Below are 238,088 nucleotides of genomic sequence, written 5' to 3' on the forward strand. Positions count from 1 at the left end.
ACCCAAATATGTAGCAGTCAATCTGTCCAGGTTATTTGTTAATTTTTAACAGGGGAGAGTGCCAAACACACACACACACACACACACACACACACACACACACACACACACACACACACACACACACCTCCCAGATGACGCTGCCTTGAACATAACTGTGACATTTCTCATTCTACATAGAAAGGGATTAATGCTTTAAATAGGCCTAACCTCATTCTTGGAATTACAATTTTGATTCATAAACCGCTATTAGGTTAAATACATATTTTCTGTAGGCTTATTCTTTTAATGGATGTGGATAATGCTTGTTATGGTGCTTGATGTTCAAAACGAACCCTCCATCTAAACTTTACCTTGAATTGTGATGCAGCTGAGTGTGGTCAGATCACCCGCTCCTCTCCTAGATTACACCAAACATCTGTAGTTCAAACTGCAGGCATGTCCTCACTGAAATTCTTTGTTACTGAGGAGGCTCGGTCTAAGGGTGCTGAATAATCACCATAAAAAATATTGGGAATGTATTACAGGCAGCAGCATGTGTGTGTGTGTGTGTGTGTGTGTGTTTGGGGGGGGGGGGGCGGTCGTTGAGTGAAAGGTGAAATGGCAGTTGGTCTGCTACTTCAGCACCATGGACAGAGGTGTGAATTTATCAATAGGTAGCAGCGTTATTGATATCAAGTCATGATCTTTGATTCTCAGTGCTCAACCTCATTCGGTCCAATGAGTCAGACTGAGTGGACCAGCATATTGAGCCAATCAAGCCCTCTGTCTCTGCTCTCCTTCTGAAATGATGGATGGGGGGGGGGGGGGCATTTTAACAAGGAGGAGGGCAGCCCCTCACCCCCACCCTGGTACTTTAATATTGGGCTAACAGCAACCTGCGAGAGTTGGCATAGTCATGATATTGTGTATGATTATTAACTTGATTCCTGGTGAGCTAAATGCCTACAAAGTGAAATTAATCCGCATTTGATACAATAGCTTCTTTCAGAATCATTTCAGGTTTCCAACACATGAAGAGAAAACATTTGTATTGCTATTAAGCAGTTTTCCAAGATAGCACTGATAAGTATCTCATCAAAATGAACATGCAATAAACAAAATATACCTCCGTTTCTCCTCTTTATGCCTCATGTTATATACTGTTACTGAAAGGCTTCTACCATCAGGTGAAGAGGGAAAAGAACATGGATGCTGAAAGTTTTATTCACCACATCGAACGAGACATGGAAGGCACTCCCCTTCCATTACTGGTGACCACCGATTGGCTGGACGAGGGAAACGAGACCACTGGGAATTTGTTTCAGCAGCCTGACTGGCAGGTGGGTGAGATACAGACAGAGATCAGCAATGAAAGCTAGACAAACCAGAAGCAGCTATTTCTTGATGAGCGATATAAATATATGCACCAGAAACTGGAAGCATTCAGATCTGTTAAACAAAGGCTAGAATAAAATAAGGACAGATTAAACACAGAACTATTGAAAGATGCTGATACTCATGGCTTCATAGAGACGGTTCTCAGGATGTTTGAAACTGAAAAATGTGTCCTGGGATTCGTGTGTGACATTAGAGACACAAGTGAAGATATCAGAGTAATTAAATTCAAATAGAACAACATAAATGTTATGTGTTCCAAAGGTACACTACATGATATTGTTATCATTTTGACAAAATGTTATTAATTCATGTTTGATTGAAAGCACAGTTAGAGCTTTAGAATCTACGCCTTTTCAGATGTATGTTGAATTTTCATTTCCATGCATTTCTACTGCGCAGATAAAAATATCTCTCCTCTTCTCTCCTCTCCTCAGGTGGCTCTGTGGGCCATCGCGTACTCCCTCATAATCCTGGTATCCATCACTGGAAATGTCACCGTCATCTGGATTATTCTCGCTCACAGGCGCATGAGAACTGTAACCAACTACTTCATCGTCAACCTGGCCTTCTCTGACGTCTCTATGGCAACTTTCAACACTCTTTTTAACTTTGTCTACGCGCTTCACAATGACTGGTACTTCGGCCTGGGCTACTGCCGGTTTCAGAACTTCTTCCCCATCACTGCTATGTTTTCATCAATATACTCAATGGCTGCCATCGCAGTGGACAGGTAACACTCCCTTACATAACAACCACAAGCTTATGTGTAATTATTTGTTTCTCAAAGCTGATTACTAGGACCGTTTGGGTCAGTGTTCCCTAAGGGGCAATGAAAATGAGCTAGTCAGCACCAAGAACTCTTTGGTACAATAAATTAGACACAACCTGGAGTACTGAATTTACATATAAAAGCTGCATTAGGTGCACAGTCATAGGTCAGGCAAGATGGATGACCACCGCCTGAAACGGTTAGCTCAGCAGTATAGAAACCGTTTTATAGCAGCACAGAAAAAACTCAACAGTTTACACACACTAAGAACTCAACTTTATCTTTTTGTTTGTAATGTGGTTGCCATATGTGTTGACAAGCCTGATAACCGCTTCATAGTTTTGATGCACCTTCTATTGCTCAGGTTCAAGCACAGTCAATGGTATTTCAGCTCAGTCTGGCTTTTATCAATGCTGGCTGGACAGGGGTTTGCCCTTTGAGTAAGAACATCGGCCAATCCTGAAAATTTCCAATCTTTCATCAAATGCTATCATCAGCTGTTCACCTAGTGGAGAGGAAAATGCTGCTTGAAGGAGATATGAGTCAAAAGGCAACAGAGTTACAGATGTCATTAATGCTTACCAGAGCATGAATGGTCAGTCTGTTCAGAGTCTCAAAGTCTTCCAAGCATCAAATATATATAATGGATAACTCCAATCAAAGGTTCAGTCATGGTTGATGGAGGCAGGTGGACCCAGCGGCAGAAAACAAGCAGCAGAGAAGAAGCCGGAACTGAAGTAATGAGATTTATTGCAAACAAAACAAGGACAAGCAAGGAATTCAGGAGGGAGATTAAAGTGAAGACTGATGAGGCTCTGGTAAAGAGTGACATGGGAAACAGAACTAAAATGCAGCAGAACTAATGACACAACAAGGAACAGGTGGGAGAACATGAAGGCAGGGAAGGAGCTGATCGGTTAGTGATAACAGGGCTGACAGCACCGAAAATACTTCTTTTATGCAGGGCAGGAAGAAAGGAAAGATTTACTAAATCTAACACATGGGAACAAGACTACAAAATGTAACACAAAAAAAACTGAAGTCCAAAATCTAACTGAAAAAAATGTAACATCATAAACTTAAAATCAACAGTCTAGATTGGACGGCTAAATTGAATGTATTCACTTGCAGGAAAAGCCAGCAAAGCTGTATGTTGGGATCTTTTTATTGATATTCCAGCCTGTGGTCAGGCATGGAGTTGTATGAGACCTCATTACATCTGCAGTGCTCTCTTCAACATGAGCACGTACTGGATGCGGGCAGCATGAATCAATGCGCTTCGGTCCAGGACAATACCTTCATTGCAAAATTGGCCATTGATCAAATTTACAACTTTCTGACGGTCAGCAAATATAGAGCAGAATATTTATTGCAGCAGTGGATTGCAGCAATATCACTGGTGTGTCTACAGAACCAGCAATTTCATATAAAACGGCAATTTTACTGGTAAAGAAGACAGTCTGTCTGAGTGGTCGGTGAAACTCCCTAACGACCACCCCTGAAACTCCCTGACACCTCACAACGACTGTCGTTTGGGGAGGCCAGGTGAGTCTCGGGAGGGTCGTTTCCACCACAATAGCACTGACCACTCCCACATAGGTTTATAAGCTGGAGTTTCCACACTCTTCACTAGAACTGAAGAAGCCTCTCGGATGAGAGGTGAAACGTCTTCAAGATAAACTTACGTCCAGTTGACCAGATTTTACTTCGCTTCGATCGAAGACAGTCTCGTTCAAGTATTTCATCACTCTCTCATGTAAATTATGATCATCCTTATTATTATTGTTGTTGTTGTTGTTGTATTCTATTGAAATGTATGCAGTTGTATAACAGTTGGTGGTAAACTGCATTTAAAGAAATGTGTTGAGTTTCCAAAATTTCAAACAAGATTAAAAAGATTAGCAGCTCACACATCACAAGCATTTCAAACTGTGAGCTTGGATGAAAGCATTTCCTACAGGTGTTCCAGTGTCTCCTGATGACTTACAAGCTGTATGCTTGTGTAAAAGTAGTGCTGGAGTATCACTGCAGTTTTTGAAACATTATTTGGAGAACATTGGTATCAAGTAACTCTTGGGAGTGTTGACCTTTAGCGGAACTGCAAAGAAAGCTGGTCAGCGAGAACAAACAGGGGGAAACAGACCCAAAGCCATAACACAGTCTAAGGACAAGTTTGTGACGGTCATGGCTTGATCAACAACAGAGTCACCCATTATCAGTTTCAACGGTGACAAGATTTGAAGCTGCAGGTTTGCCAGGTTGAGCAGCGTCTAGACAGATGTTGATAAATGAGCTAGACAAGACAATAGGCTGGTTCTATTCAGACATAAAATTACATTGCAACAAAAACTTCCAGCATGGAGCTGTTCTAAATTTGATCTCAATGACATGTGCAAATCTGTCCAGGCCATCTGGGACCAATGCAGTGATGGATGAGCCATATGTTTGGATCAGACCAGGTTTAAAACCTGCTAATATTGCCAATGTTCCTCCTCATTAACTTACATTTTGTGGAATCATCAGTTTATGTGACACTTTCTTTTCTTTGGTTCCATCAGCTGCAACAGTAGCAATAAACTATTACGCGAAAATAATGAGCACCAAATGTTCAAGGCAATATCAAATACTAACACAAAAAGTGTTTTCTCCAACCAAGTTCTCACAAATAGATGTCCCGAGTACACAAAGATAGTTGTTTGAAGCCAACAACTGATAGCTAACAAGACCTACAAGAACTACAAAAAAGACTGTTTACAAACTCTCAAATGCAATAGTCCACAAACACTTTCATTTGAGCTAAAAATAAAAAAACTTATAACCCGTCTAGTATGGTGCGACTCTGAGGATGTATGGACGGTTCAACTGAGTGCACCAGAAGGAGTGAACAAGTGCTCTAAGCTCAAATCCAAGTATCTGAGGTTTACTGAGTTTAAATTGGATTAAAAAAAAATTGTATATTACTGAACAGTTCACTTAAAAGTTTGTACATGGATATTTTTGAATGTTTTTGATCGACAGCTATTAGCTGTCAGTCACCATTAACTTCAAACTAAAAATGGGCAGCTGGATCTTTCTGTGCAGTGAAAAATTGCACATGAGCTTGAGACAGCCATTTATGAGTGCTTGGAAGATGAAAAGCACTTTTTGAATGAAATGCCTCTTGAAACTGAAAACTAAGCTGCTCTCATAAAAATAGCACAAGGTGTATAATTCCAGAACAAGGATTACATATTTAATGTCATGTTTGGTCTTTGTGGCATTTTAGAAAAGATCCCAAAGTTTCATTAAAACAGGGTCAATAAATTGTTAGGAAACAAAGAAGAAAATGAGAAGAGAAGACGTGGCTCTTCATTGAAGTCCAACGCTTGAGTCAGAATATTTATTCAAATGACGTAGAAAACAGATAGACCACATATTTCTGAACAGATTATACATTACACTTATTTTTCATTTCTTTTATTTTTTTCTACAGAATGTGTTTGTCCGCTTGTGCGGCGCGGGGGGGGGGGGGGGGGGGTTGGAGCCTATCCCAGCTGACATTGAGTGAGAGGCCGGGTTCACCCTGGATGGGTCACCAGTCCATCACTGGGCCATCAGGAGCAATTAGGAGTTCAGTATCTTGCTCAAGGACACTTCCACATGGCCACCGGGGGAAGTGAGGACCAAACCAGGGACCCTTTTTTGCTGGACGGTCACTCTATCTCTGAGCCATGCCACCCCCCCCTCCCTTTCCACCACAAAAGCAGATTATCTTAAAAGTGTGATTTTGGAATTGCATATTTAACATCCACCACTTCATGCCAGATCTCACAAACACTTATCCAATTATTCTAAAAATCTTGGAAAAAGGACATAGTCCCACAAGAACAATCTCAGTTTAGGTGCTAAATAATTCACATGAATGATTCACAATCACTGCAATGATACCAAGGAAAACAAAATAAGAACCACATCGCAGCCATCTGTACTGTTACCATTTTACCTTTATAAGCAATATTCCACCTTGGGAGCAAAACGTTCCATAACATGGCTGCCATGAATGGTTGGACTTGATAACAGAAGGTCATTTCTCTCAGTGAAAGACATTTTACTAAAATGTCTATAAGGATTCTGCACATCAAGTATGCTAATACATACAGTCATTTTAATGACTAGTACATCATGTATCATAGAAATGGCAGGGTTGGCAGAATGTTCTCTGCAGTTCATATATTTCTGTGTAATCATCCAGCCCTCTCCTCTTCAAAGTTAATTCACTTGGTTTAGTAGGATTTCTCTGACTGTCTAAGTCAGTATATTGCAGACCCACATACTTGAGATGTGTTTTATGAAGATGGCTGGCTGATACTCTTTTCCGGTCGAGAGAAATCTTGAGCGTGTGCAGGCACACAGGCGCATGCGCACACACAAACACACACACACATACACACACACACACACACACACAGGTAGCTGGGATAAAACCCTATAATTGATATCACTACGGCAGATGGAGAGAGATTACTGAAGAAGACCCGATGAAATCAAACATCCAAGGTGCCAGTAAATTCATCAAGAAAGGGCAGAACACAGATGCAAAACGAATTAATAAGAACATGTATCTGTCACTTTGCCATGTGGAAATCACAGATCTATAATCATGGCGTCACAACCGTATCTTTTGTTCCATCAGTTCTTTTCATAGAGGTCCTTGAAGTCGCCCCCCCGAGGAATGATTGAAAATGTCAGATCTTCATATGGAATATTAAATAGCATAATGGGTTTTTCCACTGTCCATTCACCACTCCTTCTCCATGTTTAAGGGGCATTTTTTGCATAATCCTGGTAAGCTCCAACTAAGTAATTGCAATATAACATCAGGTATTATATCCTGAATGTTTCATGCACTACAGAGCTGGTCTTATTGTACTGCCTGGTTTCTTACATCAAGCTGATCTGTCTCCCTGACATCACTTAAGCACAATAAACGTTGTCAATGTATTCACTTTTCGCAAAACAATATGTGATGCTTGCATCTCATTTTCAAAAGAATATGTTGTTTTTTGATGAAAAATTATATTATTTTAGATCATAAACATTTGAATCATAAACACAAAGCATCCTGCTTTAGTTTAAATGACATGCAGTCAAAACAAACAAGGAAAATCGATATTGCCCTTCATGTTATCTGCATCTGATATGTAGTCTGTATATAGAGACATATCTTAATTTTCCTGGGTGCAAAGATTTCAAATCGTTTAATTTCATGGCTCGTGCTTTGAGAGATGAACGGACACGTTTTAGTCATGAGCAGAGAACTTGGTCATCAATCTTCTGTACAGTATTCAGACACCAAGTGACGGCCATTCAAGCGACTCTGGTGTCTGTATTTCTACTCCTCAGGACTGAGAGTTCAACATAAGGTTTCTAACCGAGTGACTGTAAAACCTCAGAGGGTTAACTATGAAGTAACCTGTCAATGCTCCTGCAGGTACATGGCAATCATCCACCCTTTGAAGCCCCGCCTCTCCTCCACCTCCACAAAGGTTGTCATTGCTGTGATTTGGATTGTGGCTATCCTACTGGCCTTCCCTCAGTGCTACTACAGCGTGACGAAATTTTACCATCCCAGAACTGTGTGCTTGGTCGCCTGGCCTGACGATTACGGAGGAACACATCAACTGAGGTGAAAGACCAAGATGATTTAAAAAGAAAGACAAATGATTGAAAGCAGAAACACTGTACAATAAGATAGATCTGTGGTCTAAATCAGATGGACATCAAGACATATTTTGTTCAAAAAAATGTGCAATTTGTGGCCTTAAGATGTCCATTTCTTCCTAAGATGTGGTTAATTTGCAGCCACAAAATCGAAAGATGAGAGCCCATACTTAGATTAAAATGTGGATGGGGAAAAATTATATTCTCTCTCTCTTTCTCTCTCTCTTTCTCTTTCTCTCTCTCTCTTTCTCTCTCTCTCTTTCTCTCTCTCTCTTTCTCTCTCTCTCTTTCTCTTTCTCTCTCTTTCTCTGTCTCTTTCTCTTTCTCTCTCTCTCTCTCTCTCTCTATCGCTCTCTTGCTCTCTCTCTCCAGTTATCAGTTTGCAGTGATTTTGCTGATCTACTTGCTCCCTCTACTGGTGATGCTGGTGACCTATAGTTTAGTCGGTCGCTCGCTGTGGGGTGGCCACATCCCTGGAGAGGCATCGTACCATTATCACAACCAGATCACAGCCAAGAGAAAGGTCATACGTTTCAGTTTTGCTGTGGTCACATACCAGATTTAAAATAAATCTTGGCCGTGTCTCAATTCCTGACACGTTCAAATGTCACGGGCAAGACATGACTTTTTTCTCTCCTTTGTCTTCCAATAGGTGGTCAAGATGATGGTTGTTGTGGTGGTGACCTTTGCTCTGTGCTGGTTTCCCTACCACATCTACTTTGTACTGGGATCCTTCAGAAGAGACATTTATAATCAACACTACATTCAACAGGTAAGCAGTCTGCCTCTGTCGATGCCAGTTTGCTTTATTCATTGACGTATGTATTGAGTGTGGATCACGTTTCCTTTCCTCTTCAGGTTTATCTGACCATATTCTGGCTAGCAATGAGTTCAACCATGTACAATCCTATCATTTACTGCTGTCTAAACCAAAGGTAAAACGCATTCATTCTTCACGGAATATCTAACGGGAAGCAATATGTTTCATAGCTTTTGTTTCTTTCTCTGCAGGTTTCGTGCTGGTTTCCGTCATGCATTTGCTTGGTGTCCTTTCATTAAAGTATCAGAGGAGGACAAAATGGAACTGCAGCACACACACACCTTCAGAGTCACCATGACACGCAGCCACCGCAACGACAGCACACACACGCACACCTCCATGAAAGAAAACAAAACCTTTGACATGAACACGGCTGGCCACAGTGAGAGAGACATTCGCATACTGTTTAAAAAAGACTCATTTAGCAAACTCAACACACATGTGGGGAAGAGGCAGGATGATACAAAATCTCAAGGGGTCAGACTGATGGAGAACACACACACGTGGATGCCTGAAACCGTTCCTGATGGGAAGTCGTCAGGTTGTGTTCACGAGCACATTACAGCTGATGGAATGAAACAAAGAGGCCATGAAAAGATTTAAAACCCGCCAGTGTGGAGCAAACAATACTGACATCCATCCCAGTAGACAAGCTTGAGGAAAGGAGGTGCATATTGAATCTGACTCGGGACTGTTTGTGTCAGGGAGAAATATCATCCTCTTTATAAGGTACACTTGTGCAAGCTGACGTGATCCAACACTCTGCTATGAAATCCCCCATAGCTGTGTGTTTATTATTAAGGTCATAGTTGCAGTGGTGTTGAACTGTTGAGATTTTGTCCATTTACATACACAAACACATTTCTAAATAACAGACTCAACCACTGCATCCTCGTCTAGACAGCTTTTGTGCATCCGAAATGAAGCTCCAAGTACTGATGAGCCCTTGCAAATCCTGCACACATCGCAGTGTTTGCCAATTTCCTTCGACTGAGAATGTGGTGAACCCTGATAATATTTGGATTTTCCATTAAGGAGAGTATGGTGATGTGAAAATATAGATGGAACTTCACTTGTGTGCTTAGCAAAAAGAGACTTTTATTGTTAGCATTCGCTGCTACCAGGAGGGACACCTTCCCCCTCCTCACTCTATTTGCAACGTCCTCTCATCCGTGATGCTTTCATCTTTCTCTTCTTTGGAGGATGATCAGTGGGTACTTTGGTGTAATTGTGTAGCGTTGTGTTATTACCGGTTTTCAAAAGCACACAATGGATGAGCAGTCCACTGGCATCAGCACTAAGCCTTAATGTTGCTGCGTGTCTTGTTTGGGTGTGTATGTTTTCTTACTTTGACCACACAGGTTCTTAATGTTATATTTCCAAAGTTAATTTCAACAATCATTATAAACATAATCATTCACTGGTTAAAATCATGACAGCCTTGCCTGCATTCAAATTAGCACCGAAGAGCATGGTACCTCATGCTGCTACAGTCGTCTGAAATTGGCTTTATAACATTCAGTAAAAGAACGATGAAGTCGACATCCAGAAGGTTAGGAAGATGAATTAATGTAATTATAGCTCGCTTCAGGGGGATTTTATTTGTATGTACTACTGTTTGATGTGAATTCACCCACACTCACGCAGCCTAAGCATCTCTTGTAAGATGGCTGTACTGACGATGTCACACAAAGTGTAGTCACCAGATGGTAGCAGATCTTCATGACCAGAGGGAGGGACTGTCACTGAAATTCTCAATAACATTGACTCAGAGGTGTCAGACAGTACCCAAGCCTGAAACTGATTTGACTGTGTTGAGCCGGTGCCATTTGTCCTGCAAGCATGCATTGTCTCTGTATTGTACCCTTCCTCCACATATGACGAATATAGTGTGAATCCATCCAGTGTGTTGCTCATATTTGTGATTTTTACTGGGTCATACAACTAATAATATAAGGGTTAGTGCAGTCCAGTTTTAAAGGAACACGCTGACTTTTCGGTAACTACGCATTTTTTGCCACCATCCCCAGAGCCTGGCAAGTGCATAGATATCCATTTTAAGCGGTAGGGACCTACAGAGACCAGCTGATCACTATTTGGCTTAGCAAAACCTTTTTTGAGTGTAAGAGTTACTGCTGCTAATCACGGCCTAGTTTATAAAAGAGGATGAGGGTGGCAATAATTTGTGGACAAGCCAAGTTCCTGAGCCTTATCCCTGATGATTTTTAACAGAGCTACGCCAGCACGTCCAACCATTATCATTCATTGTGCTCAGCTTGCTAGCTGTAAATTGGTATCAGCTCCTTTATGTACACACAGAGGAAAGAAGGGTGTCTATTTTGTTGTCTGGCTCTGAGGAAGCAATTTTTCTTAAACAAGCAAGTGTAATTTATGCAGTACACTAATGTAACATAATGTCGATGTGGAAATGTGTACTTTGGACTGTGATGTTTTATCATTGGGGTCACACTGTTAAAAATGATGTAATAGTATGACAACCTTCTGATTCATTGAAATGACTCTTTGACTTTGCAGGCAATGACTTTATAAAAAACAAGGGGCGGCATGGCTCAGAGGTAGAGTGGCTGTCTAGCAATCAAAGGGTTGCTGGTTTGATCCTCACTTCCCCCGGTAACCATGTTGAATTGCTCCTGATAGCCCTACGATGGACTGGTGACCCATCCAGGGTGAACCCCGCCTCTCGCCCAATGTCAGCTGGGATAGGCTCCAGCCCCCCCCCCCCCCCTTAATGGATAAGCTGTATAGAAAATGGATGGATGGATGGATGGACTTTGTAAAATATCTGCTTTTGTTGCCTACACAAAAACAAGCAGGCAGTTTGAGGCCTAGTAAACAGATAGAAAAAAAAAGTTTAATAAACGTGAGCATCCTGTAATTGTGTGAGCTAAAGCTGTTAGCATTTCCAGTCAAGATTGTGTAGACTTATTGTATAAATGGCTTAAGGGCCAAGAGGGCCCGACACAATTAACACAGGCGTTCAGTTTTCTTATTAAACACTAACATCTGTACATGAGCGGTTAAGACTAAGGGATCAGTTTGACACAGGTCTGACTTTATTAGACATTGATTGACAGTGCTGGACAGATACAGGCTCGGTTTTGTGAATAAATACAAAGAGATTACGCTGTGGGTGATAGAGCGTAGTTCTCACTAATGAAAGATGGAGAGTTCAACCTTTATTATGGCAGTTTGAACGGAGTGAAAATACACCTGGCGACATCACTGCAAGGATTTCTTATTGGCATTTGTGTCAGATTAGGCTGGCACTACCTTGTCCACAAGAAGCAAAATTTTAATTGCTGTTAACAAAGCCTTCAGTTATATACAATGAAGAATCTCCAACATTTATCTTTGCATGACAACTGCTACTCTGAAAAAAACAAAGTCTTGCCACGTCTATTTGTCCAATTTGTAGTCGTCATTATAGTCCTAATTTTATTTCAAAAAGTCTTCAGCAGTAGCAAGATATCTTGAAAACACATTAAAAACAAGCTCATCTTGCCAAAATGCCCCTTTTTAGGTGATTTTGTCATACATCAAATTCAACGCAATTTTTTGATTGGAATTAGACAAATGTACTTGGCAAACATTGTTTTTTGCAGTTTAATAGCTTTGTGAGCTGTACTGTTACGTTGTTCTAAAGAAATCAACATTTTTGTCATTTGACTCCATGAAGAAACAAGACCCATCTCAGTATGATCAATGAGCAGGGCTACTTGAACAAGAACAAAAAAAAACCCACAGCAGTTCACTTAGAAATCCTCAGCTTTTAAAGGCAGGGAGCATACAGGAAGTGCAAGTTAAACAGACCACACATCCTTCCCAGAGCCAGAGAAGAAGATGGGTCCCTTCAGTGGGTGCAGTGGGGAGCTGAGGCTCACAGAGACCAGCTGACCACTTGTTAGCTCTGTTCAATGGATGAATGCAGATAAGCATAACTCTGTCAAAGTTTATCAAATAAATAAGGCTCAGGATCTTGATGACCTGAAGTAATCATCCTCATCCTCGCTTATAAAGTCAGCCATGAGTAATAGTTGTTGGCAAAAGTTACATTTGGACTTATCAGGGGCTGCATGAAATCACTGCTTCTGGGACTAAAGAGTCAGGAAAGTAGTTCCAATCATGTGTCTGATTTAAGTTATGTATAATACTCGTTATATACTAGTTATAATAATACTAGCAAGATTATTTTGGAGAAAAGTGTATTTGATGACTTTTGATTGAGGTATGTTAACGCTTCCCACCGACTATAATTTTTGGTGCTAAGCTAACTAGCAAGCACCTGGTCTCTGTGGGTCTCAGCTTCCTAATGCACACACAGGAGAGAAAAGTATCCATCCTCTTTTCTGGCTCTCAGGAACATAGCAAATAACTTCCCAAAAAGTAGCCATGTTCCCTTTAATCAATATTTCTTTTGAAACCCACTCAAATCCATTTCAGCAACCTTAATATTCTTATGGAGGTTTTAATTTGGCCATTGATGTTCCACTGGCTTATACATTCCCATTTCTTGGTTGTTTGCTAAGTAACTGTTGTGTCAGGCATTACAACATCACTTTGTGTTGAGGACAACATTGTCAACAGCACCTCATAAGACAACAACTTCTCAACAGCTCTGCGATTAGTACAAAGAACATGATTTCTACTTAGTAAAATACAATTGCTCTTTGGACATCATTTACAGTACAATAGAGTAGAAGAAGATTGTTGTCAGCATTACACCACATCTGCACATTCAGAAAACACGTGACATGGAGTTCCCTGCAGATCAAGTCCTCTATGATGCATCTGCCCTGCAGTTCAAGACAATATTACAACAGTAACATTCTCAACATCTCCCCATATAAAAATAGAATAAATAACAACCATATATGTATAACATATTGTATTGTATCCGGGTAAGACATGAGAAGCTTTAAAGAAAAAATATTTCCATTCATTACACATTTATATATAACCTCATATCTTATCAAGTCTTGTTGTACAGAGAGTAAGCAGCACATGAGACACTCTGGTGACTAAGACAGTGTTTTTATACCTGCAGCAAGGATGTGTATGATTTTTTTTTGTGCAACTATGTTTGATGTCTCAGTTTTATTATAAACAAACTGCAGTTGTCCACCAGATGGCATTGATACGCACCCGATAAAAACACAACAGTAGGGTTGACCTTTGTCTATCAGGCACATTCTAAAGGGAGTTGAATGTGCAAGTTTTATTACTATGATAATTTAAAAATCACAAAACGGTAAGAGACTGGGTATAGTACAATGGTTAGTCAAATTTAATCCAGCTACAACATAGCGCCTGACTCTTGATACGTTACCCAGCGGTCTGTCTAGGAAACAGGCTAAAGCAGCTACAAGTGTGAGATGTGTCGACTGGACTGGTTTAGTTTAGATGTGAGGAGACAATAGGTGACAACAGAGGGGAGGACAGAACAGGAGGGGAGACGGAGAACCCAGAGAAGAGGGCAGACAACAAGACTGAAGATGTATCCTCTATTTATTGTTCAGCTCTTGCCTCAGCCGGCAGCCCACAGCAGTGATCAGTGCAGCTCCTTTCCCGCTGCCATCCTCTGAAAGCAGGAAGTTGACGTCACACTGAGGAGCCAGTTCATTGACTGTCTGGTGCATGATGCCGGAGAAGCTACGCAGACAAAACAATGGACAACATGTTAAGTGATGAACTGCATTTTGCCTGTTCAACTACAGCAGACAACAAACCTCCAAAAAAGTGGGAAAAAAACTCTTGTATTTTTAACTGCAAGATCCAGGCAGAGACTTATTCACCATCCTTCCTTTATTCTTACTCATAAACACCACAAAATGTTTAATCATTGCATTTCCAAAAAGCATTGTTTTAAAATACAATAAAATACTTCAAGAGTTTAATAAATTTGTTTTTAATGTAATATTGCTGGGAGAAAAGTGCTATGTTAAACACAATTAAATTGTCCCTCCACTGCCCATGCCACACCCCTCCAACAAGTTTGGTGAAAATCTGCATCATATTTTATCAGAGTTCCCCTGATAGACAGACAAAGGAAACTAATACTATATAACCTTCTTGGCACAGGTATAATAGAGCAAATCCAGATCATTTTAAGATAAAGGAGACGTCAAAGACGCTGTACCTCTGACCTGATTCAGTCAGAAGTGGAGGAAACAAATGGCAGCCATATTCACAAACTGTCTTGTTATAATAGTGCTTTTTAATTTTTTTTATACCACCCGTGAACCCCCCTCATGCCCGAAGGCAGCTGGACTCACTGTGGATGTAGTTTGTAGAGGGTCCCATCTACCCCCACAGTTATTTTCAAATGGTCCAGTCCGCGGTTCTCTCTGATTTTATCTACCACCGCCGCCATTCCTGCCCCACACAGCTGAGCTGCACGATGTGACACGGCTCCACATACCTGTGTAACAATGAAAGCTGTTATTATTATCGCAACACTTATCAGTTACAAACATTGGAAGTAAATATATGGCCCCATCCAGGTTGAACTCCGCCTCTCGCCCAACGTCAGCTGGGACAGGCTCCAGGCCCCCCCCACGACCCTTAACAGGATAAGAAGTAGAAAATGGATGGAAGGAATGGATAGAAGTACATTTAACCTCATATTTTTGTTAAATAACTCTCCTCTACAGTCGCACACACTCTATTGCCTTTGGCAAACCATGACTGAGAAAAAGATCAGCAGGGTTTCTTCACCATTTGCAGCTGTTTGTCCCAAACCAACACCATCTGAGGTACCACAAGAGTCTGCTGATTCCTTGAAATGTCTGGGATATGGGTGTGTATGATTAAAAAAAAATCTCATTCTCTGCTTTATAGAAGGATTACTTCAGGAATTCATCCACTAAAACTGTTTTTAAACACATGAAAAATGCTCTTATGGTTGGTTATACACCGATATACTGTACAACTCCATACTTTACCTCTTTAACTATGATACTGTCGTCACAGGTGCTGTCCAGCCCCAAGTGTTGTAAGATGGATCTGACTTGCAGCAAAGCCAATCTGTCACTGTAGAAAGACATAGACACAAGAATGAGTCACAACGAAATACAACATTTGAAGAATAACGTAAGAACATAAGTGGCTTTGTAGTTCAAACAAAAGTTCAGGGTGTCATTTTACCTCTCTATCTGAGAGAGGAACTTGGTCTCGAAGATACCTCGGGTCTTCAGTGTTTCAGAAATCTGACCTCTGAAGAGGAAACCTCTCTTGGTCATATCTATTAGGATGTTCCGCACAATTTCACCGAGGTACATGCCACTGCACATTTTCTCATATCTGTGATATACACAAAGACACATAAGAAACATATCAATACACACATATTATCCACACTGTAACAATCGTGTATGAATAAAAGTACAGGAAATAAAATCTCACTACGCAAGCAGAAGACAGCAACACAGAGGAGAGATAGAGAGAGAGAGAGAGAGAAAGAGGGGGAGAAAGAGGGAAAGAGAGAGAGATTTTAACCTTTGTTTGCCTGGATTGAGGGAGAAGTCATCTACAGCACGGTCATACTCTGTCCTAATGTCATCAAGGCATCCGTTATCTCCAAACGCCCCCCACTCCATGTTGACACACATGCGTCCATCATCTCCTTCGATCATCTCAATGTTCCTCATCTCCTCCATGTAACAAGCATTACTGCCAGTGCCTGTAAACAGCTACATGCTTAATATAAATATAAAACTGCATGGAAAGCTGTAGGTTCATTAGAAATATAGTGTAAACTGACCAGCAATGAGCCCAATCTCACAGGTGGGCTCTTCGTAAGCACAGGTCATCATGGTTCCCACTGTATCATTGACCACAGCCACAACATCCAGGTCGAATTCCTCAAAAAGAAACGCAGAATAAAAGTCATATTTCATATCTGATCTAACATTAAAGCAACATGCTCTTTTCCTCCAGAAATCCTACTTCTCTCCTCTTGATGGCCTCCCTCAACAGTCCCACCACATCTTCTCCCTCGCAGTCTGTCGCCTTGAACCCTTTGGTCCATGTCACCAGGATGCCCTGTGTACAAATACACTCAATTACAAGTTGTGTAAACCATACAAGTGCTATTCTGGGACTCATGAACCCTGCATAGAAGGAAGCAGCAGGGAAGAACGCAAAGAGCTGCACACTCACAGCGTCCAGGCTGGTCTGTCGGCACGGGAACGAGAAGGTGAAGCCCAGAGGAAGACGAGTATTCTTCATCCCCATGTAGTCCAGGAAGTCACTTATACAATGCACAATGTGATCAAACAACTGAAAGAGGAAGAAATATATCAAAGTGTGAAAAGCCATGGTGGGTTTTAAATGGCAAGTCCCTTTTTATTTCAAAAACTGGTATAAATGAATAAGGAAGTAAGGAAGAGAAAACAAATGTACTTCAGGATATTGCATATTTTACTCTTTGCATAACTCCATAGCAGATCATTTGTCTTGAGTTGGGATAGGAAACACTGTATTTTATAGTCCTTTGTTAGATTGAGCTTTAACTTACATAGTGCAGAGCTGCTGATTTATTATACTATCATTGATGTTGAGGTTCTTTGAAATGACTCATTCCCCAGTAAATACATAAAATATTCTACAGTGTGGTTCCAATAAAAAAAATATCATTTCAATTTGTATTTTCAGTTCATCTAAGAAGTCTGGAGTATGACAAAACACAACTTTTCAACTAGTTTTTCACCAAATACAACAAACTAGTAAAATGATAAGGTAGCACAATGTTCCAGAGATGTCAGAGTCCTGAAAAGAAGTCTGCTCTGGCAAAATATGTGAAAGTAGCAGTGAAACCTCACAATAAAACTGTGGCATATCTACTGTATTCTAACGTCATACTCCTGCGCAACACAGGAGAGACAGAAATAGGTGATGTGTTGGGAGTGAAAAGGTCAAAGGTCACAGACGAACATGATTAGCCTCAGTCAGCACATGAGTTAAATTCAAGATCAATTCAATGCTAATCCCGAGCAACATACCTGCCTGTCAATCTATTCGGTTTCCTGCTTGTTACTGTGCCACTTACAAGCTACTTAACTCTGAGCTCACAGCTTCCCACAATCAACCTCCATCCTAACTCCTCTCACATCACCACCACCACCAGAGTGACATACATCTGGACATATTTGACACTCTCTCTTACTATTTCTAACAAGCCTGATCCATCCTCTTAAAAAAACTCAGAAACCCACCTCCTCTAATGCACATCCACCCTATGAGGAAACTGATTTTCGCTGATAATGTCAAAATTTCCTTATTCTGGTCACTAGCAAGTGTTATATCAAGCCTCGCAGCTTACGTAGTTAGCATTTCAGTGTCACCTATTATGAAGGTGGACATCTCATTGTACTGGTAAAATTCTGAACCCTGTTGAAGGAGAGTGAGGTGTATGAAGCAATAACTGCTTGTCACTGTTACAACTTGGAACTTTTGCACAAATTCACAGTATAAAGAGTAATAGATGATGTATCTCACCTCTTCTCCTGTGCCCTGCATCACCTCTAAAGGAATGGCGTAGATCTTGTTGTGCATCTCCACTGTTCTTCTCTTCCCAGAACGAATCTTTACCAACAGGACTCTGAAGTTGGTTCCTCCTAAATCCAAAGCCAGGAAATCACCATTTTCTGAAGACACACAGATTAGACAAGTAAATAAACGGTGACTGTGTCAAACACACAAGTAGCAGGGATATGTTTGACGATTCATTTAACCAGGCTCCGTGTAATATCTCCAGATACATGCAGTGGCATTTCAGTGTCTTAAATTAAAAGGGATCATTTGGACTTTGTGAACTTGGTCACAGGGGGGCCTGACACCAGCTGCTACGCTCTCTTGTCCGCAGATGACTCAGAAGTCACCTGCTACATTTATGTGCATGTGAATATGTGAGGTTGTGTTGTGGTCAGAATGGAACATGACTCTTTTATTGTGGCCTTTTAAGTTGCCCTAAAGGTCATTATGTATATGTCAGTCATAAGATGAGGAGATGTATGATGCACCATACATGATTATGTTGTCTCCTGAATGTCTGGACATATTCCCAGAGCTCTAACTTGTGACCTCGTTGCTCCACTGTAATCTGATGCATAAAGTCAAGACACAAAATGTTAAGCAGATAATATGTAATGCTTTCTGTTCCCTTTACTTTCAACCTATAAACAAGTACCTTCAGTCAGACATCGGAGACTGTGTAGTGGTCGTTTTATTATTCATCATGCATGTATGTGTTTTTGAAAAGTGAGCTCAGGAATACATTGTGTCAGTGAGTGTCTTCACAAGAATAGAAGCAAAAAAGTGTATGTACTTCACCTGAGCCATCAGGAGTGCTTCGAACGAATGTAGGCAGCATTTTGACCGTAGCAGTGTCCTGAGTGCTCTTCGAAAGGCCATTTTGGATCTCTATCCTCATTCGTTTCTTCACCTGGAGAAAGCAAGAGTTGTATTTTAAAAGCCAGCTAGACTCACACGCACCCAGTTAACTGGTCGTAAGTGTGATTTGGGGCCCAAGAGGTCCTTTCCCTCCCCGCTCACCTCAAGCAGTTGTTCAGTCGTCAGACGGAACTCTGCCAGTGTTTCGGCAATTAGTCTGGATTGCTCGGCAAGACGATAAGCCACCGCTGTCACCATGGCTGCTCCCTTTCCACTGCCACTCTCTGACAGGAGGAATCGAACATCAGAGTCTGGGACCAACCGACGGACTGCCTTATGAAGACGACGGGCATACCTGAAATATATTTGCCAGGTGTTGACAGTGTTAACGATGTACTGTTGATTTAAAAACAAACGTCTGTTTCCATCTCCTCATTACTCACTGTGGGTGCATCTTATAGAGAGATCCATCAATGCCGACTGTGGTCCGGAGTCGTGCCACGCCTTTGTTCTCCTTCAACCTCTTAAGGATGGCAGCCAGTGTGGCAGCTATCAAGTTAGCTGACCGGAAAGACACAATGGTACAAACCTGATAGAAAAAGTGAGAACAATATCAGCTAATAAGCATCAAATTAACAACATCTTTTTAAACTCCTCAGATTCTCAGAGTAGCAGAAAATGGCCATTTGTTTGAGACTGAAAAGCATCTTGGAAGTATTTTGATCTTCCATATGCTATATATTTTACATAATGATGTTTAACTCAAAAAAAATCAAATACCTGAGTACAGTTTCATACTTTATTGCCTCCCTGACCTCTGTAGCAGGAGGGATTCACATAATTTAGGAGCTAATTTAGCAACAATACACACATGCTGCACGGCGATGCAGTCTTCAGTTGAGGGCTCCACACCAAGCCTGGTTAAAATCTCTCTGGCTTTGGTTAATCCCTCCTTACTCCTAAACAAGAGGGAGAGGGAGAGGGAGAGAGAGAGAGGGAGAGAGAGAGAGAGAGTGAGAGAGAGAGAGATGATGATGATGAGATTAATGACCAAATTAAGCAAATGCATGATCATAAAAGTCTATGTCATCCTTTAATGTGACTTACTTCTCAATAGCTGAGATATGCTTGGTCTCAAACTTTCCTTTAGTAAGAAGCTCGGGGGTTATTCTTCCCTCGAACAGAAGACCCTCTCTGGCCATCTTCACCAGAATGAGACGAACCAGCTCCCCCATGTACATGCCACTCACCATCTTCTCAAAGCTGCAGTGCAATAGAAAAAAAGGGGAAAAGACTAAACTTAAAAGATTAATTGTGATTTGTACTGATTATCTTTCGTTCTGTTGAGAACTATAAAAAACAAAAGGTAGAGTAATTTGGGTTTTGTGTGTCAGTTCAATAACAGTAACTTTAATCAGATCAGTGAGAGTTTGGCGCTTACAGCTGTTTGCCAGGGTTGAGAGAGCCTCGGTCAATCTCCCTGTCAAACTCGGTCCTGATGTCTTCTAGCCTGCCATCATCTCCAAAAGCCCCCCACTCAGTGTTCACACACATCCTGCCCTCGTCTCCCTCCACCAGGTCGATGTGACGCAGTTCCTCCATGTAGCAGGCGTTGGTACCAGTACCTGAACACACACACACAACATGTGACCTTCAAATGTCTTCTTTCCTTCCTTGACATCGTTTTTGGCCCACATTAGATTTTATTGAATTCATCAAATTTCAAGTTACCAGTTATCAATATGTATTAGAATGATCATTTAAGAATTTAGAGCAAATGTAGTTGTGATACCAATGATAATCCCGACTTCACAGCGCTGGTCATCAAAACCACAGGTCATCATAGTTCCCACGGTGTCATTCACTACTGCCATGATGTCCGCGTCATAGTCCTGAAATAATTAGAAAGAATTCAATTAAATTCTTCAGGGTGACTGAAGCTCACAGGGATGAAAAGGTTGGCGTCTTGTCAGAGTTAGTGCCTTGAAAGATTATAACTTACTCCTCGGTTCTTAATTGCTTTGTTGAGCAGTTTGACAACATCCATCCCCTCAACTCCACTGGCCTTGAAACGCTTTGTCCACGTTGTCAGATGCCCCTGCAGACAAATAGAGAGAGTGAAAAGCAACTTTAGCATCAAAACATGGCAAACTGGGTGACTTCGAGAAGCTCATGAATCCAACATCAGTTTTTCTGGGAACTTTTGTCTTACCTCATCTAGTTTGGTTTGGTGAACAGGGAAAGAGAAGGTAAACCCAACTGGGAGTTTCTTGTCTTTGATGTTTTGTTTTTCCATGAAGTCCCCGAGACACTCTGCCACATGGTCGAACAGCTGGAACAGAGGTGGAGAGAGGCAGAGAGAGGGAGGTTGTCTCAGATGAAGCTGTGTGTTGCGTGTGTGTGTGTGTGTGTGTGTGTGTGTGTGTGTGTGTGTGTGTGTGTGTGTGTGTGTGTGTGTGTGTGTGTGTGTGTGTATGACTGCATTTCAGTATAAACATACTCTGGTTCCACTGCCGTGTATGATGTCCTCTGGCGTGTCATAGATTTGACTCTCCATCTGAACAGTCTGTTTCTTCTCATGGCTCACTTTGACACGAAGGATCCGGAAGTTACTTCCTCCCAAATCCAAAGCAATGAAGTCACCTTTCTCTGTTCAGACAGAAAGATAAGAGAAGAAGGAAAGAAAGAGTGGAGGACAGTGGGAGACAATGGTAAACACAGGGTATTATTTACATTTGGGGTTTTTGTTTTTTCATTCAGCAAGCTTTCAGTGCCTTATTAAAATGTCAACCCTATTGTGGGTCTGACTTTCTTATTGTAACCTGGCTACCCCCTGAGTAATAAGTTGTACAGAAGATCCAATGCAACAGGTTCTCATTTTATATTACAAGAGGGCTGTACTTGTACTAGTAGTACTGTAATGCTCTACTGTAATGCCACTTCTAACCCCTGGGACTAACACACTTACCATGTTAGGGACTTGTTGTTCCTGACTGACTGATACTGGGCCTGCTAAATAAAATTTCAGGCCAACAGTTCAGCTTCTCTGGTCTGAACAGTTGATGAGGAGTTTCTTTTTTTTTTTCCACAGAGAAAAATCGGAGTAAACCAAAATGTGTCCCTATGAACTGCATGAGAACGTTTGCTGCACTTGTTGGTGAATGGCTGCAGTCTTACAAATGGCTTCTTTCTGCAGGAGCTTGCAGACAGAGATGGTCTTTTAAGTAATGTGGTGGCACCCGTGCTCACCTCCACCAAGGCTACTAACATCAGCCTGATATCTCCCCCTCATCCTCCCAGACTGCAAGCTTTTACCTCCAACGCTAATTCACGTCTCACTCATCCAGACACTCCTCTCACGACTGATGAGGTTCATCTTCTTTGTGCATGTTTATTTATAATAACAACTCAATTGGCACTTGGACTTGACTTATCTCCCCTTTTTGTCACTTACATCGAACTAGGCTGAGTCAGGCATGTCTGAGGGGGGGACAAAGACAGAAGATATGACGAAGCTCCTGTGGTCTCATGTTCTTTCATGCATATTTCTGGAACTTAATTGTATGCCTTCTGGTATATATACCTTCACAACTGGTTACAGGAGTCTTGAGGGCCATATGTGCAGAATTAGCTTGATAGGTGGGTTGGATCAAGGTTAGATTGTATTATCAACATAAATGGACCAAACCAGAATTTGTGCAGTACCAGGAGCCAACTGAGACCACCTCAAGAACAGGTCAGCTTCATTGCTGTATTCATCTATCCATGCATTTTCTATACTGCTCATCCATAAAGGGATGTGTGTGTGTGTGTGTGTGGGGGGGGGGGGGGGGGGCCTTTTGCAGTTTTCACACCAGCCCAAACAAAATGCACCAAGAGGAAAAACACCCTGGAGTGTATACGAGCGCATCAACAAGTGGTATCTGTATCTATTAGCCGAACAGTTTTAAAGGTTTCTCACGAGATAAACAGCAGCTGCGGTCCGTCTCTTATCTCAGCTCATTGGAAACAGGACTGAGTGTGCACTCATATTAAACATGATCTGGCTGGTGTTGCCCAACATATACGCTGCTTCTTATTACTCTGTTTACCTACACGCAATGTAATGATCCAGTACAAAAAGAAAAGCATTAGAAAAATGTGGAAAAAGAAAGAACTTCCACAGTCCGGGCTAGATTACTATTTTCTGTACAGTATTTTGTAAATATATTACATGTATTGTAAATATTATGTATAATTTCCCTTTTACTTTCATGTTCATTTGTTTACAAAATGTGCCACTTAAATTAACTTAATGTTGAATTTCAAGTTTGGTGACTCGTGTAAACCAACATGTGAAAGGATGGTTGTAATGGCAGACACCAGCCTAAACTACTACCAACAACATAGAGATCACAATGACTTTACAGTTACACAAGAACTTATCCAAAACATATTCATCCTGGCCATTTTGAATCACTTAATGCCTGGTAGTATCTGTTCTTCAGTGCTTTTACTGATACATACATTAAAAAATGATTCGAAAATTACTAACAATGAATTAGACAACTTTGGGAGGATAAGTTACAGTATATCCCAGTATACATAACACCAGTGTGGCATATTCCTTCCTGATCTCTCATGTGCAGTCATATAGCTTTAGGACTCCAATGTTAACGGAAGCTGTCTGCTCTAACAATAGCGGCAGGATTAGTCTTGGTCTGTGTGTGTTTGTGTGAAAGAGCACGTAGATTCAATATTTTTACGTGTGTGCATGTGAGAGGGAGAGAGGGAGAGTAAGAGAAAGAAGCTGTAATAGGATTCACTTCCGTTCAGCTGTCTAAGGTAACCTAAGTTGACTCCACTTTAAGGGGATGGACATTGTCCTCTCTGAGAGTAGCACGTACAAGAGATGAACACATTCTGACTCACATTCACGAGACTTACTCAGGCACGGTGACCGTAATAAATACCTATCAGACAGTAACTATGATGTCATGCCATGGACGATATTATTTTAAGAGTGTGCTCACCATACCATAGGGAAATTGTGGTTAAACGTATAACAGTTTTCTGTGTGGGTTTGTTTTTATATCTGTATCCTAAATGTCAATTAATATAAACTCTGTGGATCTTTGGCTGTTGTGAAAGAGGAACATTTTGCCTTGCAGCTAATAGAAACTCATTTTCCATGATCTCCCTGTGCTCTTTGGGTTTCCTCCCACTGGCTGGAGGCCAACAAATGACAAAATTCTTTTTGTGGTAATGATCTGTAGCTCGGTATGCAGTTTGGCCTCAGATTACATTGATTCTTCAAGATTCATTCATAGAGCAACCGTGTAGTGACTCTGACTTCATGCCGGCAGTTCACTGCACTGACCTGAGCCATCGGGGATTGACCGCACAAATGTTGGCAACATCTTCAGGGCAGCAGTTGGGTTTGTGTCCCGACCCAGTCCTTTGACCAGCTCGATGCGAAACCGCTGCATGATGTCCCGTAACGTCTCATCAGAGAAGCGCATCGAGTACAGGTACTTATCAATCTGGAAATGCACACAAGAAAATAAATTCATCAGTACTCAGAATCTGGAGTTTCAATGCATAACTAACTTTAATAATGTCTACACTCTAGAAGCTAAAGCTACTGGCAAAGCTGATCAATGCCCACCGAGATGCCCGGCAGTTCCCAAACTCTGTAACAGAGGGTCTTTGCATTGCACAAGGGCACGGAGGAACCACAGAGCATAGGCACAGGGGATGAACCCAGCACAGCAACCGAGAGAGCAACTCTGAGGGAGCCTGTATGACATAAATGGTAAATAGCTATTTACAACTGTATAGTTCCCTTCCAGTTTAACAGCACCAAAATGGTATGACACCATATCTTGTTCAAGAAACAATACTCTGATTACAAGATGGCCAATCTACCACCTGAGCCAGTCCCAGGAGTACCTAGATTTACTGGATTTACTCATGAAGTCACCTCAATTATAAATAAGATGAATGCAGTGGCTATAACTAAGTCCCCGTACTGTAATGCTTTTAGTTTTCAATGAAGATAATCCCCTTCTTGACCTGTCTGACCAATCAGAGCTAGGATCAGTTCAGAATGATCCCAGCCCTGCTTAACCCAGAAAAAGTTAGATATACTCAGTAACAAAATATCCATATCTTCCTTTCTCGCCGAATGCTGAGTAATTCTTTCGTAACGTGACACATCGTAGCTGTGAGCAGTGAGATGGACAGCAAGAGCAAAGTTACAGGAAGAATCACACTCATTCAGTAATTATTGAGGCAATATTACACATAAGGGTGTGTACCCTGTGGATTTATGATGAGTATCATAGTTGTGATATGGAGGAGGACACACCCGTCAAAGTCAAAAACTTGTGTGGTTACCGTAAGGCTCAGAATCACATCAAATCATAAATCCTAGTTCTGGGACACATACTGTATCTGTCTTGACTGGAAACTGAGCACCATCTAAGTGCCATGCATACACAACAGTCTGGGCTGTCTGACATCTCACCAAGAGGATATTAAAACATCCTGTTGTTGCATCACATTTTAGGATGAAGCAATTATCTGCTTTATGATTTGGGAGAGCCACAAACAAAGAGCACTATATCACCCACACCTTTTTTTCCTTCCTTAAATATCATTATGTACACATATGTGACCCTGTAAGATAATTAATGTTACTCATTGTAACACATGTCAGATGGGATTGTAGTAACTTCCTGTTTTATGTGTCACGTATGTTTCCTGGAAAGCTCTGGTCTTTCGTAACTGGGTCATTACAAAGTCATTGTGGGTGCTGGTGTATTTACAGCGTGGCATTTGAAGCTGGAGGCCACAGACATTGTCTTTTACTCTTCTGTGAACCCAAACAAATCCAATGCGTCTGAGGTAAAAAGCTACAATTAGGAGAAATTCACTGTACGCTACTAGACAGTGAGTCCATTATGGATTCTGGATGGAAAAGCACATTAGATACAATAATATTTAATATATATGTGTGTACTGCAGAGGAATTTATTATGACAACATGATGGCATAGCTAATTAAGCTCTGATTTGTAATGAGGCCTTTTTTCTTTACCTGTAGTTTTTGTCATATAGTAGATTTATGGACTCAAACTGGTAAAGACCAGGATGTCATGTTTAAACTGTATAAACAAGTTGTGAGTGTTCAAGGATGGAACAGTTTACATCTGTTTACCACTCAGTAGGTGCTACATTCCCTATAATCTGACTAAATGTGGAGTCTGCCATGAGGATGAAAGCTCATTAGCACATGATGTGACCACTATAGAAGCCACAGCTGACAACGTGGAGCTCCTTCACCTCGACTGTTACAGTAAAACACATCAGATGTCAACTGTGTGCTCTGCAATTAAGTCTAGTTTCAAGAGCGACATGTCGGTGCGTGATAACACCCTCCCCACTTGGCATGTTCTCTCTCTTTTTAGAAAACACACTCTCTCTCACACACACACACACACATCTTATCATCACTTTCTTAACTGTAACACAAATCCCAAACCTCTTGCTTGACTCATCCAAACACACCAACTCAAATTTATTCATTTATTTTGATAACAATTTCGAATTGAACCAAAGAGGAATGGTACTCTCACCATATTTGTAATGCACTGTATAAAAAAGTATATAAAATGAGAAAATGAGCTAATTATTTGTTAAACCATTGTGGTGTCGTTGCTCACTGCATGGATTGAGTTAAAAAAAAACAACCTGCAGAGAACAAATTCTCATCCTGCTGATTCGTCCTAGATGGCATCCTCACAGCAAAGCATGTCAGCAGTCCAACCAGCGTGGGATGTTGATGAGTTATGACACCACCGGTTCCAACATATCATCTGTAAGTGTGAAAACATCTAATCTGACAAAATTTGAAACTCTTGGTAAATAAAACGATCTGACTTTTTGCTAGACTTCATCCCCTGGTCTGAGCCAATATTCATCCATCTATCCGAGCATTATCTGTCCCGCTAATCCAGTGCCACAGGAAGTTGGAGTCAATCCCAGCTAACACTGAGCGAGAGGCGGGGGTACACCCTGGACAGGTCACCAGTCAATCACAGGGCTGACGGACAGACACAGACAAATATTGCCCCTCACACTCAGATATTCTTGAGTCTTCATTAAACCTAATCGACTTGCAAGTTTTAGTTCTGCTGGATGAAGCTGAGGTCCCTGCTGAGAACCCACACAGACACGGTGAGAGCATGCAACCTCCAGAAAGGCCCAAACCTCTCCCTCCACCAGAGCCCTCTAAGCCAAACTCAACCTGAAAAATGTTTAAAAAAAAACAACAACAACAACAACGAGAAAAGTGAAAAGTGGGTGAAGGGCTGAGAGAGGCAGGAAGGGGCTGTAGGTGTTCAGTGATGCTCTTACCACAAAGTTGAGAGCAGCACAGAGTAGTTGTGCTAGATGGCTGACGCCAAAGCCGAGGCAAAACAGAAGAGCGAGAGAGTACAGTTGCAGTCTGAGTTGTCATGACTGGCGTAATATTAGAGGGCTATGACTCCTACTGAAGAGCTGTGATCAGAGGAGCTGCCTCTCTTGACTCTGATGAACAGCCTGTCATGGATATTTGGGATCTCTCATATGAAATCAGACCAGTCTGTGCTGTGAAAGGTCTGCTGGTGCAGGTGAGTGCTCTGAAGCACTATTCAGTTTGTAGCTCATTGCTTTGTCTTGTCCTTCCAGCTTTCTCCAAACCCTCAGACAGATTCAGGTAATGGAATTACATTAATTAGACTTAACCACACTAATCTAGATGGATAATAACTTCATGTAACCCTGCAGACTCTTGGCCCATCAGACAGTTTTAGCTCTTGACTGCTTTGTCAGTGAATTAGCTGGCTTTTATGTTTACACTCTCCTAGCTTTGATTCATAGTCAGGTTGCTTGCTTACAGTGAGAATGTGCTGCTCACTGAGAGAGAAGGCATCTTTAGCTGATCTACTTCAATAGCATTAGTTTTTTCAAAGCTGGGAGGACAGGTCCTGGGAGGAGTAAAGCCAAAAAATCTTGCTCCTAAGTTTAAACTTTCTCCACAACAAACAGTATCCATCGATGCCACCCTAAAATCCTTTTCCTGCACGGAAAGAAGCGAGTATCATTAAAATGCGACCGAGCACTAGAAGCCTTGACAAAGCATTTTAACACAGCCATCACATGAAGCCGCTTTCGAAAGAACAGTTGGCCACCTGACCCAACCTGAACCTAACACAGAGAGAAGAGATAATAATCATCTTCTGGCTAGGTGTATCACATAACAAAACAGGGTAAAACAATACTCAGTGGGGGGGGGGGGGGGTAACTTGTTGTGGCGCAATTAAAAAAAAAAAAAAGGGAAAAAGGAGTAAAATTTGCACTGCTCTGAGATTTCAAGCTGATTTTCTGGTTGTACTTCGCTAAATTTATTTAGTAAATTGTGAACTTCCAGATGGAAAATATGTCTGGCTGGAGTGAACACTACATCTCAGACATCACTATGTAAAATTTAGGATAAGGTCGCTTTCACAAAATAACTGGCAGGTGATTGGATGAAACATCTGTCCGATTGTGTCTACCGCCGCTAACTTCAACCAATCAGATCATCAGAACTGACGTAGAAGCTGAAAACAGTCTGGAGAAAAGGGGAAAATCTTTTCCGTGATGCAAGCCTTCAGTGCCAGTCTTTGCTCCTCTTCAATACTCTCCAATTCTGATGTATCTGATGCTCCAGCAGCATCTACGCCAACCTCTGAGGCAGTCACACTTACTATCACTTTCACAGGACTTTCCAGTTTTACATCTTTGACAGAGATCCAGAGTTTTTCACAGAAAAGTAACTTCCCCTTGAGAGGTGACATGAGGCCTTTCGTGCGTGTGTGTGTGTGTGTGTGTGTTTATGTGTCTAAATGCCATGTTTTCCTCTCAACACACCTCTGACATACAATGTTCTCTGACTCTGCCTGGAGCTTAGTTTTAAGAAAAGACCCCCCCCCCCCCCTTTCTCTGTCTTTTCTTTTCCTCACATTTTCTTCCTCCCACCTCCACGCCCCTCTTCTCTCCTTGTCCCTCTCTGTTTGCATTCCTCCAATGCCCTGTTCTCCTTGTCACCATGAGGTTGTTCAGGGAAGTGCTGTAATCTGACTCCATTGTGCACATACATGCGCCCACACACAGGTTTGCCATGTGGAAAAATACTGTCCTCTACACTGCCCTCTTCAGCACGTTCAGTTCACCCATCTCATTAAAACACACTCACACACACGCGCGCTGCTTCGGATGCTTGCTAACAGCTGACAGTTTAGAGTACTGTCAAGGACACTGCAGAGGACTGAGTGGAGATGCACTCAGCTGAGTGAGGCTCATTGCGAACTGCAGTCAGTTTGAGTGAAAACACAACAGTAATGGAAATATCTGTATCCTCTCACTTACAGCTCACATTTTGAGTTGTGTGTTTAGTAAAATACAAACAAGACAAGTTGCTAAGGCCGAGCCTGCTGTTGGAAAAGCTAACCAAAGCTACACACCTGGCAGGAGCATTGCAGGAGTGTGTGTATGTGTGTGTGTGTTTGTGTGTAAGCCTTCTCCTGTCACCTCTTGTCACATGGCTCAAAGCCGGCCTATTTTAGGGAGGCAGGGAGGGGAGAGAGCAGGAGTAAAGAGGGAGGGATATATGTTGTGTTACATCAGATTCTGAGTGCTGTTAATGTCTTTTATCTCTGTCATTTGATTTTGGCACATCGGACTGCTTTGTTTATTGCCTTGCATGATGAACTACACAGGAGGCACACAGAGGGGACGAATGACAGTGAAAAACATGGAGGAAGGAAGCTTTTGACTTCTTCTGCTTGTACAGGAAAACCCCAGAGCTCGATATAGGAATGTCTTGTGGGTGATCATGTATGACATCATCAGAGAGCGACCTTAAAGGGCCCCTGCCTCATATGCAAATCAAAAAGCACATGGTTTCATTCAAAGTATCTTTTACAGCCTCAAATGTTCAATTCAAGGAAAGAAATACACAACAAATGTAGTTGGTGAGTTTTAACAGATGTTGATACTACATTAGTGCTCAAGAAAGAACTGTGTTGGTTGCCAGGCAACACTATTTTATGGGCACATGCTTCCAGGATGTACCATTGGGGGTGTGAGAGACTTGAGCAGTTTTAACACGCCCAGGGAGTCTGAAGCCAACAGAAACTGGTTAAGTCACATTTTTTACCCAGAATCTGAATAAAGGGGCTGCTTTACTCATGAAAGACACATTCATGGACTTCACCTCCACCACCTTCTCCGCTTTCACGTTGAACTTTAATATGGTCAGTCATCAGATCAGCAATTTATGACAGACGGTAGTTGGAGGGTTGTAAATTATGTCAGTGGCTTTCCATACTGCTAAAACAAATGAAAGAGTGAGTGACTTCTGAATAAACTCTTAGCTCAGTTTCTTCTTTTTGTGGTCTATGTTGAGATCTTGATAAATGTAAGTGCATGTGTCACAGAGAAACTACAATTTCATTCAGCATTCATTTTTTTTGTCCAAAGCCACGTGCAACACAAACTAGTGACCCTCTCAAAAGTCACTATTCTTAATGTCAAGGTCCCACTTGTCCTTTCATCCTAGACTTCCACTCTCCTCCTTTGTACTCGCCACACCTCTCAAAGCTAACACAAATTCACCAATCAGACGCGTTTATGTATCTTACTACACACATCTCAGTGCAGATTTTCAAGTTTCTCTGCTCCAGTTTGATTTACAACTCATAGTGAAATGCAAAACCCTCTCTCTCTCTTCCTGCATGTCTTGTTCACTTCCGCAGTTAATTAAAATAAGTTCCAGACGTGTTCTTTCCTGGCAAAGAGTCTTATGGCAAAACTATAATGGAGACTTGAAGAGGAATAAACTCAATGACCCTCACTGACCACTCTCCTCCTGACCTTTACCTTTCTTCACTTTTCACTCATAGACAACACAGATGTCAAAAGGAGGTAGAAGAAACAGAGATCACTTACCTTTTTAACCTGATCATCCTTTAGTTCAGTAAAGTAGTAGGCGAGTAACTGGGCCGCAATCATCCTGCTCTTCTGTCTCTCTCACACACACATGCAGACACACACTCTTCCTCTATTTGTGACACGCACGCACACACTCACACACCAGTCAGGAGGAAAATCCAGATAAAATTGTAAAACCGCAGTACTACTGTGGCTCTACTTAGTTTAAAATAAGAAATCGTCTGTTTAAAAATATCCTGAGTCCAATCCAGTGTGGTTTAAAATAGACAGAGCTGCTTCATGTGAGCTTCAGTGTGCAGCTCTTCCCTCATGTGAGTAAAGCCAGGAAGCATGAGACAGCAGCAAGTTTAGCAGCAGGAGGCAGTGAGAGATAGAGGCAGAGAGGGCTGGACCATGAGCCCCTCCCACCATCTGTGAGGTCATTGGCTAAAAGGAGTGAGTGGCTTGGAGGGGGCAGTGCTTCTCTCTGTAATTGGCTGCTCTGATGGTGACTTGAAGGCAGAGATGGAGGAGGAAGGGCAACCCAGTGAGGAGGAGACGCAGGGAGGGGGAGGGAAAGACAGGGAAGTAAGGTGAGGGGGGTAATTTGGGTTTTATTGTTGCAAGGAAGTTATAAAGTTAAATTCCATTTAATGAGTGCTGGTGAGAAAATGACTCACAGTCACATTAGTCAAAGGACTCCAAGTTGTCTGTTGGATGGGTTAGCAGTGAAGAAGAGGAAGAATGAAGCAAAGGTGACAGTGAGAAGAATCAGAATCAGAATGGAGAGAGGAAGATCGCTGGAGGGTCCTGCCTCAGCTTCTGCTTCAGCTCCTCCCTCCTTCTGATGTCAGCGGACCTTCATTTGAGGTAAAAACATGAAACCTGACCAACAAGGTTTTTGTCCAAACTGGAACCACAAGTTAAAGGAGGTTTGTTGAACTCTCCTCCCAGACCTGGACCCAGTGTTAGCTGCCCTTAAAAAGGAATCTAGCAACGTCATTAAAGGCCTAACCCCGCCAGGCCAACACCGCCACCCACAGAAATACATTAGCTTGACCTTTCATCCACTCTATCCATCAAACATGTATTGTGTCATTAAATCTTTCTGTCTCTACGGCCACATTTTTGCACCATCACTCTGCCAGATGTTCCAATTGTGAGAAAAAAATTATCATTCAGTGTCTCACATAAAAAGCATGTTTATCTCACATAATAAAGACAGCATGAACTTAATTTCTAAACTTATTTCCTAACTTGTGGAATTTGAAGGGACGACTGAGTGAGCAGCCTTGATTCGTGATCTCCTGGCCCCACCCTCACAGGCTGTGGCTAAGGTCCCAAAGTGGAGCCTTATGATGATGTTTTCTTTAGTCCCATCGGTTTTGTAATGTCGCAACATCACCAAAACAGCAAAAGGGCACTCTGAATGGAGGACTTACATGACCAAATGAAAAAGAACATTCCAGAGGTTCTGTAAAGGTTCTATAAAGTTTTAGAATGTTTGTCACCTTTGGAGAACCTTCCCCGGAAGTCACCTCCTATGAGGGCACCTGCTTGTCTTCACTTCAGGAAGAAGGACAGCCATTCAGTCCAACAGCAGTTAACTCACTGGACCACCATGTCTCTGGCTCCACCATCCCCTCAGACAGACATGACATCATCATCATCATCATCATCATCATCAACAACAACACAATTACAAGTCTGTTAGCTGCTCCCTAGGGAACAATTACAGTCACAGTGCTGCATTTAAATGTGGATCTGATTTGACTTCCTAAATTTGTATTTTTGTTGTTGTTTTACCTTCATTACTGACTAATGTTGCGCAATTTATAAATGTGCAATTTCCAGTATAGAATGAAATCAAAAATTCAAAGCACAGAAAAAAAAATCAGATTTTTTTTTTATGTTGATACTTCTGTCTTCACTTTGCAATGAAGCAGAAACGCTTCAAAATCCAAAAACATATTTGAGAGCAAAACTACTGATAATGCAATAAAACAGATTTTGTTGCTATCCAAATGAAACTGTGTTGAAAATGTGTTAAAATGAATCCTAATCTTTTCTTTTGAAATCCAAAAATTTGGCTCAATACTGAACTTTCACTAATAGGATAGACGATGATGATCCTACAGCAAGGACAACCACACGTTAGACGTCTCTTTAGGCCAGGCTGGAGTTATGCTGCCACTCTGATTCATAGGCCAAACTTTTTTGTCAAAAAGTTGCATTTGCATTTTTATATATTTCAATCAAAAATGTGTTATATTTGCATTAACAGTACAGAACAATATTTTTTCTTCTCAAGGAAACCTATTCTATGTGATTGAACGATAGAGGCGCCAAGTTAACTCTATAATTTTTTTTATTCACCATCAGGATCATCTGCCTCAATCGGGAGTTGTATTCTTTAATTTTGCATGTCTACACAGCATTTCAACTTAATCTCCTGTATGGTAACAGATACTATGAGAGCTTTATGTAGCTTTATGTGCTGTGTGACTTACACCAGATCCCCTACACACCACCGATTAACCTCTGCTACAAAGATGAGCTCAACATGCTGTAAAGGCTTAAAACCACAGAAACTTCAGATCCTAACCTAAATCAGCTGAAAGTGTGAGAAACAAAGAAAGAGAAAAAAAATCTTGCTGAAATTCTTATGAAATTATTCACTCGTTAATCTCTTTCATTGGAGCATACAAGCCATACCAGTCCACTCCAGCTACTGTAGCCTTAGCTACCTTGCTACAGGAAGAGACATTGAGAAAACCCTGTGGAAGGTAACAGGAAAAACAAAACCCAGCTGCGAACAAGTACGTCGGATCTCTGCAGTGACACATTATATAAAATATACGGTGAAGCTCAAGTTGACCTAAACGGTTGTGTTGTGCTTCCTCCACTTTCAGTTCCATTTGCTCCACAAAGTCCCTCATCATCTCTCACCTCCAGCAGGGATTACAGTAACACAACTCATCCAATATCACATAATCCTTAGTCTTCCTGAATTGATAGCGCTTCCAGATTATTATGGAGTATTTTTAAATAAGTGTTTTTGTTTTTTTTTTTCAATTACCCTCATTGATAAAGATTTCCCATGATCAAGTGGCACTGGCGTCCAATAGCTATAGTCACCACCCTGATGTCTTGAGGTGTTGTGGTGTCTCATTCCTCCGCTGTCCTCTCCATAAGGGTCTTCAGGTTCAGTCTTCAAGCTTCGTTTCATCATGAAGAAATTAATCAGGAGAAGAAGAGCGGAGGAGAGCGGGATGTTGTTCTTCTGTCCTCTATAGGTTCTGAAGAACCAGCTGGCTCTACTTTGCCCGTTTGACTGTGTGTGTGTGTGTGTGTGTGTGTGTGTGTGTGTGTGTGTGTGTGTGCGCGCGCGTGTGTGTGCATGTGCGTGCCCATGTTTGTGTGTCAAAGCTGTCCTTGTGGCTACACAGGGGAACAAAGACACACACCTACACACTTACAAAGACTTTGACACACAAAGACACAAGAAGAGATTTTGTAATAGGACTCACACACCTTGCCTCTTGAGGAATGCATGCATTCCTCAAGAGGCCTCCAAATGTGCACATTTGGAGGCAAGTGTGAAGATGTACAAATTGTTTAGGGTTATTGCAACTTGCCTAAATGAAGTATGAGTTTCCAGGAAGAAAGTAAAATGGGACGGAAAGATAAAAAAGAGGAAATGAAAGAACAGGAGAGACAGAACGTGACAAAAAGCATGTGTGTGCTCCTCGGTCACCACTAGGACAGTATGGGATTACTGTGCTCTGTGGGAATGTCCATGTGTGACGTAGCCCTCTGATGGTAGTAATCTAACATGTTAATCCCTGACAGATTAGTTTCTGTTTCACTCTACTTGTCACGCACCTTTTCTCAATGTTTCCTTCCATCCTTTCTTTAATCCTCTCTAATTTGTTTTTGTCCTTTACTCTGCCTGTCTCATTGCTTTGGTTTGTTTTGACTTTATTCTCTGAATCACTTTCTCCCAGCTTTGCTTCCACTTCAGCTCATGATCTAATCTGTCATGAATGGATTAGCATAAGAGGACTGCTCATTCACCACTCATTATTGCCAGATCAGTAGTTCAAGTTTGTAATGCGTCAGTTGTAATATTTGCCTTCACAGGAAATAAAAACATAACACCAACTTTTTTGGGAGATGCGCTTCTTTGCTGTCCTCCAAAAAGCCAGACAACAGGATAGATACCAGACAGAAATCAGCCCAGCGCTCGTTAGCTTCATGCAGTGAATGGACCATCCATCTTTTTGTCTGGCTCTGGGGAAGATGGAAGATAAAAACCATTCACGAAAATATTGGTGTGTTGTTGTTTTTTTTTAATTGGAAATAGTTCAGGTCCTTGGACTGAAATTCATTTTTTATCAATAATTCCACCTTCCAGCTCTCTTCACTTATCTGCTTTGTTACTCATTCACTGGATTTGTCCATGTGTTACTGCAGCATCCACACAAACAGATAAACAAAGTAGCAGCTGGGCGACAATCCAGCCAGACAGATAAATCAGTAAGACAGGAAGATCAGAATGGCACAGACGCACAGACAGACAGAGCAGAGAGACGGCGGGCAACCAAATGGAGAGAGAAAGAGAGTCGATCCAGTGTGACTGAACAGAGCTGCAGTTGTTGTAAATGTTGGGTGATTTGGTTTGCAGCATTCCAAGCCTCCTCCTGCCCTTCATCAATACCGAGATACTGGACCGACACAAACACTTGCATTTTTGTTCTCTCCTTCATCCACCACCATATGTGATAAATGGAGAGACAGCAGTGTACTGTACTTAATAGAAAGGAAGTGATTTAGCTACCATGAAGGAATCGCTTTATTACAGACAGACTTCAAACCAAGCAGTGATCATTTTACCCTTCAAATATGATAATACAAAATAACACAAATACAAAACAATGAAGGGGAGGTGGGATGTGAATGAGGAAGGACACATCTTCAAAGGTTCAAACAAATGTACTGTGTAGTTCAAATAATAAACAACTGAGGCTTGTTATTATGGCTTTTTTGGGGCATCAGTACTTCCATCTTTATAGTGGTTGTTGCCATGGTGAACACCATGACAGCCGATTAAATCGTTTTGGTTTAGTCCCACATCAAGTGTTAACCTTGCCAAGTTTTCTGGTTTTGATTTTTGTCACTTTGTGTTCTTATCCAATAATGAGGTGTTCAGCCATGGTAACAGAGTAATCAGTGCAGTGCTAACACAAGCATGGTATCATGCAGCTGTTGGTGTGAAACCTTTCCCATGGCTGGCTGCTGTGAGCGAAGTCAGCCATTCCAAACTGCAAGAAACATGAGATGGAGAGCAAGAAAAGCCTGCCAGTGGCAGTTCTTTGTCTCTCCTCCCCCTCAAGTGTCCTGACACTGAATCCCAGCTTCAGAAAGCTTTTCTGAAGGTCATCAGTTCCTTACAAAAAAATGACTGACTACTGTCCTACCTGAAGGACTGGGCTCTTTACATCCTGTGGACAACATCTGTTAGAGTCGTTGCCCTCCGGTGGTCCTACAAGACATTCAAACCATGACCACCAGACTCAAAGTGTCTGTCTCAGGGCAACAGCCCCACTTTGAATGACCCCATAGGTGGAATATAACTTTCTAGGGTAATACTTCCTGGATCTAGTGTAGTAATCAATATTTATTCTACTGCAATTTTTTTTTTAAATTCCAGAACCTGTTTGTCATCTGTGATTGTTTTGGAGAGGATGCTTTGTTTATTTGTTTGTATTCTGTACACTGTCTATAAACCCTCATTTAAATCAGTCTCCTCAGTGTTTCAGTCTTGTGAAGTCACACGTCCTGCTTCTGTCTGGCCACAGCAGTGACGAGGGCGGCACCTTTCCCACTGCCCTCCTCTGATAGGAGGAAGGTCACGTCACATTGAGGAGCTAAAAGTTTGGCAGACTCTTGGACGATTCGAGAGAAACTAGAAACAGCAGTTGAAAAGAATATTGTTTTCTTTTTCACAAAGTCAACATATTTATCAAACAGTGATATTGATAATAACTCACTGTGGATGTAGTTTGTAGAGGGTCCCATCTACCCCAACAGTTATTTTCAAATGGTCCAGTCCGCGGTTCTCTCTGATTTTATCCACCACCGCCGCCATTCCTGCCCCACACAGCTGAGCTGCACGACGTGACACGGCTCCACATACCTGTGTAACAAAGAAAAGCTTTATTTTCATTATTGCAACAGTTTACAGTCTGCTGCTGCTATAGTTTACCGAAAAATATCACTGCATAAACCGCCATCTTGCAAAAGTGGAGTTTCAACAGAGGTCCTTTGGGTATTGTCGTTAGTCACAATTTAAACTCTTAACCTCCTCTTGCCATTTGAGACACACTTTACGTAATAAAATAAACTATAGGATTGCAAAATTATGCTACAATGCAAGTTCTTATCAGTGTTCCAAAATTTTGCAAGGCTCATTATCATTCAAATGGTGCAAGCAGTTAGCTAATAGATATTTTAATGATGAAATAACAGGAAAACACAAACAAAGCCACAATGGTGATCACGCACTGTCAGACTCCCTTACTTATTTGCACCTCTTTACAACCGAACCAAAATGTAATTATTAGCTCTGGTCCCCGCCCCCGCAAATCCAAAATAATGACAGTGAAGAACGCCTGCTCATCTGTGACATGGGGAGCAGCCATGGCAAATTCTAATTTAACTCACTTATATAAAATAGAGCTTGCTATGGAGGCTGCGCCCGTGTGTGTGTGTGTGTGTGTGTGTGTGTGTGTGTGTGTGTGTGTGTGTGTGTGCGTGCGTATGAATGAATGACTTTCATCAGTGGGACCATGCATGCTTATTAACATGAAAATACATTAGATGTGCTTATTTATAATGAAGCTGATTCGAACTATGCGAGAGAAACACAGGGGGACTTGTAAATAATATTAATAAAGAGTCAAGATTTACCAGATGTCTTTGAGACATTGTTGATCTTACACCTCTGTTATTCCTGCTGTGAGCATTCGTGTTTGTTGCCTATTACTTTTCTATCTTCTACCTCTTTGACAATGATGCTGTCGTCACAGTTGCTGTCCAGGCCCAGCTGTTGAAGAATCGCTCTAACCTGCAGTAATGCCAGTCGGTCACTAGGAGGAGACAGCATAGTACCACAGTTCTACATAAGGGTTACTGAATACAAGTGTGGAAATAACGTACAAGGCCAAAATACACACACACGCACACAGACACAAACGCACACAGAGAATTTTATTTACCTCTCTATTTGTGACAGGCATGGTGTTTGGAGTTTTCCAGGTGTTTTTAAAGCTTCAGTCACATGTCCTTTGAACACAAGCCCTCCTCTGGTTAAATCTAACAGCACGTGACGGACAATTTCCCCTAAGTACATCCCACTGGTCAGCTTTTCAAACCTGCACACCAACAGACAGACACACAGAAACACACATTTTATTTGTTAGATTTGATAAGCCAGCTAGAAAGGTTATATTCCCGGAACATCCTGAGAACAGGGACATTATGTTTTGATGTCCTTCAGACATTACTGGACTTGTATGATTTGGAATGCACATTCAAGATGATCTGGGAATGTTTGGGGAATTTCTAAGGGAAGATGGGCATATGACATTCACTACAGGTCTACTAAATGCCCTGTAAATATGGAAAATATAGTGGAAATATAGTAGATAGTGTAAAGCCCTTGAGGGAGCATCCCATAGTAATGATCACCTAAACAGAACACAAAAATATTCCCCCATCATTTCTTCAAATAACATTAGCTTACTGTGGGATCATATAGTGTAAAGCTGAACCTTTTCCCAGTGAAACACACACACACACACACACACACACACACACACACACACACACAGAACCCTGCATGCATGCACACACACTGTTTCTAACCTTTGTTTTCCAGAATTAATTGACTGTTGGTCAACTTCGTCATCAAAAGGTGTGACGATGTCTTCCAGTGAGCCATCGTCCCCCAAACCCCCCCACTCTGTGTTTATACACATTCTTGGCATCTCAGCATCCCTGCTCTCTCTCTCCATCTCATCATCCTGGTGGAACCAGAAACCAATGATCAGGCGGTTAAATTTATGATGGACAGTTCACCACAGAGTAATATTCCCATGTTTACTTACCATTCTTCTTTCCTTTTGTCCAGTCTTCTTAATGTTCTTAGTCTCCTCCATGTAACAAACATTAGTCCCAGTACCTAAGAAATAAAGGCACATTGTTTATATTACATAAAACAGCACATTCACAATGAACAGGAGAAAAATGAGTACAACCTCTTTCTATTCAATAAAAGTCTCATCCACCTAAACACACACACATTAGGTACACACCAACTATCAGCCCGATTTCACATTGACGGTCTTCATAGGCGCAGCTCATCATGGTCCCAACTGTGTCATTTACAACTGCTACAATGTCCAAATCAAAATCCTATGGGTGCAAACACACACGATTGGTAACAAATAAATTATGAACAAGCACCACTGTATCGTTAAATAACTGTCTTGTATATACAAAGCTGTGAGGCAGATTATCATAACTTAATAGCATTTATCATTTTCTGCAGAAAGCAACATTTTTGTTGCCACTGTCCAAGCAAGGTACAGTAACCTTTCAGCTCATCTGTCAAAATCCATGGTCATCATGGCGACTTTGACTCACGTTCCGTCTCCTGATAGCTTCCCTCAGCATCTTGACAACGTCCTGTCCTTCACAGTTTGTGGCCTTGAAGCCTTTGGTCCAGTTCACCAATATTCCCTGCAGGATAATATTGAAAGTCTGATGTTTGTCTTTGAAGTAGTTATCTTTTGAAAGTATATTTATTCCAAAATTTTGCTGATTATCTTTCAGGGAATAGAATTTTGGTTCCAAAACAAGCTCATCAAAACGGAAGGTCCACTCAGTTCTCAGGCTCACCGTGTCAATGGCTGTCTGTTCACAGGGGAAAGAGAAGGTGAAGCCTGCAGGCAGAGGAGTGCTCTTCAGCCCCATGTAGTCCAAGAAGTCACTCACACACTCTGCTAAATGATCAAATAACTAGAGACAAAGGGACAGACAGAAAAAGAAGTGAAGAAGAAACAGAAGCAAAGAACATTTGAAATTGTTGATGAAAAAGTCACACGCTGTCGACGAGTGCGAGTGAGTTTTTTTAACTGGATGAGCCAGCTGGTCACACTCCACACTCCTTTCCAATAGTTTGTTTGTTTTGTAGCTTGAATCCAAGTGTTTGTGTATTACTACTGAGCATGAATATAGAAGAAGTAAATTATAACAGATGATGCACTGATGAGTTTGTAAAATGATGTTTTGGACACTTTTGCTCAACCAGTGCTCGCCTGTCTGTCCGACTTATTTGACATTTGTTGATACTACATCTGTGTATCCTACCTCTTCGCCTGTGCCCTGCATGATCTCCATGGGTACAGTGTATATCTTGTGATACAGTTGTACACTTTTTTTAAAGTTCACCAGCAAAACTCTGAAACTGGTTCCTCCCAGATCCAAGGCCAGGTATTTACCATGCTCTTGAAACACACAAACAGTACATTCGTTGATGATGGAAGTAAATGAAATATTTAAGAAGTACATTTATGGTTTGTAAAACACAGTGATGTAGGTCTATGAAGACATCAGGAAAGCTACATTACAGTTCATTATAAACATTTTTCAATTATTTCAATTCTATACAGAGCAGAAGTTCAAAAGGGACTTAGATTTGTACCTGAGCCATCAGGTGTACGGTAAACAAGGGAAGGCAGCATCTTTATGGTTGAAGGGCCTTTGGTCTTCAGCCCTGCTTCAAGCCCGGCCCTCATCTTCATCTTGACCAATTGGAGCTGCTCTAGACTCAGTCTGAAGGGAGCCAGTGTCTCATCTACCTGTGAAGTGAACAGCAATTTATTAGATTAAAACACACACACACACACATACGCACAGGCACACACGCACGCGCACACACACACACACACACACACTTTTCCTCTTTGGGATGCCAGCCGTTGGGCAACCGCTGCCACTAATGCAGCTCCTTTACTGCTGCCGCTCTCTGATGTGATGAATCGAACCAAGCACTCAGGAAGCAGCCGCCACACCACTTTGTGGAGACGTTTGGGATACCTGAGAATTGAGAATTGGTCAGAAAAGTGTTTCATTTTTTAATGCAACGAAACCACAGGTTTGGACAGAGTTGCTATTCTTTTTTTTTCCAAATAATATTGCTAAAGCACTGTAATTTCTATGACTAATTACACACTCTTGATTTGCATCCTAGAGACTGCTGGCATGTGAGTATGATGATTGATTATTTGTCAATAACGTACTGTGGATGTGTCTTGTATAGGGTTCCGTCAACACCAACAGTGATCTTTAATTTCCTCAAATTCCGGTTTTTCCTGACTCGGGTCAAGATGGCAGCTAGTCCTGCAGCTACCAGATTTGAGGACCTGAAGGATACGATGGTGCTGACGTGTCGAACGGCAATGCAGTCATCAGTGGAGGGGCTCAGACCAAGTTGCATGAGAAGGTCTCCGGTGTTCTTCAGGCCGTTTCTGTAGCTGAGGAAGATGGTAATTTAGATTGATAGATTTTCCTGAATTAGTCCCACAATGGGGAAATTCTGTTTTCAGATTTTGACACAGAAAGACAGGGAAACTTACTCCTCCATTGCAGCTATATGTGCAGTGGTAATCTTGCCCTTAGTCCTCAAGGCTTCAGACACATGTCCATCAAACAGCAGGCCCACTTTAGCCATCTTGAGTACAACCAGCCTTACCAACTCACCTAGATACATCCCACTCACCATCTTCTCAAAGCTACAACAGGGAAAGAAATATTGAGGACTGGAATGTTGACATGGTGTCACATTTACTGTACCATAACATGAGAAAAGTCAACGCTGCTTCTCCTACAGCTGTTTCCCTGGATTGTTGGAGGCTGCATCGACTTCTCTGTCAAACTCAGTGATGAAGTCATCCAGAGCTCCGTCATCTCCAAAGCCTCCCCACTCAGTGTTCACACACATCCTGCCTTCGTCTCCCTCCACCAGGTCGATCTGACGCAGCTCCTCCATGTAGCAGGCATTAGTTCCTGTACCTGAACACACAAACAATCCATGCAACTATATTTTTAAGTCTTTCAGTGACTTTAAAGGCGCTGTAGTTTATCTCTATGAGGTAAAATTACCAACAGAATATGAAAAAAAACATTTTTTCATCTCTATGTGTTGTGTTGCAGAAATAGCTTCTTATGTTAGCATGCTAATACGCTGGCATCAGTTCTGTTTTGTAATATCACTTTGTACCTCAAGAGGCCATAATAAGCAGCGGCTCTACCCTGAATGACTGAGCTACCCACCCTGTCTCTAAAGACCCTACATGCACTAAGCCTACATCCAGCTGTTACTCTCCATCAGTGAGCATCTGTCACTGAGGTGTGTCCTGCATCTCTGGTTCTCGTCAGCCCTCATTGGTTTGTACCGCTGCAGTCCAACATCTTCTACTTTCCATCTTCAAAGCCAAATGCAGACCACTGCTGCCTGCTGGCTCAGAGTTATTTTCTCCCATGTATTGATGCTGCCGCTGCTGCCTTTGCGACGTGTTTAAATGCTACTTTTTCAAGGTTCTTGTTCCTTTTCTTAAATCATATTCAGGCACTTTTTCGGCCTTTACATGGTAGATTTTTTTAAGCTTTTAAAGCTTCTCATAGCTGTGAGATGAAATACTCCAAATGACAAAAGTTTTTGATACTAAATGACAGAATTGGCCATCAAGTATAATAAGAACTCTATCAACATACCATGAACACTGAAATACAATTGATTTTTGGGAATCCAGATTTATCAGTCGAAGTCAAGGATAATTTCATTGAAAAGTGTGGACAAGACGATGACATGCTTCTGTCATAAGCTCCGGTTGCCTCACACAGCTACATACAATATTCTACATTATACGCCAATACTCACCAATGATGAGTCCTATTTCACAATTCCGGTCATCAAAACCGCAGGTCATCATCGTTGCCACAGTGTCATTTACCAGGGCCAGCACTTCTACATCCATACCCTGAAGAGTGAGTTGGAGGGGGAAACATATGTAACATCAGTGTGTTCAACAGCAAGTATTTCAGCTGTAGAGCAGCAGTCAGTTAACAGGCAGCATCTTATTTCTAAAGACACCCAAAGTGTTTCTGTGAAATACATTGAGGTAGAAGCAGTTTACGCACGAAGGAGTGAACGCTTGCATCTTACCCCTGTCCTGTCAACAGCCTCTTTTAGAGCCTGGACCACATCTTTCCTCAGGAGGCCTCGAGCCCGATAGTTCTTACTCCAGTTTATCAAAGCTCCCTACACAGAACAAGATAAATGTGAGTATGACAAGAAATGACAGAAAAGAAAACATATCAGGGGTGATCACCAAGAGACCAGGATGATCAGATGGATGATTGCGGAGCATTGTTACCTGGTCCAAGGTGGAGTGTTCACAGGGAAATGAGAAGGTGAGGGCCAGAGGATGTTTCTTCTCCAAACTTATGTTCTTCTTTTGCAGGAAGTCCTTTAGAGACTCCGACACATGGTCAAATAACTGCGGAGAGGGAGAGGGGGAGAGAGAGAGATATATTCACTGTATATTTTTCCATGCATCCAACTCCTTTCCTTTTGCCTTACCTCACTTGCTCGCCCAGTGCGTATGTTCTCAGGCATCGGATAGGTCTCCTCCGCCATATCCACTCCTCCCTTCCTAATCCCCATGCCGTCTCTCACTTTTACTTGAAGCACCTTGAAACTGGAGCCTCCGAGGTCCAGAGCCAGAAACTGACCTTTCTCTGCGCAAGAGACAAAAATACCCCTTTCATCATTTCTTCTTAAAAAAAACTGTAGAAGAGGCCTACTGATACAGCAGTGTGCAGATGTATCTGTTTATAGCTGTATATATGATTCAGTGTATTCTTTTAAAAAAATACATAACATAATTCTGAAAAGATGCTTTGGGTACAATTATTCAATTACAAGAGAAATAGCACAACACAATCTAAATCCCCTTGGAAACCATCAGTCTTAGTGACCTGATCCATCTGGAGTGGAGCGCACGTGTGTTGGCAGCATCTTCACCACTGCTGCAGCGTTGCTTTTAGCTGAAAGTCCTTTCTTCATTTCATTTTCAAAACGACCTGAGATGGCCCTGAGCTGGTCGTCATGGAGACGCATGGAGTACAGAAACCTGTCCACCTTTGGGAAAAAGAAAAAAAAAACCCGAAAGAGAGATAAAAGTGTTAAATGAGCCACAATGATTTACTCTACACTGACTGGAAAATAATGATGGACACACAAAATATAAAATAAATATTGTAGTCCTTTCCATCTGAGACAAAGTAATAAACACACAAAGACATGCATTTTCTTTTCTTCTGGCCATTTACACAAACTGAATATGTTTAAATTCAAAATTTTGTAATACATTTTGGAATTACCATAAAATATTTGGGACTGAATGCATCATATTGGGTTAGATGTTGTTCACTGTTATTGTATATAGTGTCGACGGCAATTTACCTTTTGCAATTTATGCACTTTCTAAGCTCCAAATGTACAACTTGTTTTGATTTTTTTCCTGGATATATTTTTGGGATGTTTGCATATTTGTGCCTCTCTGTAATATCAAAGATAGGTAGGATTCAGGTTTAGGATTGGTCACAGCTATGTTATGTTTGGGAATGGCTGCTGTAGAGTTTCAAGTAGAGACATGGGAGCAAGAATCAACCACATGTGAAATGTGAGAAAGGAAATCGCCTGAGCCGCTTTATAAGATTGAAGGAGGTAGAGTATCAAAGGGCAGGCAATCACTGTGGTAACACATTGAGGGGACAAGGTCCCTCTGGCCCTGCACCAGCTGGCTAATCTATATTTGTGTGTGAGTGTGAGTGGTGCTGCTTATGGGAGCATCAATACTTTGTCCCTGGGAGAGTGTGTGTTGATCTCATCAGTAAGAAGAGAGGAATAGACCCATAGCTGGGGAAGGATCATTGCGCAGGAGAAACAAACGGTGACAGAATTAATGACAGCACTTTATTGTGGTCCTGGCTGCAGCTTCATCTTCCAGAACTGCGACACTCTCTGTCCTCCAGGCCATGGAGTGTCCATTAATGTCGGGTACCTGGAGCTGCTTTACATTTTTCAGAGGCGTCTTTACTTCCCATTGCCCTGGACTAAGCTCATCTCCCCCGAACGCCAATTTGACATCAGAAAAACATTGAAATCTATGTCAGGCAGAAAGTAAAATCTTGGTTGAAAAAAAACTAACGTCAGGTTGACATCAAACTCCAAAGTAAAACTACAAAATGTGAAGACAACATTATGATCCTTGAAGGTTTGTGAACAGCAAAGTTTCACACAAATACACCAGCTGCCCTGGATATTCTACATTAAACTGATATTTGCATTAGACATCTAACAACTAAAATTCAACCAATTACCTACATACTAATCCTTAAATGTAAAAGCAAAGGTGAAGTGCAGAAAACATTACTGAAAAATCTTATTGTGCTGCAATAAATCCAGCCATAAACCTTTACACCATTATGCTCTGACAAACAGAACATGTGATAGCTTGCAAAAATCTTTTACTCGAGCAAATGATGTCAGCTTAAAACACACTTTTTCAAAGCAGTTTTAATGTCTTTAGCGTGCGCATCTGTAAGTGAAACCAAGGTTTAGTGAACGTGGAGGAGCTTTTACCTCCTTTGTGGGGTCCTCCTGGAGTTTGGAGAAGTAGAAGGAAATAAGATGAACAGCCAACATCTTGACACAACATTCATCACCACCATGAAAACTGCTTCGTTCCTGAGTTTCTCTGGGATTCAAACACACTTGAATGAAATCAAATTACTCATTCCCGCTCAGACTGAGTCTCATAGACCTGTTTGTCCTCACGTCCACTGAGTGGAGGCCGACCTCTACACCGACTCAATCATTAACAGGCCAAGCCCCTTTCTGCCATCACTTCATCTCTTTCTGTTTTGTGGTACGTCTGGCTTGTAGCTTCTCCACTGGACCACACTGCACTAGATTCTTCTGCAGAAACTTTTCAATTCAAATTTATTTACATCTAAAAACAACAAACCCTGCTGCAAAAAGCCCAAAACTGTACAGAGAATGAATAAATCTCAACAAAAATATATCAAACATCCTGACAGGGAATAAATAAATCTGATCAGCAAGGCCGGAATGCTTAAGTATAATAATTGTGAAAATTCTTTACTTTTTGTTTTTTTAATCTTTAAATTTGGGTCGGGCTGACTTGGCCAAAGTACGTGCTCTATGAGTTCATTTATAATCTTCTACAGCTTTGTTTCTCAAGTTGCTTTGAAATTTCAAATGCTGAAGTTCTAATTGACACGTGCTGATTGACAGTTGTATGTGGTTTGTAACACAAGACCTACTTAAAATCAACACAGTTTCACAGTGGCTTTTTATTGACCATTATCTTAAAAACTAGGACAAAAACATGGTATCTGTATATAGACAGGAGGGCTGTACAATCATTATGATCAAATCAACACATTAGCATACTGCTCGCAGAAAATGCAAACAAGAGTAGGTTGAAGGGAATACTTTAGCTATGCCAAAATAGGTGTACTGAGCAAATTCAGTTCTGAAATTCCCGCAAATATAAACTCCTGCAGGACCTTCACAACACACATACATTTCATTTTTTTAAAATGTTGCCTGGTCACATTTAGGAAACAGCATTCCGGACATTGCGGCTCCAATGACATACTGAACATAATGTTGCAGGTTAGAGGGAACTCAAGACGGTGCATAACAGCCTCAGGGACTTAAAATGGCCACATCCTAGAAGGGGTGAGTGATAGGGCCTGAATTTATTATAGCATGTCTTTTTATATCACAACGGTAAAATAAAAAAAAGAACTATACTTAAGTTTTTCATCCAATTTTTGAACAAGAACACATTGTTCTCCCTCATCATGGATGGCTGGGATACCTCCTCCTCCTCCTCCACTACATCTGCCTGAACCACCTGATCCTGTGAGGCAGCAGGATTTCACCAGAATCCTTGCCTGCTCAGAACATCTCTACCGATAGACACATTTCAACTGTTGTATGGTATCAGTCGTTATTGTGCTCAGTCCTCAATTCTGGTGAGGTCAGGATGGTTTGTTGTCGTCAGCCAATCAGATTCTTCAGAGGGGCTAGGAGAGCATCAACTTGTTCATGAGCAACATTTAAGTTTCCAGTTTTACTATGCGTTTGTGGTTTTCCTTAAGAGAAACAAAATGAACTTTTAGCACAGTGAACATAACCAAATCTCCAGGAGTCAATCCTGGTCCAGACCGCACAATCACACTTGGTTCCTGTGTAGAAAACTTCATGTTGGGGTTATCAGGATGCATGGCTCGCTTCAAGATTCCTCCAACCCTGATTTATTCATCCACCAGATGTGATCAAAAGCTCTTAGCAGTTTTTTTTTAATCTATACATATATATTTATGAACAGCATTGACCGGGCCCCATAATCTACACATAAGGTTTCCTTTCATTTTTTGTTCTTTTTCACTTGGCTATCATTACCGGGGTATCTCTGATTGAGTGTGTTCTGGTTGGCCAATTCCTGCTCCTGATCTCTTGACCACTCCTTCTGCAGTTGCTTGAGTAAATGAGGGGTCAACAGTCCTTCTCTCACCAGGCGATTGGCCAGAGAATTTTCCATGAGCTGTCCTGACTGTTTTTGATCTTGACCATAAGTCGAAGGATTCTTAGCACCAAATTTAGTTTGGCCAGGCCTATTTTTCTGTTTCTCTTGCAGGTCAGTGACAGCTGAGTCAGTGGCTCTGATGAGATGTGTGATATTTCGTACACCCTGTCTGATGATGTCGTCAAGTTCCCGCTGAATTTCCCGAACAAGGTCTGTGTGTGGAAACATGTCGATGAAGCGGTAGCTAAAGAGAGAAAAAAAAAACATAGATTTAGCATGGTAAAGGAAGTTAATATTACTACCTTAACCAAGTAGGGGGCAGAGTAGTCATAGTACCATCTGGTTTTAAAGGGGACTTACTTGTATTTTCACTTTAATGCACCACCCCCTTGTTGGAGGAAATGAACGTGCGGTTTTCACATTACATACAGCAACGTTATACAACATATGTGTTTTCTTGCACCACCTAGTGGACACATGATGTGATGTTTGCGCCACAGTGGACAAACTAGTCCGCTCCCTCGTGTATGATCCAAATATCAGGTTTCAACAGCCTCTCGTTCTATGGAGAGCCAACTGGTTGCTGCTTGAGGACCCAAACATGAAAGTGCCAGAGGCTGAACTTTCACCTTTGCAGAGGTGTGTGCTCTACTTAGCGCAGAACTAGAAGGCACTTGCCTTCTAGTTGCATATCAAATTACCTTAGCCAGAGGTACAGATCTAACACATCATGAACAGCTTCCAAGTGGACGAGGTCTTTTATGCTTTTGGGTGGAGCCAGAGGCCAGCAAATATGGCGACAGACCCAGTCAAAGCTCAGGGGTTCATCTCGACTAAACTGACGAGCAAACTGAAAGAGAAACGAGATTCAGATCAGTGGAGAGAACAACATGCAAAGCTTGGCCAGACAGAAGAAAATCTGTTCAGTCATGAATCAATATAATGATTTTCATTTTCAACAATAAAATTCTCTCCAACTACAGCGCAGTTGTTATATATTTTCATAGAAAAACTACAGTTATATTACACCAGTCATGCCACCTTGAATTATAACTTGATATCTACTTCTTATTACAAAACCCCATGAGCAGATGAGTTCCTTTACTTTCAATCAATCCGGTATATAGAATTTAAACATGAAACTCATTCATTCAAACTCAAGTTAAATCTTGATTTATTAGCATGATATAACCATAAACAATAAACTGAAAGGGCAAAAGTGCAGAGACAAAGAAAATGCCCTGCTAGTACTTTTATGGTGCCTTTTTTTCCACAGTCTGAAAACATTGAGGGTCCATGTGCAGAACCTTTGAAGTTTCACTTTCAATCTCTGCGTTTTAGGGGGGTCGTGTTTGCAGAAGCCACACTGAAACTCATCAGAGACTGGCATCTAGTGGTCAACTGCTACAAATCATTCGTTTATAATCACTGAAGAACATTAAGCTGATTTTGATGGGTATGAAGTGTCTGAATTCGAATGCGAGAGCCGATTATATATTTGAGCAAGAAAAGAATACGCTCCACATTGAAATAAACCTGAATTTTCCTTTAACCTTATAAGCACTTGCCGTGTGAACTTCCTACCTTTAGGAAGGTGGTGCATACAAATGGTTGTTTCTTGTTGATGGGAGCAGTACAGAAAACATAGCGTGACCTCAGGTTGAGGGGGATGTGCTGAATCATATCAGCCAAAAACTTGAAGTCGTCAATGTTGCAGACAAAATATAGACCGTCCACTTGAGACAGACTGACAAATATGTCCTGAGAGACAGAGAGAAGAGAGAATGGGTTAGAAGATTTTTCAGAACAGTGAGGCTGCAGGGGGTAAACAGCACCGTTTAAAGACGAAAGATGAACTTGACTGAGTTCTTGGACATTGTGGCATTTGATAATAGCATCTCTATTGCATGTATGTGGCTTTTCATGAGAAATATCAACTGATTTGAAAATATTCTGGGTGTGACTTTTACTTTGTCCCGCTTTTCCTGCTCCTTGCGGTTCAATCAGCATGAGATGGAGGGCTTATACTCACAATGAGGTTGGACAGCGTAGCATCAGGCAGTTGATAGGCAAACATCTCTATCTGCTCTGCAGTGGGATGAAGACCTGCAGTCTGAGACAAAGACGACCTTTAGTTGTGCGTGTTGTGCATTCTGAAGCTGAATTCATGGTCAAATTGAGCTTTGAAGTGAAAGTGTGTTTCTGTCCGTGTGTGTGAGTGATCACCTCTATGGGATCTACTGTGTGGCTAAGTATTTCCTTCAGGACAGAAAGATCCTCCTTGTGCATGGTGGTAACTTCTCCCTTTTGAAACTTGGATGAGAACCTGAAGGAAACAAAGATTGAAAGGATAACCAAAGAGAAATATAAAGTGATGGTTAATATTCTCACAGGGCCCAGAGATGTGCCAGCGACCTTCCAGCGCGACCGGCTATCTGCAGGGCTTGAGATGTGCTGATGGTTTCCATCTGTTTCTCCCCTTTGTCGTTCACATTGGGCTTTACAAGACTGTTGAAAATGATGCGTTTTATACTCCTGAAGAGAGAAAGACAGGTGAGCTGAGATCACATGATTTTTTTTTAAATTAAAAACAGGCCTGTTAAACTGCCACTGTAGCTGCATCTTTAAGAGTGATGTCTTGTTCAAGTTCCTAAATACACCTTGTAAAATAGCTAGACTTTGGTGACTCCTAACTGCCAGGAAACAGGAGAATAATTTGAATAATTGCTAGAAGTCTGACAACTACTCTGACACTCTTCTAAACTTTTCATACAGCAGTTTTCAAGCCTCTAGTTACAAGGCGGTAGGCAGCAGAAACTGGAATACAGCATTTAAGATGGTACTTACAAATTAAGGCCCATTCCAATAGCATCTGTCGCAACCAGGATCTTGCAGGGGTCATCAGGGTCATTGAATTTCTTGGCCTGGGACAGCTTTGTGCCTGTGAACCAAGAGTTCTACATTTGTAAAACAGCAGGCAGACAAAGCACAGGTTTGACAAAAAACAGCCGATAGAACAGTTTGTATACCTGAAATTCTTCTTCTTTTTCATTTGAGATGATATTTTTTGGACAAACGTGTGGAGAGGTTTAAGCAAATGATCACTGTAAGAATCTGATGCCTCTTGTTTATTTGAGGGACTCACATACACATCGACAGGTTGTAGACTTACACACACACACATTTTCCCAAATGTAGTCTTTATAAAGACTGAGTAGCAAGTTGACAAATTTGTTGAATACCCGACATTAAAAAAAACAAACAACAAAAAACAACAACAACAGACAAACATGCATCCTGACACACACTTACCTGGCGGTAAACTTCCATAAATCACAGCACATTCTAGTCCCCTGGCCTCAATCTGTCTGCTTAAAGAGTAGATGTCAACTTTATTGAAGCACACGACGCAATCTCCTGGTCTTAAGTTATCCAATGAATCCACAGCCTGATCCAAGACTGTAAGTGGAGTTAAACGCTCGTAAGTGTGGACCTAAAGAGGGAGAAATAACGGAACACAAAGACAAATATTTAATGGAGGAAACATCAGCCAGACTCCGCTCCTCCCGCTGTACCACGAGCTAAAGCCTCACCTCCACCTCCTCTCCAGTGGTGAACATCAGCTCTTTGATAAAGTCGATGGCTGCAGATTCTCCACAAACATGAATCTCCTTCGCACACAGACCTTCGCAAATACACGAAAAAGATTTACTTCCCAAAATGGACACAAATATCTAAGACAGAAATCACAAATTGACAAAATCACAGCATCAACTGCAACCCTGCCTAACTTTTGGTGGAGGTAACATTAAAAAAGGTAAACTCCTCACTATGTGAACGGGATATAACGTTTAGATTGTACAACTAAGACATCAATAATAATCCCATGTGAAAAAAACAGAACATACAATTAATGATACTGAATTAACAGGATTTTGTGGCAGCAGTGCTTGTCATCTAGAGGCATAAAACAGGAAAGGCAGAGATAAGGGAGAAGTCCAGAGGGCAGGTGAGGAAGAGCTAGTGGAATATTCTTCATCAGTCATTCTTGTGCTTAGCCTGCCTCCTTTATTTAAAAAAAAAAAAGTTTTATGAACAAGTGCATTTTTTCATTAGTTTGCACTATGGACAAATTCTTGTAGTTATTTATGAACCCCCCTTTGTAATTGAGGAATTTACTCTTAGAAATACTACTTTTACTTTAATTTAGCCACCACAGAGATTTGTGAAATAAAAAAAGAGGTAAGTGAAAAGACTGCAAAATAAAATCTGGAGTGAATGTTATATGTCAGGGTTCCCAAATTCCCAGATCATCTTGAACGTGCATTCCAAATCATACAAGTCCAGTAATGTCTGAAGGACATCAAAACATAATGTCCCTGTTCTCAGGATGTTCTGGGAATATAACCTTTCTAGCTGGCTTATCAAATCTAACAAATAAAATGTGTGTTTCTGTGTGTCTGTCTGTTGGTGTGCAGGTTTGAAAAGCTGACCAGTGGGATGTCCTTAGGGGAAATTGTCCGTCACGTGCTGTTAGATTTAACCAGAGGAGGGCTTGTGTTCAAAGGACATGTGACTGAAGCTTTAAAAACACCTGGAAAACTCCAAACACCATGCCTGTCTGAAATAGAGAGGTCAATAAAATTCTCTGTGTGCGTGCGTGCATGTGTCTGTGTGCGTGTGAGCATTTGACAAACCCAGCAATGCTCTGGTCCAGGCCCAGCCTCTGGAAGCATCTCTGATCATTTGGATTTCATCAATCACAGCTACTTCATCTAAAGGCGGCAGACACACACACACACAAAAAACAAACCCTGAGCGTTCAAAAAGCTAATCAACCAATACACAAAATTTCAATAGGTTCAAATCTATCAGGAGAAATAATTTGGTTTCAATCAGTGGACACATCACAAAAGACAAACATCTTGTTTTTAATGAGTCATACCACATTATGTAAAACAATTATATTAACCCTTAATCAGAGATGATACAATCTGATTCACTGTCCTGAAGAGGAATTATTTTGTGTGTGATATGTTTACTAACAAGGTGTGTTAACACTGCACATCTCAATGGTGCAGGCCACGTGGCCGGCTCCTCGACCCTCCGGATCCATGAATGTCCTCTCTTCACCAGTAACCAAGTCACATGGTACACCCTGGAATTATACAAACATAAAGGACCAATCACAGCTTTAAGACAGCACACAGAGTAGGGACAGAACCAGAATACAACACACACAGAACATACAGCTTCATTGGTCCTCTCGAAGATTTCATGGGCCAACAGTTTCAGGGGGCCACAGTAGACTCCAGACTTTGCATCCAAGAAGCGCTGGATAGCATGGTAGGTTTTACCACTGTTCGTGGGACCAGCATGGAAAATCACTTTCCTATTGATGGCACGAGCCTCGGGGTACCTGTGGAACATAAAAGACTAATATTATGACCACAGAATTGACATGAAGTAAATCCTAGAATCACTGTTAAAGGATGTAACGTATTCCTTGTAGCACAGAGTTGACAGCACATACATGAATCTAACTCTCCTCAATACACACCAGTTAGCAGGGACTCTGAGGTCTGAGATCTTCCGAAGGTCATCCATACAGTCAATCATTGGGAAGATTAGCTTCGCATGACGTATGAAGTATGGGTAGATATCATCTATATGACCTTGAGAGCAACAACAACCACAAAAAAATATTACGATTGATGATAAATATTGACATAAACATGTTCATTAAACACAGACAAACCTGCTCCACAGCAGATATCATTGAGGATGATGTGCAGATCAGCAGGGACGGATGTCACTTCCAGGACAAACCTCCTGAAGTTGATGAAGGCTTGGTGGAACAGACGAGCTGCGGACACACGTACACACACAAAGCTTGAAAACCTGCACTGGATGATTGGAGATCTCTCTCAAAAGCATGCTGATTGAAGTTCTGCCTGTCTAACATCAATAGTGCTCATGTACTGATAAATATCTTAAACATTAGGAAAGCATCACTTTCTCTTTCATTGTAGATCGGACTGTGGAAAGATATGTAATAAATAAATAAATAATTGACATTACGGTGTTGCACTTCAACTTTTCATGAACACACACACACTACATTATATATATATATATATATATATATACACAAAAAATCAAAGATAAGTGCAGGGGCACGGTGGTGCAGTGGTCAGCACTGACCCCTCGCAGCAAGCAGGTTCCAGGTTCAAGTCCTGGCTCGAGCACGGGATCTTTCTGTGTGAGTCTCCATGTTCTCCCTGTACCTGTGTGGGTTCTCTCTGGTACTCCAGCTTCCTCCCACAGTCCAAAGACATCAAGAGGGGACGAGGCTGATTGATACTCTAAATTGACTGTAGGTGTGACTGTGAGTGTGAATGGTTGTCTGTCTCTATGTGTTGGCCCTGTGATGGACTGGTGACCTGTCCAGGCCGAACCCCACCTCTCACGCAAAGGCTGCTGGGATAGGCTCCAGCGCCCCCGTAACCCTTACCAGGATAAGCAGTAGACAATGGACGGACGGACGGCTGGATGAAAGATAAGTGAGTTTTGCTGGGTTCTGCATGCTCCCTTAGATCTGGAGAATAGCACTTATATTTGGTAGGCCAAAGCATCTTTGATACACTGTGATAAATTATAATTTGATTAATTAATACTGTCTCAGGTGATTTCTATATTGCCTTTGGCCATAAGGAAATTTAGAAAGTATTACCGTGGACTCTTCAGCCATAACTATAAATACTTGATTAGTATTTGTCCTCATCCAAGTGTATCCTGATAATAAGAATTCCGAAAACGGAGAGTTTCGACAACTTATTTTAAAGAAGCCGAAGAGCAGAATGCATATTTTCATACTCACCATCCAGGCCATGTTCTGCTGCCATTTTCTGTATCTCTTTCCTCTTGTAAAAGCGGTTCAGAATTTTCAGCATTTCATCTGAATCAAGGGAGCAGAGCAAATAAACAGAAAGACCCGCGACTAATGAAATGAACAATACAATAAGATAAAGAGGGTTCAAAATATCGTAGATTTACGGGCTGAAGACAGCATGAGCTTCTCAACACCCCTATCAACGTGCAGTTTCTTCGAAGCTCGACTTCTACATGGTTTTGCTTACCTTTCTCCAGGGGCTTGGTCAGCTCGGCTCCCACGCTCTCTATCATGGGGTCCATCTTCAGGGAAACGGGAACAAACAAAGAGGTGTCCGGAGGTTTAGTGGATGAACTTTTCGATGAGGAATTTCTGTAGCCCACCACAGAACCACCTCGATGCTGGTGTAACAAACCAGACGCATTGTGACAGCAACCAGCGACGTTACGAACAGCCCGGGTATTAATGTGACGCTTCAGCACATACAGACACCTGTTTACTGACATCGTTTTATCCCCCTTCTAAGCGCTTTCTTCAGGGCTGCGCACAAACCGCTGTGAATGTCGCGCTACAGTATTTAACAAGTCGAAAGATTTTAGTTACGTAGCAGTTACTTCCACAGAGGACGGTCAACAAAAAGCTCTTCCTGCTGAAACACAACGTGGGCCAGGACCAGTCCTCGTGTAGCTGCCCATAAATATGCCTGAGTTAAATTAAGAGGAAAAGTAATTGTATACGAAGCGTAACAACCAAATGGTTATGAAACAAAACTATCTTATAAACTTACTGCAGCAATCTTTGTGGATGTATCACAATAATCCATGAATTATATACCCTACCGCGTTAAAGCAAATTATGTACAAGCAAAACTAGGGATACCTCTACATGGTCCAACATGAATTTTGTTAATGTGTGAATATTTAAATGAATGGTCCACCTTCAAGTATTTGTCATACAACAAAAAAATTTATATGAACATAAAAAGACCTGCCCACTGTTATTCCCAATTTTGGATGAATAGAAACTTATAACTGTTTTGAAGTTTAGTGGATGGTGCTTTAAAAAAATAGCAATAGTAAAAATAATAATAGCAACAAGACAAAACGTATATTTGCTATCCTGTAGTTGTCTACTGTACGAAATTACATTTTTTAAAACTTGGACCTAATTTCAGAAATGCTGGGAACGACTTTATGAGAAGGATTTTAGATATGCTGCTAGAGTAAACTCACTCACATAAAGAAATTTTAAAAAATTTATTCAAGATACACAGTCCAGCAAATGCCATTTTTACACCTTTCTAAATGATATTATCTAGAAGTCCTTTCAATCCCCACTTTTCCTGAAATATTTATCTGCAGACTGCAACTTTTTTTGGAAAGTTGCGAAGTGATTCAGGATCTTTGCTTGTAAATGGTGTGTATAGTAAATTATATACTTTATGTATTTAGGGAGGGCATCTATGGTACAGGCCATGAAACATAAGGATGAATAAAGGTCTTTTCCCAATTAGGTAAAGAGAGCCATCTATTCAAGTCTGTTCACACTCTAAAGAAATTGAATAGTATTGATTCATCCATCCATCGTCTTCGACAGAGTATCAATCAGCCTCGTCCCCTCTTGATGTCTCTTGATGTCTTTGGACGGTGGGAGGAAGCTGGAGTACCAGAGAGAACCCACGCAGGAACAAGGAGAACATGCAGAGTCACTCAGAAAGATCCTGTGCCCGAGCCAGGACTCAAACCCGGAACCTTCTTGCTGTGAGGCGACAGTGCTGACCACTGCATCACCGTGCTGCCTAGAATTGATTCAGATATAAGATAAGCTTTATTGTCATTATACACAGGTGTACAACAAAATTATGTTTGGCAGCATCTCACATACACATCACAGTCACATATACAGTATATTACAATTAATAATAAAGTGATAAGGTGCTAAAGTGCAGTCACAGGGAATTATAAACATCCATTGGGAAGAGGCTGTACTTCAGCCCATTGGTGTGGGCTCTGAGTCTGCCTGACGGGAGGCTGGAGAATAGAGAGTGTCCTGGGTGTGCAGGGTCATCCTGGATCTTTGCGCCCGTCAAAGAAGACAGCTGGAGTAGATCTCCTCAAGGCGTGAGTGAGGAGGCAAGGAGGTTCCGGGTTCGAGCTCCGGCTCGGGCACGGGATCTTTCTGTGTGGAGTCTGCATGTTCTCCCTGTGCCTGCTTGGATTCTCTCCAGGTACTCCAGCTTCCTCTCACAGTCCAAACGATGACGACGAGGCTGATTGATACTCTAAATCACTGGTTCTCAAATGGAGGTACGTGGAGGTACTCCAGGGGGTACATGAAGCTTTACAAAAATATATATATTTAAAAAAAAAAAACAGTAATCCTAATAATAATTAGGTCTTGAGAAATAATTATATTAGAAAAAGTCTGATAAAATACAAATGTATGTTCATACTGAATTTTATATTCAGTATTCAATTTTAATATCCTTAAAAAAACGGACTCTCCCAAAACCAAGTTAGTTTGACCCATTGATCCAGCATCACTCGTCAATAACCTGCTGTTGCCATGACAACGCACTGTAATGATGGAGATGTGGCTAAAGCACAGCAGCAATGCGGCTGAAAATACAGAGAAACAAGTTAAAAAAAAAAAAGGCGAGACCAGAGCTGACGAAGTACCAGAAGTACTGCAGGGAGCAATACGCCAATGCTAGCAAATCATTGCTATTAGTTGTTTAACTTTAATCAATCAGACACTGATGGCACAGCACTGTACCTCTTTATTTTCTACCAAAAATGTTTCGCGCGTGTCAGGGGGTACTTGCCAAAAAAATATTTTAAGGGGGGTTCATCTCTGAAAAAAGTTTGAGAACCACTGCTCTAAATTGACCGTAGGCGTGGCTGTGAGTGTGAATGTTTGTCTCTCTATGTTGGCCCTGTGATGGACTGGTGACCCGTCCAGGGTGAACCCCGCCTCTCGCCTGTAGCCACTGGGATAGGCTCCAGCCCCCCCACAACCCTTAACAGGAATAAGCAGAAGAAAATGGATGGATGGATGGATGGATGGAGTATACTCATTGGTATTGAGTTGCTTTTTAAGTTACTTACTCACACAATAATGAATAATTACTTTTTTTAAAAAGGAGTTCAAGATATTCATTATAAATGTGCTTTATTCATTTTTTGCGATATATATTTGGATTTAGTGTATATATATACACACACACACATCATCATACACACACACACGCTGATGGCATGATTCAACATTGTGTAAAGATTAACATGCAGTGGGGCAGATAGTTTTGGTTTTTAAGTGTGTCATTCATTGTCTTTGAAGGTACAAGCTGATCCTACTGGACAGGTATTTGAAAAACTGTACTTGCAAATAAATGAAACTATCCACAAATACAGAAAATAGATAAACTCGACATTCAAGAGTTGACTGGAGAAAGAGAGAAACAAGTTCAATTGAAAACGTCAGTTCATAAGTTTATGAAATGAAAAATAACATGGCGTCTTGACATGGACATGGAAGATAAAAAGCAACAACGTACTTAGGGAATCCAATTAAAACATATCAATGACACTGTAGTTTCCATTACAGATTGAAGAGATCTGAGGTTTTCCTTGAGTGATGTTTCATTTCCATGCCCTTTTTAAATAAAGTTAAGCATAAGAGGGAGAAGTGCATAACTGGTCACAGATTAGAGGTTACGGGCAAATTCACCCTGAGACCGGTGATAACATCACATTACTGTTTGCATGCCTTTAACACAGGACCTAAAACATCAGTCTGGGCATCACATTTTTTTGATTTACAGTATATTGATACTGCATCGTTCGCAGTGGGTACTGCAGTGCTTACAGTAGCAGACGAGCCATTTCATACAGCAGTATTGTGTATAACTAAACAAACAGGCTCAACATCCTATGAAAATCAAAGTGACAAGAAGGCAGTGGCAGCAGTTTTTCATCTGAACCATTGACAGCCTCACGTTGGGATGAATCTCCATTCACAGTAAACGCAGACAGTTTTTATTGTCTTTCACCAAATCTAAGAAGATGACGTCAAATGAAGTTGTAGACAAGGGCACAGCATATATTGAGCAATTGGGTTTAAAGAGATAATTCATCCAAAAAAGTTCATTTTTCCTTTCCGCTACACTCCAATAGGTTGCTTGAGCTCACAAAGATGGCTTTTCCCTCCTGCATCACTTCTTTGTGACTCCAAACAGCAGACAGGGCCTATTTTCACCTGTTTGTGAGTACTCGAGTCAGGCAAAATACAGCGTAGTGTAGTGTATCGCTTTAACAGCCTCTCGGATCTTTTAACTGTCTCATCAAATTTTTTTGATTTTTCTTGGATGAAATGAGGTTGGGCTGTGACTCGGAACCAAGTGAAATTACTTTGTCATTTAAACAAAAACAATGTCCATTTTTGATTAAATATATGATTCAAATTAAAATCACAAGATGAACAACTGGTTCTCATTTTAACATATATTTCCACAGAAAGAGCAGCTTAAGGACTGTTGCAACAATTATATATACTGGGCAATTCTGCATTTCCCTGCTAGATGGATGAATGAAAGCACCATGACATGATCATAAGTTAAGGTCAAGTACTGTGAAATGACACAGAGTGTGTGTGTATATCTGTGTGTAAGTAGATTATGTCCTTTGCTCAGGTCCATGCAAACTCTAGAAAGCACCATTTAGTAGGTGGCATGGAGAGGAGGATGCCAAAGTGAATCCGAAGTAAGCGCTGTCCAATTCACAAACAGATTCCAGTTGTAGAGGAAGGGTTAAATAGCGTGGAGGTCATCTTCTTTTTCATCTTTGCATCTGTTTTTGTTATTTCTTCAGCAAACTGAGATTGTATGGCTTCACTTGTGTGTGCATATATGTTGTCAGTCTGAGGCTCCTAGATCAATATAGTGGCTGCTTGGGTTGGTTTGATTTGCACTCCTGACATGTAGCAGACTGGAATTGTATGCTTGTGGGTCTGTATGCAGGCGCATTTCCGTTCTGGAGGGGTGACGGTGTGATGGCAGCTCACATTTGCGGCTGTGATGTACAAAGAGGGAGATGTCTAAAGGTATGTGTGTGTGTTCATGTATACAGATATGTATCAGTCCAGGGAGAGAGAGGGCAGCCCTCACACATCCGGCTGTTCAGCAGTGTAGAGTCGCGGTGTGTCTGCGTGCCTTTTCAGTTCATAGTGTCGCTCTCACATCTCTGGCTGCTCTGCACTTACAGGTGGAGTTCGGGATTCGGGAGACTCGTAGCGCTGGTGGAAGTTTCTTTTTCTAAGCTTCTCTGGAGCTTTTCTCCACAAAACAATCTCCTGAATACAGAGGCAGACAAATGAATGAGGAGATGAAGATCGTCGCTGACAGAAAATTAAAGATATTTCCTCAGTGAAGTAAGATAATATTGCTATGTGTTAGTGTGTTCACCTGTTGTTTGAAGTATCTCCTGTCCTCTTCATCCACTAACACAAGATTAAGGAAGTAGCGTACAGAGAACTTCTTGTTGACATCCCTCATGGTGGGGGTCAAGTCGTATCCTGGAAAAAGTCATAAAATGTGACATACTGCTACTTCACTTGTCCTCTGAGAACAAGTCTTACGAAAGTATCATCATCATCATCATCATCATGACTCACAAAAACTACTCCACCCTGTGTTCAATGTAAGAACTGCATGTGTAAACTTGTCAAGTTTTGTTTCTTTTGTATATTAGAATAACAAGGAAAACAGAACAATGAAGAGAAGAGAAGAGAAGAGAAGAGAAGAGAAGAGAAGAGAAGAGAAGAGAAGAGAAGAGAGATCACGTTAAAAGGTCAAATTACAAGATTTGAAAATAATAGTACAAGATCTTATTAAGATTACAGCAGTGCCCCACCTCCTGTCAAATCTATCATCCGATCTCGTGAGGAAGCAGAAGTCCACAAACAGAGACAGATCTGACGCCATACAGGCAGTTACCTTGGTAACACCCCACAGAGGGAAAAATAACCAAACTAGTCCAGATGTATTCATGTTCAGGTCACTACAGGTTTTTCAGTACAAACTGGGGAAGAGTTTTAATTGTCATGATTAATACAGAGAGGTATGATAATATTTATCAAGCAACTGAATGAAGCATCATTTTCTTCTTGGTCATCTTGTTTGTCATTCTGTAGATGTCACTATCTGCTGGTTTGACGTATTCAATCCAAAATGGCAGCAGCGCTGATTAAAAAAGCATCTGGGATTCCTCTTTGGGCACACACTCTGAAACAACACTTTCAGCTGCTCCATGGCCGCTTTGTCATTGGTTAGTGTGGGTCGACTGGGAAAGGACTGACATAATCAACCTAATTCAAATCTAAAAAATAAAAAATGTTTGAAATGATAGTGCTGTCCTGATGAGTTTGCAAGTGAATCGGATGGTTTAAGTTTGGATCTGTTACCGCTTCTAACTACCAGATCATTTATGGAGATAATCACTCCTGACTAGCCTTGAGTTGGGAATGCCCTCATGATCAAACCCCTCGTCGGCCGAATTATCCTGTAGCGTGTGTGCGTGTGTGTGTATCCAGCAGAGGAAAAGTTACCTGCCAAAAAGAGTCTGATGGGGATGGATTCTCCTTTAACTGGGGCTCCATCCATGATCTCATACTTAGCAACTGTCTCAGTCTCTGTGGTAGTACTGGGACCTGAGAAGAGTGCAGCAATAGATTTACAGTGGTCAGAAAAATTGTCTAACAGAGAACTGACTTTGATGAAATGCAGTTCGACCATTTACTATGAAGTTGGTCTGTGCTGAGTTCTCACCAATCCCTGTTAACTCCTTCTTAATGAGCTGTAGCTCCATGTGTTGGATCTTAATCCGGACCAGCAGGAAGTAGATCTTTCCAACAATCACATCCTTCAGGTGGTATCTAGCAGAGTTACGCAGAGACAGAAGCAGTCCAAGGTTAATCAAGAATGAACGCTTCCCGTTTGGATTTACAGTTGACAGAGAAAGCGCGAAAGTAGCAAAAATGTTCTTACTTGGATTTATTGTATTCAAACTCAATGTGGAGACAGTCCTCAATGCCAACCTCCATCTTGATTGAGTTGTTGACATCTGGGTATGTGGCTAACTGGTGGACAATCAGCTCATACTCCTTCACTAGGTCTGACAGACGACGAACTATTGTCACCCTGAGGAAATACCTGCAAGAACAACTTAAAGATGAGCAAACTGCAACAATTCTGCCACGCACTGACGCATTCTCTGTCTTTTATTCTTTAAGAAAAATGAAATACTATGTATTTATTTATTAATCATAAAGGCTTTGAGGTTGCTTTGATGCAGCATGATACTGAAAGATTCCTGCCCATCGAAAACAGCAAAAGGGACCGAAACGCACACTGTTTTCAAACATAAAATAAAACGTGCCATTGGCTTTATCCCACTCCGTGTCATAAATACCTTAGTCTGACATTAGCTCCAGTATAGGACTCGTAGGGCTTCTCCACCTGCATGAACTCAAAGTCGTAGCTCCTGTTCTGGGTGAGTTCTCCAGGTAAAGCCAACTCTTTCACCAAATCCACAAACTCATGGGTGTTGCTTTTATCGGAGAACAGCTCTGAAATATAGAGGAGGGATTTAGGGAGGCTGGTAGTCTGAATAGGGGTATAATTAAACACCGGTTAAACATGCTGGAACAGGCAAATATCATAGCGACGCTGAGCAAAATATTAGGGCAGACCTGAACCCCAAAATTCTTTTTCCAAAATGGAAAGGACTGGAGGGCTGCAGCGTTCAGATAGTAAAGAGTAATTTGAAGGTGCTCTTCGGCAAAAAATAAAAAGACAGTAATCTCGAAAAACAAGCAAAATGCCAAGGCACTCTTCTTATAATTAAAAACCGCTTTAATAAATAAGCCAGTTCATGATCAAAATCAAAACCATGCCAACATGTTATGTTCGATCAGGAACTGACTTATTTATTAAAGCAGTTTTAATTACAAGAAGAGTGCCTTGGCATCTTGCTTGTTTTTTCACAGATTTTTATTGTTGATTCATGGTCAACTAATCCTCGCAGATTTACTAAATTAATTTGTTTGTGTAGTTATATCATTTTGGAGAGATCAAAATGATTTTAGATGCAGAGTTAACAAAGACTGGTAAAAATAATATTGTAAACACGGTGTTCATGAAGGAGAAATACAAAACCATAATAATCAGCCTTGTTAACTTCACTCAACGCCACCAACTGGAGGAGGGTTTAGCTCCACTATGGCAGTAACCCTGCACATGACAGCCATGTGCCGTTCAAGCCCCTAGCCACGTGAGAAAATCAACTGGCAACACTTTTCCTGCTATGAAGCTCGATGGACTCGAGCAGGTAAAACGTTTTCATGCTCTATGAAGAGGAAAGCTTCAGAAAACTTCAGAGTTTAAATCTAAAATGGCACCATCCTAAGAATAGTGGTTCTATGAGTAGTTCAGCTAAACACGTCACGCATCTTCAGCTATTTCATTCTGGATAGAATAAGATCGCTCGGTGAAGCTCAGTCATCTGTGACGGACTGCTGGACTGTGACGTGGTTCCTTTGCGTGACAGAGAGCCAGTTGAGGCGGTTCAGGGATCTACAGGTGCTGGTCATATTATTAGAATATCAGGAAAAAGTTGATTCCATTCAAAAAGTGAAACTTGTATAAAGTATGCATTCATTCCACACAGACTGATATATTTCAAGCGTTTCTTTCTTTTAATTTTGATGATTATAACTGACGACTAATGAAAATCCCAAATTCAGTGTCTCAGGAAATTAGAATATTGTGAAAAGGTTCAATATTGAAGACACCCGGTGCCACACTCTAATCAGCTATTTACCTCAAAACACCTGCAAAGGCCTTTAAATGGTCACTCAGTCTAGTTCTGTAGGCTCCATCATGGGGAAGTCTGCTGACTTGACAGTTGTTCAAAAGATGACCACTGACACCTTGCACAAGGAGAGCAAGGCACAAAAGGTCATTGCTAAAGAGGCTGGCTGTTCACACAGCTCTGTGTCCAAGCACATTAATAGAGAAGCGAAGGGAGGGAAAAGATGTGGTAGGAAAAAGTGTACAAACAATAGGGATAACTGCACCCTGGAGAGGATTGTGAAACAAAACCCATTCAAAAATGTGGGGGAGATTCACAAAGAGAGGACTGCAGCTGGAGTCGGTGCTTCAAGAACCACCACGCATAGACGTGTGCAAGACATGGGTTTCAGCTGTCGCATTCCTTGTGTCAAGCCACTCTTGAACAAGAGACCGTGTCAGAAGCGTCCTGGATGGGCTAAAGACAAAAAGGACTGGACTGCTGCTGAGCGGTCCTAAGTTATGTTCTCTGATGAAAGTAAATTTTGCATTTCCTGTGGAAATCAAGGTCCCAGAGTCTGGAGGAAGAGATAAGAGGCACAGAATCCACGTTGCTTGAGGTCCAGTGTAAAATTTCTACAGTCTGTGATGGTTTGGGGTGCCATGTCATCTGTTGGTGTTGGTCCACTGGGTTTTCTGAGGTCCGTGGTCAATGTAGCCGTCTACCAGGAAGTTTTAGAGCAGCTTCATGACTTGCTACCTGCCATTGGTGCCAAAGCTGCCAGTACCTGGTTTAAGGACCATGGTATCCCTGTTCCTAATTGGCCAGCAAACTCGCCTGACCTTAACCCCATAGAAAACCTATGGCGTTAAGGTTGTGAAGAGGAAGATGCAACACGCCAGACCCAACAGTGCAGGAGAGCTGGAGGCCACTATCAGAGCAACCTTGGGTCTCATACCACCTGAGCAGAGCCACAGACCGATCGACTCCATGCCAAACCGCATCGCTGCAGTAATTCAGGCAAAAGGAGCCCCAACGAAGTATTGAGTGCTGTACATGCTCATACTTTTAATGTTCATACTTTTCAGTTGGCCAACATTTCTAAAAATCCTTTTACTGAGCTGGTCGATGTGGCCAGGGACAGGGAAACTTGGAGTTCCCTGCTAGACCCGCTTCCTCTGCAACCCAATTTCAGGTTAGCAGTTTAAGAGGAACAGTTACCTCTTAATACCGCTTGCAAAAGAATGGAAAATAGAATGATGTAATAAAATGACAAATGCAGCCCTTCAATCATGCTCACCTATCTGTCCGACAAACTCAATGCGGATGCCCTGGTGCTCCAGTCTTTTTCCTCCCTGCTTCACGTTTAGATTGACCTGGAGAAGAAACAATTATGGAGTATCTTAAGAACCGATGAGCATGTTGTCACAATAATTTCACAGTATTCCAATTGCTCTAAATGTGACAAAGAAATCATCCCTTTGTTGAATACAAAAATTGTCTGTGATGGTGATGTATTTGCATAATTTATACTTGCATTTAACTAATAATTTGTATGATTTAAGACATACTCTTCAATTTCTTTCAGATACTGTTTCATTTTTCCCAAATTCCATGTTGTCTTATATTTGACTGCAGCGTTGGTGAACTGCAAGCCAATCAGCAAATGGCAGTATTAATACTGGACTGACATCGGATGATACATGAGTGTATGAGTGGGTGTGGACATTGAAATAAGTCGATACAGTATTAGCACTGTGGAGAAAAGGACCGTATAAACACAGCCCATTTGCCGCTAACTATTACTACAGTGACAGAACAAATGCACCAGGCCTTGTGTGTATGTGTGTGTGTGTGTGTCCTCCTGATCTTTGTGGAGCTCTCAATATGACTCATTCTTAGTTTACCTTTCCAGACACAGACTCTCCATCGTAGAAAAGGTAATGTTTTTCCACCTTCCCATCTTCTGTCTTCAACTCAGCTGTCTTTCTGCTTTCTGCATCGTTCAGCAGTACATCTATCTCACACACCGGCCCAAACAAACCCCCTAGGAAACTCTGGAAACAGAACACAACATGGGACACTAAATTGGAGACGACAGCCAATTCACTGCAAAAAATGTGGGATCTAGCAGACTACACCTTTGGGTAGCACCACGGACAGGTTTAGGAATAAATGTCTTGACTGTGTGCTAAACTTGAAGAGGAAGAATGATTGTGAGAAATGAACTTAAAAGATTTGTTGATTGAGTCCACCTGACACGATGGCAATACAGTAGGAATGCCTTAAAGGAACTCTTGAATGAGCTTGAAATATTTGAAGGTCAATGGTTGGAGTGACAGAAATAATTACACATGGGAGTGCAACTGCAATGTGGTATTACTAGTTTATCATTCTGACCCATTAATCATTTTCTCGACAAGAAACTCCCTTCACAAGTTCAACATTTTTTTACATTTTTAAATTATTTAAATTTTTAAGTCACATACATCCTAACTAACCCCTTTCCCCGTTTTCTAACTACATACACCAAGTATTTTTCTAAATGTTTACACTCTCAAGTGTGTTTTAGGTCTCATTCATTCAGACATTATTCAAACACTGAGGCATGACACACATTTCATACGTCGAAGCATCAGCTTTTTAACCAAACCTCCTTACTTCCAAATCTTTCACACATTATTCAAAATATACTATGTTTCAAGTCAGCATTACAGTCTAGCATCACCCCCCCAGATTGGTGTTTAATGAGAAATTAACCAGTATGTATGTGCATCCCAGCTGGTTTAGTCTTGGTCCAGACACAAAGTCTGAAGATATTTACCATGTGAATCCTCACAATATCTCACTCACCATCCATGTTACAGGAAACAAAACATACATTCTTTCCACTCTTAAACCAATTACTCATGAGTAGCTGCACAACTGCATTACTTTCTGAAGCAAAACAGGAAATATGCAGTAGCAGCAAGTGTGGAGGAATGACCATCACCACCATTCACCGACTGGCTGGGTGGGAGTGAGATGCTTTCAGTCATGATTCCAATGAGAGGGGCGTTTTCAGTCCAGCTAGACGGCCACCTCTAAATAAATCGAGGCTAAGGAGATGGTAACCCCCAAAACACAAGCTTAGTCAGTGGGTAACACTTACAGATGTAACTGTAATGAAGTCCTGCTTGCTGAAATGAAACCAAATAATTATGCATGCTTTTTTAAAGTGACGAGTCGTTCAATCATGAACACTGAATGATATATTTACAAAAGCTGTAACCCTAATTCAACCTAACATTAGCCCGTCTGACCGGTCAACATAACCATTAGCCGCCTGCAACATTAGCGAATGTTGCCACAGGTGATTTCCCGGTTAAGTTAACGCGAATAACCGGCGACTGTGTTACGCTACTTCAATTATTTACCCCCACATCAAGTTGCTGCTGGGCCGTTGACCAGCCAAAATACCACTGACAGACTAGAGGCGGCCTCGTAGTTAACTTTGCTAATTCACTGGCCATTCTTGCTAGCTTTCCTGTCAGGATAAAATCAGTAACCAAAGCTGCCAAACCAAACAGGAAGCCATTTTACATGCAAGATATTACAAATGAATAAACTATCTGGAGTCAATATAACAGATCGTAAACATGGGGTCTGCTTTTCGACTCACCATCTCGGCCGTCTAGACACAGCTAACAGCTAGCCTCGCTTCGAGTAACCAGTCTGAACCAGGAGGTAGCATGAAGGGTTACCGTCATGTGACTCGGGTCATGTGGATGTAGGTGGGGAGGAACGCTCATGAGACCCGAATCACAAATCTGAATATATTTGGACACCTTTCTGAATAACTTGAATAGAACCCATTCAAGTCTTTATGAAGAAATATCAATTTGAGCTAAAAAATAAGGGTTTTTTTTAATCGTTGGTTGATTCCGATTTAAAACTCAGCTCTGAGGTCAGTCACTTTGAAGTTCATCTACACTTGAGCTGGAAGAGACAAAAAAACAATCCAGATAAGAATTATGAGAAAAAATAAAATATCTAGATCCTTTATTTAAATAAAAAAAAACTCCATTAACAGTCCATCATGAAAAATTACACATCATACAAGATGTAGAAGTTAAGTTGTTTATGCTGGTTTGGTCCCATTATTTATGTCATCATTTGATTATAACTTTAATGCTGAAGCATCACTGCATCCACAGCATGTTATTGTAGCTGCAGCAGGTGGAAAGCAAACCTTGAAAACCTTAAAAGCAAACTCTGGCTTTCAATAATAGTTTACTAATGTTGTTCAAGATTACTTTTGGGATTTCCACTGATGTCCCATTTTGGGGCAATGATGTATATATTGATTTTGAAAAAGTGGTTAAAACCAGGAACTTTAATAACACCTGGTGTAATTTTGCTGCACTTCCTGTTGTCATCTTCATTGTCATGTCATGGATATGATTTCAGGACGATGTCAAACTTCATATTCTTATGATCTTAAATAACATTGTATAAATCCTTGCACGTCCATTTAGTTTGTGCTCATTACACACACACTGTAATCTCTTTGGATGGGAAAAGTACATACACAGTTACAGCCTTCATAGCAATTCTACCATGAGCAATTGTATATTGCTATCAGCTCGTGAAAGCTGTCAAAGAGGTAATTCAAAAACTGACAGAGTGCCTATGAGATGAGAAACAGATAACGGGACAGGCATGTTGCTCCAAATCCTTTAATAAGTATTTCAAATGCAAATCAGAAAACAGCGAGTACGTTGAGATGGGGGCTTTGATAGTACAAGATTCTCTACTTCATCCTTACAGATAATAAATGCATAAGGTGACACTGCATTTGAGACAAAGGGATCAATAGAAATAAATAAGTCTTCTTTTTGAGTGTTTCATGGAACACTTGCCTTATGTGTCTCTAAAATAACTGTTTTATTAAACATATTTCAAAATTTATATTAGAAACTTGTTTCAACTTCTTTTTAAAAAAAAAAAACAACACAAGAGAAAGTGATCGCCAGGATAAACTGCATGTGTGTATTATACACTGTTATCACCAGGAGAGGATGTTTTGCTATACGATGAGACAGGGTGTGTGTGTGTGTGTGTGTGTGTGTGTGTGTGTGTGTGTGTGTGTGTGTGTGTGTGTGTGTGTGTGTGTGTGTGTGTGTGTTTGCAGGCGTATATGAGTATGTTTTATATCAGCATGAAGTCTTCCTCCTGCAGCTCACTCTCTATTAGATCATACTCATCCAGAGATCTGGCTGACCTCAGGACCACATCACTTGTCTGATCCTCGTCATCTAGAAGCAGAGAAACAAGGTTAGATCAGCTGACAGGCTATAGAATAGTACTGCATGCATACATCTCTGAACTGGTTTTAAATTACCATTCATTTGGTCAGTCGCCATATCCCCAGACTGTTCAGCAAACTGCTCAACAGAATTACCAGAACCTTCATCATTTTGGCTAAACCAAGATGACATTTGAATGCCACTGTGCTGCAGTGATTTTGTCTCTTCGCCCTGCTCAGGCTCTGCCCCTCTAGAATCAGAAAGACAAAGTGAAGAATGTTAATGATCGTTATTAATGACACTGCTTAACTTTAGCACGTGTGTAACAGCCAAGAACTTTTTTTTACCAAAAACATGTTGGCTGGATATCTACAAGAGCAAAATGATAAAGACTTGATTTTGATTTACATACTTTGAAATTTTATGTATCAGTTCAGTGCAAATCCTGTTTTTTATTTTTTTCTCAAGGAACTGTTTTTTTCTCTTGCTATTTAATTTAATTAAGATAAGAAACATGCAAGATGTCTTTTCTGTTTCAATCTTTCCTTGAAACCTTGAACCAGCTGCAGCAGGAGGAGGAAGCAAGGAAGGAAACACCAGCAAATAAATCCATCCATCCATCCATTTTCTTCTGCTTATTCCTATTAAGGGTCGTGGGGGGGTGGAGCCTATCCCAGCGTCAACAGGCGAGAGGCGGGGTTCACCCTGGAAAAGGTCACCAGTCCATCACAGGACCAACACGTAGAGACAGACAACCATTCACACTCACAGTCACACCTACAGTCAATTTAGAGTATCAATCAGCCTCGTCCTCTCTTGATGTCTTTGGACTGTGGGAGGAAGCTGGAGTACCAGAGAGAACCCACACAGGAACAGGGAGAACATGGAGACTCCACACAGAGAGATCCTGTGCTGGAGCTGGGACTCAAACCTGGAACCTTGTTGCTGTGAGGCCACAGTGCTGACCACTGCACCACCGTGCCGCCCAAATACATCAATTTCATATTCATTTTATATTAGTACGGGTAAAGCAGGAGGACCCAAATGTAGATGAAAATGAAGAAGTTGATATTCATTCATCCAACAAAAAAAAAACTACACAGCAGCATCCAAATGAATAAGGCTGAATTAAAGTAATTGAACAGAGGATCTGACTGAAAGAGACAGAAAGTAGAAAACAAATACTGGCTTCAAACAGAACTCAGGAGCTTTTGTTTGCGCCATGCGAAATGATGTACATTAACACTGAGCTTTCAGCAAATTTACTCACATAAGGTTTTGAATACCACAAAAGAGGAGAGTTCATATGGACTCCTGTCATGGACGCGCTAAGCACATCATATGAGGTCAGCATAATAATCAGAACAAAAGGAGGACAAATAACACAGGGACAAGCACACGACAATTTGCGCAATTTGACTGAGTTGGGTGGAGTTGGGTGGATGAGTGAATGATCGGCAAGAGTACAAGACAGGTAAGGACAGCATGTCTTTTTCTAGGCCAGCCTGTATGACAAGACAACAGGGTGAACCTGTACAATTAGACAAAAATAATTACAGTGTTGTTCTATTGACATGCACAGCCATTCCAGCCTGGTAATGTAACATTAGAGCCCTGTACAGGGCTTCAAATCAAGTGATGCTTCAACCAAAAGGTGTATTTGACATATTTCAAGTTCCCACACACAGATGTCTAGTAACTCCTTATCCAGTGGAATGCTCAGTAAACCAAAAAGTCTTTGATTTGAGCAAAAAAACCAAAAACACAAAAAAACCATAACCCACTTAAGCCCTTCTTGTTGTGGTAGCACTGAACTGGAAGAGTTATAATAGCTTGAAATTGAGAGTTTTTTTAACAACATTTTTTTGGATAGCTTTACTTTTGGGGCGGCAGTGGTTAGCATTGTCACCTCACAACAAGATGGTTCTCTCCAGGTACTCCAGCTTCCTCCCACAGTCCAAAGACATCAAGAGAGGACGAGGCTGATTGATACTCTAAATTGACCGTAGGTGTGACTGTGAGTGTGAATGGTTGTCTGTCTCTATGTGTTGGCCCTGTGATGGACTGGTGACCTGTCCAGGGTGAACCCTGCCTCTCACCTGAAGGCTGCCAGGACAGGCGCTCCAGCCCCCCCCCCCCCCCAAACAGGATGAGTGGTAGACAATGGATGGATGGACGGAGATGGAGTTTTACTTTTGTTAGTTGCCATAAACGTCAAGTACTGCTTTAATGTATTTAATTAAAAATGTGTTTTATACTCAAGACTTTATGATCAACTAGAAGTGTAAGTCAGTTTGTGTTTCCAATGGGGTGGAAAGTAATGTTTGTCAAAGGTGGGTTTGACTGGGCTAAAATACAGGAACACACTGTAATACCTTTTGTTGTTTTTTATTTTTTACAGAAGAGAAACTGGTAAATGTCTCACTTTAATTTTTTTTCTCCATGTTTTCATTCTGTGACTTATCAAACAGGGAATGAGAGCAGAATGGCACACATGCAGAAACTAAACAATCAACCAGAAACAGCAGCCCACTAGGCGTCACAGCCCACTTCCTCTCTACACTTCCATCGGGTTTCCTGTTCGAGGCGAGCTGACAAGAGGGAGGGCTGTTGCTCGCGTTCTTGTGTTTTGATGCAATTCCACTGACGTAGGAGGCCTGATAACAGTCCATAGAAGCTAAATGTTTGAACTCACTCTGTTCCTACAGCTTTCTCCACTTGCTCTCTCGTGTCTCCTAAATCTGTTCATTCCAGCTAGTTCCTAGAATCGACTATTGACAACTTCAATTCTGTTGAAATCAGTATGAAGTCATACCATGGTCATGGCTATTCTGGTTGAGGCTGAGCTGAACTTTACTGTGACCTTGTTATTGTAAATTAAAATGGTTTGATTATGTAAAGAGTGCACGTGCTACAGCTAAAGCCTTTGGAACCACTCTCAGGTTTCAACAGATTGGTGACAGCTAAATTTGTGTGTTCATTTCAAGGTTCCTTTTTCTGAGCTTGTGGTCATACACTGATAGGATCATTGTCAGTGAAAAAGGCACATTAAAGGGGAAACTGAGGCAGAAACTGTGATACACACTTCCTGATTACATACATACATACCTACACATACACACGCAAGGACACACACGTACACAAAGCTTTGTGCAGCTGCCCTTGCTAGGCAATCACATTGACTGAAAGGAGCATTCATAGTGAACAGCCCCCCCCCCCCCCCCCCCCAACCTCAAAGTTACAATTTTGCCACTTTAAAACCGATCTTACATCTTGGGGGTCCTGTTAAATGTTAATTTTATTGACTTTACCAAAAGGTCTCCAAGCTCTCCTGGTAACAAAAACTAAGTACATACAACACACACACACACACACACACACACACACACACACACACACACACGCACGCACACACACACACACACACACACACACACCCACACAAAGTTTTTCTTGACTCATTAATTCCAGAGGGTTCTCAGCTTTGAAGTTGATGGGAAACTTAATGGAACAATCTAGATCAGTTTTTTTTTTTAAATAAGACTGATAAATTGAATCATTAAAACAAAGCTATAAATATTACAAAACACCCACCCATCCATCCATCCATCCATTTTCTATACCACTTATCCATTACGGGTCAGTGACCCTTCAGTTGCTAGACAGCCACTCTACCTCTGAGCTATGCGTCTATGACATATCATAACCAATGTAATAAATTTGTTTGCAAAAATGACACTGCCACAAAGAGGTTTTTTTAATCATGATTAAAAGAAATTTGTAATTAAAAAAAAATGTAAGATGAAAATTCAAAAACTGTCTTGGCAAATTCAAAAGTGTCACTCGCTGTCTAGCTGAGTCTTGTGGGCTGTGAGACATGGCAGAATAGTGATGTGTCTTAACCTCTTTCAGAGCAAGTCCTACCAGCAAGACAGCAAGCATATGTTCATGGGCTAAATATTTAGAAATCTGAAAAATAAAAGGCTTGAAATCACTTTGACACATGAACTTTTATTCCCAAATTTATTTCAACTGAATTAACCCACTTTTTTTGTTCCGGTGGCTCCTTTTATTTTTTCTCTCAAAGGAATGATTTGATTGCAAATGTGTTCTGTTTTGGCTTATCCATGTGTGCACTGGGACAACGCAGACATAATAGCTGATGGCTTGCTAGCCCAATCGGCCAATCCCAGACATCCACAGACACATTACGTACACGTCTAATAGTCTTAACATGGATGATGTTGTGATCTAAAGTCAATGTCGGTGAGCGATAGAAGGCATGATGGTGTCACTTCACGCAGTCCTGGTCCAAATTAAAGAGATTCATTTATATTCAGCGGACAAGAGGCAGATGGTGTGAGAGAGACTTGAAAGCAAGCAATGCTGGGTGTGGGTTTTAGCCTTCACGTCCTCTGATATCTTAATATTTCAAGAAGGTTATTGCGACTGAGTAAACCACAAACACACGAATCAGCAGGAAGAGGAAATGTTTGAGTAAACTTATCGATATTGATAATCAGAAATGCACGTCCATCGTACTTTTGCATTTTTTGACTGATTAAATATGTTGGAGTTTTATTTTGTACTTATTCGAAAATGTTTCTGTGTTGGAGCCTGAACTCTCTGATGAGACAACACAAGAGCACATTCTTGCTCTAACTTTCTTGCCTGGTGCTCCTCCTCTTTTTTCCCCTCCTGTCTTCTATTTTGGATTCTCTTGGCGGCCAAACTCACATTTACAAACACACACCAAGACCGCTTTATTGTCGGTACTGCTGTCGACCAAAGTAACTGAGCAGTGCAGAATCAGCATTTCTATACTCAAAGTGTGCATTTATCTGACAAGAGCACATTATATTACTCCCCTGATGACTGTGTTCTTTTGTCTTTTGTACACTGAGGTGAACTTGAATACTCACAGAGACTCTGCAGTTGAGGCCGGCAATCTGACTGGAAGGTCTGGAGTCCATTGGATATCTGGACTTTTTTGAGTCTGGCAGTTTGCCTGGTTGCCATCAGGAAGGCACCTAACAAACTTGTATGAAGCAGTTGCAGGTGCTCCTTTTGGACAGAGAAAAAGTTTCCATTAAGGCTCCTTCTTTTCACGCAGCATTTAATGCAACCTTTGCTAAGCAATACTATTCTTGGGCAACAGGTGGTAGCTTATGTGGATCAGCTCAGTGTGACCATTACTCATCCATGTTTAGAGTGTCTCAAGATGTTACATTATTCTGCAGTAGACTAAATTGATCGTTGGCCAATTGGGCTTCAGAGCTGTTTATATTTCTCAGAACTCCAGCTGTGTTTCTCAACCACTGGGCATGAGAAAATCCAGCCATCGCTTTGAGACACGCAGGTTGGCAAACTAACCAGCTATGTTAGGCTGTGGTGTGGGGATTAATGGAATTTACGTAGTTTTTCCACCCAAAAAATATAAAATGTGAGAAATCCTCTCTAATAAAATAAAATGTAGTCATAATACCAACATACTTTAAAAAAGATAGTACCATAACCTCTAAAAAGGGCTCATCATCGAAGCACATGGAACATATGCTTCGATGATGTGGGCCAAATATGTTCCATTGTTTGTTTGTTTCATGGTTTTGTTTGTTTGCTTCATGGTTTTGTTGTCGTACTGCTTCTGTTCAAGCAGGCTTTGAGGAGCGTGCACAGTAAAGAGGTATGGCACCTACATCATTAACATACATGAGATGGTTTATACATGATGACCCCACAACCACGCCACACCACATTGTCTTACAAAGGGGGGGGGCGATCATCCATCTACTGATCAATGAGAACAGGTGATGGAAGTCCATCTTGTCAGAAGTCTCTTAAAGTGTGTTTCCTAGGTTCTATGACAGGTTTTAGATGATGAGTGGTGTGGCTGCCCATAACTTTTTGACTTCTATGAATCTGTAAAATAGAATAAAATGTGTGTGTGTGTGTGTGTGTGTGTGTGTGTGTGTGTGTGGGTGTGTGGGTGTGTGTGTGTGTGGGTGTGTGTGTGTGTGTTTTGGCAGGGAAACTTCCCCTGGCTTGTTAAGTTAGTGATGGAATGCACTTGAACAAACCTGAAGCCACTAATCATTATCATTAGCTGAGTATGTAAAGCAGAATGTAAGTGTCAGTAGCTGCCTTGAGCTGAGTGCTGTCATGTGTGGCCCTCAAAGATTTTGGGCTCTTGATTTCTTGTGTGCGTGGGTGACTTTTGTGGTGTCTTTTACTTATTATTATACCCTTCATCATCACATTCTTATGATGAAAATTATGAATATTGCCCGTTGACGCTGGTATAGGCTCCAGCCCCCCGCCCCCCGCCCCCCCGCGACCCTTCATGTAGGAATAAGCGGAAAACAATGGATGGATGGATGGATGGATGGATGAATATGTGTGTTTCTCAGGCCAAAGGTCTTCACATAAAATACACTAAGATTCTCTTCGCATAAAAAGGACTACGGACTGAGGCTCAGGGGGAAAAAGAAACCCAAAGTACATTAAGCGCATTTTTGCCAGGTAAATGAAATTTATCTTGGTGATCTAAAAGAACAAATAAAACCTTCAATAATAATTGTGGATTTGAATACAATATCTTTAGAAATGGCAGCTCACATGTGTAATGGTGAAACTCAACAGTTAACCAGTTCATATGAATGCTTTTCTCAAGCAGACTCCCCGACTTGCGTCCTAGAGTTCCCCGAAACGCTCCAAATGTCAACAAGTCTCAATGGGCAGAGCTTGGTAATAAAATTGAATGTATTCAAATATGTGACGTTACACTCCATCGTCCTGAGAATCTCCAGCAAAGCTGACACCGGGAGGCAAACATTAAAAAAAGATGTCAGTAGATGTGTTTTCAACAAAAGTCAGGAATATTTAAACGTATAATAAAACATTTATTTCTTACCGTGTGCGTTGATTATGGCGTAGTTACACACAATGAAGAACAGGATGAATTTCATTCTCAGATGTGGTTTTCTGTCTATCAACTAGGAGAAAAAAATGAAGCTTGTTTGCGTGCTGAAGTTTAAGTGCTTGAGAAAGTTAACGCCCTCCGATAAAACTCTACCCTCCCGGTGCGTCACGGTTTCCTGCGAGGTCGTCTTCTAAAAAAGTGTCTGAACATTCTCAGAGGAAACTTTGCTTTTAATTATGTCGTACCTCAGGTTCAGAGTCAGTGGCCTAGAAAAAAATTTATCTGCGACAATAATTAGATCGCGAGGAATGAGAGTTATTAATTCAGTTATTAATTGGCTGCGGGATTATTTTCTTTCGCAATAAGAGAAGTTTCAATCGTTTATTACCATGGTAATGTAAGATTTTGAGGAATTTGAAAACAGGATATAAGCTTGACTGGTCTAAATAATTCATGAATTTATTTGTCTCTATCGAGGTGTACAACACAGTCATTGTGATGCAATACAAAGACATATATCAAGATAAACATGACAAAAAACTAAAAGTTAAATAGCCATGAAAGGAAAGGTTGTTGTTTTTTTTACATTAAATATGATTTAAATTGTAATTTTTTAAAGTCTTAAATTAAATTACCACAAGTCCTAATTTCAAGTGCGAGCAGCTGTTTAGAACAAACCAGGGGAGTGAGGCATGAGAAAATGATGGGAAAAAAATATAATAGCTAGGGATCCTGAATATGAAACAGCGTTTTTACTTCATGTTCACTTTCTTTTTTAACAGTTAACCCTGTGGCGTTGATGAGAATAATGATAATGATGAAACAATTATTATTATCGTTATTTTCAGTGGTAGTTGTAGTAGTAATAGTAGTGGTAGTTATACTATTTTGTCATTTTTGTGTGACATCTGATGGGTCAGACGTTTTTGAGGAAACCAGTTTGTGCAGCTCTGTGTGTTAAAAGACACACAAGGAGAGTTGTAATTACAAACATGGACCTTACCGATGAGGGGGAGCCCTCACTACCTCAAGGTATAACTTGTTTTGGGGGAAAAAGTTGTGCTCTTGATAGATATTTGGCTCTATTGAAGGGAGGGTTTCTCTGATTATCATTTCCTTCAGCCCAAGTGCTTGGCCCCTTCATGTCATCTGCTGAGCCATTTCCATTCCACACGGTGATGGAGAATGTGAGCACACTGCTCCTGTTATGACCCCACAGGTCATATGCATTGCTGTTTTGAGATATTAGCTGATTCTCTCATTCTCTTTTCCCCCTTGTGTGTGGCCCCCCCTCCCTCCCCCATGGTGTGGGGTTCTCCTCATCCTCTGTCTCTCTCTTCCTCTCACTCCCATGACTGGCGTCCATATATAAAAAGTTCTCACAAGAGAGTTGAGCGCTAAGCTAATTGGTGTTCATTATGAACTGTTGCAAAGTGTTTCTAAAGGATTGTAAGTGATTATATTTTTGAATAACATTATTAAAAAGAACAGTGTGTCGTACTTTTTCAGAAATGTGTTGCAGAATTGCATGTTGCAAAGTAGAATATGTGAATTTCACTTTTGAACTCTTTGTTTAAGGAATGCCAAAGGTTTGTTTTTTTTTTCCTTCGCATTAACTTTGAGTGCACAAGCAATGAGTGAAAACTTTTGAGGCAGAACTAAACTCAGGACACATACCTCCACCAAAGCAAACTTTTGGCCCCCAGCACTTTCATGCGCAGGCCTTCATTAGAGTTGTATGCATCAATGACGCATGTCAGAGTGTGTGTCGTTCCATAGAGCAAGGGGGGGGAGGGGGGTAACCAGACACAGTTGTTTCTGAATGTTCAAGAGTGATTCTTGAAACTTAATCTTTGAAACCTCTAACACTTGTAGCCTGGATACATTTACCAAGTGTGCCAGACCGCATGCACACCCTCTGCTTTACACTCAGTTTGAAAAACACACTTTTAGCAGAACTGAAAACATAATTCGCTCCCAGTTTGATATTATTAGCATATTTCTGAAGAAACTGTTAACATTTTTCTCTACTCTTTGTTTCGCCAATTCGCTTTCCACACTGACACATGAAAATAATTTCCACAGTTCTGCTTTGGTCTTATTGCAGGTTAATGACATCACATTCAGTCTCCTCCCATTCTCAGTTCCTATTGAAATGTTGTTCCCTGCCTCTAGGAAGAATGTCTCTCTGCCTTGGGTGTATGATCGCTAACCTCAGCAACACTACTCTTCTGAAGGCAATGGAGGAGGTTTGTTCGGACATCAGTCATCGGTTATGTCATGTCATTGTTTTTCTTTTTTCTGTTCTCCTTATTCTAACACAAATTTTTACATTTGCATATTTTACACATTTGGATACCGGAGTGTATATGTGTGACTCTGTCGCAAATTTCTCTGCCCTGCACACAGGAAAAGAAAAACCAAATGACTTAAAAGCTTCTATTTTTTTTTCAAATGTTCAAACACATTTCCTGTTGCTCAATTTCTCAATATTAACCACAAAACTTAAAAAAAAAAAGAAAGAAAAAAAGTTCATTGCATCAAAACTCCATGACTGAATGAGAAACAGACACATTTTGTTCAGGCCAAATCGGTAATTTCACTGATGACTGCACTGGGAAACACAACACAACAAATCTTTTGACTGTTTCTGGATATAATGAAATATCAGGGCACATGCCACAAAAAGCTGATGAATGGAATATTCATTTGTTATTGAAATATAGTGTTCAGCTATTGCTATAGTGGACTGAGAACAATGGAATTGTGCCGAGAGTTTAGCATGGATGGATGGATGGATGGATGGAAGGATGGATGGAAGGATTCTCATTGACAGGTGAAGTTTGGACCATATCTGACTCTATAGAGTACAGTTACAACAATCTCTTGTTTTTTGGCAGAATATTATCATTGGCCTCCATGTCATCGTAACACTTCTTAACAAAACCATAACCCATCACCAAGTGCTAAAACATCAAAATGTAAAAAAGAAAACAAACATATCATTTCCTCTTGTTACCAGGTGGCAGTAGGATTAATCTGACACAGAATTTGACCAATTCTACACCCCTCCACCAAGTTTGGTGTAAATTGGTGTCTAGTTTTTGCCAAATCCTACTGACAAACAAACTGATAGACACCACCGCAAAATTGACCTCATGGCGGAGGCCGTCAATGCAACAAGTGTGAGGCTAGCATTCGTACATCATCAACTACAGAACTGTTTTTCCATCGTCGTTTTCCACTTATTCCTTACTAGTAAGGGTCGCGGGGGGGCTGGAGCCTATCCCAGCATCAACGGGCAAGAGGCGGGGTTCACCCTGGACAGGTCGCCAGTCCATCACAGGACCAACACACAGAGACGAACAACCAGTCACACTCACATTCATACCTACGGTCAATTTAGAGTATCAATCAGCCTCGTCCCCTCTTGATGTCTTTGGACTGTGGGAGGAAGCCGGAGTACCAGAGAGAACCCACGCAGGCACGGGGAGAACATACAAACTCCACACAGAAAGTTCCCGCGCCCGAGCCGGAACTCGAACCCGGAACCTTCTTGCTGTGAGGCCACAGTGCTGACCACTGCACCACCACGCAGCCAGAACTGTTTTTCTTTGAAGCAAATTAAAACAGTTCATTGAAGATTCCAAGTTCATTGGTTCCAAGTTTCTCAAACATCCCCACAACAATAGAGATCAACGCCACAGATCTGTAATCATTACAAGAACAATTTGTGGAAATAAAAAGGGAAAGACAGCTTCACATTTATGCCAATGGGTGTGTCTCCCAGTGACTCTGATCTTAGATCATCACAAGATATGTAGGTTATCCTTGAGTCCCTGTGATTGTACTGTATTAGAGACATTTCTTCTTGCGGTGTCATGTTCATTTGAGTTGCCATTTGACCACCAATTCTTTTTCAGTTCATCCTTCAGGCCTTGTGGACATTTGAGCAAAATTTGAAGCATCCCCCCCCAGGTGTTCCTAGAATTAACAAGAATTGGACAAACAGATGGACAACCCGAAAACATAATGCCTCCAGACTACCGCTGTCACAGCTCAGAGGCCAGTCGAAAAGATCAGTAACTAAAAGTCTGAGTATGCAGTTTTGAATTGTTCTATGTTCCCACTTGAAAATGCTTTCTTTATATTCCAAGAATAACATATTTAATTCCTTGTGATCTGGCTTACCCCTGTCAACGATAAACAAACGTCAACAAGAGCAGTCACACCTTTTTACAGTTCACATCTCATTGCTTGTACTTAGGCATATTCTCATCAACAAGTTTTAGTCATTTTACTTTGATTTCACTTTGCTTTGTCTCATTTCCATTTGCTACCACTTTTTCCTGAAAGTTTCTACTTCCAGATGAATTCAACTCAGTTGCTTTATGTTCTCTTGGCATGACCCCTTTTCTTTTCTTCTTGTTTTGTATGTCATAATTTGAATGGCCTAATCAGTCTTACATGAGCATACTAATCACTATGTGGGTTGGACACCAACAATATTAGACAGTCACCACTGGAATGATCATTATCTTGCATCGTCTGCTTTCCATGGTAGCTGGCCTATCTTGCCAAAGGGGACATGTTTGAGGTGGAATTGTTTCCAGAGGTGTGATCACGTCATGACTAAAGCTCTTGATCTGGACCAAACACTTGCCTTGTTCATTGAATCAATCCCTCTTTTGGAAAAAACCATAAACAATATTTACCTGGCTAGACACAATTCAAAGATCTCACTGCCCCTTTTTGCAAAACTATAAGTGCATTCTCTCTCACTAAAACACATTTTGTGATGAATTTGTGTGCGTAGTGGTGAGCACCAAAGGCCAAAGTTAAACACAATCCAAGCACAGGCGTGACAGCTTAAACTCTATGCGTCAAAACTGATCAAACCTGTTGCTAAAGATGCGATGAAACCAGTAGACAAACAGACAGACAGACAGACAGACAGACAGATTACTTTATTAATCCCTTTTGGAAGTTCCACCAGGGAAATTGCAATCTCCAAAACATTCACAGCACTGTTACCATAAAGGTAAAAAGAATAGACATAAATAGAACTGTATAGAAAAATAGAAAAGAAAAGAAAACAAAGACTAGTATAGTAGTATAGTAGACAGTATAACCCAGTTCAGAAGTTACATGTATTTTAGAGACTCAAATTAGAAGTGGACAGAAACAATCCAAGAGCAGAGGGAGAGTGTTTACAGAAATAGAAGAAATGCTGAGCCTGAATGAGGAGTCCGGGATCACTTTGACTCATGTGCGGACAAAATGTGCTGTAATGGGCTTCTCCATTGCAAGCCGACCCAATCGTCAGTCCATATTCACGATATTGTTTTTCAGGACTTTGATTGTACTGTAAGTGCTGAACCCACATACTTAAATGCTATTTTGTACAATTGTGAAAAACTCTAATTCCCCTCCCTGATTACTGTGTCATCTATTAAAGTACAATCTCTGGTAGTATGTGGAAAGATTAAAACAGGCAATCCACCAGTGGTTTATCACGATGATTTATAAATGAGGACACCTGCACATTACTACACCCACGCCAGCTCCCTGAGAATGAGCTTGTCAGCAGTTTCACTGCTAAGGATTTTGCATTGTTTTCAATGTCAGTAGCCTCTAAAAGATCACCAAAAAAAATGTAACCGAATAGTAAAAATCTTACGTATGTGTCAGTGGTAAAAATAAAAGTAGGTCTCTCCGGCAAATTAACAAAGTCTTTGTAAATATGCAAAAGCGCCTGTTCTAATCTATTTGATCATTATTTTTATTTATCATTCTTCAATATAATTAAAAATGCCATATTTGATTATTATAACGTTTTCATTTCATTTATAGTCTCCACTTCTAACAGTCAATAACAAAATCACTTTGACTTTTTTATGCGCACACACACACACATATATATGTGTATATATATATATATAGAGAGAGAGAGAGAGAGAGAGAGAGAAAGAGAGAGATAGAGATAGAGAGAGAGATGGATAGAGATGTGTGTGCTGTCAATCATTAAATTTTTCATTCCCCTGGCAAATTTTGACTTCAAGTTAGTTTTATTTCACTAGCAAGTTTTGACTTGATTGTAAATCCCGCAGGCATCTCCCAGAGGATGATAAGACGATGCACAAGAGGCATCACTGTGGAAAATAAAATTTCAGGGCTTTTATTTAAATTTGAACAAAAAGTAGCATGTCCAAAATTATGCATACCCTTTGCAAACTGTCACAGTCTATGGGAAAATCCAAAGGTGTTTTCCATTCCAAATAGCCCAAGCTGTTCTGAAGCATCCTAATTACCCTGATTTATTGGGAACAATTCTTTTGATCATCTCAACAGTTGAAAAACAGTAGCTCTGTGCAGTTGGTCGGTGGACAGTCCTGGCAAAGACAAAGGAGCTCACTGAGGACCTGTGGCTCAGCATTGTAGCTGTTCACAAGTTAGGAAAGGGCTATAAAGTCATATATTAATGTTTTCAAGTTCCAGTGGCTACAGTGCAAAGTATTATTTAAACATGAAAGGCATTCTGCACTATGGAAAATCTCAGAGGATGTAGTCGGAAGCCCAAAGGGACCCCTGCGCTGGCCGGGAGGATGGTGAGAGAGGTTAAAAAGAATCAAAGGCCAGCCTTGTGAATCTGGGCTCTGCTGGTGGCAATGTCTCAAGGCAGACAGTCCAACGGACACTGCACACTGCTGGGTTCCCTCGACACAAACCAAGGAGGACGCCACTAAGGCACACAAAAGCCTGCTTGGCCTTTGCAAATGCTCATCTGGACAAAGACGAAGACTTCTGCTCTTGTGTTTTATGGTCAGATGAAACAAAACTTGATCTGTTTGGCCACAATGATGTATCCTTCATTTGGCGTAAAAAAGGAGAAGCTTTCAACCCGAAGAACACCGTCCACTGTCAAATATGGTGGTGGGAGCCTAATGCTTTTGGAGGTGTTCTTCAGCCAATGGACCAGGGAACCTAATCACAGTGTACAACACCATGAAAAAAGAGCAATACATCAAGATTCTCAACAACAGCATCAAGCAGTCTGCAGGGAAACTTGGCCTTGGGCACCAGTGGACTGGTGTGTAGTGTATGAATGGAAGTGTACTTCCATTCATATGGACAGCCTAAATCAAACCCTAATCCTAATCCTAACCCTGACCAACTCAAGCCTGATCCTGAGTCTAACATCAATTCACACCTGAACTCTAAGTTTAACCAGGAAGTCCGAAATTAAGTTGTGCTGCATTTGGAATCGTCTTTGGTCCCCATAAGGATGGGTCCCGATAAAATTTAGTGTTTATACCAGAAAAGTTCTCAAATAGGTCCAAATTACCAGAGCATGCATAATGCAGGACAAATAAATATGTATATTTCTCTTCAAACAACTGACAAGCCTCTCAAATCACACAACTGTCCAAACGTGTCATTTCACAAACTCTTATCCTGTGTAATCCATGTCTTCTTTTTCCAACTGTATGTTCAGTTATCAACAAACAGTCCGATTTGTGCCAAAAAAACTAAGTAGAGTATTTCTGGCTTTGTGCTACTGTGAACAAGTGCAAGTGAGTTGGTTAAACTGAATGTTTCAGTTGTCTCGCTTGCTGCTACCATGAATATTCACGTGGCAGATAAAGAAGCCATGGTTTACACCAGATGATGCATTTGAGGGTTTATAAATGGACATTTGGACAGTTTTGCTGTTTTCCTGGAGTTAGTGGGCATGGGGCAGCATTGGCTTCAAGCTAAATATACATGGCTGTCTTTGGTGTCACAAAGAAGTGATGCAGCTGTGAATAAAACATCTTTGTCACTCAAGGGAGCAACAAGTTAGCACTTGACAGGCAAAATACACTTTTAGGGTTAAAAATTGCTTTAATATTCTGCTCTGATACATTTTGAAGGCCCCTGTCAATACCTGTAGACATACAAATACACACACACATGTGCACAATACCACAGTATGTATAACAAACTCTAATTAATGGTGTTTTGATGGGATTTTCTTCAATATTATTGAAGAGTCAGACCAGTGTTTGAGCAGGAAAGCAGGGGCACAAAGACAGATGTAGAGATGGAAAAAGAGGGACAGAGATGAAGAGAGATAAAGGAGAGAGAGAATAACAGACAGGTGGGGACATGCTGGATTAAATACTGTCTCAACCTCCTTCAGGATGCTAAGAAAGTGCTGGAGGTACTGTATTGCTCAGGTCACAATACTGAAGCTCACATCTATCAAATGCACAGTGATGACCTTGGCTGAGCAAAGCACCGCCCACTGAAGTTAATCAGTAAAGACCCAAGAAAAGTTAACACCAAAGATTCAAAGATTAAATCTTGATGGAGATGTTCTTGTGTGTGTGTGTGTGTGTGTGTGTGTGTGTGTGTGTGTGTGTGTGTGTGTGCGTGCATGCGTGCGTGCGTGCGTGCGTGCGTGTGTGTGTGTGTGTGTGTGCATGTGTGTGCATGTGTGCATGCATGTGTGCGTGCGTGTGTGTGTGTGTGTGTGTGTGTGTGGGACCAGGACAACATTGGCGAGCTGGAAACTGATCGACAAGAAGAGTTGAAGAGAGCGAGAGGACTCCAGGAGGAGGAAGAAGAGAAGGGCAGGAAGAGTGCTCTGCTCTTTGGCTCTGAAGATACTTTTGACTTAATTGCCAGCCTGGAAGAGAAGGTCCATTTACTGTGACTAGTGCTACTGCTATTGCTACAAGCTGTGCTTTATTTATCACTGGTACAGATCAAGCTGCTGCTTATGATCGAATCTTACAATTATCTCTCTGTCAGCGGTGGCAGAAACATTCCTGTTGTTGATAATACACATCAACGTGATCTGGTTTGATCTGGTTTGATCTGGTCTGGTGTATACCTGTCCATAAATAGAATAAATATTTTTTGGATTCTTGTCAGATTCTTGTACAACAAAGGTGTGCAGAGAGCTGAAGACCACATTCCTGTCTTTAATTGACATGTTCTTCATTCTCCTCTTCTGGTTTGGTGTCTCTGTCATTACAGTTCTTTGTCAATGTCAAGAAACAGACCAAGAAAACTGTTTGTTTCTGCTGATAGATCAAAATGATGCTGCAGGAAGTAGTAACACCAGTATCAGGAAATGACAAGCTTGACAATACGCACACTCGTCTCCATGGCCACTCATAAGCCCACCCACAAGCACACACACACGCACACACACACACACACACACACACACACACACACACACACACACTCATACAAACGGAAAGTGACACATTCATCAGACACAAATTACCTCACATTGAACACTCATAAACAGGTCTTCTTCTTTCTTCTCTCCAAAACTTAATACTCAGGAAATTTAAAAAAAAAAGAACCCACTTGAATCCTTATAAAACATATTGTTTTAATAGAAGTACTTCTCTTCAATGTTACTGTATCTATAAAAAGACAGCTTTCACAGCTGTTTCCACTCCCACCCCTCTAACATTATGTGGGATTCAGACCTATTGTCTGAGAAACCAGAGTGTGTGGCAGTAAACATTTAAACTATTCCACTGCCTCAGATACACTCCCACACAAAAGCAGAAAACAGAGTTGAGAAGGAGCTGAAAAACACAGTAAGTTGTTGCATTCAGTTTTTCTTTCAAGAAATGCAGTAAATGTTAGACTAGACAGACAACCCCAAGTGTACAACCCACAAATGCTCCCTCTGTGGGACGTCCTGACTTACTTTGATTTCCTGTTATCAGCACTTTATTTTCTTCTGACTGTTAGGGGGAGTAAAATGATTCAACCAATCTCTACAGGTTTAACTCCTTTTCAATGAAACGCCACTGTTTTAACCTTAACCAACTCAGCAGATTACAGCTCTGCATCCCTGACTGTTTGAACTGTAAAAACTGAAAAGTGAATATGTCAATATTTCAATGAATGGATTTATTACTTTACTGTATATCATCATCGTTATAACTATCTGATAAGTGGGATTAGGCCACGTTTCGTAGAAGAGATCTGAGCAGCAGTATAAGTAAGTACACAGGACACAATCATAACCAGTCACACACAAGGACACATGTAATAAGCTTAATATAAAATCTCATACACACATATTTTGTACCGTTCACTTATTCCTCCATGTTTTGGTTATTGCATGGAGGTGTGTGGCAGCACATACATGATTCATACTTGAAAAGAGCAATGAGATTAATAAACAAAGTGAATGCAAGAGAACATTCTGATGGACTCGATATCAACCCACTTGAGTTGAAACTTAAGGACTGAATTGATATGAAAAGGTTATTAGTCATGTTTAAAGCCAGAGATCTACAGAGGTGATTTACATTCAGATCAAAATGATGAATGTCAAATGTCCTGCGTGCACTTACAAACTTCTAGTCTGTTCTAATGTAATTCAGCTCAAAATAATGTTTAGGGAAAAAGTAATGAGACATTGTGAAGTAATTAAGTAATATTAATCGTAAGATATGTTGCTGTTTAATTTATTTGAGACAGGACAGTGTGCACACGCACACATCGGTCGTTCGTTTGAATAAAAAGATGTGTGCACCAGATTTAGCTTGAAGCTTTTTCTTTTTTTTTTATCTGAAGTCCTGCAGCGTAAAAGACAGATATACAGTACCAGCCAACAGCCAGTCTCCTTCCTCTTTATGTTTGTCCATGGAATTTGCAGAACTACTGTGAGAGGATGTCTATCATGTGTAATTGTTTTCTCATTATAGGTTAAAATTAATAGAAAATTAACCGGTATGAATACAATTATGAGAGATGTTTGGGGTGGGGGGATCCCTCCAATGGAAGAAATTAATTTTGAGACCATACATTTCATTTTAAAGTCATCTGTGTTTCATATCCTGCCTGAATATAGGCGCACGTTTGCGTTTCACCGCAAAGATTCGTTTAAAAGATCCGTTCACAGAATCATTCAGTGCTTGACCGAGGTGTAGTTGGCAGACCCAAAACACGACGGTATGTTCAGTTCACAAATCAGCGTGTGAAGGACTGATAAGTGAAATAGTTGGATAGTTGAGTTGCATTTTAAACAAAAAGCTGATAGAGCACTTCACAATCCTTCAATTCTATTGTGCAGGCAGCATAAAATGTTGAGTTTTGCATTTCAACTTTTACGTGTAGGTATTTATGGACAGGGCCGGTGTCTGCAGGTACCAATAAAGTAGTCATTTGTGGCTCAAAGAATGAGACAAAAACTGAACCCGCTGGGATCTGACAACCAAAAATGTAAGAAATATCTTTGTGTTTTGTGACTTTTTAAAATCCTCAAGTCCTACAGCTGCCAGACAGTGTGGTTTTCTACCTAATTGGGTCACTTTTGACCACATCACCTTTGACGTAATAGCATGTTTACTGGCATACATCTTTAGTGAAGGAGTTTGTACAAGTTGTGGGATACAGCAGGTAACCTGTTTTGTTTTGTGATGTGTACAATTTTTTTTTTTGAGAATTGCATTTAGTATTTTGCAGATTTTAAAAACAATGAGAGAAATATACCATAGTGTCTGATAAAAACTATAAATTATCAGAGTGCTGGTGTGCACTACCAGGATGTAGATATAAGGAAATATATAAGGATAGATAGATAGATAGATAGATAGATAGATAGATAGATAGATAGATAGATAGATAGATAGATAGATAGATAGATAGATAGATAGATAGATAGATAGATAGATAGATAGATAGATAGATAGATAGATAGATAGATAGATAGATTGATGGAGGTTCGCACAGTTAAATTAGGTGAATTGGTGGAGCATGGATCAGGAATAACAGGTTTGAGGCATTGGTTTTTTTGCAAGAGAATGCTAATGTCTGTAATTACGATACAGTTTTTCATCCAGATTTGTTTGTGTCAGAGTGGCTAAGTACTGGCCTGATACTAAAAATAAAACAAACAAGTCTCTTGAACTCTGTGAAACATTTTAATTGATGAAGAACAAAACTGCCAAAGATAATGTGATCCACCTCTATGCCTCTTCTCAGAGATTCTAAATCTTCATAATTGCTGCTCAGTCCACTCTCTATCCAAGTGCTAAAATATGGAAACAGAAAAGCTTTAGAAGATTAGGTATTGATTAAAGAAAAAGGCTGACAAATGAACAGAGAGAAGTAAGATGAGTTACTGAATGGTTTAAAAAATATCCCCAGTGGGGATTTTGCAAAGCTCTCTGCATCAATAAAAGGCATTTAAATCAGTGAATAATACTTGTCCACGAGAGAGGTTGAAGGGAGAGCATTGAACATTTTCTGGCTGGCTGTTCGACTTGCACCACCCCCCGGAGAACAAGTTGGGAGTTATCAGAACCCTAAATCACTGGCCTTGGAGCAAACCCACCTGGAGAGAGGGGAAGAGAAGGAACAGAAGCACATCAGGGAAGCCCTTAAAACCTGTGACTAACCCAACTGGGTCTTTGTCAAGACCTCTGAGAGATCCAGAGCAGCCCGAGAGGAAGAGACAAAAAGAACAACATTGTCAGACCTTATGTGGCAGGAGTGTCGGAGAAACTCAGGAGGATCAACAACAAACACCACATCCCAGCTCACTTCAAACCAGGCAACATTCTGAGGTAGGAGCTTGTCCACCCTAAGGACAAAGCACCAAGACACAAGACATGAAACATAATTTATGCAGTGCAGTGCAGCCATGATTCCACTGATCTTCACATAAGGGAAACCAAAAAAAAAAATGGACGGCACATCGCAGAAGAGCCAACACCTCAGGCAAAGACTCTACTGTCCACTAACATCTGAAGAAGACGTGACGTTTCTTTTGGGGACAGTGACGTTCACATCTTGGCCAGAGAAGTTGGATGGTTTGAAACAGGAGTTAAGGAAACTTCTATGTCACACTGGAGCGACCATCCCTGAACAGAGGAGGCGGCCTTCATCGTTACCTGTCCCCCACCTACAGTACAGTCTTGAGCACCCTCCCCAGGGAATTCAGCGCCTCTTCACTTAGATCCCCCTGGCCCTAACAAGCCACATAGATACTGGTTGTGCCAACAACTCTCATGTGGCCTCAAGGACTCTGAAACCCAAAATTCACATGCGACTGTGATGCCCCCTAAAGTGTAATGATGTGAAACCAGCCTGTTTTTGCCACATCAACACTTTTACCTTGTAGTTTCCGCATTAGGGGTGATTAATGCGGTTGTAGCCAGCAGGGGGATGTGTGGCGCTTTACCTGGCTTCAGAGCCGTCTGTAAACAGCACAGGTCTGCTTTACGGTAAGTTTCCCTGTCTAATTTATTTCTCCTGCTTTCAGGCAAACACATCTTCAAGAAAACTGCAACAGTCCAGTTGAGTACAACACCCCACTGAAGAGATACCGTGACCTGGATGATTCGCCTCACATGCAGCGTGAACAACATTGATGGCACCTGCTAGGGGGCGGGAGATACAGTATGATGCAGAAAGTGAATGGTCAGTTGATGGGCAAGTGGGCAAGGGCAACATTAAGGAATTTGAGATTGGAACACGGTCGTATGGCTCAATGAGCGAGTCAGAGCCATAAGAACAAGTATTGTAGTGTCTTTCTAGTGCGCAGTGGTTGGTACCAAAAAAATGTGGTCAAAGGAAGAAAGGTCATGGTTACCCACGGTTTAAAGATACACAGATGAGAGTGAAGCTTGACTGGTCTGATCCCACAGAAGAGCTCCTACCCTGCAAATTGCCGATTAAAAAAAGTACCGCTGCAAAGGTCTTGAGACAAGACATGACAGGACACATCGAGAGGGCACAACATGGAGTGGCACAGTATTTGGCAGGCGTGTCCAAATTTTGGCAAAAAGCTTCACATGAAACATCACTTTGTATCTGCCATTCATAACAGTATACATTTATCATAAACTTTGACGAAGCAAAACAAAACAATGTGCCTGCCAATAAGATGTGAAAGGAGACACCCAAACTGACGGGAAAAGATTTAGCTTTGTATTTGGTAAAGAATTTTTAAATGTATCTTTGCAATTACAGAGCAGAGAAATCCTCCGGTTACCAAGCTGTGTTAATTTTAGCCTTTTAACTCAGGATCCCACAGTCAATAAACCAACTCAGTGCTTCGGTTATAAGAAACCTATGAGAGTAAAAACTGAAGCGCAATTTACAACCAATTGCAAGAAAAAAAAAGAATAAATAATTGTTTTCCACCTGCATTTATTATTACATACATTACCTACATACAACATGATGATATTTTGATGCCTCAAAGACAGGAAAAATGTAGTTTCAAAATGGATGACATCTCACTGAGACATTTAAACTCAAGCTTCCAGTTCAGTCTGGACAGAGTCTGTTTAGACTTCCTTCAGTTAATACCACAGTGACAATACCCTGTGTTACAGAAACCAGCAGAGACAGAAAGTAGCTGACAAAGAGGATGTGCAAGGTTGCTTTTCAGTGTGCAGATTAACAGAAATAAAGGCCACAATAAATGAAAACCAATATGATTAACAATGAAAAATACAAAGAGCAACACGGACCAAGGTGGCAGAAGACATTTATTAGTCAAACAATATAAAAAAGTAATTATTTTACGTGCTTGAGTTGTTTTAATGGGTGCCTTTTTGTTTGGATGTAAAATGACAAATAAGCCTGGGTCTATGAAACATTAAACTACTTCTTTGTACTATGAGAAATTCATGGTCTCTCAAGTGAAACTTCTCTTTTCTCTTCTTAAGGAACATACTTCATGTGCTCTGAATTAAAATACTGCACATTCACACATCAGCCTATGATATCATCCCACATTTTGAGAAAGAAGCATGCCAAATTAATACAAATTAATACGCAAGACTGTCAGTCAATCTGCCACCTTTAATCCATAGTTGTTCACGTCCGTTAAATAGAGCTGGACCAACATCATCTCCACATATCAGTCAGTGGCTTCAGTTGTTTGCAGCCATCCTCACTTTGAGGCGGTTGATTTTGAGAGGGAGCAGTCCGACCATCTCTTTGCTCAACTCCAGTTCCGTCTCCACAGCGGCTGCCGCCTCAGGGTGGGCTTCACAGTACTGCACCACGTATCTAGATAAAAGGGTGACGAAGGAAGTGGTGTTTGTCATGTTAGACAGTAAGTTCACCAAACAGCATTACATGTCACACCAGTGATTAACACAGCAAATCACAGCTCCGCCTTGTTTGTTTCTGTTTGTGTCGTCCTTGTTGCCATCCTTGATCCCTATGTCCCTCTGCCTATCACAGCCCAGCCTCTTTCGACGATCACACTGACTCTTCGATGGCGTCTTTTGTGAAGGTGCCCAGCAGTCATTACTGACCGAGGAAGTGAGAGAGGAGTGAGACATTCTCCTCCACGCTAAGCACAGCCCATCCTTCAATAGGATTTTACAAACTTCATTATTCAACAATCTACCACTCTTCATATTCATTTGTTCATTTGGATGATTTAAATAAATGGCATCACTTCCTGACCTTTGTGGTGGTTTCTGAGTCGGCCATCACGGGCCTTTGTGGTCAGAACGTCCAGTCTCACCAAGCTATCATTAGGTCAGTGTTAAAATCTACGTGATTGTGAAATGAATTTAACTGAATTAAAGCAAAAAATGTTGTGAATTCCGCTGCACTAAAAACCAACAGAAGTGATAACAGCACACAGGAGCCTGGGCGGAGGACAAAGGCTGATAACTTAGCTGGAGCAGATCAGGCTGGGGGGCTGCAAGGACAGCAAGGACAGCAATTCTTTCAACTCTCACTAGACAGCGTTGACATTCTCATGAACTGCATTTGACAACTAATGTTACTGTTATGTATTGGGATAAAGGTCAGGGTCTGTTCCACTGAATCTTGTTCAAATTATTGTGACACTCCCTAAATGAGCATATAATAATACTCATATTGCATGTATGTTATTGTCATTTTGTATCAATGAATCAGCTGTCACACAGTAACATAGTTTTCTGTTACAATGCATTTTGATTCAAAATATGATAAAAATGTGTTTAAAAAAAAAGAAATCTGGATACAAAGCGCTAAGAGCCTCTATGTTCCAAACAAAACAACAATGATGGCTTCACTCATATTGTTTGGATGCATTGTTTTAATAAAACAAATTATATTCATACTTGTAGTTTTCCAGAGACTTGTTAAGGTTGTCCAGCTGTACTGGGGGTAAGGAGCAGATGAGCCGGCTGTACAGTCGGGCTACTCTGAAGCGGGCCACCAGAGCTGGCCTGAGCACTTCCTCCTCCAAGTGCTCGGGAAACTTCCCCTCTGGATTACACAGAGAGTCCAGGAACATCTGGAAGAACCTGGAGAAGAGAGGATTAACAGAGTGAATGAAGGATCGCCGACATCCTCGTGCCCCTCGCACACACACTCACTTGGCAGAAGCAGAGCAGAGGTGGTTGAATTTCTTGACGGTGTGGTTATCTAGAGACTCAGCCTGTCTGTTGGCCAGCGTCAGTTTCAGGTCCATCATTTCATTGTACGTCTCAGCCAACTCAAACATCAGCTGTCTGCGGATCATCAGGTAGTACTGGGTGTTCAGTTCTGCTCAAAGACAAACAGAAAATTTTGAATTAATCCATTTCTTGGTTACCTTGTCCAGTTAGCTTGTGATGGCTTATTTTATGACTTTTTTTTTTTTTTTAAAAAGGTACCTGTTGCACTAAGCCAGCATTACTCAAACTTTTTCAGGACAAATTATCCAAAAAAATAAACGCTCACGGATCATCCAACCACCTCAGTGTCATGACTAAGTCCACTTTTCAAGAATATCACAAATTACAGTTAAAGATAGAAATTTCAAATAACGTACAATAACCTTGAAATGATTTGCACAAATCTACCAGCTAGAGATGTGTGGGTCGGCCCACAGACCTGGTTTGAGGTCACCTTTCCAGAAAACATGGGTAGTTGGGGCAGGAGGGTGAAAAAAAAAAAAAAGGAAGCATGTGCACCACACACACACACTGGCACAAAAATACAGACCTAATTGAAAAAATAAAATTAAAATATACACACACATTATATACACAGTGGGGCAAAAAAGTATTTGCCAGCCACTGATTCTGCAAGTCGTCCCACTTAAAAAGATGAGAGCGGTCTGTCATGTTCATCATGGTACACTTTGTTTCCATTTCTTCTTTTTGCATTTTGAAGCTCTACTTAGAACCTTCCCAAGAACCAACAGTGCAAAATGCAAATTCGAGCAATTTTTTTAACTGGCCTTAAGATTTTGATCGAGAGTGTATATGCATGTGCATTTGTGCTTGCAACTCAAGCAGATTAAAGAGTGTACCGTTGCAGACTGGCTCCAGCATGTCAACTCGTCGTTTATGCATTTTGCAGCGTCGCTCCATGTCCTCCTCAAAGAAAGCCAGGGCTCTGAACAGAGCGCTGTGATCCTGCAGGATCTCTATGTTATCGGTCACGTAGCCGTCCATCTGAAAGTACTCCTTGGCCTGAGTTAAGGAAATAATTGAAAGTCACTGACACACAGATCTATCAGGTTGGAGCACAAAGAAAACCTATTAGCTGCATGTCATACCACTTTCTCTACACATTTCCTCTCTTCAAGTGTTCAATGTTATATCAAGCTATATCTTCATTCAAGCAAGAGTAGTGTTTAGCACCACTATCACCTTGTAACATGGCAACAGCAAAGGCAAAACACACAGTACAACCACATAAATATCACTGGAACCTACTTCAACGACGAACATAGCTTTTCTTTTCTTTTTTAAATTGCTCAAAGGTGCTGGGATCTGCCTGCCAACACAATGTTAGCACTCTGTATTTTTCTTCAAATAGAACACATTTCTGAGGGGCAACATTGCTATGAATACTGTCTTTGTTAAGTTAATGTTCAGATCTGCTGGTGCAATAAATCAGGAACGTAGCATTATTAAACTGAGCTCCACTTTACGTTTATGTTGGTTATGACTCCAGCGAGCCCAGAAAGAGAGACAGATAGAGAGAGAACGGAAGAGGGGGAGAAAGCGAGAGAGAAAGAGAGACTGTGTGTGTGTGTGTGTGTGTGTACCTGTGTGACATAATTCTGTCCGACCAGAAAAACTGCTCGAGCCTCAGTGAAGTCCAATGGTAATAAACAGCTCACCTGGAAATCAGAATTTAGAAAATGATTATGCTTCCATATATGGCCTGGTCTATACCAGACCAGATCAAACCAGATCACGTTGATGTGTATTATCAACAACAGGAATGTTTCTGCCACCGCTGACAGAGAGATAATTGTAAGATTCGATCATAAGCAGCAGCTTGATCTGTACCAGTGATAAATAAAGCACAGCTTGTAGCAATAGCAGTAGCACTAGTCACAGTAAATGGACCTTCTCTTCCAGGCTGGCAATTAAGTCAAAAGTATCTTCAGAGCCAAAGAGCAGAGCACTCTTCCTGCCCTTCTCTTCTTCCTCCTCCTGGAGTCCTCTCGCTCTCTTCAACTCTTCTTGTCGATCAGTATCCAGCTCGCCAATGTTGTCCTGGTCCCACACACACACACACACGCACACACACACACACACGCACGCACGCACGCGCACGCACGCACACACACACACACACACACACACACACACACACACACACACACACACAAGAACATCTCCATCAAGATTTAATCTTTGAATCTTTGGTGTTAACTTTTCTTGGGTCTTTACTGATTAACTTCAGTGGGCAGTGCTTTGCTCAGCCAAGGTCATCACTGTGCATTTGATAGATGTGAGCTTCAGTATTGTGACCTGAGCAATACAGTACCTCCAGCACTTTCTTAGCATCCTGAAGGAGGTTGAGACAGTATTTAATCCAGCATCTGGCAATTTCTGCTCTCTTCTGTCTCAGATGTTCTCGTCGGTCACTTTCTGCTTCACCTGGGTCCAAAAGGAAGAGCAAAAGAATTTAAAATGTGCCAGGAGACAGTAATGAGGTGAAAGAGGGAGATGCAGGGAATCCAAAACAAGAAGTAAGGTTGTCACTGAGATACATGGAAGGTTTTCATTGCCGCTGTTGCAGGATGTGCTTGCTCATGGAGAATTGTTGGGTGTAAATTCAGAGGAAGGAGTGCTCTCCTTTCAAAGTGTCATGAGATAACTTTTGTTGTGATTTGGGCTGATGCAAATAATACTGACTTGACGTGACTTAAGTTGAGTTTCTTGTCTGATACAATACAGAAGAGACGTGTTGACCAGTTCCACTTCATTTTTTCTACTTCATAGAAAAGTATTTGAAATATTACACTCAACCCTTCAGGTGACATATACTGATAATAGGTAGCACTTGCTGCGCCATGTTAACCGTGACGAGCCACAGATAGATGAGCACATAAAGCCGCCACATTTTCTTTGTGAACAAAAACCCTTAAATGACCTACTTGTACTGTTGAGGAACTCAACCTTTCTGCATTCTATTTTAACAACTGGGGATTAAAAATACACTTTTGGGATTTTACATACAGGCTAACCACCACTTACTCTCCTGTGCTGCAGCCTCAGAAGGAACGTCTCCTGCCAAACCTGATATGACCGTAGCTGCTGAGAGGCAATGTCTGCCTTCCATGTAGCGCCCCTAAAATGACACTGTGTATTATTACACACTCTTTAAGATATAATGTCTCAAAGTGGTTGTTTCTGACCGTGTAAATCCAACCTTGGTGATGTAGTACTGAGAGAGTGTAGCAGCGTTTAGAGCCCACTCCATCGGACTGAACTGATTTAACCGTAGCTGTCGCTGCAGGGTGCTGTGGCAGTAAGTGGCAGCATGCTCAGTTTGACCTGGAAGACATAAACACTAGTTGTTATTACTCTTCGCATATATAGGAGCTTATTAACATGTCAAGTCCGATTGACAAATGTGATTTTATTTCAGGGCGTGATGTTACAAATACCACAATAATTGGCAGAAATGAGGAAATGGATCTTTAAACGCCTCCACATTATTACTGAAATGTGGATGTTCATGGATAAAAACAGAATTTTTCTTCTTTTTCTGCGCAGTTTCCAACAATCAGACTGGGAAACACTGCTGCATCTGTGCAGGCCACCACAGATCCAGGCATCTCAGATCTCAGGGCCCTGAAGGAAAACGTGAAACTTCAGAGAACAATGTTCACCTCTCCCTCTATCCGTCATGAGCGAAATCAAAGATACTCTGTGACATAAGAACAAGCGCTGCAAGCTGCGCCAGCGGAACATGGGACATTTCTTTACAAACCTTGTCTCCCATGTGGGTATGGTCCCCTCTTCTAGGAAACCGCTAGACCTGCTGACCCGATACCGGTGAGCGTGTTACGTCATTTCCTGCCTGTAATCCTGTCGCTGTGTTGTTCGACTCTCTCAATCCTCCCTCAGGTGTACTGCTAACTTAATCGCTTTAAGCACCACTGTATACGACGTTTTGGTGTAATACATAGGTTTCTGTCACTTAAGTCTTTAGCAGGACTTTGCTCTGAAATTCCTCGTTCTATTTGTTATATTTGCCACAGGTCCACTAGCTCACCTTAGCATACTAGCTATGGCCGCTTTCTGTCTTTCCGCCTCTCCCCCCACCTCTCCCTCCCTCTCCTGCTCCATGTGCCAGATGTTTAGTTACTCCTCTGCCTCCTGTAGTGCCAATGGTACGTGTAAAAAGTGTAGTTTGTTTGTAGTCCTGGAGGCGAGGCTTAGTGAGTTAGAGACTCGGCTCCGCACTATGGAAGCTAGCGCTAGTCCTTTACCTTCAGGAGCTTCTCAGTGCACCTTAGCGGGTGCGGAGCCACCTAGCCTAGCCACCGCTAGCAGCTCCCGAGCAGCCGGGAACTAGCCAGTCCAACTGGGTGACATCACGAGGGAAACCTAGACGCAGTAAGCCCGTGTTTGCCCACCAACCCCTTCATGTTTCCAACCGCTTTTCCCCACTCAGCGACACACCCGCTGAGAGTGAAACTCTTCATGTCGGCTCTGTTGCTCGCAGCCCCGCTGTGAAGCCGACATTAGTCATTGGCAGTTATGTTCTTCGCAACGTGAAGGTACAGACTCCAGCGAGCATAAAGTGCATCCCAGGGGCCAGAGCGGGCGACGTTGAGGCTAATCTAAAGCTGCTGGCAAAACGTAAGGTTAAATACAGTAAGATTGTGATACATGACACCCGGCTTCGCCAGTCGGAATTGACTAAAGTTAACATGGCTTCGGTGTGCGACTACGCAAAAACAATGTCGGACTCTGTAATTTTCTCCGGCCCGCTGCCCAATTTAGCGAGTGACAACATGTTTAGCCGCATGCGTTCATTCCATCGCTGGATGTCTAGGTGGTGCTAAGATAACAACGTGGCTTACATAGACAATTGGAGCTCCTTCTGGGGAAAGCCCGGTCTGATTCGGAGATCTGGCGTCCATCCTACTTTGGATGGTGCATCTCTCTTATCTAGGAACATAGGCCAATTTATTAGCAATACTAATCCCTGACAAGCAACCAGAGTTCAGACCAGCAGGCAGAGCTGCAGTTTAACACGCCCCTCTGCTGGTTCCTTCGTGTTGTCACCCACCCAGCCTATAGAAACTGTGTCTGCCCCGAGGCTTTATAAGCCTGCACCCAAATCTGGAGGAGTAACTTATAGCAATTTAGTTCAAATTAAAACAACTGCTCCAGCAAATCAACCCAATACAACTATTAAATGTGGTTTGCTTAATATTCGATCTCTTGCATCCAAGTCTCTCCTAGTGAACGATTTAATTACTAATTATCAGATTGGTGTATTAGCACTCACTGAAACCTGGGTGCAGCAAGATGAGTATGTTAGTTTAAATGAATCTTCCCCTCCTGGTTACATTAACTACCATGTACCTCGCACCACTGGCAGAGGAGGAGGAGTAGCTGCAATCTATCAGTCAAATTTGGTGCTTAACCCTCGACCTAACAGTTCCTATAACTCATTTGAGAGCCTTATTGTCAGCTTTTCCCTCCCAGACTGGAAAGCAGAGAAACCATTCTTACTTGCTGTGGTGTACCGTCCTCCTGCACCTTATTCTGAGTTCTTAGAAGAATTCCCTGACTTTCTGTCTAACTTGGCATTGAACTCAGACAAAGTCAGTGGGTGACTTTAACATCCATGTGGACGTCAATGATGATTCTCTGGCCACTGCGTTTAAGTCGCTTCTTGATTCTGTTGGCTTCTGTCAGAGGGAAAACAAACCCACTCACACTTTTAATCACATCCTTGATTTAGAACTCACTTATGGAATAGAAGCTGACCGCATCATAGTTCTTCCTCAGAACCCTGTCTTGTCTGATCACTCCTTAATTACATTTGAATTTACTTTAACAAATTATATCCTACCTGGGAAAAAGTCCCGCTTCAGTAGATGTCTATCTGACACTGCTGTTTCTAGATTTAAGGAGCTTATTGGTCAGAGTCTCTAATGATCTTCTTATAGCTTCAGACAGAGGTCTCGTCTCTGTACTTGTCCTTTTGGACCTCAGTGCTGCATTTGACACCATCGACCACAGCATCCTGCTACAGAGACTAGACCATGACATTGGGATTAAAGGAACTGCCCTAAAATGGTTTAAGTCCTACTTATCTGACAGGTTTCAGTTTGTTAATGTTAATAATGACCATTCTGAGTATAGCAGAGTTACATATGGTGTACCACAGGGTTCAGTTTTAGGACCGATTCTCTTCACTCTTTACATGCTCCCATTAGGTGACATAATCCGGAAGCACTCGATCAACTTCCACTGTTATGCAGATGACACACAACTTTACTTGTCGATGGAGCTAGACGACACAAGCCAGCTTACTCATCTGCAAGACTGCCTAAAAGACATTGAATCCTGGATGTCCTCTAACTTCTTAATGCTCAATTCAGATAAAACTGAGGTAATCATTTTTGGACCAAAACACCACAGGGACACGCTCTTGAATCGGATCTCTACTCTAGATGGCATCACCCTAACTTCGAGTACAACTGCAAGGAACCTTGGGGTCATTTTTGACCAGGACCTTTCCTTCAGCTCCCACATAAAGCATGTGACTAGGACCGCCTTCTTCCATCTGCGAAGTATCGCTAAGATTAGGAATATCCTTTCCCAGAGTGATGCTGAAAAACTGGTGCATGCATTTATCACTTCTCGGCTGGACTACTGCAACTCTCTCCTGTCAGGATGTCCTAAATACTCCCTAAAGAGTCTCCAGCTGGTCCAGAACGCTGCAGCGAGGGTTTTGACGGGAGTTAAGAAGAGAGAACACATCTCTCCCACTTTAGCTTCTCTCCACTGGCTTCCTGTAGGATCTAGAATCGACTTCAAAGTCCTTCTGTTGACTTATAAGGCTCTCAATGATAAAGCTCCATCCTATTTGAAAGAGCTCATAAGTCCCTACTGTCCGACCAGAGCACTCCGCTCCCAGAATGCAGGTCTTTTAGTGATTCCCAGTATCTCTAAAAACAGACTGGGAGGTAGAGCCTTTAGTTACCGGGCTCCTCTACTGTGGAACCAGCTCTCTCCATGGGTCAGAGAGGCAGACACTTTAACTACGTTTAAGTCCAGGCTTAAGACCTTCCTCTATGACAGAGCCTTCAGTTAGGACTGGTTCAGGTAGCTCTGAACCATTGATAGCTATGCTGCTACAGGCTTAGACTGCTGGGGGACACATCAGGTTACATGGAGCCCTTCCCTCCTCTCCTCTCCTCTCCCCCTCTCTCCTCCTCTCCTCCCTGCACATTTTTGGAACTGTCACTACCACTACTTGTTGCACTTTGTAGTTTGGCCTTGGTGTCTCGCAGTCTCTCTGTGTTTCCACAGATCCATCAGAGCCCCGTGACAGTAAATGTCACGTGGATGAAAGAAAGCAATTCTTTTACTTTAATTAATTTTCTGTGCATGCTGTTGAAACAAGAACATCTGCAGCATCACACTGAACCCACGCCGACAGTTCAGCATCACGATAGCTCATGAGTGTGTCGTGGAGACAGAGACGACTCTCACACACAATTTCTGCTGTTCAATTTAGGAAGACAAGGCTAAGAAGGTAACTTCACTTCTCTGAAAAACTTGGGACATGAAGCCAGTTTCCTAAGTGGGTTGGGTGATGAAGCTTTTGGAGAAATTTGTGACACATTTGCAGGAAATGATTCCTCGGCAATACCCATATTTGTATTTGTATCAAGGCTGGTGTGTCTGGTAAGCATCCACCATAGTAGCTGAGCACACCCTCAGTAAGGTCCTCTCACACGACAGCACTATGAATTGCCCTGTGTATGAATGGTGCTACACAAATAAATTTGCCTTGCCTTGCCTTGCCTAACACAGACGGATGCGTCATTTCAAAAAAACATTCTCTTACCCGCACAATCAGCTGACAATCAACTTTTTTATTTGTTTTATTTTTCCACCATTTTTTTTTTTTTTTTTAATTTCAGTTAGATCTCTTTTTGGTGACTTTTCTTGAAAGGTGTCTCATCTGCTGTATGTTGCTGTTTTTAGTGTGCACTACCAAAATGACAATAAGGGACTTGAACTAGGAATTTTGAGTTTTCTATACAAAATGAACCCTGTTCAACTCATCTGACTCACCAAGGTTTTTGTAGACTTGAGCAAGGTAGTACATGGTGTGTGTGTAAGCCAGCTCGAACCTGGGAGATGAAAAGAAGGGAGGAGAGACAGAAGGGTGGGGGTACAAAGAAACATTAAGACAGCCATATAAATATGAACCAGTAGGAAGATGGTTAATAGGACGTGTGTTTTTTTTGGGGGGGGGGGGGGTCAAATCAAGCGAATTACCTCTTGGTCCTTTCCTGATGTGTCAGCAGCTTCTCCTCTGTAGTGAAGTACTCTGTCATATCAGTGGGAGGACTTCCATCCTGGGGAAAAAAAGGACTGGTTCTTAAGTAAGACGTTACAAAAAAGGAAACATCTCTCTAATTCTTGTTTTTTGTTGTTTTCCTTGCCCCTGCACAAAAAAAAAAAAAAAGTTGCCTTTTGAGCACTTTACCACATTTAGCTGCAGCTTGGTGGGTTACAATCAATGCACTCGGATGTAATATCACATTACAGTGGATAGCATAGGTGCCAATTTGAGGAGAGGTCCGGTGATGAGACTCAACTAAAATCAGCCAGTCAGCTTCACATAAACAGTCACAGTATAAATGGACAAGTACCTCCTTCATGTATCGTTGGTAGATGGACTCCGCTGTTTCCAGGAATCCCTGTGCTGTCTCGGTCTCGGCCCGGCCTGCCCAGAGAATGCCCAGCTGGTTCTGAAATTGCAAACAGCAATGATGTTATGAGCAGCAGCATCGGCTCTCCCACTGCAGGATGGTGATTCCGGTTAGCAGGCATCTTCTCCTCCATAGTGCTTATTTTACTGAGTCCTATGGGTTAGCTTAACCGGTAGCTTCCGTGTCATGTGACCTAGGGACCTCAAATGTGTGCTGGTTATTCGTACTAAACTGGACATTTACAGTGAAAATACATTGCTTTTACATGTGATGCAGAATTCTGCATTTTCTTCTTTTCAGCAGCTTCCATGACATGTGACCCATGTAATTAAAATCTGTACCAGCTACATTAGCAATGTATGACGATAGATAGAAGATGTACTCTCATACTTCAAATTCAGTGTTTTGTTCCATGTCATGTGACCTACGGGAATACACATCAGTACCAGCTGTGACTAGACAGGAATTTAACGAAAGTTCAGCTGCCATTTTGGTCATATATTTTCTTTCATATTTGAAGATAATGGTTGCTATTCAAGTTAGCTATTATAGTTGTGCTTAACGTTAGCCGTGGCCTGTGAGTACAGGGCAACTAAGATTAACTGATTTGTGCAGAGAGAGTGTGATGGTGCTCGCCTGTAACAGACATGTTACATTGTTACATTACCCTGACATGGATGAAAAGCGACACGTTTTGGGATGACACTCTGTATCGCTCCAACATTTTCATGCAGTTCATCAGATGCTCTTGACCCGCAGACAGCTCCTCTGTGTCGACATGGTTGACGCCCAGGTAATAATCTACCGCTGCCAGTTTGGCTGCCCGTAGCCCAGCAGGCGAGTCGCCGTTCAAGCCCTGACCGAACAGGTCCTCCCTCTGCCCGTCCACGGGTTCGGCCGCCCGCTGGTCGCCTGCCTCCCCGACGCTTTCCTCCTCTCCATCACCGGCTTCGAAACTCTTCAGCGAGCAGTATATCTCTCTGAGGAGGTCTCTGGCCTTATATTTAGAGCGGAATGGATCATTTTCTGGGTCGTTTCGCGATTCTACCTCTGTGAGATTTTGGGCGTTGGTAAATTTGTCGCAGATAGCTTTCCACTCATCGCTGCCGAGGGACGCCATGTTGATCTTCTTCTCTAATGTTTTGCTGTTACTGGAACTTGTATGTTACAGTACTGCCACCTGCTGGTAGCTTCAAGAAAACGTTGCTATCTGTTTGCATCGTTCAGGGAAAACAGCCTGTTTACTTGTCAAGGACGAACAGGTTCAGGCAGTAAGACAGTGCGAGGGTCACTAGGGGGCCCACATTAATATCAGAGGCACAGGTACAGTGCGAGAAGGGCCCCCAACCACACCCTGCAGTTTTATGGGGGATCCTCACCAAAAAGAAAGTTGGACATAAGAGGTTTAAACTTGAACCTACAGTAGAAGTTGCTCAATCACGGGAGTGACTCAGAACCATGTAGTGGACTACACAGTCATGTATCACATGCACTCACACATGATTTCAGGATTGAAGTAAATGTATTTAGATCTTTCCATCATGATTTAGACCGGGGGCAGCACAGTGGTGCAGTGGTCAGCACTGTTGCCACACAGAAAGAAGTTTCCAGGTTCGGGCACAGGATCTCTCTGTGGAGTCTGCTAGTTCTCCCTGTTCCTGTGTGGGTTCTCTCTGGTTCTCCAGCTTCCTCCCACAGTCCAAAGACATCAAGAGGGGACGAGGTTGATTGATACTCTAAATTGACTGTAGGTGTGACTGTGAGTGTGAATGGTTGTCTGTCTCTATGTGTTGGTCCTGCGATGGACTGGTGACCCGTCCAGGGTGAACCCCACCTCTTGCCTGTATGCCGCTAGGATATTCTCCAGCACCCCCGCAACCCTCAACAGGATAAGCGGAAGACAATGGATGGATGGATGGATGGATGGGTGGATGAATGAAATTTTAGACCAATTTCATCAGGTTTGTTGTGAACTTCTGTGTGAATCCCTATAGTTGAGGTTTGATTGCAATTTTTTTTACAGCTTAAAATTTCATGAGCCTTTGAACTGTATCTGCTATCAGCAGTGTTGTATAAAGTTAAATACAATACAAATCACAACATATAAAAAATGTGCTGTTGAAGTAACTGATATTTCAAACATTGTGTAAAGGATGTATTTGACATTAAGTACTGCAGTCTCAATTATGTTACCATGGTGAAGTGGGCAAAGGTCACTCGATCCCCAACATCACACCAACCAAGACTCAAATAAAAAAATTAAGAATCTCAAGTGAAACAGGTGTTTTCAAAAAAAAAAAAAAAATCACTATAACTACATTGTGTTCAAGTTGGTTTAAGCCACTTTATTATTACAGACCCAAAGAAACAGAATATTAATCAGGGAAAATTAATTTGAATTACATGAGAGTAAATTAAATAGAATGACACATGAAAATGACATATAGTACATGTTTGGTCATTGGTGACAGATGAAGCTCGTCTTGCCTCACCATGCAGGGTTAAATCCTCCACGGTCTCCGTTTGTGCACTGATTACAGTGTTAAATTGTGGACAGCTTCCCCACTCCAAATTCAGCAGTGTTCAGTTTAATTTCAACATTTGTCTGAATAATCATCATTCATTTTTTGTTGAAATAAATCCATCCAAGAACAATCATTTTCTCTGCATTGCTGCAGGGCACAAACAGAAAGCTTTGTTTAGCCAGCGACACTCAGTTACCCAATCTGACCTCTGGCTGAAGTCTCACTGAATCCCACTGATATATTAATTAGTTATCAGATTAACAGCACAAGGCAGCTGTCAAGCTGGTGAGGTGGGGGTACGTGTTAACGTTACTTTGAATCTGAAAACACACAAAGTAGCTAAGCCTAATTCATGTGTGGTAAAAGTTGACTAAAACTTGAAGAGGATAATCAACCTGATAACATCAGGTTAAAAAATAATAGATAAGATGCTTAGGTGGACAAGTTTTGCTGTCTACATTTGTGGGATCGTTTTAGCCAAATGGTGTAACTCTGCCGCTCTTTTTCCCTTTGCCACTAAGATGCAGTCTTCTTCGCCATACTGAAATGATGAAAAAAACAAAAACAAACATCGATGGCATTATTATTGTTATATCACCTGAAAGGTAAAATATGAATACAACTTATCTGAGAATTGTTCATTGACAGTGGGGATGAGAAAATAAGGCCTCGGTTTAAAATAACAAAAATAATGTTTCGAACGTACTTGTGTTTGATGAGACGACCTCCCTGGATTAGCTGTGCCGTCTCATTGGTCACATGGCAAGCGAATAATAACCAGTTGCGTGGTTGTACCTTGTAGGCAAAACGCATGAAGAGCAGCGAATAACAGCTCAGAGCTAAGTGGAGAGACAAAACACAATAACATCATAGTCTTCTCATGAACAATTTAAATCTCATAAAATAAAACGTTCTAAAATGCAAATACAATCCATGAATAATGAAAAATGCAACTACTGGTAAATCTTAATGTCCACAAAAAACAAGCATGTAATTGAGGTTAGAATATTTGTTTTTTCTTTCGCTTGAACGGTGAGGACTGTAAAAATGCTCTCAAGTTTGCAGGTTAAAAGTTCAAATAAATTCCAAGACAAAAATTCTACTCTTCACCGTTGCACAAATGGTAGCTTAGTGGTTAGTTGAAACTCTTCAGGCAGGTTATTTCTCCTTGAGGGCTTCTTTGAAGACAAAGTCACAAACTCTTCATTCATGTGACACAAACAAAGGGACAGTTGAACCTTATCTCAGCTGACTGGTGAGAACTGCAGCTGAGGTTCACTTCAGGCTGTCAATAATGTCACTGTGACTTTGATCTTGAGTCCACAAGTAATTTTATAAGTAAAAACATTAAAACAAGAAAATTATGGGGATTGGTGCTGTTATGATTGCAAACAGATTCTTGAAAACATTTGATTGAAACAAAGAAGTCCTATTGTACGTGGTGATGCCGTCGTCTTTAATATTCTGCCCAAAATCCACGAGGGGGTAAAGTGTTACTTCTGGATTTATGAGTAAATGTGTATGTGTGGTTTACCGAAGGTCATCCTGCCACTGATGATCTCAGGGCTCTTCTTCATATCTGAAATGGCAGCTATTGGAAGACCCCAGTTTGCTACAGGACCCCAGAAATGCTGTAAAACACATACACACACGTCACAGATGTGGAGAGACAATGGTGCAGTAACAGATACTGCTGTAAAATCCATCTGGGGAAAAAAGGACGGAGACTTACTGTGCTGTTGAACGTTCATTTTGCATTTTTTTCCAGGGCCACATGAAAGAGAAGATAACATAAATCCTGATAAGCCAAGTTGATATGAGCTGGGTCACTAAAATAGCAACTACCACACTGAATAATTCAGGTCTGTATCCAGCAGAGCACTACTGCATCACTAACTTTAGTTAACACTTTTATCCCCGAGCAGAAATGTGTCCCTACATTCATGGTTGCCTGTCAGCTGCAGCAGTGTTAATACATGCTGGTAACCTTGAATTCTTCATGACAAAATACACCAGCAACAAAAAGAACTAAATGGTGTGAACAGCCATCATAAAGTGTGCATCAACATTGTCTTGTACTTCTAAAAATTTAAAATCTACCTATTCATTTTTTTTAAGCCTAAGGACAAATTATCATTTATTATCCGTTTGTGACAAATGCCAACAAAGATGGCCTTCAGTCTCAATGTCAAACATTTGTGGTAAGTACACACATCATTGGGCAACATTAAAGATTAACTCTTAACATGTCAAGAAATAGATTAGATCCAAAAACTCCTCACTTATGTATGACTTGTTTTTTTGGTTTTAAAATCTCTTTGCGTATGACATGGTACATCCTCTAGCGCCTCTCCTGTTAATTAAGTACAATTTATAGCATTTATTTTTTACATTAATAATAATAAACTAATAAAAAACTCCAGCTCGCTGCTGGAGGCCAAGGTTAGGTTTCGTAAACCTCCAGTGTTTTGTCAATAACGTAAAATGCAACATCATTCACAATCTTCTGCTCTGTATTTACACTAAATGTGACACTCGAAAAACAGCTTCTATTCTTGACCAACTCAAGGAATAGACGTTACTAAGGTCCTAGAAAGTTTCCAACGAAAAAACTACTACACGGCTATTATTCATAATGTTTAAGGAATCGAATATAAATGTTGCCTTGCCAAACCGAGACAGAAAACTCAGCCGACAATTAAAAATTAGCTAAGGCTACCTGACTGTTGACAGCGCACTCGCTAGCTAGCGACGTTAGCATGGTCGCTAATGGAAAATGTAGATTTTCATACACACCTCATTAAATAATCTCTGAAGTCTTTGCTCTTCAGATGGTCAATAGCTTTCCGTGCAATTGCGCCTGCCATGATTTGACGCTTGTCTGGTGTCCGTCTGGGTCGACAAGCGCACTTTTTGTGTTGAAGGGCGACCGTAAGCTCTGCAGCTCAGAGGACGACTGGTCGGTCATACTATACCCTAAACATTACCCTTTTGCGACACTGTCGCAAATATACAGTTTCTGTTCAGGCTACGGAGCGGTCATAACCAATTAGACACATCAATCCCCTCCGCCCTCTATTTGTATTATATCTTCTGTCAGGTGGTTCTGCGTTACGTTAGTTATTATTAATAAAGTAGGACTACACTGAAGGATACAGTGCCGCTCCCATTCAGAAGCATTTTGATGTGTAGCCTTTTGACAAATGGCTTCAGTTGTGTTTACACTTCTGTTGTACATAATGCACAAAGACTGTAATGTCCTTAATGATGAAGCTCAGTGTGCTAGAATATGCATTGCAGCTCAGGATCTAAGGAGCAGCACACTGTCCTGTGAAGGGCAAACAGCAAAGTTGCAACTCAGCATCACTGCTGTTCAGGACTTTAATTTACACAATTACTTTGGTCACCAATGATGAATCAGCTTATATGCTACCTTATTCAAAGCTCAAAATGATTAAAACTGTCAATCTTAATTAGCTTCTGGCTAATTAGCAGCAAAAACAGAGACAGGTTTCCAAGTGTAAACCCATGCAATAAACAAGAAGCACTGATTATTCATTACTTTAAATTTATTAAGAATGGAAAAAGAATAGCAGAGTATGAATCCTTGCAGTACACAGTCAAAATCCAAACAAGAGCAGACTTTCTGCAAGTTGTATGAAAGAGCTTGCTTCTCAAAACAGGAATGCAGATTGAGAAGCAGGTTGCCAGACCAAAAATTCAATAATGGATGTGACAACAACCAGAAATGAGGGGGATGATTTTGGAAAATTATAAGAAAAGCCTCAAGTTAAAATAAATTGTGATAAAAAGATATCACAAATGTAATGTGGGTTTCCGAATTCAAGGCTGGCTTAACAATACTTCTGGATCAACATTCCTGTTTTACAAAATATGATGTAAAAGAATCAAAACCAACAGGGTCAATGTGGAAAGAATCGAAAGAAGATCATGTCCCCCTCTTCAGTCCTTCCTCAGTGGGATAGTCTGCTCAGTAATGCCATCCTTAGTGACGACACAGATCCGAAGGGCATCTCCAGTGTAAACATCTCTTTCTGCTGCTGAGATGAACACATCTTTGACCAGCTGTTCTGCTTTTTCCAGATTCAGAGGAACATGCTGCACACCCTCCATGTTCTTGAAACCAATCTGGGATCAAAGAGAGGCAGATGTGAATGTATGTTCAGGTGTTACACGCTCACTGAGAGGCTACTATGGCTGCATTAGAGAGAGTGTGTGTGTGTGTGTGTGTGTGTCCTACCTGGTTGTCTAGTAGTGGTTGTAACATGGCACTGGCTGACCCTCCAGCCTTGTAGGTGTCTCTCTGGTAGGAGCCCACTGGGTCAAAGCTGTACACTGCACCTTTGCCTGCATTACAGAGATTAACATTAAAAAAAAAGATATGATTCCAGGGAACATAGTTACATTTTTCTACAGCCAGAATGGGATGAGATTCAGCACAATGCAAAGTGAAAAAAAAATACACCAGCTCTTGATAATATCAGCAATGTCCATAAACCTACCTTCCTCATCCAGACCTCCAATGATATTATAGACATAGTAGGGGAAAAATCTCCTGCCGTACAGGATGGTGGACAACATTGCTGCAATGGCTCCACTTGTCATTGCCTTATTGTTTGAATGTTTGTACATCTGAAAGACAAGCACCTACATTAGTTTATATGCTTTTATTTGATATATTGCAAGATGTGTAAAGGTGAAGAACAACATTCTGTCAAAGTTTTGCAACCAAGATGACAATCACTTTTAGAGGTGATCTAATAATCAGTAAAAAATTAGCAGCACTAAATCCATAATTGAGAGATAAATCTCTCTTGATGTCTCCTCGAAGGGATTCATAGAATTTGGGGGGAAATATATAAATGTCCCTAATAAATGCATATTAGAAGATCAGCTTCATATTTTTTGGAAAGGTCAAAGAAAAGGCTGACCCACCTTTAGCCTTGCATCAATGATTTTGGTCAGAGTCAGACAGTCACCATGGAAACCACTGCAGCCAATGACAGTTGTGTCTGTCCTGTAAGAGACATGAGGAGGAGAAAGTCAGGAGATAAGTAATCTAAGTAAATATATCTTTGTGCCATCCAGTTCATAAACAGAGGAGCTCTGCAGTCAGGCAAACAGGAAGTATCACACATCTCTAAACATTAAAAGCGTGTTCTCTTATAACTCGACTACATTTCAAACGATGTTTGAGGTCCATTTTCATAGAGTAATTAACAAGAAAATGAAGAGAAGTGTGGGTTTACTGCCAATCTGCTGCAGTCTTTCATTGACTCTATAGTGACGGTGCACACTTACAGCTTGTAGCATTTTGGAGAGTCCCGGCTGTGGATTGAGTAGCCTTCACTCAGTCTGGTGTCTGAGGCTACGATGGCGAAGTCTTCTCCGGCGACAGCTAGTACAGTCCTAAAGAAAACAACATACACTGAATTAGTACTGTATTCAGCATCCATCAATCTTCTGAGGGGACGTTAGCTCGGACTTCCTAGCAGAGGCTACCGAATCGAAACTGAAAAATGAATCTTATCCTGCAAAACGTGTGACCAACCACGTACTTTGAGAAAAAAAATAAGGCTGAATGGCGTTTAGAAAAGAAAACTTGCTCTAATTACATTCCTCTCACTGACTAATCCATTGGCTTGTTTTAGTATTGCATATCGATTGCTGAGCTGGTTGGCTAATTTAGCTAGTCTGTGGAAGTGTAAACGCTAGCTATAAGGCTAACTAGCAAACCGTTTAAAAGTCCCACTCACCCTCCGTTGAATGTGTACGGTGAGAACCGCTGTTCCACTGGACCAGTGTAATGATATTCCTTCATCTTGCCAGTGTCTCCAAAACTCTGAGTTGAGAGCATATTTGATAGACAAAAGTGTTCAAGCGCCAGTCAGCTAAACTCGCTGTATCACTGCAATATGGCAGCGTCTTCTTTTACTAGCAGGTTCAATTGGCTTCTGCAGGCGAGCGCCCCCAACTGGCTGCATGGTGAAATGAAGGCGCCCCTAAACTGTGGGTTAGAACAGACATGAACCTATATAGCTTTTAGTCCACAGGGGAATTTCTACTTCACACTAATTTTTTAGAACCGGGAGCACTTGAGACAGTCAGTCTGTTTGGAATAGAAACACAACTATTATTTTGTCAACCAACAATACAAGTGAAATTACTGTAAAAAACAAAAAAAACAAAAACAAACAACAAAAAACGGTTCCTTCCTAAAACAGGCTCTTATGTTTCATGTCTTCTTTGTACCCAGTTCCTTCACCAAAGACAGAGTAAAATTAAAGCACTGTCAATGAACATTTCCAAATTTTTCCAGGACCCAATCTTCATAGACATGTGATCATTGGCTAATTGCTCTATTTCAGAATTTTAGGTAAACGTCTCTGACTTATCCTGTCTTAGAGTTCATGTCAGTGATCACGGTCAGTGGAAAGACCAATGAATTGGCTACAAACCTCCCTTGTTCTGATTTTAATCTCTCACTCTAACCTCTCACTGTGTAGTCAATTCTCACTTTGCCACTTGAATCTGTTTGACACCCAGAAGACATCACAGAAAAGCTATCCAGCAGAATCCTGACCGTCATCTCAGACCTTTTAAAAACCTCAACTTCAAAATCAGCAACCAATAAATGCATAATTTCACTACACATCGTTTAGCACCTGACAAATGAGTGAGTGTGACTGTCTTTCGTTTGCTGGTCTCCTAGTTGTGGCCTCAAGACGATCCGTCCATCCATCATTTCTATACTGCTTAGGGGGGACTGGAGCCTATCCCAGCTGACATTGGGCAAGAGGCGGTGTTCACCTTGGACAGGTCACCAGTCCATCGAAGGGCCATCAGGAGCAATTAGGGGTTCAGCATCTTACTCAAGGACACTTACACATGGTCACCGGGGGAAGTGAGGATTGAACCAGCAACCCTTCGGTTGCTAGACGGCCACTCAACCTCTGAGCCATGCCGCCCCCGTGGCCCCAGAAGATGTGTTAAACAGAACCGGTATGATTAATACAGTAAGCTTCTAATTAATGTTGTCTTTTGCTTGGACAACAAGTATGAGATTCATGAGACACAGATCATTTTTTTCGTCAATGTAGAGCTTTTATTGAAAAAAACAAACAAAAACTTCAGCATTCAGTGACTATGACCTTATCCTTGATAAATTCTCCTTTAACAACCAGAAGCTAAAAAAATATTAACATCTCAAGCTGGCTGCAAAAATATGAGCTAGATGCCTCATCTCATTGTAACTGCAGTGAGTGGTTACAGTTGTGAGGAATGATCGAGAGTGGGTGGTTGGCAACAAAACTATTACAACAAAAATGATTTCATTTGTCAAGATTCACAAGAACTGCTGCAGTCGTAAATCACAGCTAGTGTCTATTACAGTTCATTACACAGGACCATAAGCATCATGTCATTATTTAAGGCAAGACTTTGTTTAAATAAGATTGCTCTTTACTGGCCTGCCTCATTCAATGACAGTGAATTAGAACATATACCATAGCTTATAAGAGACCAACCAGGAACTGAAATAGGTGAGCGAACTCTCATCAACCCCAATTGTTTCAGTAGTACAAAATTAAAAGCACCATTTGTTCACCTGAAACATCTTAACGCTGTTGGTAACACAAAAGTAACGGGGCAGAAGCTACAGATTAATTGGTTTTAATGGAGCAGGAGAGCGCTCCCATCTGTAGTGGCTAGCAGATCCTCGGGAGCTGGATGGATTTGTTTTAACAGTAAACATTAAAGTTGTACAGTCCTTAACATTATAGACAACACACAGCTAAACAACCAGGATTACCTCAGGCAAGTCAAATGCCACGTCACACTCGTAAAATTCGCAGCTCAAGTGACAGAAAAGAATTCGATAGAATATATCTTCAAGAGTCGATGGTGACAGTCGCTCAAGAGTGAGCCACCTCACTTCTCTCTCATCCCTTCAAAGAATGAATGAATATATGCAGCGCTGTGTGGGCACTCACAGGAGAAACCTGTGGGGGGGGGGGGGGGAGACTTTGGGAGAGTAGATTTCTGACTCTGCCAGGCAGGTGGTATAAAAATATTAATGTCAAACCCTCATATGCCTGTTATGCTTAAGTTAATTCACTTTTGGACAATTTTTGAAAAAGGGTACCGTTTGTAAAAACCTGTTGGCATGTGCCTTCACAGATGGTTGCTGTAGCAACGGGAACCAGCAGGCTGGTCGCCCCTATAGACAAAACCAGTTTTCAGTCAGTTCCATTGTTTTGGTCTCTACTCAAAGTGTATTTGAAGACTGAAACATACAACTCAACCTGTAAATTGAAATATTTATTAAGGAATGCTAAGGAAGTTAGCAATATGGGTTTTTCTCAACTAACTGGGTCTGAAATTACTGGACAGCATTACTTGTGTTTACAGACACTGCTGCTATCTGCAAGCTTTCTCAGCAAAAGATTTTTGGTAGTTTGGGTTATGGGGCTACTCTTTATCTATAGATTACAAACTGTAGCTTTAAGACTAAACAAGACAATTCAATATGCACCCTGATATTTTAACATTTTACAGCATCTGTAAAATGACAGCACAAATGCAGAATTAGGTTACTGTGGTTAAAGTTTCTGTCATTTCTGAGCTGACTTGGGTTTCTTAGGTGTTTTGGCTCCCCCTTTCTTCTTTGGTGTGCTGAAGTCTTTGTCGCACAAGTCACAAACCCAAAGACCTGAGAAGACAGAAAGTTCTTTACTATGAAGAAAAACCTCATTGGATGCGTTCAGAGGCGATGACGTACATCAATATATTTACATATTCACAAACACTCACCAGTAGGTATAGAGTCCATGCCCACACAGAATGTGTGGTATCCTCGGTCACACTTGTCGCAGAACATCATTTCATCCTCATGGTGGGGCTGCTGGCACACTGTGCAGGTCTTACACTCCATACACTGCCAGCGGTACGTCTGGATCACACACACCAGCTCCTCACTCATGTCCAAGCAGGACGGGTGGCCTATGTTTATGGACACAAAAACACACCCAAACAAGCACACAAATGTGCACAAAGTCGGAGACAGATGGACACACACATACAGGGAGTAAATAAATAATAAAGACATACACACACAATAAAAGGTCCAGCCAACCAATACAGATAACAAAACAGACATAATGGAAAAAGTTCAATCAAATACATGCAAGAGTATACACATCCCTGTTACAACAATTACTCCATACAGGACAATCCTACCGACATGGTCAAGAATACTTGCAGGCAAAGATACAGTTGAGTGTAAACTAGCTATCAGCTTTTAATAATCCACTGACTTCACCAGGATGTTGTAAGAACTAACTTATTTCAGGATTAAAGTAACTGATGGGTCTGTTTTTTCTTTGTCTCATCAAAACTAACAGTTGGTTGCAGAAACATTAAACATCCTTTAACATGTCTGTTGTTACAAATCTTTTTCTTTTCTTATATCACACAAGTTTTGCTGTCTGAATGTAAACTCTCAAAAAGCGTTGTAACAAAAACAAGAAACATTTTATCCAGTTCAATGATGTGATGACCTCATTTGTTCTAAGGGAGACATTTTAGATGTCTGTCAATTTTGTGGGCCATTGATACAGAATAAATAATAATCCGTATTCTAACTTATTGAACAAAGTACTACACATAAAATGTGGCTCAAGTATGCTGATGAGTTTTTTAAAATGAAGTGTGTGAACTTACCACTGTTATCACACTGGGAGCAGTGAATGAGAGCCTCTGGTTTGCCTTTCTTGTTGGCCTCTTTACCCTTCTGGCAAATGCCACATATAGCATTGGGAATGACCTTAGGCTGCAAGGGCAGAACAATGCTATAAAAAACAACCCGCAGAGTTTCCTGTAGTCATGGTAACATACAGCTCAATCTAGTAGTTGGTCAAAAAAATTAAACTGAGTTCTACACTCGTCTTTTGGACGGTACATGTGAATTAAATTTTGCAACATGAATTTCATTAACTGGCATCAAAACTCCGTCCCAAGTCAAGTTTAAAAGTTTTAAAAAGGAACACTAACTCTTCTGGATATTCGCTCATTTGCCAGCCAACCGAGAGTCAGACAAGAGGATAGATACCCTTCATTTCTCTGCGTGTGCGACAGGGAGCTGAGACCCAACAAACTGAAAGTTAGCTTAGCACAATGAATGGTTCTTGGCGGGAAGTGTTAGCATGCCCCCCTCCCTTTTGATGGATGTATGCTAACACTTCCCCTGCACCTCTCATAATTTCTCATGCAAGGATCGTCATTTCTAGTTAAATCAATATACTTTATGAATACACATGGCAACCGATGAGTTGCCTTCAATGAGACATACAACTGAGTCCAACAGAGACAGACAGGAAAGATCCAGAGCAGAAAGAAAAAGAAGGTTTGGGGACAAAAATAATTGGGATATCACATCAAAACACATGGACCAATTTTATGCCTTTCTATAGGAAGCCATACAATGAAATCAGGAAAAACTGAGCGAGAGTTTAGAACTCGACTGCAATATTCTTTATACACAACCCACTTAAAAAGACTAATGCGTCGTATTCACCAATGCATGTACGGGCTTATTTGAAGAGCATAGTATGTGTTTAGGTGAGTTTGTTTCATGCCAAATCACAAAAAAATGTTGTGCAGCTTACATGTTCAGTTGCTTTAGAAGCTAAAACTGTGACATCCACCATTAAAATGTCCCCAGAAAGAAGGTAGATAAGACTAGATGACCAACAATCACATAAAGGGTCAACAGAGATCACAGTCATAAAATCCAAGCCTAGACAACAAACTAAACTAGGAGGAAGACTAAAAGACAGCAGCAGGAAAGGGAAATAAGAAGAAGAGCGAGTACATATTCTCATACATCCTTGCTCATGAAAGCCCATTATATACAAAATAGTGCTTAAAAGTTTTTGTATGCTGGTATATTACTTTAAACTTTATGTGTCATTTATTTTTACCTGTATGAGACAGCAATTTGGACAAATATAAACAAAACAGCAGATATTTCAATTTGTCATAGCAGGAAATGCACAGTGGCTCTGCCTGCGTTCTGTTCCAGTGTCCACTGGGGATCTGTGCCAGGGGTGTAAATTTGGAAATCTACACGGGATTCAAGGCAGCACAGTGGTGCAGTAATGATGGTGCAGTAAGCGATGGTGCTAAGTAATTAGCACCATCGCTTCACTGCTAGAAGTTTCTGGGCACAAAATTTGAAATGAGGAGTTAGGTACATTGGGGTCTGGTGACAGTGAATGGTTGTCTGTACATATATGCGAGCCCTGTGATTGACAGGCAACTTGTGCAGTTTCAACTGAGATAATAACTGCCCCCTGAAAACCTCATACTATTCATTCAACATTAATGCTAGTAACTTCAGTGCAACGTGGCTTTTAATGTCTAGACAAGTCAAAATGTCTGCTGTGACATTGGTCTATTAAGTAAAGACTGCACAAAGAAGTGGACAGCCAGTCACGGTAAAAAGGTATCCGCCTGTTTGTGGAATACCATTTTAAAGCCTTAAGTTCTGCCAATTCGTCTGCCAGATTACCTTTTATTTGGTGCCAGAACAGGCCACATTTGGACTAGAGGGTGATAAGCCATTGTTCCTATTCCATCCTGCTTTAGCCTCCCTTTTACTCTAAATAGGACCACCTCTTTTAAAACTAACACGTAGCTATGTGTAAAACAATTACCATGGCAATAAATAACATGAGTTTTTATGTTCGTCTCTTGCTACCATTGGTGTTGCCCCTAATGGTTATTGGGAGGAGAGCAGGTGGTGTCACTTCTCGGGCTCCTTCCGCTTGTTTTAAAGCCACTACTATGACGAAGGTCATCAATCAGTGGATTTCACAGATTTAAGACCACAGAACAACAAGGTGCAAGATTTATACTTATCATTTAGTACTGATTGTGATGTGATGTAAAGTATACTGGCTACTTCTGCTGTCAAAACATTTTTAAAAGTAATTGCACAAACAAATGCTAAACTGTGAATCACAAGGCCGTGCCTGTCTGAGTAGCGTCCATCTAAAGACAGATTCTTGCTTGGCTCTGCAAATGGTGGTGGTGATAATAACCATGGCTTCCAAATTCAAAACACCTGATTTGTAACACGTTTTCATCCCCACTGTGTTGCATCTACGATGAGACATGCAACATGTATGACATTCATGCGTCTTTTATCAATTAGTCATCTATTTTCCACCTTTGTTACTCACTTGTTTTTATTCATGAGCTGTGTTGTGAAAGTATCACACTAGTCAAGCACTTCACCAATCATGGGTCAACATAAACCATTGCATATACTGTAGATGGCAGCAAGACCAGAGCCAACTAGCATGAATTGGCAGGCAGCCTACATCACAGAGATATACAAATTCTCAGGGCATGGAAACCTTTAGATACTATTAAACCCAATAATCTATTAAAAAAAATCTTTTTCTAAATGGTTATGGAGATTATATATACTGTATATATACACATATATATTAAATAACAACTAGGAAGGAGGGGGACTCTACGTGCACTTCACTTTGGCAGATTTACCGGGGCTGCAAAAAATATGGAGCTCTGCAAAAGATACTTCTTTACATATAATGTCTTAACTTATAGCATCTATAGGTCTGATCTCCTACTCATCACAAATTGATACAGTACATTGACACTAATTAAGTTGGCTTGTCATGTTAACTCAGCTACTGCTGGGTAGGCTAAAACCATGTGCAAAAGGATATCTGAGGACTATTCAGCTGGTAATGGGCAGTCAAACTTAAAAACACACAAACTGGTAACTAGTAAACACATACAAGTAAAGGACCATGCCCACACCACAAAGCTGAGCTGAACTCAGTTGGACTTATTAACTGCAATACTTCCAGGTGTTGGAAAATAAATTTAAAAAACAAACCTAATGTGGGCTGCTGTCAACAAATATTGCTACTACAGGGTTCATACTCATTTCCACTGTAAAAACAAATTTTGAATGCTTTTGAGGAAAAAAGTCATCACCATACACGCTCTTTTTCTGCTAGCACATGAACAATAAACTATGAAATCTTTGTCAAAATGTATAAGCATATATTTAAATAAAATGAAGAACAAGCCACTGATTTTATGCAACATTAACATGTATTAAAGTAATCAACAGCAACCAAAAGATGTTTTATCAGTCACTCTTACCAGTCTGCAGGAATGTCCGATGCACGTTTCAATGACTTTTCCTTCTTCTAGTTTCCTTCATTTCTCAAAAAAAAAATTAAGCCTGGAAATTCCATTACTTTTCCAGGTTTGATGATGGTATGAACCCTGCTATAAGCCCACATATAGAGCCTTGAACAATTAGATGTAATTCAAAGCATTCATTTAAAATAACTACCAAAGATGTGAAAGGGTGTTAAAGACAACAGACAAACTACTTCTAGTTCAGCTCAGCGACAGTGTGAACAAGGTCAGCATGTTCTCATTTCTCCAAGCCAACAATGTAGGGACAAGTAAAGCCTGTGCCACACAACTCTCTGATAATCACTAACGGATTAACAGTACATCACATAATGTATTAACAAACCATACTATATTACCAACACAAACTTTAAACATTAGGATTAAGTGCATTCTACACTTCAGGTATAAATGTTAAATTCTTTCAGTTTAACAGCAACTACTTCTTAAAAGCAACCACAAAATACATGTGGTTTATATTTTCTATGTCAGAGTAACAAAAAAAGACTATTCTTTTCAAAAACGAAAGGAAAAATAGCAGCCAAAACATCCATTTACTTGTCTAGGAAGTATTATTTTGACAAGTGAGGACACACAGGAGGTATATTGAAGACATTCAAAAGGAAAAAACTTCAAGTTCAAATTTGTTTTCACTGCAAAAAACAATGTGAAAGCACAGTGAAAAAAGAAACACATGAACTGCTCCTTTAAATGTTCTTATTGCTCACAGTCTGGTTCAAAGGGGGAGGGGAGAGCCACGTGGGACTCTTAACAACAAAAAGTGAAGATAGGAACCCCAATGAGTGATTTTGTGCAAGTGTGTTTTTGTGGACCAGGCTGTCCCAGCTGAAATGCTGACAAACTGTAGAAGCCGGAGAACAAAGTGAAGAAAGCTAGGGAGGGGTGGCGGGATGGATGGAGTAGGGAGTGGTAGTAGTAGAAAGAGGAGGAGGGGGTAGAAAAGTGCTGCTGCTGTTGTTGAAGAAGAGTTCAGGTGCTTTTGTCCTCTACCTTGTACCCTGGGGTGGATTTGTGGGAGGCAGAATGGCGGTGGCTGCCGTCTTTGCCCGGCGTGGATGTCCGGTCTTTGGCCTTGGACTTGTGGCCATGTGTGGCTCCTCCCTCTTGACTCTCAACATCCGATGTGTTGCCCGAAGAACTGTCCTACAGAGAAACAGAGGAGAAGAAGTGTAAAATGCAAAGGGTGTAAGAGCTGCAGTGGTTAATCAGCTTGGATGGGTGATTTTAACCAGTTATCAGGACATTTATAGATGTGTTCCAGGTGACAACAATAGTTCCTGACAATTGTGATACTTTAACAAAGTCTACTTAAAATCTATAAGTACGAATCATAAATTGTGGGATTTGAGGGTTACAGGTTAGGTTTTGGCGATGAATATACTTCTTTCACTGTGGGCAGGGCTGACTGTCTTTCATACAAGGTCAGGTGGGTGCATTACTACCCTGCAGGGCTGAGCAGTATCCAACTATTGACAATGTGTGTTAAATCTATGCCAGTATAACAAACTATTTGAAAGTATCACCGTAGACCTTGGAGGGGGCCACCAATCCAAAAAGATGAAATTATGTCATTGCTGCTATACTGCTTTTTTGCCACAAGATGGCTGCAGTGCTCTTCTGCTCTGCTTCTCATACAAAGACAAAAATATGATAAATGTTCCAGCCATATTCTGTTCTCTGAATGTCACAAATGGTTTCACAAATAGCCTTCGATAAGAACACAGTTGAATGCATTTACAGGACCAACTCACTGATGCTTGCAATCAGTATTTTCTGATTCTTCCATTTGGGGAAAAGCACATAACATTGGTGCGACAACAGACAATGCTGCAATTTTAAAATACCCTAACCTAATTTATTACCTCAACGCACACACACGCGCGCACACACACCTGTTTCTTTAATGTCCTCACCTATGTTGTCACTTTCATCCCACAGTGGGTAAGTAAGGACGGAACCATTTGTAATGTGACCAAATGAAATTACAATATTTGTTTCACAGGCTCTCTTTTTACCCCAACCATGCTTCACTCATCCAGAATAAATGATGTGGGACGGTTGTGCAGAACCTTAAGTCTTACAGATGAATTTTTGTTCTTTTTTTCATCTTCGGCATCGTCCGAATCAGGTTCTGAGTCCAGTGCCGGGAGCTCAGGATCCAATGGAGGTTCAAATAGAGCTGTGTTCAGTGGCAGGTATCGCAGCTCATTGGGAGAGTATCTGTCATGTACAGCACAATGATGTATCAGGACAAAAACTCTTAACACTGAAATACATAGTAGAGGCTGCTGGGAGCAGTAACAAAAACACGCTTTGCTTAAGCAAAGTTCAGCATGTGTTTTAGGCGTGATGTACCTTTTGTAATAGTCTTGGAACTGTCCAGGAATGAGAGCTACAGGGTAGGGCCCCGTCCTAGTCAGCTCTGGTGCAAGTACCTTGAACCTGCCCTGGGGCACCTGGATAATCTGGAACAACATAATGAAAACATCCAATTTTAAAACAACAGCTATGAACATATAGCAAACAGGGAGAAAAACAAGCCAAAGACATTAAAGATATAACTGAAGAAGACAAAGTTGGCAAGGTGACACACGTGGTCTGTATAGACAGTTGATGATTTAGATGATTATGTGTATAGTTCCTCCTGACATGATTTAATAGGGAAGGTAACAAAGTGAGTTCTCAGAGTGTCTGGGAGTAACACTACGTGGTTTGGTCATGTTGACACCCACAAAAGAGTGCGGTAACAGCCAATAACTGGCAAACAGATGACAAGAGTGTAAAGTACAGGAGGGCTACACTTCCTGCATGGCTAGTATGGCTAACAAGTGTGAAGCGACACTGTTGCCAGACAAATGAAGCGGTCCTGATGACTTACGTGTGTCTGGAGGTCAAAATAAGCTCTCCTCTCCTCCATTCGCTCCCTGTTGAAGTTACTATTGAACTCTGCAGCCTTCTTAGCTGCCTTCTTTATGTATTCAGGAACCTTGCTGGCCTCCACTTTCTGAGGGTTCTGCTGCTGCATTTGCTGTGAAAAGACATCAAAGACTGCCAGATGAAACGTGTGTATTTAACAGAGAGCACTTTCAAGCAATGCATTTGTGTAGAATGACAGTCACAGCACTGAGATATTTCTTGCTTGTGTACTTACAGAGTACTCTTTAGCTATTCTCTGTCGTTCTCGCTCCTGCAATATGACTGAGTACTCCGAGTGTTTGGCAGGATACTCCTTTATCATTAGGTCTATCACTTCATCGCTCCGCAGAGCTGTTAGACCTGGACACACACACAGGCGCGCAAACACACAAGATTTCTGCATTTGTTGTAAACATGTCTAAGCCAGGTAAAAAGCTTGTGATAAAGTCCTTGAATTTATTTTCATGTCCACATTCATCCTCAACAAAGGATATATTTGAGGTTGGCATTATAGGACACATGCAAGTTTACTCTGGTGTATTTTGTGATGAGAAAAACTGCGACCATAGTTTGGGTTTCAAACATGAGGAAACATCTACTCATTTCTTACATGGTCTTAAGCTATCCCCATCTCATTCAGGTGCAGCAGCATCCTGTGCACACTTAGCCTGCATCAAGCTCACTGATGATGTGAGCAACATAAATCACAAAAAGTGTCTGACCAAAGAGAATGGTAGGATTTTTTTAATGCAATGGAACAATTAGGTATAGTTTAAATTAGTTTGACGGTGAGTGATCCAGAATGGTTCCTACCCAGAGTGCATTGTGTCTCAGTGATGACATTCTGTTCGCGCAAGTAGAGCTTCTCTTTGTGTGACAAGTCTCTCCTCTCCATATCTACAGCACAAACAATAAAGAACAAAATTGTAAAAAAAACGAACAAAAAAAAAAACAGGGAACTGGTCAGTGAACACGTCATAAAATGAATCCTGACAACAGATAATATAAAAAGACAGACTGTAAATAGAATGACCAATAAATGTGCCCTTTTGCCTTTACACAACACAATAGAGTCATCATAATACATGATTGTTTTTACAGAGTCCCAATTGTATGATAATCCAATTGAACTAAATCAATTGCTAGTTCATATCATAGTAAATACTTAAGTATTTATATGGTTTATATATTATTTTTTTATCTTCAAAACAGTCACCATCCCATACCAGGGTACTTCCTCTTGAAGGATGTGACTCCCAGATACTCGCTGACCTGCTCCTGTAACATGTAATACTCTCCCGTATCATCTGGTGGCCACTTGTACTCTGTCAGGTTCTCCGCTGGGAAATATGTTGGACTGGAAGAAGTGTAGGAAAAAACAGAGATCATATGCAATTATTACAACTTCTTTTTCTGCTTTTTTTCAAACACAAGAAATGTATAAAGAAGACAGAAGAGACAATTACATTCTCAGCTGAAACAGCATTTTTCTTCCTTTAAGTCCTGTTATTGACAATTGTGTTTGCATTGACGGGGAAAACATAAACTGAAAGAATACATATCAATCCTGCACATAACAGCAGAAAAACTTGGTGGCCAAAGGAAAAGGGAAAAATATAATCCATCCATCCATCCATCCATCCATCCATCCACTGTCTTCCGCTTGTTCCTATTTAGGGTCACGGGGGGGGGGGGGGGGGGCTGGAGCCTATCCCAGCGGCTACGGGTGAGAGGCGGGGTTCACCCTGGACAGGTCGCCAGTCCATCTCAGGGCCAACATACAGAGACAGACAACCATTCACACTCACATTCATACCTACGGTCAATTTAGAGTATCAATCAGCCTCGTCCCCAATTGCATGTATTTGGACGGTGGGAAGAAGCCAGAGTACCCGGAGAGAACCCAAACAGGCAGGAAAAATATAATTTAGTATGTAATTATTACAAATACTACAGCGACCCAGTAAAACATAGTACTGCCAAATTATCACTCTGTGTAAGACAGTGTTAGCTAACCCACCCAAGCTCTTGGCTGAAGGTGTCACAACTTCGAGAGCTGTCTCCTGAGCCCATTCTCCGCCGCTTAGGAGGCTGACTGCCATCATTGGATTCCTCTTCAATTACATCCTCCTGGATAGGAAAGAAAAACATTTTTTATCACTACAATCAAAAGAATTTGGTCTTAAAAGTGTTGAACTTAGAGGAAAGACCATTTAAGTTGGTTAAGCCCATTCCCTACAAAACATGAGAGGAAATTCACAATTACTCTGGTCTACATTACATTACTGTGTTAAAGAGATCTGCGTCAATGCAGTCATGGAATCAAATGGACCTTGGGTGGCTCCCTTCATGAAAACAACTCAACTAACTAATTCAGAAGACGCGCCGATACAGTAGCCATCTGTTCGCCTTCATTCATTAAAACAAGACGCGTTTGGTGTGTGAATATACGAACTTAAATTAACATTAATATGATGGGAAGGGATTTAGTTAAATTCATCCATCAACCTGATGATAAACAAAAACAATAGCACGAGCTTATGAGCATACGAGGGTAGAGAACAGAAACCCCTTTGACACGCGTCAACACCGTTTGTTAGTTGATAACATCCCAATGTTTTATTTACACACAAAACACATTTTTTTCGGCCAGAGCCAGCAAATAATTATCCTTAATAGGCTATTTGGTCATTAAACCGTGGAAAACAAAGGGCTGCTACTACTTCATGCTGCCAGAGGCAACCGTTGGACGGCTAACTAGCCGTTAGCTTCACAAGCAGTCAGCCCCGTGAGCACAGATAAATATCTGTGGACTACAGATGTCACCTTTATGGATTGTGCTCCAGGAGTAGCGGGGTTGCTATCACATGGCGGCCTCACGGGGAGCACAGCAGCCATATTTCGTTAAATGAAGATTTCTAGGCAAGCCCACTGGCCGCTTTTTTAATTTTCTTGTAAGTGAAGGGGAGTTCTTCTTCTGTGTATTTATTTGCGACCTAGCAAACAACATTAAAGGCTTGTGCTGCCACCTACTGTTCTGGAAAGTATAGCCTAATTGAAGCTAAAGAATTGGTATTCTGGATACAGCTTTCGTTTAAATGCGTTTAAAAAACCCATTTTAATCTGCAGTTGTTTGACTTATATTATCTGAGACCCTGAGTGGCATCACCGTCAACGCTGGAGCTAGTTTAATTAATATTTGAGTCGTGTTCATAAAAATGAGCACCATCCTAGTGCAGTAATTACAACCGTCTACTGAAGTGGCCTTTATTTTGAAATAACAAAACACGTACGGGAAGTCGGACGGGAAAATCAGCTGTATTCCGCGGAAATCATCAACGGGACTATTTCCCTTTACTTTGCTAGCTATCCTTCTATCAACCCTCTGTTTTTCCCTCGGTCCCTTATACTGCCCAGACGCCACACTGGCGATGTCGGAGTCTTACGGTAAGGAGACTCATTTGCAGGTGGCCAGTATCGATCTCAGAGACGGGGATCGGAAGGTGTGTCGAAAGGGCTTTTGTCATCGTAAATAATTAGCTGACAGGCTAGCCTAGCCATTGGTAAACTGGCCTTACTGGCGTTATAAATTCCGTGTCAGCGTCAGTATCATGACAGGGGTCGTACAGTAGAGTTGAGGGTGCTGGTTAAACTACATGTGTGGAGTTTGTGTGTCTAGAAATCCCCTCAGAGGTGGACGGGAAGCTGACACCCGGACACAGGGAGAGGATGATGAAGCTGGCGTGAAGACCTCCTGTGTGTTATGTATCCTGTGTACTAGATAGTATACTGGCAGGGTGGATTAAGATCCACTTCTGTGAGACGGTGAAACAAGGACACCAGTGCACTTCTGCAGTGAAGCGTCATATTAGTGTGTGTCCATATTATTAGAAATTATGGATTAATTTGCATGTACAAATTTGAACCCGAGCAATACATGTGTGTGGCCACTGATGTCTGCCGATATTGTATCCCTATAAGTGCTAATATAAAGTATTTGTATTTGACAGAATATAAGAAAGGAAAGAAATTGCTTTGATAAATTGAAAACTATTTCATTATCAGTGACGGCTATTATTTCAGTGCACTGTTGTTATTTTGGACGAGAAGAACGATTTTTAAACAGCGAAATGCTCTTCCTTCCTGTGAAGAGGTTTATATATTAATTTGAAGGATCATTACAAAAAGTATTGGCAATAAATCAGTTGTACAGTTCTTTTACTCCCTATTTCTTAAACCATTATCGGCCTGAAAAATCCTGTTGTGGTCGGTCTCTAGTATGACTGCTAGTAAACTCATGTTGGTTTTTGTGTTTTGTGATGCACTGGAATTTTGCAGTGCTAGCATTTTTTTGTCATCACATCGCTCAGCACCCTGTGAAAATCATGTTTAACAGAACAGTAAACAAATCATGTCTTCGTGTCTGTTGTAGAGAATATCAGAGCTGTGATTTCTGTTTTCCCTCTCCAGATTTCCTGTTTAAATTTCTGGTGATTGGGAATGCTGGAACAGGCAAATCCTGTCTGCTGCATCAGTTCATAGAAAAGAGATGTAAGTCTACAGATATTCCATACTTTGACTTGTGTTGCAATGTTACATGGTGCAAAAGTGTTGGACAAAGCAAAACACTGCGTTCTATTCTTAAGACATCAAACACATTCTAATTTACTCATAGTTTCTGCTACATTGTAGTGTTTGATGTAGTTCGGTGATAAATGTGTCGACATCAATGAAGTCAGAGCTCAAGAATCCTATTAACATATACCAGAGGTTAGTTTCACTTTTGAAAGTGTAGTTCAGAGACAAAGATGGAGGTTCTGTAGTAACTCATCTTCTGCTATAGGCTTATTTTCAAGAGATGTCAGAGCTCCAGCTCATCACGATACATCTCATTTGTGAATTTTTGGATTGCGTTTGTGCTTTTTTTTTTTTTTTCCAGTTAAGGATGAATCCAACCACACAATCGGTGTGGAGTTTGGCTCTAAAATCATCAGCGTGGTCAACAAAATGGTCAAATTACAAATCTGGGATACTGCGGGACAAGAACGGTTCAGGTACGGAAAAAACTCCATGAATCTGATGGCACATCCAGGGGCAACCTAATTTACATACATAAGTTATCTACCTGCCGAGGGGCTAAGGATGTAAATTAGCATTTCTGCTAACTCTGGCATATTTACAAATGTGTTTTTACTAGTTCTCATTCATATGCACTTTCCGTTTCAAATAATATACCAACATTATAACTGTCAACATGTGAATCCCCATATGTAACCTTTTTAGTCAATGACTTTGGTACCAGTGGATTTAAAGCCAGTCATTAGTATTTGTGCGTATTTTCTGCAGTGTGTTATCATTTTATTATGCACCTTATTGTGATGCTTGATGAAAGGGATTGAAATTGATTGTTCTAATTGCATTAATTGTACGGTTGATGGTACAGGAAGTACTTATGTGTCTGACATCTCATTAGTATTGACTGTTTGTGTGTATCTGTGTGTCTTGCAGGTCTGTAACCAGAAGTTACTACAGAGGAGCAGCTGGAGCCCTGCTGGTCTACGATATCACCAGGTCAATTAGCAAGCAAGACTCCAGATTTTCCCTGCTTTGGTGCCTCCACCCTGACAACAGCCAGGCGTCATGTCCTAGGGTTGTTTATTTGTGCAGCACTCATATGTATGCATTTTCCCATTTCATCAAATTTGGCACACACATCCACTTGGGCTGAAAGGAGGACCTGATTCAGTCTTCGAGGTCGAAGGTCACAGTGACCTCATATTTTTGGCCATAGCTCAAGACTTGCAAGCAGATTTTACAAACTCGTGAGAGACAATTGTAACTTGTGTGCCTGGTCGGCAGAAGCACACAAACATAAGACAGTGATTGTAAATGTTTGTTTTTTTAAATTGGAGCTCACATTTACAAAGTCCCTCTCTCACGGGCAGTGTGAAGTTATCTCTCGGACGTGTGTGTCTTTGTCTCTGCAGCCGAGAGACTTACAACGCTCTGACCACGTGGTTGAGCGACGCCAGGATGCTGGCCAGTCAGAACATCGTCATCATTCTGTGTGGAAACAAGAAGGATCTGGACGCTGACAGAGAAGTGACCTTCCTGGAAGCTTCACGCTTCGCTCAAGAGAACGGTAAGCTGGAGAGCTGTTGGTCTGATCGGACTGTTTGGTCGTCTGCATGTATTCAGGAGAAGGGAGCACCAGACCTGAGTGTTTCTCGGGTCTCAAGTTCTGCTAACAGTTATCCTGCTTTTGGTCAAATTAGTGTATCGCTAAGAGTGCCTGATAGCATACTTTTACATAGATGATTGGCCCCAATAATCATATTATATTTGACCTTCTAAAAGAATCGATATTTTACATGAATTTCCATTCACAATCCAAGTAAATGCCAGAGAGCACAGTCTGACCCATGACTGATAAGGCCATAGCTGGAGTTTCCCTCAGAAATGTTTGGAATGCAGCTTTCATCTTCTCTTCTGTCACAAAGGCCAGACAAAAATTTTAACAGCTTGTAGCCAGAGCTGCGTGGTTCTGCAGTGAGACCGGCATATTTTTAATATGCTGTGAAAACTCCAGCAAGACCTTGTATTGGGATGAAGATCTCTACATGCCTTTTGTGTACTCTGATTTTATGGGTTATTATCCCATGATTACAGTCTGTTAGTCAGATGTGCCGAGCATGATGTGAAGACAGATTAATGTGTGTTTCAGAACTGATGTTCCTGGAGACCAGCGCTCTAACGGGGGAGAACGTTGAGGAGGCGTTTGTCCAGTGCGCTCGAAAAATCCTCAACAAGATAGAGTCAGGTAGGAACTCTGATCCTAACACCTAAGTCCCTTCCAATTCCACCAGGCCACTGTGGGTTCCTGCACTAAAGCAGTTTTCAGAGATCAGCAAGAGTCTGTGTCATTGCATTGCAGTGTTAGACGTTGCATTATCTCGCCACTCATCTTTTGTCTCATTTCTAGGGGAGCTGGATCCAGAGAGGATGGGATCAGGTATCCAGTACGGAGACGCAGCATTACGGCAGCTCCGTTCTCCTCGTCGTGCTCAGCCGCAGGGCGCCCAGGAATGTGGCTGCTAGTTTGTGGACCCGGCAACATGCACCATTTAGGTAAGAAACTGAGATTGCAAATGGGTTTGTCTTTAAACTGATGTGTGTGCATGACAGGTGATGGAGTCAGATATGTCATGTTTCTGACAGTTTTTTTTAATATTTATTTGATTTCTCAAGGATTTAGAGCTTCTGTTGTTAACTTGTGCTCATAGCTGACCATTCCTCTTCCTCTACGCTCCCGTTGCTCATCATGTGATTTACAAACCCTGCAGCCTGAATAAATGCATTGATCCATGATCCACACACAGATACTTGGTCTGTCTTCTCTCACTGTCTGGACAATGTTACTGTTGTTAATAAATTTTATAAAGACCATGTCTCACCAGATGGTTAAGATGCACACACACCATGATCATTTCTATCAGATAGATCCACAGTGCCCATCGAGGACAAAACTGTGGTCCTTTATATCATTATTTATATCATCATGAATAGATGTAGCAGTTGGGCTCTTTGGTGTGTGGAGATGACTGGTGCAGAGGAATGACCTCCAGTGATGGAAGAGAAATTCTCATTGTTGATTCACAGTTGATAATTACCTCGACGTTGCTGCTTGCAGTGATGTTAACGTGTGTGTGTGTCTGTGTGTGTGTGTCTGTGTGTGTGTGTGCTAGTGTGTTAGACAGGTTTGTGAAGACCAAGAGAAGAACCACAATGAGAGACCCAAAAATCCTTGGGTTCAGGTTGTTTATGCAGGTGACCCCTCCCTGACCTTTTTGATCTTCAATCTCCACACTGAACCCTCAGACCACCTCCCCACCCCCACCCCCCTCCAACAGTCCCAAATCCTGCCCCTCCAGAACTCTGAGAATCTCCCCCACCAACCCTCTCTGCTATTGGACCAAAACCTACATCTCCTTCGTATCAGGATGTGAATGCCTGACATCCATGTAACTTACTTGCATCCAGCTCGGCCCTGTTGACCCTCTGACTAAATCCAGTCTGTGACCCTTGTTAACCAACTGTACCACCAACTTGACTGCCTGCTTCCTTGTATTAAACACACCACTAACAGTCCAGTGACTCTCGTACACAGTGCACACCCTCCTCTCATCATATCCAGAAAGGCACCCCAGGCACATAGAGGACCTCATCTCTCACTTACTGGTCTCATCCGCTCCTTTTGTCTCGCAACTTCCCACCTTCCTGTCTCTTAATATCAATGGAGAGAAAATAGAGTCATAATGATCTCAAATGTGTTTTACAAGATCCTCAGATGAAAAATAAGATTTATAAATGTGTACAATGATTTGTTTGCAATTTTTGAAACCAACAAATGCATGTTAGAGTTCCCTCTCATACACCGAGCAGGTTTAAAATAAAGCTAAACCGATAAATCAAACTACTGAAACTTTAAACATAACTTTATTTATATTGCAAATCCTTCAGATATTTATGAGTCAATTATCTGATACTCCAGTAGTCTATTTCCATCTCTTCAGGAAAATGTCACTCCCTTTCTTAAAATGGCACAAGAATTTACAGAAAATACATTCACTGTAATTTTCAAACGGCTCTAATATGCTCGCGTGTGTGGATCTGTTTGGCACTTGAGATTTGAAAAGAATCTCGAGCGTAGCTGGATCCGTGTCTATCAAATGATCCATGAGCACACATTTAAAAGTCTGTCAATAAATGAAGAACATAACGAATATGTGCAGATTTATATGTACAAGAAAGTTAAGAAAATGTTATAGTATTTCTTCAGGTTGTGATTTGTGCATTTGTCAAACGGTTCTGCACGTGTTCCAATGGCTTGACGTTCGTGTTTGGATTGGACAACACATTTGTGAGCTCACAGAATACTCTCCAATCATCTTACACATTTGTACTTTTTATTTCTAATGGAGTATAATAGACATTCATGCCCATTCTGAGAATATTTTCTCTCTCCCTATCCCCCTGCTGCTTCTTAACACTGTAAAATGTTTGTATATATAGAGATTGACGCATGTTTGCTCCAACAGAGTATTTCATTATGAAGAGATATTATATGTATATTGAAGTAGGTATCATATTCAGCATCTGTTTCATCGTCCATTGTATTATTATCATGTGAAGCTACAGTACATTGTTAACACAAAAGCGGTATAGATGGGCAGTATCTTTGCAGCCATTTGTATATTTGTAAATGCGATTTGTCGACGTTGATTACATCACTGATGAACTCCTATGTGGGAAAATATCATTCTATATGATCATAGATTTGGAAAAAAACAAACAGACAGAGCCAGGCTGAAATACTCGTGAGCACATCTGGAGTGTAACTGCATCATGTTTCTTCAGCTCACTTTTAAAGGTAAACGCCATATCTGACAGTGAACCACATTTGGTCCAAAGGATTTCAGTTACAACTTAACGTCCTCTTAAATGTTGCTTGTTTACATGAATTCCTGCTGGGGTAAAACTAAGCGAGTAAATTTCAATGTTCAGATTGAAACTGTCTGACGTACTTTGAGATTTATTTGGCTTATTTGATCAGGTTTCTCTTATTTTCAGCCACTCGAAGCTCTTAATAGCATTTAAAATGTTTAATTTAAGGATTTTTTTGTACATATCCTTAAGATTTAGTTTTAATGAGCAAAGGCAGGTGTTGGAGTATTTTGATGTTATTTTTATGTTGTTTTTTTTTACATTGCACCCTTGAGATGTAAAAAAAAAAAACTAACCTGAATGAACTTTTAAATCAAGCAAATGATAGGAATTAGGAATTAAAATTAAGAATATCCATAAGTGTTTGACCTGGTAGTTACTCTACATCAGGTCCCTGTCTTGTGTTTATGTCATCTAGTTTCTATTTATGTATGCCAGTTTTTCTCATCATTATGGATATCACGGATTTATTTATTGTGTATGATAAAAGCATATGTTTTTAAAATAAAACTACAAATCCATCATTTACTCTTGAAAGTTGCTTGCTTTTGAATTCACGGAGGACGTCGATTGATTTCTTGTAAAGGAAAAAAGTATGTACATTAGTTTGAGACAAATAGTAAAAGGAAGAGATGGGTGGAAAAGTAATTTATTAAAAACGTTGCACAACATTGTTTGAACCATCCTTTAGGTACAAGTCTGTAATATAAACACTAGAATGTAAGTGTACTTTTACAGTTTATTGGGTCAAATTAACATTTATTAGCTCTTGCAAGTGAATTAAATCTGTCTGTGCTTTTGGTTATCACTTAGAGTATACTACGACTACTACAACCATGGAGTTGCTAGAATACTTGAGTAGAGACATTAGTAGTTCTGCTAACATAGTATTATTGGTCATAAATAATGTACATTTCCTGATTACAGTTCCTCAGTGGAATGGATCTTTTGAGATTGACACAACCTACTAAACCTGTAAGAACAAAGTAGGGTCTATCCTCGACTTCAATGAAGTGATGAAACAGGGTCGAGTTTGGCTCCAGCTCTCTGAGATTGTCAAAGTTCAACACACCTACACGCATTTCAGTTTCAGAATATTGCACAACATTTTACATCTTTAGTTCGAAGCAAGTTCTGTATATTCAGAACTATAACGCTGGTAAACACTTCTACACAATGAAATAAAGGAATACTGGACTATAGAGGCGCAAAAACACAACATTCTTTTAAATGGTCCACTGTAAAGCACAAGCATCATTTATTGTACAGTGAAATCACATCAACATCCATCACCGTAGCCTGCAGACTCCAGAGTGTGAAGCTGAATCCACTGCAGAAATGAGATCCTGCAGTTCAGCCCCATCATGCAAAGGACTGAAAGTCCCATTCTGTCTTCTAGTGTAAATACGAATAACATTTTTAAGTGCTCAGATTCAAAAATACAAATGCAGAATTCTACAAAATGAGTGAATGGTGGTAGATCAAAGTGCGCTTTGGAGAATCTGCTGCTTACCTTGGCAGTAAATTAGCAATCTGAGCTCTTTTTCTTTCTGCAAGATTCACATTACTGGGGGTTTGGCTTTATATCCACCCTCAAATTGTTTAATCTCTAAAAAAAAAAAAAAAAAAAGAGCTTCACACAAAAACCCCATTTAGCTGCAAGTCATATTTAATGTGACTTCTCACTTCAGGGACATGCGACCACTTGATGCTGCTGTATCCTCAGTGTCACAGAAACACATTTCACAGTCATCCAATGGCTTTTAAAGTATCTCCCCGCCTCATACAGGTTGGTTAGCACCAAGTTGATTGATTAGTTAGAAGCACATTACCAGAAATAATGAACAAACACATTATTAATCCACAACTCACCAAAGTGTTAATGTGCATTTAAGAAATAACAGAGTGACAACAGTCATATCTACATCAGCAGTCCCCACAAAAAAAGCTGTATAATTCGAGAATTTTTTTTTTCAAAAACACACAACCTGTGTTTTCATATACAATAAGTGATGTGCAGTCCAACACATTTTCTCACAAAACATCATTAAATGTGGCTAAATCTATTCAGACATGCTGCCATTGTATTCACTGTAGTAAAACACCTCTGATTAAAAATATGTTCACATCTTATTCTGCCTATGTTTAAAGGGAATTTAATCAAAGTATGGCTGTATATTATTTTGGACTCTGCCAGTTAGTCTATATTTTTTTTGATTATATAATTATAAAATTATTTTTCATCTGCCAAATGTTAATGTTTTAATTAGAAATTGATTTTCATAAAAAACAAGCTATTCTCGGCAATAAGCCACAGAGTGAATTTAACACCCTGTATGTCAGAGAGATGAATTCATAGCTCTCAATAAAAAAAAAAAAACCTCCCTGTGTTCTATCATTTATTAATTAGTATTTCAGCTTCGCAGGTTCTAGGCAATAATGGCGTGTTTGTTTTATTCTAGTGAAACTATTTCTGCTGTATGTGTGTTTCTGTGAGTGAGATTCATCGGGAGCGAGCGGAGAAGCAACGCATGTACTCGGTGAGCCAGGGGTTGAACTCAGGTTGAACCAGCTTTCTGGCTTTGCTCACATCTGCAGACTTGGCTCTGCGGCGCTCGTTTCTCTGGGTCTGGATCTGGCGCTCCACCGCCCGCCTGGTCCTAGCCCGCAGGGCTGACTCGTGGATCTGCAAGGAAAATAAATAATCAGTCCTTGTTGACACTTTTCATCAATCATGACGTGTTTAATAGAGCTGCAACAATTAAAAGACTGAAAGAAAATAGCAGACAATTATGACTGATTCATTGTCTGACTGATTTTTTTTTCCCAAGCAAAAATATAAAACCTTTGTTTGTCCCAGGTATTAAATTGATGCTTTTTTTTGTCACTAATGACAAAGACTTAAGAGTATTGGTGTTTTGGACTTAATCCCCTCTTTCAAAAAAAACAAAACAAAACATTGTGATGAGCGTGAGCCCTCGTGTCAACTACAGAAAGGAAGACACCTCATTCGTTGAAGCAACAGGTCCAACATTGTGCGTCTTTCTGCTTGCGATGTCAGCGTCCTTCTCGCCTGAACCATAGAGAGCAAACGGATGTCTACCCTCCTTATTTTCCTCCCTGGGCAGCTGTGGCACAACAGGCTTGACCCGCTGGTGGCATCGAGTTTGTTTAGTTAGTTTAGAGAGTTTGCTCTGCTGTGGCCCGGGACCTCCAGGGTCTGTCTCTGCATGTAGAAACAAGAGGTTAAGCAACTTCAAAATAGCAGGTTTGTTTGTCATGATTACAGTAGAAATCTTTGCGCCTTCTTAGACAGGAAAATTCAACTCACCGTAGATCAACAGGAGCAATAACATCTGCAACACATTTCACAGGACTGCTCGACAAATTACACAACCTTTAACTGTGTTTTGTCATAGAGATTATATCTGCATTTATAAAAAATCAGCTCTCTGCCAAAGTGGTTGTTAAATTTTAAAATATCTGACAGAATTGTATTTAAAAGGAGTATTAACATCTGCACCCATCTGTAATGTGCAAAGAGATTCATGGACAGAGACTGATATTAAAAGACAGGAAGCTTTTTCAGAGTTTTGGAATCAGTTGGTGAACAAAGAGCAAACAGTACTTTTCTCTCTGATTTACCTGGGTTTTGTTCTGTGTGTGCGACTGTAATCTGTTTGCTGCCTCCATTAATGGCTCTCTGCTCATCTCTCTCCTCTTCCGCTGTGTTTGTCTCTCCGTGAAGATGACAACCTAAGAGTAGTAAATAATTTTACTTAACAACCAAATCAACGTCGGACAGTTTATGTCATACGTTCATCTCGTTACCTTGCTCTCCAGACACATTCTCCTCCCCAAGCAGGGGAAGCCTGGGAACGTCCCTTGGCTGAGTCTTCGCCCCCTCACACTCCTTTTGCTCGGCCTCTGTGCGGCCTCTGGTGGCACACTGCACCTGGTTCTTGCTGGGTGCAGCAGGGCTTCTCCCTCCAGAGTCCGAGTCGCTGTCTGAGCCGCTCCAGAACCAGGGATTGTGCGTGTGCTCCAGGAGCCTGCGGGTTAGCCGATACTTCAGCATCTCCTCGTAACACTTGGAGTAGGTCTCCCATTTGGGGTCTTTGAATTTCTTCATGTACTCGGAACGAATCCTCTTGGTCACCATCTTTAAAAAAAAACTGAGCAGATCACAATTGTCAATTAAGACTGACAATTATTATATTGCAAAATTGCTGCATCGCAAAAAAAAAAATTTGTATAAATAATCAGAAAACGAGACCCTCATACACTAGATGACGCGTTCTCATTGAGTTTGTTTTCACCGCCAGACATTTAAACCAAAACGTGAGGGCGTCTACGACCAATAGCAGAGCATCTCACCAGCAAGACCCGCCTACTTCCGCCTCTACCCTCGGTTAGCACGCCCTGGCGGCCTGGAGATGAAAATAAACTTATTGTTTTCAAGACGTTGCAACTCAAAGATATCTACTTTGTAACCAGAATCTGTGTTTACCTGTAATAGCCTGCTCTAGCAAACAATTCGATCGCACGTTTCAACGCTAACATTAGCAACTGATGACGTAACTTCCCCTCCGCCTCTGATTGGCTGCGGAGATCAGAACGGCTGTTGCTGAATTCTCCAAATTAAGAGTCGGCAGCAGTCGCACCATGAAAATCCTGCAGGTTTTCGGATATTCTGTCTGAAATACCACTACAACCTCATTCGTTTGTTGCTTGCATATACTGGTTTTATCCAACGATGATTAACAAGCGTAAATTGAATCGCCATTTGTGACAGTAAACGTGCTTTACACTATAACGGTACACTAGTTAATTATTTTTCCGTTGTTTTATTATCCTCTCCTAGTGACAATGCGCTGGTGTTATTTATAGATATCAGAGCCAGTGATGACATGTCAGCGTTCGCTATCTGGCCTAGTGAATGCCAATCTTTGACAATCCATCGACTCCCGTCTACAGGCGAGCAAAGCTTGACAGCAGATATTCCGGTTTGCGAGTATCTAATTTGGTGAACAGTCAGGTATACTTACACAGGGCTCCGGTTTCACGGAAGCGGAGTAGAGCAGATCAGGGAACAGATGGCGTTCATGGTGTTGCTGTAATGTCTCTATAAGCTCCGCCCCCTCCAAGACGTTTTTAAAAAGCCAAACACACTCGCAACAGGTGGGCTGAGGATGTCAGAAATGCGGTCAGAGCTGGAATAAAGCAATTTGGCTGGTGACTGTTTGACACAAATGAGTGGAGGACAACTAGATTAATGTATTCTACTAGATTTTATTTTACTTTACATTTTCCCACAGTCATAATGGTGGCTTATCAAATCAGGTATTTCTCTAATGAGCAATTATAGCTCCCAAATCTCCACATCAGCTGAATCCACTGTTCATTTAAATATGTTTTATCGTAGTGTTCAAGTTGAGGCACAACAGAGTGCTTTATTCCAGACTCAAACCCGCGCCTAGACCTCAAGCATGTATGCATATAAGGCAGGGTGTGTTGAGGTGCCCCGCTGAGCACCGGTTCCAGTTTTGTCTAAAGATGGTCTGGGACCCAGGGGCAACGCGCACGGTCGTGCGGGACAGGCAGCTCCACAGGATTGTTGCAGAGCAAGGTGTCGAGTGTCCCCTATGCCACTGATCCACTGGGGCTAATGCGGGGCTGCTGCTGCCTGAGCACATTCCTGGCAAGTCAGACTCCGAATGTCCAAGTTTAAAAGGCGTCGCCTTTCACTACCTCTGTCACCCAACAGCACCCAACCACCCTGCAGTGGCTAATGGGACACTGAGAGACCCCCACCTTCCCCTAATGCGGGGAGCCAGTACTCGAACTCCTTGAACTCCCCCTCGATAATATTGCAGATTTATAGGGAAGCCGGAATTTCAGTAGCTGACCTCCCATCATTAGGCCTCTTATCTTTGGCCTGATTGTATTATTTTGTTTTATTTTCTCAGTAGATTCTTGGAATTCTTAATTTTTTTTCATATAAAATTATGTAAGACACCTTTGCAGGTAGCCATGTGTGGATGAAATGTGCTACCATTTGAACGATTTCTTTTTAATTTCATATTTTTTAAGAAAAAAATCCCCCTCTCCTATTTTATCACCTAATAGAAAAAACAAATCGAGGTCAAAATACCAAATAATGGACTTTAATAAATTATTAATATGTATATACACTTACATTCACATGTGTTGGGCAACATGTTGTTGTTATTTTTTTATTAAAGTTTTCTTTGGGTGGATGCATGGTTCAGTGGTGTTTTTCACAGCCTTTCTCCGTGCAACACATACAACAGACAGCTATGCATATTTTAACTTGTTACAAAATGCATATGAATGTCAACAGCGCAGTCAGACAGTCCGTTGACAGCAGTGTGTTGCTGTGCCGCAGAGGTTGACCCTCCTCGCTCGATCTCTTGACAGCTGATGGTGGACTTGATGGAGAAGCTGAGGTAGAAGATGGAGGATTTAGAAGCACTTCCTGTGGACAATGCTGGGGCCAGCCTCGTCGTACTCCTGCTTGGAGATCCACATCTGCTGGAAGGTGGACAGGGAAGCCAGGATGGAGCCACCGATCCAGACGGAGTACTTCCTCTCGGGAGGAGCAATGATCTGGAGGAGGAGAAGGAGGGGGAGAGAGCATAAGCCAAGTGCCAAGAGTTGATGTTATAAGAATCGTAAATTCATGCGCAAATTTCCCGCAAAATTGTACAAGTTGTAGGTCGTATTCATCTGTTTTTAGGTACCTTGATCTTCATGGTGCTGGGGGCCAGAGCAGTGATCTCCTTCTGCATACGGTCAGCAATACCAGGGTACATGGTGGTACCACCGGAGAGGACGTTGTTGGCGTACAGATCCTTACGGATGTCAATGTCGCACTTCATGATGCTGTTGTAGGCGGTCTCATGGATACCAGCAGACTCCATACCTGGTCAGGTTAGAAGAACAAATGTTAAGAGGAGGGAAGGAGTCCAGCTTGGCACGACTTATCTAATGGGGACAAAACCTCTAACTTACCAATGAAGGAAGGCTGGAAGAGGGTCTCGGGGCAACGGAACCTCTCGTTTCCGATGGTGATGACCTGACCGTCGGGAAGCTCGTAGCTCTTCTCCAGGGAGGAAGAGGAGGCAGCGGTGGCCATCTCATTCTCGAAGTCCAGAGCCACATAGCACAGCTTCTCCTTGATGTCACGCACGATCTCACGCTCGGCTGTGGGGGGAGAAGTTGAGGAGTTGTTATTCAAAGCGTCAAACGGTAACCCACTGATTCACTCGAAAGCCGTGTGCGTAATGGCTACATGTAGTAGATTAACTTAAAAAAATACCCTTTTCATACAGCGAAGGGCTTTGATACAATTTAGTGATGAAAATGTTGTATTTTAAGGAAATAAAAGTGGTGTTTACTGTGATATTAATTGTGCCTCATGTTTTGGTGGGCGGGGTTTCTTACCGGTGGTCACGAAGGAGTAGCCACGCTCAGTCAGGATCTTCATCAGGTAGTCGGTCAGATCGCGACCAGCCAGGTCCAGACGCATGATGGCGTGGGGCAGGGCGTAACCCTCATAGACTGGGACGTTGTGGGTCACACCATCACCAGCATCCAGCACAATACCTGGAGAGAGGTGAGGCAAGAGTTCAGCAAACAGGCAACCCAATGTCCGAACATATTGATGTTTTTAGCTTAGAATTTGTGACCAAGTGGCTGCTTGTGTGAGAATTTACAAACAAACGCCGAGTGTCGACGTCATAAATGTAACAGGTTAACAATCCCAGGAAGGTTGACTGTGCGTAAAAGTTGTGCATAAAATGTGAACTGCCGCGTTAATGTCTATCTGAACAGTACGTGTTGGGACTGTAATATAATTTTATCTATTATTTGTATGTCTATTTCACCTGTTGCATTAATAATTCAGCTATTTTAGAAGCTGCATCTGTGTCATGTGCAGGAATTTTTCTAACAATCTTACCGGTGGTACGGCCGGAGGCGTACAGGGACAGCACAGCCTGGATGGCCACATACATGGCAGGGACGTTGAAGGTCTCAAACATGATTTGAGTCATCTTCTCCCTGTTGGCCTTGGGGTTCAGGGGGGCCTCAGTGAGCAGGGTGGGGTGCTCCTCGGGGGCAACTCTCAGCTCATTGTAGAAGGTGTGGTGCCAGATCTTCTCCATGTCGTCCCAGTTGGTGATGATACCGTGCTCGATGGGGTACTTCAGAGTCAGGATACCCCTCTTGCTCTGGGCCTCGTCGCCGACGTAGGAGTCCTTCTGACCCATACCGACCATGACACCCTGAAGGGGGAGGAAAAAGCAAAAGCAAGAAAAAAAGGAAAGGTTAGACGGGACATGAAATAATCCAGAGGATGCCAGGACACTCGGTCTAGATTAAAAAAAGACAGGACGACTAATGTGCCAAATAACAGAGAGGGTCGCAGATACAGTCAGAGAGCAATTGTTTGACTGACAGTTCATCTGTGACTAATTTTGTCCCTGGGGGAGGCAAAGGCCACATTGCTGGTTGTGAAAGGAGCCAGCATGACGTGACTCATGATAGGCCCAGAAAATACCACTCTGTTATCACCTAACAGTTTTTAACTGAATTATAAAAAATGAAATATAAAATTATGAATGAATCCAGTTGGATACATCAGCCAAATACTGCCTGAATGTCCAAAATATTGTATCAATATTTTGAATCGCATTATGGGCTATTGTTTTATATTTAAACATGTGGGTATTATTATTGTATGTTGTTCAAAAATTGCAAGTGTTATAATTCATAATTTCGGTTTCTACTGTTATTGGGGCTTTCTCCCATGTTTACCTGGTGACGGGGACGGCCGACAATGGAGGGGAACACGGCCCTGGGGGCATCGTCTCCGGCGAACCCAGCCTTCACAAGACCGGAGCCGTTGTCGCACACGAGTGCGGTAGTCTCATCATCGTCACACATGTTGGCTTCTGGAGATAGAGGGGAGAAAGGAAAAGAGATCAGGACACTCAATTAACTGCACCTGTCGATCTGTCAAATGAATGAATCCCCCTGTAGAAGAAGTGTCCTCCTCTTTGTTTCTTGTCATTTCAAAATCTGTCCTAAAACATTGCAATAAGTATATTGTGGTATGTAATATTTGCGTTAAATCGCATCTGTGGCGCGCAGATCAGGTCAGTACACATGACGTATACACCTGAATTAAACCGCAGGCCAGGGCGATGCATCACTTCCCTTAAAATATATCGACTAACCCCTGTTCTGTGTTATGCTTCTTTTGGACTAATCTTTAGTGCGGCTCTTATCAGGAAAATCTACATGTTCTTTGTCTGGTTCTCAGTTAGCAGGTAACCTACTCAGGTTTTCACTGGCCGCTAGTATCTAACTGTTTCAGTCACTGTTTCGGCATGAAGATGCCGTATCAGACCACTCTCATCAGTTTCCTCATCCGGTTTCTTGAGCTCAGCTATCCAAAAACAAAAAACAAAACAAAACAAAAACAAAAATCTTGTCTAGCTTCGCCTCCGTGGATTGTTCCTCTAGAAATAGTCCTGTAATTGTCTGAGCCCTGCAGGTTCTGTCTAACCTCTGCTCCCCTCTGGGGTTCTCTTTAAGTCTGATGTCTCAACCTGGGTGAGAGGCTTCAGGGGAGGCCGGTCCTAGCGGGTGTCTTACCTTAGGAGTGTGTCTGCGGCTCGGAGAGAACGACCCAACCAGTGCTGCTGCTGAACCAGCTACAGTCCTCAGTGCTGGCCCTTCCACCTTTTATACCCAAGCTCCACCATTCACAAACCTCAGCACTGGCCCCCATCCCGACCCTCAGCCATATTAGGATACTGACAGGCCAGGGAGTTTGGGGGGAGGGAAGGATGGGGTGTACAGTAAGGGGGCGCGCCTCAGAGGGACGGGGGGATCTCCATCCATCAAGTGTCAGAGGAGGATCAAAAGTGACGCAGCGCGCCCCCGATGAGGAAAGAGCGCGCGCCATATATGGAACTGTCGCTTTGACCTCCCATCGAGCCTCGCGGTCCCACCTCGAGGGCCGTATAAGGAGCGCGCAGGCTGCTGGGGGGTTTCTAGGGGAGACGCCAGTTGCTACCAAGCAGGGTTATAGATTTGCTGCTATAGGCCTCATCCAGCCTTAAAACGGGAAAATGCTGTCCTCATCTGAACAGATTTAGGCCACAGAGCGCGCCAGGGTCTCCACCGCTGACTGAAAGGTGAACCCCTGAGCTGCAACAGTGATATTTAAAAAGATGGTTGTGAGTAGGATCAATAGGCTCCAAAATTACACTAAATCACCTCAGAAAATTCCGCTTGCATGCATTGGTCAAGTACTTTACAACTGCAATAACATCTAAAGATTAGAAATATGAATTATATTTCGAAATCATTTCAACTATGTAATATTTATAACTGCATACACTAAGTGCTGCAGACTGTGAGTCCAATATAAAGAAAAGTAAACCCTGTGACTGCAGATTACGCTGTATTGATGAGCGATCTATTGATTGGTAGATTTCAATCTGCCTTTAGAGATGTAAATGCATTTGTCACCATCTTCAAGACAATAGATAAGATATAAAATCTGGCGTTAGATGATTATTGGTGGCTACACTGAGGATCTGTCTTGGTAGCCAGGAATGTCTGGTTCTTGGGAGTCACTTACTATATATTGACTGTTCATATACTTGAGGGTCCAGTTCTACGCAGACCACGTGGTCTGATATTCCCACAAATCTCTCTGAGCCTGATTGAATAAATAAGGAAGGAGCCACTGAAGGAGCCGACTCCTGAAACCCGATCTTGAGGAGTTGGATTAATTATAACTCGAATGCACACAAGCTATAGCGTTTTGTGTGTATGCTTGCAGGAGGGAGAAAGAAATTCAGAGTGTGTGCATGCACGCATATGTGTGTTAGCAAGTGTTCCTGTATGAGGGGCCAAAAGAAGTGGTAGAGGGGGTTAAAATAACCTTGAAGGACGTGAGGGATTGTAGAGAAAAGTGTGGGGAGGGAAAAAGGCTTGAATTTAGTAAGAGCAACATGAGAATTGACAACTAATGAGTTGATGACAGCATCTGATGTTACAAGAACTTCATGCTGAATGTGGATCTTCATGATCTCAGATGGGGTTTTTTTTTTCTCTCAAAACACTGGCAACAAAATTGGTTACCGACTTTCATCAAAACAACCGCATGATTAATTGTTACAGTATATTTAGCCCTCATGTCATGAACAGAAAAATGTTGACATGTAACCTTTTCTGTCCTTGAATCTCATTTTAGAAGCAACAGGAAACATTCAGGACAGCAAATGGCAGGACTGGAGATGTTCAAAGAGAATTGAAATAAACAGAAAAGTAAGTGGTGTTGGTTGATGCTGCATATTTTCACCAGGTGTGTGTGGTGGCGGAGGTTTGTATATTCAAAAACAAACCTGGACAAGTAAAATTGAGGGGCTGCATGTAGTGACAGAGTGTGTGTGTGTGTGTGTGTGTGTGTGTGTGTGTGTGTGTGTGTGTGTGTGTGTGTGTGTGTGTGTGTGTGTGCGTGTGTGTGGTAGGAGTGGGTGGAGGGGCTGCACAGCAAGGTTGAGCTACTTTTATGTACTTGTTGTGAACCATTTTGGATCCGAGAGCCTGTGAAAGGCCTAAAATGTAAATGGGCTGGCAGTTGTTGGGGCAGGAGGAGGAGGAGCAGGGGGACTGGGTGAAGGGGGTGGAGAGACAGAGGGAGAGGGAGAGAGAGAGGGAGAGAGGTGAAAGGGCGTGTGCAGCAGGTGGCAGGAAAAATAAGTTTTGTCTGTGAGAAGATATGTAAGAAGCCAGCAGAAGGAAAGTCTTTGGACATGAAGTTTTTTTTCCCCCCACTATTTTGTGATGAGAGATGCAACTTCGTTAGCCAGTAAAAATCAGGAAGGAAATGGACGGTTGGTTTTGTTACAGCAGTCTGTCTTGGCTACCTACACCTTTTTTTTTTCCAGATTAATTTCTTATAGGAGCACAGCAGGTGACAGTGTCAGAGAAGGTGTAAGAATAGCACAAGCCTTGCTGGAAGCAGTACTGTTGCTGTACGTGAGTTTCCTGCCGTTTTTAAGTCTAATAATACGTAAAATGCTTTTGGATTTAAACAGGGAACAAGTATAACATCTTGCTGAAGACGGGCGTTCTCGATCATTGTTTTTTATTTTAGCGTTCAAAGTACACAACCTCTATTAACTGATCACGGATGATTCAGTGTTCTGCTACTTACAGATGGAGACTGAGATAGAGGTGGAGGTTGTGTCCATCTGCCACAATAAAAGGGCATTTTTCTTTTATTGGTAATAGTGAGTCTTTAGTTTTCTTTTCCTGATTGGTAAAGATACACCAGCTGTTGTGCCTGCGAAGAGCAGTGGTATCCTAAGTTTTGGAAGTGCAAAAGTTTGTCACAGGAAGGCTGTTTTCACATTCAAGGATGAGTGTAAATGATACCTGCATTTTCTGAATGTCTGATTTTAAGTGGGTTGATAAGCTCCGTGAGGATTTTTGACATCAGGAATAGTTTTGGGGCCAATCCTGATCCGATACTCAGCATACACACAAACGGGACAACTTGAAGCCTCAAGAGCTCAAACACCGACGACGGATTTTATAGAGAAGTCATTTTGAATCCAGCAGTTACAGTGACCTCTGCTGATACTAAGGAAAACTACAGGCTACTGGTGCATTCAAATCTGTGAATGAGTGCGCCACTACTTTAACATGACGAATTGCAAAAGCTGATTTTGACAAGATTGAGACAAAACAAAGAAGTACTCTATCACAACTTGAGAGTTTAGGCTCTTATGTGACATCCTTCATGTTTACGACTGATCTCATAACCATGACGTAGATCTGGAACCACAGCAGTTGAGGATGTTTTAAAACAAAGATACTCACTGCCAGCATCAAGCTAGCAGAGCTACCAGGAGTGGGTGAGGGTCTCAATATTCTCCTCTTAGCTTTCTCCAGAAGTGTTCCCTTCCCCTGTGTGAGACGTCTAGTACCTGAAAGCAGAACTTCAAGCTGCCAGGGGTTTCGTTCACTGTCAGCTCAAGTGACATCGTGCAGAAACTGATGCGCGGAGCTCAGCGGAGGGATGAAAGAGGCCTCGTGCAGCTTATTTACAAACTAGAGTACCAAAATTATGCTGAATCCTGCAGAAATTCAGCACAAGGTTAATTTAAGTTGTAAAATATATAATCATGAATAAGCATTTGAGAGTATTCTGAAAATGCATTATGGAAAAACAGGAATTTACTTTTCAATGAGGGGGTGGCGCTCATTTTGCAAAATTTTGTCGGCCTGTCGCTAACAAAATCATGAAAACAAGGTGAAATGCTGTTAAAAATACTCTTGACAATGATAGAGGTAGATGTCAATTTTCTCTAAATTTACCGATTAATTATTCATCTCATAATGTGATCAATATTTGTTTGAACTCACATGTACTTGAATTCATTCGAAATGTTTTTTTTTCTGAATTTCGTCAGTTTTGGGCACAAAAACTTGTTCAGTAGCTGGTGACTGAAGCCTTCAGGAAATTTCTGTGATTTTAAAAGTACTTAAAAAAAAAAACTACAAATATGTACTTTAGTATGGTTCTTTAGTAGATTTACATCCCATCACTGGTTGCATGCAGAAGTGGATTGTCTGAGTCAGTTCTTATATATGGAGACACATGTCCCTCTAGTAGTCCTCTGCATGTTTCCAGTCACGCTGATGTGCTTATGTAACCTAGGAACCGATGCCGTTTGATGGTTTATCATGGACTTATTGTACATTTAATATCCCCTTTATATGGTTGACAAAGCTGCTGTGACATGCGGACCAATGTGACCTGTGCTATTACAGTGTTAAAGGGCAGAAGCTCCTTTCCTCCAGTTCCTCAAATAGCACCGGCTGAATACTAAGGAAAGAGAGAGGAGCCGGAGCACATGGAGCTGGAATTGGAAACCCATGAAGGCCTGAACACCACCTGGTTGGCCGCATGAGCCAGCTGAGCAGGCGCACAACTGCTGGCTCGGCTGTTAAAGTCCCCCGTTCACCTCAAAAATGTCATTCCTCTGGTTTCTACAGTACATGTTTGAGTTTTATTGTCTTCACAGAGCTGAAGTCCAGAAAGGGCAGCTTCACTTGTCAAAGTTGGTCTTTCTTTAAAAAGGGCGGGCCGATACAAGCACGTGTTTTGTGACATCACAAAAAGCCCGATCCCAGTAACCCAAACATATGTGATGTGGAAACATGAAGGCTCTGACACGCGCACTTCAATGGACTTTCCAGTAATGTTGAAGACATTTTCTGTTTTGAGGTGACACGCATCACGGACTCAGAAATTATTTTAAAGAGGGAGAGGAACTCCATATACTTTTGAGGACACTTGCAAGATAATACAACCTTTTAAGGAGGCATCAGCACTTTCAAAGTCATAGTAACAATGACTGATTGCATCTTAAAACTCAGTTGTTTCCTTCTGCCAAGAACCCCCTGGAGCGACCATTTCTTTTCTGAAAGTTTCTTCGCTAATTCACTCACTACAGCTGATTTGCTACCTAGTTCACATTTCCTCTGACTCCCTCGGGAGGAAAATCATACCAACAGATAAAAGTTCTTTGTCCAAGCATCACTGCTCATTAAAATAAGACGTACATTCATGATGGTGATGTGGACAACAGCATCATTCACAGCATTCATATTTAGTGCGGAAATCTTCGGAAGGAAATCTAGTTTGTTGCCGACACAGCGAATAAATGTTTTATGCCAGTGCGCTTTGTTTCTTTGCAGGACAAAAACTCACATTTAAATAAACAGTCTTCAAACTGAATAAAATCAATAGCTGCCATCCACTTGTGCCAGCGATCTTCTCATATCCTGTGGTGCATCCAACCAAACTAAAAGCATGACGTCTGGTCTCTATCAACACAACCTGAAACAGCTGAGCTCACATCACTCACATCACTACTAAGAAGTTTTATTTTAGCATGATGGACTGAATGTACACTGATCCCCCTAACCTGCAGCACCTGGCTGCAGTCCAGAGTGTGGAGCAGGAGTGACTGCCCAGAGGAATGGTCAGGCAAGTGCACCTTTCAAGCTTTTCCTGACTGCGTTTTATTTATTATGGAGATTATCTTAATGTCTTGACACTTCTTATCTCATCTGTGGATTTTGTTTATGCATTTATTTTCACAACTCATTATTAATCATTTTTGCTAGATGACATTTTGTATTTTGGTGTTTTATATTTCCAGACGTTAACATTAAACGTGGGTTGTTGAAATGTTAGCAGAAATGGTACTGACGTCAGCCTCCATGCCGGTAAAATGAAGAACTCAAGTCAACACACAGATTTTTTTGTGTTAATCTAGAAACAATAAAGATGACTCATTAAAACCTATTAATATTCCATTTTATTCTTTTACATAAAAGTATAATTTAATAACACAATTTAAAAAAAAATCATACATCATTTAGATTATATTATTCAGAAACTCATACACACTCCGTCCACTTCCAAATGACAGTCATCATCTCAACCTTTCAAGCACCGTCAGTGTCGGAGGGAGAGGTGACGCTGGGCGAGTGGCTGACTTCATCTTCGTCTCACTGTTCTTTGAGGGAGGAAACAACACAAATCCAGTCTGGACCGGCCTTCACCACTCAGCTGATTAAAAAAAAATACATTTAAACTTTGAAATGCAACATTTAGAAAGAACATAAAAATACAATGATTCAAGTAACTATTCACCATTTAGAGAAAAAAAAAAAGAAAGGACTGTCCGTAATAAATAAAATCCAAATGAATACATTAACTGAGAAAAAAAATGCCATTCTCTTAATCACGGTAATAAGTGAAATATGCATAATTAGATTGTGATGACTATGCTCCTCAGACATTCACCGACAACTGATGGATTTATTCAGCCTGATATGGTCCAGGATTCAAATATTACCAAGACGGATCCCTTTCTGTTATGAGCCCCATCCTGCCACTGGAGGGTCAGTAAACGCCAAGGCTCTCAAATATGAAACACGCCGCTCACAACGATTCAAGTTTATCAGCCCAGTCAAAGTAAAATTATTCCAGCTTGGCATTTACAGTTCACTTAAACAGCTGAAAGTCTGAGTCAGATTGTTTTTGTCACACTGTCAAGAGAATTTTTTTTTCCCCATAACAATAAATGATAAAAACATTATGGTTTTGGTGGTTTTTAATCATGTATCACTATATTTTTGCAATAATAAATGGTGCGTCACTTCTGAACATCCATGTTGATACTCCTGAACACCATCATTCATTTATTCTTCATTAGGCGTCCTTAAGGCAGAATTTTTTAAAAGCTCCATGTTGTGAAATTTAGTTAAGTCTATCCAATGTGTTGAGCTTCATGATACCAACGTCAGGAAAAATAGGTTTGAACTAAATTATGTTTGGTTATTTTAGAAACAAACTTAGCACCAACTTTTATAGCTTAAATCTTGCCTTTTTCGTGATGTACAATGGCAGAATCAAGCCGATCATTAGAGGATGTAGGAAAAGCAGACTGACTGCATTTACATGCTTCGCTACAGCAAAATAAAAAAACAAGGCCCGCTGGAAATAATCTTGGTACAAACTAACTCTGTTGTAATAAGTATTCATGTTTAGACGAATAAACATTACAACAGAAATAATGATCTCAGTACAAACTAACTCTGTTGTAATAAGTATTCATGTTTAGACGAATAAACATTACAACAGAAATAATGATCTCAGTACAAACTAACTCTGTTGTAATAAGTATTCATGTTTAGACGAATACACATTACAACAGAAATAATGATCTTAGTACAAACTAACTCTGTTGTAATAAGTATTCATGTTTAGACGAATACACATTACAACAGAAATAATGATCTCAGTACAAACTAACTCTGTTGTAATAAGTATTCATGTTTAGACGAATACACATTACAACAGAAATAATGATCTCAGTACAAACTAACTCTGTTGTAATAAGTATTCATGTTTAGACGAATACACATTACAACAGAAATAATGATCTCAGTACCAACTAACTCTGTTGTAATAAGTATTCATGTTTAGACGAATACACATTACAACAGAAATAATGATCTTAGTACAAACTAACTCTGTTGTAATAAGTATTCATGTTTAGACGAATACACATTACAACAGAAATAATGATCTCAGTACCAACTAACTCTGTTGTAATAAGTATTCATGTTTAGACAAATACACATTACAACAGAAATAATGATCTTAGTACAAACTAACTCTGTTGTAATAAGTATTCATGTTTAGACGAATACACATTACAACAGAAATAATGATCTTAGTACAAACTAACTCTGTTGTAATAAGTATTCATGTTTAGACGAATACACATTACAACAGAAATAATGATCTTAGTACAAACTAACTCTGTTGTAATAAGTATTCATGTTTAGACGAATACACATTACAACAGAAATAATGATCTTAGTACAAACTAACTCTGTTGTAATAAGTATTCATGTTTAGACAAATACACATTACAACAGAAATAATGATCTTAGTACAAACTAACTCTGTTGTAATAAGTATTCATGTTTGGATGTGCAGCAGCTCAGCTGTGACGTTCAGCTCAGTCACAAATGTCAACGTTTTCAGAGATATGTCAGAAAATTGCTGTTACAACAGTGTGAACACCAGAAATAGCTGCTTCGTTGAGTTCTTTTCAACTCTAAACTGACAGACCGGCTCTACATGTGAGCTTCAAGTTACATAACTCATTAACATATGGTCACACATAGAAATATGCCAACAAATGTGCATTTAACAGTGCTTTACATATTACGCAGGAGTATTTTTGGTTTAGTTGTGAAATCCTGGTGCTGACAGACATAAACACATTTACATGGCTGAACTAGACACGTGATTGGAGCTTTGCCTCCAAACTACATTAGTGAAGATGATTTAAGTCACATACTGGTCATGTGCTTCCAGTGTCAGGACTGTGTGTCCATTCCTCTCAGCCTCCTTCAGAGTACAAATCCAGATTTTTCAACAAAAACAAAACCACAGAGCTACCTTCTAGCTGGTGCGTGTTTGTGTTGTTTGGTCTTCACTGGGAGTCAGCGCAGCTCTTCGTGTACATCTACACACACATGTCAGTAGATAAAGGACACTTGCAGAGGATCTCCCATCACCGGCTGGACCATCCTCTCTTTCTAGGATCAGATTCCTCCAGGCAGAAACTAATGCTGTCCTTTAACTTTTATCTATTTCACCTCATTCCAGGCAAATTATATTTTGTCCCATCATCCCCTTTCTTCTGTCTCCCAGCATGGAGAGGGGACATTTCTCCCTTTTTAAGGCCCAAGGCCATTTCACCCCCCAGTCATTCATCTCACCTCTGATTCAATACGTCTTCATATGCTCCTCTAGTCTCCGAGTCTGCTCATCGCAGAGCCCACTTCTGTTCTTCCTGTAGGAAAGCCTGTTTCTCCATCAGTTTTCTGAACAATCCTTCTCTGTTGTCAAGCAGTTCTGCATGCTGCCCACATTCGGCTATCCGGTGCTGGTGCAGCACAGCGACAGCATTGGCATTCTGGATGGTGGAGAGACGGTGTGCGATGATCACAACTGTCCTCCCTGTTGATTGGATGAGAAAAGAGGGGGATCAGATGGTGATCGGTGTTATTAACAGGTAGTGTGACTAGAAAAATGAGGAGACAGAAAAGAGATGTACCGTCCATCAGACGCTCCAAGGCCTCCTGGACCAGGGACTCATTCTCAGCATCCAACGCACTACAAAGACAAATTATTTAGGATTTTCTTCAACATTATACAGAAGACAATGCATCTCCCATTTCAGTGGCATAGGCAACACTGTCAAACTCATTTTGAGAGCTGTAGTTCTGCACAGGACAACAAACACATACTGCAATAATGGTGTTATTCTAGCACTGGCAATTCTAAAAAATGAAAAACCATGTGACGTCTTTCTCACCTAGTAGCTTCATCTAAAAGCAGGATCTTGGGATTCTAAGGACAGAAAGTACAAAGGTTATTCATCTTGAACCACTTTGAAACCCCTTTCCAGTCAAGAACTGCACCTCATAAATATGAATGTCACAGATGTAGAAAAGAATTCTTTTTGTTAAAAAATGAATGTATTTCTCTAAATCCAACTCCATCTCCCACAACTGAATTTATTTAAGTTCATAAATATTTAGAAACTCTTGGCTCAGGTACACTGAAAAAAAGATGAACAAAACTCCAAAAAGGTTACTGAAAGACGAGAGCCAACGCTGGAGCACAGACACAGGCTGGTGACGGGTCGTTTTTTTTCTCTGAATGGTATTGAGCTGTTAAGGAGTATTTACCTTCAGCAGAGCTCTGGCGATGGCTATCCTCTGCTTCTGACCACCTGAGAGGCAAACACACAGGTTCAGCACCAACTCATAAAAAGACTTAAGCTAAATATCTAATAATGTTCGTGCTATAAGCAATCACTATATGAGGCTTTGCACACTACAATGATACAAAAGACAACAGAGATTCTGTGATAATTATTACACTGCAAGGCAATTTGTTATATCTGTGAAACTGAAGAAGAAAAGAAAATCAAACTATGCACAACTATGTTCAGAGTCTTAGCTTGGCGCCTTTGCAACATCAGAGTATCAAAATCAGTATGAATAGAGGTCTCGCCATATTTTAAAGTCTCCATATTCTGTTCACCTCCTGCTATATGCAAAAAGCAGAGGCTTTTTTACGTCTGAACAGAAAGGACCGAACTTTATTGTGTTATAAAAAACAAACCCTGACACTTAATATAAATACCTGCAGAACATTTGGATTTTTATCATCTGTTTTACATACACACAAATCAAATAAACCAACTTAAGTATGTGTATAAAAAAACCCATAATAACATAACACATGAATGTATATTGTCAAAATCAGACTAGACTTTAGAATTGATTCAAATTTTCATATGGTGACTGTAAAAAGATGAGAGCCTTTCCCAGTGCTGGCCATGTAAGTAGAAGTGAGCTTGATTAGGGACAACTGAACTGTGTCATACAGGTTCTTATTGTGTATCAACAGACAAGCCGATGTTGTCGGCGTCACTCAGTTGTGTCAGCATCTCTTCCTCACCTGACAGCAGCACTCCTTTCTCCCCCACCACAGTGTCAAAGCCTCTAGGAAAAGCCTGGATGAAGTCATATGCATTGGCCACTCTGGCTGCCCTGTAGATGTCCTCTGTGGTTACAGTGTCTGGGTCCGTTGCACCGTATGCTATATTATCTCTGATAGAGCAAGAGAACAGCACTGGCTCCTGGACGAGAGGAGAGGGGCCATGTCAAAAGAAAATGCTAACATATTATACTTTGAAACATGGGGAGGATCTTCTTGCTAGCATAGGCCTGGTTTCAGGGTGAGCTTACCTGGCTTACAGTTCCAATGTGACTTCTGAGCCAGTAGGGATTTAAGTCCCTGATGTCATGACCATCCACAGTGATGACACCTGAACAAGAGACATGATTCAGAGCTGAAACCATCAACTCTTTACTTTGTCCAAAACGGCTGACAAAACCAACTTGTTCTCACCAGCATCGGCGTCATAAAGTCGGAGCAGCAGTGAGACCAGAGTTGACTTTCCAGACCCGCTGGGTCCCACAATAGCCATGATGGTACCAGCTGGGACCAGCAGATTAAGGTTGTGGAAGATTGGAGCCTCCTTACGAGTCGGGTAGGAAAAAGAGACATCACAGAACTCCAACCTGCCCTTCAGCTGGTCTGGAGGAAGAACGAGGCCTTCTGGAGGAGGAGGGAGAAGGGAAGGGAGGATGGAAATGATTGTTGAGGGTCCATAAAGCTCAGCAAAACAAGAAGAAATTTAAGGAAAAAAACTGGACTGGATTGCTTTTGACACAACGCCTCTGTATTCTGAAAGGTGAATTGTACAAACTCAATGAATAATCAATGAAGGGGCAGATATGGGCATTAAACAAAGTGAGGTTGTGTGACCACCATCACAATTTGCAATACGTTTAACGAGTCGCCTCAGAGAACCGACATCAGTCACCCTACACAACACTTCACCTTAAATTCACATTTTAATGGGTAGTTTTCTAGATCAAAACTGGTTAAGAAACATTTAGCGTTATCCTCTGCTTGTGTGAATACTGACCGTCTAGAGGGAACTCGGGCTTCCTATCCAGCAGCTCCCACAGTCTGGTTCCAGCACCGAAACCCTTCATCAGCTCAGAGTAGAACGAACTCAGACCTACACACAACAACAGGCGATTAGCCAAGACGCGAACACAACTCATAGGTGTACAATACATAGATTTCATTTGTGAGCAAAGTGTGTAAACACTGCATTACCTGCAATGCTGATGCCCACCCAGAAGGTATACATGAGGAAGGATGAGAGCTCCCCCACTGTCATGTGCTGGCTGGCCATCAGGAGACCTCCTTTATATAGTACCGCCAGGATCATGATGTTACCACTGAGACCGGTCTGAAACACACACACACACACACACACACACACACACACACACACACACACACACACACACACACGCACACTGAGTTAACAGCCTGGAGCAGGAGATGGAGGCAGGATCACACACCCTCACACAACAGAACTGGGTGTGACAGCTCAAACTTTTACTAACCTGACTTTAACAGTTTCTTTGTCTCATATGACAAAAATGACTGATGTGCTTTGGCAGCTAGTGCAGTTACCTGGTAGTGACACTTCCAAGAATTTGATTTTTGTTTTTGTAGCGGGCCATGACCAACACATCCATTCAGTTAGAGCGCATTAAAGGAAACCACCTTGTTTGGATGAACTCGCTGGATTTTTTAAAAGTTGACTGCAGATATCAACTGCTGGGTGATGAACTTTTAATGAGAGAGGGAAGAAATGAGCTGGCAATTCATTTATCAATCTGATTTTAAGTAAGTCAAAGATGATCATTTTCAAGACCATACACAGCGTTTCTGCCATTTATTAAGATTTAAATTCAGGCACCTTACAAGGTGAATGAAACTTTTCAGACTTTCATGTGGAGATAACAATGGGGACACTGATACCACTTTGTCACTTTTCATTCTGTATTTTTTTGTGGTGCAGAAAAAATCATGCAACCCTGCAGTTTTTTTTTTTAACTTTGATTTATTTTGTTAGCAGTCACTGTGTATTTAATTAAAACCTTATTTTCTCCTCCATTGGCAGCAAATTAACACATGGAAAGAGAAAATAATGGAAAAATGAAAGACTTCTATTACTCTGCTTACAAGTATTACTAGACCTCATTGATTTCTGTTGATGACAGCTATTCCACATAAAGTTAGTTTAGTATTTGGAGCTTCTACTGAATAATATATTTTCATGGCGAAACATGAGTCATATGTCAGGTAACAACATTATATGCGGTGCAAAAGAAGAAGCTTGTTTGCAACACATCATGTGGTAATTGTGGATGAGGTTTGCATCAGTCACAGTCTCTCTCACACACACACACACACACACACACACACACACACACACACACACACACACACACTCACCGCTCCAAAGAAGCCGGCTCGTAATACGGCCTCCCTCCTGGCCAGGCTGAGGACCTGGTCTGTCTTCTGGGTGTAAGTCTTGACCTCTGACATCTCTTTACCAAAAGCCCTCACAGTTCGCATGTTGCTGATGCGCTCCTCTGCCAACTGTACACACGAGCCATTTTATTGGGATTGTGTAGATGTGCTTATTAAAAGAAAAGTCTCTTAAAAAAAAAAAAAACAACGCTGCAAGTTTGCCTGAATCAGATAAAAAGCTAAGCAATACCAGTGTGTGGTTTGAGAATAAAGCCAGATCAGCCTACCGTGACATTATCTACAGAATACACAGAGTTAGCAAATATTTTGCCGCAACTTCCTTGATCAAAAGTGTCACAATCTCAAATGCTGCCAACAGCTAGAATCTGATCACTAAACCAACCGAGCCTTAATCAGTGTGTTCCTGGGCGCTTTACCTGTGTGGCTTGTGCAAGTGCATCCTGCGTGTGTTTGGAGATGGAGCGAAGGTATCTGCCATAGACGACCGCAAGACCCGCCATAGGAGGTACGATCAGTAGCACAAAGCCGGCGAGGCTGGGAGAAACATAGAACTAGAAGTGGAGAGTGAGAGAAGGACGGGAGAAGAGAAGACAGTAGAGTGAATGAAATCATGGGAAAATCAGGATGGAGAGAGGGGTCAGGAATAGAGGCGGAGGACGGCTATAACCTCTCCAGTCACTTCTTTGAATGCTCTTCACACTTGGGAGTAATTTCTGTCCTTGTTGTGAGAGTACATTTCTCATTGTCTGTCTAAGATTAAACCAGAGATTGCCATTTTGGATTGACAAAGCACCAGTTAACTGACCTGTTTTTCAACAGGTGTGTGATCCAGGAAGTTGTAAACATGAAACATTGATAGCATTTACAGCCATTTACAGTACATGCATTTCCTGGACACTTGCTCCAGTGGTCACTGTGGATTGTGATTTTAAGAAATTTTAGTCTGTAACATCCTAATCTCTATGAAAAATATGAAACTGGAGAGAAAAGTGTGTGTGTGTTGGGGGGGGGGGGGGTTATGTGACGAGCACACAGTCTGCTGAGTTTCACAGTCATTTTCAATTACTACTTCTGAATGCCCATGGCTTCCAACTCAGATTTTATTACTTAATTGCAATAAACTGATCAAAATAATGCCAAAGTAATTATTTTGTCACATTTTCCACAAGAGCACAATCAAGTAGCTTGAAACATTTTTGTTCTCTGAACGGAGTTTGGATTTTTGTTGTAACAGACTACATTAGACATCCAAGCTTAGATGCAAATATGTTTAGTTAAAAACACACACACACTCCACTGGGTCTGGCTGGGGTGAGGCAGTCTTACAGCTGAACCAACCCATTTCCTTGAACTGGCAGAAATGCTTTTGTAAACCTGTTTCCCAACAGTGAAGTGCAGTTCAGGGAACACAACTGCTACCTCATCCTGTACAACAGTGATCACGTAAATACACAAACCTGCGGTCAACAGACTGATCAACATGCAGACTTCCATGGCAGTAAATGTGACTTTTGTGTCAGGTGCACTACAGGCATTTAATCCTATTTCATTTGAAGTTACTACGTTGAAGTTTTATGGTCATCAGTTAAACAATCGTATAACCACAGTTGTCCACCCTGAGAGCCATACTAACCATCATACTGACGCCAGCAGTTGCCTGGGCGACAGCTCTCAGGCCGTCAGACAGGTTGTCTGTGATTGAGCGGCCCACCACTGTTGTATCAGCAGAGAGCCGGTTGATCAGCTCACCCGTCCTGTTTCTGTCAAAAAACGCCACTTCCTGTCTGAGAATGGAGGAGAAGACCGAGGCGCGGAGATCACAAACAATCTGTTGGCCTGGAGGGAGGTGACAGGAGGTCCTAGTCAATTAGCGAATTAAATAAAGAAGTCAGGGCAAAAAAATGCAGGTCTATCACATCATGTAAAAATTTCCTCTTAAAAGAAAAAGCGGCAACATGTTTGCAACTTCTTCTCACATGCATGCACTCACACCTATGCCCCATCCCTACCTACCACACACACACACACACACACACACACACACACACACACACACACACACCATTCAGGTAGATGTTTACTGTGTTCACTTGCTGGCATGATGTTTGTGTTTCTTTGGTTTATTCAGCGGAGCAGAAGATTTCTCTCCTCATCTCACCTGAGGTCTGCATGAGGTAGACTCTGGCAGCATTGGCCGCCCCACCACACAGGAACACCCCCGTCAGCATGATACACAGTGACGTGAGGGAAGCTGTCATGGCCTCCGTGTCTGTTCCAGTGCCATAAATAGTGTCAATCACTTGACCCAGGAGGAAAGGAGCTGACATGGTCACTGCGCTGGAGATGGTTAGGAAGCCTACAGCAGCTGGTTGAACAAAGGAGCAAAAATAACAGATATGTTCAGGTGCTCACGACCCTGAGCTGAAGGGATGAATGACAAGTGTCCAGATTAGATCTATAGGACACATTTGTCTCCAGTTAAAATTTTCATCGAAAACAAACCAGAACTAAACAGAATCAAAATAAAGCAATAAGTTTAGCAAGTAACAGGAAGGTTAGCCTATTTCTTCCCCTGTGTGGACTAAATAAAAAAAAGGTTATGAGATATAATTCTACAGAAGTAGTTGAGGTCATGGCCCTTCTTATATTTAGGTGAGATGTAACAGTGTGCTCACACTGGATTATTCCAGACAGAAAAGGCATCAGTGGATAATCTCAAGGAATGGGTTATTAGTGTGCAGACACGAATTATACTTGCAATGGTCAAATGTACAAACACACCAACACAAACTTTACCTGTCAGTCTCCATCTCTCGGGCTGAGCAAGCCGTAGAATCCTTCTAACATCCTCCAGGGGGACGGTGGTAGGCGTGTGGCCGCTCTCTGCGTTTCTCTGGGTCTTCAGTACTTCAGATGTTGTTGAGCTGGCAAAAGCAACAGGTGTGTGTGCGATTGTCCGCGATCTAGAGGCGTGCGAGCAGAGACCTCTGAGGGACTTGCAGTGGAGGACCGACAGGACAGGCCCGGATGAGGAGAGAGGGAAGGCAGGTGTCGAGGTGGCCACGGAAGGTCGCTTCCTCCGGGGACCATCGCACACGGTCAGGCGGTCCTCCAGCCATAACATCCTGGGTTGTGGAGGTTTTGGCAAATGCACTCCGTGTGTGCACCTTGATATGCGCATTAAAATCCGCATTGTCCCACTTGTCAAGAACAGACTCGATATTAAGTCACAAAACAAGAACCATTTACTCAGCAGTTCGATACTCTTCAATCTCGGAGAGGAAACATTTACCCTCCAGCCGTCGGGTCAACGCACCGTATCCATAGCCGAGCAGCTGTCGAGCTCATTATGGCTACGTCATTAAAAAAGAAAGAAAGAAGAAAGAAAAAAAGAACCGTTATTGTCCGCTTTATCAGCGTTTGACAGCCGCTTCTCCAAGTTTTTTTTTTTGGTGTTTATCTCTTATCACCGAAAAGCCACCAACACCCAGCCTGTCAGTTACATCTGCCGCCCAATATTCGCTTGACAGGCAAACCACCCACTGTCAGAGGTGTCTGACTTCCCCCACAGAGCTCCGAGAAAAAAACCAAATTCTCAAAACAGATGTGAAAAGAGCAAAATCAGGGAAGGTGACCCTCGGTTTGGTTTTCCTGCACACACGGTTCCTCTACGGGTGAATTCAATGGCTGATGATATAAGGAAACTTTCCCAGGCATAACCAAGCGAAGGCAGATCACATTCTTCCTCGAATACATTTCCGGCAGGCTTTACTCGGCCACGTAATGCTGCCCCCTAGCGTTGATTTCTCCAAGGAAGAAGTCATTTCAGGTCATATATGATAAAAGGGATCTTCTGGTGGGCCCGAAGAATGCTGCAGGTGGGCTGTGAGGGGTCATCTCAGCGGTATAGCTCAGGGTTAGAGTGGCTGTCTATCATCCGAAGGGTCGCTGGTTCGATTCTTGACCCCGGTGACCATGTCGAAGTGTCCTTGAGCAAGATACTGAACCCATAATTGCTCCTGATGAGTAGGTTGGCGCCTTGCATGGTAGCCTCCACCATCAGTGTGAGTGTGTGTGTGAATGGGTGAATGAAATGACACTGTAAAGTGCTTTGAGTGCTGCTAAGGTAGAAAAGCGCTATATAAAATTGAGTCCATTCGAGTCCATTTTCCACCTAAAAAATATCCATCCATTTTCTATACTGCTTATCTTATTCCAGCTGATGTACATTCACAGCCATACCTATGGTCAGTTTACACTATCCAATTAGCCTAGCCTTGCATGTCTTTAGACTGTGGGAGGAAGCTGGAGTACCCGGAGAGAACCCACGCAGGCACAGGGAGAACATGGAGACTCTACACAGAAAGATCCTGTGCTTGAACCCGGAACCTTCCTGCTGTGAGGCAACAGTGCTAACCACTGCACCAGCATGCTGCCCCAGCTAAAGATATGTTTTATTTAAATGTTTTGAACACAATTTAATTATCATCAAATGTAAAAGTTATATTTATTACTTTTAAAATAGCTTAATCCAGCTTCCTCCCACAGTCCACAGACATCAAGAGGGGACGAGGCTGATTGATACTCTAAATTGACTGTAGGTGTGACTGTGAGTGTGAATGGTTGTTTGTCTATATGTGTTGGCCCTGTGATGGACTGGTGACCTGTCCAGGGTGAACCCCGTCTCATGGCCGAAAACAGCTGGGATAGGCTCCAGCCCCCCCAGACTCTTAACAGGATAAGAAGCGGAAAATGGATGGAAGTTAGCTTAACAATTTTCACAAAATGTTCTAAATTTCTTGCTTTACAAATGACCACATGTACTTGAGTGAATTACTTGTTGGAACAATGTTGGCCTGCTTTCATGTATAATCATTCTGTTTAAGACAATAATATATAGTAAACATATTGCTGCCATAGCCAAGTGTGTTGATGAGAATTGTGAGAATATTCAACAGTTCTGATTCATGTCAGTATATTCTAGTAGGGCAATCCCTTGGTGTTTCATTCTAAGAGAAAAGGCAGAATTTTTTTGTGGTTAAGTCTCCTCTTTCCCCACACGGCCCGAATGAAAGCCATCAACTCTGCAGCAAACATATCCTGTTGAATTCCCAATATTTATTCTAAATCCAGTTTTTCCTAAAAGTGGATCCTGAGAACCAGTAGTTAGTAAACATCCACAACAAACAAATGCTTTATTTGGGTTGCAAATGAGTTGTTGGAGTCTCCATTAAAATTCAGACTGAGCAATAATAAGCATTATCAAGGCATCCGCATGATTCAAAGCTCTTAAAAATTTGTTTATCCAAAAAATTTGATATTTACCTCCTTTTGGTAAAAGCAGCTTTGTAATTTATTCAGTAAACAGGTCAAAGTCATTGTTATATTTCATTAATTATATGATAAATGGTACACATAGGACCTTAGGCAGTAAACAACCTATCTTGATCTCCTCTAACTGGCGGGAAACACTGTGGAGAAAGGTGAGCCTGATCGGTCAAATAAGACAGCAGACTTGATGCTGTTAGCAGAACTAGCTTTATTCAGAAGGCCCGAGAGCAATATGCACCAAACAAAAGCGAATTCCTAAAACATCAACTATCGTGCGCACATGCTCACACTCAATATCAAAAGCAGGTCTGGACTGACATCGCATCGTCACTTTGTGTGCAAAATTATTAAAATCAACAAGACCTACAAGAGAACAGCTCACTTCCATCAAAACGTCGAACAGTCAACTGGATGCATTTTCTGACGGGCAGACGTTTGGGTACAAACAAACAAAACAACATACCAGGAAGCTGGGTGGCTTAGTCCTACCACTAACTGCCAAAACCCAGTGGATCAGGACTCTAAGTGGGAGGTCAGTAAAACATGTACAGAACAAAGACATGTACATGTGCATTCTCTCAAACACACTTATGAAAAGAAGATAAATGCTCAAAGATTCGTTAACAGCGATGTTAGATCAAAATCTGAAAATGTATTCCATCCCTTGAGGAGGCTGTCATGATGGACCAGCCTCCTCCATGGATGGAAACTTTCCAGCTGTTATTCTGCAGATGCTGAGTGCGGAGTAAAACCTGGAGTGCGGAGTCGAGAAAACTTCAGACGACAGAAAACTGGATGCCGTGTTTGTTGAGACGTTCAATCAGTGTGGTCTTTGCAAAAGCTGCTCCTGGTGGGTAAACTCCTCCTCTGGAGAGGCAAGGACGGAAAAAAAGAAATCGATTCAATTAATACACTAGATGACAATGAACTTCATAGCCAATTCTGAGGGCCTTCATATTAAAAGGAATAAACGATATAAATATAACAATAATGTAGGTTGAGGGAGGGGAGGAGGCACACAGAGCACGCTGTATGGACAGACCTGGCTACTTCTGCTTCGCCCTCTTCTAACTTGAGGGCGGATGATGAGACTTTCCAGATGTGATCAAGCTAAAATGGACCAAATTTTGAAAATGAAACCCTAATTTCACCAGGGTTGCATGACACTTTGTAATGCTGATCTACCATTTTACAGCTGCAAGAGAACAACTGAGTAGACAAAAGTGGAGCCTATGACATAAGCATGTGTTTGTTATAATTGTACCGCAAGAAATGGAGACACACGTTCTGTATTATCGTGTATTTAACAAACCATGTCCCCGGTTTAGTTTGTAACACATTACAATACATATTAACTGAGTTTCCTTGTGGCTTTCTTAGAGATTATGAACCTGATTTACTCAGTTGGCAAGATACAGTGAGACGTTTAATGCAGTCAAGTACAGGTAAGACCACAGGTGAGACCACAGAGTGAGGTTTTTGCTGGACTTTTGCAGAGATGTGAGGATGAAGCTGTGGATTCACGCAAGAGGGGAAGATTAAAAAAAAATACAAAAAAAATCACACAATTACAAATTACCCACATTGTAACAAACAAAGCTGGTTGAAGATGTGCAAAGTTTCTTTTTCAGCACCACCCCAGTACAATGCCAGGTAAGACAATATTACATAGAGGGTCATATTCAGCCTCATCCTCGCTGATCCGGGAGAACTGTCGAGACTTAAAGATTGATTTGAGAACGTTTCATTGTAACGGTTTCAACTGATGTCATAGTTCATGTTGCGTGTTTATATTTGAGTGTCAAGGCACTATGATGTCCCATGTCAAGTGGCAGGATTTTGGGTGCCGTGACTCACCTCTTTGGCATGGCCGTGGTTTCGTTGAGGATCGTCAGAGCAGCCTGCACCATTGCAATTGGCGTGGCCACATATCCGCACTCTGGATAGATGAAGAGACACACTTAAGTGTCTAACAGGCAACTGTCAACTGACAGAACATCTAAGCCTGCAAGAACATGTGCTGCGTACAGATCAGGAAAAAAAACCCTGTGTTTTATAGCAGGTTAATTAATTTCCAGCTACCTGGCCCTTGAACCAGGGTGCGGATCTTGCCATTAGGTTTTCCTTGCGAGGGGTCCTGTCCTTCGGTGTATCCCTCTCCATAGAATGCAAACCGAAATGATGAACCTTCCATCTAATATAAACCCACACACAACTTGTATCAGTAAAAAGAACATTCACTGAGTGTATCGGCCTCTAACATTTTTGTTCCGCCCCATTTACCTGCTTCCTCGTTGGTCCAGCCTTTGAGAAAACTCCAAAGGAGAAGAACTCCGGGTGCTGAGACAATCGACAGCAGAAAAACATTTCACTAACAGGTAGAACATTCAGTTCAACAAATGGTGAAATTTAAACTGAAATCCATCATGTTCATTTACCTTGATGAGCAGGTTGCGTCCAAAACTGAACTTGACTAACAACCAGAACAGCATGCCAGCGAACATCAGCTTGAGAACATTGCCAACTCCTCCAACGCCTGCGTACGCTCCGTACTGAACCTGAGCCGGACAAAGACAGATTATTTGATACTCTGGGGCAGTAGGAGACACTCATCTGCTCACTGCACTCATGTTGGTGCTGCGTTGATCTGTGAGACCATCAAAGGTCAATCGCACCTTCAAATAAGATAGAACATTTCGACATGTTATTATCCTCAACCATAAATGGTCACAGAAAAAAGGAGGACCGTGACCACCTAGGATAGAAATGTGCAATGCACGGTCTATTTACATTTTACGTCTACATCTTAATAGAACCGAGTTCAGAGTTGATGGGAGTAGTCTCGCACGCAGCCTCGCCTGCCTCAGAGCAGTCTGAATGACTGCCACTTCCTATTTTATGGTTTAATTGAAATGAACATACCAAAATTATGCCAAACGAACTGCATCCACAAAAGGACGAGCAAACAAAATATCGGTTGTTGATAACAGTCCTGGGTTTTTCATGATGTAATACTAATACAATACACAAATTCAATCTACAGGTGATGTTTGAGCAAAGAGAAACGGTGAAGATGGGGAGGTTAAAAACAAAAAAAAAAAACAACAAAAAAAGACGGACCGGCGTGGCCTCATGTTCCTCCACCAGGAAGCGCTGTGTTCTCTTGACCACTGAGGGATCAGAGCCCATAAAAGGCAGCGTGTACTGCTGGATCTCATTACTGTAGAACAGTGCACCCCTAGAAATGCACACAGACACACAAATAAATGCAAACATTAGCAGGACAAAGAAAACACAATTTAGTATTAACAGTATAACAGTATTAGTATTAGTAGTAGTATTAACTCCATTAAATAACTATCCTTTACACGTGTTTGGACTTAAAAAGTGTCTCTCCCAAGTGGATATGGAAGTGTTACTGTAGATGAAATGCAAGAACACACGTTTTCTCCCAACCTGAATGGATAGTTCTTAAAATTTGTGAAGCAATCTGCTGCCCAAGAAGCCTAAAGGATATTTACTATTCAGTCTTACCTAAATGCCCATACTATCTTACATACCTGCGTTTAAGCTTTGAGCCAACAGTTGGGAGAGGTTTGTGATTAAATTGTCTCCTTAGACTTTGGAGCTTCTGACTGTCAGCAAAACCGTAGACGGCAGACTGCCAGGTGCCATCATGGATACATCCACCCTGAGAAACACATATATTCAAAAGGCAAAATTCTTAATTATAATGATGAAACTTTCTCCTGCACTGACTCATGGGCAATGGGTACTGCAATTACATACCTCCTCTCCAGAACTGACGGTCAGAAAGCTCTCCACCGCGGTTAGCGTACCTGCAGACAAGCAAGTACAAATCAGAGGCCGACATGACAATAAACTATTTACAGCAGAAAAACAGAGAAGGGACTACAGCAGACCAGTGTCATGGCCCCTGTGTGTGTGCCTGTCAGTGTGTATACCTTTAAATTGTTCCTTGGTGTAAAGAACCCCCATGTCTGCAGGAATGGAGTCAAAGCCACAGCTCCCTATGATGTACACACCACTGTCAGCTGCCTTGCTGTTGTAGTTCAACTGCATGCCTTCCAGAAACTGTACAATGCAACAAAGAAACACACAAGAGTGCAGATGCATAATCAGACACACAACTGCTTTCTTAGTGCAGTGAATGATGCACTTCTGTGTAGCAAAAAGTCAACAGGACGGCAATCATTCTGATGTGGTGTGGATTTCTAAAATATAGGATATGAACAGATTAGACATCACGTTCCATAACCATCGAACTTCACAAGGTCAAATAAATGTTTCAGATGTATTGACAAGAGTCCTCTTTGCTTTCTTTCACTTGTCATGCGGGAGCCAAGTGTCTCCCATTGGTCAGACATCATATTAGACACATACCTGCTTGGTCCAAAACCATTCATTCATTTTCAGTATAACTTTGGCTGTTTTTCTCTGCAACGTTAATTTCATTATAGCTGTCACATAATTAAAATTTGTCTCCTTATTTTGTTCAATATTAAAGTGAAACTGCTGTGTTTCGCTTTAACCCAGTATTGGGACGAAATGCTTCTATTTTCAAAGTGACTGCTCCTCACAGGTTAGTTGTTAACGTAGGCTAATGTTGCTTTCCTAGTCATTTTTTGTCCTGTGAAAAAAAGTGTTGTGTTTTCTTTTCATAGTTTTAAGAAATTTGTCAACACACAGCCTCGAGGCAGTTGTGTTTTCTTTTCATAGTTTTAAGAAAGTTGTCAACACACAGCCTCGAGGCAGTTGTGTTTTCTTTTCATAGTTTTAAGAAAGTTGTCAACACACAGCCTCAAGGCAGTTACACAGACCGGCAACGGTTTCGGAGAGACACACAGAATCACGGCATCTGACAGCGAGTGAAAAAACTGCAGTCATGCGGCTAAGTGAGAATTATCTAATCTAACAGGCAACAGCATGAAACTCAGCATGTCTCTCATTTAACCCAAATACAAACCTCAGGCGATATGTTCGGACATCCTTGGGGCAACATCCGTTCAAAGTCCACTGATAACATGCAGGTGCAGAAATCACATTTATATTCTTATTTCAAGAGAGAAATATTCTGCAAAAGGACAAGTGGAGGTGGGTAAGAAATTACCCACTGACCTCCGCCAGAGGTCGTTTACTATTTTCTATGAAGTGTTTAAAAAAAGTCAGGAACTTTCTCCAACTTGAATGGGCTTTTTTTTCCCCTTTTTTTGCCTGCAGGTTTCATGAATAGCGGCCCTAAAATTTTTGTGTAATCCACTCAGCAGAACAGGAATCAAAGAGCACCAAACTCTGCCGATGACAGTGTACAAAAAGCTGTTTAAAACTGTGCTCGATGTGCAGATCTTCCCAATATTGAAGGAGATCTTCCAGGCCCTTCAACACAGCTGCTAATCAAATTTGGTCAAAGTTGGCCTGCTCACTTTTGTATAACGCTGCTGACATTTCTACAAACAAACACAATCTCCAGAATTCTTCTTAGCTGAAGAAATGAAAGAAGAGCGACATCAGTGCTCTTTTTGTTTTGATGAAATGAAAATCCTCAAACTTGTTAGTAACGTTAACGTCAAACCAAAGCAAATGTCCCACAATAAATAATTATACACAACTAAGAAGAGAAATGCAGTAATATCTATGTACCTGAGGCTCTCCGCTGATGTCAATATGGTGGGCTCCGTTCTCCACACAGGCTTTGACCACTGGCTCGCCATAGAACCTGTACTATACACACACAAAGATACTCACTCGGTAACGTTTACTACATCACCACATCTCTCACTACACACCTCGCTAACACAAGACATCTACTGTTGTTCTGCTCACAATCCCACAAGCGGACTTTACCATTAGGCAAACATTGGCATTTACATTGGGCTAGAAATTTATGATGACGAATTAAATAATGTTCATCTTGTGGTCTCTTGTGCAGCCTTAGTTTTAATTAAGCTGACAAAGTGCTGCTGAGTGGTGGTTATTCTAGAAGGAGTGTTTGGTTTGGAACAAGAACCCCAATGACTGTTCCGGATGCGAAGCAGTGTCGCAACTCATCACAATGTGTCTTCTTGTGGGATAAAAATCTGTAGCTGTCATTGTGTAAAACAAGGCTGCTTTGTGTATGTGGGAGAAGCAGAGGAGAAAGAGAGAGAGAGAAAACACCAGAGGAAGATGGCGAACCATTGGGCTACAATGATGGCAACATGAGGACGGAGATATGAGAAAACATTTGTCTTTCACTAAGAAGACAAACAGACGCAAACATTTGGACTCATCAACTTACAGGCCCCACACAGTTGAGAACAACAACTGCCTGTTTGCACATGGCTGCCAGGGAGTCTGGTTCCCCCACATCTGCCACGATGATGTCCACCCCGGTCCTCAGCTCTGGTGTACCTGCACATGCACATAGAGTAGATGTTATGATCTTCAAAATCGAAACAATCCCTCATTCTAACCTCAACCCTTGAACCAATTCTTGACCTTCAACCAATTAATGTTGTAGGGCCTCACAACGCGTGTCAGATCCCACAAGCCTGGTACAAGGATTTTGTAGTTTGAAACATTCATAAGCAGTCAGGAGGGATGAAGACGAGAAAGACTCTGTGGCAGCTTGAAAGTTGACAAAACAGGCTTGCTGCCACTGGGTCTTATTGAGTTTCAGTCTATGAATAGAAAATATGAAAAATGCATAAGGGGACGAAATGAGTCACACTCTCCTTCCTCCAGAACTCTGGACAGTTTCTGTTGTGGATCTATGCGAGTACTGATATAACTTTTAGAAAATGAGCATAAAAGTATTTAAAGTATTTATGAAGCTAGAAATGCTACAAGAGCTTGGCGATAAACGTGCTGGATGCGATGACTTCGAGATGATTACGATTTTTAAAAAGCAATACAAGCCATTGAAAATGAGCCAATTATGTTGTTTGAGGACAAGTTATGTCCAAACAGATATATGTTCCAGTGTTAAACTGGAGAAGCTGAAATATCAGACTGTGTGTGCAGGATTGATGTGACTGGACAGTGTGCTGGTATGTTCCATCAGCTGTTGTCCACTCCCTGAAGACAAAGCCAAACAGGACGGGATCAAAAGAGCACCAACTAATCCTTTGGAAACTTGCTGTATCTCCCTTGTTTGGATAGATACATCATAGATACAATCATCAATGTGGAAAATTACTACAATCCTGGGAAGGCTATATTTAGGAAATATCTGCACCACATTGCGCATCATAATTGCATTCAAGTTAATTATATTTCTGTTTATGTATTCATGTTGCTATGTGACCTTTGGTGTGTAAAAATGTAATTAAAGCTGCTCTAAAAGCATTGATTGTAACACTGACTTAAGTGTGACAGGTTAACAAACTGTAGAAATATCAGCGAGGGCTGATACAACCTATTTGTTTGCCTTGTTAACGAATTTCAATTCTGCATTTGATTTAGTTTACAATAAACCTCAAAAATATCAATGGAATTTGCCAGAACTCAAGATCAACAGAAAATCATTGTTTTGTCTGGAAACAGTCCAAAACCCAAATATTTGTAATATTTCATAACTAAGTATTCCAGTGAAACAGCAAAAGAGACGAAATCCTAACTCTGGATTAACCATTCCTCTGGTTGATTTTTCCCCTCCATGTTATTTAGTTATAAGAATTTTAGCATTTTTTTTATCTTCTTCATATTACTTGGACTTTGGAGTAAAGTTAAGTGGGTCAAAGGCATGAACTTGTGTAAGTATGCATACTCAGTAAGCCTTGATGCGGAGATACATTGAGTCGGAGTTTAGCAAATTTTCTTTAACATATTACATTATCCTGGAGATAAACGATACAGTACTGTAGAATGTGAGGTTAGCAGTGACACAATCTTTAAATACACTATTAAACATTAAAAAAGTTCAAGTTATAGTGCAAGACAAATATTTATAGTCTGCAACGACAATCACAAGTCCTACTGGTTAATTCGAATACTGACCCAGGACTCCAGCGGCCTGCTCCAGAACGTGTTCCAGCTTCTGCCTGCTCCTGCCGGCCACGGCCCACTTCAGGTTCCCTCCCGGACCCTCGGACACAGTCCGGGCCACCTCCTCCACCACAAACTGGCCCGTGAAGCCGGAGGCTCCGAAGATAACCAGATGATAAGGCCTGCTAGAGGATGTGTCTACACGTACCATGATGACCAGCAACAGTCAGAGTGGAAGAATTCACTGCGACACCCTCACCTTTCTCAGCTGGAGGCGGTAGTGGGAGGAGGGCATGTGGCAAGTAGGAAGGACAGCACCTCTGTGTCTACTTCCGTAGCAACAATATGCTAATGAGCTATCGAAATATCTATCGCGTGAAGCAGGAATCAGTTTCCTTAAGTTCTTATGCTTGATGAATCTACGTATCTTAATAATGTATCTTAATAAAACACTGTCATGTTTGCTCGATTATCGCCTCGTTTCTTATCTCTGTTTCTGATTGGCCGTAACTGTTGTCGGTTTTTCGTGACGACATCAATACGCGTCTGCGGCACCACCACGGGAGAGTTAGGCAAGCGTGGGGTCACGATTTTGAGGACATAATGTCATGATCATACCAGCAAACACACAGCCTAAAATCAGCTGAAGTTGTTGATGCAATTACCGCTGAATATACAGGACACCCACAATAAGGTATGTGCGCACGTCGAAGAAACGACACAACCTGCATTTTAGCTGTCATAGTTTTAGTTGCGCAGCTAGTTAAGCCAGTCGGCTAATATTGCAAGTATCCTCACGTTGCGCCATCCGTCATCTTGTAAAACGTTATCCCGTTATCTCGTTATGCCACTTGATTTCTGTTCAGCTGGCAACCAAGTACTTACGAATGTAGAGTGAAGTGGTAAAGTCTTGGATTTAGCCGGTCGGGCTAAGCTAGAAAATGTCAGAGTAGTTTTCATCCCCACGTGCTAATTTAGCAGAACAGATAAGAATCCCCAATGTGTACGCATTAAACAGATTTGAATATTGGTTGTACATCACTTAAAATGAGCGCAGTAACCTATACAAACATGTTTTTATTTTTATTCTGTATTGTTTTTAAATGTATGATTAGGTAAATATTTTTAAAGCAGTTCTTCACTTTAGCAAGCAAATATTATGAGTGGTGGAACAGTTCACAGCTGGTGATTTAAATGAGGAATGTAATATTTTTGTTGTTCATTGTGTTGAATTTTGGCTGTTAGTCTCCCCTTTCCCTCATCCCTTGCTGTACATCCGTAGGTCCACCATGTCCACACAGATTGGTAGACTACTGGAGATGGTATTGCGCTCCACTTGCTGTCAGACTGTCAGAAATAGATCCTGTTTGCGGAAGGCAGTGTTGGTTCCTGTGGGGCCCTCTGGTCTCAGTCCTCCTTGGGCACCCGTGCTTCATAGAAGGGCCTACAGCCTAGACTCTCTATCTTCTGGTCCAGATCGGTCAACATATGGTGCAGGCTCCCAGCAACCCGGCCCAGAGAAGACAACCCCCTCATCAGCAATTTCACACCGGAATCTGTCTGCTTTGGCTGTGCAGGTAGGCAGTCGCCTTCTCCTTTTGTTGTTCAATAGCAGTGGACAAATAGCTTTCAGGTGCATTACCACCCACAGTGACTTTTTTAGTACGGTTGATTACTGTATGTAGACATTATCTTTACTTGTTCTGTGTGTGTGGTTTGAAAGTGTCAAGCAAGTAAGTCAGCCTGAACATATTTCTGCTACTCCAGCCTCTGTCCTTGGGGAACAGTGGGGCCCTGCAAGCTACTAGGAGGATGTAAACACTCCAACATTTCCCATGTTTATACTATCATCGACTATTCTTGATCTTATATCATGTCTTGTTTTCTCATTGATTGTTAAGATACATTTCACCTAAATTTGCTCAGACTTAACATAAGGTGCAAATGTTTTGTCTCACCTGGGTGTGTTTTTAACCTACATTCACACCATTTTGTGGCATGTTCTTCTCAGCCACGCTACCCTTGCTTGATGTACTCTTTTATCTTCTGCTCCAGAGCACCAACGGAATAAAATGCATGCACTGGTACAAATGGACAGTATAAGAAATTTTTTATGCACTATATTTAGCATGAATATACTGCTTACTGCATTTTAACACATGTAGCACTTTTTCTTTTTTACCTATCATGTGCCTTTTATCTTTCTCAAGGGTCAACATCATCCTCGGTGCTTATATGACTACCTGGACCTTGGGGAGGTAGAGGAGAATGTACGCTTAGCTAAGGCCTGTCCAAAAAACAGACACTATATAGTAGATCCAGAATTAGCCAAGGTGGTAACACAGCACCTTGCACCTGATCCACAGGACACCAAGACCATTATATTTGAATGTAACCCAGGTATGTGCTTGAGATGGAAACAAACATTGCTTGAATTTTTCACATCTGTTGTATTTATTTGTTTAGCCTTTTTTAACTAGGAAGTAGCTTGAGCTTGTTTTCAAGCAACGCCTGACATAAAACAATGACAACATACAAATATAAATATATCGACACCTTTTATCTTAAACGGCATAGTCTGACTCAAAACTGTTGTTCTACATGTGTTCCGTAAGTTGTACATCATACTTCTGTCACAGAAGGAAAAGATACATTTGCAGTCCGTTTGTCTCTCATAGGTCCTGGGGTGTTGACTAAGACACTGCTTAATGCTGGAGCTCAGAGACTTGTGGCCCTTCAGGGTGAAAAGTCATTTTTAAAGGATCTACAGGTAACACGAACATTTCTAAGAGTCAAACAACTCTTCTGTATCCCTATTCCACTCATCAATCTTTCCTGACCTACATCAAGATGGAATCATTCATACTTCCCATATTAAATGATTATTAACAAATGTAAAGAAATGTGGATGTTAGTTCTTTTTTTTTTTTTAATGTGTCAGTTGGATGAACATGTTTTAATGTTGTAGAAGCTGGAGGGTCATCTCGACGGTCAGCTGGAAGTGGTTCACTGTAACTTCTTTCAACTGGATCCTCTTGGCTTTGGCACCTTCAAACCCCCAACCATGTTGACTGAAAAACTCTTCACTGACCTGGGAATATCGGAAGCTAACTGGACTGATGGTGAGGAACAAACACACATATGGTATTAATCATGAATCAAGAATTAAGATCAACATTTTTAGAATGAGTAACCTTGAAGAGAAATGCAACTTCATTGTGTGTTGGAAAGGTTGACATGCTGGTTTTACGCCTGGTCTGACTGAACACTGCTGTGTACAGCGTAAAGTGTGTTTTATGTCTCTCTAGATATTCCAGTAAAGGTGGTTGGCATCGCTCCTCTCCATAATGAGCGTAGCTTTCTGCTGAAGCTGGTTTATGCTTTATTTGAGCGGTGCCATGTATTCAGATATGGAAGAATTGAGCTCAACCTCTTCATCAGCGAGAGGCTGTATCAGGTAAATGACTGCTTGGAGAGACACTGATTTACTGCCATTCTGATACCCTATACTTTCATTGGGGCGGCTCAGAGCTATCCAGACAGCTTCATGTCTGATCAGCTAATCATAATAATAAGTTAGTGATGGTCAGTGCTGAAGATGGCAATGAATGAAAGTAATATCTGGTCGCTGAAATAAATGGATAGTGATGCTATGTGTTTTTGTTTGTAAAAAAACAACAATTATTTCTTCTCCAGAGTTTGAAAGCTCGTCCAGGTCAAATGAAAATGTACAAACCCCTCGCTGTCCTCTGGCAGATGTCCTGTGATATTGAACTACTGCACAAGGTACAAAGTGACAGCATAAGAAATACTAAGGGGCTCCGTAACCCAGCATTTATTTATTTTTAATTTAACTCTGGTACGGTTCATTTGGGCATGTGTGAAAGCAGTGATCTTACTCTGGTGCAGGCCAGAACAACCGGCCCTGCACCACCTCCACCGAGTGCTTTTGGCCTGTTTGTAAGTGAATCCTGGTGTGGTTCAAATGCAGGGAGAGCACAACTCAACCCTTATCTACCTTATTTTAAGACGCAAACAAAAACAGAGGATTATGGGTTGTTGGCATTTAGAATTACCCATATGTAAACAAAATGACAAATAACACGGCAAGGAGACGAATGATTCAGACTTCTGATGAAATCTGATTTGCTAAACGTCTGAATTGAGCAGTTTACATTGTGCTGTGCTGAATTTGTTACCAGCTTCTGTTGACTAATTCCTGGCTCTGATCATTCACACATGCACCTCTGCAAATTATGTTTTTCATTTAGTTTGCTTGAATTTTTGCACATTGAAACCAAATCAGAATTCAAATGTGTTCACTCATTCTTTTTAAAAATAGGAAACTTGTCTTTTCATGTGCAGGTTCCCTGGGAGTCCTTGGCGCTATATTCAAAGGGAAGAATACCTGCTTCAAAAGGAAGGGTAAAGAGGAATCATCGTATTGGAAACCTGACTGGCAGCGTGCATTTTAATACAGTGGAACATAATATAACCCCATTAACCTTTCTCTTCAATTTCCCCCTCAGCTTCCCAATGATCACCTTTGTCTCGTGCGTCTGCGCCCACGAGCTGATCTGTTCTCTTCAGGCCTCACCCCCTCCAACGCCGCCACACTGTTGATGATTGTCAAACAGTGTCTGATAAGGACAAAGGGCAAGATCATTGAAAAACTCAAGTAAGCAAAGAGTCTGAGTCTGTACAGGCGATGTGGCAGCCCTCATTACATATGGTGCATGAACTGATGCTAACTAACGATTCTTGCTCCTCCTCATTTGTGTTTCTTTTTTCAAGTGGCTGGTCACCTGATAGTGGAAGTAAGTTGTTGTCAGAGTTGGGCATGTCAGAGGACATCCTGACAGGTCAATTGCATCCAGGCGACTATCTTCGACTGTTCCAGCAGTTGGACAAGAGCCCGGACTTCAAACACAGCTGGTTGTATGTCGAGAGGCTGGAGAACACAGAGACAAAAGGATGGGCTTGAAATGTATGTCCCACATGTACCGGTTACATGTATATTTTAATGCACTTGAGCAAACACCTCTGATATAAAATGGCAATGATTTTAAATAATGGGGTTACAGTAGATGCATCCAAGTTGAGAGGAAGATGGAGATGTCAATGAAAAAATATGAACGAGATTGTGCACATTAAAACAAGTATTTTGAGCTCTAAGCAAAATGGCATGACTACTGGAATGAAACACATCAATACTTTTATTTATGGTGTTATTTCTTTCAAAACCTATAAAACTATTGTGGTTTTTTATTCAGCCCGTGAGGAAAATGCTGACAGAGGCAAACATTTTAGGCTTCTTGCCAAGATTACAACTCAAGAGTGACAACGGCTTGAATTTCTAATGTCTACTAATTGGACTCTGGAGGGGAAAAGCCCGTGTTGTGATCAGCAAAGGCAACTGCACACAAATGTACCCCTCATGTCTCCCCAGCTCCTCCCTACTCAATGCCTGGCCACTTCTTTGTGTTTTTTGGGGGGAATTATGTAGTGTCTGGAGATGCTGTCACATCCAGGTGAGGTTAGATTAGACCTCAAGAAACACGTTAATGAAATTGATACAGCAGAATAACTGAAATGTATATATTTTTTTTTATATCCTGATGTAATGCACAATTCTGTAGGGAGTGATGGAAATTGTAAATAATGTTTGTGATAACTATGTCATGAAAATGGAGGAACAACAAGATTGTATTCAACCTCGATCGGAAAAAAACATTTGAAATAAAAACATGAAGTCAGAATTGAAATCTAATCCCTCAGAGTGCCAAAGTGCATGTAATATGCCTTGAAAAATAAAATGTTTGGCTCTGCTCTAATTAATTGGATTCTCCCTTGCTGCATGTTCATTACCATAGTCTGGTAGGGTTTTTTTTTTTTGCTCAATCTTGCTCACTTTACTAAACAATGCTGAAAAGTGTTTTTTGTTTTGTTTTTTTAAATTATGCAACTGGCCTAAAATGTAAAGGATGCTCATTTGGCCCATGCAACATTGTCCACCAATTTACCAACACCTTGAATGCAGTACCAGGACTTGTGCAGAGTAACTTCGTTGACACTCTGTCAAGAATGCGCTTTTATGGCTTGTGTTTTTGGGTGTATTCATAGTAAATGCGTGAGCTTATACTGAATATGTTGACTGAGTGTCAGACAAAAAAATAATGGGCATAGATTGTGTGTCAATAGGGCAGCCATTTTGTTATTGCCTGTTAATCTTTATTCTTTGGATTGGCAAGAAGGGGCTGACTCCACTGGTTACCAAGAAGGAAAAAGATTGTATACAAGTCTTTGAGGAAATGAACCCACTTCTCACAGGACCCCCCCCCCCCCAAAAAAAAAAGAATCTCTTAACGTCTTAAGGGGTTATGGTCACAATTACCAGTTGATCTCACGTAAAACAATTGTATAAAAACAACAGTAAGCATGACACCAGCGTGATTACATATATTTCTATACAGTCAAAACAATTATGAAATCAGAATTTTAACATGTAGCTTGGAAGAACACTTCTAAACAGCATTGCACCTTCAGAGATCAAATTTTAAGGTGTTTTAAGTGTTTTGGTCAGGCTAAATCAATCATCCCTCTTCCTTGGGCACTTATGGTGAAAATGTTAAAATATAATTGTCGATCCCGGGTTAAGGTTTTGCATTTACAAATACTTTGCTCATTGGTCACGAAAGGCTCTTAGCTACTCGTACACGCGAAACATGTAAATTAATTTGAAATATCTGAATATATTAATTATCCTAGAAACCAAAATGAGACCTGCATGTGTACGTGTACTGACATCGTCGAGACAGCAGGTGGCGACACCACCAGCTACAGTCCTGATGACGTCAAGAAGCATCGCCCCCGCCCCGGCTGTCTGTTGGTAACAACATCCAGCAAGGTGTCTGATTCTCAAGGTTTCACCTTTTAGCCAACCTTGTCAGCTGTAAGTACCGCAGTGTTGTTATGTCGCTTAGTGCTGAAGGTACACTCAGCTAAATCAACTCAACTTACTACGTTTTTTTGTCAGCCAAATGAATGTGCAGGTCTGTAATTTAAAGGTTCTGTGTCGTAGCCAGATGTGTTAACTGTAATCGGCAAGCTAACGCTAGCAATCAGCCGCATAAACAAACGTAACGTAGGTAGCGTTAGGAATTCTGTTGCTAATTTCAGACACACCTAAAATACGAATCCAAGCGGTTGTTTTGCTGGCTCGACGCACATTCCTGAGCGGTTGTGGTTCCTGAAGCAAAAGCCGCGAATCGTTAAAACATCACCGCGCTTGCTTGAGTCCACCGAAGTCTCTTGGGAAGTAGCCGCCTGTACAGTTAGCAATCGTTAAGGTTAGCTTGTATAAAACCTGGTAATGTGATTCTATGTCATCAGAGGAGAGAACACAGAGGAGATGACAGCCACTGTCTGCTGTCACGGGGTCGTGTGTCACTGCCTGTCACTCGTCTGCTTAGATGGAATATTCAACTATATGAACAGTGGTTTTGATGTATCATGTTTCCGGGGGGTACACAGGCTTAGCACAAGTTAAAACTCTGAAGTTAAACTGTCAAAAATCACGTGGATGCTTTGACTGCAAGCTTTTTGACATCTGGTTTCAGGGGTTCCGTTTTAATCATTTTGCCACAGCTGTTAATACTGAGTGACTCTAAATAATAGAAATGAGCTGTATCTTAATTTCTGCCTGCATGAATCAGTTCATTTCCATTCTCTGTTGCCTGTCTGAAATCTAAAGTACCGCTGGTCCCTAACAGGACAGGGTTCCTGCACCTTTGTGTTTGTCCTTTTGGCTGAATTCCTCTCCTCTCTTCTCGCTTTCATTATTCAGGCCCCCCTGTGAAGTAGGGCACAGACACAAAGATGGCTCTGTGGGATAGAAGAGTATAGGACTGTTGATTTAACACCATCTGCAAAGCATAAGAAAAAGGTTTGGCATACACAATAATGGTCCTCTGTGTGTAATGTGGTGCTTGATGTTGCATCAGACTTCATGTCACAGCTGTGTATTATGGCGTGGGACTGGTTTACCTCCCAGTGGGTGTTTCAGAGCTCCTAGCTGCACCTCAAAGCCACATATGAAGATCAGGAAACTGTGTTCCAATTGGGATACTGCACTTACCTGGATGGTTTTCTTAAAGATACAGAACACTTTTGCAATTGTAAGGCAAGATGGTTACGCCAGATCTATGTCTGAAAATACTTTATTGGCTAATATCCATGAGGGCTTTGGGTGAATACATAGAGGAGGGCGATATGGCCAAAGTCTTCTCTGACAGTATGCTTCATTTACGTAGCTGTATGTAAAATAAAGAGACATGAACGCAATAATTTTGCTGACCTAGCTATTTTGCTTATTGTGTACATGCACGTTTGTTTACATAAGAATGTCAGCCACATTTTGTGAGATCAGTTTTTTAGTTATTATATGTTTCTCATTCAAATTCTAAATCTGACTTAATATTCTTAAAGAATTAAAGGTTTATCACACTTTTTAAGGTGTACTTACATGATCATACTATTGTATTATCATATAACAGTGTACCATTTTGTGTTCAACAATTTTACTTTGGAAACGGGAATCAAAAGAATAAAGCACCTGCTGTGGAGTTAGTTTTGCTGAATCTTCTCCAGTGGGCTCATTGGTACCGTTGTTACCTTCGTAACGCCCAACTCTTAGGACCCAGTGAACCACAATTGTTCCATGGGTGTTTTCGTTCGAGAGGTTTGGGACCCCTTAGAGCTATACAGGGTTACAGGAGGAACAATTAGCAAAAAGCTGCAGGAAACCAGGTCAGCCCTATTCCTCTGAGATAAGCTTTCCTTTGCATAGAAGTGCGTGTTTGTAGTAGCTTTGGATTTTATCATTGTATGAGCTTCAAATATCACGATGTATGAAAAGTATTCTAAAGCCAAGAATAGCAGTCTCTTCGTCAAACGCTGGAATTCGTTTTCTCTCCTCATTGTTGCCTTACAGACTTGAATGCCACCTGCCTGGTATATTAGATATTCCTGAGATGTTTTTGTCAGGAGTCTGCAGGCAGTACAAGTGTGCAATGCTAAAGGTTTGCCAGTACGTGCTTGCAGGTTTTGACAGGTGTCTCATTTGTGAAATGCTTTGTGATGTGTTTATGAGGCTTATTGTGTGATTTGTTGTTTGAACTGTCAGAGAGGTGTTGATGGAAATCAAAGATCTCGTGTGATACTGTTGTCTTGGACTGCAGTGGGTTTGGAATGTTCGTGACTTGTTTCACTTGTCATTTACGCAGGTTGTAGTTTGTTCCAATGTGTCTTATTCTGTGTATTCTGATTGACATACAAACGTGTTTTGTTGTAGAATTCAAGTGAAATTATGTCTCGGTTCCACATGCATTTGCTACTGTTACATGTTTGTTTAGTGTTGTTTTTTTAGATTGCATTGCTCTTTCAGAATGCTCTTTTTAAATGCACAGTTGACTCATACTGTGTACAGAATCATACAAAGCAAAGAAGTATGTTTTTTGTGTGCTTTGTTTTCTGTTGGCTAATTAATTGTTTGGTTATTGATTTATGGTTTAGCGGTTGTGATTATGTGAATGATGGAATGAGATTCTCTTCATGCCTAATCCATGTGTACATGCCTACACTCATTTGTTTGGCCCACCTTTGCACAAGGTGTCGTACTCCTGTTGTGTTCTGAAGGGAATTTTAATCTCTTTATTGCCTTGGGTTTGTTTGGCAACCCAGGAATGATGCTGAACTTGTTTTGTGTCTCTCCCTTCCTTACTCTCACTGGCATAGCTGAGTGAAGTTTCCTTATGTTGGGGTATCACATTCTTTCTGACTCTCAAATCTGCTCATAAGAATGATACGGAAATTGTTTAATGTTTCTCCTTTTCTAGCTGTCACCGAGTTCTCTTACTGAAGTTGGACAACATTGGCATTTCTTATTCTGGCTGTTTCTCATATCTGCCATCATCCATCTCATCTTCCTTATGTCTGCAGGCTTGAGGAGGGGCTTGTCTAATAGGCTGCTTTCAGGCTGAAAGGTCAAGTTTTGAGAGGGTGGAGCCCGATGGATCATGGTGGTGAGTACAAAGAGGCAAATGCACAATATACTGCACATTAGGGGGGCAGCTACTTGGTATTATTAAATATATCAAATTTCATACATTTATTTTCATGATCAGTCTATCAAGTCCAGTTTACAACACACCAGAAAAGGTGTAGTATCCTTGAACACTCTGGAAACATCAAATCTTTCGATTTTCAAATAATGTCAGATTAATCCTTTAATCCTTTCAATTGACTGATCCTTGGAGTTATAACTGCAATGTAGATGTGATTCAGTGGTTATGATACCCATGCAACAGTGGACTGTTTGTTGCATCTGTGTTTATTTTCAGTGATCTTTTTCTTTTATTTGACTTTTTATCCCCAGGTCAATTGCAGAATGAGGGCAGAATAATGTCACAAGCTGAGGTTGCTGGAGTTGACCTGTGTGACAACCTTCCAAACCCTGAAGTTCTTCCGCAAACTCGAAATCTCAATGAGGAAAAAACACTCACACAGACTGACGGACAGTCTTCTTTACAAAATGAGTCTCTCAACAACAACGTGAAGAACGAGAAGGAAGGACACAAAGGCACATGCAGAGCAGACAATGAGGAAGACGACATCGATGAGGTGATGAAGGAAGAGGAGGAAGAATCAGAGGAGTCAAGTTCTCTAATTAACTGCCAGTCTCCGGACACCCCCATGACGGATTCCTCCTATTCTGACACCGGTATGGGACATGCTTTTTGCATCAAGTAGTAATTAATTTTTCTGGTTATTTCGGGGAAGTAGATGACTTTGCAGTCTTTAAAATTAGAATTTTAGCCTTGGAGAGCTCCGTAAATATGCAGCGTTCGTGGACTGCGTGTCACTTTCTTCTTCTTACTCATCTTGCTGGTTGTTGTTGGTACAACAGAAACACATGTGAATGAGAACAGCTTTATTGGGGATTCAGCTGTATTAACATATAGTATATGTGTTACTACCGAGAGTTTAAAAATTTGAATGTTTTTTGTCTCAGCTTACTTTTATTGGCTTTAAATCCAAAATGTGACTGTGTTGTCCTTCAGTTTTATTTTAATTTTTAGATAATTAGTGAACAACACAGCTGCAGCTTGCAGCATAAAAGGAAGCATCAGTATGTTCTATGTATTTGTGTTTTAATTTGTCATGGTGATCAATAATGTATTTTTTAATGTCATAAAAGAATTCAGGTTGATTGGTGGCACTTTTGAAGTGTAAAGATACACAGATATAGTGGTTGTTTAACCAGGGAGCCATTGATCTGGAATGAAAGATGGCCTCCCTACGTGTGTGCAGTTCTCTGTAGTTTCTACAAGAATTTTTTTTCTTTAAGTCAAGGAATTTATTCTTAATAATTGCTTTGAAGAAGTTGATTTAGGTATGTTTTCTGACTGGTAGATATTTCATTTATCGGTGAAAGTGAGGCATTGTTTCAATACTTTGTACCCAGTTTGAGTTTAACGAAACTTTTTCTCCCTTTGTGGGTATCTGTTTTTACCTTTTCAGGCAGTCTTTTGGAGACTCCATGTCCGTTCAGTCCTGGGACTAGTCCAGAGCTTACATCATCTGTCATTCCAGTAATTAATCCTGAAACTACATATCCCATCAGCCCACTAGAACTTTGCCAGAGTGTTGCTGAAGTGGAAGTTCATACCTTGAATCCTGGGTCAGCCGCTTCCACCATGGAGTCCACTACCTATGCACCAGGACCTGCCTTCACCAGTACCACAGTAACTTCCGCCTCAGACACGAGGCTGCCTGGTGCGCTTGTACCTGCAGGAATCAAAGACGCTACAGCCAGAAAAGCAAATAATGATAATTACCCCTGTACAGAACATCAGGTTAGTTGTAGTTCAGGACTTATCACCTCAGCTGCAGAGACAGTTACAGTAACGTCTTCGACCACAAAGCTCAACACTTCCATGAGTGCAACAACACCACCCTTGACCTTCACCACAGGGCCTACAAGTACTGGTACAACAGATTCCACTTCCACTACAGAACCTTTAACCTCAAACCGGGAGCACATGACTTCCACCTCAGTGCCCACTTGTTTTTCAGTCTCCACCTGCACTTCAGGGCCTATACCGAGTCCTGCTCTGCTGGCTTCACTGGAGCAGTTGGCACAAAAAGGAGATGACACTCACTTTCCACAATACCTTCATCAGGTAACCCGCCTGTCTTTTTCAAGTTTTTTGATGACAGTTTAATCAGTTAGTTATAACCCTGGTAGAGGTCTGTAGATTTTCTAGTTCAAACCATTACCAGTATAGATTAGATAGTCATTGATCATTTATGTCTGGTGGTATTGAATTTCATACTTGTGAAAGCTTAATGCACAGTGTCAACTGTTCTCAGTGCCTCTTAATTGCCACTTCAGTCTTACAAATGAGACTCTCCTTTTACATATTTGAGGGCATGAATCACATGTTATCCATCATATTTTCTTGATTGTCACTGTTGAAGTCTTTGAACACATTGGCATGTCTGTCGGCATGGGGCTCTGCCAAGGAGGATGTATTAAATCTTTGGCTCTGTGCATATTTAAAACGTCTTTACAGGAGGACGTTGTGGTATCTGTGGGCTTTCCCTGACTCTTGGCTATGACCCAAATAATGCCATGTTTCACTTTATGCTGCACTTTTTGCAGGAAGCAGAGTGACACACTCACATGATGGCCACACACAACTCGTTAATCATTATTTTAATGGCTGGGTTTTAAATGTTCACATATTAACCTTTTTGCATCAAGAAATAATCTTTTAAGGAAGAATTGAAATACATATAATTACTGCTTTCAGCCTCACCCCCCTGTGCAAGCTGAGCATTTGCATAAATTTGAAGTTCCCGCTCGCTAATAGATGCTTTTGTTTTTGAAGGCCTTAAATTCTCCTCACTTTCCATCTTGTAAAACTTTTGAACTCCAGCTTCTTGCTAAATCACTGTTATCCACACACATTTTACCTTAAGGCATGGGCGTCTTCAGTGTCTCCGCGCGCAAACACAAACGATGGCATGCACACAACTACACACTGAAGCCATGCGTGATCTTATAACACACACTTGGTGTACTCTGCTTGATTCTTTCACACGCAGACTTGCATGACACGGCATGTGTGTTGGGGTGTGTAAATACTTCTGCCAATTTGATTTTATGTGTATATTGAGATGCGTTTCAGAAGTGCACCTGAACTATGCTCGCTTCCAGGCAAATGTACCTGTGCATGTATGGAAGTGTGGGAGAAAAAGTATGAGAGAGATTCTAGCATCACATAAGAGCATTTGAAAATAAATTTACCAAAAAAAATAGGGTGTGGTGTGGAAACTTAAGACTTACTTACAAGTAGATATAACCAAGTTGAAGAAAACAGCTCTGCCTTGAATCAAACAAGAACAAAAACAACATGGGAACAATGACCCCTTGGAATTATAAATTTGTCCGCTTAATTCCTTTTGATTTAGGACTTGAACATGTCAGCACCATTTGACCCTGTGCAGTTGTATGTAGTGTAGTTTAATTGTATATAATGCAAAGTTGTGTAAAATTGAGTAGAATATCTTATTAACTTGGTCAGATTTGGCAGCAATCATAAAGGTTCATTTCTGGAACTCTTGGTCATGACCTGTGACAGAGCCAATACAACCAACAGACGTATAAATGGTGTGAGTCAATGCAGAGAACTGGACCAAAGAGTTCAATGGTTCCTAGGTCATAAAAAAAAAAATTGAGGACTACACTGGACAGAAAGAGACAGAGGGGGGCAGCACTGCACAAATAGCGTGATACACAAACTGGACAGTGAGCTTGGAGGAGGCAGACCAGTTGATGCCAATGTAAAGAATATGCAGCTTTTCACTTGATGAAATGGATCTACTTCAAAACTTTAGTTGGTCTTTGCTGACCCATGATTGACTGCTCCTCCATATTTTGTTATTATTATTATTTATTTATTTTTTTTACATAATCCTCCTGGCAGACAGACAGACCACCTAAGTACTGTACACGGGTTAAAAACATAACCCTCTTGGCCTGGGATGGTTCACAGCGAATAAATCTGCCAAAAACAGAAACAGTTGCATAAGTTTTGAAATGAAAGGACTGCCTTTATTCTGATTTTTTTTTTTTTATATCTGTTGTGTTGATATTTTGAGTTAGAAGGAAAAGTCATGCAACTTTTCAGATTAGATAGTCCAGTCCAGGCAACGTCAGCATTACTCTTAAAACGCTTGTCCCTCGGCCCTCATTTTCTCTTTGTCCTTGTTTTCTGCTTCAACCCATCCAGATTAAATTCTGCTTGATTGTGCTTTGACAAATGGAGATGATTGACGCAAACAAAATTCAAGCTGCAACTTCAGCATAAAAACATTGCGAGCTCTGTGAAAGAGGACCTGCTCCTATCTCAGGAGAAACAATGATTAATAGAATTAGGCGATTGTACAGTAGTGAAAACATTTTTACTGATGAAAGTGATGAACAAAACTATCAATAGTTCTTTCTTAATCCTACATACTACACCTTTAAATAGACATGCAAGAGCCTTTTGTTGCCCTCCTTTCCTTTTTCACTCTCTCTCTCTCTCTCTCGCTCACTCACTCACTCACTCCCTCTCTCTCACCCACTCACACACACACACACACACCACTGGATTAGTCTTGTTCTGTGATCAGCTGTGCAGCATGAAGTGACACTTGCTGAAGAGAGGTAGAGTGTCTATCACGGTATCTGGTTCTTCGTTGCTTCTCACTCTCCTTTTCAGTTTCTAAATCTAAGGGCCTCGGTTCAGTCAGTAACTGTTCATGTTGTTTTTCTGTCGTGGTTAACGATTATAAATGGCTAAATGTCTCTGACCTGTATTGGTTAACCTTCTGTGTGTTCTTTTTAAAATTTCTCTGAAGCTCTATACAGAGGAATAGTCCTGTCTGGTTTTAAGCCAAAATTTATGGAGGATGATAATAAAAAAAACACTATTCATTAAATGTTCTAATCTCTCTGCAGATTGCTGAGGCCTTTGTCCTTCATGAAGATTGTATCCTTATCACTTTATCACCATACATGTTTTGGGGGTGGGGTTTCGCTTTCTGAGGAGCTGCATTTTAGTTTTTTTTTCCTGTGGGTCTTATACATGTATCTCCTATTTGCCTTCGTTACATTACATTCATTTTAACTGTTTAGAGGATTTAATGTCACTTAGAGTAGAAATGTTCCAAACAACAAGAGCGGAGGTGCATGGAAACAGACTTATTGAGAGCGTAAAGAGGAAATTGATAAGGTTTCTATGAGGAAATGTTAATTTCTTTGGCTTTAAGGTAACAGTAACAATACAATAGACTAATGGTAACCTCCTTGTTTAGATTGGGTCTCCATAGTTTCACTTCCTCTCTGGAGTTCTTGATTTACAGCATGTAACTGATTACTTATGTAACTGCTAACCAGGATAAGCAGCTGTGGAAATAAGAGAGACGAAAGAAGAATTTTCACTGAAAATGTGAAGTAAAATTGTCACAGTTTCAAAACAGAAGATGCATCAGTTTATTACTTCATTAATAAATAAAAGTGGGTTTGGGTGAAGCAAGTGATCAGTGGGGATGCATGGAAGGAAAAGAATACAGCCATGAAAGTGAGAATTGGAATTTTTAGCTGGAGGACAGAGGGAAGCTAGCTTAGCTATGTAGAGCATGTATTCAGGGTTCGTAGGGGAGAGAGAGAGAGAAAGAGAAAGCATTGAGCCATGTCAAAGAAGGATTGTGTTTAGTTGCTCATATCCATAAACATGAGAGACCAGATTTTGGTGAACATCCTCCCTCTTCTCCACCCCCCCCCCCCGTCATACTTCCTCCTCTCTTCTTCATTCTCATTTTGACCTCACATTTATTTCAATTTAGTTTCTTCCTCCATGTATCTCTGTGACTATGGGTTTTTTGTTACTAAAACCCCCCAAGGCTTTTACAGTTGATATAGTTTTCACATGTATATGAATGTGTTATTGTATGTTTGTGTTCCCTAACTTGTGGTGTTCAGACCAGCTGGCTTTGTGGTGCATCCAACTAGAGCAACTCTATCACCAGAGGGTTTTGGACAACCTGAATGCACTCCAGGAACAGTGGGGTAACAAGAACACACATGCTCCAGACACACACATTCACCCACAACAAAGACCCGTGTGATTGCCCTTGTTCTCAGAGTTGTACTTGAATATTGATTTGGACTCAGGACCTGACTGTGCAGAAGCGCCGCTATTAATCTGGAGGCAATACTGTACATGACATATTCTGTTTAAGTAAATGCTAATGAACCCACTACATATGAAAAGAACTTCTATTTATTCAACTGAACTACAGATTTGTGACTCGTTGGTCAAGATCTGCAGCATTTCATCTGTAGGAACAAATATACCTGCCCCAGACAGTGTAGAGAAGCTCAAGTATTTAGAGGATAATTCATAGTTTGTTTTGCCTTTTCATAGGATTTGTACAATTTTCTTTGATATAAACTAAACCAATGGACGTTTTTCGGTTTTCCTCACAATTTCAACCACATTTTTTACTTTACTTACGTCTGTCTTTTTCTGTGTGCCTTCCTCCATCAGAGACTCGATGTAGAAGAACCTCCTCCAACCTGGAAACCCAGCATCTTGATGCTCTGAGAGATATCTGCCAGACACACACTCGGTCAGTCTGTACTCTTTGTAGGTGACCTCTTATAAACGTTAAAATAAAAACCTTACTTACTTCTTGAAATGTAAAGTATATACACGTGTCCTTTACTGATTAACTGGAGTGATGCGTCCCTCACATAATGTGACTCCTCAGTAGAACAGTTGTACAGTTGCTTGAAGCACACCCATCACATCACATCAGATACGTGTGTGTGTGTGTGTGTGAGTGAGAGAGAGGGAGTGAGAGTGAGACTGATAGTACAGCCTGATGGTTTGAACATATGGCTGCTGCCACTGCACTTGCAGTCATTTGAGCCATTGCACTGCTAAGGTTTCACTTTGCTAAACTCTCTCTCACTCTCTCTGTGTCTCTAACACACACACACACACACACACACACACACACACACACACACACACGCGTAATAGCCAGGGAAATGTGTTGAGGCTAATATTAGAGTCGCGGAGTAGAGAAGGGTCACCCATCGTTCACGTCTTCATTTACTAAAACCAAGAGCCGACTTCAACCCTCACCATCTCACTTTGTCTTGTTTTCTCTCTCATTTTCATAGACCAAGGGCCACAGATGCTGTGGTAAGACACTCACCATTTTCTGTGTGTGCGAGAAAGAGAGTGTACATGCATATGAAATAAGGGAGAAGATGTGTGAATGTGTCTTGCATTTCAAAGGTCTCACTGGTGATGTTGTGTTGTCCTTTTACACGTTTTCAATCTTTAACTCTCGTTAACATATGTTTGCATGCACCATTGAACTAAGTTTTTAATGATGTGCAAAATAATAAAATTTGGTTGTGTATACAGTATAAAAGTGTTTTTAAAATTTATGTTTACAGTGTGCATCTCTGGGCTTTTTGAGGTCCACGTTTGCTGGAGGTGGTGCTCTTCCTTCACGTCCTTTAGGTGAGTGAGGGAACAAAGTGCGTGTATTTGTGTGAGTACAAAGAAAAGATAAGATAATCCTTTAGTTCAAAGACATTTCAGGTGTTACACCAGCAAAGGAACAGCACAAATAGAGCATCAGAACATACTGTATGATAAATATCCGTTAGGTAAGTGGTATGTCCAGTAAATACAAAGTATAGAGCTGTACTGCTATTAATAAGGAATAGGTTCCTCTAGTAGAGCTCCATCCTGGCAAACGATCCTGTCAGATCTCTCTGCTCACTCCTTATCCAGCTTGAGGCTACATTACCCACTACGACTGTAACACACCTAAAACTACTTTGCCTGTGTTGGGGAGCACCTGCTCACATACTGCCTTCAACTACTCAAACGTTATGTTCTGTGTGCGGCCTACTCTACAAATGTTTCCCTTTTACCAGCAGGCTGCTCAGACTGAAGAAGCAGTGATCTGTTGGCCTTTTGAGTGTGTTTGTGAGCAGCACTTTCTGCCTGTAGTTTGGAAACCACTGATGCATTAACACATTTTCTATAATTGACAAGTGATGTAATGGAACCCAAAAATCACCCTATGAACATTGGTTTTGAAGTAACGGTTCGATACATTTTCAGCAGAGAGACAAAACAAAGAAATTGCTCCCCCCCCCCCCCCTCCTGTTTTTATTTAACAATAGTTAACTGAATAGACATAAGTTCCCCAGGGGGCAACTGAGTTTTCACTTAAGTTGTACACAAGCAGGGATTAAACAACACATTTATTGGATTCACTTAATGGTGTGAGTGGTCACAACATGGAAGACAGGGTGGCGATATAAGACTGTAGACTTGAGGGAGCAACTTTACAAATGAAGAACGGTGGAAAGAGAACAAATCTTGTCACAGGGAAGATGTTTTACTCTAGCCTTTCTTATCCTCACCCTCTGCTCCCTCTCTCTCTCTGTACTCTCGCTCATGCTCTTTCTTTCGCTCTCTCTCTCCGGCTCTCCTATCTTTCTACCATGCACAATCTTTTAATTCCTTACATTCCCACAAACTCCACTTTGCTCATTCACTATGTTTTTGTTTTTCATTCAGGCCATCAGGTTGATGGTGGGAGAGCTGAGGACTTCTCCTGTTACCAGAGCAACCTTCCGGTCACACCCTCCATTAATCTGGCAGATAGGCTCAATTCCCCTGAGAAGTTTAAAAAGGAAAGGAAAGACCCTGACAACAAATTAAAAGGGAGGGCCCGTTCCCATGGAACCGAGCTGACCAAGAAAGAGGGCGTCGATAGAACAGGAGGAGTGGCGGATGAGGGGCTGGGATACACCATCTCAGTCAGAGGAAATGAACTACACTGCTCTACAGCTGGAGAAATGGATCAGTCCAAGCCCGCAGAGCAGCAGGGAGGAGATTTAGACCCATCAGAAGAAAAGGAGGTGGATAAGGAAGAAGGGTGGAACTGGGAGGAGGCAGCAAAGGCCCTGGAGATGGAGGTTGAGGCAGAAGATGAGGGAGAGAAACAGAGGAAAAGAGACTCACCTCCTCACCAGGACGTACTCCCAGTCGAGACTCTGGTCAGTGGGACAAATGTAGAGGTAGAACAGCTGCACCAGGAAGCCCCTGTTGAGAAGAGGCAACATGAGGAACTCCAGCTTCACCAAGAGACTGAGGTACTCATTGCATTAATTTACTTTCATATTTAAAAATAAAAAAAATCAAAACATCCATTTTCTATACCATTTATCTGTTAAGTGTTGCGGAAGCCTATCCCAGCTGACTTTGGGTGAGAGGTGGGGTTCACCCTAGATGGGTCACCAGTACGTCGCAGTGCAATCAGGGCCTCAGTATCTTGCTCAAGGACACTTCGACATGGTCACCGGTGCAAGTGAGGATCAAACCAGTGACCCTTCGGTTGCTAGACTGCCACTCTTCCTCTGAGCCATGCTGCCCCCAACACAGCAAAGCATTTGTTAAAAAATTATATGCAGTATTTTAAAGTCGCCTTCTGCAAGTTTCAACTTGTTTTGTCAGTTCCAGGACTTCTTTCTCAACTTTGACAAATGTCTTCAGATTCAGATTTGAATTAAAACCTATGCGGTCAGTTTGTTATATGTGCTTTATTAGAAGTAAATAAGACTATTCAATGGTATCTTGTGTTAAAGGCAGCCTCCTCATACTAGACTACACGTTTGTCAAGCAAAGCAGTCTTAGTTGTCCAAGTTTTGATTGATCGGTGGCCACTGGGGACAAAAAAAAACTCCACAGGCCACAACATCCACAGACTCTCTTTCAATCGTCTCAGCTCTGGGCTTACACAAACAGATTTGTGAATGAAGAAGAGGAGATTTTCCACTTGTGGATAGTGTTCTGACTGCGTGAAACATGTTCATGTATGAGCAGCATCACATGGACTATGATAATTGTGTCACAGTTGGCCACTTATCCATGTTCATGATATTGGAGTTGCACCAATCTATAAACTGTTGCTCTGCAACCAGATATGATTTTATCCATTAGATATAGGAATAGAAATAGAAAAACAGAAAATCATTACCTGGCAATCAATGCTGATGTTGCCGTAACACACACACACAAAAAAAATCAGTGACAAAAATTGTATGAGACACTTTGCACGAAAAGAAAATGTTGTACTGTATTGAAATGCTGTAACGAAGTATTAAGAATAAGTATGTATTGAAATTAGCTTCACTGAAATTAGCTTTACTAGGTGACTCACGTCAAATAAATGTAATTGTCAATATATGTTCGTTCTAAATTTGGACGTAATGCATCATCATCTGAGAACTTTTTTCCTCGATGCAGTTTTTCTGTCAAACAGTTTCACTGGGTGTTTGGGTTAACAGCAAATGCATGACTAGAATCACTTTTATGTAGCAGCAGTTGTGTAGAAGACAGGGGAGAGCGTCCATCACTGTATATGCAAGTTATAACTCCATTATCCCTGCAGGAGAGCTGCCTGCTCCAGGAGCAGCAGGGACTTGACGAGATGGAAAACAATGAGGAAGAGGAGGAGGAATATGACGAAGAGCATATTGACATCTTCAGAGAAGCTGCAACACTGGACAAATTAGCTAAACTCATCACTATAGAGGAGGTTTGTATTCTAACATGCTTCTCAGTAAGAACGCTGGTGTGTGGGGTTTGTTGTCCGTCTCCATCGACCCAGCTAGGCCCTCTATACCAGACAGAACACTGCTCTTGTTCAAGCCCGTAATTTCATTAGCCAGCCATCATTGTGATGGATTTGCTTTGTAGATATGGAGGAATATTTAACAATTGCTTCCTCAGCTGAGAGAAGCAGACTTAAAATATCACCCCGTCTGTCGGGCAGATCCTTTAACTCTGACTTATTATTTCAGTTTGGGTGGACACCATGTGGATTGAGACTTGTGGATGTTTTTTGGGTTAAGTCATCCTTACAAGGTTTTGAGCTTAAGTGGTGGTTCCTGGTTTATTTTCATATTTGAATCTTTGTAAAAGAGACCATCAAGACATACTTTCGGGAAACAGAGACATGCCAAGAACGCAGACCGAAAAAAATGTGTAATATAGTAACTTGACTCATGGTCGTATTCTATCAAATACAGATATACACAGCTGAGAAGATTGTGTTACTCTCAGGCCTCAGTGTCTGTATGAAAATGGACTGAGATTTCATGTTTGAAGATCAAAACAGCAAACAGGGACTGCTAGAGCAGTGGAGCAGCTCCCTCCAGACATGGATTTTCAAACCACTCCTCTGTTATGGAACACGATATGAAGTCACACGTTGGGGCAGCATTACGCCACCATAGCTGCAGTCATTTTAATGGCACTTCTGTTGAATCCTTGTGTGAAAGAAGCAGCTCGAGGTAGAAGGTAATTTTTTTCCCTCGTTAGTTCTCTGCTACAGACGCTCAATTCAGATGTCAGCCTGGATCTGCAGTCATTTGGCCAGAGTTATTTCACAGTTTGCCATTTATTTCAGATTGTATGATATGCATTGGGAATGTTTAATGAGCAGAACAGTTAAAAGAGTGGAGCCCCCTGGTACTTCACCATAGTAAAAATGTTAAGGTGTTTCAGAGTTCAGTACAACTGATGTGGGATGTACTGACACCTGGTGGGCATGACTGAAAATTACAATTCTAAATGGGAAGATCAGGAGTCGAAGCTGGGTTAGGTGCAAGTAGAAATGATATTTCATGCTATTACATGTGTATTGTCCTTCTCATCTCAGATGTCCCCTGCCTCTGGTCTCGTCTCTATATTGAAGAAGAGGAGTGTGTGTGAGGATGGCATGAGTGGGTCTGCAAGTTCAGAGCCTCAACCTTCCAAACCTGCTGCCAGAAGACGCGTTCGTTTCAAAGTCCCTGATGACAGCTATGAGTATGGTGTGTATATCAGTTCATGATGTGGCCCACAGATATCCCTCCATGTACCTGGAATCAGTAATTCTGGTTTCTTGGTATCAATCAGCTGTTGTGTAAATGTCCCTCTGTCTCTCTGTAGATGTTGGCAGTGGAGACTCCTGTTTGCTTCTCTTCCTGCTTTGTCTGGTTACCGTAGTGATCAGTGTGGGAGGCACTGCCCTTTACTGTGCTCTGGGTGACGTCCAATCCTCGGTCTGTCAGGACTTCTCCAGAAATGCAGACTTCTACATTGGGCAGATTCGACATGTGATAGCTCAGATCCAACGCTGGTTCACTGCAGGCTGATAGCAGCAGCATTATGGAGATGCTGGCTGACATGTTCCTGCTGCATCCTGGGACACAGTGGGGCCAGACAGGTGCCGTATTTGGAGGAAGAGGCCATTATGCTGCCTTATTTGCTATCAGATAAAGGTAGCATGCGTCAGCTTCAGCATTTCAAGGCTCTTTGAGTGTTTGAGTTCATGTGGCTAAGGATGCATTCACACCTGCACTACTTGATCAAGCACTCTGGTTTGTTTTCCCCCTTTGAGAAATCACACATGAACACAGTCACTTAACTCAGGTGTGGACCAACACAACCTCACCGAAACACTGTAGAAGAGATGATCTGAGTCCGATCTCAAGCTAACTGTTTACTTCCAGGTTTGAGCTAAATGGCCTGTAGTCAAGTGTGCTTTGTATTCTGGGTTTGCAGCAGAGCATGCAAACTGTAGCAGCTTGTGTAGCAGACAAAAAAATATGCAAAAAACAACCTAGTACAAAAATGTACCCCACAGGAGCTTCTCCTGTATTTACTTTCCACCCCAACTAATCTGACCAACAAGCAGACTGAATGTTCTCATGTAAATTATAGTTTGGCATATTGGTTCTTTTTGGTTTTCTCTACATGTAAAGAGTACAAACTTAGGGGCAAACACACCCTGTCTTGTTGACTCATCTGTCGACTGGGACGAGAGAAAAATGAACTGTTGGTGTGAAGATGCCATAAGTGTCACAGGTCAGATCTTGTGTCACTCAGAGGTTCCTTTATAGGATGAGTTTGAAAGGGAAAGCAGATCAGTGAGAGAACATGAGACATTTACTGTCAGACAGTGAAACTCCAGGTCCAAAAGTCTCTGGTTGCGAAATCAGCCGTGACTGGATAGAAACAACTGAGTCACGGAAGAGTAACAACAGAGTAATAACTGCTGAGACCCTGGACTTGTAAAAACTGTACAGTTTATTACCAGGAGAGCTGGGATGTGCTGTCTCCCTGCACACTGCACGCATGGACATTGGCCCCAAGGGCATTTTACAAAATATTGCAACCGCTGGTGTTGTTTTTATTGTTGACTTTTCTAAATCACGAATTTAAGATGAACAAACTGTTCTTTGATCTACTACTTGGAATGATATCATTATATTTTAATCATGTCTTAAAATTTGGATTGAATGTTTGGAGTTTCATGTCACTTTGTGTCATCTGCAGGGCATTCATGCTCTCACCTGTCATTTTACTGGGTACACTTGGATAATGAAGAAAATAATTTAGTGTAATCCTGCAGCCCTTCAATCAATCCTCTCTCCACGGGATTATTTTTTCTGTTTTGGTTGGATTGTGTTGTGTTTCGTGGAGAGCTCTGGTCCCAGTTATAACAAATTATACTGAGAGGCGTTCGCAGTATTTTTTCAGCCTGATTCATGTACATGGGGCTGACAAATATGAGGAGAACCTCTCAGTGTAACACAGTCCGGCACCAGAAATTCCATCCTGCAAAGAGACCACCACCACTTGTCAAACACATTCTATAAAAATTGATAATCCTCATGAAGGGAGGATTCCGATGGATTATACTACATTGTCGTTATCGAGGTGTACTTGATAAAATGACAAGTGTGTGTGTGTGTGTGTGTGTGTGTGTGTGTGTGTGTGTGTGTGTGTGTGTGTGTGTGTATTGTCAGAAAAGGATTGAAAGGGTTCACTGAATATGTGTCACACGGGGAAAATACACTGTTTGGTCCAAAGTGTGATCTTAGGACAGTTGACATCTCTGTTAGCGGAGCTCTGTTTGTACTGTACTTCTCTCCCCTGCACTCATTCAACATGAACCTCCTGGTCTGTGCTGTTTTGATGACCAATGATAGATTTGTATTTTTGTGACATGGCTGCCACCAAGTCTGAGCTGTCTGTTTATGCGTGTCGGTGAGCGGATGAAGCTCTGCTTTGTGAGGCATATGCAACATGTACAGGAACACAGCGCACCTCTGTATACATACACACACACACACACACACACACATACATACATACATACATACATACATACATACACACACACACACACATATATAAAATTAGCGTCACAAGAATGTTGAACGTGTTGCACATTAGAAGGGTACGACGTTTCTCTACGGATACTGCAATATTTTTTCAGGCATAGATCTGTTGGCCTCAGACTAAGCTGATTTAACCAGAAACAAAATAGATCCACATTCAGTAGGTGAGCATTTGTTGCACTGATTAGATACTTGAATACAACATCTGTACATATACAACATATGTAATATCAGTAAGAACCAGTGAATGAGAATAGTACACCTAATAATTATGTCTCAGTCGAGCCTCGACACTGATGGGAACATCAGTCCAACTCAGTCTGTGTTCTCTTAGAAAATCTGGGCATCATTCTCATTGTGAGAGCCAGTGTTTTAAATCATCTTTATTCTATTTTATTTATGCGTTTTGTTGTCTCAATATATTTTTTTGCAACTGCAGCAGCTTTCATCACTTTATAGAACGTCTCTGATCTGCTAGCTATTGCCTACATGCTCCAAGACCTTGGAGAACTTATTTCCTTGTGGGTTCTAATCTTTGTTCTGGAAACAAACTCTGTGTTGTCACAACAGTGCATTTACTCTTGATCTTATTCAGGTCATTTTACTGCTTAACTATGTCTTTGCTTATTCAGACATCCACTCACTTCATGAGTTCTTTTAACGTATCTCCGCATCTGGTGTCCTGCAAATCTTCTCTTCGTTTAATGTAGAAGTAGATGCCATAAAAGAGAAAAAAACAACAACAATGCATATCTCACTTGATGGTCAGAAAAAAAAACCATAAAGATGTCTCAAGAGAGAAGTTCTAGTCTCACCTATGCATTTTTACCAGTGTAAGATAGGAACAGTATTATCTGTCACTTGTTGATGCTTCACTCTCATTTAAGATTTCTCTCATTTTTATTTGCACTGGTCGTCTGGCTGGTTCAAACGGCTCAGAAATCCTCTTTATTTAAACTGATTTGACTTATTTATGATAGAAAGGATGCAGAGAATACGAGGAGATAAAAAATATTAGATGCATCTTTTATTTAGTGTTTGTCATCTTCGCTTCATTTTGCTGCATGTTGAATGGCTTCTCATCCGTTTCACTGCCGTTGTCCACGAGGAGGCAAAACAAACCATCAAATTCCTTATTTAACACCCAAAGTCTTATAGGTGTTGATTTGGTAAATTGTTTCGTTTCATGTTTGTTTAACTTTCAGACGAAAGATGTTTCATTTGTTCTAAACAAGCGGTGAATGTGAATCAATAATGGAATCTTTTTTTTGTATCGTATAATCATGCCGACAATAGGAATGCAATGTATTGATGACTTGTTTTACTTGGTTCCGACATTTTGTCATCAGGAGGTGAGATTTTTCTTTGTCCTTGTTGAAAACCACCTCCTTCTCTGTTCTGTCTCCTGTTGTTAAAGTCCTTGCAAAAAAACCCAAAACAAAACAAAAAGTCGTCTGTCTTCTTCAGTCATTGTTCTTGCTCCTGCAGTAGAGGTGAACAGATCGAGACGCCTACTCGAGCTGAGCCTCTCAACCTGTACCTGCGGACCTGGACGCCCTGCCAGTAGGAAAACCAATCGAAATAGTTTGTTCATCAGGAATTGCACTGCTGTGTAATACTGTGCTAAAGTTTAATAATGACCTATTTATATCTTACAAGATTTACATTTTAAGGGACTTTGTAGGCTACGTTTTACACCACATTTATCTGAAGTTACTTTGTGGAAAAAAAAAAAAGATTTACCAGCAGCTCTCTTTTACTTTGATACTCAGGTTAACTCAAATACTTTTCTACTGTAAATATAAGTAGAATTTTTAATGGAGACTTTAACCAGAGTAGTATTTCATTGGTGTATTTATACTTATGTTAGTAAAGGAACTGCGTACTTCTTCCACCACTGTAATTTTATCTTCTTTACAGTTCACACTGCCTGATCCGAAGTCTCTGGTTTGAGATAATGATGAATGATGACTCGGACAGATTTACAATTTAAGATAAGGTCTGAAAAAAAAAATGTATTTGTCAAAATCTATTTTACTAGCTACAAATATTGATGAATAATGAACACTTAATCAGACAGGGTGTCAAATCTGTTTTGGTTTAGCCATTTATTCCTACACATGACATCAGTGACAATTTACAAGAAATTCATTCAAACATTACTTAAAAACTCTGAGGTTGGACAGTGTTACTGAATACAAACTTTTCACACAAAAAAAAATACAAATTATTTATTTATAAAATATACAAATATTACTTATTAAAAAAAACTACTTTTGACAAAAAAAATGATCAATAATTCATCAGTCCTTTATCCTACACAATTTCTGCTGGCAGTTTTTGGAGCTGAAGAAGTCATCAGTACAGTTTGTTGTCTTGCAGGCTGCAGTGTGGTTGGGGTTCACACCTCGTCTTGATTCAGCAGCTGGTGGGAGTAGACCATGTCTTGGTAGTGGTATTGTTCTGCTAAAGCCATGATGGAGTCATGACACCTGAGTCGGCTCAGAACTTGGAGCACTTCAACCACCGCAGACCTAAACACAGGAACACAAGTCTGGATTAGACGGATGTTCTGTACCTACGGAGAACATAGAGACGACCCAGTCGGACTGTAATCTTCTGCTACAGCTGCCAACGTATGCCAGTGACATAGATGAGGCTGCTGGAATCATTCAGAGGAAAACTCAAGTATTTCCTCATTCATGGGGCACCATTACGCCCAGTGTTCGTACACATTTTTACCCATACATTTCATGATTTAGCAACACGTATTTAAATAAATAACCAATCGATTAATAAATTGATTCACCAAAATACGTTTTCCTCTGTCAGTCAATCTTAACAGAACAAAACACACTCGATTATGTAGGTTTTTGTGATTTAAATTTACACAACTTTTCCGGCTTTATTTATTTTTCAAACATTTAAAAGCCCGGAAATTCAAACTCCATGAGTTTCCCAGGTTTTCATGACTGTGAGCCCCCGGACCCCTCACAGAAACACACATATTGTTCCCATTACCTCGTGGTTGGATTTTCACCAGGCTGCTGCTTACAAATGGTGTGAACTTTCTGAACCAGGTGGTTAGTGAGAGACTGGAGCACAGGCACACGAGCAATCTCTTCTCCAAACCAACGGAGTGGAAGACAATCAGCAATCTGAGGAGAGAGAGAGAAAATAGAGCAGGGTAAGCATGCAAATGTAGGGAACACCAGCACCAAAATAGTTAGTGAGACCCTAAATTAAGACAAAAGAACACGGATGGCAAAAACATGTCAATCCAAATACCCTTCTGCATGCATGGAGATCATTATTGGGCAGTGTGTGACTGGACAGGGTGACCATCAGGTATCTGTTCAGCAGTTTGTCCAACATCAGTTCCTTCAGGACCGACTCAGGAAGCAGGAGATCCCATTTCCCCATGTTACCTAGTAGCTAACAGACCAAAAACAACCAAACAGCAGTTATTTTTTTTTAATATTCAGCTTTGTCCACATTGAAAGCTTGAGATACTCAAGTGTTTTAACAAAAAGTGTGAACTTTACTTTTATGGCGGTCCAGAACTGCTGGTCCCTAAAGCGACTCTGAGGAGACAGCCTGTCTTCTAGGAACCTTGAATAGACAACAACAAAAGATTGAAAAGACTGTAAAGGTTACTTTGACTGATTCCCATTCATGTATTAAATATAGGAGCCAAGAGAAGAAACTGACTTTTGGGGATAGAGGGGGATGAAGATCTCGTCATCAACACATCTCCTCAGTCGGCCAGCCACAACCTCAATGAGAGTCTGCATGGACGCAGATACACACAAGAACTAATGCACTTTGACTGAATTCCCTTAAATGATTTAACTAGTATCTCAATGTATCAGAGGCAACACAAGGAAGAAGATCAGTGTGGGGTTTTTTTTTTCTCCACATGAATATAGATCAAAGAAATGTCTATTAACGATCCTGCAGTGAAAATGATCCATATGAATCCTGCAGAGCAGCTGATCACATCACGTCAAACTGTGGATTCAGCTGAGAATCTCCAAAAAGAACCAAGCATGCAGCTGGGAGACAACAAGCCTGCAGTGCTGACAGAACCAGTGCAGCAGGTAAATGGTCTGCTCTGCCCTTCTGACACTGTTGACAGTCCTGGTGTATTTTAACTGTTACTTTAAACCAAAAAGCTTCGTTTTAAAACAATGTAGCATGATGTGGTTTCAACAGCCATAGAAGCAGGACATTTGCAATCGCAGCTGTACCTTGACTGGTTTGCTCTGGTCCCCTTCAAAGATGGAATAGTCCTCCCTCAGTCTGTGACAAACCTCAGCCAGATGGACTGACTCATGGAGGGACATGGGATCCCACACCAACTCCACAAAGGCTGATCGGAGAGACAAAGACATAGGTGGAGTGTGAGGGTGGGAAGGTTGGTGGATTCCAAGTTTGCCAAATAACTCGGAGGAACTCGACATTTGCTTGTTTCCTGTTGAGGAGAGTTCACTTGAGCAGGATGCAGAGAACCACTGGGGTGTCAGATGATGACTGTGAGCCTTTCCCATTTAGAAATCCTCACATGACCTGTATTCACGATCATGTTATTATTTTTAGCGCTGGCTGAAATTAAACTCTCTATTTTTATAATGAGTAAATTGAAATAAGAGACCTGGATTTTCAAAGGTACTCTTTTCTATTGAGCAGGTTAAAAAAAAAAAAAAAAAAAATCAGTTACTGAAATTAGATCTCGATGGTACTTGTTACTGTATAACTTCAAACAGCCTTTAACTGCTCTTTCACTTCAATCTGCATTTTAACATATTACACTGTATAATGTGGCTAATGTTTAGTTCATGGAAAAGAAAAATATGTGGACAAGTGGGTGTTACCAGTTATTTTGGGCAGGACAGTCCTTTCTATGACATTAGCTAGCATCTGTCTGTCTATGTAGTCCAACTCTTGGTGGCCGTGGCCGTGACAGAAGGTCTCCACTGCTGTGAACCACGGGAGGTTTTCAAAGTCAGAGCTCGCATCCTGAAACACACAAACCCACGGTAACACATCAAATATGACTGACCGCTTATTCCCACTATAATGGCGTGATGAGTCAGCTCGTGTGTGTGTGTGTGTCCATATGTTGAAGTACCCTGAGAGGGTTCCAGGTCAGGAGCTGATGCCTTATGATAGGGTTTAGCAACTTGGGCAGACACAGAGAGATATAGGCACTGTGGTAGGACTCGGAGTAGAATCTTCTCCATTCTTCAAAGCGAAACAAAATCTTTTTAACATCGCAGAACTCATCCTGAACGTCAGAAAATACAGCCTGGGACCTGAGCAGGATGTCAGCTAGAGGGACAGACAACACAGCACAGAGATCACGCATGAGTGTGTTTATATGTATGACTAATACCGGCATCTGGGACTGACGTGCAGCTAAGTAGCTATTGTGTTCTGGTATAGGCTAGTCAGTACATGTGGGATAATTCACTGTTAAAGTAGAAGTAGACAGTTTTGCCCAACGCTCATTCAAGGGAAGCCAGACATTCATTTTTCCTGCTTAGCACAAATTCATATCAGCTCAAACTGCCAACTGCCGGACACAGTCAACGTCACATCAGCAAGGGGCGTCATTCATCTTCCTGACCATTTTAATTACAATCTAACCAATACAGACCTTCCTCAAATTTCCATGACTTCTACAAAACTATCTGGACTTTCCAAAGCTTCTCCAGGCCTCCCATTTTTTTAATTTCATGGCATCTGCTGATTTTTTATGAAGATATAAACCCAGGAAGGTGATCACAAAACAGCAACTGGAAAAATGCAACAGCAGCAGATAACTAGGATCAGTCCCAATCTTTCAAACAATCACAGAACGCTCAGTCACATATTGTGATTCTATTCATTTCCACTGGAGGTTAATGACTTTTAATATCGTGTAAATTAAATCTATAATTACCAGGATGGTTAAAAACAAACAAACACAAGCTAATAAATCAATTAATACTAAAACATTTCAATATAAACTGGGAGGGTTGCATGTATCATATGAAACACCAGGGTCAACCAAACCTCCTAACTGAAGGTCAACGTTTCTATCGAGTCAAGAGAAAAAGTTTCTAAATCAATCCTAAGCTAGAACTCCTTGCTCGACTGCTGCTTGGCTTAGGCTGTTGTTGTGCTCACCTTTCTGCTTCTGCAGATCCTCTTGCTCCTCCACTGAGGGCCGTGTGTCTTCAGGTATGTCAAAATCATCCTCAGCTTTAACACCGGTGTTTGTCTCACTGCAACACACGGGTAAAGTGTCAGTGCAAGAGTACATATATTCCAGAGAGCCTTCAAATCCTTGTTTAGTAATAAACTAATGATCTGTCTGGCTTGGTACTGAACAGAGGACTTGCTGTGGGTGCCACTGAGCTCAGGTGGTGTCTCTGTGATGACGATGCTTCTATCTGCATCTGCTGATTTGTTCGTCTTCCAGCAGCATTACACAAATAAAGCACCAGGGAGAGCTTCTTAAAAAAAGGCAGGATGTGTGAGTATTTTAAACTGATGAGTAAAAAAAAAAAAGGTTGTTTTTTTTTGTGTGTGCACAGAATTTATATGTATTTAATATAATGTATGAAAATAAGTAAGAAAGCAATATATATCCCATTTTGATATTTTTATTTCAGACTCACCCTTCAGTTTCAGATGAGCTTCCTCTCTGACCATCTGTACCAGCTACAAATGAGACAAGAGACAGTAAATAGGATTGTCCCTTCTGGGAAACTGTTTCATATTCAACTGCTCAGAAGCCTTCATATTCACTCATGCATCCTTCCGTGACTTGAAATTACCACATCGGTGATTGTCAGTTGCCTAAAATAACAACAAAATGGACACAAATCAAAGTGAAGCATCTGGACTTCTTTTATCTTTCATTTAAAATGCTGAGAATATTTAAAAGTCTTTCGATGACCACTACTTTCACTTTTTTGGTTGAAACTTGAGGCTTATGGTTGTACACTGGCTCAACATGGAGCCAATGCAAGTCCCCCAGGCCGCTGTGAGCATTTATACTGGGGAGCTGGGGTGACTGTAGCACTCAGCAGTTTCCTTGTGTAATTCAAAACAACAGCAGCTAAAATCGGTAGGATCATTCTGGAGTTGCAGCTAAAAAATGCTGATCAAATGTTATAGTCATTGAAATAACTGCAAGATAAGTCCAGTCGCAGTGGTTGCAGCTGTATTTCTCTGGGACACTACAATATCCATTCAACATCGAACTTGAATTCCTAACTATGTTTAAACACACAGGAAATGTGTCCAGCCTGATCACAAGCGCGCACACAGACACACAACAGTCACTCACAGCTGTGCTGCTGCAGGTCATCAGCGTGCTCCATGATCTTCTGTTGTCTCTCAGCCAACAGCGCCTCCATCTGGCCTGACAGCAGAGTGTGAAGCTCCAGTTCCAACGAGTTGATCTCGACAACCTGCGGTCAACAAACACGTCATTTCTTGACAAATTTGCTTCTAGTACAAAAGGAGAGACCAACAGAGCTGTTCATTTCTTACCTTCTCCCGCAGACACTCCACCAAGTTGTGGGTATAGAGGGTCATGGACCTGTAAAACTTCAGCTGGCTCTCTGGAGAATTTTCCTCCAGAGTTTCTGCAGAGGTTTTTGCACTCTCAACATCAAACTCCATTTTACTGAGCTCAGCCTGCCGTGCTCTATAGACCTCCTTCAGAGAGTCCAGTCTAGACAGAAGGACAAACACGTGCGGATTTGAAAGTTTGAAATGATACATTTAATGGTGTAGTAATTGATTAGGGAATGGTTTGTTGTGATATTGAGACATGACATCAACATGTCAGAATCAGAAATCCTTTATTAATCCCTTGCGGGAACTTGTTGGACTGCAGTGCTCCATTTCACAGTGAGGATAAATAAGGCGGACGTAACCTATCAAAGGTATATACAGTATGTATGAGCTAAATAGAAATGAAACACAATCTTAAAAATAGTAATACAAACAATATTCAATAAAGAAAAAAATAGAAAATCAAGAAGATAAGGAGGTATGTTTTTGTACATATTTACATTTTTACACTAGTGAATAAGATATTAGTTTTTATTGCACGATTTTTACAGAAAAAAACAACTCCATAAGATGGGCTGCATCTTAGAGGGAGGAGTTCATCATTCATATATCAAATCAATGACCTGGTGTAAAATTAGGATAAGCACACCTACTTTCCAGAGATTCTCCTCTTGACCATTGAGACAGTGATAGAAGGAAGCGTCTCAGGGATCTTCTTGATCTCTTTGGATTTCTTCTTCTTTTGGCTACGCTGTCTCTCGTGTTTGCTGTTGGTGCTGGTGGTGCTGCTGGACTCACTGCCAGACGGGCTCTGAGGGCAAGAAGATGATGGAGGGGGTTAAAGGATGTCGGAGGACGAAAATTAGATGCTAGTACACCACAGTTCCGTAAGAGAGATGCATTACTGGATGGGTCAAGAAAGGAAAACTAGAGCAAGTTGGTCATCAAAAAAGATAGCAAGACTTTCATACCTGTTCTCCTGGTTGTCTCTTGAATCCCTTTCCAATTTGTGTCTCCTCCCAAAGTTCCTGCTCCTCATCTTCAGTCCCTGACAAACTATTGCTGTCACTTCCTCCTGATACACAAACAAATGAGTTCTAGTTATGTTCCCACCGTGTGGTGCAAAACATAGAACAGCACTTGATACAGTCGTTCTGTAATATAAATAACAGGCCATTTTAGTTGAATTCTGTACTAGTCCATTGCTCCAAGAAAAACAGGTCAACAAACTCCATGTTTATCTGAATAACACCAGTGGACCATTATCAGGAAACACGCTGCATACTGACTTTACAATGGCGTTTCCCTCGTATGCACACATTCTTTTCCCCCTCCCCAAACATTTCTCTCAAGCACTCTCTGTCCCCTCTCTCCTCACCTTCTACTTCAGTCACACTTCCTGTACTTGCATCTCAACCCCCCCCCCCCCCCCACACACACACACACACACCCCATCTCCCCTTCCTCTCATACCAAGTCTCTCAGCAATCCTCTCCTTGATGCTTTTCAATCGAGGGGCAAACTCAATTCTTCTTTCGTGGTTGTCGAGCTCGTCATCATCATCATCATCAACTGGGTCTTCGTCCCCCCGAGTGTAGTGATCTGGCGTGCTCCCAGCAGAGCTCTGACCGTCTTTGCCCAGCGGGATGTACTCTTTCTGGGCTCGAGTGTTGCGTCGCTGCCTCCTGGCTGCCTCAATCGCCTTAGCATTCGGGATGATTACTGAATAGAAGAACATAAATGACAAACAAATAGACTGTCAATGAAAATGACAATGCTAATATCTATACAAAATAATAATAATGATAATAAAAACTCCATAGAATGTTCACATCAGACCACTGTACTTCCCAGGGGCAGTAATAGTATATATTAGCATATTCAAATATCTATTGCAGCACAAACACAATGTAAAGTAGCTGAGATGAAGCATTGTTAAGGAGCTTCATTGCTCTCCAGCAATCTGCCCCTGCATTTCAGCCAGGAAAAACACAGCATGTGGAGGCGGGGCCTAACTTTCTTACTGTGTCTCACCCATCATATCACATACTTGGCTTATTAAGAGAGGATTTAGAGCTATAGCTTGATGTAGGGGATGCGGCAGCATCTTCGTCTTCATCATCGTCGTCGTCGTCAATATTATCACTGAGGGGAAGACTCTGGGGTGATGAAGCCTGGCTGCCATAATCCTGCCCCGGAGAATCAGATGGTGGGACACCTGCACCTGCTGGTTCTGGAAAGGAGTACAGCCAGGGATAAGACAAGTCAATATGAGCATTATCCACAGAAAATGTAACCACTGACAATGCAATAAATCACACTGTAACCACTGATAACGCAATAAATTAAACGGATCAATTAAAGAAACTGAGTGATTGTACCTCAACCCAAGTTTAATCATTTTACCAAATTTCATAAAAATCCATCAACATTTCTAGGGTATCCTCCTAACAATCACACAAACCAGCGCTGGTGATCACATCCCTCCTTGGCAGAGGTAATAAAGAGAATATGTGATGTGATGTGATGCTCACTAAATGACTCAAAACCAACTGTAGTGTCATAATGTCCACGTGTCTATGTGCACCCACCAGTGCTTTGGGTGGTCCTGGCAGGTGGAGCCTCCTTCCGCCGAGCTTGAAACAGCACAGCTTTCTCAGATGACTTCTTCAACTTAAACTCTGGCTCCAAGGCTGAATCGGTAAAAAAAAAAGTCAAAACAGTCAGAGTTGGGAGATAAAATTCAGCCCTATCTAGTTCATATATGGTTCAAAGAATTTCCCAGCATTGGGTTAAACTATGTTGAACATGATCTCATAAAAAAGTAATCGACATTTAATCACACATTGGATTTAGAGATTCAGAACTGACTACTTGTGTGACGCCGAACCACTGAATGTTTTAAGAGACTGAAATCCCAGGAGGAGGAGTAGCAGTGGAGAGGAACTGGGTCTGATAAGTGTGGTCTGGATGACTAGGATTCCCTCACCTGGACAGGAGAGAGCCCTTCTAGCTGGGTCATGACATTAGCCAGAGAAGGACAGCCAGGATGGTGGTGTAATTCAAATTTGAACAATAATATTTGGGGTTCCTGAAATCAGTTGACGTCATGAAGTGACCAAGGGACTTCTGTGACCCCTGAAGGCTCTGGCTCGGCAGCTGACAACCTATGAATTGTCCCTCATACTCGACACAGATTTTTTAATTTATTTCAAAAAGAAAACAAAAAGTTTATATGAAACAGACTTAAACACAAATAAATTGTGGTTGGCAAATGTTTCTAGGCTAGCCACTTTATCACCAGCTGTCGTCACGTTAACGTTTAAGGCTGCCTTAAAGGTCTGAGGTTAACGTGTCGATGTTGATTTTAAACAGCCACGTTTTAAGTCGTCTACCTTCTTTGTCGTCAGAGAAACTGAGGACTGTGCTTGTTTTCTTCTTAATGCCTTCCTTGTCTTTCCCCGTCTCTTCTGTATCTGCTGTTGCTTCAAACTTCTCGCCGTCCTCTCCTTCACGACCATCCGGCTCTAATGGAGTAACTTCCCGCTTTGAGGTGCAAGTGATCCCGCGGCCGTGGGCCACTTTGGACGGCTTATTTACCACAACTCCTGCCTTCTCATCCTTCTCTCCATCTCTGTTGTCCTTTTGTTTGTCCTCCTCGTCACTGGACTCTTCTTTTCTCTGTCGAAAGTTCCTGCGGGGCTTTTTGTTGAACATTTCTACGCACAGAAAAACACCGAGGTATGACTTGTCGTAAAGTGTTTACCAGCGTCGCAAAATAGAGCGTAAATCGACCTTTTTCTTATTCTTCTTCCCTGATCTTAATACCGGATTGAACCGACGTAGACGGGAGCATACCGCCACCTTTTGTGTCGGACAGAAACATCAGGTTCAGATTTTATGGCACAAAACAACAAACAAAGGTATAAAACACCTATTCTTCTGTATCTCATGATCGAAATCTGTAGCTTTATGAAACATTTTAACCTTGTAACGTTCCTTAATTTTCCACTCCGTAAAATAGATTGCAGTGCATGGTGGGTTATGTAGTGTGTATGCATAACTGAAATTACAGAAATGTAGCAACTTATCTACTTATAAAAATGTTGTATGGAATGAAACATTGGCAGTAAACTGCAACGTCAGTCCCGTTTCAGCTAGTTTGTTAGCGTGATAGCATGTTAGTTTGTAAACCAGGTCGTCCTCATCAACACCTCTTATCAAATAATCTCCATACTAACCACAATTAAAGGAAAAGTCTTATAAAGTATGGCTGCTAATAAATTAAACTTATAAATGGGAAAATTATTATTCTGATTTCATATCAATGTATGATCGAACCAAAGTTAATATGAGGCTGTTTGTACATTTTAAAAAGACTGTAGCTTCGGCTGCTCTCCTTCTAGAGTCCTCCCATTAATTGTTCTCCTTCTCCATCTGTTCCACTTGTATTCCTCCCCGGCCGTCTCTCTCCTCCCACTCAGGCCGGCCAGAAGCTAACAGCGCCGCTCGGCCGCTGATCACTCGTTGTCAGCCATGTTGTTGGTGTGACACACCGAGCTGTCAGCAACAGGTTCTTCAAGTAGCTCCGCCGCTAAACTTCAACATATCTGGAGCAGTTTCTGGTCTCGTCTGACACTAAACCTCTTCAGTTTGTTTGGAGAACCATCCAGAAGAGGTGGATGACAACTTCGGCCCCCTCTGCAGCTCGGAAGTTGGGCTTTTTATGTTTTTTTTTGGGCCGCGGTGAGAGAGGTACGCAACAAAACTGCTTATCTAAGCACGAGTGTAAAGTTTGATATGGTTGTAGTTGTTAGTAAAACAGATCCAATCAGATTAAAGAAGTGATTTCATGTGTTTAAATACGTTTAATTCAAAATTACGCGACAACATCAACAAAGGCGGTCATGCAGGAGTCTTCAAAAACTATCAGGGATGGAAGTTAAGTCAGTTATGATTCCAGAAAACTGGGGCTGCTGGATGTTATGAAAAGTGTTGAGCCAGTATAGGTGGGAGGTTTGGGGAAGCAGATTTGCTGGAAAAGTCTCCTAAATTCCTCTCGATTCAAACTAGTCGAGCAGGTTGCAGGCATGTCTCTGGCAGGCAGGTGACAAGTGATCAGGGAATGTTACTCCGGCAGCTTGTCTTTCAAACACTCACCAGAGACACAAATGAGCTTTTCTCTTCTTTTGAACATCTGAGGTCCTCATTCTAGCACCGCTGCTCTTACATTCATTTTGACATATCCATCCAGGCTCTGTCGTTGTCCCGTAGTGGGACCTTTTGATCTGGCTGATATCCAGTAGGAACAGTCAGATCCTTGTGAGAATAAGCGTCACTGGAGGTTAAAACGAACCCAGAACAGTTCTGTGGGGTGAATTTCATAGTTACTGACAATTTATTCTGCACCTGAGATCAGATGAGTTGAATTAAATGACAAGGGATGCTGGGGAACATCCCACCATCCTTGCATATCCTTAAAAATCCTCCCAATGCTGATCATTTTTCATATCATTACTGTACAGCTTTAGGTATATTTGCACTTTATTAACATTATTTTTAGAAGTATCTGTACGTGTTTGTCCTGGCTTTAGTTAACGGATGATGCTCTTTTTTTTTTTTGGTCACTTTTTTTGGATCAAAGTTTATGTTCTTGCATGGCTCTCCAGAAGAAGAGACTACCGTGAAATATCACGATGCAGTTCTCAGTCGCTATCGTTCATCCCAAATGTTGATTCCTATGCAAATTTCAGGGCAAAGCAGTTGTTACTTGATAAGACAGTAGAAGCTCAGTGCCTCCATCTTTCAGTATTCTGGCTATCAGGAAATAATATGTGAGCATTTGTACTGAAAACAATGAAGTATGAGAAATGACAAGACTGATTTTTTTTTTTTTTTTTTTTTTTAAGCAGAGTGTGAAGTGGAGAAATTCAGTGTGAGGAGGCTGATGTAATGTGCTGAAAAGCCCCTGTAGGGGATGGTGCGTGTACTACAGTACATCATGTAGTAAAGCCTCAGTAGCGCACATGCTCTTGTATTCTGGTTTGTCCAGACGTAATCATCCTCTCCTCACAAATTCTTCCTTTCTTATCGTAGCTGCAGCTCCAGTAGTTGTCAACAAATGTTTTGTTTTGGGAACTGAAGCTACAAGGAGGTTCTCATGTGCTGCGTCAAACCCAGCAGGTTGGCAGGATAATATTTCAGACTGTGTGCCTGATTCAGAAAAAAATTTCAGTAAATTTAAACTGTTGTCGTCATTAATAATTTGCTCAACTTGTGTTATATTAATAGAGGAGAAAAGTTTATTTTGACTTAGGTATGCTATTACTTGCCATCCACAACCACAAATTATGCTAAGCTAACTAGCATCCTGTCAGTTTCTGTGGGTCTCAGGTCCCTACTGCATGCACAGGTGAGAGCAGGGTATGATCTTCCTTTCTGGCCGTGGGGAGGATGGACAATAAACATATTTCCAAAATGTTAATGTGCTTGTTTAAAGACATTTGCATGCTTTACCACTGGTACATTTGAAGACATGCACATAACTTAGCACGCTGACTGAGAGCTTGACTCTTGCTACGACGTTGCAACAATGTAACCTTAACAGACTTGTTGGTTTTGGGTGGGAATCGCCAGAGGCCCTGTGATACAATGCTATCTTGATATTCATGTCACATTATGATTTGCAATTACAAGTTAAGCATCGCAGTAATGAATATAGTGTAATATACCGAGTACTGCCAAAAATACATTTTTTTTCTTTCTTTTTTTAAACTCTTATTCAAGTGAAAATGATATCCCTGGAATCAAACATGGCACAACTTCTTATTACAGCAGCTTCATACCAGTACTGGTGGTTGTCACAAACAGACGGACCAATCAGCACAGTCCCAAACCTGTTAATTAAGACCCTACGCCAGTGAGAGTTGTAGGTCATCATGTTCGTACATTATCATGTACATGCATCCGTCTGTCTGTCTAAACATATGTATGTCCTGTTTGCGATCATCTCTTGAACCCCTGGGGGGAATTTCCTACAAACACGGTCATGCAAAATATTGCAGTTCCACGTGGTATCGATTTTTCTCCCTCCACCCCTACTTTTAACCTAGCTGTAGTGTTTACTAGTCTTCTCAAGGCGAGACCCTCAGAGCCTGCCAGCACACATCTGACCAAAGATAATGTTGTTGAAACAGATCCAGTATAAACCCAGTACAGCATTAAAGAACCAGATTGAAATCTATTTAATATTATAAAAACATTTTATCAGTGTGTCCTCCAGCCCAGTCGTATCCTGATCTGTGGACAGATTAGGGCAGGGCAAATTCAGCTTCAGCAGGGAGAGGCATGCCTTGCCTCTTAAGAAAACATCATGACAGTGCAAGCAGTGTTAATCAAAGCCAATCTGAAACACTTGCAATGCTTTCTGAATGAGTGGAACAGTTACTTTTGATGGTGGAGGTGGATTTGCTGTGCTAGGATATCAGTAGGGAAGCCAGCTGCACAGATTCACAGACCGTTTCTGAAACAGCCTGAATGGCTAAAAAGATGAAGAGTAGCTCTATGGCATTTATGCGTGCAGCCATCAGGTCCTGTGTACTCAGGGACAACTAAATAGAAGAGGCTCATCTTTGATGTTTAAGTCAAAAGTCCTTTAGCTCGAATGATCCTGAGTCAGAAATGAACTAATTGAGGAAAAGGGGAAACGGAGAGAAACAAAGAAGGAAAGCGAAAGTCATGGGCTGGAAATAATGTGGATGGAGTTGATGTCATTGGGGTGAGGTCAGTGAGCGAGGCGCTAGAAAGTCCGTTGTTTCCTAGAACAACAGTAGCTGGCCAAGCAGGGCTTGTTTCGGAACGAAGACAGCTCAGGGTCAGACCACCGGTGAGGCCGGTAGATCTGAGACACAGAGACAGACAATCTGAAAGACAGTCAGGGAATGAGGAAGTAGATGGTTTGAGAGAGGAGGAAAGCTTCATTTTAATGTATTGTTGGTTCTTTTTCCCAGATGCAGTTGTTTTGTTTTTTACAAGGTGCGTTAATGAAGAGTGGACGTGCAGCGATGCAATGAGAGAAGGACACAGAGATATTCAGTACAGGGTTCATAGCAGCTAACAATGTCAACGACAGCCAGCCTATTTATCCAACAGTGTTCAATGTTGTGTGTATACTGACTGAGAGTTTCAACGTGACCTTTCAACAGTGGCTGAAGCCCAAACGAAGCACTGGAGGTCTGGCCAACAAAGCCACGAATAAAAAGGCGGACCACCCTCTGAGGAAATGTAGCGTGCCGCTTCACTTGAGCCTTAGGATTGTCGTGGATGATCTTCATCCTCAGAAGAATGTTGTTAATATTCAGTCAAAAGAAAATATGCAGGTTGATAACCTTCAATATGTTTAAATGCATTTAAAGGCAACTGTGGATCCCAGTTAACAGAAACTGGGATAATAGTAAGCCTGGCAAAAAAATATTGAAGATATTGTGAAAAAGTTGCACAGAACCGTTCCTCGCCAACTGGTCAGTGGTCTGCTACCACTTGCACCTGTCTACTTGGATAGTAAAACTATGTTGGGGTTTGCTGTAAAGTAACTCCAAAAGAATGTTTCAAACTTTTGCAGTTGTCACTTGTGTCAGTTGGTTTGCATTTTATCTGCGAGCAGGATTACACAAAAATTACCGGGCTTATTTTCACCGAACATGACCAGCGCACCAAAATGGTTTTACACAACCTTCAGTCTGCATGAGCTAGAGCGAAATCACATTTTTCCTTAGGACACAATACTATGTTGATTTTTTTTTTTTTTTTGAACACTGATAAAATATTTCCTGGATCATAAAGTCTGCGACTATAATCTCTAAATTGTGGGGCCTGTGATTGATATGACACTGTTTAAGCCAATTATTTTCAGCTCCCAAAAAGATGAACTAAAATTTGGTTGTACAGTTCCTGACCTCTGAAAAACAATGAAATCATGGGCAAAAAGTGAAATAAGAAAATGTATGTGTTTTGTTTTTTTTATATAAAAGAATGTAAGTTTGTTGACTGGAGAGCTATACAAACAGTACGTACCACCAACCAAATTACTGACAGGCAATATGGATGTAGAACTATATTTTATAGTAGGAAAATATAGTGCTTTTTTTTTACTTGCCCTGTCCTAGAATAACCAAATTCTTCTTGCACAGGGACATAAATAGAGCTGTGAGGAATTCAAGGTCTTGCTCATGAGTACATCATCAGGGTGTTACAGTGGCTTGAATATACACATGAAGAGCTTCCAGTTGCCAGTATCAACACGTCTGTTTCCATGCAATACAGCATGTTCTTTTGTGCGGAACATGCATGTGTCCGATTACGCATGTGCCTCCCTCTCCTGACTGTGTCATGATTAAATCAGTTCTTTCTAAGAAAATAATTTAATTTCCAGAAAACTGAAAGTCTGCAACAAACATGCTGCCACATGTAGTGTAGGAGGGTGACTGAAACACCATCCAAACAGTGCTTTGGTTAGCTTGTTAGCGCTGGAATTCTGTTATGGAACAATGCAAACTCAATCAATAGTTTTCTGGGTTTGTGGGTCCATGTGATCCAACCCTCATTCTGCTGCAGCTTACATATTGCAGTACAAATACTGAGCCTGCTGTATTCATTTAGTAGCTAAATGCTTCCTATTAGAGACGGTGTGTGTGTGTGTGTGTGTGTGTGTGTATACAGAGTATGTGGAGGGCATTTCAGACAGGATTTGTTTGAAGTTTGCAAAGCAGGCTAGACACTGACCACTGACTTTTGTCACTTCCAGCTAACAAGTCATTGGTTGAGTCAGTGGCTCGGTCAGTGTCAGGCTTCCCTCTCACCCTGGCAACAGCAAACCTCAAAGCTGTCAGCATATCAGTCCACTGCTGTATCTCACTTATTCAAATTAATTCCATTAGTGAATCAGATTTGAGCCTGATGACTGTTTGGCTAACCTTTCCTTTGATGTGTTGCCTCATGATGTTTGTTAACTTGTATGATGAATGTGCAGCTATACTAACACTGTGCTATTAGTGGAACACCCAGCCCAGCCGTTACTGCAGGGGGGCTCTAAGTGAAGCCCACGGCCAAAACATGTATGACAGAATGTATCCATCAGTCAGCCAAAACATGAAAAGCATTAACACTTTTTTTCATAGTGTGCCTTTTGTCTGTATACCTCTGTCTCTGTCTCTCTAGTTCTCAAACTCATCCTGATCAATTTATGAAAAAATAATTGAGGTCTCCTGCACTTAATTTGGTCCAATAAAAACATTTACTAAAATGTTGTATGTCTGTAAAAATGTCTGTATGTGTACTGTGTGTATTTGGAAGTTTTAAATATCAGTATTTGCCTGTGACATCCCCTTAAAATGCTACACTGGCCGGGTAATAAGGTGAGTGCAACACAAACCACTGTCTGGTCAAACCTTGCTACTACTATCCTCGCTACTTTGTTACATAATCGATCCATCCATGTGCTAAACTGTTCAACTTGACTCGGGCGTCTGCATTTTGCTGGGGATGCATGTATTGTTGATTTACCTTTTAGTTAAAAGCGAGTGCATTTACACCAATAGTTAATAAAGACCAAGAGGAAGAATGAGGCAGGACTTGACCCAGGAGGAGTAAATGAGATGGGGGGGGGGGGGGGGGACGACAGATGGCAGCCAGTAGATTAGCTGCTGCTTGCTTTTCTCTGTCCTTGAGAGCATTGATCTGAACGCATTCACTGCAACCACATGCTTTCACTCTTGCTCTGTTTACGAAGCTCTCTTCTATTTCTGTAACTTGCTCCTTCACAATGCTGTTACCTTCAAGTCATCTCACAGTTAACTTTCTAAAAATCAGTGCAATTGTTCTACAGCCCCTTTCTCTTTGACGCAAAGTCATGTTTCCTGGGACACCAAATCTGTGTTCTTGCCAAAGCCCATGATCACTTCCTGATGGTGGATGAGGAAATGCGTTTTGTGTCGGGTTCCTGGTCAGGAAGTGTTGAGCCGAAACTTTGGAATTTCTCTCCTCCTCTTCCTCCTCTGACTTCATCATGTGAGTCTCACTGGGTGATGGTAGAGAGATAATCAGACAGGAGGCAGGTGTTCAGTGTGAACGTGGTCTTCTATTTGCGGGTGTTTCCGGCGTGTTTGCCCCCCAAAATGCTTTAGATTTGACGGTAAGAAGAAACTCAATGTCACACATGTATTTATATCCGCTGTTGGCATGTCTTTCTGTTTTCCTCTCTCATACTGCGACCCTCTGAAACACACTGTTCATCCCGCGGCAAGAAAGTGTTTTTAAATCCAAATAAGCCTGTTTTGTGGTGGCTGTGTTTCAGCTGGCGGAACAGAGCTGTGGGACAGATGAGACCTCAAAATATGCTTGTTAACCCAGCTTGATACAAGTTACTGGGCTTTTGACAACTAGGGATCTCCTTTAAGGTACATTTAACATGCAGACTTGCAGTCAAGTACCAAATATGAGCCTAACCTGTCCATAGTTACACAAAATGTCTGGTTTTGACATCATCGACAAAAATTAAGAAAACACCAATCGTTCAGGGAAAAAAAATGATTGTGTATCCTCCCCAGAGCCAGGCATATACATAGATACGCTGCTCTGTGCTTGCAGTAGGGAGGGGACACCCCCCCAAAATGGCTAAATGCTAGTTAGCGTAAGGCAATGAATGGTATGAACGGCAGGTTAGCATATCTGTGTCTTGACAACTCACTTCCAAAATCATAGTTCCTCCTCTGCATATCCTGGTTTAAATAAATGCTTTGGGTTCTGATCATTAACAGAGTCTGAAAGTACAGTGTTTCATAAATGTTTATGATTTCAAGATGAATGTTACGTATACTGTAACTCTCGTTCTATTAAGGCAGACAAAGACTGATTTCAGGAAGGAACACAAGGAATGGTAGTGGTTTCCTAAGTGTTCCCAACCCCTACCATTCCTTGTGCTAAGCTAACTATAGCAGTCAGCCTTTATGTGGGTCTCCGCTTCCTTTAACACACACACATCCTTACACAAGAGAAGGCTAACTATCTTCTCATCTGGCTTTGGGGAGAATGACGAAGAAGTGCATTTCCCAGAAAGTTGATGTGCTCTTTTAAGTCAGAAATCGTCTCTGTCTAACACACTACGGCTGCTTAATCATGGCAGAAGTCTTAGTCATGTTTATTTTGGTCTTACTCCTCGACTCTGGAAACATCATAGATACTTTCTGTTGTTGTTCCTCATCAGACTTTTTGAAACCAAAGGTTTTCAAGACAGCTGAATTGCTTTTATCTGTCTTTTTTTGTCAAAGGCTGTGTTTCCATCATCTTGGCTTGATTTGAGCCATACATACCACATCCTGGCAGAGTGAGCTTGGGCCAAAAGAACATGAATGGATGACGCATTTGTAACGTTAGACAAAATGAGAGAAACATTATAAAACGGTATGCGGCACAGTAAATCTCAGAGAAATCTCATTCCGCGACGGGAATAAATTGATTACAGTTGAACAGAAAATGGAAAAACTTGAGACACTTCCCAGTTCCCACAATCGCACCTGAAACTTCAACCTGTGTCCTTTCAGACAATTTTGGCATAAATCCTCCTGCATAAAATACATTTAAGCAGTAACAGTAACTTTTTCTGTACTTGGCACGTACATGACTTAACATGAAAGGGTTCAAAGCACAAACTTGCAGAAAGTTTGCAATCCCAAAATTGTCCTATGTATGAATTTGAACACCTGACATAGAACAAAATGTTGGCTTTATTTGAGGCGGCCCATAGATGTTAGGGATTGGGGATGTGGGAGTAGCGAAGCCACAACAGATGGCCACTTCTCCACAGTGCAATATTTAAAATGCTATTTTCACAACAGCCATTTTTACAACACACAAGGCACTGTACTTTTCTCTAACTGGGTTTTTCAGAGTTGGTTGTCTACTTGTGAAACTTGGGCAGCTGCACTAGGAGCTGATGCATGCCTGCTCAGATTGAACACTCACAGGTCTGTTGTCTGGTCACTGATGTGGCCTTTGTTAGCTAAACTGAGGCTTGTATTGATCAGGACAGTGAGTATAAATGTCTTCTTAGAGTGTTAATCACTCTAGCTTGTCTAGTGTGCATTTTACTGGTCTCTGGCTACTACAGAGTCGGCGTGACTGGAGCTGGAGCGCGTCCCAGTGTGTTTAAAAGGTTTGGGATGTGGCCGAGCGCTCCTGGCCAAAGAGAACAGGAGAAGCCCTGTTAGACTCTGCTGACTGACCAAAATCTCTCTCGGTGTTCCTCCCTCTCTCCCTTTTTCTCGCCCTCTGCTCAGTGACAGCGCTGTCTTATCTCAGCTGCAGCGTTGACTGATGTTTGGGGCTGTGACTGTGTGTTTTGCAGATGGCTGCAAGCAGTAGCTGAGGGCATCACCAGGAGTTCCCCCCTCTCTGTCTCTGACACCTGCAAACATGAATGGTAAGACTGCTGGCGTTTGTGTGCGAGGGCTTGTACAAAGGAGGAATGGACATTCAGAAGTGTGTGTATGTGTGTATTGTGGCTCCGCAGATCTGCTGAAGCCATTACTGCACTACTTCTTGTGATCAGTTTCAGTCCAGTGTTCATATGTCTGTCAGTCCGAAAACACGTTGCTCCTCCATAGTCTGATGCAATTAGTTTTCTCATTGTGTGTCGCATCTTTCTCACACAAGGCGTTGTCCGAAGAAGTTTAATTATGGTCTTTACTTGCTTTTACTTATGGCAATTTATTGATACCATAAAATCCTCAGAAGGGTTTCTCAGCAGACGGCAGACCGTAGACCACATTGTCTTCCTTTATTTTAGCAGCTTATCACGTCACAGGAACAAAGGCGCAGGAACTGTACATGTTTTTTGTGTTTTAGGTAATAAAGTAAACTGTTTTCCAAAGAATTGTCAGTCTTTGTTTGGGGAAAGTGTGTTTGATGCCTCATGACTCGCTAGTGACAATTTCAATCAAGATAACAATTCTCAACACAGTATCGGACCTTTTCGAAAAATTCGAAGTTTATATTAAACCACCACATGGAAAGAACAATTTATTGCATTTGGAATTGTATTCTCCTCATATTTGACAGTTTTTGTCTCCTTTTTGGGGCCACTATGATTGAGCATAAGAGGCAACAGTAGATGTTTGTCATGGCGTGATATGTTCTAATATCGTAGTGTCCTAGTTTGGGGAATTTCAACGTGTGGAAGTCTGTTAAACAGCGTCCTGGTTGAATGACATGTCTTTTAGCTTTGAGTCCATCTATCCATCGTCTTCCCCTTATTCCTACATTAAGGGTCGCAACAACCATTCACACCTACGGTCAATTTAGAGTATCAATCAGCCTCGTCCCCTCTTGACGTCTTTGGACTGTGGGAGGAAGCTGGAGTACTAGAGAGAACCCACGCAGGCACAGCGTAGCTTTGAGTCATTATTGTTTAATCAGCATCAGTGCAGTCCTAACACCCCACCACCACTATGCGTGTTTGTGTCTCATCTTCCCGTCCGTTCACTTACAAAACTTAAAATGGAAGCTCCGTCTGGCCTCGTATCATCTGTAAACCACTTTCTTACATTTTCTCTTCAGGTAGCCCAAGTTTTTGGGCTGTCACTCCAGAGGAGAGAGACAAGCATGATCAGAAGTTTGACACCCTCTCCCCATCAATGGGCTTCGTCTCTGGTAACCGCAAACACACACACACACACACATACACACACTCATCATCATCACACTGACTGATACACACATCCATGTTTATGCTTATTTTATAATTCCATTTCATGACAGTTTATTCAGCCCTCAACTGTGCGAGCCAGGATAGCAGTGTTAACAATAGCAGATCCCAGCAAAATCTCAGAAAAAAAGTTAAAAAACCCCTTCAAGTTTTGTAAAGAACGAAAACAAAAAGCAACAAAAATTGTCTTGTTAGCCTTCAGGTGGTTATTTTTGCCTTTTTCAAAAAAAGAGTTGATGCAGTTTCGTGAATAATTTCTTATGTAGCAAGTATTTAACTCTTATTGTACATTTTTTTTCCAAGTTCTACTTGGAACAAGGACATGCAAAGATTTTCTTCTGAGCTGTAGGTGACTGATAGTGGAATGTGAGGAGTGAAAGGGCTGTTTGAAGAAATGTTTTGTATACGTATATTTGATAGTTTGTGACTCAAGGTTATGTCTGAATCTAATATTCAGTCAGCATTATGACAGTAAACCTTTAATAATTATTACTCTTCTATACTTTGATATGAACTGAATGAAATGAAAAATGAAACTGTGTCCGATTCCATAAAATGGAGGAAAAAGACAGAATCTTTGCGCTTGTTCCGTAAGACCAACTAGATATTCTCTTATTATTAGTGAACAGAAATGCACGTAAAATTGCATTTTGGTTCATATTTTCTTTGTACTTGTATGGAAACTCAACTTGTGACTCCCCAAATACACATTTATAGACAAATAATAACAGCAAAGTGTACAAAAATATAATTAATCATGTGTAGCGCTGCGTTTGTAAGAAGATTCATATTTTTCAGTTTTGCATCCAGCAGAACTCTTTTCACTCCATGTTTTCCTTTTTCTTCCCTTCTGTGTCTCTGTAGGGGAGCAGGCACGGAAGTTTTTCATCCAATCAGGATTGCCTGCTTCAGTTTTGGCTGAGATATGGTGAAAAGCTTTTCACACACACACACACACACACACACGGTTTCCCTGGCAGATTTCACGCTCGAGAAAGAGCCTGGACCTGAGTGACATTCGTAACACTGTCTTCTTCATCTCACTCTCAGGGCTCTGGCTGATATGAACAAAGATGGGAAGATGGATCGGTTGGAGTTTTCCATCGGTATGAAGCTGATAAAGCTAAAACTCCAGGGGACTCCGCTTCCATCAGCACTGCCAATCATCATGAAGCAGCCCCCAGTGCCTGCTCCCACCCTCATCAACCCCAATCCCTGCTATGGTACAGCCTCTATATTTTTTTACTTCGGCCTCTTAAAACAAATTAAAAAGATATCAATGCGGATAAAAAGCCCAAGTGAATTCACTCAATTTTAGGACTCACTAGAGCTGCTGATGTCCTGATTCAAGGTGTCTGTCTCTCTCTCTCTGTGTTCCAGGTCTAGGATCTATGTCTAACATGTCCCAGATGCCTGGATCAAACCTTTCCATGCTGACTTCTATGTCCATGTCAACCCCGGGACTTTCACCTTTGACACCGATGACAGGCCTCACCCCTTTGATGCCTACAGCAACAGGAATGAGTCCTTTAATGGCCTCCACCACCAGCAGGCCCCTCATGCCCACTATAGGAATGGCCACAGTGCGCAACGGCACCCTGGAACTTCTTCAGCCAATCCCAGCTGGAGCTTTGGCCACTGGTACAGACGGAGTCTCACTTCTAATATTTCCTCCTCTTCTGTAGTTTTGAGTTACAGCTTTAAAAATCCGGCTGATTTTCTGTTTGATAGAATATAAAAATATATACGTGTTTGCAGCAGAGTATAGATGATGGAAGAGTATTTTTTTGAATATTTGTTATCAGTAGAACCACTTATGGCTTTGCAGATTTGGTCTCTGTCTCATTTCCATATAAATATTGTCCCTGACAAGGTGACAGAGCCCTTCCTGAAAACTACCAATCCTGTGGCTTTGGTTTGGGATTCTAATAAAATATCCTCATAATATTGCAGATCATTGCATAACTATATGGGGTGATGTATTTGCAGGCCTACCGCTATCTGCCTCCCCCTACTCCTCTCCGTTAGGACTTTCCTCCTCTCCTGCTGGTTTAAACAAGGCTCAATCCCTGCTGGACCTGGGCTCTAGCAGGTAAGACTCACCCTCAAAACCAGAACTTTTAAAGCCCAATAATCTCCTTGCTATGCAAAATCTCTTGTGCATGGACACTTTGAATTTCTGTTCATGATGCTTTTAGCTTGTATTTATATCTTGTCACCATCCATCAGCTACCCCTCCTCCTCCCCTGCTGGGACCTCTCTAACTCCCTCCGGTCCCAGTGATTGGGCCGTGCCACATGCATCCAGACTGAAATACAGACAGCAGTTCAACAGCTTGGATAAACAGATGTTGGGATACCTCACTGGTAAGATGTGTGTGTTTGTGTGTATACACAGTTTGTTTAGTTCACACAGAACCAGACGGTTCCTGGCTGGCAGGCGTGGATATTCATGAGCAGCTGATGATTTCATAACAGCGGCCTGATTCGTTCTTTCAATGTGTGTTTAGCCTTAGCTAATGAAGGAAGGAAGAAGGAACAGCCATGACTGTGTTCACACACAGGCAGTTTCTCCACACACACACACACACACGCGCGCACAAAAACCTACTTACTCTCAGCCAAATGTGTATTTTTTGTTTCACACTGTTACTGCAAGACTTGCCTGACCTGTTTCCATGAAATGGCCGTAATGCAGTGATACAACACTGATGTGCACATGACAGACTTGCTGATGATTTCATCATCAGTGTGACTTGGCACGTTATGAGCTTTCCAACACTTACGATGTGTTTTATGGACGTCTTATTTAAAATTTCTTTTTTTAAGTCTTTGAGAACTTAGATCAACTTGTGATGATACCACATAGAGCAATATACATCTCACACGCGCTGGCCAACTCAAAGACTCTGGTGATACAAAACTATCCCAAATCTTTGATCACCCTCTCTTCACCATGTTGCTGTGGACAAATTAGGGTCGACAAGTTTCTTGATGTTCATTTCAAAACCAAATGCATTCTGTCAAAAAACATACAATAAACCAGGAGCTGTCATCTTTCTGTGGCAATGCTCGAGGCGCCTCTTTGTTCCTCTGCCAGATTTTAAATTTAGTTAATCAGCTCATACTGAACCAACCCTGGACCAGCTCACCCAACACAAACGTGCGCGCGCGCGCACACACACACACACACACACACACACACGCACATATACACACACTCTTGTCATTCTACCTCCACACCCAAAAATCTGTGTCATACAGCTGCTCTCACATCTTTGACATACTGTCAATGTCATTGTCAGGTCAGCAGGTGAGAGGTGCCATGGCAACCACAATGCTGACTCAGACACAGTTGGCTTCCATCTGGTGAGATACGTGTGAATGTGTTTGTGTGTGTGCGCGTGCTCGTACATGTCATATTGTTCTTAGCTACTAGAATTAAGCAACTTCCTCCAAGAACTGCACACTTAACTAAAATATTACCACACTCTTAACATGGCAAACTGGAAAATGCAGATTAGTTGTGGCCTCCATTTTTTTGATTAAGGTCATGTCACAACATTTCATTATGAATAAACAGTGTACAGAGGTGCCTCACCCTACAAATCATGTTCTCTAGATGTGAGGGATCATGTTTATTTGGTACAGAACCAAGAAATAACTATCAATCAGTTAAAATGTGATTTGGACCAGCAAATTAGACAATGTTTGTGAAAGTGTCCCTAAAGGTCACCATAGATCAGAATTTATAGGTTGCTCGGATCTTTTATTTCTAACTTTAATCAGCATCTAAACATAAATGACATTTTAAAAAAAACAGCCGCCTATCCTGCACGATCAATTTATCTTATAATTATTTTCTCTGTTATTTTCAGGTGACTGCGTAAATATTATGGTGTCTGCGTACGTAACAAACCCTGTATCCCCAATTTCCCCCCCTTTCCCACAGGAATCTGGCTGATGTGGATAAAGACGGCAAGCTCAAAGCTGAGGAGTTCATCCTGGCCATGCATCTAGTGGACATTGCGAAGAGTGGGAAACCGTTACCGCTGACGCTGCCAACCGAACTGGTTCCACCCTCCAACAGGTAAGTAAAAACATTATAAATATCTGATTTATACAAGAACTGCATCAGAATGTGTGGTGATGTGGAATGATGTTTACAGCCTATTTTTAAAAACCTGTTTTCCAGGAGTGCAGTGAATGGAACCAGCTCTCCTCTCTATTCAGCCCTGCTGGATGACTTTGACGTGGAACCTCCACAGAAAGCCAAGAGCAACAGTTAGTTCTCATACTGTCACCACAGAGAGAGGAGCCTCTTTTACCGCTGCCACTGTGTCTTGTGTCTCGTTTTCCATGATTCGCAAATTGAAAATTAACGTGACATTAGTTTGGAGTTGCTGTCCAAAACAATACTCAGCAAATGTGTTAGAACATATGTTTTTGTAACTCTTTTTTTGTTGTTTTAAGGGTGAACATTAATTTTAAATTATTTTCATTATGAGTACCGGTAATGTTAAAAACAACAACTTCTAGAGCAGCCATGATAATTCTTTTTAAACACACAAGCTCACATAATTTTCATTCGTTCAAACCATTTTTTCAAATAAGTTTTCATTAAGAACGTACAACTGTTCCATTGAAACTTTTTTTATTTGTCTTCTTTCAGTGTCTTTCGAAGATAAATTCAAAGCCAACCTGGAACGAGGGAATGCCGAGCTGGAGAAGAGACGACTGGCACTGCAGGAAGCAGAGAGGAGAGAGCAGGAACGACGAGCGCAGAAAGCACGAGAAGAGCAGGAGAGGAAGGAGAGAGAGGCCCGTGAGGCTGAGGAGAGGAGGAGGAAAGAGGAGGAGAGAAGGCTGGAGCGACAGAGGGAGCTGGAGAGGCAGAAAGAAGAAGAGCGTCAGCGAGAAATAGAGAGAAAAGAGGTGGGGGAGCATGTTCTTGAAAGCAGAGTGATGTTTGTTCCTGTTGGTTGATGTTTATATCCAGTGTTTTGTGTGCGGGCTCACTTCAGGCTGCACAGCGGGAGCTTGAGCGTCAGAGGAAGGAGGAGTGGGAGAGGAGGAGGAGAGGAGAACTCCAAATAAAGAGAGAACAGGAGCAAGATGATATTATTCAATTAAAAGCCAGGAAGCGGAGTCTGGAGATGGAGTTGGAGGCTGTGGTGAGTGCTAAAGAGCCGTTATTCACTGGGTTTATCTACCACACACATGCTGTCATATTTGCCCGGTTGTGTCTGACCCTTCCTGCATACATCCATCCTCCCTCTCTCTCTCTCTCAGGGTAACAAACACCGTCAGATCTCAGACCGACTGCGTGACATTCAAAACAAGAAGAAGCTCCACAAAACTGAACTGGATCTGATCAATCAAAGGAAAGATGCACGCCAACAGGACATTAACAACCTGCAGAAACAGCTAGAGGTGTGTGCGTGTATGTGTGTTTGTGTGTGTCGGTTCTCATAATGTGGCAACGTAGCTATGACAATTATTAATGGCAACAGTTTTGTGTTACATTGTTTATTTATATACATGATCATGATGCAATCGATGCATGTCCTCTTGGTCAGGAGTTCCAGAGGAAGTTGTCCCAGCTGACTCCAGAACAGAAGAGACTGACAGAGAAACTCAAAAACATGGCTCTCAATAACCTGCCTGGTTAGTATTCGTGGATAAATTGAAAGAACAAGATAAACAACAGCATATGGAGGACAGACATCAGATAAAAGAACATTAACAGTTAAAGAAAAGTTCATTTTCAATATTACAACACCAGAGTTGGACCCGATTATTTCGTAAAAGTTTTTAATGTAGGCAGAGTTTTAAATGTGTGAAGTGTAGTTCATATGACTTTCTTGGTAAACCTGTGCTCCTACTGGACATGTTATGTGTTTGCAGTATCAACCATGTCCACATTGAAGCTTGGAGTTACAGAGAAAAGGGGGACATGCGTGAAACTGAGAGAGCAGCTTGAAGCTCTGGAGAAGGAGACTGCTGCCAAGCTGGCTGAAATGGACCAGTACAACAAGGACATGCAGGTAGAAACACAAGCAGTGGTAGAAAAGCATTTTCACAGTTAGCTTAACAAGCCTCAGTCCACACACACACCTTAAATGGAAGATTCACAATAAGCAATCATGCAGGTCTTGAAAAGATCAGATTCATACATATTTAAATCTAAGACAGCAGTTCATTTCTGTCTTGAAGCTGCTCAGGTGCCAACATATTCAGGCCGTCCTGTCAGCTGACCTTTGGCACAGGTGTAGCTCGTTGCATTGCTTCCTTGCTGCTGGCTGTTACAGTGACTCGTGCTAATGTACCTGTATGGACAATGCCAGAGCCTTAGAACTGGAAAACCCAGATTTAATGCAGCCGTTGTTGCAGCAAATGTCATCAGTTCTTCCCGTTTTGTCCCGAGTGGCTCTCTGACGAGAATTTTTTCTGTTTCTTCTTCATAAAGAAAAATGGTCCCATTTTGTGCTATTTAAAAAAAAAAATACAAACAAACCAAAGTTCTCTTTAGTCCCAAAGTGTGTTTCTTAGGGCGCTTTCACAACTGTAGTCTCTTTACTTGTCTGAATCACATTGACATTAGTTTTATACTTATTACAGTTCAGTTTCACAGTACAAAAAATTCAAGCAGATGAAATAAAAGAAAATAACATTTTCTTTTAAAGCAAACAGTTCAGGTATAGAACACAACAAACCGCAACAGAGTTTGATGAAAATGCACTAAAAGCTTAGTTGTGAAAGTGCCCTTTAACTTCAAACGAGGAGTTTGAAATTTGATGCTTCCTTCAGTCAAGCTAAACCTTTTTTATATGTTGTTTTCTTAATCCTTGTAGACCAAATAACAATTGACCAGTTCTGTTGTGTAATGCTTGTTTATATTCACAAATACGTCATACTTACTGCTGCTGTTTGGCTCTTGATGGCTTTCTTTGTCTCTTCCTCCTGCAATCATACCTTCTCACCAAAACCCTCCCTCTCTCCTCCTGTGACACTCTTATTCCTCTGTTCTGTTCTTCTCTTTCCTTCTTCTGTTTTGGAAATCTCTACTCTGCTCTTGTGCTGGCTCCCCTCTCTCTCTTTCACACATCTCATATCTCTCACCTGTAACTTCACAGTATGTGGGTGCTGAGGACTCTATGCTTCAGGCTGTCTTCTGTCTGCTGGCCTGCCTCCGTAACCTCTTCTACCTACTGCAGGTTTTCTCTTCGATTCTCCTTGTTGTGCTCAACTTTTTATCCCACCTGGTCCTTTGGTTTCTTCCTTGCTGTTCTCATATGTCTGTTGTTCTCCCTCAGGGATTTATTCCTTATTTCTGTCCTTTCTCTCTTTCCTCACATCCTCTTTCTTCGTTTATGTGTGCATGCTGTGTTTGTGTTCAGCCCCTGTAGTTGTCGTCAGCTCTGTTCTGTCACGCATGTTTCACACCACTGGTAAATTTGAGGGTTTGTTTTACTTCAGGATCTGAGGGAGAGCCAGAGAAAACAGCAAGCGGCACTTGAAAAACTACGGGGAATCAAAGAGGAAAAAAGGCGCGAGCTGATGCGGAAGAAGGAGCAGGAGGAGGAGAGGAGACTGGAAGAGGAGAGGAAAAGACAAGAGGAGGAAAAGAGGCGCAAAGAGGAGGAGGAAGAAGCTCAGAGGTACGACACCTCCACGTAGGCTCAAGTTTTGATGAATTGATCATTTCTAAAAGCACATAATCTTGATCATTTGCTTCCTGCTCACAGGCTTATTAAAATTAAAAAGGAGCGTCAGTGGCAGGAGAAGGTGAGAAGGGATGAAGAGGAGCGTCAAAGGAGGCTTCAGGAGGAAAGAGAGGCAAAACAGAGGGAGGAGGAGGAAAGAGAGAGACAGTCTCTCATCCAGGCTGCCAAGAGGGAGGCCGAACGAGAGCTCAGGGCAAAGGAGGAGGCTGAACGCAAGAGGAGAGAGGAGGAAGAGAGGAAGAAAAGAGAGGAAGAGAGGAAGAAAAGAGAGGAAGAGGAGAGGCTGAGGCAAGAGGAGAGACGAAGGCAGGAGGAGGAGAGGAGAAAGCTGGAGGAGGAGAGGAGGCAGCTGGAGGAAGAGAGAAGGAAACTGGAAGAGGAAAGGAGGAAGGAGGAGAAAAGAAGGAAAGAAGAGGAGGACCGGCTCAAGCGGGAGGAAGAGAGGAGGAGGGTGGAAGAAGAGCGTAGAAGGGAGAGGGAGAGGGAAGAGGAAGAAAGGAGGAGACAGAGGGCAGCTAGTGCAGCCATCCGGGATGCAGAGGAGAGGAGAAAGCAAGAGGAGGAGGAGAGAAGAAAGAGGGAAGAAGAGAGGAGGAAGCTTCAACAGCAGCAAGAGGATGAGAGGAAGAAGCGTGAGGAGGAGAGAAAAAGGGCTGAGGAGGAGAGGCGGAGAAAAGCAGAAGAAGAGGAGAAGAGAAAAGCTGAAGAGGAGAAAAAGAGAAAGGAGCAGCTGCAGCCAAGTGGAGGAGGAAAGATTGACATTCAGGAGAAACTGACAGCTCTGCTGAGGGGCCTGGAGGAGAGGAAGGGTAAAGACACACTTGACATTTATGAGTTCTCAGTACACACGTCATGTTTTACTGCATATTTAAACATTCAGCTAAAATTATGATCCCTGATGTGCTGCTTAAGGTGGACAACCCAGGGCCCCACAACACAGGAAGTCAGCAGCTCTCACATCCTTCAAAGCGCTCTACCCATTCACTGCACGAAACAATGAAGAGCTCAGCTTCAATGCAGATGACATCATCGAGGTAAGAAGGGAAGATCATACCAACTTTGGGGGAAATACACTTATTTGGTATCCTTCCCAGAGCGTGTCAAGAAGATGCATACCCATCTCTCCTCTGTGCAGTTGGGCATTTGAGGCTCTGTGTTAAATGACAGCACCCGCAGGCTTCTAAGGAGAGGTGGTCTAATTATGTTTCTGATTCATAAATGACAATATCAATTGGTATATTGTAACAAATGTTATGCACCACTTTTGTTTTTATTAATGAAGGAAAAGATCATTTTAGACAAAAGTGTTTGACTTTTTATGGAGTCAAGCTAACACTTTCCACCCACTACCGTTCATAGCTTAAAGCAAACTAGCAGTCGATGGGTCTCTGTGAGTCACTGAGGATGGACCATAGGCCTGCTTCCCATAAATGTTGGCTTGTTCCTGTAAAATGTCCTTCCCGTTGTTGCAGATCTTCCCTACTTGACTTCACATCTTTACCAAACTGTGTGTCTCCTCCATCAGGTTGATGAAACGACAGAGCGCGAGGAGGGTTGGCTGTATGGGAGCAAACAGGGAAAGATAGGCTGGTTCCCGGAGAGCTACGTGGAGAGAGTGGCTCCGTCAGACACAGCTAAAACTGCTGTAGCTACTGCTGCTGCCCCCAAGGTGCCGCTCCAGTCACAGCTCTCCAGTGCCCTCGATGTTGCAAAAGCAGCAGGGACAAAATCTGCCTTCACCCCAACGCACTCTCCAAATCCCGCCCCTTTAGAGGCACATGGACAGGTGAGGAGATTGACACCTTCCTACTTGACCAGTTCTCACCCTCTGATTACCACATTGTGATGATTTTCTTGTCTGCCCACTGAAACACTTGTGAAATGCCTCTTTCAGCAGGTGGTGGGTAACCTGTTAGCTCAGGCCCTGTGCTCCTGGACAGCAAAGACGGACAACCATCTGAACTTCAACAAGGATGATGTGATTCAGGTGCTGGAGCAGCAGGAGAACTGGTGGTTGGGAGAGCTGAATGGAGAACAAGGCTGGTTCCCTAAGACATATGTGACTCTGCTGGGAGAGGAGGAGGGTTCAGAGTAAGTCTTCACTCAGCGGCCTTCGTTTGATGGTTTTTGTTTGAAATATGCATAATAACACCAGGAGCCCTTTCTGAGTGCATCAGTAGCAAAACTGTGTAATAGACGTTTATTACTGGTTCAGCTGCTGCGGTACCAGCAAGCTACAGCTACAGTACAACACCTTTGGCTTCATAAAAGCTGTCAAGTACCAAAGCACACACAAGATTGTGGTCACTGGTCATGATCAGGTTTTATCAATGTAGCCTGAAGCACTAACCTTTCCTCTCTCCATTTACATTGTGGCCCTGCTGCAAAGTGATAGTATAAAGGCGATAGTGAGTAGCTGCGAGCAAAGGCGTGGTAGCTACTGTTTTAGCTCACTGCTAAGTATGACAGTTATTTGGGTAATAGAACGTACTTCCTCACCTCTCTTTCATGAGGAAATTATGCTTTAAGAATGTTGCCGACACTCTCATAAATTGGGCTGAGTTGATGCTGATTGTCCTGAGGACATTCAACTTGCCTTGTTGCACCAGTCCGGTGAGAACAAAGACAAATGCATTTAAACACACCCTCATCTTTTGTCATTACCCTTTTTTAAATGACTTAAAAGGCATTTGATTGGGAACTGAGAAGCCAAAATATCAGGAAATCTTTCATACTGGATGGAGCAACGTTCTCAGCAAATTCAGGATGCGCCAGAAAAAAGAATGCTGGTGTGAAATTGTTTAATTTACTGCTTGTCACTCTGATGCAAACAAATATGCAACAAAATGATGAATCGATGAAAACTTCACAAGCTGTGATGTTTTGTTTGTAATGTTGCTTTCTGTTTTTACAGCATGAAAAGCTCTACTTCCGATGCAGAGTCTGGTGACAGCCAGTCGCTTGAAGGTAGACAGTTGCCTCCCTTTTTTTGAGATGTCTTGACTGGGGATATATCTTAACATATTTCTTACATACTTGTGTTTATCTTGATCATATTTCCAACTGTTTACAATGACTACCTCATGACTATATAAGAGCATCATCTAATGTGGTGGTCACCAGATTCTGTCTATCTGTCGAACTACTCGGGTAGTACTACAAGGTTACATTTGTATGTATCCTTGTTAATTTCAGACCTAAGAGTTACACCATGCCAAACTTTTCTTTGCCAATCTCCATTCAGAAAACAATAATTGAAAAAGTTGTTGCTTGTGGAAAGACACGACAAAACATGACCTCATACATACAAATCAGCATCATGATACCGGTACTTCTGCATGACTTTGATCTGTTCATTGCAGTTCTATCAGTTCAAGTACAAATTGAAAGTAGATTGTGGAGCTAAGCGGGCCTTGATCTAAACAAATGCATTGTCAAAATAATAGTCTAAAATGTTTTGATCTTGTGAGAATAACCTGTGTGGGTCTTTTGTCTGTCGTTCGGGGCTCAAGTGATGCAACTGTTAATGCTTCGAGTTCATTTTCATTTGGACTTCTCTTCTCTAGAATACGTGGCGCTGTACACCTATGAGTCTCCGGAGCCTGTCGACCTGACCTTCAGAGAGGGAGATGTGATCTTAGTGAGCAAGAGAGAAGGAGAGTGGTGGAACGGCACCATCGGCAACCGCACCGGCGTCTTCCCCAACAATTATGTCAAACCAAAAGAAACTGATGTACGAACACTGTACCATTAGTATTTCATTAATATTATTTTTTTACAATTATTATATTTCATCATGTAATTTTTTAACATGCATTTTATGGAATTTTATTCTTTTTATATTGTGATATTTTGAAGATTTATTTATTTTTTTTTTTAGATTAACACATCTGTGCTTTGTCTTTGTTTTGTCTCTTGTTTTGTTTTTTTCAGACGTCAAGTTCATCTGGGAAGAAGAAGCCAGGTCATCTGTTTTTACAGACACTTGCGCATTAAGACCACGTGTCTGTTTCTGTTGTAATCTAAAGTTGCGTGTGTGTTTTTGTACTCAAGAGATCGCCCAGGTGACCAGAGCCTACTCCTCTAGTGGACCCGAGCAGCTGAATCTGGAGAATGGCCAGCTCATCGTCATTAGTAGCAAGAATGTGTCTGGCTGGTGGCTTGGAGAACTCCAGGTGTGTGTGCTCCTCAACGTCTGTTCACACCTGTACATGGTGGATCTGTGGAAAAGAACAGTAGATGAAAACAAACTCAGAAGCTGTGTGGCCCCGAACCACTGGTGTTGTGGGTCTGAGATGTTCTTCTGTGCTGGAGATTTGTATATTCAGGGCTACGGATGTGCGACCACTGACTTGCCATCTTCATCGAGTCTTTATGGGATGCCTGTGTGTTCTGACTCTAGGCTCGGGGTAAAAAACGTCAGAAGGGATGGTTTCCTGCAGCGCATGTCAAAATCTTGGGATCCAACAGTGGTAAATCTACACCAGCACCCCAACCAGGTAATACACACTCACACACTTCCAGAAGTAAACTTAAGTGTTAAAACAGTAGGCAAGGTTATTCACAGTGCCTCACATCACACAGAGTAATAGTGATAATTCAAATTTTCAAAATAAAAATACAAGACATTCATTTAAAGGAAATTAAAGGCACAAAAACGGAGATATTAGAACAATATTTAAAGGAATAGTTGACCTAAAATAATCTCCCAAACAATAGAAGTAAATGGTGGTGAATTTTCAGATGTTAAAAAAAACCAACAAAAATACTATAAAACCATAAAAGGTCAGGGAGCTCAGGGTTACAGTGAACAGTGAGGTGAAAAACACAGGTGAACAATCACTTCAAAAGACAAGAAGAACAATTCATTGGAAAGCAACAGTATAAAGTAATGTTTGAAGCTCTGATTTGAATGCGCTTTGTTGTGAATGAGCGCCACTGCCCGTGGCAGCCTGAGGGGTGTCTGCTCTGTGACACGGAAGTAAAGCAGCAAAGTTTTTTTAGACCAGAGAGCATTTAATACTGAAGTGAAAAGATTTTCTACAACTGCTCTCGTCCCTCAGTCTGTCAGGTGATCGCCATATACGACTACGCAGCCGCTAACAAGGACGAGTTGAGCTTCTCCAAAGGTCAGCTGATCAACGTCCTCGACAAGAACGACCCCGATTGGTGGAAAGGAGAGGTCAGTGGGGTCATCGGCTTGTTCCCCACCAACTACGTTCAGATGACCACCGTGGATTGTGACCCAAGCCAACAGTGTAAGAAAATCTCCTCAAAGCCATCAATCCTCCATTAGCTCTGTTTACTTTAGTGGTTACACACACAACTCTTTGAAGAAGGCTGAACACAGCTAATGCTGCATTCGTTTGGTGTTGAACTAATCAGAATAACAAGTTTCCAACTTACAATATTCACACGGCCGTCACCTCACGTTGCAAAAACCAATACTCCAGTGACTGGAGCGGCCAAGCTGACATCATAGATGAAGAAACATATCAGAAAAAAAAGTCAGTTTGGCTCATGGATGGAATTTATTTTATCAAGTGAGCTAATGAGCTATAAAAGTCGTTTATTAGCATTAACCTCTTAACCCTTTTTCTTTTGCTCTTCATTGTCACTATTAATGTCATATTTGAACACTGAGCATTAAAATGCAACCAGTCTCATTTGTAGCGTCCACGTTGGTCCCACGTGACGAAAAAAAGCTCGTCAACTCAACTGAGAGAGAATCCAATTTTCCGACATCACATCAATGTAGAAAAAAGAGGGACTGAATCGAGAGGGACTGGAATTACTGTACATGTGACTGTTACGTACAAAATAATTAAACAGTTGGATCTTTTATAGGGCAGCTCCTGTAAGCTCATGATGTTTGAACTCACCTTCGAGTGCAGAGGAACTTGTGTGTGTCTGCAGAAGTTTGAAATGATTGCAGACTTGAGCTGTGCATGACTCCACATAGAGGAAATGTGCAACTTAGATGCTCTGCTTGCATGTTGCTTCATACTAATTCCCATCCTTTGCTTATCTGACATCAACAATATCTTCCCATCTCTTCATCTGTATACACACAATATTCTTTCTTCTTGCTGACTATTTCACCTCCTTCCCTGATTCTTTCCTCATTCCCCCCCCCCCCCCATGCCTTGGTTCCTGTGTCTTTCTCCTTCTAGGGTGGTAGAAAGTCCTCCACCTCCTCTTCCTCTTCTCCTCCTCCTGACTTCAGAGAGAGCCACTATTGCACACTGCCTTGAAGGGGTGGAGTGATCGGACCTCCCCTACCACCTACTAACTTCTCCCAAACAGCTAATACTACTAAGTGTGTGTGTGTGTGTGTGTGTGTGTGTGTGTGTGTGTGTGTGTGTGTGTGTGTGTGTGTGAGACGGAGAAACGGACTGAACAGGAGGAAATCATTCAGGACATGAACCCGCTGTTTTATGACTCATGAGCTGCGGTGGCTTTTTTTTTGACTCCCTCGCTCCTTGTTTCAACTGTGAAATGCTAATGCAGAGAAAGTGTCTGAAGCACAGGGATTTTTGATCTCTCTATTCTCTCTTTTCTTTCATTTCTCTTCACAAGACACTTATTTCCCTCTACCACCACTCCTACCACCAAACTCCTCTTTTTCCACAGATTTCATTCTCTCTCTCTCTCTCTCTCTCTCGCTCTCTCTCTCTCTCTCACCTCACACCCTCTCCCTCTATTCTCATTCTCTGATTATTTGAAGAGTTCAGCTGGTTCAGAGCCAACTTTTTCCTGCGTCTCTTTACAGAGATCCGATGAAGCTTCTCTCTTTTAGTTCAGATTTCTTTGTTATACGGGTGTTTCACAGAGGCAGGATATTTTACAAGTTAAACATATAAATTGTATTATCCAAAATGACATCAGTGTGCTGCAATAATAAACTTCACCGTGAATTTATTAATTTTAAGTTACCCCGAGTACTTTGAATTGCTGCCCTTTTATCTCCCTTCACTCAAACTCAGACTTTTAGCCTTTTGCGGTGGCTTTATGCCTGTTGGCAACTTTTCAATTTAACCCAAATGAGACAGAAAATGGTCCACATCAGCTGCAGTTTGATGTCTACGTTTCAAAGGTGCAATGAGCTCAGTTCGACTGTTGCCACCAACAGACGCAGAGGGAGTCGTGTGAATGATCACCAACTCATTTGAAGCCATCAACAGGTTTGGGTTCGGGCTTCAGGGCTGATATGGGACATAACTGCTGCACCCTCGATTAACTGAATGCTGTTTTGCTGCACTGAATGTTTATTTATTTATGCAAGGGGTGAATGGATGTCTGCTGCTAGTGCTCATTGCGGTTCACAAGCATACTCGATTGCATTTGATGTATTATTATTACTTGATTTGATTATTATTGTGCATTTTCTTCAGGTTATCAAGCAAAATCAAACCTATGCAAGCTTGAAAGAGATTTGTCCTCGTGTGAGGAAGTGTGACTGAATACTGAGTTTATTGTCAAACATCAAAGCAGTTAGCACCGCCCTCCAACTACTGTAATCACCAATGAGAGGAAAGAAATTCTCGTCACTTTTTCTGCTTCCACTAATCTTGAAACCTTGCGTAAACCCAGTTGCAGAAGTTGCATGAGGAGATGATGGAGGATGATGATGTAGCTATTTTTGAAGATGTCTATTTTCTTCTGATTCTGATATAAAAATATTAAAGATTTCTGGAACTTGACGAACAAAGTGTTAATAAAATATTGGTGTTCTGGCCTACATTATAGAGGTGTGTGTGTTTACATTGTCAACACATGATTAAGATGAAGCGATAAATAAACAACCTTCGTAACCGCTCTGGTAATTCAGTGAGATGCAGCGGCAAACATTTATGGGTACGTCTGTGTTAGACGTAGATGCTTCTCACATTTCTAAAATACGTGCGATGTATCTACATCTTCATAAACTGTGGTAAGATCATACAATTTTGTGTTTTATAGCCTAGGTCTTATACTTAATATGCCATTTAGAGTCTAAACAACTGTTTCGTACTTTCCTATTTGAGGTCTAACCCCTGTTAAACTGGCAAAACTGGTTGCTGAAAAACACCAAATAAAGTCCCCTTATGTGCACTGAACTTGCACCAAAAGGGATGAGACAGAAAGAATCCCCCCTTTCTGTTTTGGTACAAACAGATTTTTGTCAAGGAGAAGTTTTAATCTGACACTCGCAACAAAGAAGATAACAGCACAGGTGAAAGAGACGACTGTCTCCACAGACACCACACGCCCAACTGACACATGTACAGTAGTGACAGAGGGAACGAGGATAGAAAACAGTTTAGGGAAAAAAACAGGACGATTGCAGTCGCAGACGATGACTTTACTGAAGAGTTTCCACTTTCTGAACCTCTGGGATGAGACGGACGATAGGTGTGAGGACAGAGAGGCAGAAAGGAGCACAGAGTCAGGGAGTGCTGGATGTTTACAAAGGTTAAATGGACAGCCTGCATCAGGTGAGTCTGTGTGTTGGTGTGGTTCTTCCTGTGTTTCTTTTCACTTCTTATTTTTCCTTTTGTGGTTTTCTTCTATGGAACCAGAGGCAGGACAGAGTTTTTGTTGTCCCTTTGCCGCAGCTTCCATCAGGAGGCACTATATGCACTGTCAGAGGGTTGCAGTGCTTTCATAAGTGGCTTGTGGCTTGCACATGAGTTTTGTTTTTTTTCCCCCTCTTGTTTCAATCTGAAAAGCATTTTGCTGTGTTCCTCTTCACCTGTAGGGTGCGCAAACCTCACCAGCCTGGACTCGCTGAGCCCCCAGGAGAAGAAGAGACAGGGTTACATCCACGAGCTGATCGAGACGGAGGAGAGATATGTGGAGGACTTAAAGATAGTTCTAGAGGTGACGCACACATGTGAAAGCAACACATCAACTTGCATCAACATTGTCAAATGTTTTCATATTCTACATCATTTCAGGTAGCACACACGTGACCTGTAAATTCTGCTTTGTGTAGGTTTTCTATAAGCCGATGACGGAGTCTGGACGACTAAACGAAGCAGAGATGGCCATGATCTTTGTCAACTGGACAGAACTGATGACCTGCAACACCAAGTTCCTCAAGTACATCTCAGATTGATTGTGATTCAGTGGAATAGTCTAGTGTGATGGACTTTAAAATACAATGAGATGTCCTTCATTGTTCTGGAAGGGAAAAACCACAAATGTATGTGTTTTGTGTACGTTACACAACCAGTGACAGAATAAGAACATGCATCATGATGTATTACACAACTTCTGCAGGGTATTTTAATTTTTAATAGCGGGAACCTCAAACTCTGTTTTAAAATAATTTACCGTCTACCAGAGTGTAAGAAGTCATACCTACCTAGGGTGTAGAATTCGATTCTCTCAAATTGTAGGAAGATTCTGTGTGTTTGTATGAAAACAAACTGCTTATGTGCCAATTAAAGGGGCTGGTCGTTGTCCTCCATCTTCATTCTGGTGCAGACGAGTAAGCCTCGATTTGATCTATTGCCACATTAAACCTGATTCTGCTTTCTGGTACAGCCTGGTAGAATGGAAGCCTTCTCCTCTGATTTACCCACTAAACAAGAACACGTATAGAATAGGCTGAATGATTTATGCCTAACAATGAAAGATATGGTTAGAAAAGAACTGACACTCCTGTTTGTGTGTGTTTGTAGAGCGTTACAAAGTCGGAAGAAGAGTGGCGGGGAGAACATGCCAGTGCAGATGATTGGAGATATCCTGGCCCAGGAACTGTCCCACATGCAGCCTTACATTCGCTTCTGCTCCTGCCAGATCAAGGGAGCTGCACTGCTGCAGACTCGCACTGACAACGAACAGGACTTCAAGGTGTTCCTGAAGGTAAGAAGAAGAGGAGACTGATGCAGGTTCCATCCCTAACTCTAAGTGGAAGAGCAAAAATGTTCAGTTTGGGATTTTGTGTGTGAAGGTGACTTAAGATCCTCTTGCAAACATTACATTTGGTAAAAGGTCAGGGATTGGACCGAAACAAACCATCATATTTACACCAAGCTGAACATTTTCTTTGCTCCTTTTCTGTATTTTTGCCGTGCAGGAATATTTTATTTTGTTTTTGTGTCAGTTAGATCAAGTTTTTCTTTGCATTTGTCCGGAAACAAATCCATGAGGTGTTTTCAAGTCATTATTTTGCGCACTGAAGTCTGCAGGTGCTCCCGTCCCGTGTTGATGTGTGTGTTTTACTCCCATCAGAAAATCGCCACAGACTACAGGTGTAAGGGCATGCCGCTGTCCAGCTTCCTGCTGAAACCCATGCAGAGGATCACGCGCTACCCCCTGCACATCAAAAATGTAGGTCCACGTGTTCAGGAGTTTGTCTATCTGAACTCCTCATTAATGGCTGTTTTAATTATTGAAGAGTGTGTGTGTGTGTGTGTGTGTGTGTGTGTGTGTGTGTGTGTGTGTGTGTGTGTGTGTGTTTAGATCCTAGAGTGCACTGCAGAGGGTCACGCAGACCGAGGTCCTCTGAAGGAAGCTCTGGAGAGGGCGGAGGAACTCTGTCAGCTGGTTGGTTTCTTCATTCATTCATTCTCCCATTGACGGCCTTACTAGTTACTTTAATTTTCATGATTTTATCATTTATTTACCACAAAACTATTGTTATGCCAGATATAGTGAAGGAAAAAAAGGCTCATTTATATCTTAAGTCTCCCAGCAGAGGCCACCAGTGAAGCTCAGACACAGACCTGACAGGTTTCCAAACTGCATATAAATGTTTAAAAGTGGTGAGGAATTCCCCGTCTGGCTGCCAGAGGAGGACGAGCCTTGGTTTTTGACAACCACATTTTTGACCTGAGATCTTGATCTTGTTTTTCAACGTGTGTGATGATCTATCTGTGCTGACCAGGTCAATGAAGAAGTGAGAGAGAAGGAGAACTCTGACAGACTGGAATGGATTCAGAGTCACGTCCAGTGTGACGGCACTGCGGAGGTATTACAGTCACAATTGTGTAAAGCTTGTCATGCTAGAGAGAATTAATATTTGCGTATATTTATGTATATGTTAAGTAAATGTGGAGGAGACAGAAGCTGTATTACAAATTGAAACAAACACATCATCGAGTGTTTTTGTGTCCACAGCACCTGGTTTTTAAGTCTCTCACCAACTGTTTGGGTCCTAGAAAACTGCTCCACAGTGGGAAGGTGAGAACTGCTGTGTCTAGAAACCCTGGAAACCCTGGAAAAAAATAAAAATTTAAAATAAAATAAAATAAAAACCCTGGAAACAGAGTCAATGAACTGCTCCTAAAACTGTTTTTAACCTCAATGCAATTCTTTCTAAAGGAAATGACAATGTTTGATGTTCACTAAAAGTTCATTAAACACGCTAAAATTTTAAAATAACGAAGAAAACTGTGTCAAAATAAATCCTTTTTTTTTAACCCACTGAACCATATGTTAATCTGTATTTTCTGATAATTCCATAGTTATTTCTTTATTTTGTGTCCGTTGAAAATAATTTGAAATGATCATCTCGACCAGCCTGTCCTGGTTTTATCTGTATGTCTAGAAAGAGGAAAACTAGAGTTCAATTCTTCGTACGTGTACGCGTACTTGGCCAATAAAGCAGATTCTGATATGAAACATGAATCATCACTGGGTCGGACGTCAGGATGTCCCGGTCAGTGAGCTGGGTCATCTTCATCGCTGCGAAAACTACAGTCTCATCATCGGACCTTGCGACTGCAACATCTCTTTAATCAAGCACTGTTGGGGCAGTAACCCTTGATATATTTGGTTCCCTTCAGATGTACAAGGCAAAGAGCAACAAGGAACTGTGGGCTTTCCTCTTCAATGACTTCCTGCTTTTGACTCAGTCGGGTAAACAGTTCACCTCGTCTGTGCCTGATAAGCTGTTCAGCAGCAAGAACAACGCACAGCTCAAGATGTACAAGCCGGTGAGAGGCCAGCACATTCAGATGGAATCTTTTCTTCTCTTCCTCCACGTTGTATTTTCTGTTTTCGCTTAAGAAATGCACTGTTTCTGTTCTCATGTCGAGTTTGTGTATTTCATGTGTGACAATGTGGCATGTTTGTGTTTGGTAGCCTGTTCTGTTAAACGAAGTTCTGGTGAAGCTGCCAGACCCCTCCAGCGACGAGCCCGTCTTCCACATCTCACATATCGATAGAGTCTATGTACTCCGGACAGATAACATCAATGAACGGTAGCTGCTCTTTCTCTCTCTCTCTCACACACACACACACACACACACACACAATGTTGTATTTGACAACCTTTACAATTACTGTGTGTTGTCAGGACGGCGTGGGTTCAGAAGATCAAGGCTGCGTCTGAGGAGTTTATTGAAACCGAAAAGAAAAAAAGGGACAAGGTCTACCAAGGTCTGAAAGATCATGCACACACACACACACACACACACACACACAGCTGGGTCCCTGCTGATGTGATGATATGTGTGGAATAATTGATCTGTCTGTGTCTTTCAGCAGCCAAATCTGTGAAGGCAAGTGGAATCGGTCGACTCCTCGTCACCATCTTGGAAGCTACTGAGCTGAAGGCAGGCAAGCCCAACGGTGAGCATGAGTACACTTGTGTTGCTGCATGTTAACACTGGAATCCAGCTGCAAAATGTTACGTGAACCATCATAAATGTATTACGATGAGAATTGTTTTTTTGTGTTCTTTTTTATATCTGTTCTCTAAAATTTTCTTTCCCTTGACTCTGCCCTTCCTTCCTCCTGCTCTGTTTTTCTCTGCCTTCTTCTTCTTCTTCAATCTTGGTCCTGTTCTCCTTTCCTCTGCTCACCTCTTCCAGGTAAAAGTAACCCTTATTGTGAGGTCACAATGGGATCTCAGATCTTCACATCCAGAACGATCAACGACACTACAAACCCCAAGTGGGCCTTCAACTGTCAGTTTCACATCAAAGACTTCTACCAGGACGTCCTCAGTATCACCATCTTTGAACGGGACCCTTTTGCACCCGACGGTCAGTTACCTGCTACTTTCTTTGGTTTTCACCTCCGCTGACAGACTTCAAGTGTTTCTCTGTAAATCTGCAGAGCTCCAAAACGCACATTTTATCAGGAACTGACTCTGCAAACAAGATCTCTTCAAGCAAATAGTTCCATGCTTTAGAGGCTCTGTCTACTTCGGTTTAGCCGAGATCCTGGATCACCTAGCAGGGATTTTGCTGGTGGATCTCTGAAACCACATGCTAGTTTGTAGGGGGGATAAAAGGTTTGAAATATCAGGCTGGGCAGCCTAGCAATGTCTAGCTTTAAAATCAAATGTTAAAATCAATTTAAAATGAACAGCCAGGTTGCACAGAGTGAGTTCAAAGCCAGGCAGCTGCATTTTACTCAAGAGTTCCTTAAATTTGTATGTTTGTTTTTTTTTGTCCTCAACAGCACAGAAAACCACTTAGCATTTATTATTTAATTTGACATTTGTGGTTGAAACCTGATGTTTCTGTGTTTGTTGAAATCAGTATAGAAAGTTGTGTGTTTGGAGAAAAGGTGTGTGTGTATGAGCAAGTTTTCTTTCTGATTTACCTGAGGGATGTTTTTCTTTTTTGTATCATTAGAAATGCCCCATTAGAAATATGCTAATTTCTTTTTCACCTCTCGTGCCAGACTTTCTGGGGCGGACGGAGGTTCCCGTGGCAACCATAAAGAAAGAACTGGAGAACAAGGGAGTAGTAACGCGACGTCTTCTGCTGCATGAGGTTCCAACGGGTGAGGTGTGGGTCCGCCTCGACCTGCAGCTCTTCAACAGCAAATAGCCAGGAACCCAAAAAAGAACTGCCTCTTCAACAGAGACGTCCAAATAAGGACGGTTAACCAAACAATAACAACTGTCTTAGTCACATAACATAGAGTATATATCTTCTAACCTGGTGGCCACATTTTAGGAAGACACCTGCCTTAATATTTTAATCACAACCAGCACTAATAATACCTCTTCTGGTGTCATCTGCATCCACTAGTAGGAGGTCAGGAGTGACGTCCACCAATAGGAGCTTATTTCCTCCCTCGTGCCCTCCTCTAACCTAAGCGCTAACTTGTGACATAAACATTCTTACCAGTGGAGATTTACTTAATTGAGACTGTAATAATTTGCAACACTTGGAGGAAGATGGAAAGGAATAAATGCTGCTTTGATGCAAATAGTTAAATTAGATCTAATACAGCAACGCAACATTAATTAAAAATGTTGTTTTAGTTCCTGTAGAGTCACACAGCTTCGTATCTCACACCGTTATGAAGCATCAGCGACGGAGGCTGCTGGTTTGGTCTGTCTAGAAGGTATTTTTGTTCCTCTGCTGTGAAAGTGGTGACTGATGGCTTTGAAGAGACTCTGCTGTCCGGTTGGTGAAGTGTCATCCCCTCACAGTGACATCAAGGGTTTCATCAAGACTAGATCCCAGTCTGATAGCAACACTGACGACCTGACACAGTCTGAGGGATTGTTCAGTGGCCGGCGCTGGTCTGGAGTCAGTTAACTGTAGATGGAAGATTTCAGATTACATTGTTCTGGGTTGGGTCTGTCACTGTAACAATACTGAACACTTAATCTGCGCTCTGTGTGTGTGTGTGTGTGTGTGTGTGTGTGTGTGTGTGTGTGTGTGTGTGTGTGTGTGTGTGTGTGTGCGCGTGCGCGCACGCCACATGTAAAGATCTTCAGCTGAGAGGTTTCTGGATTTAACTCTTAATGTAAATCTCGTTTGACGACTTAAAATTCTTTTCAAAATCATTTGGGATTTGATCATTGGGATGATGATATTCCAGATTACTGGAATATTTAGTGTTAGTTGATTTGTTTTCCTCTTTTCCCATCTTTAATTTCTTCAGTTGCAGTGGCAGCAGTAATTTTTCAAAAAAAAATAACTTGAAAAATAGCAGGAAGTTTGTGTTCAGTAGAGAGGGATCTCAGGAGGTCGACATTTGAGGCAACACATGTACTAAAACGCTTTTCTCACATACTTCTCTTCCTCACTCTTCTACCTTGCCAGTAAGGTCTTGAACGTCTTCCTCAAGTTCTGAAAAACATCTGCCATGCCATTTATTTATGCTGTACATTGACTTTTTCCCTGTCTCCCACCTTGCTAAGACTCTGGCCTAATTCAATGCCTGCTGGTGCTCTGGATATTAATGATTATGTCCTGTATTTATTGCTTAATTTATGTTTGTGTGACTTTCCATCCAAAGATTAGAAGCAGCTTTTCTTCATCATCTTGGATGATCAGTTCACTGGGATTTTTTTTTTCGTGTCCATCTGAGACACGTTGATACTGTTCTGAGAGACGACATCTTGGATGATTCAGATTGTAAAGGAGTTTTACTGTAAATAGGCTCTGCACTAGACCTGCTGTTCATCTCCTATAATCTAATTTCTATTAATCAACAGAACGGTTTTTAAATGTATTATCGTCAACATTGTTTATTCTTTTGGTGGAAAATGTGCAAAGAGACTACCTGGCTCATCTGAAAAGGGATGTTAAAAGTTTGTGTTTTTTATGTTTTGCTGCCGTCTGCAATGACTCTGCTGTGTGCTAAACTGAGTTTATATCCTCTTAAACTAAATCTGTTCACAGCTGATCAGCCCGAGTTTGTTTACCTGCTGTTTGTACTCACGTGGGCCTGCACATGGCACTGAATCAGGGTTTCTTAAGTCAAATTAAAAATCTAAAGTGATCCAAGCCCTCAAATTTATTTGTAATCATATCTTTCTGCAGGGAGAAAAGAAACCACCGTACACAATTGGGAAAAAACCGGCAAAATCCCATTTATATGCTACCTCTCTCTGCCTCTGGTCTCATTTACTTTTGGAGTCTGTGGAGCAGCTGGAAGATGCTTCTGGAACTTTGGAGGTCATTTAGCAAACGGCCTTGAGTCTTTGGTTACTATTACTTCTGTACATTATGTGAAAGAAGGCAGGTTTTTCCAACATCTTGTCAAAAAGAATGTGTAAAGTAAAATTTGTGGCTATGCAGAAATTCTTGAGCGAGTTTAGTACCTTCACGGACTCGATGTGTGACGTCAACAACTCCATTCTTCAGTGTTAAGTCAAGATGTTAATGAAAGTGGGAGAAAATTCATCCGGCCCAAATGCACTGGCTTCTTCTATGGTCCATTCTCAGCTCCTTATTTTACTGAAATCAGTTCTGAAGTTTTTGCAGAATCCTGCTAACATCCAGACAGACAAAAAAAAAAAAGAAGAAACAGTTTATAGTGCATGAACAAGCTCAGACTTGCCTGCATCTCTTATGGCAGCTCATTATGGAGATGTATTTTGGTGACATTTTTCTAAAACTCACTAACTTGAATCGTCCTGTATATTTTCTCAGCCTGACAGCAGCCCTCAGACCTTAGAACAGAACAGAGGATTAAAGTTTGCAGATGTTTTAAATTCCCGTAATTTAAGAAAAGATAACTCAATGAAGAGAAATGACACATTTTAAATAGGTGAAGACAAAGCTTTTATCAGACTACTTTACGCTCGAATGCACGTTACTGAAACGTACCGAGTTAGATTTGCTAAAAAGTAAATTGTACGTGATATTGGGGATTTTATCGTACTTTCTATTAGTTGATTCTGGTTTTAATCCCGAGAGGCAGGGTAGTTGAGTGCAGAGTTGTCAGTGCGCATGAACAGAGCTCATTAAGTGCTTGTTCACCCTCGGCTGGCTCCGGGTCCACAGGAGCAACAACCATTACGTAATCACTCTGACACTGGCTCTGAGAGAGGCTGACAGCTGCGCTCGACAGAATCAGCTGAGCCCAACCTTCTGTAGCACGGCGGCACAGTTAGAGTCACGATCTAAAGAACCTCCGACCTGAGGCGCACACCAACACTTTGGTCAAAGTGTATGAGCCCAGGCTGGGCTATGATACAGTATGTGGTACTGGAGGACAAAGTTCATACCTGAAGTCATACAAATTATGTCTGGCTGGTTAACACACACACACACACACACACACACACACACACACACACACACACACACACCTCCAAGGACGTCTGCTTCCCCACTGATTCCTAAGCTGCAACTGTTGGCTAATCAGCCTATGGCAACAACAGCCATCAAAAGCGTAAATCTTTAAAAATGAATACGCATACACACAATCAGAAATGTGGGCTATTGCTTTTGAATTTTCACAGAAACATAAATCCTAATTTGCCGAAAATTTCAGATGATCTAGCAGGAAATATGTTGACCATCTCCACCCAACGTTTTATGCTTGTTATTTTTGCACCACGTTCAGAACGTCTTCCACTTAACATCCAACCAGACTTTTGTGACTGAAAATGTTAAAGCAGTTTTGCAAACTACAACTGCAAATTCTCACTAAATAAACGTTCAAAATGTATTTAATAAAGAAATTCAAAAGACTCCGTAATGTACACACCGTAAATGTTTGTTGAAAAGTTCAGAATTGACAGTCATGCTACTGGAATGGTGTGCTTGTGCTTGTGTGCGCGCACGTGTGTAGTAATTCTTCTTAGTCGTAGCTCTCGTGTATGAATAAATCATGTCTCCTATAGGGTTTTCATATATAAAGTTGAGTGTGGAGGCAGACAGAAATAGCTAAACAAAATGGAAAAGGGGGGTGGAGGACAGGTAAAACGCATTACTTGATGAAATAAAGTATAAAAGAAACCTCCAGTTAAGCAGAAGAAGAAGCAGATGAGGAGAGTAGTTTGGAGGCAGATGTAGAAAAAAACAGAAGAGAATAAACACATATGGAGGTATAAAGAGAGAATAGAGAGATAGAGTGACATGAGCGTGGAGGATGAGTCTGAGAGGCCCCGAGTCCCACTCGACCCAGCCATGGGAATGATTTAATTATTACCACATGAACAGCTGTCTTATGTAACACACACACACACACACACACACACACACACACACACACACACACACACACACACGCAGACCTAAATAATAATGAGGGGTCTGTGTTCTGCCCCAAACCTACACAGAGCAAAGGTGGCCTGTAGCAACACAGACTGAGAGCTCCTATCAAAGACCCCAGGCAGGTTCAGCCAGGACTCGCCCCTATTTGACATCCCTGTGTAAACAAAAACTGAATGGGCACCATTAAAATTAGGAATATAACAGCAAAATATTTCATCTCAGCATTAAATTATCATTAAGTCCATGGTGAAAAAAAAAACTGAGTGGGCACCATTAAAATTAGGAATATAACAGCAAAATATTTCATCTCAGCATTAAATTATCATTAAGTCCATGGTGAAAAAAAAAACTGAGTGGGCACCATTAAAATTAGGAATATAACAGCAAAATATTTCATCTCAGCATTAAATTTGTGTTGTACGTCGCTTTGGACAAAATCGTCTGCTAAATGAAATTGTAGAATTGTAAACTATCATTAAGTCCATGGTGAAAAAAAAAACTGAGTGCAATGCATCTGATGAACATACAGCCACAATTCCCAAACTGGGGTGTGGGAACCCCCAGAAGTACACAAAAAATAT

The 238,088-nt window shown here is 41.4% G+C and overlaps 19 protein-coding genes and 1 long non-coding RNA gene across 35 annotated transcripts; 5 read left to right on the forward strand and 15 right to left on the reverse strand.

The window, feature by feature from the left end:
• The first annotated feature begins 1,182 nt into the window (after positions 1-1,182).
• tacr2 (tachykinin receptor 2) lies at positions 1,183-8,876 on the forward strand. Its single transcript, XM_086185974.1, has 6 exons — positions 1,183-1,322; positions 1,815-2,110; positions 7,620-7,814; positions 8,222-8,372; positions 8,502-8,621; positions 8,708-8,876. Exons 1-6 carry the CDS (start codon positions 1,188-1,190, stop codon positions 8,786-8,788), a joined length of 978 nt encoding a protein of 325 aa, XP_086042100.1. The 5' UTR covers positions 1,183-1,187; the 3' UTR covers positions 8,789-8,876.
• Positions 8,877-11,699: 2,823 nt separating this feature from the next.
• hk1 (hexokinase 1) lies at positions 11,700-31,524 on the reverse strand. 2 transcript variants are annotated; one of them, XM_086185933.1, is made up of 21 exons: positions 24,727-24,851; positions 24,439-24,601; positions 21,580-21,728; positions 21,292-21,411; positions 21,082-21,177; positions 20,872-20,971; positions 20,521-20,704; positions 20,187-20,342; positions 19,951-20,038; positions 19,523-19,668; positions 19,242-19,434; positions 19,020-19,131; positions 18,186-18,334; positions 16,848-16,967; positions 16,635-16,730; positions 16,450-16,549; positions 16,185-16,368; positions 15,834-15,989; positions 15,632-15,719; positions 14,963-15,108; positions 11,700-14,339 (listed from the first exon to the last, which is right to left on the reverse strand). In XM_086185933.1, exons 1-21 carry the CDS (start codon positions 24,802-24,804, stop codon positions 14,192-14,194), a joined length of 2,772 nt encoding a protein of 923 aa, XP_086042059.1. In that variant the 5' UTR covers positions 24,805-24,851; the 3' UTR covers positions 11,700-14,191. The 2 variants fall into 2 exon arrangements, with proteins under 2 accessions (XP_086042059.1, XP_086042067.1); XM_086185941.1 differs by lacking the exon at positions 24,727-24,851 and adding an exon at positions 31,097-31,524 and having other exon boundaries at positions 11,703-14,339.
• A 4,423-nt stretch (positions 31,525-35,947) lies between these two features.
• On the reverse strand, positions 35,948-44,340 carry LOC147269506 (hexokinase HKDC1-like). Its single transcript, XM_086185950.1, has 20 exons — positions 44,186-44,340; positions 43,788-43,945; positions 43,582-43,704; positions 43,371-43,466; positions 43,086-43,185; positions 42,034-42,217; positions 41,782-41,937; positions 41,446-41,679; positions 41,101-41,242; positions 40,848-41,004; positions 40,514-40,650; positions 40,043-40,162; positions 39,788-39,883; positions 39,457-39,556; positions 39,250-39,323; positions 39,008-39,165; positions 38,359-38,514; positions 38,142-38,229; positions 37,132-37,277; positions 35,948-37,046 (listed from the first exon to the last, which is right to left on the reverse strand). The coding sequence occupies exons 1-20, from the start codon at positions 44,325-44,327 to the stop codon at positions 36,911-36,913; spliced, it is 2,703 nt and encodes a 900-aa protein (XP_086042076.1). The 5' UTR covers positions 44,328-44,340; the 3' UTR covers positions 35,948-36,910.
• Positions 44,341-46,559: 2,219 nt separating this feature from the next.
• Positions 46,560-55,384, reverse strand: supv3l1 (SUV3-like helicase). Its single transcript, XM_086185962.1, has 16 exons — positions 54,972-55,384; positions 54,713-54,790; positions 53,591-53,698; positions 53,393-53,507; positions 53,083-53,251; positions 52,879-52,990; positions 52,530-52,607; positions 51,426-51,517; positions 51,145-51,325; positions 50,680-50,773; positions 50,248-50,367; positions 50,059-50,158; positions 49,865-49,945; positions 49,417-49,593; positions 48,534-48,682; positions 46,560-48,076 (listed from the first exon to the last, which is right to left on the reverse strand). Exons 1-16 carry the CDS (start codon positions 55,228-55,230, stop codon positions 47,674-47,676), a joined length of 2,316 nt encoding a protein of 771 aa, XP_086042088.1. The 5' UTR covers positions 55,231-55,384; the 3' UTR covers positions 46,560-47,673.
• Positions 55,385-57,895: 2,511 nt separating this feature from the next.
• Positions 57,896-67,367, reverse strand: vps26a (VPS26, retromer complex component A). The gene is made up of 9 exons (XM_086185987.1): positions 67,232-67,367; positions 65,478-65,627; positions 64,871-64,946; positions 62,191-62,347; positions 61,767-61,931; positions 61,548-61,654; positions 61,328-61,429; positions 60,186-60,295; positions 57,896-60,073 (listed from the first exon to the last, which is right to left on the reverse strand). Exons 1-9 carry the CDS (start codon positions 67,232-67,234, stop codon positions 59,957-59,959), a joined length of 987 nt encoding a protein of 328 aa, XP_086042113.1. The 5' UTR covers positions 67,235-67,367; the 3' UTR covers positions 57,896-59,956.
• Positions 67,368-68,652: 1,285 nt separating this feature from the next.
• On the reverse strand, positions 68,653-75,904 carry srgn (serglycin). Its single transcript, XM_086186000.1, has 4 exons — positions 75,769-75,904; positions 73,781-73,922; positions 68,954-69,108; positions 68,653-68,867 (listed from the first exon to the last, which is right to left on the reverse strand). The coding sequence occupies exons 1-4, from the start codon at positions 75,821-75,823 to the stop codon at positions 68,761-68,763; spliced, it is 459 nt and encodes a 152-aa protein (XP_086042126.1). The 5' UTR covers positions 75,824-75,904; the 3' UTR covers positions 68,653-68,760.
• A 13,807-nt stretch (positions 75,905-89,711) lies between these two features.
• On the reverse strand, positions 89,712-102,106 carry kifbp (kinesin family binding protein). Its single transcript, XM_086186012.1, has 13 exons — positions 101,634-102,106; positions 100,907-101,005; positions 100,530-100,609; positions 100,323-100,381; positions 95,422-95,546; positions 95,247-95,340; positions 94,534-94,646; positions 94,110-94,259; positions 93,803-93,877; positions 93,059-93,221; positions 92,139-92,307; positions 91,881-92,066; positions 89,712-90,825 (listed from the first exon to the last, which is right to left on the reverse strand). The coding sequence occupies exons 1-13, from the start codon at positions 102,084-102,086 to the stop codon at positions 90,687-90,689; spliced, it is 1,905 nt and encodes a 634-aa protein (XP_086042138.1). The 5' UTR covers positions 102,087-102,106; the 3' UTR covers positions 89,712-90,686.
• A 1,179-nt stretch (positions 102,107-103,285) lies between these two features.
• On the reverse strand, positions 103,286-106,482 carry mpc1 (mitochondrial pyruvate carrier 1). The gene is made up of 4 exons (XM_086195054.1): positions 106,284-106,482; positions 105,026-105,122; positions 104,198-104,330; positions 103,286-104,032 (listed from the first exon to the last, which is right to left on the reverse strand). The coding sequence occupies exons 1-4, from the start codon at positions 106,356-106,358 to the stop codon at positions 104,008-104,010; spliced, it is 330 nt and encodes a 109-aa protein (XP_086051180.1). The 5' UTR covers positions 106,359-106,482; the 3' UTR covers positions 103,286-104,007.
• Positions 106,483-107,060: 578 nt separating this feature from the next.
• On the reverse strand, positions 107,061-109,460 carry psmb1 (proteasome 20S subunit beta 1). Its single transcript, XM_086195065.1, has 6 exons — positions 109,269-109,460; positions 108,814-108,921; positions 108,448-108,529; positions 108,015-108,144; positions 107,753-107,859; positions 107,061-107,640 (listed from the first exon to the last, which is right to left on the reverse strand). Exons 1-6 carry the CDS (start codon positions 109,367-109,369, stop codon positions 107,455-107,457), a joined length of 714 nt encoding a protein of 237 aa, XP_086051191.1. The 5' UTR covers positions 109,370-109,460; the 3' UTR covers positions 107,061-107,454.
• A 1,149-nt stretch (positions 109,461-110,609) lies between these two features.
• phf10 (PHD finger protein 10) lies at positions 110,610-122,677 on the reverse strand. 2 transcript variants are annotated; one of them, XM_086186027.1, is made up of 12 exons: positions 122,518-122,677; positions 121,712-121,821; positions 120,918-121,048; positions 120,505-120,588; positions 119,927-120,051; positions 119,654-119,803; positions 119,131-119,240; positions 118,845-118,995; positions 117,766-117,918; positions 113,233-113,341; positions 112,324-112,512; positions 110,610-112,222 (listed from the first exon to the last, which is right to left on the reverse strand). In XM_086186027.1, the coding sequence occupies exons 1-12, from the start codon at positions 122,587-122,589 to the stop codon at positions 112,125-112,127; spliced, it is 1,482 nt and encodes a 493-aa protein (XP_086042153.1). In that variant the 5' UTR covers positions 122,590-122,677; the 3' UTR covers positions 110,610-112,124. The 2 variants fall into 2 exon arrangements, with proteins under 2 accessions (XP_086042153.1, XP_086042162.1); XM_086186036.1 differs by having other exon boundaries at positions 110,612-112,222; positions 118,857-118,995.
• Positions 122,678-122,997: 320 nt separating this feature from the next.
• On the forward strand, positions 122,998-129,812 carry rab4a (RAB4a, member RAS oncogene family). The gene is made up of 8 exons (XM_086186099.1): positions 122,998-123,138; positions 124,162-124,242; positions 124,631-124,745; positions 125,200-125,262; positions 125,679-125,833; positions 126,416-126,511; positions 126,674-126,819; positions 127,437-129,812. Exons 1-7 carry the CDS (start codon positions 123,123-123,125, stop codon positions 126,787-126,789), a joined length of 642 nt encoding a protein of 213 aa, XP_086042225.1. The 5' UTR covers positions 122,998-123,122; the 3' UTR covers positions 126,790-126,819; positions 127,437-129,812.
• A 24-nt stretch (positions 129,813-129,836) lies between these two features.
• On the reverse strand, positions 129,837-134,329 carry ccsapb (centriole, cilia and spindle-associated protein b). 6 transcript variants are annotated; one of them, XR_015110216.1, is made up of 7 exons: positions 133,706-133,777; positions 133,027-133,370; positions 132,841-132,951; positions 132,201-132,421; positions 131,786-131,881; positions 130,709-130,804; positions 129,837-130,590 (listed from the first exon to the last, which is right to left on the reverse strand). XR_015110216.1 is itself a non-coding variant. In XM_086186065.1 (6 exons), the coding sequence occupies exons 1-6, from the start codon at positions 133,756-133,758 to the stop codon at positions 130,760-130,762; spliced, it is 870 nt and encodes a 289-aa protein (XP_086042191.1). In that variant the 5' UTR covers positions 133,759-133,777; the 3' UTR covers positions 129,837-130,759. The 6 variants fall into 6 exon arrangements, 5 of the variants coding, with proteins under 5 accessions (XP_086042191.1, XP_086042214.1, XP_086042204.1 ...); XM_086186065.1 differs by having other exon boundaries at positions 129,837-130,804; XM_086186088.1 differs by lacking the exons at positions 129,837-130,590; positions 130,709-130,804 and adding an exon at positions 133,573-133,625 and having other exon boundaries at positions 130,813-131,881; positions 133,706-133,783.
• Positions 134,330-135,386: 1,057 nt separating this feature from the next.
• LOC147269516 (actin, alpha skeletal muscle A) lies at positions 135,387-138,940 on the reverse strand. Its single transcript, XM_086186113.1, has 7 exons — positions 138,880-138,940; positions 138,037-138,173; positions 137,180-137,504; positions 136,663-136,824; positions 136,231-136,422; positions 135,960-136,141; positions 135,387-135,825 (listed from the first exon to the last, which is right to left on the reverse strand). Exons 2-7 carry the CDS (start codon positions 138,163-138,165, stop codon positions 135,682-135,684), a joined length of 1,134 nt encoding a protein of 377 aa, XP_086042239.1. The 5' UTR covers positions 138,166-138,173; positions 138,880-138,940; the 3' UTR covers positions 135,387-135,681.
• Positions 138,941-144,623: 5,683 nt separating this feature from the next.
• abcb10 (ATP-binding cassette, sub-family B (MDR/TAP), member 10) lies at positions 144,624-155,559 on the reverse strand. Of its 2 annotated transcripts, XM_086186135.1 has the most exons (15): positions 154,637-155,559; positions 153,999-154,205; positions 153,474-153,676; positions 152,257-152,391; positions 151,802-151,948; positions 150,608-150,743; positions 150,411-150,506; positions 149,828-150,037; positions 149,665-149,744; positions 149,375-149,555; positions 148,597-148,640; positions 148,221-148,255; positions 147,960-148,018; positions 147,622-147,862; positions 144,624-144,889 (listed from the first exon to the last, which is right to left on the reverse strand). In XM_086186135.1, exons 1-14 carry the CDS (start codon positions 155,031-155,033, stop codon positions 147,669-147,671), a joined length of 2,124 nt encoding a protein of 707 aa, XP_086042261.1. In that variant the 5' UTR covers positions 155,034-155,559; the 3' UTR covers positions 144,624-144,889; positions 147,622-147,668. The 2 variants fall into 2 exon arrangements, with proteins under 2 accessions (XP_086042261.1, XP_086042251.1); XM_086186125.1 differs by having other exon boundaries at positions 144,624-147,862.
• Positions 155,560-157,359: 1,800 nt separating this feature from the next.
• LOC147269518 (saccharopine dehydrogenase-like oxidoreductase) lies at positions 157,360-165,662 on the reverse strand. Its single transcript, XM_086186243.1, has 12 exons — positions 165,170-165,662; positions 163,470-163,582; positions 162,833-162,913; positions 161,137-161,266; positions 160,961-161,010; positions 160,732-160,862; positions 160,292-160,409; positions 159,610-159,729; positions 159,455-159,511; positions 159,254-159,365; positions 159,029-159,110; positions 157,360-158,038 (listed from the first exon to the last, which is right to left on the reverse strand). The coding sequence occupies exons 1-12, from the start codon at positions 165,366-165,368 to the stop codon at positions 157,948-157,950; spliced, it is 1,284 nt and encodes a 427-aa protein (XP_086042369.1). The 5' UTR covers positions 165,369-165,662; the 3' UTR covers positions 157,360-157,947.
• A 33-nt stretch (positions 165,663-165,695) lies between these two features.
• tfb2m (transcription factor B2, mitochondrial) lies at positions 165,696-171,009 on the forward strand. Of its 2 annotated transcripts, XM_086186220.1 has the most exons (10): positions 165,696-165,851; positions 166,440-166,734; positions 167,368-167,557; positions 167,836-167,927; positions 168,126-168,279; positions 168,466-168,614; positions 168,854-168,943; positions 169,523-169,582; positions 169,687-169,835; positions 169,952-171,008. In XM_086186220.1, the coding sequence occupies exons 2-10, from the start codon at positions 166,447-166,449 to the stop codon at positions 170,139-170,141; spliced, it is 1,362 nt and encodes a 453-aa protein (XP_086042346.1). In that variant the 5' UTR covers positions 165,696-165,851; positions 166,440-166,446; the 3' UTR covers positions 170,142-171,008. The 2 variants fall into 2 exon arrangements, with proteins under 2 accessions (XP_086042346.1, XP_086042355.1); XM_086186229.1 differs by lacking the exon at positions 165,696-165,851 and having other exon boundaries at positions 166,444-166,734; positions 169,952-171,009.
• Positions 167,672-172,605, reverse strand: LOC147269520 (uncharacterized). Of its 2 annotated transcripts, none has more exons than XR_015110238.1 (4): positions 172,343-172,605; positions 169,963-170,108; positions 169,702-169,773; positions 167,672-168,273 (listed from the first exon to the last, which is right to left on the reverse strand). It is a non-coding gene; the product is annotated as an uncharacterized LOC147269520 (long non-coding RNA). The 2 variants fall into 2 exon arrangements; XR_015110236.1 differs by having other exon boundaries at positions 169,702-169,797.
• cnsta (consortin, connexin sorting protein a) lies at positions 171,976-190,996 on the forward strand. Of its 4 annotated transcripts, XM_086186207.1 has the most exons (15): positions 171,976-172,109; positions 173,004-173,102; positions 175,157-175,239; positions 175,593-175,937; positions 176,738-177,205; positions 177,293-177,399; positions 180,228-180,258; positions 181,251-181,337; positions 181,819-181,900; positions 182,460-182,481; positions 182,742-182,808; positions 183,883-184,460; positions 185,759-185,905; positions 187,031-187,184; positions 187,303-190,996. In XM_086186207.1, exons 3-15 carry the CDS (start codon positions 175,227-175,229, stop codon positions 187,506-187,508), a joined length of 2,307 nt encoding a protein of 768 aa, XP_086042333.1. In that variant the 5' UTR covers positions 171,976-172,109; positions 173,004-173,102; positions 175,157-175,226; the 3' UTR covers positions 187,509-190,996. The 4 variants fall into 4 exon arrangements, with proteins under 4 accessions (XP_086042333.1, XP_086042314.1, XP_086042317.1 ...); XM_086186188.1 differs by having other exon boundaries at positions 171,978-172,109; positions 176,738-177,399; XM_086186196.1 differs by lacking the exon at positions 171,976-172,109 and adding an exon at positions 172,488-172,506 and having other exon boundaries at positions 176,738-177,399.
• A 623-nt stretch (positions 190,997-191,619) lies between these two features.
• gcfc2 (GC-rich sequence DNA-binding factor 2) lies at positions 191,620-200,920 on the reverse strand. The gene is made up of 18 exons (XM_086186175.1): positions 200,507-200,920; positions 199,703-199,804; positions 199,162-199,344; positions 198,585-198,833; positions 198,083-198,186; positions 197,765-197,922; positions 197,085-197,268; positions 196,879-197,002; positions 196,205-196,247; positions 195,711-195,808; positions 194,671-194,870; positions 194,414-194,558; positions 193,790-193,911; positions 193,251-193,327; positions 193,085-193,151; positions 192,828-192,974; positions 192,561-192,697; positions 191,620-192,073 (listed from the first exon to the last, which is right to left on the reverse strand). The coding sequence occupies exons 1-18, from the start codon at positions 200,826-200,828 to the stop codon at positions 191,941-191,943; spliced, it is 2,595 nt and encodes an 864-aa protein (XP_086042301.1). The 5' UTR covers positions 200,829-200,920; the 3' UTR covers positions 191,620-191,940.
• On the forward strand, positions 200,517-235,723 carry itsn2b (intersectin 2b). Of its 3 annotated transcripts, XM_086186164.1 has the most exons (43): positions 200,517-200,852; positions 200,958-201,034; positions 201,596-201,866; positions 210,511-210,585; positions 211,722-211,814; positions 212,734-212,797; positions 212,920-213,092; positions 213,250-213,510; positions 213,859-213,961; positions 214,099-214,235; positions 215,174-215,237; positions 215,821-215,958; positions 216,064-216,152; positions 216,541-216,803; positions 216,893-217,042; positions 217,161-217,301; positions 217,448-217,535; positions 217,776-217,915; positions 219,005-219,085; positions 219,348-219,529; positions 219,617-220,404; positions 220,508-220,629; positions 221,121-221,381; positions 221,490-221,686; positions 222,510-222,562; positions 223,162-223,328; positions 223,529-223,559; positions 223,649-223,770; positions 223,998-224,094; positions 224,659-224,853; positions 228,336-228,457; positions 228,573-228,679; positions 229,264-229,447; positions 229,817-229,915; positions 230,048-230,131; positions 230,472-230,555; positions 230,705-230,767; positions 231,373-231,522; positions 231,671-231,789; positions 231,885-231,967; positions 232,076-232,159; positions 232,402-232,575; positions 233,222-235,723. In XM_086186164.1, exons 4-43 carry the CDS (start codon positions 210,579-210,581, stop codon positions 233,368-233,370), a joined length of 5,709 nt encoding a protein of 1,902 aa, XP_086042290.1. In that variant the 5' UTR covers positions 200,517-200,852; positions 200,958-201,034; positions 201,596-201,866; positions 210,511-210,578; the 3' UTR covers positions 233,371-235,723. The 3 variants fall into 3 exon arrangements, with proteins under 3 accessions (XP_086042290.1, XP_086042281.1, XP_086042272.1); XM_086186155.1 differs by lacking the exon at positions 219,005-219,085 and having other exon boundaries at positions 200,520-200,852; positions 233,222-235,716; XM_086186146.1 differs by lacking the exon at positions 219,005-219,085 and having other exon boundaries at positions 200,521-200,852; positions 232,073-232,159; positions 233,222-235,714.
• The last annotated feature ends 2,365 nt before the right edge of the window (positions 235,724-238,088 follow it).

Source organism: Aulostomus chinensis, chromosome 2 (assembly GCF_037954235.1).
Source record: "Aulostomus chinensis isolate RoL2024-O1b breed Wild chromosome 2, RoL_Achi_v1.0, whole genome shotgun sequence".
Taxonomy (NCBI): domain Eukaryota; kingdom Metazoa; phylum Chordata; class Actinopteri; order Syngnathiformes; family Aulostomidae; genus Aulostomus; species Aulostomus chinensis.

Bases quoted from the DNA above. Each gene is read 5' to 3' on its own strand.
- LOC147269506 (XM_086185950.1), bottom strand. From the start codon at position 44,327: ATGCGTCTCCATGACGACCAGCTCAGGGCCATCTCAGGTCGTTTTGAA. The intron at 43,946-44,185 runs GTCACTAAGACT...TCTCTTGCGCAG, and splicing joins CTCCACTCCAGATGGATCAG to AGAAAGGTCAGTTTCTGGCT. The intron at 38,230-38,358 runs GTAAATAAAATT...GTCTCCTCCTAG, and splicing joins TGCCTGTCACAAATAGAGAG to TGACCGACTGGCATTACTGC.
- srgn (XM_086186000.1), bottom strand. From the start codon at position 75,823: ATGAAATTCATCCTGTTCTTCATTGTGTGTAACTACGCCATAATCAAC. The intron at 73,923-75,768 runs GTAAGAAATAAA...TCTGTCCAAAAG, and splicing joins CGCCATAATCAACGCACACG to GAGCACCTGCAACTGCTTCA. The intron at 69,109-73,780 runs GTGAGTATTCAA...TTCTGATTCTAG, and splicing joins GCCTCAACTGCAGAGTCTCT to AGGGGCAGAGCCTGAGCAGG.
- cnsta (XM_086186188.1), top strand. The intron at 180,259-181,250 runs GTATCCTTATCA...TGTGGTGTTCAG, and splicing joins CTTTGTCCTTCATGAAGATT to ACCAGCTGGCTTTGTGGTGC. The intron at 182,809-183,882 runs GTGAGTGAGGGA...TTTTTCATTCAG, and splicing joins TCTTCCTTCACGTCCTTTAG to GCCATCAGGTTGATGGTGGG.
- mpc1 (XM_086195054.1), bottom strand. From the start codon at position 106,358: ATGGCAGGCGCAATTGCACGGAAAGCTATTGACCATCTGAAGAGCAAA. The intron at 105,123-106,283 runs GTATGAAAATCT...TGTGTTTTACAG, and splicing joins GAGATTATTTAATGAGGTGT to CATTTCTGGGGTCCTGTAGC. The intron at 104,331-105,025 runs GTAAACCACACA...CTCTCCACTTAG, and splicing joins CAGTGGCAGGATGACCTTCG to CTCTGAGCTGTTATTCGCTG.
- tfb2m (XM_086186220.1), top strand. From the start codon at position 166,447: ATGTCCACACAGATTGGTAGACTACTGGAGATGGTATTGCGCTCCACT. The intron at 166,735-167,367 runs GTAGGCAGTCGC...ATCTTTCTCAAG, and splicing joins TGTCTGCTTTGGCTGTGCAG to GGTCAACATCATCCTCGGTG. The intron at 169,583-169,686 runs GTAAAGAGGAAT...TTTCCCCCTCAG, and splicing joins TACCTGCTTCAAAAGGAAGG to CTTCCCAATGATCACCTTTG.
- psmb1 (XM_086195065.1), bottom strand. From the start codon at position 109,369: ATGCTCTCAACTCAGAGTTTTGGAGACACTGGCAAGATGAAGGAATAT. The intron at 108,922-109,268 runs GTGAGTGGGACT...TGTTTTCTTTAG, and splicing joins CCGTACACATTCAACGGAGG to GACTGTACTAGCTGTCGCCG. The intron at 107,641-107,752 runs GTAGGACACACA...CTTTGATCCCAG, and splicing joins AACCACTACTAGACAACCAG to ATTGGTTTCAAGAACATGGA.
- LOC147269516 (XM_086186113.1), bottom strand. From the start codon at position 138,165: ATGTGTGACGATGATGAGACTACCGCACTCGTGTGCGACAACGGCTCC. The intron at 137,505-138,036 runs GTAAACATGGGA...CTCCCCCTTCAG, and splicing joins TCGGCCGTCCCCGTCACCAG to GGTGTCATGGTCGGTATGGG. The intron at 136,142-136,230 runs GTAAGTTAGAGG...TAACCTGACCAG, and splicing joins CTTCCAGCCTTCCTTCATTG to GTATGGAGTCTGCTGGTATC.
- LOC147269518 (XM_086186243.1), bottom strand. From the start codon at position 165,368: ATGGTACGTGTAGACACATCCTCTAGCAGGCCTTATCATCTGGTTATC. The intron at 161,011-161,136 runs GTATACACACTG...GCTTGTCTGCAG, and splicing joins CACCAAGGAACAATTTAAAG to GTACGCTAACCGCGGTGGAG. The intron at 160,863-160,960 runs GTATGTAATTGC...TGTGTTTCTCAG, and splicing joins CCGTCAGTTCTGGAGAGGAG to GGTGGATGTATCCATGATGG.
- vps26a (XM_086185987.1), bottom strand. The intron at 61,655-61,766 runs GTAAGAACATTT...TAACTCTGCTAG, and splicing joins TTTGAATACAATAAATCCAA to ATACCACCTGAAGGATGTGA. The intron at 61,430-61,547 runs GTGAGAACTCAG...CACTCTTCTCAG, and splicing joins GAAGGAGTTAACAGGGATTG to GTCCCAGTACTACCACAGAG.
- itsn2b (XM_086186164.1), top strand. The intron at 212,798-212,919 runs GTGAAAAGCTTT...TCTCACTCTCAG, and splicing joins TCAGTTTTGGCTGAGATATG to GGCTCTGGCTGATATGAACA. The intron at 228,458-228,572 runs GTGACGCACACA...TGCTTTGTGTAG, and splicing joins ACTTAAAGATAGTTCTAGAG to GTTTTCTATAAGCCGATGAC.
- gcfc2 (XM_086186175.1), bottom strand. From the start codon at position 200,828: ATGTTCAACAAAAAGCCCCGCAGGAACTTTCGACAGAGAAAAGAAGAG. The intron at 198,187-198,584 runs GTATGAGAGGAA...TTTGTGTATCAG, and splicing joins GAGGATTGCTGAGAGACTTG to GAGGAAGTGACAGCAATAGT. The intron at 196,248-196,878 runs GTGAGTGACTGT...TCTCATTTGTAG, and splicing joins TGACCTGCAGCAGCACAGCT to CTGGTACAGATGGTCAGAGA.
- rab4a (XM_086186099.1), top strand. The intron at 124,243-124,630 runs GTAAGTCTACAG...TTTTTTTTCCAG, and splicing joins TCAGTTCATAGAAAAGAGAT to TTAAGGATGAATCCAACCAC. The intron at 125,263-125,678 runs GTCAATTAGCAA...TTGTCTCTGCAG, and splicing joins CTGGTCTACGATATCACCAG to CCGAGAGACTTACAACGCTC.
- kifbp (XM_086186012.1), bottom strand. From the start codon at position 102,086: ATGGCGTCCCTCGGCAGCGATGAGTGGAAAGCTATCTGCGACAAATTT. The intron at 95,547-100,322 runs GTGAGTCAGATG...TATGTCTTCCAG, and splicing joins TCAAGTCTACAAAAACCTTG to GTCAAACTGAGCATGCTGCC. The intron at 94,260-94,533 runs GTACTGTATTGC...GTGTGGGACCAG, and splicing joins ATGCTAAGAAAGTGCTGGAG to GACAACATTGGCGAGCTGGA.
- abcb10 (XM_086186135.1), bottom strand. From the start codon at position 155,033: ATGCGGATTTTAATGCGCATATCAAGGTGCACACACGGAGTGCATTTG. The intron at 151,949-152,256 runs GTAAAGCGCCCA...TCGTGTGTACAG, and splicing joins CACTTGCACAAGCCACACAG to TTGGCAGAGGAGCGCATCAG. The intron at 147,863-147,959 runs GTACATCTCTTT...TCCAATCAACAG, and splicing joins CTTGGAGCGTCTGATGGACG to GGAGGACAGTTGTGATCATC.
- hk1 (XM_086185933.1), bottom strand. From the start codon at position 24,804: ATGCTCTGTGGTTCCTCCGTGCCCTTGTGCAATGCAAAGACCCTCTGT. The intron at 21,178-21,291 runs GTAAGACAAAAG...ATTTGTCTGCAG, and splicing joins ACCAAACCAAACTAGATGAG to GGGCATCTGACAACGTGGAC. The intron at 19,435-19,522 runs GTGAGTAATGAG...AATATATTTCAG, and splicing joins CTCTATAAGATGCACCCACA to GTATGCCCGTCGTCTTCATA.
- tacr2 (XM_086185974.1), top strand. From the start codon at position 1,188: ATGGATGCTGAAAGTTTTATTCACCACATCGAACGAGACATGGAAGGC. The intron at 1,323-1,814 runs GTGGGTGAGATA...TCCTCTCCTCAG, and splicing joins TTCAGCAGCCTGACTGGCAG to GTGGCTCTGTGGGCCATCGC. The intron at 8,373-8,501 runs GTCATACGTTTC...GTCTTCCAATAG, and splicing joins AGATCACAGCCAAGAGAAAG to GTGGTCAAGATGATGGTTGT.
- ccsapb (XM_086186047.1), bottom strand. From the start codon at position 133,758: ATGTTAGCGTTGAAACGTGCGATCGAATTGTTTGCTAGAGCAGGCTAT. The intron at 133,371-133,705 runs GTAAACACAGAT...TGATCTGCTCAG, and splicing joins GCTAGAGCAGGCTATTACAG to TTTTTTTTTAAAGATGGTGA. The intron at 132,952-133,026 runs GTAACGAGATGA...TACTACTCTTAG, and splicing joins GAATGTGTCTGGAGAGCAAG to GTTGTCATCTTCACGGAGAG.
- phf10 (XM_086186027.1), bottom strand. From the start codon at position 122,589: ATGGCTGCTGTGCTCCCCGTGAGGCCGCCATGTGATAGCAACCCCGCT. The intron at 119,804-119,926 runs GTAAGTACACAA...GTCTTTTCACAG, and splicing joins GAATAGCTAAAGAGTACTCT to CAAATGCAGCAGCAGAACCC. The intron at 119,241-119,653 runs GTAAGTCATCAG...ATGTTGTTCCAG, and splicing joins ATTTTGACCTCCAGACACAC to ATTATCCAGGTGCCCCAGGG.
- supv3l1 (XM_086185962.1), bottom strand. From the start codon at position 55,230: ATGTCAGTAAACAGGTGTCTGTATGTGCTGAAGCGTCACATTAATACC. The intron at 53,252-53,392 runs GTGTGTATTGAG...TATGTTCCACAG, and splicing joins CTCAGAGTCCCTGCTAACTG to GTACCCCGAGGCTCGTGCCA. The intron at 50,159-50,247 runs GTCGCTGGCACA...TGTTTCCTTCAG, and splicing joins ATAGCCGGTCGCGCTGGAAG to GTTCTCATCCAAGTTTCAAA.